Here is a 240,555-nt window from a genome sequence, read left to right as displayed (position 1 = left end):
TTGGCCTTTGACCAAGTTTGAACAAGAATAGCAGATAATGATAATACACATGTATCTGTGATTCTCTGTATACCCATACACATCTAAATTTATTTTTCTGAAGACTTTATCCATGTGTTGTTTGGGTTTGGTTTTTTTTTTCAGAATTAAAAAGCTATTTACTGGCCCTTTGACCATTTCCAGTGGCCGTGACATCTGTGCTCTGAGCAATTCCCCTTTCCCTCTTTCTTCCCGTGTGCTGCTCAGGCTGAGCACATATCAGCCCTGAGGTGACTTCCAGTTGCTTTAGTCATGCAAATACCACCCTTGGCCATGGCTCTGTGTAAAGTGCCTGTCCCCATGGTCACACAGGTGTGCTGCAGATAGACTGACAATGCACAAAGGAACCAAAAAATTGTTTTTAACATTGCTACAAACACAATTACCACTTGATTCCTCAAATACTTTAGAGACAAGTCTCCTGTTGCCAGCTCAGCTGCCAGTCTCAATCTCCATCAGAAAAAGACCAGAATTTGCTAACTTTTCAGGGCTGGGTTTTTAAAATTATTACTTACATCTTCTCTGTGCTGCTAATTTTTTTTCCCTCTCTAGTTTGTGCATGAAGTAGATCACTAAAGTGACCATTTTCTCACCCAGGTTGTCAGTCATAAATGGTACCATTTTCCTCAGGCACACGCACTGTAATAGAAGACAGTAATAAGGAGTTATTGGTGCAGTTTGCAAAAGCAACTCATGTTGATCATTTAGGTGATTAGGTTCACTCCTCTCTCAAGCTTTCCTCCCACAAGAGTCTTCTGAGCATTTTGCCCATCCACAACTTTCTGGATATTTCCATTGAGGTATTGACCTGTCAAGGTGAGTCACACCTGATGGAACTGGTTTTGACAGTAATGATTATTACCCTCATTGCCATTCAGGCTCAGCAATTATGGGATAATTTGTCTTCTGAAATCCCAAGTCTTGCAATAGAATGAAAGATCTTCCATCAAGCACTGCAAATGCTCTTTGGAAGTTTTGGTTCATCATATTTACTCCACCTCTAAAAACATTTTAAATCCAAGGAGCTTTATGCTGAAAAGATCCTTGTCAGTAGTTCCTTCTCTTGTGAAATGGGAAGTGCCCTGTTATTCTGGGCAGTGCTTCTAGATATTGCATCTTCACAAGCTCTGAATGCATGATTGCTTTTTATTGCTACTGAACAACCTCAACCTTTGAGTAAACATGAATCACTCTTTATGGCACCAAATTTGAAATGTTTCCTTACTAGCTACGTCGATTATCTGACCAGGTAGGAATTTGATAATGATCTGTACTACACACAAGATTTTAAAATAGAACAAACTTCTTTTCTGCACACTGCTACTGTCCCTACTGTCATGGAAAAAAATTAAAAAAGAAAAAAGTGTAAGAAATTATACATATCTTTGAACTACTTGTAAGACCTTCAGTCCATTTAATTCTTTCATGTATCTGTAAATGCAATTGTACTTTCCTTCTGCTACAAAGCAAATCCCAGTGATTATTTTGGGATTATTTCTGGATTATCTGCAGCTGCTTATATTTATCTGCATTAAAACTAGTGACCTAAACAGTCAAGGAATAACATCATCAATGTTGCTGTAAGTTTGTTTGGCCAAAAAAGCCCCGGCACAGTAGGTGGCAAAGATGGGTGGATGTGAGGCTACACCTTGAATGGCTGCTGTCTTCAGCTGGGAGGTGTTTCCCCAGGGTGCAGTGACTCCCTCGAGGCAGAGCTGGTGATCTCCAAAGAGGGTCATTACTAAAAAGCCATCAGAGATTTGCAAACCAATGTACTGGGCTGTTGAATGCCTTCTCCCTTGCTACTGATGTAACTTGCCAGACAGCAGTGGTGTCTGTCCCAGATAAACAGTGATACCATAGCAGCAAGAGCATGTCCATGTACGCACTTCCACTCCTTCGTGTCCCAGGAGGCTGATTTTCAATGCATATCTTCATTTGTACCTTGTAGGAGCAGAGTGGCTGCAGGGAGTCGCTGTGGTGAAGCAAAAGGGAGTCCCAGGGGAAAATTGAAGCTGTGTCTGTTATCCGTACCTTTCAGCATGAAAGATGGGAGACTACTGGGTAGAATCATGAAAATAAAGTATTGTAAGACTGAGAAAATCCTGCTGGAGACTGGGTGGAGGGAACCCAGCCTCTCTTCCTAGGAGAATGAAGTCAAGGTGAGTGGATCCCAGAAGATTAATCTGGCAAACCTGAATTAGCTTCTGAAAAATGTAGCTGACTCCCATCTGTTGTCCATATTTAAGAATAAGAGATATGGCTTCCTGGAAATGGTGTATCAGACAGGGTGCTGAAGAAGCCCAGTGACCCAGACCCTTTAGCCACACTCTGAGCCAGCTGCCATCTTCATTACTTGTGACCCGCTATCCTGCATGAGAGAATCAGAGTCACCAAGCTCTACCTCTGCTGCACATTCCCTCATGGAAGATCACTCAGCCAGATCCACAGCTCCTGCTGCTATGGTACCAAGTGCAGAAATGGCCAGATGAAAATTCCCACCCACTGGCACAGTTAAGCTAACACACATCTGGAAGCTGGGTGGACAGTCCAGGCTGGAACAGCAGCCAGCAAACCTATAGGACTGGTTCTGCATCTGCTTTGTCCTGAGGGGCGATTAATAAGTGGGCAATCAAGATGGAACCTCTTTGACGTCCCCCCCATCCTCTCCTGCTCTCCCCAAGTGAAATCTTCAATTTCCTCATTCCAGCCCTAACAATATAACCATTATCACAGCCACCTGACTCCCTGGCTCTCTGTCCACACCCCTCTACTGATCTATCCTGCCTGTTCCTGGAGATTAGAGGCAGAAGCAGCCACCTCAGACCAGTTTTTCATCCGGCAGCTGCTGCTCCCCAGCCAGCAGAGATGACAGGGCTGGGGCTGGTCCCCTGCGAGCCCAAGGCAGCACCCATCTCGGCACAGCTTGGTGGACACAGGTGCTCCCTGCTGCCTGCCTGCAGCTTTACCAGAGCTGGTGACAGGACAGCCTTGCTTATGTTTAGTTTGATTTTTGACACTGCCTCATTGTGATTCTCCAAATACTCCCTCAGGCATTCCCACCCCAGTGGTTTCATGTTGCTTCTGCTCCTTGGGTCTGCTCTGCTGATGGTGATCTCTCCTCTGCTGGAATACAAGCCAAAACCTATCCCCTTGAAAAGGCAATCAAAATGGAATTAAGCCCTTAAAGTAAAAAGTTAATCTGAAAATCCCAATTCTTTTGTGGACAAGGCCAGATTTCATAACCAAATGGCTCAAGGGAACACCTCCCACCACATCCTTCTCAAAAGGAGGAGCAGAAGGCATCACCACCACCTTCCAGTCTCCCTTTTATTTGTTCCAAAGTGTTCAATTCATTCTTCTGCTTGAGAGGTTTTATGTCTTTCCTCACAAGTTCTCAGGCTAGTGACACAATGGTCTGGAAATGGCCTGAAAGCACTTGAATGGTTCAGGAGGCAAAGAACCTAAATTTTGTTCAAGATGTAGCTTGACAAATTCAAGGGAAGCATTAGGCAAAAAGATACTCTTTGCTGTTGTCTTAGTTTTTAGAATGAAGTAATCAGAGGTTTGTCCTCTGTAGGATTCAGAATATCTGGATTAATATATTTTTTTTTTTGTTTCATCCTTTCTTTTAAGCAGAAAAGGTTGGCCAACAAAAGTCTTAGTCAAGCCATTTGACTACTTCTAGTGATGGTGAGAAGAGTGAGATTTCTTTATTATAGTCACTGTCCCATTCTGTCCATTCTTCTTTTAACTCTCTATTAAGATTTCAGCTGCTTTAGATATGTCTCACATACTAGAAGTTTGTATTCCTGGGTGAATTTTGGGATCAGGAAGGGGTTTTCATCAAGTGAGACATATAGGTTGTTTTTTAAGAGAAAGAATCTTCCTCTCTACCTTGAAAAAAGATCCACTTCAAGGGGTCTTAGGCCTTTTGTATCCCCTGCCAGTAAAGAATCTCAAAGTATTTGCTCCTGGTATGAGGATGTGCATATTTATCAGCTGAGGCAATTGATCTTTCATGCTAAGGACTTAATAAGATGCTGATGGTTGTTTTATGGGATGACAGGTCTGTGAGGATGATTTAGGTATGTACAGAAATATAAAAGAAGGGAAAATCATCAGTTTGTAAAGAAACCAATACTAAACAAACACAGGACTTCCGAACTTTTTTAAAAAGAGGGAAAAGAAAATTATAAAAAGTAGGGTTGAAAACAAGGGAAGGAAAGGGAGCTGAATGGAAAGACCAGTAGTGAATGAACTCAAAAATATCAGAAAATTGTGCCCTTCTTCTCTGCAAGCTGCACCTGGATATGGTTGGAAGTCAGTGTTACCACCCCGTACAACCTTCTGCCATTACCCTTCATTTGCCCTTAACCCTTTTTGCCTGCTCTTGTCACCACATCACTGCACCTGCTTGGGCAGTGTCGCTGCTCCCTCTTACTCCCCTCTCACCCTCTCTGGGTGACATTCCAGTGCCCACCACTGATGACCTTTAACAGCAACTGCCACAACTGTTTTCTGCTGTGTGTCCAAAAGTGTCATCCCTTTCACATTTTCGTCACCTGAATTCACTCCTGTCACACTTTACCATCCATAGTAACTGGGCGTGCTCATGGGCTGAAAAATGGGGTGAACACCTTTCTTGTGGGCTACAGAAACAATTGTCCAGTGGAGTAAGAGAAGTTCCAAAAAGCATCTGGAGTTGCCTACAACAATGTTGCATATAAAAAGGCAGCGAGTCAGGTCAAACAAGGAACAACTAGCAAAAGGAATCAAAACTAACTCTCTTGAAACGCATCAGGCACCTGCCAAATGCTCTGAAGGGTAAAGCAGTGATCAGGCTGTGCAGGGAGTGCACAGCAGAGATAAAGCCATCACAAACACCTCTGCAGCCTGCGTGAAGCATTGAGTGATGAGATCAGGGTGGCAGAACCCATTCTTCAGCAGGGTGGGGTTTGCCAGTGAACATGTCTGAAACTGAAGTGGCTGTGGTAAAGGCTGTTCAACACACTGACAAAGCAAACAGTAGCAACTTGCTGGGAGCAATGGCATTTATCCAAGAGTCTTAAAGGATCTTTGGAGTAAAATAGCTGAAACTGCTCTGATCAGTGTGTAACCCACTGGCTACCCCTGGCATGGTACCTCAGGAGGGATGAGGGCTGAATGTGATGCCCCAGTTTGGCCAGGGGCAGATAGTGGAAGAGTTTCTGGGACCTGTTTGGGCTTCAGATGAAGATAACGTTAATAAAAAGATGAGAGATTTGTACAGCTAGAGATTAAGAGGGTCTGGAGCAGCCTGGCACACCTCTCCATGGTGCCTATGCCCCCAGCAGGACATCCATACTGTCCTCTGCCAACCTGACAGTATGTGTGCTCTGGCCCACCTCCTGAAGGTTTGGATGCATGCTTGGATGAATGCTGCCTGTGGTACTGGAGCCAGTCAGGATTCGAGGAGCGGTTGGCTCTTGCTGCAGGACATAAGGGATGTGGTGGTCCAGGTGCTTTGACCCAGCTCCTGGTGAAGGGGACAGCAGCAGTGACGGAGGGATGTGTTTGTGTCCAGCAAACTGCTTCACTGCTGGTTCTGACCGTCTCCTTTCTCCTTTCCTGATTCAGGAGAAGGACCTCCCAGTGCTGCAACTTACCTGCGGACATGGGTGGGGATGGTGCTCATTCCTCTGCTGTCTCTCCTCATTAGGGGCTGCTGCAAACTGCTGGTGGTTCTGGAGCTTGAAATCAACCTTCTCCACTCCAGATGGGCTTTTTGAACCTCTCAGTTAATTTTTCATCTGGAGAGAATATCTGCCATTTTTTAGCATCCGCTCTCACTCATTGAAGGAAATGCATGGGAACCCACTTGGGTGTGCTGGGAGAAGTGGAATTTTCAACTGACCTGGGAGGAGGAGCATGTTTTTGCAGTGTTTGAGAGCTGGACTGACTTAATGTTACACATCATGCTGTGGAGGGAAGCATGAGTCCCATGCTTTGTCTGGCACACAATTTAGGGGTGGATGTAATAGAGCTGGAGGCCTGGAGAAATGAAAAGACCAATCCTTTACCCTTCTCTTCTTTCTCCATGTTTTTTTTTTTTTTTTTTTTTTTTTTTGGTGTGTGTGTGGTTTCAGTTTGTTTGTGGTTTTTTTTTTGAGAGGTGGAAAATATGTCACAGGCACTTTGTTGTCCATTGTAGCTCATCACTGCTCATGTTACTGAAGTCCAGGTGAAGGACACGTCAGAGAAAGTGTTCAAGGCAGAAGATTGGTGTCACTGGGAGAAGCAAGCACACAGCACTAGTGAGGATGTGTCTTTGGTCAGCATTTTGTACTCTTCAGGGAGCTGTATCCTGGTAATACTTCAGACCCAACAAAGGGTTTTTCACAGATGATGAGCTTGGCAATTGTATATGAGTGTGAGCACAGCTCTCAAGGGTTCTGACATTTTCAGAGATTCCATGGAATCAGAGAAAGGTTGTCAGACACCTTAAATATCATCTAGTTCCAACCCATTGGGCAGGGATACCTTTTACTGGAGCAGGTTGCTCAGAATTCCATCCAGCATTCTCACATGTTTCTAGAGTGACATCTCTACAGCTTAAAAGGCAATCCTTAGTAAGCTGTGTCCTTCCTGTGGTGCACTTACACTGAATTCCAGTGTCACAGAGGAGGCACCTGCATGTCTGATGGGGGCTGGCACACTGGCCTGGAGGGTCAGGAGTGGCCTCTCCTGTTCTCTGTCTGCCATGTTCCAGAAGAGGGCTTTGGCTGAACACAGTGCCTGCTCTGCCATACTGTGTTGGAGAAACAATGCCCTCAGTTGCATTGGAAGCACTGCAGAATGTGTGATTGTGATATAAAGTGAGATTGAAACAAACACAATTTATTTAAATGCTTTACTTCTTGTCAGTGTATGCTTTCTTGGAGGGAGCTGAGCTTCAGCTCTGTTCATAAAGTGCTTCTGAACCAATGTAGTTAAACTGCTGAATCTATTTTGCTAACTTAAACTGAATGAGCAGAGGCATAATCAAACAAGTGGAAGAACATGGGAAGAAGATAATCTTGAGCTTTGCTTTATTATTTGAAAAATATCTGATCTTTTAATACCACCTTAGACATTCTGGCTTGTCCATATCCACAAAACAATGCAGCCACAGCCTCCAAGTAATCTTTGTTGGCTCAAGTGCAAAGAACTTAATCTTTTGTTTTGCAGGTTGACAAAACGTGTAAAATTTTGTATCTTATATCCAACAATTCTCCTAAAGAGTTAGTTTTAAACATCTAAATTTAATATTTATTTGCAATGACACAGTGTGCCTAACAATGGCCTGGTGTGCCCAGCAACTAATCAGATGATGACCAGATTCCTGCTCCTTGATCCGCGTGGCCAGGCAGTTATGCCATGTGGCACTTAGCCACAGCACATTTGACCTTGGAAGGCAGTGTGGCTGTCTCCCAGAGAAGCCGAATGACTAATATTATTTATCTCTGTCTTCTTAATGCAATCAAGTTTATATTTGATGCACTCTTAGTCTCAGTGACATTTTCTGCAATAAGTGTTTTATATTTAAAATTGAATGAATATTGCTGTTAAGCACAAGGTCACCTTGTTTATCAGTGAGTATTTCTTTATTCTGCTTCAGAGTATCTGCTTCACTTGTTTTTGTGGTTTAAACCCAGCTTGAGACCTTCAGGGATACAGTAATTGCATACCCTAGTGGGGAATATCAGAGAGCAGGTAGTCAAAATCAAATGCCATGGTATATTTCTCCTTATGATAAATACAGCCGCTCCAAATGAATTTCTTCCATACCTCCATTATTTTTCCTTCCTTACAAGTCAGTTTATGGGCCAAAAAGGCAGACCAACTGCCAGCTCTCATTTCTGGGGTAACACAGCCCTTGGAATTTTACCCAGTGTTTCTTCTGATTGATGTAATTAATTTTCTTTCTTTTTTTCTTTTTCTTTTTTTCTTTTTCTTTCTTTTTTCTTTTTTTTTTTTTTCTTTTTTCTTTTTTTTTTTTTTTTTTTCTTTTTTCTTTTTTTTCTTTTTTTTTTTTTTTTTTTTTTCTTTTTTCTTTTTTCTTTTTTTTTTTTTTTTTTTTTTTTTTTTTTTCTTTTTTTTTTTCTTTTTTTATTTCTTTAATTATTTTGAAAGTACAACTTGAAAAAACTTACCTGACCTTTATTTGAATGCCTTGAAAGGCAGTCTACCCCTTTTATTGACTAATAACTAGAACAGTCGTCCTCACTGTTGAGGATGTCATGGCTTATTCTGCTCTGAACATGCCTAAATATAGCTTGCAGTGGTTGATTCTCACCGTGCCTTTCTCTGCAGGTGATGGTGTCACCAGTACTCTGTATTTTTCATGGTGTGACAGAGATACTGGTTTAGTGAGACCAGAGCAATGGCTCAGTGTCCCCTGTCAGGCGTTGTCTGATCTTCTTAATTGCTCCTGTCATTTTGCTCTGGACCCTCTCCAGGCTTTCAGGATAATTACGAGCCATGTGCGCGGCTGCTCTGTGGGTGGGTGCTTTGCTGGGCTTTCAGCTCTGTGCTGTCAAGTCACGGGTGATGGTGACTCCTCCGGTGGCTGCCAGTGAGGCTCCTGCTCTTGGCAGCTCATCCTTCCTCGCTGTCCGCACAAGAGCTAGCGGTCACACACCCGCCTGGGTTTGTACAGGGGTGTCCGAACCCAACAGGCTGTCCATGAAGCTTCTGTGAGCCCTGAGCCAGAACAACGGCATCAAAAGTGAAGAGGAAAGGATATAAGGAAAAACTGCTTCCACCAGCAGTTACAGTCTGCCCCTGGTCACTCTAGGTTTTCCCACAGGTCAGACAATTCAGAGGGATTCAAGGATCAACAGCATTGAGGGAGCATGGGTCCAGGACCTGAAGAGATTCCACTAACGTTACTGAGCATCTTATCTTGGCTGAAAATGTTCAATTGGCCAGGTGACTCAAGGTGAAGGACTCCCTCTCCTTTAGCTACCGATCTAGACATTGGCAAATTTTATCAACAATATTTTTTACAGTTGTATTTCCTGGTACAATTATTAAACAGCACAGTTCTTGTAGAGACACACACATTTTCAGCAGTGATTGGTGCTTCTTTCTGGACAATAAAGTTTAGCCTGTTAGCTACTAAATAATCCATGTAATGCAAATTGTGATGTATGCAGATGCTATTCTTTTTTCTTCAGAATTTACAAGTTTCTTGATTTGTTTTCACAAGTGTTTTCATCAAACAAATGTATTATTTTGTCAAAGAATAAAGTCAGGTTTGTTTCTCACAACTTTTTTTTTAATATTAAATTATCAAAATTATTGTAATTGTTGGAGCATCTCTTAGCTGATTTGTAATAACTTCACACTCTCTTACCTGTGATTACTACTACAGAACCATCTAACAGTCAGGTGTCATCTTGCTTTCTCTCTTTGGATACTGGCACATGTTTTTCCAAGACCTTGGGATTTCTCTAGCACCAGAATTTTTAAATACCAGGCTCCATTGGGCCAGGTGCCTTCTCAGTCAATTTTTTTCATGATTCTGAGATGTAAATTTGCTTGGCTACTGATCTGAAAAGACTTATGCTTAATAGATGCTGTTAAAACTTCCCTTAGTTTGCAGGAAGATGAGGAAGTATTTTACTATCCTCTTGTAGTGTTAATACACAAATCTGTTTCCTTCTGTATGCAAACAGTTAACTAACTTTTCTGTATCTAGAAGCCTCCATCAAAAATCTTCACTATCAACAGTTTTACCTATATCCACCCTAAGAGCCTAAGCTCTCACTGCTATTTCTTAGTTCTCGAAGTATTTTGAAAAAACCTGCTTCCAAGTGCCATTAGCACTTGCAGCAATCCAGTTTTTCCAGATTATTTTGAACACTCCTTATCACCTTGTATGCTTCATAAATTCTCACTTTTATTGTGTACCATATACCTCCTTTCTATACCCCTTCCTTCTTTTTTCTTCCTCCTGTGGGTTTTATACAAGATTTCTAAGTGTTAACCTTTACATTCCCTGTTAGGACAGGAAAGTGTTGAATTGTGTCTGTCCTTTTTTCTCAGAGACACAGATCTTCTTCATCTTGTAAATTTCCAGCAGTGAAATGTTCACTAATAAAAATTTTATTGCAGCTTTCTCCTAGGAGTCCAATTTTTCTGATTGCTTGATTTGCGATCGGTTTAACCCATTGCTTCCCCTGCTTGAGGATTTACTGTTTTGAAGTACAGTAATTTCACGAGTATAAGGCACACCGGAGTATAAGGTGCACTTTTTTTTGCAGGTAGCATCTGCATGCAACAAAGTAACCAATTAGTAACAGTCACACCAGCCCTGCTGTCTTTGGTTACAATACAGGATGTGATCAAAGTATCTATTCTATCACCGTCTGTTGTGACCAGGTGGGGCAGTGATCCTTATCTCCATGGGAGATATTCTGCTAATGGACCATCCATTGAAACCAGTAGGGTATTGTTCTTTATCTTTGCACCCCGCCATCCTTCCTCCAGGGAGTTACCTTCTGCTAATGGCCCATTAAGTCCCACTGTGTGACTGATAAAATTACTTCATCCCATTAGGAGTTGCTCCAGCCAGGGGGAAGAGCCAAGCCTTTCCTACCTAGATAAAAACTGAAATTCTAGATCACATCCTGTATTGTAACCCAAGACACTTTGTCAGTGTTTGGGGTTTGTTTCTTTGTAGTACTGTATTTCTATCTTAATTTTCCTAGTAAAGAACTGTTATTCCTAATTCCCATATCTTTGCCTGAGAGCCCCTTAATTTCAAAATTATAATAATTTGGAGGGAGGGGGTTTACATTCACCATTTCCAAGAGAGGCTCCTGCCTTTCTTAGCAGACACCTGTCCTCCAAACCAGGACACGTGCTGAGCCCCACTGAGCCCTGCGGCCCTGTGTGAGCCGCGACCCCCCACCCCCGCCACATTGAGCCTGCGGCCCCGTGCGGTTCGGCTCACAGCTTGCACTTCTGGGTTGGCAAATTTCTGAAGTTTGTCCATATATAAGACGCTCCTGAGTATAAGGCGCACTTCCGGGTTTGGACCAAATTTTAGTCAAAAGGGTGTGCCTCATACGTGTGAAATTACTGTACTAATTTTTGCCTTCATATATGCTCAGCTTCACACATAAAATGCATAAATACATAAAGTTCTTGGTTAATGCCTTGTAGGCATTGACCAAGTGTACTTATATACATTTACAGGTACACATCTACATACATGTTGTATATTACTTGCAACATGTACACATACATGCATGTACCTGTATTTCCACATCACATATGCAGTCGTACAAATACACCTACATGCAATGTAATTTCCTCTGAAACCAGAGATGAGGCATTCATAAAAGTGTGTGCCTGTTGCCTGTAACACAGCAATGCAGCATGGAGCTGAAGCTGTGCAGGCTGCCCTCCCTGGATGAAGATGTTTTTTCCTGTGAGTCCATCTCTGAATGTTCACTCAGCTCCTTCACCAAGGGCAGCCCTCCCCCTCCCATACCAACCAAGCACTCTGTTAATATTTGGATAGGGCTGGCTTTTCTGAGCAGGATGTGTCAAGGGACAGGAGGCAAAGGACTGCAGGTGAGTGGCACAGGTGTTCTCTATTCTGAAGCCCTTTGAAGTTGTGGAGGCTTCAGTTTATCTGAAAAGGAGAGAGAAACAAAAAAAGAAGTACAGTAATTTCACAACCATAAGGCGCACCGGACTATGAGGCGCACCTCTGGGAGTCGGCAAATGTCGCAACTTTGTACACTATATAAGGTGCACTGGACTATAAGGCGCACTTCGAGGTTCGGGGGAAAATTTTAATCAAAAGGGTGTGCTTTATAGTCGTGAAATTACTGTAAAATTCAGTAAGACCCAAGCAATGCAAAACATTACCTCATGCTGCCTACCACCAGAAATGAGTCTCCAGCTCATCTACTCCCCTCCTCTCCCTGCAGGATCCTGGGATATCCGGACCTTCATCTCTCTTAAGCAGCAGTGCAGGGGAGAGACAGATGATCTTTGCATCTCGACCACGAGGGAAGAGGGTCAGCATTTTAAACTCCCACCTGCTCTTCTCCTGAGCACAGTGAAGATGTCAGTGATGAAGATGATAGCAGCAATAACATCCTGCACTTGCCCTTGGGATCTCCCTTGCTCTGCAGAGGAAGAGAAGGCTCAGTGATGTGCTGCCTGGAGCAGCCAAGTAGCCAGCAAGTTGTCAGAGCTAAATAACTGTGCTCCCCAGCAGCTGGCCGTGTGCGTGCTCTTGTCAGGCACACACATGTGACAGGAAAGAAAGCGAGCCAAACCCACACAGACTCAGAGCCAGTTGTACTGGTGGCACTGATGTGTCATAACTTGTTAAACTGCAGGTATGTCTTGCTTTTCCCTGCTGGGTCAGACAGAGACAGGAGCAATCTGACATCAGCCAGGAGAGTGTGAACCCCAACAGCTCCAACAGAGGGAAGCATTTTTTGCTATATTTCTCTAGTAGCATCAGCTCCAGCTGAACTCCTTGGGGAATGGCTTTCTTGTGCCTGTCCACTTGGGTCCAGCCCACTTGCTACAGACTTTTGTTCTGTTGCTTCACCTTCAGTCATAAAATCTCTTTTCCCCTGAAGGAAATGACAGGTTTCCTCCCTCAGCAACCTCAGGTAGTCAAATAAAAGCCGAAGAAGTGAAGAGGTTTTGATCTCCATTGTGAGTAGATGATGTGTGAGGAGATCTGGGCAGGGCAGGATGAAGAACTTGTCCCTCTGCTCCTGACACCTACCTGGTGCCGTGAGATGGTCACTCACGGAGATGGGCTCTGCCAGGGCACAGCTGTAGGTGGCTGGTGCCTGCGTTGGGACTGAGCTGATACTGAGGCGGGAGGTGATGCTGGCGATGCTGTCTCAGCTTTGCCAGTGGCTGGAGAAATGTGTGTTTGGAATGTTGTGGCAGATCGGATTAGTCCTCACATCTCTCTTGAATGATGCCACTGCTGGAAGAGCATGAACTCTTGGAAATTATGGAGAAGGTAAACAGGGAATTGATTTACTGATAGCACAGTACAAAAGTCTGTCCACGAGGGAAAGAAGATGGATGAGCAGTCTGTGACGATGGATGCTGGGAGAGGTGGTATGAGGGTACAGGGCTGTTTCAGTGCCTGAGCACAGGGGACTCCTGTTTCCCTCAGGCACTTCCTCGCTGGCCAAACACAGCTGGGTGATTTCTGAGCCTGGTGCTGTGGGACGGACACACAAACAAATGCTACATCACTTGTCTCCCAGGCTCAGTCCTTGCAGCCAAGTGGTGGGTCCCCACTTCCTAGCAGCTTTGATACATCCCCGTGGATCTTTGGCCACCTGGTCAGCTGTAGTCAGCAATGTTCATTCCTTTACTGCAGGTGGTTTTTTCTGAGCAGCAGGGCAATGCTGACCCTGCTGGAGAGCCACAAAGTGACCATGAGCCAGGATGTAAGGCAAGGCCCTCACCAGCCTGCTGAAAGCTGTGTGTGGGGATCTCAGAGCCCACCTCCTCTCCATCCTAGACCATATACAGCAGGGATTCTCTGTGGGGGATGGATACTGACTGTCAGTGGATCCCTCTCATCCTGTACCTCTGGAAGCGCATTCACCTTTAGGAGGTGACACTGGGTGACATTCACTACAGGGGTGGGAGTGCAGGAGAAGCCCCACAGTGGCTACCAGGATACTTCACTTTGACAAAGCTACAGGAAAAGAAACTCTGCATTTAAGCCTATTAACTCTTCCCACACCAAGCTTGGGAGCCTGGACACAGCAGGGAAATGAGTCGAGGAGCCCCTCCCAACCTGCAGTGTTTGAAAGCAGTCAAAGCAGTCACTTCTCTGCATATTTGCTTTTTAAACTGCTTTTTGTGAAAGGCTTGGAGGCTGAAGTGTGGTTTTGTTTTATCGGTTTTTTTTTTTTTTTAAAAAACCTTCTTCAGTCTGGAAAGGAGATGGCTGCTCTGCAGTGGCATGAGCCAGCTCCAGCTCCCCCTTAGTCCAGTGGGAGTGTAGTGCCACCAGCAGCTGCCAATTCAGCCCTGGCTTTGCAGGAAGAAACGTCAAACTGCGAGAAAGTAAATGGATGAGCTCTGATGGTGTTTAAGTACTGCCTTTTCTCTGTCTTTCAAACACATGGAGAGAAGTTGGCTGCTTTTCTGCTGGTCTGTTTCCTCACAGTAACAGAACTCACCCTTGCTGTGGCCAGCTAAAATCATGGATGCACACCTGCAGGAAAGCATGATAACTCCCAGCCACAGCTCGGGGCTCTGGATTCAGACTTACCCTTTGCATCTCAGTCCGATCCTCACTCACCAGTTCAGTCCTGCTTGGAAAAGCCTCACAAGGAATATTAACTCTTCCTGGAGAAGCTATGCTTAGGAGCCATGAGCTGTAAAAACGGGCCAGCTGCTCTGCCAGGTGCTCCCACTACCTCTCCAGGGTAAGATCACACACCTACCAGCACACCCTGTGAGTCCTCTGCCAGTCTGAGATGCACTCACCTCTGCTCCTCTGGCCCTACGGGTTATTATCCAACATTACCAACGCTCTCAGAGGGCGCTCATATATTCCAACAAAGCACAGCTTTACCATGAGGCATCGAGTTCAAGAGAGCCATTCAGTGGTGCTACAGTATCTGTTTTCCTACTCAGAGAGATGAAAACCTGTTAAAATCACTATGTGAATGGCAGATAAGTAGGTATCAGTGAGCAGAGGTCTAGACATCGAGGGGAAAGATACGCTCATTGAGATGAGAGAAGCAGCAACAGACAATAGCAGAAGCCAAGGGACCATCTAGTTCAGCTGAGGGAAGCAGGTGAGGCCAGAGTGGAAGATGCCAGTTTTCTGCTGGGAATCTCAGACAATGCTGTGGAATCCAAGAAGTGATGCTGGGAGGAGACCTCCAGAGGTCTCCAGTCCACATCTGACTCAGTCCAGGTCACCATAATTTTGTCAAACCAAAATCTGGAAACCCTCCAAGATACTCAGAAAGGTACTGCCACCTTTCTGGGGATCTGTTTCCAGTGCTGCTTTTTTACCCTTCCAGTAAAAAAGTCGTTCCTGAAGTTCAGCCTGAACCCACCAAGTTTCAGCTTGTTGCCTCTGCTTCTTGTTACATCACCTGCTGCTCTTGAGAAGACCTTGGCTCCATTATCTCTGTAACCACCTTCTAGATATTGGTAGGAAACTATATAGGGTGTAAACTAAATATCATAAAGTACAGGAACATGGTAGCATAATAACAGTACATCCCAAGTATTAAAAATTCTGCTGTTCAGGACTGGTAGAAAGGAAAATAAAACCAGTTCATTATATCATGTGTATGATGTTACAGGTTGTTTATATGGAGCTCAGAAAGCTAAAAGAGGCTTTCCTCTGGTGCAGTTCAGTGTCTGCCATGAACTGCTCGAGTTCATGCCTGGATATATAGGGATAGAGCAAATATTAAAAGAGATAAACCCCAGTAAGGATTCTGCTGCTATGGTGAAAATAACTTCAAAGTTATGGACCAGTGAATCATCTTTTATCATCATAGTGGGCCTCAGGCCTATAATTCTTAGCACGACATGACAAATTCCTTCACCAAACCATCACTGAAACCTACCAAAAAGATTTGTTAGTTGCAAATAGCAATTAAGTCATAGAGCAGGTTGGCCATCAAAAATAAATTTGGAGTGCGTGACCATAATTTCCTTACATATAAATTCGGTGGGAATATAAATAAGAACAAGTTTGCACCGCATATGGATGTTTTGTTTCAAAAGAAATTAAACCCAAGGAATTTGAGACTCTTTAGTGTGGACTGCAGTGGTAAGGAAACTGTATGTGAAAGATGCTCAGAATTTCTGAGAGAGACCTGGAACAGAATTTCTGTACAGTGTCTCTGGAACATGCAAAGCAAAGAAGCAAAAGCCCCTCTGTAGCTACTTGGATGAGCACCACAAACAGAAAGGTAAGGAGAAAACTTTTCTTCATACATTTGCAGATACAATGTAACATCAATCTGGAAAATGGATTTTTAAAAGAAGAGATAGTTTTTCATTGAAGTAAATAATTTAATCAGGAAGGAAAAAATGCTGTACAAGAAGATGGGGTCAAACCTAAAAATATTTGTTAAAATTAAATACATATAAAACACACATAAATAGAAGTCTTCGATCGGGAAAATGATAGTGAAGAGCAGAGCAGTGGACAGGACCATAATGAATGTGAGGGTACAGGAACTGCCACACCTGATTTGAAGGCAAAACATACATTAATGTGATGAAGCAATAAATACAAGATAAGAACCTGAATCTGAATGGATCTTTTTATACCACAATGATTTTTATTCTTAAGAATGCAACAAGGAGTTACAGAGTTTTGCAAAATAACAGGCACTGTCAGATAAACTTGACCTTATCTGTGGCTCACTCAGTTTTGGGAGTTGGAGGTCCATCAAAAAAAATCCTTCCTTCAACCCAGACTTATGATACATGTCAGTAGGTCACTTGCCCTTTCACCTCTTAAAAATTATCATCTGCCCCATGTTGCTGTATAGCACTAATTGGAATTTCCAGAATCTTTCTCAAGGAAATGCTTTTATACAGAAAACATCTGGTTTTGGCAGCACATCCCAAATCCTTTCATTCCTGTGCTCTTTTACCTGTCTCCTCTTGCCTCTCCTCACACCACCTACAAAGAGGCAGGATTCTCTATCCAAACCCATTACTTTTCTGTTTCCTGTATTCTCGTGTCATAGTATTTTCCCCTGCTCTGACTTTTCTGATTTCCATGATGCCTTCAATTTCACTTCCACTTTCCACTGAGAGGAAAAACTGCAAGACACATCAGCCTGGAGTGTGCGGAGTATTGCTCTTTGCACTTCACAGGACTTGTGGACAGCACAAACAAGATCAGTCATGAAGATCCAGACTATGAGGGCTGGACTGAGAGCAACCTCAATGCTCTTCTGGAATAGGATCCTCTTTTCCAGTTCAGACTCTGCCAAAACAATAGACTATTTTGAAAAATACCAAATGATCAGTCTCTTCTGATCAAATTCCTCAAGTTGAAATTTAGCCAAAGCTTTCTTGGCCAATTACAAACTTAAACCAGGAGCTTAGGACTTGCTGAACCCAAATCAAAGCCTCTCACCTTTTAGATAGGCCAGCATTGTGCTTATCAAGACACACAGTGCAAGAAAATTCAGTTCTTCCAGCTCCTAAATCTTCTGTTGACTCTGCTAATGGGCGAGGACCATCAACACTGAGCTAGCTTGGCATAACCCTTAGATTAGATAAAATCACATCTGACACCAGCCCACAGCTCTCCGCTCCTGGTAAGGGTGGGATGAAGTGAGAAGCAGCTCCCTGCTGACATTGACCAGGTGGGTATGCAGAAATGGAAGAGTGATTTGTCCTTCCTTGTACAGGTTTGCTTCTCCCAGACCAGGTTAGCTAGAGTAACCTGAAAATTTTGGCTGTGGATTTTCAGCTTTCACTGGATGTGCTGAAGGTTACTTAATCAAATTACAGTTTACTGAAATACACCTATACATTCACAGGAGCAAATCTGTTTCTCTATGAATGAACACTCTGTGTCTCTCCAGCATGCCCTGTAGAAGAGAAACGATCCAATGGATGTTCTATGCACACCCTGGCTGATCCCAAGAGGTAGAGGTTGCAGTATTCCTAACTCTGACCTGCACCATCAACATCGTATTTCCAAAGGCAGCATCCCCCTAAAGTCTGACTCAGGCATCAGACATCATCCATCTCCTGTGGAGGGAAGAAGTGGAATCTATTGTAATAAGGCTGGAACTGAAGTCATGTCATCTCCAGGAGCTGGGAGTGACAAGAACAAAATCCTCTGGAACTGACAGAAGGCAGTCAGGAGCAGAATAGCAGCGGTGCTGGTGACACTGGCACTAAAGGTAAAATGAGCCAAATTCACACCTAACATATGCCAAAATTTCAGGGCAGCCACAGCACTTTACAGCAGCTAAGTAGCTGATCATGTGAGAGATTATTCACAGGCTGAAATTTTTCATGGTCTCCTACCAGCCTTGAACACCGACTTACTCTGAGACCTTATTATTTAAGCAACATTTTTTTTCCACCCTCCCCAAGTTATCCATAAAAGTATGGACCCAACGTAGATTCTGGCACCCAATTTTTGGACATGCACTTGCAGATACTATGGTCTGCAGCTAGAGTTGGTGCTCAGCATCTTTCAATATCAGATACATGACAAGTGAAGTATGAGGCCCTGATAGAGAGACCTAGGAATTCTAGGTCTCTTAGGAATTCCTAGAGACCTAGGGAGGTCTAGGAATTCTAGCTGTATGTTTTCACATCTGTCAACTTTGCTGGGTAAAACAAGGAGATAATTTTTGGGCAGCTCATATGGAATATTTTGAGGACAGGTGAGTATTTGTAAGCAGCTTTAAAGGATGGACAGTTTGTTTTTGTGCAGTGGCTTAAGCCTCAGGATGAAGGGTCAGAGTATCTGATTCTAACTGCTCCTGGCCCAGCTTAGGTTCACCATGTTAATTTTCTTCAATTTCCTCTTCATAAACCTGGGATTCTACTTGTGTTTTGGGCAGGATACCTGTGCAGAAAAGTTTTTGAGACTTCCCAGAAAGGATCTCTAGGGGCAGAAAAAATGCTGATTTTCCTGCTCCCCAGGACCATCCCACTGCCCTCACAGCTCAAACTGTATGCTCCTGAGGGTGTGTGTCTGGAGACGAAATAAATCTTCATAGGGACTACTTAAGCTGCAAGTGTAGATAAGGCTGAGTTGCAGTCAGGGTGGTCACCATGCAATTCACACCTTTGATTACCAAGCACTTAGCTCAGCTCTGGGTAAGAGAGGGCTCCTTCTTGCACGGCCACCTCATGCCAGATCTGCACTGAGGTTGAGGATGGCAAGTGTGGCACATACCCTTATGCCTGAGCTGGTTTGCACCTGGCCAGCCCAGGTGAGAAGAGCAGTGGTCCAGGCCAGCAAATATCCCAGCTCTCATCAAGGTTGTCCTGCCCCAGACAGAGAGATGAAAGCAAGACCTCAGTCCTGAGCTCACATTTCTGGCTATGAGCTTAAAAAAGAAAGGGGGAGAGTCAGCAGCACCCTGTGGCTGTGCAGTGGTTAGAAACTGTCCTAGGCCGACAAATAAATTTATTACAGAGGACCCCACCACCACATTTCTGACTAGCACCACTGAAATGGGTTCAAATAGTGTAATAAGACAGACACTGCTGATAACATGCCTGTTTTCTCTAATCTGTTGCCTCAGCAAGCCTGTTATGGTTTAAGTTAGTGTATTTATTAAAAGATAAACCAAATCCTAATCCCTTTCGTGCTCTGTAAAAAAACATCCTATGCTCCAGCCCATTTAACTGAAGCAAACATTTTCCATTCTGTTACTGAATGGGTTACTGAATTACTTTTGTTTTATAGAAAAGAAAATGATTTCTTTGACATTCTGTTTTCAGTTGCTTACAATTAGAATTTGCAATTTACAACTGCAAAGCTGAGTTGGTAAGGCATTTTAAAAATTACTTAAAATATTCTTTCATGTTTTTCATGAATTTTCAGTTAAAACACAGAAAGTTTTACCTTAACATATAAAAAGTCAATTGAATCTCTAAAATTGTTTGCTACTCGGTTACTTCTAATGAAGAGTAAGTTTGTCTGCTTTTGTTTGGTTTGAATGCTCCCATGAACTCAGCTTTAGGCTTGCACTCAACTAAGTGCGCCTGCCTTAGTCAGGGTCCTAAATGATGGTCTGTGGCTGCGAATTCCCAGGTTCTCACTGGAGTTCTAATTAATTAGTGCAATTCAGCCTACCTTCAAGGATGTAAAAATGCTGTTTTCAAATATGATCCTCATTGCTTTCTTCAAGATGCTGTATTAAACCGGGAACAAAAACATAAACAAAAAGCATGTGATGTTAGTAAGCAGTGGTTGAAGTTTTAACAAATTAATGCAGGAAAAAAATGCAGAGGTTTCAAACACAGCTGGGGAGAAGCCAATTTTGTATGTCCAAAGGAGAGTTGGAAGCAACAATCTTTACATCTGAATCCTCATCTCAAGACCCCTGGAGGAAAGCATGGCAGAGGGGAAGCAAGTTGTTCAGACTCTGAGCTTGAAAGTAGAGACCAAAGTCTTTTGAGTCTGCTCCCGAGATTCGCTCATGCCCGTCAGCAGCACGGGGTCCATCCTGTGCTCCGCCTGGTAGAAGGGACAATTCCTCAGGTGCTCCGACATGCTCGGGACGTCGCTGTGCTGCCAGTTGTGAACTCTGGAGAACAGGCTGCTGAACTGCCAGATCTAATGCAAGAGAGGGGACAGAAATTGGAGAGAGGAAACGAGGATTTTAAATACCTGTCTATGCTTACAATGGATGTGCATTACTTAATCTGGACACTCTAATGAACTTCTGATGGTGCAGAGCTGGCATAGCAAGCAAAAATGGGGTCTGTATTGTTATGTACCTCATACTTGCTGGTTTTGCTGCTTTAGTTATCACCTGTCATTTTTAATGGGGATGGTGACACTTAAATATCAGGAATTCTTAGCCCTCAATGCCTAGAAATGGTGCTTATGCAAAAGAGTTACCAAAGATGAGCTCGGACAGGGACTTTCAGCTAGTCAGAAAATGTCTAGTTACACCTTAATTCTTTTGCTAGATGTACTGCACTCTACAGCCCTGGCCCCTGACAGCAAACCCCCGTGCAAATTCATAACCTCATGAACCTTCCCTGCATTTGGACATTTATATGCAGCTTTTCCTGTCATTCCCATGTTTTATCTGAAGAGAATTCATTACTCATTTTCCCAGTGTCACGGTCACTTGCCTTTTTGCGAGCTCTCCAAGAAGTACCACCATGGGAATATCTTTTTTTCTCCCAGATGAGCAGGACCATTCCCCTCTCTTGAAGAAGAGTGGCACAGATGTCCCTCATGAGCACTGACACTTGTGATAGCTGAGACAAACTGAAGCTGTCCAGGAATCCTGCAATGTACTTGAGCACTTCTACTGGGAGGCTGCTCAGCAAGTCCTTTTTTCTCCCTCGACTATCCACTGTGGAATTGCACTTGCCCGTTTCAGCAAGAAGGGTGTCCACCTCTGGCTTAATAGCAAATGTCTTGAGAGGCTTGCTGTAAATAACCTTGGCCTTAAGTCCCTCGGGGCAGAAGTGATTTTGGACAAAAGGACATCCCAAGTAGGCCAGTGGGCACCGATGCTGGAACCATCCATCCAGGCATGACTGGATATCAGCATGCACATTCTTGAAGTGGGATGGGAACTCATCCCTCCTAAAGAAATGGCTGCAAGTGAATGTGAAAGCTGAACTGTTTTTGTTGTGTCTTCTGGTTACACATTCAGTGTAGAGCTCCATGTGCAATTCTGGTGGGCTGTTTTCATCCAGAATATCTGCTAGAACTGCACTGGAAGAGAAAGGCTCCAAAGGAAAATTGTATGTCTGTGTTGCAAAATCCACAAAGAGTCCATCAATACCTCTTGCTTCAGAGATCTCATGGCCTTTCAGCTCTTTTTCCAGAGCACACAGCAGTGTGGCTTTAACTATGTTTGTCTTAGGTAGTTCTTCTACATTGATTCCTAGTTCTGAGGTATCCACTGACTTGTCTGAAGTTGGCATCTTGTGACCCAGTGCATCTCCTAGTCGTGCTCTTTTGCCACAGTAACTAACTGGCACTTTGAAAGTATAGACAGTCTTTACCTCCTGGGCTTCCAATTTCCCATAGACAAAGTCTTTTTCTCTAGGAGTGCAAGCAGCCATCTGGCCAAAGCGGATGAGCATTCCTCCATGATGTACCAAATACATGTTGTAATCAGCTACACTGACTTCCTTCTTCAGCCTCTCCAGGACCCCTTCTTGCCAGGGAGCCAGTCCATTCAGTGCTCTACTTGGTGTAACTTGTTCAGACTTTTGGCTCTTTCCCTCTTCTGCACCCTCAGGTCCTTCCTTTGCCTTCCCTGTAGAGCTGGCAGCATGAGAGGCTGCTGCTGTTTTCTTGGTAGCCTCCTCTGTCTTTTGTCCTGTGCTGGTTGCCGAGCCTGTTACCTGGCAAGCCAGAAGCTCTTTGCTGAAAATGTTCTCCCAAGTTTTGTAACTCCCCAGATCCATTCCCTCTTTGTCCTTTGCCAAATCTTCCCGCTCACGCTGGCTGAGCTCAGACTGGTCATTGCCCTCTTGGGAACCACAGGCAGCTCCTCCCACAGCACCTGCTTCCCCACCCATGGCTTGATCCATGAGTTCTTCCAGTTCATCCTTTTTCCTCCATTCTGGAAATAATTCAGCTATTTTCAAAGTCCTGAAAAGTATCTTCTGGTCTCTGAGTGCCAAAGCTGTGTCCAGACATTCTTCATTCAAGGTCTCTTTCATAATATTCTTGTGCAGAGTTGTGTCTGAATCCACATTTGGCCAGCGATTCCACTCCATTGAGCAGCAGACAACACTGGCTGGACAGACCTGGAGGTGCTTCCCCAGCTTAAAGCGGGCCATAGAGAAAGGGCAGCCATAGGCTGAGTTGAGACAGGACACCTGCTCCAAGGGACAGAGTAATTTGTGTTCCTCCACCTTGCACATGTGGAAGGTGGCCCCGCAGTGGAGGGGGCAGCTGATCACCATGCAGGACATGGACACCTCAATGGGTGTGCGGCAGTGCCGGCTGTAACATCGCTCACAGTGCCTGTGTTGCCCAGGGGGAGCTTTCTGGGCCTGGTGCTGTGTATGGCAAAGACAAGAAGATAAGAGTCATTGTCTGAAGGAATGAGGATGGCCACAGACCCTCCATGCCTACACTTGGTTTCCACACATGAGGTGCTCACATGCACTTCTAGTGGGAATGAGGCTGTGAGAAAGTGACTGCCAGCTCCATACAGTCACCTACAGAACTAGAGGCTGCTCCATCATGACTTGGAGCTACTTCCCTGGACGCCTTCAACTGGTATCAGTAACTTGGACCATAGAAGACCTGCTGCAAATAGAAACCTCCCAACTTTTGACTTCCTGCTCCTTCCTATTGAAGCTGCATTCCAGCCTGGTTCTGGAATCACTGTGAATCTTTGTGGAAAGAAAAAAGCTGATGATAAGGAGGAACTCGAGTTTTGTTTTCAAACAGGACCCAGGGTGCTTTTCTTTTTTATGTGAAAATAGGAAAACAATTTTGACAAATCTTCCCCTCACACATTTCATGCGGTAGGAACTATCATAGGCCCAATGGGCTCTCACTTGGCTCTGAGAAAATACAGATATTGCTAGTAAAATAATTTAGACTTTGTTTTATTTTTCCAGGGTTAAAGAAAACACAGTAGTGTTTACCTTAGATGTGTTTTCTTTTGCAAACCTAGAGTTAAGTGAGCTAGCCCTGAGGAATAGTGTGCTGCAGAGGAAGTGGGCTCATGCCATGGGGGAAGAGATTCTATGTGAAAAGCTTCCTTTCCCTTTCTTGAAGGTCTTCTCTTCACTTCGTGTCTTTCACACCTTTATACCCTGGCAGTGGAAGTCGTGAACAACACTGGAGAAGGAAAGACATCTGGGAAAGGCAGTGCTTGTGAGTCCCTGCACTAAATACCAACACTCACATTTGAAAATTTGATGTGCATTAATTGCACATTTGTTCCATCTTTTGCAATTTCCAATGCTGATCAATACCTGCTTACACCTCCTAATGAATCAACCCCATTCCCTCTCCGCCTTGCAGAGTAAAGGAACAAACTCTTGGTGGTCCCTTTACTCAGAGACAAACTTACACTCTCAAGTATAAGGCTCAGGTACCTTTGCAGGGAAAGAGCTCAAGACAGCAATGCAGAAAATAAAACTTTGTGACTTTCCATTATAACATCCCTGCCTTGCCTTGGGAAGCACTGGCTTCTGCACAGAGGTGACACTAGGGTGCTGGCCAGGGTGGCCTCAGCCACACCAAGCACTTAAATACATGTGGTTTGGGGCGGCACTGTCCTGCTTTAGGCTGTTTAGTTGCATCTACTTTTATGCAGCTCAGAGAAGCAGGAGATACAGATGGATTTATTTCACATTGGCAGCATCCTTGCTGCTCTCATTCTTGTAGCATTTTGCTGCAAACATAATTTCTAAAAATAGTCCCAGCCATGACTTGCATAAGGTCAGAGGAAGGCTGGGTACATTACACTGCAATAAAAACACGACCGTGTGAACAATACTTTCCACTGCAAAAGTAACTCATGGAGAGAAATAGTTGAAAAAATCCCCCCTACATTAGAGGGATAGGCCTTATTGTTCTCCAAAACACAGAAAAGGACTGATGGCAAAGTTTCTGGAGAGAAGCCTGCAGCCTGCTTTCATGCTGTTGTATACTGAAATAAATCCCATCCAAATCATGTGTAAAGAAAGAAAATAAATGCTTTGTTTATGAAAAGTGACCATATCATAGCATTCAAATGCAGAATCAGTCTTCCTAGTTATGCAGGCATTTTTTAGTTTAGTTAAATCTAATCTCTAACTTGTATATGCTGCTCTTTTCAGCAAAAGGTATCTACTCTTCTCATTGTCAAATCTGTGAACACAGAGGACAGGAAGAATGAACAGAGAGTTTCTTTCTGATATTTATCAGGGTTTGAATGCTTCTTCTATTCTGACATGCCAGTAATCAGGAGCTCTGTATTTTAATTGATAATTTAGTTGGCCCTGTGGTTTAGTTGATGGTATTATTGCAAGTACACAAACTACAAACTCAAAACACTCAGCAGAAAGTTCACAAATTTTGCCTCAGTAGGTTTGATACATAACATCCAGAGCAGGTGACACACAGATAAGTCAGGAGACAAAACATTTCTCTTAACTCATACACTTCTCGATTCTCTGCAACTTGCGAAATTTCTCAAGGTCTGGGTTAGGAAACAACAACAACTACAACAACAAAAAAACAAACCAGAAATTATTTCTTCAATCACATTCAAGCTACTGTGTAAAGAAGGAATGCACATTACAGTCCACAGTCTGTCCACTTTGGTAAATCTTTATTTTCAGACCTTTATGACAGCAAATCAAGTAAGGTTTAAAAATATACAGCTGCTATTTTAACAGCAGCTATGTCTGTGTCTGGAGCGGACCTGTTCAGTGATAATAACTTACAGTTTATAAACCAATTAAAATTTATTTTCAGGAGACATATATTTAATTAATTTGCAGTCAATAAGCCAAAATAGGACAAGCGTTTTCTCATTTGGCATGTGACTGACCATTTGACATACTAAGGTTGTACATTGTAACCGAGTTCTTTGCACAGAATCAAGGGACACCTCCCTGTTTGAAGAAACATCAAAAAGGGCCACCAAAAACCCAAACAATGACCCTAAAGAGTGCCTCTGAGATGAGATTGCAAATGAACATAACACAGTCTTTCTAAATTTTGCAACATGATAACAAGCTCCTAAAAAATCTTGTGAAAATTCACATCGAAGTGCTGGAGCCAAGAATGCTGAAGTTATATATAATATTACAACAGAAGGAATGTGAATACTTTTGGTGAAGTGTATAGGGCAGATAGGCAATGTTTTCTATTTCTTTTAACCCTTGTTACCTAGTATATAATGTTTATCTCATCTTTATCACACGGAAATCTTGAGGGGAACACAGCTATTAATTTTCTTACAATATATAAGAATTTTCATGTCAGTATATTTACTATCTTAGATCTGATCATGTTCACAATAATGAATTTATCTTTGCAGTACTAGAGGAGCACTTGAGATTGAAAAATACCACTGTTTCTATTTGGCAGATTTAGAATTAAAGTTTAGAAAGATGAAAATATATAAAATAAAATATGGTATTTTATACAAATGTGTAAATGCCAAGCAAAAATGCCAAGCATAGAGATGCTCAGGTTCTTATGTTTCACTTGTGATTGCATGCTTCCTGCACAAAAACCCTGGCAGAGCCACATGTAGAATCAGTAAGTTTGATAGAACCAAGTAAGTCATCTTTAACTAGTGATTTTCTTTTCCCTTCATGCACTGCATTTTCTCAATCACTACTTGCTTAACAGTCTTGTCAAGAAATCAAGTTTCGGCCTCCTTTTGCTAAAACAGATATTTTTATTTCTTAGAGGTGAAGACAAAATCACTATGCCATTGGAAACCATACTGTACTGCATTTGTACATGAATCCCAGGAGCTCTTAAGTGCTCTCCTTAGACACAAAATAAAAAGCAAATCCAAGAATGCCACCACCTGGAATCACTCTAAACAAGTCAAACTTCACACCTCGACATCCACAGCAGGGACAGCTACAGCTTGAGTGACCCCCTTGGCACTCAGCACGTTGGGTCACTGTCCTTCATAGCACTCCTTCTCTGCAGTTGCCACTTGGACTGACCTTGTAAATACAAGATGACAGCTAAACTTTAAATGAGGCAGGCAATGAGTTTGGTATGGCTCAGGGTAGGTGGAAAGAGACAATTAAAGGTGTAGATGAAATCTTAATCAATAACACTAATAGTGAGCATAAGCAAGATCTACTTTTGAGGTGACCTTGAACAAGTTCACATGGATTTTACAGGGGCACTGTGATTCCAGGGCAATCCTGGTGAACTTCAAACTCTTAATATAAGACATGAGGAGTAAGATTTTCTGTGAAACAACTGACTTAGATAAGCCAAACAATGGAAGGATGAACCTGTGACAATTAGGGACCTACTGCCTGTATTTCCTACCTGAGGATCATCTGGATGACCTGTGGTGTTTCATGGCAATAAACACTATTTCAGAGTTACTGAACAGGTTGGAACTGCTTTACACTTGAAAAAATAAATCCACAGTATAGTGCATCAGTTGCGCAAGGACTTCAATCCATGCTCCTTGCCTTTCTTCCAGAGCATGCCTGTTGCTCAGGTTCTCAGAACAGCACATCAGCTTCTCTACAGCTTCCTACACCTGACATGCAGGACCATGGAGATCAAGAGAAGTTGTTCCACCATCAGGCTCCCCCTTGCCTGGAAAATCTGTGCTGCACAGAGGCAGTAAAGCGATACTAAAATTTGTTCATGCAATTTCTGTCTCGTGAAATGCACTAAAAGTTGTTGTAGGAGGAACAGGGAAACTTCAGAGTAGTGAGGCACAAGTAACACAGGGCACTACTGGTGGGAACCCCACTCTGCACTCCCCAGTAAAAGATCTGGATCAGCAATGTTTTTTGCTCCTCCGTACCTGGTGCAATGTAGCCACAGCTCATCTGAGAAAAACCTACCCAAAAGTTCCAGAGGTCCCCTGAGCTGGTGGCATTGTGCAGCATAGCTTAACATCAGCATCTTGTGCTGGGCATGTTGGGGAGTATTATGAGAGACTGCTGGTCCTCAGACATGTCAGGGTTCCCTGTGCTGTCCTTGGTAGACACAGTCAAGCAAACTTTCACTTTGCATTGGTAACTAGGAAATGGGTTCGATCTTGGTTTGAGTTCAAAAAACAGCTTTGAAATAATAGGTCCAGTTTCATTGCAGTTTAATGGAAAAAAAAAAGGAGGGAGGGTAATGGTCCAAACTATGTTTTTTTCTCTGTGGGCTCAGGTTCTATTTTATGCTCTGGTAACAATCTCATTAACATACTTTTCTGAAAGGTGCCCAGTGTAAAGAATCTCAGAGCTATTAGTTAAGATCTAAGTCATACAATAAAAATAAAAGAGATTCATTAATAAAAATTGCTGAGCAGTCACAAGACTAAATGGTGCAGTAGTAGCTTTAACTCTTGTAATTCTTACTTCATCATTCATTCAGTCTAGATTGCCAACATAAAGTTTGTAGTCTCAATCTACAAAATGCATTTAAGTATAAGCACTTTTGCCATGAGATTGCTCTTGCCTCTCCTCTGACCCTTACTATATCTCCTTGTCTTCTCTGAGTTTCCTGAAAATAACAGAAATTGAATTTTTGATTTATCATCTGATCTGCTGCTGATGCTTCCATCTTACAATCAGCATGTTAGTTTTTAAAAATCTTGCATACAGTGTTGCAAACTACAGCTAATTCACTGAATATATTATGGATGGGTTTTTTTTGGAGTAGTATGTCCCCGAATTGCTCACAGTTACCAGCTGCGTCTGTTTTAGAGTGTCATTTAAGACATCTCATGATTATTCTACTTCATCTTAATTACTAAGGCTGTTTTGAAGATGTCTTGATTTTCACAGCTTGCTACAGTAACCATTACATTGCATCAACAGTTTGTCCAAAAAAGACTCCAACTGTATTTACAAAGACTTACCTTGATCATAGAGTCCCTGCGCACGTACCAAACACTTCTCTCTTGGTTGTGCTCAGCTGGGCTGAACTGAGGTGGGTGAGGGAGAGCTGCAAGCAAAGAAAGAGAAGAGAACAGAAGGACACGGAGCAAGCCCAGGCAGAAACATCAAGTAGTTTTGGGATGTTAAAAATAAAACCTGTGCATGTGACCATGTAGCTCAGTTTACAGAGCTGTCTCTTCCACTGTATTTGTTAACTCTGTCACTCCTAGAAGTGATACTTTGCAGACAGGTGGAGAGGCTGAACCAATAGTACTCCCTGCCCTCTCCATGAGAGGAAAAGATCAAACCCCTTCCTCAACCCTGTATCAGCTCCCTGCTGCTCTCTGATGGAGGCTTGCCCTTTAGAATTCAACTCGCCTTGGTGTTCACACCAGTTTGTGGTTTCTGCAGTTGGAATTGTCACCCAGCTCCCACTGACACTGGATGCAGCAGCTGGCACAGACAGCAATGGTGGTTTTCTGATCTCTCCAGGTGAGGTGGACATAAAGAAAGTAGAAATTGCCCAGACTTGAGCACCTGGGCAAAGGTGCCTGACCTACTCCTGGGGACCCCCAGGAGACTTCCAAGCTTCAATCCCTCCACTGCACAATGAAAACATCCCACCAGCCACCAAGAGTAAGCCTGAGGGTACAGCTCACAGTACCTCAGCCAAACCTGGGGAAGCAAAGGAAAGCAGTCATGTTTTACTGCAGGCATGGACCCATTAAAGCATTTCACAGTGACTTCCATGGTGAGCACTTCATACTGATGGTGAGTATGGACAGATCATCCACTCCAGTGAGGTTCAGAGGTGCAGATGGGGCAGGCATTGCTTCTCCCTGGTGGGTGCTCACCCCATCTGGCTGCAGACATCCCTCATGACCCTGCTGCTGCTTGCTGCCACCTCTCACCGCCTCAGAAACACAGAATAACCCTTTTGGCTGGGGTGGCTTTGAGACCCTGAATCATGATGAACCTGTTACTTTACCTTATCTTTCTCTTTCCCTATCTGTGAGTCCCCAGTGACTCTCATGGCTTGAAACAGTGCAGGCAACTGTTTTCATTTTTAGGGCTGAACAAAATGTCAGTGGGTGACAACTGAGGCTCGCTGGTGCCAATTGCAATTTAGTAGAGCTAAATATGGTCAGCAGTCTGGCTCCACGGCCTTTTTTAGAAAGGGCTATATTATTGTGATACTGTTTTCTGGCATCCCATTGCACTGGGGAAAACAAGAGCCAGGGGTATTATGCATAAGCTCAAATTTACCCAATTAAAGTGTGATGGCTGATCTGTTTACTCTGTCCACTTCCACTCTTCCTCCCCCAATTCAGGGTCATTCATCAGCCTTCAGTGTAGCTGTCATCTTTTCAGGCTGTGTTTAAAAACATGCTGAGGGTGTGCTTTACTTTTGCATGAAGAAAAATTCTTCTAAAAATTGTGTATTGGTTTAAGAGTAAATTCCCTCCAGCTGAATTAACTCATATTACAAAAACACTCAAGGCTTCAGAAATTGTCAGAAATGAAGCCACCTTCTGTCCTAATTTTAACAGCACCTGATGTCAGCCTGGTCTCAGATATCTCTGCTTTCATACAGTTGGAACTCAGGTGGTGCTTTTTTGCTGTTTCCATGCCTTGCTCAGTGACCACACAGACCCAGACAGCTTGGGCCTGCCTCTCTCTCTCTGGTATGCTGCCTCACAGCCTCATCCCACACACGACCCCAAGTTTTGCAAATCCTTGCCTGCAGGTGATGACTGTGATCAAAAAAAGGTGTCATCTGTGGTGGGCGTTAAGGGCAGGTTATCACAAGATATACAGAATGAAGTTGGTTCACCATGCCTGAAAATGTGTACTTCGTGAGGAGAAGGGAGCAGAAGAACAGAGAGACAGGAAATAGGAATTCATTCTTGTACATACATTGCATTAGCTCAACTGCATCTGAAACCAGATTTTTATGAAAATCAGGGGAACCTGAAGATCTCTGCTGCCACCCACAACTGTGCTAATTTGATTCAAAGTATATCAGGAATGCCAACCAATACTGTAACTAGACTTCCTGCTGCATTACAGATGTGCTTAGGTAGGGTACAAGAAACATTAAATCCCTGAAAGAAAAACAGAACTGTTGTTTATTTCTTTATTTTTTTTTTGTGCAAATGCTTTGGGAGAAAGTTGTTGCCTGTCTGCTTTAATCTATCTTGTCTCAATTCAATGGGCAGAAATGCTGTGCTTCAATATGAAGCCCGACAAAATATACCAATGCATACATGTACACAAATATATGTATCTATTGATGTGGCAAAATTGTCTGAGAACTGGTAGCCTGAGAGAGGTGAAGCTGCTGCAGCCCCATGCTCATTTCCAAGCGATAGCCAGAGTTTGTATTCCCAATAGGCACACGCACAAATTCACACATACACATAGACACGGATTACACATCCAGCCACACAGCGCACTCCCACACAGCACTGGCAGCCTCATCCCACACCCTGCTCCAGCTGAGCAGGATGGAGGTGCACTAGTGAGTGTCTGTGTATATCTGTGTATTTACAGAGGTGTTTACACACATGTACAGTGTGTCTCCTTGCAGCAGCTGTGCTCAGGCAGTGCCCAGTAGCTGCCCCTCAATCCCAACCTCTCCAGCCCCCCAGCAGCCAACTCCCTGTGGTGCTCTGGCCACAAGTTCCTCACCCAAGGCAAAGTGCAAAAGGAGTTTAATGAGAAGACAGGAAGAGCTGCACTGATCAGGTGCAGGACATGGACAAACCATCACAAACCATTTACATGTGATTGCTCTTTTTTATTCCTGTATGCTATATTTGTTTCTCTGTGTCCCCTAGATCACCCCTGGTTCCTGCCCTAATCCCTCCCTAAAGAGTCCTGTGCAATCCCCAAAATGCTCTACCCCTGCATCCCATCCTGTGTACCACACCCCTGAACACAGCTACACCCCAATCCTAAAGGTGCTCTGAGGCTGAGGCTCCCCTGGGATGGAGCTGGACAGGGTGTTACTTTCTTTGAGTCCCTGTTTTGGGCTCCCATCTGCCATTGTGCCCCTCAAAATGGGCTTTTAGTGGGTGATGGCTCCTGGGATGGGCCTGGAAGCAGCCTGGTGGGCACTGCTTGGGCTCTCCCTCCTGCCACCATCACCCTGTACTCCTCTGTGGGTGTGCAGGCCTGCTTGTGCCACACAATCTAATGTACGTGTCTGTCGTATCATACACCGTGGCTGACCATCAGCTGTGGTGGCCCTTCGTGCTGACACTCCGGCCCGCGGCCGCCGGTGTGCCCGTGGCACAGTGAAATGGCTTCGCTGCTTGCTGCACCCGCAGTGACGCGGTCTGCGGTGACACCAGTGCCACCGCTACGGCACCTGCATTAATTAAAGTGGAACTATCAACCCGCTGCGCTATCCTGGCCCGTAATAGCCTCGGGAGCATCCCTGACCCTTTGAGCGCTTCCCGACACGGAGCTCCCTGGCGGCGGCGCTAGCGGGCGGCGCGCAGGGGCCTAACACCGCCGTGACATTGGCGGCTACTGCGCCATCACCATCACCGCCTCCGTGACCCGGCACACGACTCCCCTCAGACCGGGAAAAGACGCGGCACTTCCTCCCCGCTCCCTAAAACCTCTCGGGGGCGGCGCCGCCGCCCGTCGTACTATAACTCCCGGCGTACCCCATGGCGGGAGAGGAGCACCCGCGCGGGGGCGTGCGCTGCTTGCCGGGAGCCGTAGTCTTTCCTTCGGGGCGGCGCCGTCCTGAGGAGGGCGCCGCCGCCGACAGCCGCTTTCGCCGGAAGAGCTCTCCCTCCCAGAGGGCACCGCGACGCGCCGTGCGCGTGCGCAGTGCCGCCTCCAGCCAGCGCCGGGCAGGCAGGGAGGGAAGGAGGGAGGCAGGGAGGGAGCGGCGCTCGCGCGCCTCGGGCCCGAGCAGAGACAGCGTGGTGCCACGCTGGGCCGGCAGCAGGTACGGGGGCCGGGGGGAAGCACCTTTATCTCAGCCCCGGCGGAGCGAGCGTGACGGCAGCCGGGCGGTTCGCACGGCCGCGTCCGCGCGGGAGGAGCGATCGGGCGGGGATCAGCTGCCGGCGGCTCGGGTTGTGGAGGCGGGGGCAGGGGAGGCTCGGGCCGGGGTTGCCGCGCGCGGCGGGAGCCCTCTTGTGAACCCCCGTCCCGCGCGCGCGCGCGCGCAACAGGCGCGCGGGGGCCGCGCGCGGGGTGGGGCGGGGCCGGCGCGGCGGGAGCGGCGCGCGCATGGGCCGGGATCGGGACTGGGACCCGGACCAGCACGGGCCGGGATCGGGATCGGGACCGGGACCCGGACCCGGACCCGCACCCGCACCCGCACCTCTCGGGGGAACTGGGGAGAGACGGACCGGTCTTGCCCTGTCCAGAAAGGCTCCTCGTGGCTGGAAGGACTCTCTTGGCTTGTGCCGGTAGCGGGGCCGCGCGCTGGCTCTGGAAGTCGCGCTGTTTGGCTGCGCGGAGCCGGACAGCTCCGTGTCGTGGGGACGGGCTGGCCCGGTGCTGCTGCTCCAACGGCGGGACGGGAGGTGAGCAGGGTCAGGGCATCAGCTGGGCGGTAGGACATCGTCATAAGCTGAGCTACGGGAGGTTTAGCTTGGGTATCAGGCGGAATTTCTTCACGAGAAGTGTGCTTAAGCGTTGGAATGGGCTACTCAAGGAGATGGTGGAGTCACCGTCCATGGAGGTGTTGGAGGAAAGACTGGATGTGGCACTCAGTGTCGTGGTCTATTTGACATAGTGGTGTTGGGTCATAGTTGCACTTGGTGATCTGAGAGGTCTTTCCAACCTGATTGATTCTGTGGAGGGGAAGGGAAACTTTTTCCCAGATCTTCCAAGCTTTTGCTTTTTCACATTTTTTTCCCTAGTGGTTAAAAAAATTCTGCCATCTCCTCCCTGCAAATATCACCCTGTAACCTCGCATTATTTCACAGCATTATTTCTTTGACTGCCTGTATACAATGAAAGGTTTGTACTTGGTAGCCGTTTCCAGTTGTCCTTTTCCAGAGACTTTATATGCGACAGAAACTCGTTCCATTCATAGTCTCTAAATCTGTGTTGCCCGTAGCGCGGTCCATGTAACAATGATTTTAAGCTTTGCCTCTTGAGGGCGTTTCATAAAAATGAAACTCTGGGCTGAGAAGATACGTCATGAGCTGTGAAATACCGGGCTGCTGTTTCTGCAGAATTCCCAAATGGTGCTGAATGGTGGTGTTTAATGGTCTCTTTATCTTTTATTCAAGCTACTGTTCCTCTGGATTTTTTTGTTTGCCGTCGTATTTTCTGCTCTGACTGCTTGATGTTAATGAAAGACTTAACAAAGTTGGGATATGTCTATGAGCTCTCATGAAATGGGATTGCAAATTTATCCTTAGAAGCTCTTTATGTTATGTTTTGTGTATAGCACTGGCAATTAGTAGTTAGAGTAGAACAGTTAATGAAGTGCTGTGTAAATTAATAGGTTGTATCAAACTGACTTTTTGAGCATTTGGCCTTGTTTTTCTTGTAATTTCATTGTGTTCTCCTTTCAGTGTTACCAGCTGCATTGACATGTGAACTAGCTCATTCAAAACAAGTTTTGAAGTTTCTGTTTTCTATTTCTTCTAAGAGATGTGACTTTTGGGGGCTTGGCATCCCCCGTCTGTCCCCCACAACTTTAAAACAGAGTGTTTGTTACATCCTGTCTCTCATTCTGGTACTGTACCAGAGTGTTCACCTTTTGCTGCCCATGTGCCATGTGTTGATTTTTTTCCGATGTTATGTTCTCTGTGTTGGTGGCTTCAGAGCTGGCATGCTCGTGGTCCTGTATATTCAGCTGAGTGCTGGCCCCTGGAGAAGTCTCAGTTTAGTGCATTTGGAAAGGGAAAGGCATACTGCCCATGGTAGCAGCACTGGCCCAAGTCACCATGAGAACTAAAAAGTCCTACAGTCAGTTGTAGCAGTTTCTGAAAGGTTCTTTATAGAGACTTCTAATCGTAAATGTCTATTTAAGCAGGTTATTTGATGGTCCTATTTCAGCTTTGGTGTTTCTATGCAGTACTCTTTTCCTTTTTAAATTTTTTAAAAATGTTCTCCCTTTCTGTTGAAATAGCTAACATTTGGTCCTGGTTTTGCAACTTGCTTCAAAATCCTTCTGTTTGTCCCTCTCAGGGTTGTGAATTTTTTCTTCTGAAGTGTTTTACAAATTCTTGAGGGAGCTTGACTTCTATCTTTAAGAACACAAGAGAAAAGTGCGCCTTTAAAGTCAAATAAGTTCTTAAATTGCAAAATGTAACTTTCGTGGGAAGAGGTTGATGGGTGTAAAACAGTGCATCCCTGAAAGGCTGAAATCAAATTTTTCCAAAATAGCATACAGCGGATTAAAAAAACAATGTGATTTAGGCCTAGGGGCTTTAATGTTAATTTGAAACATAAGAGAAATAGAAGAGCAGCAGCAAATAGCTAAATTAATTTTATTTGTTTAAATACTTCTGAAGGCCTAAGGGAGTAATGAGTGAGCTTAGTAGGCTGTGAGCAAGTCAAGAAAAATAAAAAACATTAAAAGAATGACATGCTTCATGAAATATTTTGAGTGGCTGAATATCTGCACAGGAGGTTCTGGAATGATGAAATGGACAAACAAGTTAGACCAGACCACTTATTTTTCAGAGAACAAGTGGAAGGTGAACTGATAGAAAAATTATTAAATTATTCAGCTTCATACTAAGGGGCTAAAGCATAATGGATGTACTTGTTTAAATAATATAATAATACAAATAAAGAAATGCTGATGTAAATTATAGAGAATAGAGCCTGCATTATGATAGCAAGATAGCTTTTTTTCTACTCTGAATAAAAAAAACCCTCATCTGTTACAGTTTTTAAACTCTGTTAAGCAAGTAAGTGGATTAAACTGTTCGATGTTATTTCCGAGAATGAATGTGGAGTTTTCAAGGTACAAAATGCCAGCAGTAGAATGCAAGGCTTGTAGATATATCAGTACTTTTATATTATTGTGGACAAGGTAAAGGGACTGAAAAAACAAGGGAGTTAATTTTAAGCTAAATACTCATAAAACCTCTACTGAATATAAAATCTGTAGACCAGTAGGACTGGAAATTATATTATGCTACCTCCTGAATGCCTTGAATTGCATCAAACATTGCACAGACTTAATAATTAATTTTGAGGATAAAAAGTAGAGGCAGTCTAAGACAGGTGACAGTAAACTACCTTTCACCAGAATTGATTTATAAGGCATGTTAGTAGCAGGAAGGTATGAAAAAGTGTTACAAAGTAATGGTAGACTGCATATCACAGGGTCACTTCTGCTAGTTGGTTCATATTAGACAGGAATAAATGGAATTCAGGGACAGAAGAAATTTATTTTGGAATAACATGAACACTTTCTTGAAACGTAATTATTGCTTAGTGTCATAAGGAGACAGATGCTGAAATGCCTTGAAACTGAAAGAAAGGTGACTGTTCCTGGATGTGTGTGGAGAGTTATGGAATCTGAGCTTTCAGAGCATGACATAAAACTCAAGATTTAGCCAGTCACCTGCTTCTGACAGCTTCCTTGTGATCCAGAGTATTTTATCTTCTCTGTTTTTCTGTTTTTATTTGGTAGTTCAAAGTGCTTGTCAGACTTAGCAGGAGGATTCATATGTTCTGTGAGATACCAACTGGTTTGACCCACACAGATCTTTATTTCATTTTATGTAAAGTTGAGATTACAGTAATTTCACGACTATAAGGCGCACCGGATTATAAGGTGAGTCCAGGAGTCAGCAAATTTTGCAACTTTGTATATTATATAAGGCGCACCGGACTATAAGGCGCACTTTTTTTTTTTTGCAGCGAAGATCGCTGCGCGCAACAAAGTAACAAATTAGTAACGGAATCCCGCGAGTGGAGTTTACTGGCACATGCTCAATTTGCAAACATTTTTCGCAGATTGGTGTAGCCTTTAAAAGCAGCCCCAAACATCCTCCCCGTGCGTGGGCCCCGGCACTCCTGCTCGCCCCCGGCTGGCGAGGTGGGGCTCAGGGAGGCCGTGGCTCACGGCTACCATGGTTCGGGGTGGCTCGGAACTGCCGCGGCTTGGGGTGACCATGGCTCACATCTTGGGGTTGCTGCGGCTGCCTGCTCCCTCCCTCCCTGCGCGGCTCCTGCTGGCTGGGGGCTGCCCGCTCCCGCCCCCCCTCGCATCTTGGCTCATGGCTCACACTTCGGGTTGGCAAATTTCGCAACTTTGTCCATATATAAGGCCCATTCGACTATAAGGCGCACTTCCGGGTTCGGACCAAAATTTTAGTCAAAAGGGTGCACCTTATAGTCTTGAAATTACTGTATTTGTAAGTGATGGTCTGATTCTATAACCATAAAGCAAATACTGTGTGGCTAAACATCCTGAACGCATCTCCAAAGAAGACTTTGTAAGCCTACCAAATTTAGTGCTGAAGTAACACTTGGAAGCAAATTCACCTGTTGAATTATGAAAATTTTGACGAACAAACCACCCATTAGTGGATCACAAACTGTATGTGTCTGTAAGTAAAGTTTGATCATAATGTTGTGATTAACATTACATTGTTGTGATTTTTGTCTGAAGTAGAATGAGATTGCCTCTTAAAATACAATCTTTTAGAACTTGCTTATGATCCTTCTACTACCTAAGTGTTCTTATTCTACTTTGTTTTTGGTATTGATAAGTTATCTGAAAAGAGTTGTCTCGGTGAGTGTGCTGTTTGTTGGATTCAGGAGCTTTTGGTAGGAGGGTTATTAGGTGTAAATTGGATGAGGGAGGCAGAAGCTTTGAATTTCCTGTGAGTTTTGGCTTGATGTGGCTGATACATCAGTGCTGTGTGACTCTTTCATTGCTGATGTCCAAAACTAGGATGAAATCAGTAGAATTTTGACTTACTGCTGTTTTGTGGGTTTGCACACATATCTTCCACAGTGCTGAGTCACAGCAAATAGTACAATTGTGGCAGGCAGATTTGTCATCATGGGAAGCATGAGGTAGGTAGCTTTGATTTCAGTGCCTTCTGATATTTCCAATCCTAAACAGAAGCTGCTTGAAACTACAAAGTCAATAATTTAGTTTATTTTTAACCTAATTTGGTTTAAGCTGTCAGAGATTTCTTCTTTTCATGGTATGAAATTCTGAAAGGTGCACTCTTGTTCACTCATAAAGAATGTTTAGGGCAAGTTAGGGTTTTGGAAATGTTATGGTGATCTTTTTTCCTGACAGATGACTGTCAAATGTGGTTTTTCAAGCAGTCCCTCTTTTAGCTATGACCTTACAGAAAGAACAGTTGGCCAACCCATTCTGTGAGTGCAGGGAGAATGTGCTGTAATCTTGATCAAAATATGAATGTATGTCCTCTTTAAAAGAAAAACAGGTAATGTTTTCATTTGGCACATGGGAATAATCACTTCTGTTGTTTCATGTGGATGGGTGCATTATGATAAGGTTATTTTTTTTGATGTCAGTATAATCCTGTGTGGCTGTATAGTTTAATTCCCCATCACTTGCTGCTTTGTGTCATGACTTGTGAGACCTTTGGTTTCAGGTTAAGTAGGGACTGTGGAGTTGTAGAAATGAAGGTGAGGGTTCTTTCATTTAAACAGATTTATTGCACTGTAGTATCTTTGAACACAATGAAGGAATTTTGTGTTTTCAGCTCAAGTCAGAAAGTCTCAGTTAACAAATTTGAAGATGTTTACATTTTAAATTGATCTGGCTTTGACAGTCAGATTTTTTGCCTTCTCACTCAAGTTAAAAACTTTCTGGAACTTTGAAAACTCTGTATGCTACTTTGTTAAGTCAAAATGGACCTTTAAAAAATGGAACTCGAAACGTCTTGTAAATATCTTCATGGTAGTAAATGTATAGTGAAGTGCTAGATACACTGTATATAATTTTTTATTGTGTGTGTCCCCTTGATAAAACTGTTTTCCCATAAGCCTTGTTAAATGCATTACTTCTTAATTTGTTCAGCAGTGTTTCTTCAAAAAAGAGCAAAAAAAAGCACATAATCCTCAGACTGTTAAAAATTAAACGTCCTAGTGTCTGTGGCTGTCAGTGGGTTTAAATAGTAGTACAGGCTGATGTACCAGATCAGTTTCTGAGATAGCACCAATTGTCAGGTAATTCTGTCTCGGTTAGTGGTTGTTTTTTATGCATCCAGACATATACTTCCTTGATTTTTTCTTTCTGTTTGGCTGTTACAGCTTTCATAAACCACAGAAAACGAAATTCACAGGATTGTTTTGTTTCCTTGTTAACTCTAGTGTTTGATACATCATCAGCAGTACTTACTTTACAGGTCTTTACAAATAATGTAAAGTGACTGTGAGACATGTTTCCCAATCCTCTTTTATAGCTAGAGAAAGGTAAGCAGAGGTCTTGGAAATTGGCTGTGCTTTACTTGAACAATAGCTTTTTGTATTTGAGATGATTAAATATCCTTTCCTGTAGATGTCCTGAACTTTATAAGAGTCAGAGGACTGAGAGAAAGTAATACCCCTGTGTTTCAGATGATGTGGATGCTTCTGATGGGCATTCCCACAGACCTCTATAAGCCAATATGGTTTGTCAGATAATTTTGCAAAAGAAGTAAGTACAACCTCATCGAAGTGTTTATCTGACTGAGCTGATTTTTGAAACAACAGAAGACAGCAGTGGAGAGAGAAGTCAATCTGTCAATTTCCTCTATTTTCCTTTTTCTGTCAGATAACACTGTCAACAGTATAGAGACTTGGTGGATGTGTTTTCATCTCTGTAGGATAGTGCCAGATGTAGGATTTTGCTCTAGAAGTTTTTCCAAGGAAATAGCATTATTCCCAGGTGATATTTTTATCGTTCTATGCCCTGTATTATTAATGATTTTATTATGAAGAGTTTTCGTTGTCTGTCCTCTCCAAGAAAGCAGACCATTTACTTCCATGAGAATTAAATTCTCCTGTTAACATCCTGATTTGTTGCCTGGAAATTACCAAAAAGTCAATCAGAAGGACTTTCCAAAATCTACGCTTCATAAGGAAAAAAAGCAGACACATTTGTGGCCTAAATGTTGGGGTTTTTTGAGAGTGTGTTGATGAGAGCTATGAATGACCAAGTACTACTTTCAGGTTGACTTTTTAATTTGGGTAGGTTTTCTAGTCTCACTGAAGAGTGTCAGAAGGTGATGTATCCTGTAATCAGAGCTCAGGGAATTGCTCAAACATCTGTCCAGACTGTGTTGTAGGTATTTGACTTGATGTCAAGAAATTGATTGTGGGGAAACTTCTTCTCTAGGACATCTAGAAACTCACAGCAGAGCCTCTAAAGAAACTAAAATCTTGGAAGTAAAGGTTTTGTGCATTTCTTCCTTTGAATACTTCCAGCTTTTCTCACTGCTTGGAGTTCTGTCTTGAGAGTGCCATTTCTAAAATGAGTTGTCCTTTCAGGGTGGATGGTGCCTCTTGTATCTTTTCTGTGTCTCTTTGGCAGCAATGTATAAGGAGAGGCAGCAGTGTGACAGCACAGCAGAGCTCCCAAGTCTGCCTCCAGTGTCCTTCTGATGGCTGCCTCAGTTAGGAAAGGTACTCTCGTAGTACGGCAAATCATGGATATTTTGATAATTTTTTATCACACTGTTTCTTTTCAAACTCCTATTCTGCTGTAATTTTCAAGTCTTCCCCTTCTGACCTATTCTCATTGTGAGGTAGAATGTCATGTGTAGATCTGCACTTCTGATACACATTTTTTTCCTTATTCTTGCCCCTATTTCCAAAGACAGAAAATCTGTCTCTAGTAGTCTTTAATATCAAGAGTGGATTTGGTAATCTTATTTTCATTGTGTATACATGGTACATATATGCTCTTACATGTATAAAAAAACCAGAGTGTGTGTGTGTGTGTGTGTGTGTGTATATATATAGTTATACAGCTCTTGATTTGTAAGGGCTTTATTTTTACATCTAGGTAGCTCTGACGCGTAGTATCTGAGAGTATTAGTCACATGGTATTTCTTCTGGCAAAGCCCTTAAGTCTAGTGACAGTGATAGCTGATTTAAGAAGGCAGGGAGTTCATTTTTGTTCCTATTTAGATGATTGCTTGAGACAAGGTAGGTCATGGCAGTAAATGACTCTGTATTTCCCAGTGCTTCAGAGTTTCTTTGACTTGATGAGCAAGGAGAAATGCAGTAATTCATATTTCCCCTAGAAGCGTGTGCTGAGAACACATCTGCATTTGGTAGGGTTCATGTCTTAATCAGCAAAAAAAATTGGGATCATGTTTTCCTTATGGAAATGCAGACGCTCAGAAATAGTTAGTGGGTTTAATTTTGCTAAAATTTGTTTTTATGGCGGACAAACTGAGGAGGAGAAAGTGTCATATGGGGATTGAGTAGTTTTGCACAAAAGCCCAGGAAATACACCATGAAAATTCCTTACCTGGTCTCCAGAGGTAGCCAGGAGTATCAAAAAAATGTGGACAAATACCGTGCTATCTTTAGGAAAGAAAATATGGTAGAACATTTCCATGACAACCACCACAGATTTTCTCCAGAAGTAGTGTTAATTTTGACAATGCAGAAGAGATCCAGGGTTTGCTGTTTGCTGCAAGGGTGAACTTAAAGATTTTTCAACTAAGTCACATCAAAGCTACTGAAGACCAGAGAGACAATTTGAAGTTTGTTTTGCTTCTGTGGTTTAGTCTGGGGAAAAGCCACATCCTTGAGAATGGAGGAGGAGATTTATACCAAACAATCCTTGGACAACTGTAACAACTAACATAGAGTTGTTATATTTTTAGTCCTAAAAAGCCATTGTGTGCTCACACTTTTGAGTAGGTCCAGAGATGCTGCCAGTATGTGTGGGCTGGATGGAATCCTTGATGCACTCGCTCAATTTTTCACCAGTAGTCAGGAAACCAGTGAAAGAATGGTAAAGAAAGAATTTATATTAAGATACATTCAGGACATAAGAACTAGTTTTAGAAAATAACTATGGGTTTAAGTTATAAATATTGGACAGACAGGTATATGAAACAGGTCCGTGACTATGTGCTTGGGATTTTGTTTATTTACTACCAGTGATGGCATACTATAAAGTAAGTTATTGAACCCATCTCTAGTTGGATTGGTAATTTCTCAGTGATGAAAGGAGTTTAATATTTTCACTTTTAATGAAAAAAACCCCAAAATAACTCTTTCCTGTCATTTGGTGGAAGGTGTTTGTACTCTCAGGTAAAAGACAATACACTGTTTTGAAAGAATTTTTAGTGTATGGTTTACTCATGAAATAGAGGAGGGGGTTACTCAGCCAAGTGAGCTGTCTTGAAAGTCAGAAATGAGCATAGCCAAAACCTGCAGCTACAGCTTGGAGAGGGTGTAAGAAAGATGATGCCTGTGAAGCTGATTGGTAGAGGGCTTGCGGTAAAGTCAGAGAAAGAATTCAACTAAGTCCTGTATCTGTATTTTCAATAAATGAAACAATGACTTAAGGTACAAGAGGAGGGGCTAAGAGAAGTCTGAGAGGAAAATGGAAGTCTTTACCTTAAAGAGAGAAGCAAAATTAATTGGAAGAAAATCAATTGGAAGAAAATGCAAATTGGGAGATGGCGGGGGGGGAGAAACAAGATTACAGTAATTTCGCGACTATAAGGCGCACCCTTTTGACTAAAATTTTTCCCTAAACCCGGAAGTGCGCCTTATAGTCCGGTGCGCCTTATCTGATGGACAAAGTTCGGAAATTTGCCTACCCGGAAGTGAGAGCTGCGAGCCGCGTGGGGAGCGGGCAGGGCCATGGCTGCCAAGTGGAGGCGGGGCAGAGGGGGTGGCAACCACAGCCCAGCCCCAGAGAGGGGGCACAGAGGGGTGGCAGCCACAGCCCGGCCCCAGAGACGGGGCAAGGAGGGGCAGCAGCCACAGCCCGGCCCCAAAGAGGGGGCACAGAGGGGCAGCAGGCATAGTCTGGCCCTGGCAAGGCGACACGGAGCGACGTCGAGCATGCCCCGACCCTGCCAGGTACAGGCGGGCCTGGGGGCCCGAGGCACCGCTCCTGCCAGGTACAGGCGGGCCCAGGGGCCCATGGCTGCCGGGGTGAGGTGGGGCCTTGGCCAGCAACCACACAGGGGGAGCTCGGGGTGGAGCCTCACTGCAAAAAAAAAGTGCACCCTATAGTCTGGTGCGCCTTATATGATCTACAAAGTTGTGAATTTTGCCGACTCCCAGGGGGTGCACCTTATAGTCCGGTGCGCCTTATGGTCGTGAAATTACTGTAATAAGTACAGTAAGGAAGAATACGCTTAAGCAAACTTACTGATGATGTTGGTTGTGTCATATTTAGAAACATTGGAACATTATATGGAGGCTGCATAATAGAAATTAGAGATGAAATTCAGTACTAAGGGATGAAGATGTTCCCTGTCAAGATTCAATTAAACTAAGAACTTGTAGATACTGAAAGTGAGGGTGTGAAATGACCACAAGAGTTTATCAAAGGAGTTACCAAAGTCCTGAAATCCCAAATAAAGGCAAATACAGTCTTATAAGTTGGAGAAGACAGATTTCAGACAAAAATGGAGAGTTATTAGTAACTGTGGAAGGCCTGAGACGTTGTCTGGGCTGTAGTGTATGCCTGTATTTATTCATGATCAGGAACAGAATGACCAGAGTGTCTGCAAAGCCATTTTCCTGTTAGGAGTGTCCGAGGTTGTCCCCTTGGTGTTTGAGTTCAACTTGCTTATTCTGAAGTATATAGAATACTTTGTTCAAAATATTTTAGGAATGGAAGAAATTTTGAGTGTTTGTTGACTGAACTTTTTACAGTTAAAATCCCAGGCTTGTTCACATAGTATCTGTGTTTAATATACAGGTTGTAGTCACTTAAACTAAAAATGTGAAGAGCTTATAATTGCCAAGCATACTGTAAAGGAACACAAACATTTGAAAGTCAAACATGTAAACACAGGAAGGAAGGGGTCTCAAAGCTGTTAAGAAAGATGTAGGGAACTGCTGGCACTCCTAGATTTATCTTTTTGTTGTACCTTTATTAAAAAAAAAGGCCATTTCAGGTGAGCCTTTTCAGCAAAATAAGGCTGCTGAATTGCTTACTTATAATGCTCAGGTTGTTACGTTGCATTCGGTGCAATCTGTGACTGATCGACAATCAGTGTAGTAGTTCTGTGTCCCTGAACAGTTTTTAAAATCTCAGTTGTCAGACTACAGTAATACTTGAAGTGTTGTCCAAAATGTTTTCTGTGAAAGTCAGTAGTTTTCTGATCATCAGAATTCTTATGAGTGGTTGTGAGGTAGCAGCAACTTAAAAAGTGGTAAAGTGGCTCTAACAAGAAGCATATTTGAGTTATCTTTTTTTTTTTTTTTAATTCTCTTACAACTTTTGTGCTAACTGAAAGTTAGAGTAGACTTGATACACATAATTTGATGTATTTTAAAGAGGAAACCTAAGCTGTTGAGAATCTATAAACTCATGTTGCTCCATTTTAAAGTAAAAAGTGCACAGGGAGATCATCTATCATCTGGTGATTTTGTGCTTGTGGAATTTGAAGTAGGTAGCTTATTTAATGCAGCACATTAGAGCATTTGAAAGAGACCTTTAAAAGTCCTGTAGAGTAACTTTTTATATAGTGCAGCTTCCTAAATTTTGTGTTACAAGATTTACAATGTGTTGGAGGCTCTGCGTCTCTGTGAAGATGCATGGAAATACTAACGTGTTGAGAACTTGATTCCCAACCTCTTTTGGATTTAAAGGAATGATGCAAGGAGGGAAGCAGCAGCAGAATGGAGCACTAAGAGTAGAGACCTGATCCACACCCATTGCTTTCCGGGGGATGAGTTCTTTCCACACAGTTCTCCACCTACTGCTTTATGCTAAGTGACTCCAAAGTGTGGTGGTGTACATGTGCAAATCATCACGGGCAGCTGTAAATGCTGGCCCACTCAGTTATGTAAGACAGATGGTACTTGATAATCACAGACTGAAAAAAGGCCCCTCTGCATAAACAGTGGCAGGATTAGGGACTGGGGATGGGGAGGAGGGGAACAATAGCACTGCTTTCTTTGCAGGACCGAGCATTTTCAATGGTTAAATCATCTTCACCTAAAATTTTTCTTTTCACTTTCCTTTTAGGCCTTGTCTGGATAGAAGGAACACAGGGTTTCTTCAAGTTTCTTCAACAGGGATATGTTGAATTAACTTAAAACCTTGGATATGAAGTGCAAATTAAAAAAAAAAAAAGCCCCTGTACTCACATGCAAAGTAAATTAAGCTAAAAAGCAACTAAGACACCTTCATTTCTGAGTAAAGACAGGAGTATATAATTTGACTAATGTTCTGTGTGGAGAAATGTTAACATTTTTTAGTGCAGTTTTCTTTTTAGCCTTAAAGACCTTAGTTCTTAATAAAATATCTTACTCTCTGAAGCCTCAAAAAATAAAATAAAAATCTGTTGGACTGATGTAAAGAACTGACACACCAAAGTGACAGTTCTGTGAAATTTCACTTTCCACCTTCTAAATTTTATTGGAAGTTAGGTGATGGAATGGAGAGGGACAGTGGCTGGAAGTTCATGACTGCAGAGTTTAAGGAGTAGACACAGTATAAAATGATATGTTGAAGAGTATTTTTGTCTTCTTTTTTATATTGCATTGTGAAGGAATCATGACGACCTCAGGAAAAGAGAATTTCCGGCTGAAGAGCTACAAGAACAAATCTCTAAACCCTGATGAGATGCGTCGCAGGCGGGAGGAAGAGGGTCTTCAACTACGGAAGCAAAAGAGAGAGGAGCAGGTAATGCACAACAGTTGAGATATCTGTGACTAGTCCTTAAACAGTCCTGTCTTGTAGTGTCTCTGCCCCTCTGCTTCTCCCAAGCCTCTTCTTAGTTGTTCCTGACCTCCAAATTCATACACAGTCAGTCTGAAATCAGAGTCACTTGCACACTTCACTGCCTCTTCTGCAGGCTCTACAACACATAGTGTTCCTCGTTCACTCAAGTGTAACATTGGCCAGAGCAGATTGAGACTTCGAACAAAATTGTATGACCAGTAGCTGTAGCCTCTCCAGCTCTTCTCATGACATCTTAAACTGGGTACCTTCTCTTAAGTCATAGCAACCAAATGCTCGTCCAAGTAAGATCATTCTTCAAAGCGCTCTTTGCTGCTGTCACTTGACTGTCAGAGCCCCTGCAGGTGTTCTGTGAAGATGTGTAATACACAGGAATTTGTCAAGTCTTTGAACCCCAGCATCCTCTGCAAGAAAGCAATGGTGTGGAAGCTAGACAGCTTGTAGATGGAGGCAGATGGTGAAGAAAAGAAGGAGATATCAGTGAACATTTTCCAGAAATGTTAGGAACCTATATTTTAGCACATTGCTGTTTTCATTTACTCCATGGCTAAACTTTCTCCATATGCTGTCAGTTGAAGTCCTGTAGCTGGTGTGCTGCCCGCTGCCTTCTCTGAGATGACAACCTGTGTAGTTTCTATAGCAGCCTAACACAACATGCTGTGTATATATTGGCTATGTAATATATATTAAATATATATATATGTATGTTAAATACTTTCTCTCTTCAGTTGTTTAAACGCCGAAATGTTGCAACGGCTGAGGAAGAAGCGGAGGAGGAAGTGATGTCAGATGGGGGCTTCCATGAGGCTCAGATGAACAACATGGAGATGACTTCTGTAAGTGATGAGAAATGAATACAGCGTTGGTTGAAACTGGGCAAATCTGTCATGCAGTGACGTCCCGGGAATGGAATTCCAGAATGATGTGAAAAATGCATTCAGAGATGGACAACTCTGAAACACCTGTCTCAATGAGTTGCCCTGAAACAGATTGTATGAGAAAAAAATGCTAGGGATGTATGGTGAATGGTTTTTCAGAGGATATATGCTCAAGAAAATTGAATAAAATGTCATTGTCCTGGCAGACTGATCACTTCCTCGATTTAGTGTTCATTACAGATGATTCTATCAACTGTTGCCCAGAGATTTTTTAAATCTGAAATTCATACTGCTTGAAGCATGAAAAGACAAATTAAGCAGTGTGTTATTGCAATTTACAAAGTTGAAAAGGCACTCAGTGGAAATCTTTTATAGCAGACTTTCAAGTGGCACCATTTTTAAAGCAAGTGTTGGAAACACTGCTAGACCTAACTTAGCTGTCTGCATAAAATGACAGAAGAACACTTCTTGTGGGAATTAGACTTTTTTACTTTCTCCCTGGAAAGAAAAATGGTAAAGGTTTCAGTTCTATAACAGAAAAGTTTAAGGAAAATGCAATTCTCACTTAAAAGTGTTGCTGATCTTCACAGTGTCTGTGTTAAGAGTATGCAAGTGATGTTTCCATAGAAATCAGGCTGAGCAATGGGTGGTTATACGAGCCTTGAAAATTACTGAGAAACAGAGAAATGTTTATAAACAGCATGGTAGGTCAATAATAGAATATATAGTTGTCAGGATAGTATGCAAATATCAGGCAAGTCCTAAATACCATTTGTGTGGAAGCTTATATTAAACAAATAGAGAGTAAAAAGTAAGGAAAGGATTTTGCCTAATTGATAGTGTCAATACACTGTGTATTTGCTATGTTAAATGCCATACATTTCAGGCTCTTAACAGTTGGAACTGTTGGCTGTTACAGACAATTCTTAAGTATTTTCAGCACTGTCATCTGTGTCTCTGTCTAAGTGTTGGGATCAGATGTATCCGAAGCTTTAGATTACAAGTGGAAGAAAAAAATCTGACTTTTCTTATGCTTCTTTACGTGGGTACACGCGTAGTGAACAGAATGTCAGATTTTACCTAGCATGAGAAAGGTTGCTAATTTAATGTAGTCATATTATTGGAATCTATCAGTATTATAGAAAATTTAATACCTCTACTTGGTGTTGATAACAAGCATTAGGTATGTCAACTCTTCTAAAAATAACCCTGTACATTATGGTGTAAGAGAGTAAATCAAAATGTACATGTTAGGGAAATCTAAGTGCTAACATAATTACTTTTTGTTAAAGCTGACAATTTTACATTTATTTTAGAGGAAGGGAGAGAATACCCATGAAAAATTCTGAAGAGTAATTTTCTTGTCATTTCTTGAGTAAAATTTGAGTTTTGGCTTTCAGTAAAGCAAAGCTGCACTTGAGAATGATGTCTTATGTAGATGTACATATATAATGATTTCTTTGTTGACCATAACAGTTTTACCTGTTTTTGTTCAATAAGAAATGAACTTCATACTGTTTTAGCAAATGTAACCTGTTTGTCGCTAATTCCAGATTTTTTCTCCTTTTACTGTCTATCACCCTCGTTCTTTTTTCCCACCTAAATATTAAGAGTGCAGTCATCACCGCTGATATGATTGAGATGATTTTCTCCAACAGTCCAGAACAGCAGCTCTCAGCCACCCAGAAGTTCCGAAAGCTGCTTTCTAAAGGTAAGTGCTGAACTTACTTAGAGAGAACTGTAGGAGCCTCCCTAGCGTGTAGTTTTACTTTGACAGCAGTAAAAATTGAGTTTCACACTGAAATTTCTGGGTCAAGCTCTGCTTGACACAATGTCAGCTTGATGTATGTAATAGTTGCTTCTTTTCTTGAAATCTGTACTGAGTGTTGCAGATGTGAGATCTCTTCTTGGATGTAAGTTTAAATGTTGCAGACATTGTTGTAGAGTCTCTGTGACCCAAACATACCGATATACCAAGGTTCCTCTACATGTGTGCATGCCAGAGTGACTGCACAGAGCTACTGCTCTGAAATCTTTTGGCCTAAACTGTTAAGTGCATCAGTGCATTGAATCATGTTATCTTATTACCTCATACTCTGAAGTTTTCTTATGTTGGCAGATAGGAATCTGTTGTCTTTTAGTGAAGTATTGCAGAAAAAGCACACTCCAAGAAAAGAGCAGTCAGTATGTCACTGGGTATTTTGATGCAGTAATTTGAGAATTTCCTTACAAAGAAGTGAATGTATCTAATTTAACTTCTTGTTTTAAACAGAACCAAATCCTCCAATAGATGAAGTCATAAGCACACAAGGAGTGGTGGCGAGGTTTGTGGAGTTCCTGAAGCGAAAAGAAAACTGTACATTGCAGGTATAAATTATGAATATATCTGTCTTCCTTGTTTAGAAAGGTGTTTGGTGATCCAAATAGATAGGAGAAAATCAGTCATTTGTTCAACTATACTTCCTCTCTTTCTTCACTATGTTACAAAAGCTATTTTATCATCTGAATTTCTGACAAGACCTCTGGGTGCAGGACAGGAGAGATGGATGTCTGACATGCATTGTGTGATTGATAGGATGGGGTTTTCAGACTTAAGGAGAAACAGACCTTGAAATTTGGAACTCAACAGATAAAAAGTTATTAAACTTTAATGTTTGTCTTCTTTGTACTAACTGAGGACAGTTTAAAATCTTCAGAATTAGGATTTACATTGATTAAAGTAAAAAGAATGTTTAGAATTAGAAATACAATCTGTAGTGATAACAAAGTGAAAGAAAACAAATCATCTGGTTAAGGAAAAAATGCTTTAACATGTAACCATTAAATACAACACTTAGATTAGGATCAGTGTTCTTTCAAAATGCATAGGGCAACAGGTTTGAGAATGCCATGTGAAATCTTAATTTTCTTGACTGGAAATAGGCAAAAAATTTCAGGTTTTTTACACATTAGAAAAATAATTTACAGATACTACTTTTCAAATTGTTGTGCACAGAATTCCAGAGGTCTGTTAGCTTCCTTTGAGGTGTCTGGGGACAGTAACTAAGAATATGTATCAGATTTAAGCTGGTTGGTTTGCAACTCCAGTGGAAAATTTGTAAGCTCTCTGATGTAAAAAAAAAAAAAAAAAATGGAATGCCTTGTATTACTTATAGGGTGTAGCATAGAAACCTAAGACAGGCAGATAAATTAGAAGCATTTCTTGTGGCCTTATTGGTGTAACATGTATTTATTTTTACATGGAAATAGGAGAAATCACAGTGGAAATGTGCAAGCTTGTCCTAAAGAGTTTGTAGGAAAGCAGTGAAAATACAAGCTTGCATATGTTGCTTTTGATATTCCATTCTACCTGGGTAATTTTCCTTCATCTTGCGAAATCTCTCTGCCTGCTTGGCAGTTTAGGGTCTGCAGGTAGAACTTTTGCTGTAATCAACTGGGAAGTTCTCTGGACCTCACTTTTTAATATTTATATTTGCTTTGTCATTGTTTCCAAAAATACTCCTTTGAGCTTGGCATTCTAGGCATTTCTAACTGTAGGCCTAGCTATAGAAGGAAAGGATTTTATACTTCACCGTCTCAGAATGAGTTTAATTTGTAGCTGCTTGTATGGTGGATTGAATATGGCAACTTCCATGTTAATGAATTTGGAACTTTATGGGAATTTATGGTCTTTTTTTCTTCTGTGTTGTCAGTGGAATATCCTGTAAAAACTAGACCTCTGACATCAGTGATAGGAGGTCCCAGTTTGTTAGGAATTCCTCTCTTTTATCTTGTTTTTACTCAAGGTGACTGGAAGACTTAAAAAAGCACCCCTGTTCTCCAGGGACACTTTGGCCATACGTGAACAAGTACATTTGTCTCATGTGGAGAGAGGAATCTTAGAAAAGAACAGCACCACTCAGATATCTTTGCCATTAATGTGTGACTGTTCCTTAATTTATACATTGTGGAGTATCGGGTGTCCACACAGAAGGAGGAGAGAAACTGTCACTCTCTAATCTTTGTGTGACTTACAGTGGAGACTGTATGAGTCTCCAAGCTGTGAATTGTTCAAACTGGTGGTACCAGTAGGAAGCTGGAGGACAAACTTTAAAATATGGATAAGAAACCTCTGTGGTTGAAAGATGAGTAATAGTATCTTAGAACACTGGATACTCACTTCAGAGAAAGTAGAACTACAGGAAAGCAGCATTTCATGTTGACCTCTGACCCTGGTCACACTGTTTTGTTTCTTGTTCGTTAATGATGAATCATGCAGTTTTGACTTTGTGTCTTTCTTCTTTATTTTGCAGCCGTACTCCTTGTGTTGCAGTGATGTATTTTGGAATTGTTTATTCTAATCATGTCTTACTAGAATGCTCAGTTGGTCAGAAGGACAGTATTAATTGTTTTAATTGTATTTTCAAAACCAAAGTACAGTAATTTCACGATTGCAAGCCGCACCTGATTATATGCCACAGCTCTGGGTGTCGGCAACCTTTAGGTCTTTGTCCGTATATAAGCCGCACCTGATTAAAAACCGCATTGTTGTTTGCAGCGAGGACCCGCGTGCAACAAAGTTACCGATTAGTAACAGAATTGTGGGATTGTGGGGTTTACTGGCCCAGCTCGGGGCTGGGTGGGCTTGGGCCGCTCGGGGCTGCCGACGGGGCAAGGTGGCCGAGCTCGGCGCTGCCGCTCGGGGCTGACTGCCGCTGCCACTGGGCTCGCTCGCCCTGGCCCGGCGCTGCCCCGCAGCGGGAGGCGAGCACGGAGCCCCCCTGCTCCCGCGGTGACGGTGGGAAGCGGGCACGGAGCCCCCTACCTCCTCCCCGGGCTGCAGGGCCAGCAGGAGGGAACCCCTCGCCTCCCCGCCCCCGCCCCCATCCGCTGTGCCGGCATGGAGCCCACCTCCACCCACCGCGCAACACAGTAACCAATTTGTAACAATTGCACAATCCCGGGTTTTACTGGCAGGTGCTCGGCTGGGCACCCTGGCTGTCACTTCTGGGGTTGGAAATTTCCAAACTTTTTTCATATATTAGCCACTCCTGAGTGTAAGCCACATTTCTGGGGTGGGAGCAAAGTTTCAGTCAAAATGGCGCGGCTTATAATCGTGAGATTACTGTATTTAATAACACAAATGAAAAGCCGTAGAAGTCTAGGCTTAATTCTTGAGTTCTTATTTCAGGCACATTTCAGGATTTGGTACAACTCCTTAGCAGGAATTGTTTTTATGATTAAACCCTAAATATAAGTCCTTGCTACTCTTCAGAGACAGATGGTTTTTGAAGGTATGTCAGTATTTCCACTGGAATACTGCTAGATTGACATCTTTTGGTAATGTCAAAATCAGTCATTTGTAGATTACAACTTCCATTTTTACTGTTTGTTGGTTTCTACTTTTCATTCAACTTTCAGAAGTCTTTTAATTCTACAGATTCTGAACGTACCTGATAAGATGTAAATTTGCTAGTGTATTGTAATAATCTTTGGGCTGAAAGCATGCAGAAACCTACTCAAATGTGGATTTCAAGGATCTGTGTTTTCTGAGGCCTGAGGTCTCAGGTAGGGTTAAATTTGCATTTCATTTTGAAAAGTTAACGTTTTTGCAAGTTGAGATTAAAATAGTAAATGACAAAAACTGTTAAAAGATGCAAAGTGTTGAGGATCTCATTTTTGCTTTAGGTCGTGAATAAAAACATTATACACTAATAACATTTGGTGTGAGTACTGATTACCATAGTTGGTGAGAAGTACCTTGAGTTACTTTTTAGAAATCTGTTTTTCTTTGGTTTTTTTTTTTTTAAATCTCTTTTAGATCTTTATTTGCTTCATATCCATGAAGTTTTGTGAAACAATGGCTTCTCCTGCATCTTCAGGAATATCACTGGTTGATTCAGTGAATGCAGGTGTCATGTCATCGGAAAGCATGTTAAAAACAACATGCTTGTGTGTATAGGTTCTTAGCCAGCAAGAAAAGCAAAGGTAACATAAATGCATAGCCGAAAAAAAAAGGTTTGAAAAGCCACAGCAAACCCAGTGTTCTCATAAGGAACTGCTGCAAATTTTTGTTTCTAGTGATAGTGATAACTCTTAAATACATTATTCTGGTTCTTTGCAAATTGTCTGTTAATTAGTAATATCTCATGTTTTTCCTATGCCAAATCTGCCAGATATCTCTGGTTTTAACAGATATTTAGTCTCCATGTTTGGTGTGGCATAGAAAGCTCCTAGTAAATTGACTTGTATTTTGTTTTCCAGTTTGAAGCTGCGTGGGTGCTGACAAATATTGCCTCGGGAAATTCCCTTCAGACTCGAATAGTGATCCAAGCTGGAGCTGTCCCCATCTTCATAGAGTTGCTTAGTTCAGAGTTTGAAGATGTTCAGGAACAGGTAAAGATTGAGAACAGTGTTGAATTTTGTGTGTGTATTGATTTGTGGAACTGGAGGCTTTTTTGCATGACTTTGTGTTGTTTTCTTTGTTTGGTGTTTTGTTGGGGTTTTTTCCCCTTCTCTGGAAAGGAACAAGACTATGCTGTAAGGAAGCCTTTAGAGAAAATGCAGTATATGGCAATTTTGCACAACACTTGCTTTGTGCTTAGTATGTGTTAAGTTACCTAAGCAAGTATTGTATTTCTCTCTTTCTGGAAATTATATGTTCAACCATAACTAATGGGGTAATTAATTTTGTTCTCGAACAGGTTAGTGTATTTCTGTTTATTTAGGGATTCAGGGAGCCTTGTTTGAATAGTTGCTTTAGATACGAAAACTTCATGCCTGTTTCTCCTGAAGATAAACCCTGAGTGGAAATTAGTGTTTATTCCCCAAGCTCCTTATAGCATAGATGAATATTCTTCAAGGCCCACAGAGATCACAGACTGAACATTTGATTCAGTAGTTTCCAGTTGAGGTCTGTAACTTGTATTAAAACAAAGTTGTACTTCAGACATACAATCTTGCTTTGAAGACTTAGGTTGATGAAACTTGAATGATGTTAACAAATGCAGTTTCAGCCAATCTTAATCCTAACTTGAAAGTATGTACCTTTACTATATACCTTGACTATCTTTGGGTCCAGGAAGGGCTTAGGTACAGAGTTAAGTAGTTTATCAGGTACAGAGTTAAGTAGTTTATCTGGCTCCTTTCCCACCTCACTCCCTCCTAATAAACTGCTGACATATTAAAATTCAGATTGCAGGTGGGTGGAGTGGCTTGGTTGGTCATTACTGAAAAATACTTTGTCATGCAGTTCAGGTGCTGCAAAATTCCCAATCTCTCTTGCTGCTAATCTCAAAGTACCAGTTATAAATTGCTCCATAGTAGGCTGTGCTGAAGAAGGAAAATGTACCATGGCAAAGGGTTACTTAAACTGTTTCATAGTGGGTTTCTGTGCTGCAGCTCTGGAGATTGCAGCCCTGCTTACAGCTGACATGGGGTTTAATGCTGGCCAACAAAGGAGTAATCCTGCTTATTTCCAAACAGCTTTAAAAAGCCCCAAGCACTTCACCATAGTATCATCTGAAACAAAAATTAGAAGTATATAAGGACTGAGAAGTTAACTCTTGTACTTCTGTATTACAGGATAGTAGTAGTACATAATTGTGTAGTATTTTTCTAGATGACTCTTGTCTCATTCAGTATATGCAGAGATTGTTGCCCTGGTAACAGATGAGAGGGTAGTAAAGGAGGCTTTTATTTGTCACACTGTGACCCTGTTTGTTAAAGTTGGAACAAATTGTAGTGCATGGAAGAGAACAGAGAAGAAATTCTTGCAATTAAGCTGATTGTAGAGAAAAAGTCATTTGCGAGAAAAATGTTTCTACTGCTTAGTGTCTGATGCGAGACGATTTCCTTCTCTCAGTTTTTCAGTAAGTGGATATTTGTTCTGGGGTTTTTTAACGCTCAAGGTGAAATACGTCTTTTTTTCATTTTGTAGTTGAGGACAACTCAGCAGTGATGTTCATAGTTAGTCCTGTTTTGAGCACATGTGATCCTGGAGTTTCCAAGTTGGATTTCTGAAACTGGGTGATATTTAGCTACAATTTTCTCCTAAAATGATCACCCTGATTATGTCTCACTGTAGTACAGTTAAGATTATTATTTGCAAGCAACTGCATTTGCAAAAAATTGCAAAAACCAGGAAAATACAGAAAATATAACGATGTGTTCAGGGCAGAGGGGGCAGAAGCTAACCCTGTAATCATAGAGTAAAGATGAAGAGAGAAAGAAGTATTGAAGGCTGTTTTTAGGAAGTCTTTCTTTGTCCTAATTGGGATAGCAATTCTATAGAAGGAAATGTTAGGTGGTAACATTATTTTGAATATGTAGCATAGCATAAACAAAAAATACATATAATATCTTACTTATTGGCTAGTCGTTATCCACTGTTTGTTTTAGTCAGTTTTAAAGATTTACATGTTTACTTTCTCTTTTATTTCTAACTTCCCTTAGCGGTGGCTCAGGAACAATTACCTGTGTACCTTATCTTCTGATCACAGTGCTCTGAACATGTATTTTTTATATTTATAAGCCAGTATTAATTTTGCACTTTTTTCCTTTGCATATGCTAGTTTCTGAGTCTAGTGAAGAGTCTAAATCAGCTGTTTCATTGAAGTCTGTGAAGGAATTTTTTTAATCTATGCTTAAAAAGCAGCATGTCTGTTAATTAAATGATACCTTACATCCTTTGACAAGATGTTTCCCATTAAGCTGTGCAGGCCTCACTTAATTAGCCTCCCATCCTTTAACTCTTTTATTAGTGTCAGTCTTTCTCTGTGGTCAGTGGTCAAACCATTTAGCATTTTCTTTCCCGTTAGAGAAATTGAATTTATCACGGAGTCTACATCTGCATTATTTATGAAAAACACTTTGGCTATGTCTCCCTACCTTTCCCCATTTCTTTTTTTGGTGTACTGATTTTTAGGTTTAGTCAGTGGCATTTATGTTAGCCCTGACCACATATTTTTTCTTCCAAAAGACACCTAGAAATTTTGATTTACCTACCTGAAGTTATTTATATTAAAAGACTCCATCAAAACCCTTTAGACGTGCTTAAGGTTGATGTGGCTTCAGCAGTGTCTTAGCTGCAGCTCTTTCCTGACTTCCTCTGCTGTGATACTTAAAACCCAGATGTCAATTTGGGTTTCTTTGATGAACATTGAATTTCCTTCAAATCCCGTGCAAGGCATTGTGCTGCCTGTTGAGGAGGATTGAGATAGTCTCACAGTTACAGATACATGTAATTGTGCTCTGCTGGACAGCCAGTGGCTTGAGCATCCCCAGCTACCCTGTTCCCCTTTGGGAAGTTTGCATTTTCAGCTGAGTCAACCAGTGTGTTTCTTCTTCAGTATTTTTCCATTTCTAGTTGTATTGCTATTCCTTTTGGTAACCATCACTTGCTTGGCAGAGCTGACCTGTGAGTCTGGTGTCCAGGCTCTGGCTTTTACATAAACAGTCTTACTAACAAGCTCTTGATAATCAAAACCAGGACAAACAGTCAAAGTGTGAGGATGAGCTACTTTCTCTGTTTGTCAGATGAGTTGTGAGAAGAAGGGCCACTGAAAGAAAGGTGTTTTCTGTGTTAGGACATCGTAGCAGTCTTCATGTGTCCTTCTGGTATCCTTCCTTGTGTTCCCTTGACCAATCATACTTGTATGCGAGCTAATCTTCTTCGTCTCAACATTGGATCCTTTTCCCAAGTCAGCATCCAAATGTTGACAAATTGTTGATGCTTCATAACATTTCTGCTCCACTGAGAAGCAAACTCTGCACATTGTTGGTGATTGGCTTGATAACTTAATTTAAATATCTGAAGAAATAATGGCTGAGAATCTTCAGAACCCAGGGGAGAGTGGGGAATTGTCAAAAAGCACATGGATTATTCACAGAAGGTACCATATGGTTCAACAGTACTCTATGAGACTTGTGCTTTACTTTTACTGACTACTGAAGTTGTCCAGCACTACAGGAAAAAACACTGGAGTTCAGTGATGAGTAAAATAAATCAAAGATTTGCAACAAACCATGCTCCACTGTTAACAATAGATGGAAACTTATACAAGAGTATAAAAATAGGTGCTGTCAATTAATAAGGCAACATTTACACTTTCAGTTTGTACACAGCTTTCTACCCAAGATGTGGGTTAAAAAATCAGGCTACAAATCTTAAAATTAATGTCATCTTTAAGTTGGGGTTTAGATTGTAGAAGGCAATGAAATGGATTTTTTTTGTCAAATATTTTTTGTTTTAATAATCTCTAAAATGTAATGGAATTAAATGCGCTTTTCTTCTAAAATTATCCAGAAATAAACATGAAAACATTTGAGTTGTGCAGAATGAAACCAAAGCCTAAATACTGTGGCAAGTATTTGCATCTTGAGGAGTACAAAAAGAAGAAAAGGAAATCACTGAACATTATTCAGACAAACAAACCCTGAAGAAACTTGTCGTTTTTGTGTTTGTGAAAACCATGACAGAGCTTTGTATTTATGGCAGTGTTTGAGTTTAAATGAGCTTAATTTCCGTGCTTTACTTATCTGAAGAGCTGAAATAATTCCCTAAGGAAAGACATCTTCCTTATTGAATGAAACATTTCATATTTTTCTAAACGTATTTCAATTAATTGGCATCTTGTGTCCTATCAGTCATTAGCATTACAAGGATTTCTTGCGACATCTTCTCTTACAAAGTCCTATGAAACCATACTACTCAGCCACTTTCCTTGCCTTAAAAAAACTGAATAATGGGAAAGCAGAGGTGCTATTTGACTTCTCTGGTCAGACTTTTTGATGTGAGATTTGCAGTTGCAAAACCAGTCAGTCATTCATGGTCAGAATGGATTCTTGGATTAAGTGATTATCACTCCTGTCATCCTTAAAAATAGGTATTGCTATAATGGCGGAAACAAAGACCACAGACAAATGAAATAGTCCTTCCTTGTTGTTAACCTGTGTAAGGGTGTCCAGGCAAGGAGACTGTCTTCATACAAAATTACTCACATTTCAGTGAAAGAATTTTTCCAAATTCTAACTTTTTTCCTCCTAAAGTGTTTTCAGAAGAGTCACAAATTTATTTTGAACTGTCTGAAATCTTTGGTTCATTCCTCAGGCTTCTCCTTGCTGTAGCAATGCAAATATTAGGGTAAGTAACAGGTGTGACTCCTTAAAGTTCTAACATGACTTACATTTTGCAGGAGGTGGGATGTGTTCTGTTTCTTAAGCTAATTTTTTTTCTGGTAACTGTCTTCTGTGCCTTGAGTCCAAGAGACTCAAAGTTATGCTTTTTAGATAAACTGTTGTCACAACAGTAGTAAAAAGAGTAAGAATTAGAATGAAAAATGAAGATCAGTTTTGGGAAAACATTGCATAGTAATAATGGCTGTGCTGTTTCATAGCACAGATGAGTATAGTCCCATGCCCTGCCTCTGACTGTGGCTGACAGCAGAAGCCTGGGAAACAGTAGAAAACAAAACAAACTAATCCTTCCCAGAACAGTCATCTACTCTCTTCACAATTTGCAGTTGAATGGCTCTGATCCTATGCTATTGTTGGTGGTACTGGTACAGAGGAGGAGCCTCTTTATTTTGTATCTAGCAGGCTGACATCTGTATATACTTCTGGTTTTAGCTGTCTTCATTTTGCAGGGTTTGCTAGTGGATTTAGACCTCTGGAGTGGTTGGAGTCTTGTTTTTTAAAATAGTATCTCTTTGCCGCCATTTGAAAATATATTACAGGAAAGCCTAATGCATTGAATTAATTGACACCATATTGAAAATGAACAAATGTGTTTATTTCAGGTTATCTGAAAATTTCCGTTAGGTAAAAAAATTGGCAATTCTGTCAGTTTTTTTAGAGGAGCGTTTTATTTCAAATAGGTATGGAGACAGGGAAGAACATGTTTATTTTGTGTGAGGAACTTGCTTTGTTCAATTGGAGAAATAGTTATGGGCTATAACTCTTTACTGCAGCTGATTACATTGCTTTCAACTGAAGAGAAATTTGGGGAGGACATTCAGCAGCTATCCATGACAAATAGGATTTCTTTTGTCCTCTGTACGCAGAATTGGAAGTACTTGGTTGTGTAGATATATGTGTCTGTAAAACCAAGAGCCAAATAAACTAACCAAATAAGCAGATACATATACTGTAATTTCATGAATACAAGCCGCACCATTTTGACTTAGATTTTGCTCTCAAACTGGAAATGCGGCTAATATTCAGGAGCGGCTAATATGTGAATAATTTTCTGACATTTGACAACCCCAGAAGTGCCAACCAGGGGGCCGAGCCGAGCGCCTGCCAGCAAAACCCAGGATTTTGCGATTGTTACAAATTGGATACTATGTTGCACAGCAGGTGGGGCCAGCTCAGCGCTGGCAGTGTTGGGGGAGGGAGGCAGGGGAGTTCCCTACTTCAGGCGGGGAAGAGGTAGGGGGCTCTGTGCTGACATCCCCACAGCTCGGGGAGGAGGCAGAGGGCTCCGCCCCCGCCCTCTGCCGCTGCGGCGGGAGCAGAGGGCGTGCTGTGCTCACCCGCCGCCACCGCGGCGGGACCGGGGCGTGTGCTCCGTGCCCGCCTGCCGCGGGACCGGGGTGTGTGCTCCGTGCCCACCTGCCGCGCGACTAGGGCGTGTGCTTCATGCCCGCTTGCCGTGGGAGCGGGACGTGCTCCGTGCCCGCCCGCCACCGCCGCGGCGGGAGCAGGGCTGGGGCGAGCGACCCCAGAGGCGGCAGCCAGCCCCGAGAGGCCCTGCCAAGCAGCCCCACCGAGCTGGGCCACCTGGCCCCGTCAGCAGCCCCGAGCGGGCCGAGCCTGCACAGCCCAAGCCGAGCCAGTAAACCCCACCCTGCTGCGGTTCCGTTACTATTTGGCAACTTCGTTGCATGCGGGTCCTCGCTGCGAACGACAGAGCGGCTTATACTCGGGTGCGGCTTATTTATGGACAAAAAACGAAATATTTGCCAACACCCACAGATGCGGCTTATACTCAGTGTGACTTGTATTCGTGAAATCACTGTACCTATTTGATATGACATTTAAAGTAAATAACTTGAAGTAAATAGTTGTAGTAAATAGAACTTCATAAACTTTCTTGTGTGACAAAATACTGTAATTTGCATGGAAAATAAAATTACTTTATACTTGACATAGACTATTTCTACTTTTTAAACTTATATTTATCATACTAGTTGACACTGATATAAAAAAAACTACTTGACTCAAATGTATAAATCAAAACCAATTAAATATTTTATTCTCATCATATTACAGAAGATGGATTTCATGCTGCTTTAATTCTGGTATTTTTGATCTCAGAATGAAGTTAGGGGTAGTACTGATGTCCAAACCCTTACATTTTGCACTGCATATGACATAATCAGCACCACTGGCTCTATCTCATACAGTTACATTTTAAAGAATATATGTCCAGGCCCACCTAAACTCTTTGATTCTGAATATTGATTTATCTTGAACACAGATTCTCATTTTAAATCTATGACTGTGTAAAAAGTGCGTGCTTTTATGGCTTCGTAGTAAATACTAATGTGAGCTGTTTCACGCAAACATTTATGGGTAGATACAGACTTGCTTGACCTGTGCTACAAACATCTGGTTTTAAATTAACTGTGAATGAAGAGTGTAGAATTAGAATGTTCCTAAGCCTGTGGAGGTGAGCTTATCTCTTATGCTGTGGACAGGCAAGGGTATGTCTGCCTACACAATCTTTGGAGACATACATGTTTGCTGTTATGATGTTCTTTTTAGATCTCCGTAAGTATTCCTGAATCATATAATGAGCTCGAGTATATACATGTAACATGCAACCAGAATGCATTCCCCTTCTGTACGTTGTCCAGGACCTAACAATAAGAGCAGATTATCTCCCAGCTCTAATACATATGTTAAACTGGTGGAATTTTGAGAATAAAAGCAATTATTTTTCTGTTTTTCATTGCAGGCAGTATGGGCTCTTGGCAACATTGCTGGAGACAGCACTATGTGCAGAGACTATGTTTTGGACTGTAATATCTTGCCCCCTTTATTGCAGTAAGTATTTTAATGTGTCTTCCAGACCTTTGCTTGAGTCCCTGATAAGACTGAAATTTGGGTTTTGCCTTGAAGAATAATAATACTGTTTTCTTTTATTGTGGACTAATCAGAGTTTTTACAGGCGAGTCCTGAACTACTTTTTAAATGAAGCTAAAATGGAAACATGTTTTAGAAGCAGCTAAGCTGGAACTATTTTATTCTACAGTGTGGGTGGATGTCTGGGCTTATTTTAGAGTCACAGAATAATTTAAGTTGAAAGGCGCCTTTGGAGGTCATCTAGTCAAAGCCTTTCTTCATAGCAGGTGAGATCAGATTAGATTGCTCAACTACTTAACCAGTCAAATTTGGAACATCAGAAGTAGATTCTGTAACTACCTGGGGTAACCTGTTGTGGTATTTGACCATGACCTGGTGAAACACAGTGTTCTGATACCTAATCAGAATTTTCTTTGTTTTGCCTTGTGATGGTGTTTCTTGTTCTGTCACTATGCACCTTTGAGAAGGATCTTGCTTCCCGTTTTCTGTATCCACCTGTTAAAGTGTTGTTGGTAGCAGTTGTATCTCCTCTCGCACCATCTCCTTCTAAGCCTGAACAAATCCAGGTCACTGACGTCCTACTGTGTGTCATTTCTCTAGCCTCCTAATTATCTTGATGTTTCTCTGCTTAAGGAATATATTTTTTCTGAAATAATGACACCATCTTGTGTTGTCATGTCCAAATTACGATTACTCAGTCTCTGTCCTTTGCAGACTCTGTAGCCGGGGAATTCTCTCGTGCTCTCATAAAGACATTGGTACAATGGGAGATGGCTATGAGAAAAAGAAAGTGAATTGTTACACTTGTGGGAAAATTAGCTCTTGCCTTTCTGCATTTTCCTAGGCCAAAGTGGGACTCATATCTGAGACTGACATAAAAATGCAGTGTGGCTGTGAAAGTACTCTTCAAAACTACCTGCATGTCCTTTTCCTTTGAGTAATTTTGTCACAATTCCTACCCCTTTTTGACTGTTAATCTGCCACGTTGTATCTAAGCATTTGTGTGAAATATAGTGTAATGTTTACTGTTCTTGTTGGGATACTAGGTTCCTGTATCTAGCATGTATGTTAGTAGACATCAAGGATGATTTTCTTTAGGATGTTTTTTTGCATAAAAAAGCCTATCATATTTTGCCCTGGTGTGTATTAAAAAGAGTTTGATGTAATGGTTCACACAGTTAATGGAGTTGCCCGGCTTTGATTTTTTTTTAAAAGCAAGGGTTGGAATTTTTTTTGTTGGTTTGTTTTAGATTGCTTTCAAAACAGAATCGTCTCACTATGACCCGAAACGCTGTATGGGCTCTGTCCAACCTCTGCAGAGGGAAAAATCCTCCTCCTGATTTTGCCAAGGTAAGAGATGCTTGAAAGAAAATGTGTTGTGAGGTGGTTATAGCCAAATTATTAGTTTAAGGTGGTGAAATTTAAACTAAACAGAAGGAATGTTTCAGAGAAATTCTGAAATGTTTGATGGGCTTCTTACAGAAGGAAGTTTTTTGTTAGTCCTTTTGGCATATAATGACAAGAACTGTTTTAACACAGCTGCCTTGTAACTTTTTGTTATTGTTCATGTACTGGAGATGACTGTCCCATGGTAAAACAAAACCTTGCGCATCTTGGCTGCTGTAGAGCAGCACATGGCACCTCTTAGTGGACAGGTCTGAGTTTCATTGGCAGGTGTTGTTCTGTAGAGGTTGAAGAGTTGCTGTGGTGCTTTTCTGGAGACATGCTTCTCCATGCTTGTATAGCTACAGTTCTGCCTGGCAGTGCTAACTAGGTCTGAAATTTTCTAAGTATTAAATCTTAAGATACCAGTGCCTAATCCATACAAAATTAGCTGATGTAATAATAGATCATCTAGCCCTTTTAATTGTATGTATCTCCTCTTAATATCTTACAGGTTTCACCTTGTCTTAGTGTGCTTTCCTGGCTGCTCTTTGTCAATGATACAGATGTATTAGCTGATGCCTGCTGGGCTTTGTCCTATTTGTCTGATGGCCCCAATGATAAAATCCAGGCTGTGATTGATGCAGGAGTCTGCAGAAGACTTGTGGAACTGCTGATGTAAGAAATCTGTTGCAAGCAAGCATCACTCTTTTCTCTGGCATCAAGATTATAACAATAAGGAGTTTAATTAAATAGGTCTTGAAGTGTTATAATTTCCAAAGAGCAAGATTTGAATTTTAATTTTACCTGTCTGTTCAGTGTTCTCTGTTTGTCATGAGTAACAAAAGCAGTGGAACTTTTTTTGTACTAATTTTGCTGTTTCTTAGGAAGCTTTTTCCTGCACCTAAGAGCTACATTTTTGTAAAATCCACACTATATTTTGTCATTGTGTCATTGAAGTCCATATTGTAGTTACCTAACAAGGAAATTACCTATAGGATATCAAAGATAAAAATATAAGAAATAGTTCAGTTTATTAAAATTGACAGTTACCAGGGACTTGAAATAGAAATAATTTCTTCAACCCTTACTGTAGAAGAGTACATGCACACTTTGGTCAGTAAAGTTAGCTGTGAGAGTTGGGGTCGCAGAAACTGGCCTTGTTCTGAGCCATTGCTTCAGATCTAAGGTCAGGATATGGACCATTCAATGGCCTAAGAACAAGGAATAATGGTTTTCAGTCATGTAAATAAAAAGACTATTAAGGCCTCTAACATTAGAGCAAATGTGATGCTGATTAATGAATAGAACATGCCTCTAAGTAGCTTTTTATAAAGAAGTGTTTTCATTTGAGAAAAAAATTCCTTCACCTTTACTATTCCAGTCCTGATTTAACAATGATGATGGAGGAATGCACATAATGATGGAAGATGATCAGGGTTTGATGGGTTAAACACACAACTTCTGTCCCTGTTCTTCTGTCTCATTCTCGGCCTTTGTGCATGCTACGTTGAGTGTATTTTGTAGTTAATTACTTTTTCCTCCCAGGGATACTTCTTTTAATATTTTATTTTTATACTACTGAATGGCACCTAAAAGTCTAACTATTTAGACCTAGAAAGGCTTACTATTAGTTTACAATCAGAGTTTTTATTTAGATAGTGAAAGTCAGATTTATCAGGGCAGTTTTCCCCTGGCTGATAGATGTTCCTTCCTTGAGAATGTGAAACTGGAGATCTCTGGGAAGGTTAATACTTATATTTCTCTTTGTTAATTTTAGGCACAATGATTACAAAGTTGTATCTCCTGCCTTACGAGCTGTGGGAAACATCGTTACAGGAGATGATATCCAGACCCAGGTATGGATTAACTTTCTTTTGTGTTGTACTGCAGTTCATCTTTCTGTTAGTTGTGGTAACCCGTTCACAAGCACCTCCTCTTGTTGCTTTTGAAGTTTGAAAGTGAAGGTTGATGATACTAATTGCTTCAAAATGTGGTGGCTTTCAGTTTTTCTGTTTGGTCCAGAACTGGTGATGGTTATTAGGTAGCTGGGTCTGGGACTTGTGGGCAGCTATGCAATACTCCTCAAGGGTGGGATGTTTTGGTTTATTTAAAGCAAGTCTGTCTCTTAGGCTGAATTTTATGCTGAATGATGTATGCTGGTAGAGCCATCAAATGCCTGTCACATTCAGTGCTATTACCAATCTGTGATTAATATATCATATGTACGTGATGAAAATATGTCATATTTATGATTGAAAACAAGTGTCCGATCATATTTGGGGTGTCTTGGCATAGCTTGGCAAGCTGTGTCTTGGCATTTGTTTGGAGAAGTGTCGGTAGGAGGCAGTGACTCCCACCACTGCTTTAATTAAACTGGAAGGCAAGAAACCTGGTACAGTAATTTCACGCTTATAAGCTGCACCATTTTGACTAAAATTTAGCTCCCAACCCGGAAGTGCGGCTTACACTCAGGAATGGCCAATATATGAACAAATTTAGGAAATTTCCAAACCCGGAAGTGAGAACCTGCAGCAACCCTGAGCCGAGCCGGAGCCTGCCTGGCCTCGGGTGGCAGGGCATTGGCGGTGCAGTGGCAGTGCTGCCCGCCCCTGGCAAGCGCGGCAGCGGCGGCTCTGCCCAGCCCCGGCAAGCATGGCGGTGCTGCCCAATCCCGACGAGCGCAGTGGTGCTGCCCGCCCCCAGCAAGCATGGTGGCGGTGCCCAGCCCCAGCAAGCACGGCAGCTCTGCCCAGCCCCAGCAAGCGCGGCAGCGCTGCCCAGCCCCTACAAGCGTGGCGGTGCTGCCCGCCCCCGACAAGTGCGGCGGCTCTGCCCAGCCCCAGCAAGTGCGGCAGCGCTGCCCAGCCCCGACAAGCGTGGCGGCACTGCCCGCCCCCGCCAAGCGCGGTGACAGTGGCGACCGGGCATGCCACTCTCCCACTTCCTGGCGGCTGTGGCAAGCGGGGCCGGGGCCGCTTCCTGGCGGCTGCCCCAAGCAGGGCTGAGCCAGTAAACTCTGCGATCCTGCAATTCTGTTACTAATTGGCAACTTTGTGAAAGTTGCACGCGGATCCTTGCTGCGAACGAAAGTGCGGCTTACAATTCGGTGCAGCTTGTATATGGAGGAAAAACGAAACGTTGCTGACACCCCAGAAGTGCGGCTTATAATCGGTGCGGCTTGTAATCGTGAAATTACTGTACTTCAGAGACACTAGGTTGTAACTAGGATGCTTCTGTAGTTTTGTGACTCTGAGACCAGAGTTAAAGATGAGTTAAGCACCGGGGTACTGTTTCAATATCTTATACCTAGGAGGAAGATAACATGATTTTTTGATTGTTACAATGTATTTTGTGTAGCTGAATTGCAGAGGCATTGTTGTCTTTTTCTCACTGGCATTTTTTTCTCAGATCAGTCATAGAGAATGATTTGAGGTGTGATTTCTTAATTTCCTTAAAGATAAAACCACAAGGGATTGTTAATTCACATGCAATGCAGGTTATTAAACATGGCATAAATCTTAGATTTTAATTGAAAAATAATGTAAACTTTTTTGTTGTGCGTGATTTTTTCTAAGGAGCATACTATGAGCTTTCCTAAAATTCTAGAGAATTGTATAGGTAGGATAGTTTGATAGTCCTACCTGAATATTGTGCTGTATGCTAAAAAGTGATGCAGGATACATGTATAAATCAGTAATCAGACGGAAGAGCCTAGCTTTGAGAGCTGATACGTTTCTGAATATGAATGAAACATCCAAGACAGTTCTTGGAGAAATTTCTGTAAAAATCTTGGGGCACAAACCTCCTTTTACTTTTTCTCTCATTTTCAGCTATTAACAATTGCCAATTCTTGAACATGGATAAAACCATGCATGAAGGAGAAAAAAATTGTCCCAGCAGACACCTGATAAAATTCTGAACCATAATCTTTGTTTTTTCAATTTTAGTGGGGAGTACAAAGATTTTAAGAATGTGGAACAGGGGGGATGCAGGCAAGGAAATTAAGTCCTCAGAAGTCAGGACCATGATTTAGCTTTTCTGGAGTATTTCTCCTAAAATTCTGTGCCACGCTGTTCTTTCCAAGGTGTCCGCTTTTGCCACACAAGGCAAAACTACTGTGCTTCTTGGTAAACTCTCGCAATCTTTGGCTTCATTGTTAGAATTGAATTTTAAAACAAAAAAGAAAGTTCATTTTTCATTTGTTGGATTTTGTTATACCCTTCTAGAGGGCCAAAAAGTCCTTCACTATCACACATGACATACTCAAGGGTATGTTTTGTGACATCCAAGTTCTGGGACATTTTCTATTGTACTTTGGTCATTTAGGAAATGGAAATTTTGCTGCAATTTTTCTGCACTATAGAATTGTAGGGTTTTTGCAATTTTTGTAATTTTAAAAATAAGAATTATTCATTTATAATGTTACTGGATATGACGCTGGTCACACTCTGCACCACAGTGCCAGCAGGTGTGGAAAACAGAAATATTTGGCACTTACAATTGTACAAAAATATGGGAAAATGCCATAATTTTATTTTTGTTTGCTCATAATATGCTTAGTATCTTGTTGTTTTCAGATCACACTGAAATCATTATGAAGGTGTGATCTCTTACCTGAAAGACTTGGTAGTTTTGCTCTTTAGTTTTCCTGCAAATAATTATTTCTTAATTCTTGCGGGGTTGTTTTTGTTTTGTGGGTTTTTTTTTCTGTGTATATTTAGTGGCTTAAAAAAAATCTCTGTGATCATCTAATGGAGTATGCTTTTTATATTTTCAGGACATTTTACTCCTTATTCTTGTGATTCTTTACCCTAAATTTCTTCTAAGGTATGTTTTGTTTTTCCTGTTCTATTCAGGTTATTCTGAATTGTTCAGCCCTGCAGAGTTTACTGCACTTGCTAAGCAGCCCAAAAGAATCTATTAAAAAGGAAGCATGCTGGACAATATCTAATATAACAGCTGGAAACAAAGCCCAGATCCAGGTAACCTTTTCAGCTATGATCAGTAATCTTTGTCTTGCAGACTAGAAGGAACACAGGTGGTTTTTTGCGCATAAAGTGCATATTTGTGTGTATGCACTGTCACAGATACATAATTACATACAATAAGCATATTACTGTGTGTAATTAAAATATTTCAATGGGCTAGTCACCTCCAAATTCAAATAATTTAATTTTCTATTCCTCTATACATTACAGGGAGGGGAGGACAGCCATGGTAGAAAATGCCAAAAAGTGGCTAAGCTCAAGAAAATTTTGTCTTAAATAATTTGCTTTGTGCTTTTGACAATCACTAAGTTACGGAAATTCTCAAGTATGAAAAGAATAGGCTACAAGCTTTTAGAATCAAATAATTTCACATATTTCTTGGTGTCACCATCAGACACAGACATACATTAGAAAGTACTTTATTTCTGTTTGTATTTTCTTTTAATTCCTTTTATAATTTCCATAATTGGGCCTTACAATGCCCTGTCCTAAGCATGTGTGCTTAGCCAGATCTAAATCTGCTGTTTATAAAACTGAACAGTAATGGAGGCTATCTAACATGTTGTCCTGGGATTTGCCCTTTCCGATTACACAAAATGTTGAAATCCCTTCATGTTAAGTGATAACACACAGAAGCAAATGAATCCCACTCCTTTATATGAGTCATTACAATTAGACTCCAAAAGATCAAATCGTTGTTCTGAGTCTGGACTGAGTGTCAGCCATCAGGAAGAATTCCCAGGACTTGTCTCCAGGAGGAATAAATGAGAGATGGAATATCTTTTGCCTATAGAAAAGTCTTTGGCTAGATGAAGAAGAAGCAGGTCAATATATTTTGTTTTCCCGGAATATGGAGTTTTGTTCAACAACAGCTGTACTAGAGAATTTTTTGCTTGTCTTTCAGGGATGTGGTTTAACCTGATGGGATGTCAGGTGTCTCCCAAAGCTGCTCTATGATTCTTCTCAAGTGGTCAGGGGAGAGAAAATACAATGGAAGTTTCATGAGTTGAGGTTAAGGACAAGTAGAGGTTACTCACCGATTACTGTCACAGGCAAAACCCGACTTGAGAAGTTAATAGAATTTATTGCCAATCAAAATGAGTATGTTAATGAGAAGTAAAACTAATCTTAAAAGCACCTTTCCCCCACCCCTCCCTCCTTTCTGGACTTAACTTTGTCCCTGATTCTTTTCTTCCTCTCTTTGGTAGTGCAAAATACAATCAGTTCATGACAAGTTGTTTCTGCCGATGCTTCCTTCTCAGGGAGGGAAGTCCTTCACCTACTCCAGCATGGGGTCCTTCCCATGAGAGACAGTCCTTCAAAAACAGGCTGTTCCAGCTTGGGTCTCCTCTGGGGTCACCAGTCCCACCAGCAAACCTGCTCCAGTGTGGGCTTCTCAGGGGGTCACAGCCCCCTTTGGGGATCCCCCTGCTCTGGGGTCCTCCATGAGCTGCAGGACAGTATCCTGTCTCACCATGGTCTGCACCATGTGCTGCAGAGGAATCTGTGCTCTGGCACCTGGAGCACCTCCTGCCCTTCCTTTCTGCACTGACCTATCTGCAGGGCTGATACTTTCACATATTCTCACTCTTCTCTTCTCTGGCTGCAATTACTTTTCCCCTTCTTAAACAAGTTGTCACAGAGTTGCTAACACCATTGCTGATGGGCTCAGCCTTGGCCAGTTGTAGGTCCATCTTGGAGCCAGGTGGCTTTGGCTCTGTCAGACCTGGGTGAAGCTTCTGGCAGCTTCTCTCAGAAGTCAGTCCTGTAACTCCCCCCACTGCTGCCAAAACCTTTCTTTCAAACCCAATACAAAGAACATTGCCTCATTCCTTCTCTTTTTTAAAAGTGTTGGAAAAAGAGTTTGTAGTGAATGATAGAATCATGAAGGCTTGGTTTGGGAGAGACCTTAAAGGTCATTTTGTTCCAGTCCCCCTGCCATGGGGACTAGATCTAGTTGCCCATGGCACCATCCAACCTGGCCCTGAAACCAGACTTTATGTGATAAACGAAAGTCTTTCTATCAAGACAATTGAATAACAGTCTCATGTAAATCAAACTTAGTTCTGAAGTTACATTTTTCAATTCTTTTCTCCCTGACTGGATGCATAAAGTATTTCCAGAGATTGCAGAAGATGCATGAAAGTCTGGCTGGAGACATTTATTCTTTCAGGGATGTCAATAAATGTCAGAAATATTAGACTCTCAAAATATTTTTCTTATTCATTAGTAACCTGGAAGAAACAATGTTTATACAGAAAGTGAACCAAGCCTCAGTATATTGGCAAAAGTGCCAAGGCATACTTGTTTCCTCTGTTTTCCTTGGAAGGCAGCCTGATTACTGCTCTTCAAGTGATGACTCTGGATTACTCATTCTGTGTGATCAGAATTAGCATGAAGTGGTTAAGCCTCTTCACGTATGGAGTGGAATTAGTTCTCTTTTTGCAGAAAACTTGCACAAGACTATAAAAAGGCTGCTTATTTTTTTTGAGGAGTAGGTGTGTTACACCCTTTGCAGGTGACACTTGGAATCTTCTCGGATTACGTTTTCCCTTACAAAGAACATTCAGCTGCTGAAGGGGCAGCATAAAGCATATACCTTCAATGAGGGCTTTATCTCAGAAAACATAGGAAGTAAAGTTAATACCTTTGTGAAAGATACTTCAGTCTTTGCTAAGATACCTGAAATGCTTGAAAATGAGGGTGAGTGCTTATCTAACATTCAGAGATCCTTATGTTAGGAAATGAGTAGGCAACACCCAAAAACTTTTGAAGGTGGAAAGCCCTGTAGGTCCTTCTTGTTTGATGTAAGGATGTGACTAAGATGAAAGTGGGACTGTGAGGAAAGGAACCCCCTACAGTGGTACTTGCTCTGGCTTTCTGAGTGAGGATTTTGTTTTTGCTGCTGGAGGTCATGTTTTTTGTCAGATACAGAGGATGATATGGTTATTTGATCTAACCTTGGTAGAGCTCCAAGAATTTTTATTCTGCCTTTATTTTGGTTTGTGTGTTAATCTTTGGATTAGCTGAATTTCTAACAAAAAGTGCTGTGTAAAATCAGCAACTGTACTACTGCTTTTTTTCCCACATCAATAAGTGCAATTGCTGTGCAAATGGCAGTGCAGAGAAGGTAGTTACTGCTGCTTGTATCAAAGTTGAAATGTTTTTACCTTTGTGTTTCTTGCAATAAAGAGTCTTTTTTTGCTCTTTATCCTTTCAACAACCACCTTGGAAACACAGTAGTTTCTCTCTAGAAGGGCATTTCTGCTTTTTCTGGAGTTTTAAGAGTGTTTTCTGAGGAGCAGTCCAGCCAAATACATAGTCTTAAGTTTTTGTTTTTTCTCAAGTATTTTGGAGGGTTCAGGATATGTAATTGTATAGCAATGTTCGAAATTTAAGAAGAGCTTTAGAAAGCTAAATAGAAAGTCATTCCATAGAGGCATATCAGCAGTCACAGTGGAAGGTAGTTTGTTGTTAGAGCATTTTTTCAAAACTTTGGGATCTCTATTTTCGTACTCTTGATCTACTGAACATATAGTTATGAATAGTCGTAGCGGTAACTTGAGCTGTAGTACACCAGAAGCTATTTCAGTAGTTGTATTCACTTCTGTAACTTCTTAATAAATATTGACTGTTCCACATTGTCCTGTTTTTAAATGAAGGAGTAGGTGCCTCTCTTTGTGTGCACAATACTCTCACACCTGGTATTCACTACTAAGGCACAAGTGAGACTTTAGCTGAAGAGTCTTACCTGTATCGCTGGTAATCCTTGGTCTTCTAAACTGTTATCGCGTCTTTATATGAAAACAAGTAAAGATAAAGTAACCTCTCCTTTGTTAAAACAGAATTTGCCTAATCTACCTGAACAAAATCATTAGTTATGCATGTGTGTGTTCAGCAGTTTTAAAATGTTTTGGAGTATATTTTATCACAGATCAGCTGCCTTTCTATTGAGAACAGATTAGAATTACATGGTGACTTGAAAAGGTGAGGTCAGAAGGGAGAGGAAAATTAATATTATGAGCCATTAGTATTGCATGTTTATTTTTAGCAGTGACTCTTTAAAAGTGCAAAAAAAGCCCTTTAAATCTGCATAGAAAAATACTTGTGATTATGTGCATAGAAGCCCTCTTTCTCAGTAGTCTTGTATCAGGAAGAAAACAGTGTCAAACAAATCACCGGAATACATGTGGATTTAAAAGAATCCAACTTAAAAGCAGCTGCCTTAGGGTATGTCACAGATGAAATTGGAAGTGTGTTGATGTGTTATGCAAGTCCAGGGAAAAAGAATGTACAGTAATTTCACGAATACAAGCCGCACCAATTTGACCAAAATTTTGGTGGAAACCCGGAAGTGCGGCCAATATTCCGGGGCGGCTAATACATTAACAAAATTCTAAAAGCTGCCAACACGGAAGTGAGAGCCCGCGGCAGCCCCAAGCCAAGCTGGAGCCCGGCCGGCCCCGGCTGAGGTGGGAAAGCCGGGCAGAGGCGGGGCCAGCAGTGTTGGGGGCGGGCGGCAGAGCCTGAGCCAGCAGGGCGGGGCAGGGAGGGCGGCAGAGCCCGGGCCAGCAGGGTGGGGAAGCCCGGGAGAACTGGGGCTAGCAGTGCAGGGGAGCCCGACTGCATAGGGGAAGATAGCAGAAGCAGGAAGCCCGGCGGCGGGGAAAAGCCCCCTAGAAGCAGGGCTGGCAGTGCACGGGAGCCACATTGCATAGGATAGGATAGTAGAAGCAGGAAGCCCGGCGGCGCGGGGCTGCCCGGCGGCAGGGAAAAGCCCCCTAGAAGCAGGGCTGGCAGTGCACGGGAGCCACATTGCATAGGATAGGATAGTAGAAGCAGGAAGCCCGGCGAGCAGGGCTGCCCGGCGGCGGGGAGAAGCCCCGTAGAAGCAGGGCTGGCAGTGCACGGGAGCCCAGGGGAACCAGGGCTAGCAGCGTGGGGGAGCCCGGCGGTGCGGCGGCCAGCAGTGCCGGCCAGGGCGAGCCAACATGGCAGCGGCGGTGCAGACGGGAGCGGGGAGCCAGGGAGTCTGGCAGCGGCGGCGGCAGCAGCACCGCCCGCAGGGCAAGCAAACGCAGCAGTGGCAGTGCAGACGGGAGCAGGGAGCCTGGCGGCGGCGGCGGCAGCAACACCGCCCGGCCGGCCCAGCCAAGCTGTAGCGCCGAGCCGGGCCATCCACCCCTGTCGGCAACCATGAGCGGGCCGAGCCTGCCTGGCCCCGCCCCGAGCCAGTAAAGCCCGCTATGCCGCGATCCTGTTGCTAATTGGCCAATTTGTGAAAGCTGCGCACGGATTCTCGCTACGAACGAAAGTGCGGCTAATATTCGGGGTGCGGCTTATCTATTGACAAAGACAGCAACATTGTCGAGGCACCGGGGGTGCGGCTTATAATCCGTGCGGCTTGTATTCGTGAAACTACTGTAAGCATCTTCTCAAAAGTGAAAGCTGTATTTCATTTAAGAGTCCCTCAGGCCCCATTCAGAGTAATTGATCGGCCTTCCAACTCCAAGCACACACTTGCTTTGTAGTGAAAAAATGACTGCCCTAAGTGCATACCCACTTTAATCTGTACTGACAGTTACAAAAATTAAATTAAAAACCAGTGTTTCTGATTGTGAGTGGGATATTACCATCCTGGTAATGGTGACATACTGCAAATTGTGTCCATTACGAGGGCTTGATTTTTAGAACTGCAGAAAATGGCTCATTAGAGAAAGTTGTGAAGTAAAGCACAGTGAAGAATGCTTACAACAAACTTGATTGGAGAGCTCAGTCAGTGTTTCTTGGAACTAAAATCAACAATTGCAGGTGTGATTACAATGATTACCTTGCGTTAAATGGAAAGTCTCATCACAGATGTGTAACAAGTTCCAGAAAGACCCTTGATTCTTTAGTTTCTAGTCTTAACCTAGAGAATGTTGTGTGAGATACAAGGTGTGATGAAACCTCCTTTCGTCATGAAACCTCTGGAGTTGATAAGTCTGCATTTCTTAGAAAATGCCTTTGCAGTATTATTTCAGACAACTCCTATTTAATGGCAAAATCATTGTAAACATTTGAGCTGAAAAGCACTAAAAAAAAGGATTTCTGAAGTTGAAAAATGCTCTTTGATAAAATGTTTCTTGAATACAGTCATATGCTCAAATGGGAAATAAAAGTGTAATCTGTTTTTGATCACTGCGATGATAAAGGATAATTCCCATCTGGGATGAATACTTGATTTAATTAAGTTCATGGGTGAACCTGTTTCATCTGTGAGTTGAGGTAGGTTTTTTCTTTTGTTTCTCTACATTAATTTCACATTTTGATGAATGAAAACGTTCTTGAGAACTGGTCTTCCTTACAGAAGGAATTCTAAGATACTAGATGCAGCTCTAAATTAATTATTTTCCTTTCTTCCCAGTCCCTCTAAATTGCTCAAGAGTTGCTACTAGAGATCATAAACTGGAGCAGATCTGTTCCACTCTCTGAGATGTTTATTGGATTTTGAACATGCACAATCTTTAGCCAGAAATCAGAAAAGAATGATTTCAGCACATGACAATTTTTTTTCATTTTTGCCTGGCATAGTAACCCACATTTTTGCAAGTTATGAGCTGATCTAACTAGTGGATTGTTGCTTCAGAACAGTTGGGATGTTGAAATTCTATGGAACTTTGGATAGTGCTCTGGCCATAATCTAGCGATCCCTTTTGCACACCAAGAAGACATTAAAATATTTTGATGAATCTAATAGGTATTTTACCTAACCAATATTAACAGACAGGACTATATTTAGTGTTGTCTAAGATTGCATTGGGTTACACTCCCTCCATCCACCCACTGTAGTATGAAATACAAAGTCAGAGGGAAGGATTTCTATATTCATCTCCACTTTCATACTGCCTATGATGCTGTTTTGTGGCACACTCCAAAGGCTTTCACTACCATTTCTCAAAGATAAGGCAGCAGCCTCTATCACTATTAGATTTGCACTCCAACACAATCAAGTAAACTCTTTCTAGTGTTAAGGCAATGTAAATTAACATGCATGAAATGTGTGAAAGTGCGTACTGAACTTTCTTTGGTAGCTCTTATTCTAAAGCAGAGGAGGTTTTGTTTTTTTCCCCACCAAAGGTGGAAGTGAAAGCCTTTCAAGAGTGTGTTATCAATAGTGCCTAGGCAACAGAAAAGTGTGATGAAATACAGCAGTCTTTCCCCTCTTTATTTCTGTGCTTTCAAGGTTTGGGGTGGATGTGTATATCCTGATGCAGTCGTGATTGTCACTAAGTATAGTTTTTGTTTGTTAATTTCCTAGTTTGTATACAGCTTTGCTGTACTTCAGTGGATAGCTTCCCCAGTCAGGGAGAAGGGGAACTACATCTTCCTGGGAGTCAGAAGGAGAACTGCACAACTGAAGCTTAATCCTGACTGTCGACCCTTCTGAAGGGTATGAAAGGCTATCACATACCTCAGAAAATGTTCTATGTCTTAACCTCGCAGCCTGTTGAAAAGCTATGGAGGGCAATACATCAGACACAATCTTCCATGTCTGACAGTGAAGACATCATAGGAATTCTCTGCTCTTGACAGGTTAAGAAACTTCTCACTTCTTTTCTAACATAAATTAAATTTTAACAAGAACATCTGTAAGTCTGAGTATGGGTAGGCATGGTAGCAACAGGATCTGTGCCATATTTTTCCTCCTCTAGAGTTTCTTAACCTTGCAGAAGAGTAATGTGGGCAAATGTAGCAAATGATATATTGAATGTCAGTTTTAAAAACTCTGTAATGAAAGGCATTTTTACAAAATGTGGTGAAAGTTACAAGCTCAGAGTTGTCAGAGGCCCTTCTCCATAAGGACCACTGGTTACTACTCCAAAAGTAGTGCTGGGGATGTGGAAAAGGTATTACATGATTCACACAGAGCTGTGGTTTACACAGGCATCAAGTTACCTTAAATATGAAGTGTGTTTAGTTAGTCATAGTTTGCATAAGTAACCTAAGAATTTTAACATACTGTTTGTAGAGAAGAACTTTAAAAAGTATATCCATGAAGAGCAAAATACAGCATTGCTGACAAGGTCATATTAGTTTGCAGACCAGTGAATGTCAAAGATTAATCTCTTTCAGGTTTAGCTTTGTGTTTAAGTACAAAATCTGCTTTCAGGCTTCTGCATACCTTATATCACATTGACGGCAGCAGAGCTAGAATACCTTTAATTTCTTTATTCTGGCTGAAAACCACAGCAGTCAGTGATTTGTTACTGCCTTTGGGAGGTTGGTTGGTCTGTCTGGTTTGGTTTTTTCTTTCTTTGTTTTGGTTTTTTTTAGAATTGACTGACCGTAAAAGCAGGAGAGAGCTCAACAATGTGATAGTCATTGTACTGGTCAATGTACTGCTGGTCAATGTACTGCACATTCTTCCTGATGGCAATAACAACCTTGTGTAAACTGGCTAGAAATTTGCTTTATACACAGTTTGGAAGGGTATAGGCCTAGATGTCTATATCAACAACATTAGAACTGAGGTCTGAAGTGCTTCTTCTGGCTCTAGGAAGGCAGTGTTCTTTTTACCCATGCCATAGTGTGAAGTAGTTTTACCTTACAAATATTTGCTATGTTATTTATGAAGCAGTTTTAAATTGAATAAATAAACAAGGTAACTGGAAAAGAAGTCACTGAGAAGTGTCTATGAACTAAAATTTCCAGCCAGGAGGAGGAGATCATAGCAGTAGGACTGTATTTGCAGCTGCCAATTGTGACTGTAATTTTGATTTGTTAAGGGTAATGAGAAAGCTTGCAGGAGCAGGGAGAAAGTTGCAGTCTAAGACTTGTTTGCTTTCACATTTATGTGATGAGTGATATATAGACATGTGATGCCAGCACGTTCACACTAAATGTGTGTTTGCATATCACGAGATTTAGCTATGGAAACCCAAAGAGGGAGAAGCAAATTCTTGCAGGGTGTTGACCAGCTCAAAATATGAATTTAACATACTATGGCTGAGAACCTCCCTAACAACATATTTAAACTCATCACACCTTCATGGATGTTTATACTTAGAAAATTAATTTTTGTAATCTAGCTTCACTCTTTAAAAATCCAATACTGTGAAGTGAAGAAGCTTGATTAAAATAAGACAGGTAGCATGTTTCCAAGAGACAGTCATTCCTCCTAGAGGACTATACCACAGGGATACTAACTTTTAAAAAAACCACCCCAAAGCAGACATAGAAAATTTGACAATTTAGAAGTGGGGACCAGGTTTGCTGAAGTACTGAGCATTACAAATTAAATTTGAAAGATCATACTTCAATTAAAAATAAATTTCGGTTAACATTCAGTTTTGTTTTTCTGAAAGACTTGTAATTGCAACTCAAGAGGAGGTTCAATTCCAACAAATGCCAATGGATGCAGTTGGACAAAAGCTTCAGTGTTAGTTTAATGTGTTAAAGGATGAGCTTTGGATTACCTACTGTGTAAAAAAGAGATTTCTAATGTATTTTGTAGATGGCACCTCAGTGCCTAGTACTAGCAACCTAAAGCCTTTTTATTTCTTTAATGTTTTTCAAGTTCTTGTTGAACTGAAATCCCTTAACTCTGTTCCCTTTGGTTTAAAAGCTATGCTTATCTTGAGCATTTTCTATGCGCTACACTTCTTTATGCTTCAACACACTTCTTTCACATCAGGCACACAAAGTACAGGAATGCTAAAAAAGTAAAATAACTTGAATTAAACTGATCTAAATCCTTAGAAGTTTTAAGTGTATTATCCTGCCATGGTTCTTTACGGTTTTGCTCTGCCTGAGGCTTTGTCTTACAATCTAAGACAGGCTTGCTTTTCCTCAAAAAAAATCCCAAAAAACACAAAATCAAATTTTGTTTTAGCATTTACTGTTTTATCACTTCAAAGAAGTTTATCTGAAAGGGAAATGTGACCCGTTTCCACAGTAACTGTTGTTCCCATGTAAAATCCTGGTAAGATGACAATCCTTAGGCATTCTAGTGTGCTTTCAAGAGTAACTGTTGTGGGCAGGCTACAAGTCACATGGCATAAATAATAGATGCTGCCTAGCATTTACTCTGTGTTGATACTTTATTGTTTCTGCCCTTGCTGAGCTTAACTAGATTTTTGAAATCTAGTGAAGATTTTAAGGTTAAAGCAGACCGTTTCCTGACCTGGTTAATGTATTTTTTTCCTTAAACCTGAGCTCTGGGGGTTTCAGCTGTTGAGAGAATGTTAGTGGGAAAGCTTGGCTGTCTTACAGAGGGACAGTTGAGAGCCTTTCACTAAGACTCATGCTAGGGTGAGGTAGGCAACACTTATGTTGCTTGTCAGGCAGTAGAAACATAAAAATACGCTGATTGGTAATTATCTCTCTTGAGTGTAGTCTCAGAGAAGTGCCTTATGGAAGCTGTGATTCATTGTGGTACTTTAACCTGTTGTGCTTGGGTAAAGGTAGCCAACTTCATTGTAGAGCAGAAACAAAGCAGAGTCCCCATAGCTTTTCATATAACAGAAGAAAAAGCACTCAGCCAAGAGAAGTGAGATCTGAGTTGAGTTCTTTTTGAGAAGGTTGAAATGTGTATTTCACCACTCTTAAGAAAAGTGCAGTAATTTCACGACTATAAGGCGTATCCTTTTGACTATAATTTTGATCGAAACCCGGAAGTGTGCCTTATAATCCTGTGTGCCTTATATATGGACAAAGTGCGGAAATATGCCAACCTGGAAGTGCGAGCCGTGAGGGGCGGCATCTGTGGGAACCGAGCCATGAGGGGCGGCAGCTGTGCCAGCTGAGCTGCGAGGGGCGGCAGCCATGGCAGCTGGTGCCGGGAGCAGGTGGGAGTGCCGGGGCCTGCGGCATGGGGAGGGCGCCTGGGGCTGCATTTAAAGGCTATGCCAATCTGTGAAAAATGTTTGCAAATTGAACACCTGCCAGTAAACCCCGCAATCGCGCAATTCCGTTACTAATTCATTACTTTGTTGCGCGCAGATCCTCGCTGCAAAAAAAAAGTGCGCCGTATAATCCAGTGCGCCTTATATATGGACCAAGTTCAGAAATTTGCCAACACCCAGAAGTGCACCTTATAATCCGATGCACCTTATAGTCATAAAATTACTGTAATTTTAGCCTTGGAAATGAAGCATCCAAGCACTGAAGCTAAGAGTTCAATATTGATTGAGCTAGAAAAAAAACCAGTTACAATCTTTTGTGTTTCTCCTACTTAATTGCCTTGGTGTTGTTAGTTCCCTTTATTCTGGAATTGGCTTACTCTTTTACAAGTTTTAAGTTGAAATATTTTAATGTAACCTTTTTTTTTAGCAGTTAGAAGACTCAAGTGTTAGTTACTGCTCGTCGAATAAGGTGTGCTGATTTAATTACACACTATCATGCAACATGTCTGATTTTAGTACTTTTTATAGAAGTTGGTTTTAAGAGGACACTTTCTAAGGAAATCAGTCTCCTATGAAAGGATTGTTTTGGGGAGAGGATTTAAGAAGAGATAATGAGATTTTTTTTACTTGTTTTTTGCCACGATAGTAAAATCCTAATGCCCTCAAATATCCCTATCCTAGATCTATATCAAGATCTTTCAGTAGGCAATGCTTGACATCCTGTAACACATTGTTCTTCTGAGGGTTTCTGCCTCAACAACACCCTTTGTATAGAATTCTCTGTACTCACATAAAGCAGAGTGTAAACTGACAAGTCCTCTTTCTCCTCTACCTCTAATGAGGACTGAAGTTTGCTGGTGAAAACATTTATGTTGTCACATTCTAGGTGCACAGTCACAGATACCTCAAGTACCAGTGGGGGCTTTCTGCTCAGCTGCTGTCCATGGCTGTATCAGGAGCTCTCCTAACTCTTTGCACTTGGGTTCTACTCATTGGCTGGTTCAGCTTGATTCTCACTGGCAAACAGAGGTACACAATTGTCTTGGGCAACTCCGCGCTTGCAGACCCATTGAATATCAGCACAAACCCTCTGTCAATGCCTGGATCCTGGGCCTTCCAGTTGCTGCCCAGCCAGTTTGCCAGCAATCTTAAGTACACTGATCTTCCATACCCACCACTGCTTTTGGGGATAACATAAATTCCCCTACCACATACAGCAGGTACCCAGGCAAATGGGTCCTGTGTCTCACAGTCCCATTGCAGCTGAGGTGCTAGGATCTTCATTAAACTTGGCTCCAGTCACCCTAGTAGCTGGCATCCAGGCATATGGGCCTATGGCCTGTGATGCTGCCCCAGTGGTCGATGATGAAACCTTCATCTGCTCCAGTGTGCAGGGGCCCTTTCATCCAAGGCCTGACACCAGTTGCTGACCCCAAATTCACATTTTATGGGACCTGATTTAATGGCTGTTTGAGCTGCTGAGACACCCACCCACCCAATCTAGCTGCTGGTCCCAAGGAGACAAGGTGTCTTATGTCTGGTCCAATTCCTGGCCCAAAGTGAGTCGTGCTCGGTGGCTAGCACCTAATCCGTGCAGTGCTCAGGTGGAATAGAGAGAGTGGTTACATGGTAAAATAGTTAAGAAAATATTTGTTATTAAGTTTTGCATATTTACTTGTCCCTGTCATCAGTTAGAAAGTCCAGGTTGGCTCTCTGCCTGTAGTTTCTTAATGACCTATTAATTAGTGACTAGAACCTTTTCTTCTTTGCGATTGTTTCCTTATCCCTTGTCTATCAGGTTTGTGTCACTCTGTATTTTATTTATTACTTTCCTGTTATTTGTATGTGCTTTTGAGCGGGAAGGGTCCTTGATCTGATAACCTTAATGGAGCAGATGCTCTCATGTTTCACATACACTTACAGTGATAATTGCACAAATTACTTGGGTTTTTTTGTGGTAAAGTATGTGAGGGGGTAAAATGCATCTCATTTTAAGATACTTTATGTGTTTCGATTTTTTTAAATAGCTGGCTCATGTTTATGACCCATCACTTTCAGTAGTCATGTTCTAAAATTTCAGTTAAGGATACTTTTTCAAATATTGTTGGCAATGTACAAATGTAATACAACATGGCACGATGGAAGTAGTATTTTTCCTTTAGGATCCCAAATTGCAGTATCAGAAGTGTAGATTCTTATCTGATAGACAAAGTTCAAAAAATTTGCCTACCCAGAAGTGGGAGCTGCGAGCCACGGGGTGAGCCAGCAGGGCCATGGCTGCCAGGTGGAGGTGGGGCAGAGTGGCGGTGGGCATGCCCCGGCCCCGTGGAGGCGGAGCTGCCCCTCCAGAGGCACGCCCCGGCCCCGTGGAGGTGGCACGGCCCCTACACAGGCAACCCCGGCCCCAGGCAGGCGGAGCCGCCCCTCCAGAGGCACGCCCTGGCCCCGTGCAGGCGGAGCTGCCCCTCCAGAGGCACGCCCCAGCCCCGTGGAGGCGGGACGGCCCCTACACAGGCACGCCCTGGCCCCGTGGAGGCGGGATGTCCCCTCCGGAGGCATCCCCCGGCCCCGTGGAGGCAGGACAGCCCCTCCAGAGGTGCCCCCCGGCCCCGTGCAGGCGGGACGGCCCCTCTACAGGCACCCCCCGGCCCCGTGGAGGCGGCGCAGAGGGGCGGCGGCCACAGCCTCGCCCTGGAGAGGCGGCATGGAGGGGCGGCGGGCATGCCCCGGCCCCGCTGGATACAAGCGGGCCTGAGGGCCTGCGGCACCCCTCCTGCCAGGTACAGGCGGGCCCGGGGGCCAATGGCTGCCGGGTTGAGGCGACGCCTCGGCCAGCAACCGCGTGGAGGGAGCTGGGGGCGGAGCCTCGCTGCAAAAAAAAAGTGTGCCGTATAGTCCGGTGCGCCTTATCTGATCTACAAAGTTGTGAATTTTGCCGACTCCCGGGGGATGCGCCTTATAGTCCAGTGCGGCTTATGGTTGTGAAATTACTGTAATCCTAAGATCTTGCTTGTTTGAATGATCCTTATCAAAGTGTTTCATATCCTTGTCATAGGTATGTAAGAAAACTGGCTTAATTTTTGTCCTATTGCAAAAGGCTGTTTTCAGGAGTTACCAGAAACTTAAAATTGCTGCCCAGATGGTCATTAGCTTCTATCACTTTGTTGAGCTAAGCAGAGAACCCTACTGCCAAGCCATCAGTGCTTTGTCGTTTCACCAGGTGGTTGCTTGTTTTGCGCAGTTATTACATTAACTTTGTTCTGTTGTCTCACTCACTGGAAACATATTATGGCACACAGGCCTATGAAGTTTAAGGGATCTTAATGACTTAATGGTTTACTAATTTAATAGCCGGGAGGTTTACTACCTGGAAAAATAAGGGAAGTATGGCATTCTTTTGCTGTCAGTATAATTAAGTAACTCAATAGGTACGGCAGTCACTTGAGTATGATTGTGTTTTGAATTAATTTAGAGTAAGAACAGACCACAGCAATAACTCAGGTTTTGAATGTAAAGCTGGAAACTGATTAATCTGTTTTGATGTTTGATAAAGTGACATTCCATTGTTTAATGTGTTATGCTGGGCATGGACATTAACTAAGTCAGGACAAAGAAGTTATTTCTGATTTTTATTATGACCCTGCCATGTCATTTGTTTTTGCAGACAGTCATAGATGCCCATATCTTCCCAGCTCTTATAAATATTTTGCAAACAGCTGAGTTTCGGACAAGGAAGGAAGCTGCTTGGGCAATCACAAATGCAACATCAGGAGGCTCTGCCGAACAGATCAAGTATGAAATTGTTTAAATCTTTCAGTGTAGTAGACTGACTTAGTGTTTGTGCAAGAAAACAAACTATTAGCCTAGAAACTGAAAAAGCTTTCAGTATGCTTTGAGTGCTGTATCCAGAGAGACCGTGTCCTTGTTATGAATGAGCCTTTCATTTCTTCAGGGAGAAATCGTAGAAGTATTTCAGCTGTAATACTTATTTACATAATTGAATAATTTGTCTTATGTGACAAAAAATAAATACAGCTTTTAAACTAACTTCTGAGTGGTGTAGAGTATAACAGAGTGCAGTAACAGTCTGGAGAGGAATAGCTCAGCCCCTCAGACAATGGCATCATGTGCATTGTTTCTCCTGTTTAGCTTGTACCAGTACGTTATGCTTATATACAGTTTTGTATAAAATAAAAAAACAACTTTACAAGCATGTTAAATTAATATAATTGCTCTTTATAGAAAATATTTATAAGTTACCATTATAGAAATACAGATTATGGTACAAAAAAATTTAATATTTCATAGCTATATGGAGAGAGTGAGACAGAGAAAGGATTTTAAGGTTATTTTCATTGTTTCAGCAGAATTGACTAGACAGAAATACATGTCTGTAATCTCTCTTAATTTTCCAATCAAGTTTATACTTTATTTGATTGTTTTGATTTGTTTGACATTCATACTAAGTGCTTAAATTGCTACACGAATTATAATTTTGCAGACAATTTACTGGGTTCCATGTGATGTTTTTCAGGTATTTAGTAGAACTGGGATGCATCAAACCACTCTGCGACCTCCTTACAGTCATGGACTCCAAGATTGTGCAAGTAGCACTGAATGGGCTGGAGAACATCCTGAGGCTTGGAGAGCAGGAATCCAAACGCAGCGACACTGGCATTAATCCTTACTGTGCTCTTATTGAAGAAGCGTATGGTATGAGCAAAACACCTGGGGAAGTCAGGGGATGCAGAAATGGTCACAAACCCATTGGAGTTTCAGCAAGCCCAGTTCTGTTAATTACCATATCACTGTTACTGAAAATAACCTGTTCTTTGATAAGTCTCCAGAGTATTCCATCTTCTACATTGTCTTTGTATAGGTTGGAGACAGAACGTACAGATCTTCTTTTCTTGATTCATACAGAGTAAAAGGTGTTAACAAGAAAACCACTACAATTCCCAGTGGTAGTGATTTATCAGAATGGCTAAGACTTGGATTTCATTATAGCATCATTCCTTGATGTATTTTTCTTTGTATCTTTGTATTTCAAAGATATTTGAGTTTGTCCATGTGCTTAATGCCTGCACGAAAACTGGTTGCCTGAGTTTACCTGCATTGTATACATATATATATTATACAGGTTAGGAAATGGAGTCTCCATCCTTGGAAGTTTGGAATACTTGTCCAGACACATCAGATCTAATCTGGTGTTGGTTAGTACTGCTGGGATGGATCTATTCCAGGTTGGACTAGATGATTATCAGAAGTCTATTTCAGCTTACACGTAGGTGATTCTTTAGTCACAATCTTCATAAAGAAAGCACGGTGAATATACTTTTAGGAAACACAGTCCTAAAAGTCTCTTCAGAAAAAGTGCTTGAGTTTGAGACCTTGTTCTTTACCCATTCAAGCTTGTTGATTTAATTTTTGAGTGATAGGGACAGAAGGCAAACAGGCAGATGGAAATTATGAAACACATAACACACTACAGAGATCTCTGTAGTTCAAACTCACTTTCCTTGATTCTGGAGAGCACAAGTTGGATACAGGTATCCATAGAGGGGCCTATTATTTCTGAAGGTGGGAGAGAATCCTGGAACAGACTGAAAATTATCATGGTCATATTTCTTTGACTGAACTGTAACTTTTATGTACTGCTTTTTGCTGCAGGCCTGGACAAGATTGAATTCCTGCAGAGCCACGAGAATCAAGAAATTTATCAGAAGGCCTTTGATCTGATTGAGCACTACTTTGGAACAGAGGATGAAGACAGCAGCATTGCCCCACAGGTGGATATCAGTCAGCAACAGTACATCTTCCAGCAGTGTGAGGCTCCCATGGAAGGCTTCCAGCTTTGAGGTGCCCTTGTGCTGTGTGCTCCTCTGCCTAGCCAGTCCTGTTGTTGAGCCACAAGCCACCCGTGGAGTGATTCTCTCAATGTTTTCCATAACCCTGTTTGCGCTCATTTGCTTGCCTTGTGCACATGCTCTTACATACGTCTGGAAAACTTTTGGCTCTTCATGGCAGGATGCCCCCTCATTGGCAAGAGGTCGCCAGAATCACCCTTCTCCTCTAGATTCTGAATTGCTCCACTGTCATCTTTGTGGAGTTGAGGCACCTCTCTATACTTTGAGATATTCCATGTTCCTATTACAGGAAAGTAATCTCTCCTCCACTTGGCAGTCCTGGCCTCCACCCCCACTCCTGGCATCCAAGAGAAGGCTGCCTTTCTCTTGTATTTGCTGCAGAGTGTGCCTGCAGTCCAGGGAGACATTCAACTTTTCTGAGAACGTAGCTGAATTCATCCCTCATGTTCTCCCCGGATGCCTCTTTGGATTGCTGCAAGAAATGTGTCAAACCTTCACACATGATCTGTCTACCTTGCTGTATGTACCAGCTGGGGTTATTGGCATGAGGAACATGTTACAAACAATGGAGTAAGTTCTCTATCCCCTGCAACAACAGGCTGCAATGGACATGTTTTGTGGTTCTTAGGTATACTGAACACATCTGGCCCCATCCCGTCTCAACACTGAGCTCCCAAGTTGGATTGCAGACCACTGTGGAGATTTGTATACCTTCCCAGTTTTTCCTCTCCATACACCAAAAACAGAACCTGTGAACAGGTCACTCTTAACACCCCCAGAAATGACTTTGCAAAACAGCTTCTAGAATGGAGAAACTGCCCCCACTTCTGCTTGCCAGTACAGTATGATCCAGCCAGGCCTTCCTTAAAAATCAAGCCCTTTCTGGCTCCACGCTGCAGAGTCTGGTTCTTGGTATTCTAGTTATGGCTGAAAAGTTCCTGTCTGCCTCTTTATATTTTTACACAGCGTGACTTGAAGATTTGTCTTCTGAAGAGTTAACTTCTGAATACAGAAATCTTGATTTGTAAAACTTGGCACAAGGAGTGTTAGATCTCCTTTTTCATTTTCATGACACAAGAGCTTCCTGTCCAGCTCACCTGATGGAATATAGTCCTCCTGGTCAAGGCCCTTATTTAACTAAAATGACACTACATTTGCAGGATAGTACTATTACATCTGGATCCACCTGGCCCTCTCATTTCACTTTTCCCTTTCACTGTTTATGAGACTTCAGGAAAATTAGCGTGGAACGCATGTTCCTCCAGGTGACATCTGTAAGGCATCGTTGACTGCATGGCAGCTGCCACATGCAGCTGGAGACTGCTCTTCCGCTAGCAGCATGTTCTTGTCTCTGCAACCTGCTTGGATCACAAACCTCTGATGCAAAGGCCAGCCACTCCTCACTGAGTTCAGCTGACTGACACCAAACTCTTCACACAGCTGGGGAGATGCTGCCTGATTGAAAGTGGCAGTTCCATTTCGGAGAATGCAATGGATTCCCCTTGGCCATCCGCTCTCTCCTGCATCGGGCTATGTTCTTTCAAGCCATTTTGGATGCTTGGAACACACGTTTGTCCAGTGTAAACATTTCAAAATCACCACTGGCAACTGCAGTGTCATGTACCTGTGGTAGTTTTTCGTAGCAGAACTGTCTTCAAGGTCCTCATGACACCTCTCAGTGATAAGCCACTGCAAAAGCAAAACCAGCCCATTGGACACAGAATTATAAAAATACATAAATCACTTGTCATACTGCTGAAAGAAGCTAGGCAAAGGCCTGAACATCAGTTCTGTGTGACCAGTATTTAAATAAAGTCTTCTGTCTCTGCTTCAGGATGGAGACTCTGGCCTGTGTGGCCACTGCAGAAGCTACCTGCTGCCTCCCTAGCTAAGGCAGCTGGCCTCCACTTCCCCTCTCCCAGTTATTTTCTCTAGTGCTGCTTTGTGCTGAAGGAACATTTAGTTTACTGCACTTGATCTGTAAATGGACTTCAATTCTTTGTAATTTTAGGGGGTTAAATTTGGTAGTTAATTTAAAAAAAGCAAAAAACCCTCAATGTTGCCTTTACATCACATATAAATAACTGTGTTTCTCTTTTCTTGAAGGGTGATAGAAGCACTGATTAGTAGCAAAATCTTGTTTTAGCTTTTGGATTTTTTTGTGCTGGATTTTTTTACGTGTAAATTTCCAATAACATGTCATTTCTATAAGATTTGTTTAAAACCATGTACCTCTTATTGGATGGTATAAAAATGCTACATATTTTGTAAACAAATCTGAGCAAAGTGTGTGTGCATATATTCTGTATATTCATATATGTATATTCTGTGTATATATACACTAGTGTGTATATATACATATATACACACACACATATATATACACACATGCATAAAGTGTGTGTATATATATACATACCTATATATCTATATATATAAGTGTTTTCTCTTCCAGGCTAGTGAAAACAATGTGGTGCATTGGCGTTTCCCTCCCCTGCCCCCCAAGAAAGTAATGACAATTGCCTCTAAATGAGTGAATTAAAAAAGAATCCATTTAAGCTGACTGGTGTGCCTTCCTGTGTAAGGAGCCTGGCCAGTATTTGTTACTTTTGCCGTGGATATGTGAATTCAGAGCAAATAAGTATAAATCTTTAAACTTGGTATGTTTGTTTGAAGTGATGGGCCTGATTGGTGCAGGTAATATTGTTGTCCTAAATACTTAGACTGTGTAAGGCATTTGACTGGTACTGCATAATATTTTGAGTGAAAATCACACCAATACAAGGATCAACATGGCACACATTAAATGGATTAAAACGTGGCTAACCCATAGGTCTCAATGTAATTTTAAATGCTGCTTGAATGTATTTCCATCAGGATCTTCCAGAACCAGTTCTTGGTGTTACTTTACTTAGCCTTATTAATAGGCTGAAAAAACCCCAAAATCTGCTTCTAACAAAGGCTGCAAATTAAGTGGGTACAGAAGGGAGATGAGACTTGTGAATTATAAAAGGAAAAGCTCACTGGTACAGACTGGTCAGAATTACTTGGTAAGCCAAGGGCAAGTAAACTACTTGAATTTTAACAGAGCTGAACATGTAGTGAAATGTTACCATCTAATAAATAACATTCAGGTCACAAATGAGGACTCTGTTTTGGAGGAAAAGTGCCTGTGAAAGTATGAGGGTCATTGTAGCATACTGCTTGAACAGTGCTTCCTAACACAGTTCTGTGTGGCTGTGTCCCTTGCTAGAAGGACTGAAACTGGTATTCTCTGGTCTCCTGAATGATGTGCTCAGACAGGGACCCTCTCAGAGAATGCTTCTAGCTGCCACTTTTGTGAGGGTCATGCTGTGTTTTGAATGATTTGTTGTTGGTTTGTGTCTAAATAAGAGGCAGCGTGGTCTCATGTAGAGGGAGGTGAGGGAGCTGTTGGAATTCTTGGGTTCTTCTCTTAGCTCTGTCAGGCAGCATATAATGTTAGAAAAGTGTCTCATATTTTCTTCAAAATTGAAATACATGCATCGGTTTCTGTCTGCTTGTAGAGATCTCATCTAAGCATCTTCCAAAAGCCCCACAGGCTCGTAATGAGAATTTATTGAATTCTTTTTGAAGCATCAGGAATGAGGCGGAAGCACTGCACTGAGATTTTAACAATGTCTGTTTTAATCTGGGTGTTCGAGAAAGGAAGATGCAGGTCTGCCTGGCATTGCTATCTAGCAGTCCAGCACACAGATCTGTAATGCCAATAAAGTTGTGGTTTTGTTTGGGCAGCAAACAGGAGCCATCTTTCTTTCTGTTGGTAAAGTTCCCAGTGGAACATGGCAGACAAGGTTAGTGTCTTGGATTCAGGAGGATACAAAGGATGATGGAGCAGGTTACTGAAAGCTCAGTAACTCAGCCAGGGCCAGCACTTGGGGCTCCTGGGAAAGGTATCACACAATCATTTGAAGGAACTGCTGCCTAGAGACTTCAGCCTATTCCTAAGTTCCTGTGTTTGTTCCTTGATGCCAACCAAATACAGGTGGTTGAAGACCCTTTCCCTAATGTTAAAAGAAGGGAGGTAGGCAATGACCCTGGACCTATGTGTTCTTGGAACTGGTTTTTGGTTTTTTTTATTGTCAGGACCCAAGACTATTGAAGAGCTAGATTGCAGCAACCACATAGTCCTACATGTAACAGTGCTCCTGGCAATATACTTCTCTGCTTCTCTAGGGACTTCCAGAACAACTGTCTTATCTCTGTGCACTTGATCTCAATACCAGCTTAAAGTAAATCTGCATCTCTTCCAGTATGATTTTTTTTTGCTTCTGAAAGTTGGCACAACACACCATTGATACTTTCCCATGCCAATTTTAGACTTGAAGGTCTTTCTTCAGTTGCCTGAGTCTTAGTAGAAAAGTAAGCAAGACCTCTTTGTATACTGCTATGGCTCCTGCTCATTCCACTGAGGGAGTGTTGGAATTGTCAGGTGATTGCTGCATTAGGAAGTTTCAGTTGCCTCTGGACCAGGTACAGCAATAAGGCATATGGTGTAGAATTGATAAACTGGATTGTTCTGGATAAATGGGAATGATGTTACAGACCAAGCCAAAGGGGAGAAAGAAAATGAGGTACCTTTTAAGGTTTAGTATGTTTCTTCCATTGTGCACTTTTGAAATGCTTTGGGCTGAAGCTGTGAGCTCTCAGTGATCTGAGGGGTGTTACGTTCTCCCGTCAGCTGGACTGGCTGCTCTGGCCAGAAACGTGTGCTGGTTTTGTAACCACTGTCTGAGTTCAGAAGTGCTTCTCAGAAGCCATTACACCAGGAAAGAGGTGGTTTCTTTCACTGCCTCACTGAAAAAGATTTGCATCATTTTGTAGTACCCAGCTACTTGCAAAGAAAACAGTACAGTAGTTGGGAGCAAGCTGGAGACCACCCAAAGCCTACTGTCTTGGGCTTTGGTTTGAGACTCGAGCCTATGCAGAAGCTGAAAGAAAACACAAGTTGGGCAGTGATGCAGAGTCTTTATGGCAGATTCTGAAATAGTGGAGATACCAAGGTGACAGAAGGATAGATACATGGAACTTTTGTCAAACCACTGGGCCAGACTTCAGTTTTTGAATAAATAGCATAAAGCTTATAGAAATCTAAAATTAAAAACTGGTGACTTGCTGCTCTGAAGTGTTGCTTTTGAAGTGGTGTTTTGCATATTTTTATTTGAAGTACTTTGCTAGCTGGATGAGTCCAAATAGTTTAATTTCCAAAACTAGGAGAGGTACCTGCCAGTTCTGTTCACAGAGTGCACTCAGAGGTGTGTATTGAAAGGGTGATATTTTCAAGATGCACAATTTTAAGCTTAGCTATCACCAAGCATAAATCACAAGTTTTTCTTCACAAGAAACCTGAAATGCTGTCTGAAATGGACGTTCTCTTTTTTGGTGTTGTTCAGTACATACATGACCACAGGCATGTAATCGGGCAAGACTGTGTTTTGGTTCCCACCTGTGTGCCTGCTGGTGTGGCAAAGAACCAGAATTGTCATGGAAAATCTGCTCACATACTTGCAGTGAAATTAAACATGGCTTCATTCGGTGGTAATTAAGTGAACACATCTGTGCAATCCTGCTGTGCTTGACTGACAGTGTACTTATGATAATCTTCATCCAGAGAATCTGATGACAGGTCCTTGTATCACCTGAAGGTTGTGACTTCTGTGGTGGAATTGACGACAGCTTGTCTCATGGTCCATCTCACTGTGGTACTCAGAAATGGAATTCAGAGATGAACTGCAGCACCTAGTGAAGATTTACCCTGCCTTTTTGTTTTTGATTGTTCAGCAATACTGCTGATTTTTAAGGGTACAATAAAAATAATCTCCCTCTCTCTGAGAAAGTTCACAAACTAATTTTGTTAAGCTGATATGTCTCTTGTGGTTTGGCAGTCCCCAGGGCCAGTCAGCAGGGCACTGCTTGGCCGTAACAGTTTTGAGCAAACCTGACACTTCCAATCTACATTTCCTTCCAAATGAACTGAAAGGAGGAAGGAAAATACTTCTTGTTGCTGTAGGCTCTTCAACATGAATAATAGTGTGTGACTGGGCTCAATGCCAGAAATAGCACTCTCGAGGAAGGTGATCTCTAGGTGGGCCTAGGATGATGAAAGCACAGACAACAATTTAAAATACGTATAAATCTAAATGAGATTCATAAAGAAATAAAATTCATAGTAGCAGAGAGTAGGAATACCTGATTGAATTTCTCATACTCATGTGCCTCTAAATAGTAAATGTTACAGTATAGGTTGAAGCTGTTGCTCAGTATTCCTCAAAACTGTCATCTCTGTTCCCTCACTTGGATGTTCTCTCCTTATCACTGCCAGCTCTGCTGGGACCACTCTTAGGTGTCAGCTGCAACACCAAGGGTCTCTGGAATGCTATTTAACCTCTTCATTTCCTTCCTCGTTTCTTGAAAGCAGGCAGTTCTTCACAGGGAGTTACCCCTCACATAAACAAATGCAGACAGAATAACAGGACCTGGACCAGGGAACTAGATTTTCTAATACCTTTCATTTTGCTGATGTTAATGCAAGTCAGACAGTAACTTTTGGCTCAAGGGCACCCTTAATAATTGTTGTGTCTTGCACAAAGAGGAACATGTGGATTATTTGAAGTAGCCAGTACCAATACAGAATAAATACAGTTCCATTCTTGCTGAGGAAACCTGAAATAGTGATAGTGGATGACTGGCTAGTGAAGGTATTTTGTTTGTAGAAGCATGGATGTGCAAGTGGAAACCAAATGGACCATTCTTTGGTGTTACAGTTACCTTCCTGTAAGTGGTAAGTAAGAACGATGCAGGGGATTGGTACCAAGAATTCAGTACAGGTTCTGCAGTACTTGAAAAGATGCTTAGTCTGGTGCACAGCACATGGGAAACAATTACATTACTTATCCACTGTGCTCGTGTGTCCTGTCCAAGAACCATGAAGAAAAGAGTTAGGAAAGAAAGGGCCTGTTATTAGGAAAAGAAAGTATATATTTCTGGTTTTATTGATTACAAGACAACTTATTTATTCTTTCTTGAACATGAGCATACAGAACTAATGTACAGGAAAGATGTGATAATATCCTGCTCTCAGTACTGAAAGGGACTTTGCTTTTCTACCCCAGTCCTTGATCACTTCATTTCCTCTTCTACGGTTTAGGAGATGCACCTTCCGCTCTCAACTGGGCTTTCTTCTCCAGGTTTATGCTCATAAGAGATTCATGTCTTTTCATAGCCTACAATGTAATAAGATCATCACTTACCACAGAGTTGAAACTTGAATCAATAACTTACAAAATACTTGACCTATCCTTACCAATGCACAGTTCTGTCAGCTTTAATGCCAGGAAGCCAAGAGGGTTAAAATAAAATATTGAGAGATTATTTTGGCTAAAAGTAATTACTTTTCTGAGAATCAATTAAACCCTTTCTTCAAGGCACTAGCAGATACATTCTGTGCTTCTGGTCAGTATTTAATACTGATCTGATTTTCACGAGACAGAGATACTAGAAACAAATCAAAAGTTAGTATCAGAAACTCTCAGAATATTTTGAGATGAATGGACCACATGGATCATCAATTCCAGCTCTTCAATGAATGACCCACTGAGGGATCAAACTTGCAACCTTGGCATTATTCTCTGGCCAACTGACGTCATCTCAGGAACATAAATAATTCCAGCTGCTTTGAAAACAAGGATTTCAGAGCAGCTGTCCTCTCTTCCTGGTATTTCCATTCATACTAGTCCAGTACAGAGAAGAATGCTCTGGGAATCATCAGTGTTTGATCTCTGCTATTAAAGCCAGGAAAAATCCTTCTACTTTTTCATTTTGGAGTGCTGCATTCTTTTCATTTTAATAGACAAATCCTGACAGAAATGTCAGGTGACAGCTCACAGTGCTGGGGTTAAGACTGTCACTACTTTTAAGGTTTCTGTGGAACACATTAATCTACAGAAACCAGACCTGAACATTGTCATCAGAAGAAAGGCAGCATAACAAATAAAGCTCTTCTGCCACACAGATGCTTGAAGCTCAGAGGTTTTTGTTTGGGTTTTTTTTTTTAAAGAAAGCATCTTAACAGTGACATCATCTTTTTCTGATGGGAATTAGTCAATAAGGGTCACTTCTGGGGAACCAGGAGGATTTACTAAAATTTTGTTCAGTGATAAAATGACAAAAACCCCCAAAACAAACAAACATACCAAACCCCCAAAGCAAGACAGTACTAAAAATCCATAGAGGAACTAAGAAGTTTAACTGAAGATTTATTTGCCCTCATCTGTGCTTACCTGCTTCCCTCTGACCACCATAGTGATACATCCCACTACTGTCAAGGCAATCATGAAATAGCTGAACTTCACACGCAGAGTGGTCTTAGCTGCTCTCACTGTTTCAAGCCTGAAGAAAGAATAGAAGAACAGACTCATTATCAGAGACCCGAACAATTCACTTGGCTAATTATTTAATTTCTCCTAGAGTAGTTTTGTGTAATGCTAACAGCACTTGGCTCTTTGCACAAAGCTTTACAAGAACAGGAAAGGCTGATTCCCTAAGTACCTTGGGAGATACCTGGTAACAGAGGCATTCCTCTCAAAGCTGGAAACAGGTCAAACTTTTTAAACTTTGGTTACTCAATTGTTAAAATGCTGCTTTTGCAGACCACTAGTCTGCAATGCAAAGAAGGAAGGCTGCAGGATTTAAGTGTGTATGTTCATTACTGGAAGAACAGGAAAAAGAGGAATGGTTTAACCAATACAATGTTTTCCTTACTGTCAGCTCCCTCTGTGCTCATTACCACCTTCCAGTATCTGCAAAGTCAGGGAGAATTCATCTGTATTATAATTGTGATTATTAATTCATCCACATTGTAATTTTGTTTTACTATTAACATAATAAAATATGCATTTTTCTCTCAATAGCAGAAGCCTGGTAAAACTCAAAATACAGTGTTTTAGCAGTTAAGAGTTTCTTGGGCAGAGGGAAGCATTAGCACAGCTTTGCAACATCTTCTGCCTGAACTTCAAAACAGTTTCATTTATGATCAGTCTTATTTTCCAGCAAGGTGCTTCCTCTGCTACAGGACTTGAAAGGGCAATAAGTGACAACACAGACTGCTGAATGCAATTCTCAGAAATTCTGAATAGGACTTGGTAAAAGACCAGTGTCTCCACTCCTGCTGGAGTAAATATTCTTAAAGTGAGCTGCTTTCCTGAGAAACTAAGGAAGTGTGGAGGATCGTAAGCTTTCCAACATCAGCTTTGGACAGAGTTTTAATTTTGAATTTTTTTTTTTTTTTAATTCCAGGGGGCTTAGCTAGCAACATCAGTAGCTATATCACCCTTTTGGGAAACCTGTTGCTTACTCTGCTGTTATCTTTCAAAAACCAGAAGTCTTCCACCAGAAGAATAGCAGTTACTAACACCTCCCAGCTGTACATGTGAAGAGTAAAAACAAAAGATTTTGAGTTAAACTCTGAAGATCATTCCACCCAAATGACATTTTGGTTACAGCAGCTTTTAAGTCTGTGTTAGAGAGAACAATGAAAGGAGGGCCAATGAAGCATTAATGCTTTTTAGAAGTGCTTTCCACAATAACCAAAGACCTACACCTTGTATATTTAATCCTTGCAGAATTTAGGGCAGATAACTCCCTTCTCAAGGAGGGCTGATATTCTCACTGATTATATTTGGCACATGACAAAATTCCAGAAGACTGGAAAAGCACCAACATTGTGTAATGAAAAGAATAAATGCATCAAACTAGGTTAATTATGCCCCAAAACTAACATGGAGAAGGTATTAAATCAAACTGGGAAATTATTACTGTGTATAAACATGAGTGAATATGGAATCTTGACCCTTACATTTGGAAGGAAAAAAAAAAAGATATTTAAGGATCCATGATAGTTCAGTGTGGTAAATCACACAAGGACCTGAGAGCTGAGAAATTTTGTTTTTGTTAGAGTATTGATTTGAGTACAAGATTTCTGATCATAGGGAACAAACACATCCATCTACAATGAAACTAATGTTTAATTTTAGCATCCAGGTTATTTGCTTCTGCTAGTAATCTGCAGTGAAAGTCTTGAGTGCAGGCTGCAATTAAGCTGAAATGCACAGCAGCAGGATTTTAAAAGGTTTGCTAGGTAATTTTGGAAATACCTTAGATGTGTTAAGAATTTACAAGAGCAAAAGTTAGATACCTAAACATAACTTGCATTTTAAATCAGTTCAATGGCTAAGTTTAACATTTGTTTAATAAATAGGTTGCTTCACCACATTTTACAAGATTACTGAGTTGTATCACAAGCTCTTACAATCCACAGTTAATCTCAGAACAGGAAAACAAGTTTTTGTGCTTTTGTAGTTCTCAATTGTCTTCTCAGATTTGGCTGAATTATTTGTCTAAATAAAAATAATTCCCTAATTTTTGCACTTGCAAAAATGGTCAGCTTTTATCAGAACTTGGTTTGTCCTTTCAATAAACTACTGAAATCAATCACTCTGCTAACTCTGTTTTCTTAAAAACACTCATAACATGTTTGGTATGCAAAAATATATGAAGTGATAGTAAGTTTTAATAATTTACTCCTGTAGTTTTAAGAAAAATGATTCAATACAAAATTGAAGGATTCCACTTTTAACAAAATTTATTCATTGTGATACATTTAAATACAAGGGTGGAGCTTCAATTCCCATACAGTGCATCTAAACATAGAGAAAATATTTAAGAGGGCAGCTACATCATTTTCTTACACAAGTAGTGCAAGATTCACTGTTTGTTTTTAATTTAAATAAATACAGTAGTTTCACGAATACAAGCCGCACGGATTATAAGCCGCACTTCCGGTGCCTCGACAATGTTGCTGTCTTTGTCAATAGATAAGCCGCACCCCGAATATTAGCCGCACTTTCGTTCGTCGCGAGAATCCATGCGCAGCTTTCACAAATTGGCCAATTAGTAACAGGATCGCGGCATAGCGGGGTTTACTGGCTCGGGGCGGGGCCAGGCAGGCTCGGCCCGCTCATGGTTGCCGACAGGGCCGGGTGGCCCAGCTCAGCGCCACGGCTCGGCGGGGCTGGCCGGGTGGTGCTGCCGCCGCCGCCGGGCTCGCTGGCCCCCCTCTCCCGTCAGCACCGCCCCGCGCCGCGTTCGCTCGCCCGGCTGGCAGGGCTGCCGCCGCCACCGCCGGGCTCGCTGGCCCCCCTCTCCCGTCAGCACCGCCCCGCTGCCGCGTTTGCTAGCCCTGCCAGCAGGGCTGCTGCCGCCGCCGGGCTCGCTGGCCCCCCTCTCCCGTCAGCACCGCCCCGCTGCCGCGTTCGCTCGCCCGGCTGGCAGGGCTGCCGCCACTGCCGCCGGGCTCACCGGCCGCCCCGCGCCGCGTTCGTTTGCCCAGCCGGCAGGGCTGCCGCCGCCGGGCTCGCCGGCTGCCCCGCGCTGCGTTTGCTAGCCCTGCCAGCAGGGCTGCCGCCGGGCTCGCCGGCCGCCCCGCGCCGTGTTTGCTCGCCCGGCCGGCAGGGCTGCCGCCGCCGCCGGGCTCGCTGGCCCCCCTCTCCCGTCAGCACCGCCCCGCTGCCGCGTTCGCTCGCCCAGCCGGCAGGGCTGCCGCCGCCGCCAGGCTCGCCGGCCGCCCCCTCCCGTCTGCACCGCCGCCGCGTTTCCTCGCCCTGGCCGGCACTGTAGGCCCCCGCACTGCCGGGCTCCCCCACGCTGCTGGCCCCGATTCTGCTGGGCTTACCCCCGCTGCCAGGCAGCCCCACCCGTCGGCCTTCCTGCTTCTGCCATGCTCCCCTGCACTGCTAGCCCCAGTTCTCCCAGGCTCCCCCGCCCTGCTGGCCCGGGCTCTGCCGCCCCCCTGCCCCGCCCTGCTGGCTCAGGCTCTGCCGCCCGCCCCCCCACACTGCTGGCCCCGCCTCTGCCAGGCTTTCCCACCTCTGCCGGGGCCGGCCGGGCTCCAGCTTGGCTTGGGGCTGCCGCGGGCTCTCACTTCCGTGTTGGCAGCTTTTAGAATTTTGTTAATGTATTAGCCGCCCCGGAATATTGGCCGCACTTCCGGGTTTCCACCAAAATTTTGGTCAAATTGGTGCGGCTTGTATTTGTGAAATTACTGTACATGTATTTAAAAGCATTACGAACATGTTTAAAAGATAATTATACTATCACTAAGAGTGTTTTTTAAACTAATAGTTGTCTATTGTTGGTAAGTTTGATCTTTATTTTTGTGTGCAAACCAGAACATCCAGTTTTATTTTCTACCTCACACTGGACAAAGCTTTGACATTTTGACTCAGCAGCAACAGGGAAATTTTGACTATATATAGTTAGAGAGCCTTGCCACTGTTAGTTTAAATTCCAACAGTAAAGGAAGTTGGCCTATGGCCTTTAGATAATCATTAATAAATACTTTATATGGATTTCAGTTATTTTATAGCTGCATGTGAAAGTTTCCCGTGTCAAAATACTGACATATAATGAAAAACACTGGAAAAAGCTCACACTAATGTTTGAAAAAAGCTTTGTAATTGTGAGAGAAGAATAAAAATGAACTGATGTGACATGGTTTTCTAATGAAACAACTGATAAATGCTGGTCAACCCTTTGCAAAAAGAAGAAAAAAATCAAGAGGGATACATTATCTTAGTAGAAGGGAATTGCTGAGGTCATTTCATCTACTAGGATAATACACCAAACATAGCAGGGTAAGATTTTTCAGCTGTGCAAGCTGCCCACTTCTTTTAAGAAAAGTTACTTTGGAGTTGCATTCAAGTACCTTATTTCTGCATAGACAAAATCTCTTTTACAGCTTCAAAAGCGACACTTACGAGACAGTCTCTGGTATATCCTCTGCCTTTTTGAAATGGCCTGCCCACACCAAAAACCTTTTCTCCCAGTCTGTAGGCTTGTACCCAGGCACTCCCGAAGCAGATCGACCTAAAAACACTCCAACAAAACGCACTAAGACAAAACAACAAAACACCACCAAAAACAGCAGTCAGAGAGGCTGGATAATCAGCTGTAACAAAACCAGTTAGGGTGAGCAATGCAAAACTCTAAATATTATTGCTAGAGGTAGTTACAGAATGAAAAGTGTATCACAGATGAACAAACGTGTAAATATGAATTAAACTGAAGCCATGTAAGGAAAGCCAAATCCTTCCCAAAACCTCTGTATCTGCAGGTCTAAATATGCAGAAGCTCCTCCACCAGCTAAGCTTCCTAAGGTACTGTTTTTCTATTTAATTTAAATAAGGTTAAAAAAAAAAAGAAAAGCCAACATGCAAGTAACAATAAAAGCCAATATAACTTCACAGAATGTTAACTTTTTCAGTGTAAGATTTTCTCTTAGCTGAAGGCATAAATAAACAGATATAGGCAAAGACTGGACACATAATTTTCAGGTCAGTCTTTCAAACTCCATATACAAAATATTCATATTGTATCAGCAAGCTTTTAATATATAACATACCATTAAAATCTAAGAAACAAAGTGCAAAGATAGACAGCTTTTTTCTTTCAAACAACATGCAGAATTCTGTATGGCCGTGTTCTCCCTCATGGATTCATGCATTATCTTGGAACTGGGGTGGATACAGTTTGCTGACATCATCAGGTTATTAAAAAATATAAAGAAGAGGGCTGAGCCCAAAATGCCACAGGGCTTCAGAACGCAGCATCAATGAACTGGCCTGAGGACTTCCCTTGTCCATAAACAGGAAGCAATTCCAGTTCACACATAAATGACAGACTCTACCCTCACTTATTAACCATTACCTAGACCCGAGCAAAGCCTTGGGGTTCCACAGTGGTTTTGGCAAGTAACAGAAAAGAAAACTGCCTAAGTGTCAGTGATCAGGAACTCACAGACAAACACAGAAGCATTACTGTGCCTCTGTGTAAAACTGTGACTCCAGCTTTTCAAAAAGCATGAGAAATACTTAGAGGGAGCTGAAATTGAACGAGCACAGAGAGAACACTTGCAAGGACAGCCACAGGTATGGAATCGTCACCATGTAAGAAACTGTGCCACAGACTGAGACCCTTTGGCCTGGAAAAGCAGTGACTGAAGCTCTCTTCAGCCCAGCAGAGCTTTGTAAAAGACATTGGGAATGTGGGTTATAATAAGGACTTGGTTTGGAAGGGGTACTGAATAAAGGAAAATCAGATGATAAAAAAATGCATATCGGGTTCAAAACACAAGACTAGCTTAGAGAAGAAATTCTTAGGGAATTTTAACATCTACATTCTTAGAGAAGATGGATGCTAAAATACATCCAGCTTCACGAAAACGGGTGAATTTCTGGGGGGAAAAACATTCAGTGAGGACTATTAAACACCAAGATGTTTCTTCCTTAGGTTCTTGCTGTAGGTCACCATTCCCACTTCACAAAATGTAAGGGATTTCCTTTATTGGCCCCTGCTGGAGGCATCACACTTTTAAGGAGACCTTTTGTCCTACCCAGTGCAGCTGATTCATGTTTTTAACATACAGTCATGCCAAACGCTTCACATCTGTGTGCTCCTTTTCTCCTGCATGGATGGACCATAAAGAATCTGTGATACAGGGAGCACAGAACTGTCCCACATACAGTAAGAAAAATGTTTTATAGCCTGAGCTTTCCCTGACCAACTCCACCCTTAAACATGAACAATTCAGACACTTCCCTGCAGTGCACATTCAGTTTTTGGAACAGCTGGTGCTGGCTGCACTCTGAAAAACTGCAAAAGTCTTTTAGCTCACACAACCTTCCTAAAAATGAATTGTTTACAGTGGGGCTGAACAGGCAGTTCCAGAGCAGGGTTGAGGAGTGTGCACTAGATAAGGTTCTGGTGATCTGCTACAAAGTGAATATTTCCTCACAAGGGGAAATATTGACCCCTGGCTTTTTGTTAGAAAACAAGACTTTACCAAACTTAATGCTCCATTTTTCAGTCTAGAGACCAGAACTCTCACAAAATCAGGGATATGAGCATCTCTGTCAGCCAAATTCCTGTTCAGATGACTGCAGCACAGATATGCAAGTATTCCGTGGCATGAAGCATTCCACAACTCTATCAAAGACTCTTACTCTTTGACTGAAGGTCTTGCTGGGGTTTAATGCACAGCCTTCTGCTTATCTTCAGGTCCACTCCCTCGGTCATCCTCAGAACTGAGGGAATATTTCTTCCCAGCAATTTAACAGCCATATCTGGAAGAGAAAGCCGAGAAAGCAAAGAGGCCAAATTTCCCTCAGAGCAGTAGAAAGTGGGAGCCAGCTTTTCAGTGGAAGCATTTGAGGTTTTTTTTTTAACACAAGAGGGGAAAAAAAAGAAAGAAATAGGTACAAATGAAGACAAGAAGTACCAGATTTAGTTGTAAGAGCCTACCAAATAAATTAAAACCTGTTTATAAGATATGCTTTGAACTTGCTCAGTAATCTTACACAGAAAAACGTGAATGCAATTAAATTAATTTAGGGGAAAAAAAGAAAAAAAAAAGAATGCAAGATAACGTCCTACAACAGCAATTCCTAGAACACATTACACATCACAATTTCCAGGAACTCATCTATATATATGCTTCAGATATACTTTGGATAGTGCCATTTCAAGGACTGCACAGTAGCATTCTACCACTCTTGTCCCAAAAGCATGGACAAAGTCAAGTCAAAAAAGCAGAATCTTTAGCACTGAGAGGAAACTACTTTGCAGTGCGTTAGAAAAGGCCGGGGCACCTTATATACCAACGCATACTTCAAAGAAGGCGCTTCTAATGCATTAATTAATATAATGAAAATTTTGGGAAAAAAACCCAACCAAACTAACTCAGAAAGGCAAAAATGGCACTTTCAAAAATATAAAATAAGTTCTTTTTTTCCTTCGTTATTCTATCTGAAGGTGTGTCTCCTAAGGCCCTTGACTTTCGAGGTATAACACACTCCCGGCTCTGAAAAAACAGTAATTTACATTTACAGGCAACACCCCCAACGAAATCTGACTCTTTTCAAGCTCTGTAGAGAAACCGGAGTACAGCACCACTTCTACCACTGTTTTGAACGCCAGTCCATCAGACACGGCCCCTCACGCTTGGCTTCGCACCCGCCGCAGCGTCGGCCGGGGCCACCTCGTCCGGGCGCCGGGCCCGGCCCCTCGGGGGCCCGGGGGAGGAGGCGAACCGGCGGCAGCCCCAGCCCGGTCCCGGGGCTCGGTCACTCCCTGCTGCCGCCATGACTCACCGGCACGGTCCCACATAGCACTGCGTCGGGCCTGCTGGGCGCTGTTCAATGTCACCGCTGGGCTCCGCCCCGGGCCCGCGATTGGAGGGAGCCGCTCCGTGAGACGTTCGGGTCGCCGGGGCTGGCACCGCCTCCGCAGGAGGAAGCCGGAGCTCTCCCAGCGGCTGAAGGAGGCGAAGGGGTTGTGAGGTCGCTGCCGGTGGAGATGCACGGCCGGGGGCCGCTGTGCCGGGGGCCGCGCTCCGACGGGTCCCGCCCCGACGGGTCCCGCCCCGACGGGTCCCGCCCCGCTCCGCCCCGCGCGTCATCCCGGCTCCCCGCCGGATTGGGCGCCGCCGCGCCCTCGGCCGATCCAGGATGGCGGCGCCCAGCGGAGCCGCGAGCTGCGAGGACTTCGCCGAGTTCCAGGTTACCTGCACAGGGCGGGTAGGGCCGGGCCGGGCGCTGCTGCCGCCGCAGCTGCCGCCTCCCCCTCCTCCTCCTCCTCCTCCCGTGCCCGCGCCCCGCGCGCTCCCTCCGCCTCTCGGCGAGGGACCGCGCGGGAGCGCGCGCCCCGTGCGCGAGGTCACCCGGCTCCTCGCGGCCGGCAGCGGGATGTAGCAGGACGGAGCAGGATCCGGCCTTCCCCTCCCCTTTCCTCATCCCTCTGGCGGGAGCGGGGCCGGGCGCCTCCACTTCCCCGCAGGTCCCTTTCTCGGAACGGAGCGCTTCCGGCGCGGGAGCCCCGCGGACGGCGGGAGTTTCGTGGGCGCCTCCGCGGCGTTTAAGAGTGTGAGGTGCCACCCGTGCCTTGGGCGGCGCGAGCAGGGCCCAGGCCGGCGGGGCCGTGGCGAACCGGCCTGCTTCTCGAACACGGAACCCCAGGGTATGCTGAGTAGCTGGGGACCCTCAGGAATCAGCGAGTCCAGCTCCTGGCCCTGCACAGGACACCACAAGGGTCACACTATGTGCCTGAGAGCATTGTCCAAACATATCCTGAACTCTGTCAGGCTGGGAGCTGTGACCACTTCCCTGAGGAGCCTGTTCCTGGGATCCAACCTAAAACCCTCCCCCCAGGTTTGCCGTCTTGGTGCAGATTGCCCCCAGTTTCCTGTGTGGAAGCAGGGACTGGGACTTGAGCACAGGCTCTTCAGCCTGTCCATGCTGCTTGCAGGGCCAGGGGATTTCAGGGGACATCAGTTACTCACCCTGCTCTGGCCTTTGCTGCCAAGGAAACTCCATGGTTTGCAGCACATACTTCTGCATGTGGGATTGTTCCTTTGGTGTGCTTCTAACTCTTTGTAAGGAATCCTATTTAATTTCTATTAAAATGCTTTACTATGCAATTTTTTTTGTAGTAGGCTTTTCTGAGAGATATAAACAAGTATCTCTCTCTCTCTCTTTTTTAACACAGGAGCTGCTCAGGGTGATGAGGACAATCGATGATAGAATTGTTCATGAACTAAACACTACAATTCCAACAGCTTCCTTTGTGGGGAAAGTTGATCCTGGCCAGACGTGTAAAGAGCTGTACGAGTCTGTGAGTGTGCACGCCTTAGACTTTCAACTCCCTTCCTGCGCCCTGTCATGTGCAGTGGTCAGTAAAGCATCCTCAGTGTCTAAGGAAAGCACTGCTTTAGTAGATCCTGCTTTATGTATTCCTAACTGTCTTGCTTAACATCTCCACACACTGCTCTGCTTTAAGACCACGCAGGGAAGTTTTCTGTTCTGCAGTACTGATCCTTTGACGATCTTTTTAAAAGGGTGCTTGCTTTTCCTGCCGCTCTGCAAGACTCCTCATGTTTACCTTTGACTTTTGATCAACTTGGTAAGAGCAAGAATGACAGGATAGTTTGAGTTGAGAGTAGCTGTTGCTTAAAGCAGTGTTGTTTCCCACATGTGGATTGAATTCAGTGGGATTTCTGTGGGCACAGCAATACCATTTACTTTAGAAAGTGTCTCTTTAAACTTATAATTAGGAGATTTTTATTCTCTAATGAGTCACTGTGACTTTCTCTCTCTCCGTACTTAGTTGATGGATGCTCACACCAAGAGAGAAAGAATCATCAAAAACTGCATCTCTCAGACTTCTGCTGTAGTGAAAACTCTCAAAGAAAAGAGGGAAAAGGCCCCTGAAGATGCAGCATTATTAAAGCAACTCAGGAAAGAGCAGACAAAGGTGAGTGGTGGAGCCTTCTAGAGGTCACTTGTAGAGGAGAAAGTGGGTATCTTTCTCAAACAGAAAGACCAGTGTGTGATAGAGGAAACGTGAGGTGGATCCTGAGTCAAGCAGTCTTTTCCAAGGTTCTTGATAACTCTTGTTGGGTCTTGTGAGAATTATTTTCCCAAGGCCTTAAGGCAGAGAGCTGCCTTTTTCCTGAGATTCTTTTATACAAATGCTGTAGAAAAACACATTCTTTACCGTGGTGGATTCTAACCTTCACTGACTGACACCACTGAGTCACAAGCTTGACTTATTCTCTACAAGATGCTTCCATGCAACCTTGAATTCCACTTACACAATCTTTTTGCTGTTTGGTATTTCTTGGATTAATATTTGGAGGACCTTGTGATGGTGGGAGAGAGACTTCTAGGTTTGCATATGGAATTCTAATGTGCAAATGCCCCTCAACCTTCTGGCCTGTGGGTGGAAAGTGTACTTCACCAGAGGTGATCATCGGGGATTGAATATCAGAAGTGAAGAAAGGAACCCCACTGAAGTTCTCACCCCACTTCCAGGGCCCCTTTTGGATATGGAAAAGGATACTGAGAGAACCATGTGGCAGACGAGCAGTTTAATCCTTAAAGCCTTACTTATTGAACTGCTAACAAGCATGGATATTAGTTTGGAAAACTGGAGTGGTAGCTTAGTATTTTCTATAAATTTTGTTAACAGAGCCAGTTCTTTAAATCATTTAGTTACTGAGCCTGAAATCTCTCACTGAAAACACTGGGAGGATCACAATGATAGTGTTTAATGATTGAAGGTGGCTTCAAATGTTAAAAGCAATCCTTGATTTAGAAACATCTCAGAAACTTTTTATGAGATCACCCTTGCGTTTTTTTTCTCTTCAAAACACAGTTGTGTTTTTTCTACAAGTCAGAAAAGCTATATTGACAAAACACATCCTAGTTTTAAGAGTGGGAATTTCAAATATTTTTTCACTTGCTTGCAATACAGATCTCTTTTCCCTTGATATGTGTGTTTCTCTCATCCTGCTAGATGTACAACTTAGAAGACTTCATGCAAAATTATTACTTCTGGGTCACTGAATGAGAAAAGTTGGAGCAGTAGTTTCTTTGAAGTGCTAAAGATCCTCTGAGTGTTTATTTTATAGAGACTTATCCTGATTGTCCAGTCACTCTGGATGCTGGATTATTATTTCAAACAGATTGAAGTCCTGTTGAATTGGAGAAAGTGCATCCAATGATTGTTAGCAACTCTGTGTCCTTGGATATCTTACTTGGAAAGTTTTTTGTGGGATTGCTGTCTTGGCTTCCACCTGTTCACCAGGCCTCTAATTGGAACCATGTATTGAAAATGGATAAACTCTGACTCAGTCTCTTGTGTTAAATACTCTAACAAGAATGCGTCCTAAATTTGGGCAAAAATGGCAGATGGTTCTTAAATCTCCTACTATTGCTTCGACCAAATCACCCGAACACAACTGTCACATCTGCCCCTTGGGATTTCTAATAGGTGTGAAACAAAGAGATTCTTGTCCTTCTCACAGGTCAAGTGAGTGCTCAAGAACTGTGTACTGGTGGTAGCTTTTGCCAGAGCTTCTACATCTCTGTAGTGCTGATTTGTCCTTCAGTGATGACATAAAATATTAACTGGTTCAGACAGCATGAACAATGCGTGCTCGTACTGCAGACCCTTTTTGGTCAGTGCACTTAGATGGCAAATGAAGCACAGAGCGTCTGTTCATAACCTTAGGTTTTAAATCCACGATCTTAGCTGGATCCTAGCTTTGCCAGCTTCATATATGACTCTAATAGTGCAAGAGTGGCAACTCAAGGCTGCACAGCTAACCCCAGCCCTGTGCGGGATGTATGAATTAGGTGCAGTTATTTGTGCCTGTGAAGCCATCAATGTTAATTAGTTAATTGCTAGCAAATCTTGATGGGCATTATTTAGGAATAGAGCATGAATAATCAGGCTCTACTGCCAGGCTTGCTTTGTGAGTCTGCCTTCACTGTGCCCTTGCAGACTTGTGTGTGCCCTGAGCATTGGCTGACTGGAAGGGCCAGGCTCTTGGACTTTGGTTTGCACCATCAGAGGAGGTGTGCACCTGGCTGGAAAGTTGCAATGGTAGTAAATGCTGAAGGCTTCAGGGAGATATGTTTGACAATAACCTTTTTTATCTGTTATTTTCTGCAGTTGAAATTGATGCAGTCGGAGCTCAATGTTGAAGAAGTGGTAAACGACAGAAGCTGGAAGGTATTCAGTCGTTTAGTAGTGATGATGTTCTGTCCCAACAGACAGTCCTGCACTGGAGGTGTGGGACTGGTACCTTATGAAGCAGGTTAGCTAGAAATAGGTGACGGCAGTGCTCGGGGAGGTGCTTCAAGTCAGTAATTTTCCCAGTTCTGGATGCAGAGATCAAAGTTTTTCGGTTACACTGCCAAGGGAAGAAAAGCTTCTGATTTAGTGGGGAGGAAAGACTGTGGATTATTCCCTTTCTCCCCCTTGCCAGTGGCTGAGTACTTTCTAGGCATTTCTGTGGTGACTTCTCTGAAGAGCTTTGTACAACCTCTAACAATGTCAGAGAGATGGGTCTTTCACATTTACCTGTATCTGGTGCTCATCACAGCTCTGAGCGGAGGCCGGGGAGAGTGAAGCTGTAGAAGTTGAGGCTTTTTGTGATGGGGTTTTCTCAGGCCTGAACAGACACTCCCTGGTGCAAAGGGCAGCCTTGTCATTGCTCTCTTGTGTCAGCAGGGGGTGCAGATCACCCTCTGGATCGATGGCCTCAAAGTCTATCTGGTGATTTTAACACATCTTAAATTCTGAGGTAGCTGTATTGTGTCACTGCAGCATTTCACATCTGGCATCCTTTTCTGGTTTGATGTAGCTTTTCAGAACTCTCAATACTGCAGAAAGAACCTCTTTCCCTCTCTAAATGCAAAAAGAATTTTTGCAAATAGCTAGTACTAGCTGCACCTCCTTTTTAATCCCTACTTCTTGATTTTAGTCCCCTAGATTGCAGCAATGTAAAACCAATACAGCTTTATGTCTTGAGTGTCCATCAGTAACCTCAGTGCAGGCTGATGAAGTGAATATTTACACAGTTTTCTGCATATACTTTGCCATCAGTACACCTCTGTACTGTCCCAAAAACCTAAGCATGCACTTCAGTTTAATTTTAAACCCACTCAGATCTGACTAAGCAATGGCACAGCCCTAATAATAACATGCTGCAGGTCACCAGGGGCAAATATTTTACAGCAGCTCTACTGTAGGGGCACAACCCTCACCCTAATCTTTGTTCTGAAGCACCAAATTTAATAATGATCCCAGAGGTTTCTGTTAGCCACATTAAGCTTTTACTGGTGGCAGAACTGTCTAATTTTTCCTGAAGATTGAGAGTTTTTAAACACTTAGGCATGCATGGTGCCGGGGTACTTTAGCCTGCTAATGTATTGCTCAGCCAATGTTCAGAGTGAGGCTTAAAGAGATAAATATTTCTTGGTTTTATCTTCAACTCTGCTGAACTATGCCCTGAGTATACAGATAAATGTCTCCTTTAGCTGCCCATAAAAATGTCACTGATGGAATTAGAGCCAGTCATGATTGCAGACCAAATGCAGTTTGTTACCTGGAAGTGATTATTGGTGTGCAGGCTGCTGTTTTTCTACTGTAGACTTCTGGTTGGAAAGTACACTTGTGTTTTTCCATTAATCTTAAACAATTGAAAACTAATTGGACAAAACTGATTAGGAAACATTTTTTTTAAATACTGGCTGACACTGGCAATAGTGGCATACAGAAGGATGTTACTTTAGAGAAATCTATGCAGTGGAATTTGGATGATACCAAACCAGGAACTGACTTTCATACAAGACTTGCATTAGTCTCTGTCCAACATCTCCACATTGGAGTTTATTATTGGAGTGGTTTATGCAAATACGTAAAAGCCAACAAAATCAAACTTTTTAGTAATATGAATTTTAAGGTTTCTCAGCCATTACTTTTTCTGAAAAATGTCTGAAAAATGAGAATAGTACTTCATAGATAGACCAATGGATTTAAGTGGCCTAAGTAACACACTGAGATCTGTGAACCAATGTCATAAAAGTAGGAGACAGTGTTAGTAAGACTGCAGTGTTGATCTTCCTGCCACAGGTTGCAGAGTAACTTGAAGATCCTTTGAAAGTTAGCATGATAGCAAGCAATCAGGTGTGTTGTTTCATACTAGAGATCCTTGCAGTGGTTTAAAGAGTATTTCCAGCATTCTTTTAGACATATATGCCATTAAAATGTCATTAACAGACAATGGACAAAAAAATGATGTGATTTATTTAGTAGTAAAATGTTTCTGAATTGGACCTGCTGTTGCTCTTAATTTCTACAGTTTCCTCCTATCACTGATCTCAAACCTTTACCTCATCTGAACTCTTCCAGACGTGTCTATTCCATGTGGTAACATAATGGCTGCTATGAAAGGACCTATAGCTTTTGTTTTCTGCAGTATGAAGCAGTTTGTAATACATGTTGATTTCTTAAAATAAATAAAATTTGAAAGGTAATTGAAAATTACTCCAAAATTGTTGAGAAGCAATGCTGTAACTAATGTCTACTCCAGGCTTCACTTTTGCTGAAGTTGCTGTAGATTGTGAACTATGAATAAGATCAGCTGTAGAAGATTCTAGGAAGATAGAGCATGAAACAATGTATTTATATAAAGTGTTGGATAACTTCCCCAAAATTACAAGATCGCTCGCTTTGCACATAAAGCCAGTAGGAGAGTTCATGAAACTTCATATCCTGATGATCACAGGCACTTGGATCTTCCAAATCCCTGGACAGCTTGGCAAAATATGCTCTTGTGGGAATGGTGGTGGGACAACCAACACCTGCCAGAGCCTCAGCTTGGTGGCAGGTGATGCTTGTGTTGCTTTCAGGACTTGTTCTGGACAAGTTTAGATAAAAACTGATAAATAACTAAATGGCTTGCGAAAAGCACCTGCAGTCTTGGTGGGAGCCTGTGTGTTTTGCTTTGTATTCAGACTGCCTTACTTTCAATAGTCACATTTATTTGCCCTCTTTGAGCAGACCAGCATCAGTTCAAGTTAAGTATACATGATCCTCAGTACCCATTTCTGGAGATTAAATTTTACCTAGAGAAGGTGCCAGAGGTGAGTGAGGCAGGAGTGCTGTGCCCTTTGCAGTGAGCGGCACCATTGGTACAGGCAGGCAGATCACTGGAAGTGTTCATGTGGCTTCCAGGAGCCCTTGCCCCTCTTCTTGGCTGTCATGCCAATGTAAAATGTGCCTGCTCGGGAAAGACAGGAATACAGCACCCAAATTTGAATGCCAAAGTGAACTTGACAGAACACAACCATTCAGGAGCCTTCCAACGATTACTTCCCTCCCTTTTAAAAACAAAAAGGAATCAGTATTTTTGATGATAACTGCTTGCCAGGATTAAGAGTCTGCATTATCTGAGGGAGAACACTTAGTGCTGTGCAGTCTCCCAACATCAGGCTGCAAACTTTGGATTTACTAAGGCCAGGAGAGAAGGTGAATGGAGATGGATGTCTTGGTAAGTGCCATTTATTGATACCTCAGAACTGGGCAGCTTGAGATGGGTGCTACATGAAGAGGTAGTTGCCTGAACTGTCTGTGAAGTTGTGCCCATTTCCTGGATGGGGCTGATTCACTTTTGCTCTTCTGTTTTGGTGTCTTAGGTATTTAATGAGCGGTGCCGAATTCACTACAAGCCTCCGAAGAGTCAATGATGATGTGGGGTATTTTCCATCAAGGTGGTCCATAACTGTGAGAGGCAAACTGGAAAGAGACCTTGGGTGAGCTGAACTGGGACCCTCCAGAACCAGTAGAACCCAGTTATGTTTTGGACCTACTTAGCTGAACTCTCAAGCTTGAAATGATTCTCCTGTAATTAAGAGAAAACAACTCATCTTTTGTACAAAATATGTGAACAAATGAGTTTTATAGTATTAAAACAATTTTCAAATGGAATGCAAAACTGGCATCTTTCTTGAACTTCCACAGCTTCAGTGATCCCAGAGGGGAAGAAACAGTAAAACCCATCCTGAGCAGGGAGGACAAGGCTCTCCCTGAGCTGATGCCTGCTAAAATATCAGTGAATGTGATCTTTTTGTGGAAAAAATCTGAAGTCTGAAAGAAAAGAAAAATTACAGACTGATCAGCAAATGTAGTAGGTTCAGCATCTCTGAAAGTCAGAAGTTACCAGCCTTGTTCTGAACTGCTCAACACAAGCAACAGTGGCTCAGAGTTGTGTGTGGGTACAGGTTTGCCACTGCTCCTGCAGGGCTGACAGGCAGCATCTGTTGCTTATTGCCCTTTGGTCTGTGTTGCCAAGTTCTGGACTTTACATTTATATAGGTGTCAATTAAAACCACTTATGGTTGGAGCTGAAGATGTGTCTCATTTGGGAATGAGACTGCCCAGAGACCCTTTTTTGTCCCTCCTTCTGAACCTATAAGATTAGTTCTAAAGGTGAATTGTGTTTGAGCTAAGGAAATAGCTGTGCATACCTAATCCTGTTGATCCTTTCCATGGTGTTGTGTTTAGAAAGCCTTAATGCAGCACCCTGCAGTAACACAGCATTTAAAGGCAGATGAATAGGAGGAAAGCTGAATTGCTGCAATTATGGCTGTATATTTTACTTTATACTTTTTATTTTGTATTTATTTCAGATAGGCTGACAGTCAAATGACAAGGTCTGTTGGTTGCCAGCTGATATGATCTTAAGAACTGCTGAACTTAAACAGAGCCCTAAAAATACAGGCCCTGTCTTGCAAACACTTTGGAATTCAGCAACAGCAGTGAAATTACTGGATATACTTTCTCATCCCTAAGACTTTGTGTATATAGGGAATGGGAAATAAATGAAGGAATGTACCTGTGTTACTCAGAGCTGGCAAAGATCTGTGCAGCAGCATCTGTTTTATAGTTGTTTGTGCAGTAGAGACTCAAACTGCTTGGAGGCCTTTTATTTTTAGGCACCAGGGTCATTTCATCTCACCTTTTTTTGAGAATGAGGTAGAAATATATTTTAAGTCTTTGAGGATACAAATCCTAATGTTCAAACTTTTTCCCCCTCTTTTTTCCTCAAGGTACTGCAACTGCTTTATGCAGAACTTTGAGGTGGAACATTCATTCTTGAAGATTTCTCATTGTTTTTCTGCAAATCTGAAAGCAGAAAATGTGTTTGTTCTTCAATTGTTAAATTCTTATCGTTGTTTTATCATCAAAGTGTAAATCAAATACAGCTCATAACTCTCGGCTGAATTGGCACTAATGAAGTTTCAACAGGAGATGATGGTCAATTAATGAGATGTTGAGAACAGTAAGTTTCGATTTCAGAGCTGGTACTTTAATATTGACCTCTAGTATAGGTGCCTAAAATATTAGTTCTCTCTGGGGCTTGGATCAACTGCAAAGACAAATTCTCCTTTTTCAGTTGTACAATATAAACTTCTACGAGTGTGTATAGACTTGGATCAATAGTCTTGAAATATAATTTTTTATTTCTGTGTAAACTAGAGACTAATGAGAATTAATCATTGTCTTCCTTTATCCATCCAGATATTTGCTCAACTGTTGTGGAAAGCTTCTTCACTTAAGCCAATGTTGTGATAAATGACCTGTGAACTGGATGTGATACAGAAATTTTTTTTTAATTTTGTTTTTATTTTTTATGAGGAAACTTTGTTAAAAAACCCCCAAAACCCATAAGCCCCCAAAATCAGCCCAATAGAGAATTATTTTCAGTTTGGATATAAGGCCAAGCAAGTAGTTCTATACAAACTGAGTATGAAAAAGTGATACCATGAGAAGACTCCTAAATCCCCAGCATCCCTTCATAGGGTGATTGCAGCTTGCATACAGAGGATTGCACTAAGAAGTTGAATTGCTTTATTTAGTTTGCTCTGAGCACGGAGGCTGTCTCTTACAGTAGTCCATGGCAAATCAGGTGGCTGAGAGGCTGTTTCGTGTCACTGTTGAGCTTGATGGAACCCAAAGGTGAGTACAGTAATTTCACGATTATAAGCTGCACCATTTTGACTAAAATTTTGGTCCCAACCCGGAAGTGCGGCTTACACTCAGGAGAGGCCAATATATGAACAAAGTTCGGAAATTTCCCAACCCAGAAGTGCGAGCCGCGGTGCTGAGCCAAGCTCGCGAATTGATGCACCTGCCAGTAAAACCTGAGATCGCGTGATTGTTACAAATTGGTTACTTCGCTGCGAATGAAAGTGCGGTTTACAATCCAGTGCAACTTATATATGGGCAAAGAACGAAATGTTGCCGATACCCGGACGTGTGGCTTACAATCAGGTGCGGCTTATGATCGTGAAATTACTATAAATGGAATTGCATGTCACACTTCAGGCACAGGGCAGGAGAATGCAGCTCAGAGCTGCGTGTGGAGTGGGATGTTTTGGCATGTGTGCAAGTGGCATCGGTGTGAGCTGAGTCCCACACTGAACACAGGCAGGTAAATTCTGTGTCCAGGGACCCCTGAAGATTCCAGGATCCTGTTTAGTCAGGGATTGAACCTTGCCTCAGTGTTACCATTGAGGTAGTTACAAAATTACTGGGCTGTTTGCTGTCAAACATAGCGGGTCAAACAGTGGACCGTACAAACAGCACGGTTTCATCCTTTCCCTGGTTTTGATTCTATTTCTACAAGTAAAGGCATTTGAGCACAGCTGATGGCTGTGTCCAGAGTCCTGTGGGTGCCTTGCCTCCTCTATTGGAGTTTTCCCATTGCTTGCAAGTGGTGAATAGAGGTGTGCAGATCCCACTTGCTTGGAAAGTCCTCTCAAGCTTGTGCATGTTTGCTTCTGTGAAATAGAAAGAGGTGTTGTTCTTTTTTTCTAGCATTCAGCCTGTAGGCATGAAAGACTGATGAAACAGGTAATTTCTTTAGAGAATATTTTTAACAGTAGATTTCAGTTGTCTTGAAGCAGACTGAGAGGAAGAGGCTCATCATAGGCTGGGCTATGCTAATTTTGTGCTGCTGAAGGTCGAGTTTCTGTGGATCCTTGTTCATGTATGGTGTCAGAGATCTTTCAAAATCAGGATGGGTAGCAGGAGAGGAAACCTTTTTTTGCAGACCAGCATGTTGAAAATCAAGGCTGTTGTTCCTGTGACGATGAAAACAGATCTTCAGCTGATACAGGGAGGGCTGCTTTCTTCTAGAAGCCCTTCATTCAGACCATGTGTCATGTCCAGTCACAATTACTTGTCTTTTCACAGAACCAGAAGACTGGCCTTACTGACTTGGCTTTCACAATAATTTATACAGAGCTGACTTCATTCCTGGTTTAAAAATGACTTGTAAAGACCCTGGGGATTGGATTTTAGTGGAGGCTTTTTTGTATTTTGTTTTGTTTGTTTTGTACTGGTGTTTCTATAAATAATAGCTGGTACCTCTTAAAATTTGCTTAAACAGGACCAGGGAGTAGTGGCCTGCAAGCAGTAAAGATCTGTTTCTTCTGTGTTGGAATAGTTCATGAAGCAAGATGTTACTCAGCTTCAAAGCTGTACAGAATGCCAGTGGTGGTGTCCCAGCAGAGATTCTCCAAGATAACAGCAGCACAGTGGTGTGAGGGGAAGCTGCCGCTGTGCTGATGAAGAGTGTAGGCTGGTCTGGTACCAGCCATGTCTCAAACACTACAGGGGGCACACTCACCTTTCTTGTGCAAGAGATGGCATGGGGGTGGCTGTGCTTTTCATGGCAGTGTTCCAAATCCTGGTTCATTACATCCAAAACTTAGTGCAGAGAGGAGTGGGTGGAAGTGGGGTTGCCCAAGATGAGGCTGATCAATTGCCCGTGATCATCTTTGATCACAGGTCTGTAAAACATCAGCACCTTCAAAGTGGTTTCATGGAATACTGGTGCAGGAATACTGCATCGCAGTCTGAGAAATATCACTGGATTTTGGGACAGCCATTAGCACTACTGTGGAATGCAAACCATCTGATTTACCTCTGTAAACTTCAGCATCAACTTCCTAACAATTATTCTTTGATTTTTTTTCCCTTCTGCACAACTGTGCATTGTTGGGGGGGCGGGGGGCAGGGAATGTTGTTACGCTTTAAAGTCAAAAACCAGCAAACCCAGAAATACGGAGTCCAGTGAATGATTTCCACACAACATTAATATCTTTAGTTTCACACCTAGAGTCTTTCCAAGATTATAAATTAATCCTCCTAGACTTTGTGGTTAGTATATTTGTTGCTAGACAGAATCAAGAGTTCTCCAGGAGTGTACTACTGCCCTGGGGATCTTAACATCCTTTCCAAGCAAGTCAGCAGGATCTGTATCCTGGTGAGTGGACATGTTTATAAAATACCCTGTTTCAGCGCTGGTGCTGTGCAGTTGTTGGACACATTCTCTGATTTCTGGCCTCAGTAAGGTGAGCTGGCTCTTCCAGTTCCTTATCTGTCCTGCTGTGTGAATAAGGCACAAGTGGTGGAACATGATCAGCATTTGAATGAACCAGCAGGATCTTATGCAAAAGGTTTGAGCCATCATCAGCTCCACGAATAGGGCTCTGAGGAGTTCCTCATCTGGAGAGAAGTTGGTGAAAGTGGCAGAATTCCAGCTGCCACTCCCTCTATTCCTGAGAACTGGAAGGATTTCTCTCTCTGTTCACAAAAATGGCTCAGGACAATGATTTTTCCTCAAATGCTTTTTGTTAACTGCTGCTCAAGTTTGGAAAATTCTGCAATATCTTTTTCAGTAACATGCTGTAATATTCATCAATACTGTTGAGTGTATTGTGTATTGTTGGGGCCCCTACAGCCCGTTTCTCAGTCTCAGGGGCTTTGTACCAAAACCAGGCCTTGAAGTCAGATCTGAAGTACTTTTTTTAGTGTCTTGCATCACTTGTTATCTGTGAGTAGGAGGGTCAGTAGTATAGGTAGGACACAGATAAGTTTGTTGCTGTGGCTATAAACTCACCTGTTCCTAGCAAATTCCCTAATGCTGATCGTAGCAGAAATGCCCACTGCCTGTGTGTAGCACATATTCTTATTTTACCTGCTCCCATGTACTTGCCCCTACAGACTAAAAAGTGTCTGGTCTGTTGCTGTTTCTCTGGTCCTTGCTCTAATCAACATTCCTCTTATTTGCTAGTGAGGGGGACGGCAGGAATATTGACGGGGAGTATTTTTGCTGTGATCTTGAAGTTCTCCCTTACCAGGGAAGGCTGCTAGCAATTCTTAGCCTTCCCCCCAGCAGGTTTTGAGCTTTATACATTCACATTTGTGAATGTGACTGTGCCATGTGACTGTAACTGCAGAATGAATAATACTGACTTCGTGTTCTCATGCTATGTATTTCAGCAGTGTACGTTGAAATTGGGACAGCTTTTGTGTCTTTTTGAGTGTAGTTTGTCTTCCAGGAAATTGAGACTAGAGTTAAAAAGTAGATTTTATTGCATATTCAGTTGCTATTGTGATTGCCTGAATGCAGCTCTTGGTTTGATGGGAAAGAAGCAGAAGTGCCTTATTTGCAGTACTTACCTGAATCTGGGATTGAATTATTTTCTACTTCTGGTACTGGTGTTTACCTTAGCACCTTTTTGGTCAGGGAGAGAGAAGTTAAGTCACTGAATGTAAGATGCCATCTGCTCCTGTTTCCTCACTTCGAAGGATATTGAGAGAATAAAATTTCAAGTTGAGCAGGACCTCCGCTAAGGAAAGTGCTGCATCCTTTCCTCTGATCAGGAAAGGTGTTGGGAAATACTGGGTGTGTCTTTGATGTGTTTCCCAAGAGCTCAGCCTAGTCATCTGCACATGAGTGGAGAGGCAAGAGTTTCCAGCTGCTGCCCAAACCAACTTTCTTTAAGGTGTGGGTGACTGCAGGCTGATGTTTGCTTTTTCTTTTTGATGTGAAGACTGTAAACGCTTCTTCAAGTGTTTCTTAATTTATTAATAATATTGGCAGTGCTTTACATTTGACAAGCCCCCTTTTCCCCGTTTGTCGTCTTCTCCAGTTCAGTAATGATAGGCTCCGTGTGTTGCAGGTCACATGATTCCATGACGTGTGTGCGTGTGTGTATGTGTGTGTGTATATATATATGAGATGCCTGGGGAATCTGCTCAGACTGTGCTGAACTTCCCTCTTCAGAGCCACTCATCATTTCAGAGAAGTCACCTGCCATCATGATGCCTGGGGGCTTATCTGACACCAAGCCAGCTACTCCAGAAGTTCAGCAGCTTGTTAACCAGGTGAGTTGCCCCTGTCTCTAGATTAAGTTACTTGTGTGCAAAGAGGCCATTTCTAAAGCTTGTGTAAGGCCTGGAAGACTAAGCCAGGTTTTAAACTGAAGAAGCTCATGCTGAAAGTGGGAATCTCCTTGACTGGCAGTGTTTTCTCAGCATTCTATATAGGAAGTGCCTTGACTCAGTACAACTGAGACAAACCACTCCTCTGTCTCCTCTTTGTCCATGGTCAGGAACTGGTACTGGCTACCTTCAGTTAATGTCTGTGTGAAGTTCCAAGGCCAGCTCTGCTATTCCAGCAACAAGTGAGGTCACTTGTTTGAAATGAAAGGTGGCGTGTTGGAAGGGAAGAGGTTGTGCCTGATAGAATTAATTCCTCAGTGAAGGACTGCATAGGACAAACCACATGCTAGTAGGCAGTAAAGAATTTTATATGGAGGACAAAGCTATTTTTAAATTGTGTGTTCCCTGCTGGCTTTAAGCATTTTCTGGAGTCATAGCTATGATACAGGGTCTGCTGGTGGGGCGAGGTGAGCTTGGCACAAGGCAGGCCAGTGACTGAGCCCAGTTGCCCAGATGCTTGGTTGCAGGCAGTGGTCCTGTTCTGGAGCAGCTGTGTGAGCAGCACCTCTGCAGATCCTCTAACGCCCTGCAGTGCAGCAGCTCTTTTTAAAGAAAGTATAAAAAGCATCCTGAGTGTGGGCTATTTGCTCCCATTGTTGTTACATACCATGGGGATTCTTTCTTACTCCAAATGAGGCAGAGAGATGGGACTTCTGATCGCTTAGAAAGTGCAGTTTATTTTTCGTATCTTCTACAGAAACTGTGAGTTCTTGTTACAGGAGTTGAGAGCATGACCAGAAGTCACAAGACTTACGGTTACAAGATCTTTTAAGGGCTTATTAACCAACAAAACACTGCCAACAAGGATATCTATGTTCCTAATCCAATACTAAGAAATTTTGTCTAATTACAGTGTGACCTCTTTCAGCCAATCCTGTTCTAACACATAGATTTATTCTGTCACCTTTATACCTACTTTATTATTTCTATCTTTAACTTTATAGCTAAGCTTTTTTCTACCTAACATGTCCCTGCTTTAAGCTTTAAATCTACATTCTTACTTTTAGCACCTAAGCTTGGAAGCTTTTCCCAAGGCCTCAGTTCAAATACTGTGTTCTTTTCCAGGCTTTGATTTACTGACCCAATGTTTTGAGAATTTCTTGAATTCTGAATTCTAACATCTCCCCCTTCTCCTTGCACCAAAACCACTCCTTTGATGGCTTTGTCAATCATTCTTCGCATGCATTGAAGCAGGCAAGGCACTGTTACAAGTATAATTATGATGACAATTAATATATATGAGTCTGTTTTAAAAATCTCTTTCCACCATTATGCAAGGCTCAATTTATCAAGTAGATAATCCAACCATGTTCCATTATTAACTTTGATCTTAGCTACACCTTCCTTTAGTTGTTGTGTACCTTTATGAATGGATTTTGAATGATTGGATAGGTTTATGCAACATATTCTATCAAAGTCTTTAGACCCATGTTCATGTTGTGTTTAAGCTTAAAAATGCTGAATTTGATGCAAAACCCCATTTTTACAGGACCAAGTATTTCCAATTCTTGGGGTTGAACAACACATAATGGGAAAACTCCCATCTTATTTTCTCACCCACCCAATCCTCTTCACCCTTCTGACTGTGAAAGATGAGCTCTTCTCCCTTTGGCAATTGCACTCAGGCACTCTTTGAGGAAACAAAAATAGGAAGTAGCAGGGCTGAATTAATTGGCCAGTACTGCTGCACACTCGCTATACCTGATGTGCAGGGCTCCCAGCTCTCTCCTTTGCTGTGCCACCGAGAACAGAGTTTGCACCAGTATCCTTCCACCTCTTCTATGATCTTACAAGCAGACCAGGCAGCCCAGTACTCTGACAGGGCTCTTTTCCGTAGTCCGCAGGTGGGGGATAACATTTAATGTCCCCTTACTGATTAGAAGATACTCCAGGTTACACCAGGTGTCTGATTTAGGAGAGTGATACAAATATACTTGTAACTTGATACAAGTCTAAGTTACTAAGCAAAATGTAGCGACTGCAATCCCAGTTCCCTGAGGAAACCAGCCTATCTGTACAACTTGCCCTGTGTCACGACATTGGGCATCCTCTGACTGGGAAGAGGGTTGTGGGTTGAAGTCAACTCTAGCCAACAGTTTTCTTCAAAATTCTTTTGTGTAACCATTTAGTTTTTATGCTCAAGATTTGGCAGAGCCAAATCTCCCCTCATGCTAGTCTTGCTAAGTCAAGGGTGCGTTCACTTTCTTCTACTGAACTCAGGGAGTTACACCGCCACATGATCCCCTCCACTGACAGAGCTATTTTTGATAAATAAAAAAGGTTGACCATGTGGTCAACGTTTGTGTTGAGATAAAGTCAGCTTATTTGCAAAAGCTGTGGTCAGTCACACCCTGCATTATTCCCTGAGTTTCATGGGTGGCACATCATCCTCTCCTGCTCCTCTGAGCCTTCTTCCATTGTAGGGCTTTATTGGTCCATCACAGCTGGGGTCACCAGAGCTGGGGAGATGTACATGAGGGAGGGCTGGAGTTTGGATAATGGGTTAGTCAGAGATGATGCAGAGCAGAAAGAGAAATAGATGATCTACAACTGTTTGACTGAATTACTTGGGAGCAGTATCACTGTTCCTTCTATGCTGGCAGGAATGTTTGAAGTAGCAGCACTTGCAGAGATGAGAAATTCCCTTTTACCTATGGAGGGGAGACCCTAGCAAGGGACTTGTAGCACCTCTGTGTATTTGCCATTCTTGTTTCCTCATGTTAAGATGGGGCCAGCTGAGGGCTGTGAAATTTAATTAATGAGTCTGTGAAATGCCTCAAGCACCATGCCAGATACTGAGCTTCGTTTTCAATGCTGGGACGTGTTATTTATGGGTCATCAGAAGTCTTGCAGTGTGTTTTGGAGGTGAAACCACAGCACTTGGGTGTCCATGAGCAAACATGCCCTTGAAAATGTGAATGATGATTTCAGGCAGTGCTAATGCTCCCAGAGTACAGGGCACATATGGAATGTGAAATGGGGATAGTAAAAAGTTTCTGTTTGTTTCCAGAAAATGACTGATCCTAATTGTAGTGCTCTTTTGTTCTCCGTAGCTTCAGAAAAAGGAAAACAGATTTTTCTTTGCTCTGTATTTTCTGCAAGGTGAAATTTCTGCCCTGTGCCAAGAGCAGGAGAGAGAGAATGCTTCTTGGTCCTTTCCACCCTTGCAGAGGCTTTGGTATTGTTCTCTAAGGAAAATATTCTTATGGAAACCTTACGTTGAGGAAATCCCGCTATCCTTCCAGCATAAGTGTCACCCTTTCATGAAGCAATTCTGTGGGCTTTTATGCTCTGCTGAGCAGAGAAGCAATTCCTATGATTTCAGCAAAGTTGTGAAGAGTGTCTGCAGAGCTTAGGACGCTCAAGGTCTGTTTGCTCATGGGATTACATAATTATTTTACTTACATTGTGCCTTGTCTCTAGCCATCATTAGTGAGCTGAGGAATATTATTTATTTGGTCTCCTTGTTTTACAGCTGTTTCCCAAAACTGAGGAATGTTTTGGGTTTAGGATGCTGTTAGATAAGAGCTTAGGAATGTTCTGTTTTTTCACCTGAGGATTAAGGAGCTGTTTGCCTACTTCATTTTACTGAAGGCTCAGTCTGTAAATAACAAATGAGGGATATAGTGGCCAGAAGAGAGAGAGCAAAACTGGAGAGAAGTGGCTTTGTTTTGTTTTGTTCTGAGAGAGGAATATGATGCACCAAAAACTGCCACTTAGGAGCATTCTAGGAGGCCCCCTGCCCCAGTCAGCTGGAAGGGTGTTGGGAATTAAAATTTCCCTGGTTTGCCAGAGTTAGCAGTTCCTCAGCTGAAAGTATAGTTGTTGGTTCCTGGGGATAGAAACCCTGTGGAAGCTGCTCAGCAGAAGAGCAGAGTAAGAGATCATGAGGAAGCTGAATAGGATGATAATTTCTGGCTCTCTGGAAACAATCTGGATGTTCCTTGGGTGCTTTCTGTGGCCTTCCTGCTAGGAATGTCATGGGAACGGCACCTGTAGGTGCTTGTGCTGGGAAAGTAAATTAATTCATTCCTGTGAAACAGGTGGGTGGTGAGAAGCACTGAGATGCTGCTGCCTCTGCCCAGGGCAGCCTGAGCAAGCTGACGCTGACACTGCTCCTTTGCCCAAACTCAGTAATGCATCCAGTCATCAGTGTGGGTGTCATGTGCAGGGGGCACCACATCACCCAGCCTAGGAAGAATTGTCTCTGCTTACTGTGTGGTGGTCATGAAGTGATCATGAAATTGGAGAGTTTTTAATTCTTGGAGAAGTAAGGAAAGGCAACAGCAAAACCACTTCCCTGGACTTCTGGAGAGAAGACTTTAGTTTGTTTGGCAGACTGGTTGAAAGAGTCCTTTGGAAGGCAGTCCTGAAGGGCAAAGAGATCCAGGACAGCTGGGCATTCTTCAAGAAGGAAATCTGAAATGTGCAAGAGCAGGGTCTCCCTATGTGCCAAAAGACAAGCTGGTGGGGAGGAAGACTGGACTGGCTAAACAGAGGGTTTTGGCTGGGAACCAGGGTTAAAAAATAGAGTTTATAAGCTTTGGAAGATGGGGCAGGCAATTCAGGAGGATTACAAAGGTGTTGTGAGGTTATGTAGAAAGTCAGAAAGGCAAAACCCCTATTAGAACTTAACTCTGGCCACTGCTAAAAGCAGTGACAAAAAGTGTTCTTACGAATTCATCAGCAATAAAAAGATACTTAGTCCTCTTTTTAGAGGACTAAGGAGAATCTCCATCATTTGCTGGATATTGGGGAAAGCATTGCCACAAAAATAAAGAAAAGGCTAATGTACTTAACGCCTTCTTGACCTCAGTCATTAACAGACCAGTTGTCCTAAGGGTACCAGCTCCCTGAGCTGGAAGACAGAGACAAGGACCATAATGAAGCTCCCACAATCCCGCAGGAAACAGTGTCCTGCTTTTCCACTTAATGTGTAAATCTGTGGGGCTGGATGGAATCCAGAGGGTAATGAGGGAGCTCATGGAAGAGCTCTCCAAGCCACTGTCCATGATTTACCAGTGGTCCTGGTGAACCAGGGAGGTCTCACACAACTGGAGTTTGGCTAATTCGATGCCCCACTGAAAGAAAATCTACAAAAATGGCAGGATCAGGGAACTACAGACTGTCAGGCTGACCTCAGTGCCAGGGAAGGTCAAGGAACAGCTCATCCTCAGTGCCATTGCACAGCAGGTGCAGGGCAACCAGAGATTCAAGCCCAGCCAGGATGGATGCGTGCAAGGCGAGTTCTTCTTGACCAACCTGATCTCTTTCCATGACCTGCTGAGTGGATGAGGGAAAGGCTGTCTCCCTGGATCTTAGTAAAGGCTCTGACACCAATTCCTGCAGCATTCTACTGAAGAAGCCTGGAGAGGTGCACTGCTCACTGGGCAAAAAAACCAGCTGGATGGGTGGGCCCAGGGAGAAGGGGTGAGTGAAGTTCCATCTGGCTGGTCAGAGATGGTGCACCCAGGGCTCAGTGTTGGGGCCAGTCTTGTTTAATATCTTTATTGATGATTTGATTTGGACAATGGGTTTGAGGGTGCCCTCAGTCACTTTGTGGAGTTTCATTAAGGGAGTATATTTGAAAGGATGAAAATTGGAGTGGTATATACGAAAGAAATGCCTAAATATCAACCTGCCAATCATTTTCCCCTTTCTTTTTACAGGTGAAGCCACAGTTTGAAAGCCGGGCAAACATGAATTGTGTTGTCTTTACAGCCGTAGTATATAAGACTCAAGTGGTTGCTGGGACAATGTACTTTATTAAGGTTTGTATATATTGTAGGAGGGAGCGTTTTGGAATTAAATGATGCAGGTGACTTGCAGACAACCAAATAACATAGGAAACTGTCTGATGTGAGTAACAGGAGTGAGGACTACCTCCAAATGCTTATAAAATTATTCTGTTTGGCACTGCTTTAAGCAGGAATATAAATATTATAAAACATGCCCTGTGCTTATTCAGATGTAACTGGTAAACTGCTTAGAATCATCCCCCTCAAGGACTATAGATTGCCTTCCCAACTCATTATTTCAACAAGTCATAACTGGTCTCCTATTTCCTTTCAAGGCAGAATAGTAGGAGTCCTTTGGTTGTGTTTGTTGGGATGAAATTGAAGTCAGCTTGAGGAACTGATGGAGAGTCAATTTTGTAATGCAGTACATGCATGTTTGCTGCCTAGTTTTGCACGCAAGCAGGTGTGGTTTATTTTGGTTCTGTGTCAGGTACTGCAGAGGTACAGCTCGCCTGCTACTTCTTTCTGTATTTTCAAAACCCCCTCTCTGCTGCAGAGGAAAAATGGGTAATGCTTAATTTGGAGCCCTCTGATAACACAATTCTTCCTCCTGACCGATGGATGTGAACAGCTTTTTGTGAAGTAGCACAGAAGAAATGGCTGGGTGTATTTTTCATCTGAAGGCTAGCAAGAACTGCTGAGCAGCAGGCTGGCCTTCTGGACCACAGCAGGCATGGCCTGTGACTGCTGAAACCCCATGTGTGCGTGGACATGTGTCCGGCAAGGTATGCTCCACTGACAAGGGAATTGGAAGAATTCTTTTATTAGAAAGATTGGCCTGTAATGTTTGGGGGAGAGTAATTCTGCAGAGACACTGCACATTAGCTCCACACTTCTCATACTTAGTTGATCCCAAGAAGGACAGATGATGCCAAACCTTCTTTTTTCCCAGGTTCTTCCTTAAAAGAACTCTTAATTCAGAAATGAAGGTTGATCTATTACTGAGCTTGGAAGAAATCAATTTTTAACACTGGAAACGGGTGATTTGTCTCTTCTTTCCCAGTTTTACCAGTGATGGAAAACAGTTTCTCATTTTAGCATTAACTGGAACAAACTCTGCTACAAGATACATTATTTTATATTTCTGAACCTTCCACCTCACTGACATTTTACCAGCAGACGTACATCTGAGATGCAACCCAGATCAAGCACAGTGCCAGACTGCAGCCACCAGAAAGCATGTAAAACCCCTTGGAGCCTAAGGCATCCAAGTTTCCATGTCCCTCACCAAGGGAGGGTTGAGCACCTGTTGTGCTTGGCTCTGTAAGAACGAAATTTTACAGCTTCCTACCAAGTCTTTATGTGAGGACTTTATGTGTCAGGGTTCCCTGGTTCAGGCACTGATGTGGTTGGAATAACTCTGCAGACCAGGGATACTGGCTTTCAGGTTGTCATTGCTTCTCAGGACCATGTGCTGGTCTTTCTGTACCCTTTGGGAGCTGACATGGTGTCTGCACTGTGTCCCACCTCCAAGTCATGGAGGTTTCCTCATTGTCTCTTGTCTCCTATGAGTGTGCCAGGAAGCTGAAATTGTGCTGGCATCTTGGTGACCAAAATAGGACACCATCAAAACCTTTCTTCTGTTGCATCTTCTGCTTCCACACACAAGAAGTTCTGCTCATTTTCCCTTCACCTGAGTCTGAAGGTTTTTAACACTATTTTCTACATGTGTAGACAGTTTCTGCCACCAGAAATTATCACCAGTTACTATCCAGATTTGGATAAGAGCTGTTAGAGTAAAAATGAAAGTACATCTAAAATTAAGATCCTGAGCAAAGATGTTATTTCAAAAATGTAAAGAACAGCCTTTTGTTTGAACTTGCTTTGAGCCCATGATCCTCACTTCCCCACTCTTTTGGTTTCTAGGTCCAAGTTTCTGATGCTGATTATGTCCACTTAAAGGTGTTTCTGAGTCTTCCCTATGAGAACCAAGGTCCCAGCCTTGAAAGTTTTCAGACTGGCAAAACCAGAGATGACCCTCTGACCTACTTCTAAGACATGATGACATACAGTGCCTCACCTCTGCAAATCCTATGGGGGTTCTGCCTGTTACAGTAAATAAAATAAGTTTGGAAAGCTATTGTCCATATTTTTCTTTTGCTGCAGATGTACTTACAGAGATCTTTCTTGTTATCTTTCATGTCTGTCACAAGATTAAAATAAAGTTATTTCGAATTAAGACACAGAATCAGTACAAGGCTATCTGGAATATAAAAAAAAAAAAAAAAACTCTTCAGGAAAAATTGAAAAATAATCAATAGTGAAAACCAGTGATGAGAATACTAAAGCACCAGTCACAGATACCATTTCAAGTTAAAAGAAATGTTTATTGTTATAAATGCAGAAATGCTTGTCCAGCTTAAGTTCCTTTCCAGGACTTTTCCATAGGACTGAGAACATAAGCAAGCTAGTTTGGTATTTTAAACTCACACACCCTCTACGGGACATTACATGCTATTGCTGCAAAAGGAAGAGCATGATTACCAAGGGAATGTTTGTTTCAAACTACTGTAAGTAGTTTCTCTTCCTTGCAAAATTGCTTCAGCTCAAGTCTCTCATCACGTCTTTGCCCACAAAATACAAAGTGCAATTTAAATCTACACATATATTCACAGTTGCAAAACAGCTCAGAAAAGACTGAGGCTTTCCTCTTGTTCCTTGCTGCAAATACATGAGTGTCGGTGCCATTCCCCTTCCAATTTCTACATCAAGGAAGTCCACAAGCAGGACTTAGCCACAATATTCTGGTTGAATTGCACTAAAGCCTAAGTTAAGTTGCAATAAAAGTAGGGTTTACATTAGTGCAGGTAATAGGAGAGCCCTGTGACTCTCAGTTTTGGAGATTGTACAGGAAGGGAATAGCATAGAAGAAATTGAGTTTTTCCCCCCATGATATTGAAAAAAAGACATTTTCTTCTGCCTTTGTTGGCACAGGAATCAACACTTTACAGCCCATAGAAAATGCAGATAAGAACCAGGTAGGGAAACACAGCAGAGAAGGTTGTTAGAAATAAGCCAGTTCATCATGCTTCGCCTTGCTGCCCTGGTAACTGTGGAGACTCAGCTCTTCATTCTCGTGGGGGAGACTCTTGAACACCCGCAGGTGCATGAACTCCTCATTCCCAACATGGACCTGCAAAGCATGAAACCCAGTGAGATCCCTGCAGGGGGAGCAGCCTGCAGCAGGAGGGGTGGCAGAGGCTGGACTGATTTGAGGATGGAGCAGTAGACAAGCAGTAAGAAAAACCACTGGCTTGCTTTAAACCAGACTAGGAGCTGTGACTTTGCAGAAATACTACCTAATCTTCCCATGAAAATGGAGAAAAGAGGATTTCTATTTAACATATAGGAAAAGGGGCTGGGAGGTGGGTATTTGTGGTTTTTTAGTGCACATTTTTTTTTCTTATTAAGGTCAAATTGTAAGCATTCTTCTCTAGTTAAGAAAGAAAAAAACCCCACCATTCCAAAGATTATACACATTAACATAAAAGAAACAATCCAGCGTCCTCTACCTTGATGAAGTAGTTTGTTCCAGCAACCAACTGAGTTTTAAACTCCACTGCAGTGAAGACATCAAAAGTTTTCCCTTCTTTTTCTTCCAGCTGAGCTTTTACCTTAAGGAAACAACAGGTTCTTTAAGACTGATGCAAGCAGAATTCAAATATTTAGGACTTAAGGCTTACAGTTCACTGCTGCTAAATTCCCAGACAGAATTCCCACTTTTCCAAGACATTAAAAGATCAAAATGAATCATGTTAAATTTTGTGTGAAAGCAGGACCAGCAATGTAGGGAGGTAGCAAAACTGAGACTGAGGTGGGAGTCAGTCACTACAGGCTGATACCGAGTCAAGACAATACTTAATAGGTCTTTCAGGATGTCTGCTGGAATCTGTGTTTTCAAACTGCAAAACAGTGCTCAAGAAGTCAAAAGAAACAGTACCCTAGAGGGAGCCATGAACTCCTGAGATGCAGCTCTTCTCTCCTGCACTGGGCCTCCAGCATATTGTGGCTATGGAAAATTCTAGGTCAGGAAAGCAGAAGATTTCAGCCTTTGTTTTGAACAGCAGGATGAGTTAGTCTTGGAGTCCTTGCTGCACCTCGTGCACTGCATCATTGCACAGCCCTCCCTTCACTCCTAGGGCAGTAGTAAGAGCAATGAGTAGATCCTCCAGCTATATGGTATACTTCTTCCTAAATTCAAGGGGAATAGATACATCTGCACTTCTGCCTAAATCCCACCTGCTTCCTTGAGAAAAAACAAGTGTCAACTTGCCATTGCTCTGTTGCTGTAGATGATGGAGGAACAGAAACAAATCCTGCAACAGGGTATGTTCTCCCACCTCTCCAACTCCCAGAACTGTGGTGCCTTTCCAGTAATCATCCTATCCCTGCAAGCTGTGTCCATGCTTTTTATCTTCTCTCATAGGCCATACCTCTATGCTTCCTCCAGTTTATGATCAGTAGGTTACAAGCAAGATAATGTTTAGACACTTTGTGTTTTTGCCATACGGAAATCCAAGCTGCATTCTAAGATGCACTGAAGGGCACAGCACCATGATTCAGTCCTGCCTCCTCCCCTTCTCCTGAGTCAGAGGTTGGAGCAAGGGGTTTCAATTTTCATCACACGTCTACAAATTTTAAGCAGCAGGGCAGACAAGTCTCCCACTGACGCTGTCCTATGCTCCTTTAGCAATCCTAGGCACTGTGGGGCTTTGGTTTCTGAGGTCTCTAGATCACCCCAGCTCAGCACATTTTTTATTTCCACCAGCAAGCTGAACACTAGGCCCTGGGTGCAGACAGCTCAGAGTCCTGCAGCTGCAAGCTTGCAGGGTGTTATCACTTGTGGCAGTGAGTCACCACAGCATGTGACAGATAAGCATCCTGAGTCAGTGTGGAGAGGGAGACAGCAGACAGAAATACTCTCCCAAAGACCTGGTTCTTAATCTCAGTCTGGATTTGGAGTTCTGGAGAACAGGAGCCAGCACTGTGTCCTGGTGGTACCAAAGTTAATGGCATACTAGGCTGCATCAGCAAGAGCCTAGCCAAACGATAGGCGAGTGATTATTGCCCGTTACTCGGCCCTTGTTAGAAAATGTGGAATCCTGAGTCCAGTTCTGGGCCCCCAGTACAAGCAAGACACCAATAAACTGTAGTGAGCTCAATGGAGGATCCCAGGAGCACTCCATGGGCACATCAGGATGGCTGGAGCACTTGTGCTGTGAGGAGAGGAAGAAAATGAGTTTGCTCAGCCCAGGGAAGAGAAGGCTTTGAAGAAAACTTTCCAGTATCTACAAGAAATCAGGCTCTGTCCAGGGATGAAACTTTCCAGATGGCAGGAGAATGTGACACAATGGTAATAAACTGAAACTGGAGGTTCAGACTGGATATAGAGAGAAACATTTCCACTGAGGACATTCCTACAATACAGCAGGAGTGTTCAGAGAAGCTGCGCAGTTTCCATCCTTGGAAGTTTTCAAGACCTGACAGGACAAATCTCTGAGCAGCCTGAGGATGCTGACCCTATGCTCAGGCAGGAGGTGCAGTCCCTTCCCACCCAAACAATCCATGATTCAGTCACAGGGCTGGAAATGATCATGAAGGCTCTCCACAGCCCTGCACAGCCTGTTTGCTATGCACTCCCAGAGCAGTTAACTAAAAAGCAGATGGTTCAGAATCCCTGAATAAGCTCTGCCACAATCACCAATGAGAAGCCAAAGCTGAGCTGGGTGGAAATCTGGAAATCCTTGCTGTAAGCAGACTGTTCCTATGGTATTCCTAAGCCAGACACTACTGAAGGAAGCTCTCCTGCCCTGTGTGACATTACACCCACTCTGGGTCACAAAACTGAACAACTTTCGGCCATCACAAGGATTCTTACGTAACAGTAAAATGAAGGCAAGAACTGGAAAAGCAGGTACAGGGAATATGTTTATGGCAAGCAAACTGCCAGGATCTAATAAATCTCCACCAAGACCTGACTTTAAGCAAACAAAACAATTTGAGAAGGCTACCTCTATTTAACTGATGTTTTCTCCAGCAGTGCCCAGATGAGAATATGAGTGCATGGGCAAGTTTCAAGTTTGGGTTTTCCCACTTGTATTTCATTAAAGGAAGTAATTTAAACTGTCAGTCAAAACAAGGTAGATAAAGTTCAAAGTATTTAGGTGATTTAAAAGAAAACATGAAATTTTTGCTTAATTCTGTTCACTTCTGAATCCAACAGGGTTTTGTCTTTGGACTACCAAACCACCACAGTCTGCTACAGAAAGAAAGTTAGGATTTCAAACCTTGTTAATTAAAGCCCATGTTAACTGCATATCTTCATTACCTTTAACATGACATGTAGGCCTTTTCAGATGAAAGCAATAATTATGATTCTCAGCAATTCTCAATCATGTGCTTATTACTGCAAACTCAGGCTGGTGCTTAGAGATGCACATCTCTCCCTTTTCCTAAAACATAGAATCCTAATCTGTACAACCTAAATGTTAATTTCAGTGGCTGCTGTACCTTTGGGTGCTCTGTATGTATTTGGGAACTGCTCCCAAATAAAAACAGAAAGAACTTGAGCTTCCATGACAAAAAAACATGTGCTTTGAAAGAACTTAGTTGCACACTGGCATTTTTAGAGTAAAAGCATGTGCTCCAGTAACATGAGTGGTAATCTAAGGTACTGTAATATCAGGATTTGGAGCTGGCAGTGGTTGGAGCTGAATTCTGTTTGGGAAAAACAGAAGCAGCGAAGAAGCTTTCTTGCTTATTCCACGTTTCACCCCCTCAAAAAAAAAAAAAAAACCAAAACCAATCCACCTTTCCCACACAAACAACTAAAAACCAAAACCCCAAACGTAAGCACAAGGTTCAGATTTTGTAGGAAGCCTTGCAGCTCGTTCCCCGAGCTCAAGGCCGTGGCTCTGTCGGGTTTCCCCACGCACCCAGCGCTGCCCACGGTCCCTCTGGAGTCAACAAGACCACGTCAGGTGGGCACAGGGAAGGAGAGCTCCGGGAGCCGTGCATTCCCCATTCCTTTCACCTTTTACACCGAGAGGCGGTGTCTTGGCGCTCGGCCGAGCATGGCCAAGCACCCACTCCCTGGGACCCGGAGAGACCCCGCACAGGCCTTTCCCCCGCCTGCGCGGCCCTCCCGGCGCGCCCCGGCCCCTCACCTGCTCCGCGATCCGCTGCGTCTCGTCGGTGGCGGGCCGGGCCGCCGAGGCAGCCCCGCACAACATGCTGGCACCTACGTGGTCCGCTCCGAGCCGATCCTGCCCCTCGGGTGGTGTCGGGGGCGGTGCCAGGCCCGGGGCTGAAACCCGCGGGCGGGGTTCGGCGACCGAGGCGATGGCGGGCGGGAGCGGCCGGGCCTAGCACCGCCCAGCCGGGGCGGCCTCAGCGCGGCCCAGCGGGGGTGGCGCTGCTCTCGCTTGGCGGGAGCATCGCGGCCCGACGGCCGATGGAGCACAAAAACAGCCCATAGCGACACTTGTAGTGAAAGCTGCCGGCAGAATTTATTCTGCGCCCTGGACAGAAGGGCTGCAGCCGCTCTTCAGCGAGCAGCACCTCCGTGACAGCCTCGCGTGAAGACAGGGCTGCTCTCAGCCGCTGCGTTTTCCCTTCCCGTGTGTCACCTTTCCCAGCCGCGGCATGTTCGCTTTAGCCGCATGGAAAGGTCCATCTCCAGACTCCCTCCTTCACCACGTTCATCATTCCCTCTCCCAGGCTGATTTTGCTGCTCCTCAGCCAGCAAGCTGAAGCCAGTGGTGAATTATCCAGCCTCTGGGGAATACCTGGGGAGGTTTCAGTCTGAATGTTCAGGTCTTTGCCTAAATTTCTCCACAATTTAAACATCCAGACTCTTGCAAAACCAATAACAAACACCTACCTTCTTCCTCCTGCTTTGCAGCACCCCTTAGTTGGTCAATACAGACCTAAATTTAACAATAGCAGGTATTGCAAACTGAACAGAGCTCAAGGACTGACAAGGAGGACATGGCAAGAAGAATGAAATACAATGGGGAAGGTTTTCTTTCCTCTGGTATCATTTATAAATAAATTTTCTGCTGGGACTTTGGGTAGGCAGAGTTCTGCCAGGTTTGTGAGGAGACTGGGCATGAAGGGTTGGGCTTTTCACTGGGTGATTCCCAAGTTTTCCAGTGGAAATCCCACCAGAGAGCTGATAACCTGTGTTGCTTCACTATTGGACAGTTCAGGAAACCCCACATTGGGGCAAGCTTTCCAGTGGAGTTTTGAGCCATGGTGGGTGGAATGAGGCAGCCATTCATGTGGGCATTTTCTGGTAGGAAATGTCAGTGGAGGTTCTCAGGCTTGTGCTTTCAACAGGAGAATGTTCCCCATCATCATGTGTCTTCATCAGTGGTGTCTTCTATGATACACTGACAGGCTTTTGGATAATTGCCTGACCCAACCTTCTCCTCTCCTGGACTCGACAGGATGAGAACATATGCCCCTTCCTGTGCATGGCAAAAAGGGTTTGGTTACAAAGCACCTTCCCAAAGGGGTCCTTTTTTACTGAACTGCCCTTGTGTGTCACTGCTATCAGCTGCAGTAGCAGCTCTCATGCAGCATCAGAGCTGGAGGCTTAGGGCTCCACGTATGAGAGCAGGGAGGGTGGAAGGGGCTTTCCCAGCAAATACAACACAGTTTGCCATGCTAAAAAATGATTGCAGCTCTTCAAAACTCTTTGTGTTCCAGGGTATAAATTCCTGTTAAGTAAATGTAAAGAATGAAAAACACCCAAGGAATGAAAAGCACCCAAATGTCGATATCATCTACTGCATACACAGCTAGTGAATATTGCTCTCCAAACAAGGCAGCTGATGGTGACTTTCTGTTTCTCACATTACCTGTGTTTGTACACAGTCTTTTTGGTTTGTAAATTGTGTCGTTTTCATTTCACTCACTGAACTCTTAAATGTTTCAGTGCTGTCAGCTTCACTTCAGGGGCTACTGAGCTGGATTTGCTCCAATAGGAATGATTCACTAGCACTAAAACTACTTGGCTCTTGGAATTTTTGGAGGTGCAGGCCATAACCAAAATGCTTTTTTAAGTCCTTTTTACCATCTAGTGCTCATCCCTGTTCGTGCAGTTAGATTCAGGAGACCCCGGGGCTCAATTCTGTACCCTAAACTGAGCCCACGGGCCACAGTCAGCAGCCTGGGGAAAAGACCTGGGTTTCAGAAGTAGTAAGCAGCTCTTCAGGGTCCAGGGGTAGAATTTCTAAAACTGGGGCTAAAAGGATTTGTGTTTTCAAATTCACTTTTTTTTTTCCCCCCAACCATCTGAAGCATAATTTTAATCAAATATTGTCATTTGCAAGCCTTACAATTATAGCTGGGTTGGTTCTTATGTGGTGTAGTTAACATTTGAGCCCATTCCAAGGGGGATGTAACAGATCAACAAAAGGGTTAAAATAACTTGTCTGAATAGCCTGCTTCTTGGAGTTCTGGACTTCCACTTTGCTCCTGTAAGTCAAAACTCCTCTTCCTTGTCAACAAGTGGAGGTGGCAAAACAAAGTTTTTATACAGTAATGTCACCTGTAAGTTTTATTTGCCTGCCCTGGCAGAAGAACAACCAAGCAAAAACAGTAACAAGAGAATTGCAGTGTTTTCCCCAATGCATTCAAACATAGTCTTTTTGTTTCTGCTCACACTGAGCTGCAGGCTCATCTACCTTTCTATAAGAGGTCTAGACTACCTTCATGCTTAATGAAGGAGGGTACTGACATCTTCCTGACAGATGCTTGTTCTTCCATAGGGAATCTGGGTACAGGGAATTAAGTTCTGCAGTGTAACCCTGGCCCCTCCTGCCACACTGCCCAGGGGTGATTTTTCTCTCATCAGACTGCAATAAATCTCTCTGCTAATGACTCTCTTAAAATTTTCCATCATGAATCAAAAAGAACCAGTCATGCCTTGAAAAACCAGGGGCATTTATGTCTGCTTTAGGAAGAGTGGGACAAGAGTAATCGAGTTCTGCTATGCTCTCTGCTGAAGTACTTACTGTTTTTCTTAGGTACAATCCACCATTCTTGTCCTTAGTGCCCTCTCTTCAAAATGGGAAATTACCTAGTAGGTGTCCTTTAGGAGCAAAACTGTATCCAGTTCGTCCATTTGTCTCTATGTATATCCAAGAACCCAGGTCTGAATGTCTTTCTTATCCAGTCATCTACCAGCATGCGCTTGAGCTATTCACCTGCTCCGGTGATCCTGTTACCATATCTGGGGGCTCCTCCTCCATCCCTAACTCCTCCAGGACTGGCGCAATGCTCCGTGTAGGTGAGAGGCAGATTAATATGGCAAAGCACAACACTGACTATGTGTGAAAGGGTTAGCCATGTATGCCTTGTGGGATAGTACAGCAGCAACACTTGGTTAAGCATACAACTACTAGTGAGATAATCAGTCAGGGATACATCTCATTATGCTTTTGCAGGATTCTCCGGGAGGGATTTACAAGCTGTTCTTCCCCTCCACCAAAGCAGGCAGGCTGGACGTAAAGCTATTCCAGCTGGAGGAAACCAGAAGAAACCTAAGTAGTTTGGTCTAGTGCAATGGAGTCTATGGAGAGTATTGTCCAATATTTCCTGTTGGGCAGAAAGGAGAGACTGGGACATTACTAAATATAAATAGCAGGGCGCTCTGTCACATTAAATACTTTACATGTTCACACCCTTGGCTGTACACAGCATGCAGGATGTTGGGGGCTTTTTTATTTTCCCCATGACTGTACTTTCCTGAAGTGAAACCGTGTACCTTGCTTTTGTAGAGCTGAGAGTCCTGATGCACATGGTTACAGATCACATATACTGGATAAAGAGGGAATATTATACATAGTGGGAAAGAGGAATATTATACATAAATGTAAAAGCGGGATATAGTGGAATGCCCAGTGCCTCCCATAGTCAGCTGAGTTGCAGTCTGGCAGGAAAAGCTTATGGAGGCAAGGCAGCATGCAGACTTCTGCTTAAGCCCCACCAGAGGTGATCTTCGCTTGTCCTTCTGAGATGTCCTGGTTTCAATAAAGCAAATGCAAATTCAATGCAAGGCTCCCCAGAACAGTTCTTCCTCTGGAGGCATATGTGTTACCCTGCTGGTGTTAATATTAAGATGTGGTGGGGCTGTGTCACAGTGGTGTGTCTTTGTTGCCTTTCCTGTTCAGAAGCAAGAGGTGAGCAAGTTCCTCTTGGGGGGGCTGGTATACTTTTCACAATCTTGTTTTGTTAGGAATGTACCGTGTTCTCTGTGACAGAGCCACCTCCAGTGCCTATAAAATTTCGGGAGTTAACTGATGGCAGGGAAGGCTCCGCCTCAGGGCTTGGTACCTCTTCTTTGTTGTCTCCCACCACTGACTCCTGTGAGCTGGTCTCCGGGCTGGAAGCTGCCTGGAAGCTGGGCTCAGCCCTGAGGGGCTCATTGATCTGCAAGGGAAGCAGGGCCCGGTGCCGCATCAGGCTGTCATCACTGTTCTGGGCCTCCAGCGAGTTTCGGCGCTTGGCGTTCCTGTTGGCCACGGCGTTCTTCTGCGGCTCCTCAAAGCTCAGAGACAGGGTCACTGTGCCACTCCCAAAGCTGACTTTTTGCTTGCAGCCGCGCTGCTGCTGGCGCTGCCGCTCGGCGCAGGCTGGTAGAGGAAAAGGGTCCTCATGGTTGCTCTTACTGCTAATGGAGGAGGAAGGAGTGGAGCCGGTGGAGCCCCCCAGGCTATTGGAACGCTTGCGGGACACATTGCTCCGTCTCAGTGTGGCCCTGGCAGCCACTTTGAAAGCGTGGGCAGCTGTGCTGCAGCGCACCTCCTCGATTGTGTTGCGGGAGGGCTTGAAGAGGATGATGTAGACTTTGTTGAAGAAGATGCAGGCCAGAAGCCCGAAGCTGGCAGCCAGTATTGCAATCACCTCCACGGCAGACACGAACTTGCCATACGTGCTGGCGTAAGCAGGGATGAAGGAGATCCACACAATGAAGAATATCAGCATGCTGAAGGTGATGAACTTGGCCTCGTTAAAATTCTCAGGCAGCTTTCGAGACTTGAAGGCGAAGAAGAAACAGATGGCTGCCAGTAGGCAGGTGTAGCCAATGAGGAAGCCAAGTGCCATCAGGGAGCCTTCGTGGCAGGTGATGAAAATGATCTCATCCTCCAGTTCATGGTTTCGGTAACTGGATGGTGGGGCTGTATAGAGCCAAATCACACAGATGACAATCTGCACAAACGTGCACAAGAAGACCAGGAGGAACTGAAGGTTGAGGCCCCACCACTTTCGGTGGAGACTTGTGGGGATCTTTGCCTCGAACACAAGAAGGACACGGTTGGTTTTCACCAGGATGCAGGAGATGCAGAGGACAAAGCTGATTCCAAAAGCTGGCTGCCGCAGACGGCAAGTCCAATTCTGGGGTTCACCAATGAAGAACAATGAGCTGGAGAAGCAGCATAGCAAGGAAAAGAGGAGGAGATAGGATAGCTCCCGGTTCGTGGCCTTGACAATGGGTGTGTTGCGAAATTTGGTGAAGACTCCCAGAACAAAAGAAGTCAGGAAAATTCCAAGCACAGCAAAGAGAGTCAGAGCAATCCCAAAGGGCTCAGTCCAGGCCAGAAACTCTATCTGCTTGGGGATGCAGGATGTGTGGTTCTCATTGGACCAGTAATCCTCAGGGCACTTGTCACAGGCACTTGCATCTGAAAAAGAAGGGATAAGGAAAGGAGAGGTTTGCAGAAGGAGAGGCTGAAGTGTGGGATGACATGTATGGCAGCTACACAGCGGCCTTGATCTTAAACACATGGAGTGTTCTGCTCCTGTGTGCAGATCCCCAGTCATATATTGATGTCTCAGAGTTTCTTACACTGAAACAACTAACCTCCCATGGGCTATATAGCAAAGCACTAAGCTTGGTTCCGGCTTAAAAGAAGTCCTGCCTCTGCACTCATGTTTTTTGTAATCCATTTCTTGGCAAAACTTAGTAAACTTCAATTGCTATCAGCTCCTACACAGGCTGTTTTTCCTCTTCCTTATTCCTTCACTTTTATCTTCTAATTCTGTCTGTTTTCATACCTCTCACACTTCTATCATCATTTGAACATCTTGCCTTTTTCTGTTACAAAGAAAATTAAAATCATGCCTGCCTCCTTAAATACTTTGAGACCCATTTCATATTCCATGGAGGCAAGTCTTAGTGTTTAAACTACTCTTCCCTGAAGGCAGGCAATGCCCTTGACTCCCAGCACATTCTCATTTCATGTTGGAATGCCAGGGAAAGATGTGTCTTAGTGATATCACTCTCCCTACACCCAGCAAATGTGCCACTAATACTTGCAAAGGGAAAATTGCTGCCTCCATCTCCTTCATGAAAGTAGCTGTGCCTGCTGTGATGGCATGCTCGTGTCAATAGCTAGCATGATCAAAAAGCAAGGACCTGCTGCTTCTGCTCTTCTTCCTTGGCTCAAATGGGTCTTGTGCTCTAGCAGGGAGGGTCATGACTCTTTTGATGGCAGTAGAAAGGGGTTGAGAGCAGAGAGTTGAAGGTCTCAACTTACCTCTGCTTTTGGGATCCCAGGAGGATAGCAAGGGGCTACAGTGAGTCCACAGACTCCTCTAACAGCAAGCACCCTCTGAATTTTGCACCTGAGCACAGACACAGACTCATAACTTCCAGAGCAGAGATTGATGCTAATGAGAAAGTCAGGAATGCCCGGCTAATGCCCAAAGGTTTTCAAACTCTCTTGTTCTTGAGATCTGGTTGGAGAGAACATCCATGACCTGATATGACACTGCTTTCCTAAGGACTTTTTGTCTCACCTAAAGTGTTTATTTGGAAATCTGGCACTAGATGAGAAAGCTCAGTCAGAAGTTGTCATCACAGCTCATTTCATTTACATCCATTCAGCCAATAATTCTTATTTTTCTTGTGCCTTTTACCTGGAAACTCGTTACAAACTGTAAGCTGCAGACATAGCAAAGTTAATTTTGTGTAGCAGTGAACCCAGAAGCCTCTGCCAGAGACAACGGCAGCTATTTAGCACCACACCCTCATGATACTCCTTCACTACTGTCTTGTGGTGGCTTAGAGACCGTGCTGCCACTGAAGAGAGTAAACCAGGTCTCCCTCCTCCCGCAAGGCTACTCATTCTTTCCCCCTCCTTTGTGCTGTTAACACTAGAGGGCACACACCTTCTCATTCTATTTGGAAACTCAGCCTCCCAAGAGTTTGTTTTCAGGAAGATCAAAGACCTGATCCAACTCACCCGTGGTCGCACAAGTACCAGCACTGCTCCCAGACAAAGTGTGGGAGCAAACAGCTGGGAAAGGAAAGATTGTTTCCTCCAGTAGCATTGCTGTCTCAGCTGGATGAAGCTGGTTATAAAACTGCTCTCTATGCCTATAAAATTGGCAAGCACAGGACATAAAGACTACCACTGTCAGTGGAAATTGCAGCAGGAAACTGCTGCAAAAAAGAAGACAGTTGCCACCACCTCAGCACCTCCACACCAGAGCTAGCTCCCAAAATTATGTGAAAAACACCAGAAGACCCCTATTAGACATGACCAGAATTGCTTCTATTCAATCTGTAAATGCTGTGTCCAAGCATCCTGTAGTACTATATGGTCATGCTAAAAAAAATATTCCTGGCTGATAGGACACAAATTAGATTCTCCTGAAGAACACTTGTTCAGTTCTGCAAGCAGTTTACTGAATTGTTCATCTCTGGCAAGATCCAGCAAGGTCTGCAGTGTTTGCTGGGACAGTGCACTGGAGAGAGTCTGAGGAGGTCCTGAGTGCCTTACAGTGTGGAGAGAACTGATATCCTGAAATAATTTACTTGTCTTTGTTACCCTGGGAATGCCCAACACTGAGGAAGCACTATTGGTGTTGGAAATTCATAATTTTTCAACCATTTCTAAACCTGAGTTTACCTTTTCTGTCTCCTCCAAAACCTGAGTAGCTTGATCCAAGCTCCCAATGAAACAAACAAAAACCATATTCATGGGTGCTCAGTAGGATCCAGATTCTGATCTTTTGCAGTGCCAGTGATCAACAGAACCTGTAGTTGGTGAGTCCATAAAGGGAAATATTCCTCTCTGCTTGTGAAATCTGGGATGTAATGGATTTTATTTCTTTGTAAAGCATGAAATAAAACCCTGACATTTTGAGGAAAAGGCAGATAACTACAGAATTTAGGATGGGGAATCCTCTCCCTCCTCCAGGTTTTTGGAGGAAGAAAAGCTACTGCTACAGTGCAATAGAGTTTGCTTGTGGCTGCCTGAGAGGATTTCTATATGGAAGTTGTTTTTCAAGTTCTCTGCCTTAATTTACCTAATGCAGAGCAGAAGGGACAAGCAGGCTTAGCAGTAGACAGGACTCCTAAGGACCACAGGACTCAACTCCTGTAAGCTTTTCAGAAGTCCCTCAGACTTTCTGTGAAGCCTTATGTCAAGGCAGGCACCAGCCCAGCATTGCAGGGAAGTGATTCCAGCACAACTGTGGGTGATGGCTGGAGGGCACTTCCCTTGACACGGCCCAGAGCAGCTCTGTGGGCATTACCTGTCTCGTCACTGTACTCCCCGTCGGGGCAGTCCACGCACTCGAAGCAGCAGGTGGGCTCCCCCTCAATGATGCCCTTCCTCGTGCCCGGCAGGCAGTCCCTGCTGCAGTTGGAGAAAGGCACCTGCAAAAAAAGAGCCCAAGCAAGTTAATGGTGCCAATGCTGCACTATGGCAAGACCTTGGCTTATTCCAAAGATATTAATGCTTGGTTGGCATGCTGGATGAAGAGCCTCAAATGTTCACCTCTTCCTTCCACAGAACAGATACATTTTGCACAATAGTCTTTTCTCAATGACTGCATTGAGATTTCTTTGAAGGAATTCCTCAAGGGGCAGTAAGGAAGATCAGCAGATCTCTGTAATCTCCACTGTGTTGTGGGCATTGCAAACTGGAATGTGACCATGATAGACATACCCCAAAACAGTAATTTGATGATTAGAAGACAATCAATCTCTACTGTCAGGAATTTGAGTCAGCCTTGGAGATGATGGGCCCTGATGTCTGATCCCCAGTCTGATATAGTGCATATTGTCTACGAATTATTTATGGGAATTAAAATGGTTTTCTGAAAACTCACTTCTTCTTTAAGAACACTGAAGATCTAAAGATGCAAATCGGTAGCGCTTTACAGACCCAAAGGTTTCTAGACCTCTGCAGCTGTAAATGATGTCCTGTGCTGGCTGTGCATTTATGCTATGCCTGAGCCTACCTGAGCATAGTTGTGTCCCAGCAGCAAGTGGTTGCACGGACACACTCACTGCATGCCTGAAGTACACGACACAAGGACTTCAGTGTGATAAATGGAAGCCTGAGCCTTTGTAACACAGAGTCATGACCCAAGGCTGAGCTCACCTTTTCCCAACTAAATTAAGGAAAAAGAGTTGGCACAGAACATAGCTTTCTCACCTCAGGAGAATTAAGCCTACAATTTCCACTGCTAGCAAAGTACCATGATCCATACATAGTTAATGGCTGTTCTGTTTGGAAAACTCCATTCACCTTTTTGGAAGTTTGATGCTAGTTTACCCAAGTACTGCCAAGCTACTGATCTCCAGGAACCTCCTGTGTTGATGCACTTACTCAATGAATCCTAGCTATGATTTGGAAGTTGCTTATATGCAGGCATCAACCTTAGCCACAGGGGAAGCAAGGCCCTCACTAATGACAATTGCTATGCACAGCTGACCACTCTGTTGCTCAGGTGAGTGCAGACTCTGTTGCCTATCACTCTGAAGTGCAGCTGCAGCACAGTTTGTGAATGCTGGTCCTAAGGTGTTTATCAGGATTACATCATTGATGGGACAGACACTCCCAGCTTGAAGCACTTTTTGCTGTTAGTGCCTATTGCTATAAACACAGTGCTCCTATTCCTTTGGACAGCCTTTGAGCAGGCAGTGCATCCATCAAGAGGACTTCATCAGTCTTTCCCTAGGCTGCCACCCCGTGATTTTGAACAGAGCTGAATCAAAGGCCTGGCTGAAGTCACACACTGCTTCCCCATTACCTACTAAGTTGACTGAGCTTTCAGGGAGGGAAATTAAATTGGTTTGGCATGATTTTGTCTTGACAAATACATGTTGGCTTGTTCTTATCAGTTTATTATCCTTTAAGTGTTTATAAACTGTTTACAGTAATTTCCCCTGAACTCAGAAGTGTGCCTTATAGTCTGGTGCGCCTTATATAATGGACAAAGTTGCGAAATTTGCCAACCTGGAAGTGTGAGCCCACAACAGTCCTGAGCCCAGCAGAGCCCACTTGGCAGCAGCATCGAGCCAGTGCCAGGCCGGGGCGAGCCCGGCGGCATCGGGGGGAAAGCTGGCGGCGGCGGTGCAGCCCAGGCGGTGGGGAAAGCTGGCAGCATCGGGGCAGCTGCGGCACGGCACAAGCCCGCTGGCATTGGGGCTGCGCCGGCGCGGGGCTCCCAATACAGCACGGGGTACCTGGAGCGCCGGGGCAGCACGGGGAGGGAGGGAGCGGGCTGCTGCAGAAGCTGTGAGCCGTGGGTGCTCTGAGCCACCGCGAGCCGCCACGAACCGAGGATGCTCTGAGCCGCCGCGAGCCGCCACGAACCGAGGATGCTCTGAGCCACCGCGAGCCGCCACGAGCTGCTGCGAGCCGCAGGCGCTCCAAGCCGCTGCAAGCCGCCGCGAGCCCCGTGCCACGAGGGGAAGGCGGCACCACGGCACCGTGGATCTGCGAGGGGGAACAGCATGGTGGCAGTGCCGAGCCGTGGGGGACAGGCAGCAGGGTGGGAACGCCGAGCCGAGCGAGGGACAGGTGGGATGGTGGGAGCGCCAAGCCGAGCGAGAGACAGGTGGGATGGCAGCGCCGAGCCGAGCGAGGGACAGGCGGGATGGTGGAGCCGCGAGGGGGAACAGCATGGCGGCACAACGGAGCCGTGAGCGGGAACAGCATGGCAGCTGGAGCAGTGCTAGCAGAGAGGCGGGAGGCGGCCTGTTCAATTCATGCCTCCTTCAGAGTCCTTTGGACTTGAACCACAAGTGAAATTGGAGTAAAGCAAAGGCTGGACTCATGTTGTAACTGTTTTGGGTAAGTAGTTAAGGCAGAAGTATTACCTGATCTGTCAGCCAATGTGAATAATCACCTAGAAGTGAATTGCCTTGTTCATTAATCAGGTGCTGGTTTAAGACATTGAAACATCGCAGCAGGGCCTGGCGGTGACATTTCTCAGCTAATACTCTACTCCTTGTGTCAATTTCCAGGCCAGAAACCATATGCCCGCTCAATATTCCCTCTGGGAGTCAGAGTTTCTGCCTAGCTGGCTGCTGCCAGCTATAACAGCAGTTCATCTGGCTCTGGTCTGGAGATGTCTGCATCATGTTTCCATCATGTAGGTCAGACACAGCCTGGCTGCTAGTGACAATAATTATGCTGAAAAGATTTCACATTTGCAAGAGAGTGAAGAAGGACTTAGGCTTGACTGAAGTCAATTGATACATCTTGAGACCAGTACTTCTGAGGCTGCAGAAGCATTCTCAAGGAGTATACAAAAAAAAAAGGTAGCAGGTGCTGGCATCTTCCACTATTTGAGCACCATGTCCAAGTTAACCCAGGCAGATTGACAGGGCTTGTTCTGTTTGCAAGGCAAGGGTGTGAGGAAGTGGGTGAAGCCAGAATTAAAAGTTGTAAATATAACTAAAAGCAAAAAGAGACACTTCTGTCAGAGATAGTGGGAGTGAAAGCAATGAAACTACTGAGCTCAGGAAATTTTATTTAGTCAACAACCAGACTTGGGTAATGAACTCCTCATCCCTTTTGAAGCACTGCTATAAAATTCTATTGTATCTGCTTGGGCCAGGAAAAAAAAAGACATAATTTAAAACATTAATACCCAGGGTCAAGAAATGTACAGAAGGGGAGGAGACATTATCTATTATTTCAGTGTATAAGAAGGGTATAAAAGACTATGATGGAGGCTGTGTAAACAGTAAGGTGAATGGATCCTTTAATGAGACATGGAGCCATAATATGAGGTGTGTGCAGGGCTAGTTCAAGTTTCAGCTTATGGATCTGGAAAACATTGCTGTGAGGATGTAAGCACTTACCTCCTTAGAAAATCCACCCCATAGGATCTTGTTTTCATTGATAAAAAGCCTCTCTCCCTTCTTGGCATAAACGTTGTAGTGCCCAACCTCTTCAAAGACGACTGAGTCATCCTCCGGAGAGAGATGCCAATTGATTATTGAGTAATTTCCTACCAGGTCCCCAAACTCATCAAAATCCACTTGCTCCCCCATGTTATTGGTGAAATTTAAGTGTCGCAGATGCTTGAGAACCTAGAGAGAGACAGAGAGACACTATGAATGCCTGTGTGTTACAACCCTACCACAGCACACATCTGCTATGGAGACAGAAGTGGGAAGAATCACTTTACTACAGTCCTTAATCTCTTCAAATGCTTTAATCACAGCAGTAGGAGGTTTCTATGACATGAACACACAGAGCTGTACAAACCTTGTAGAAAACACAAGGTATTGTGGCCCTCTGGGTGACTGGCAACCGTTCTGTAACACTGATGCTACTCCATCATTGATTTAGCATTCCTCTTTGGTCTTCTGAGTCACCTCTGCAAGCCCAGAGCTCTTTGTTAGGGCCAGAGAAGTGACAGCAGCTTCTCATGTGTTTCAGTCACCCATGTACCGCTATCATCCTGTTCTTGCAACCACTGCATTAATGCTCTCAGTTGGTATCTCTACTCTCTGAATGATTGATCACTCAGAAACAGGAGCGCTTGAGAAACAACTCGCTCTTGACTCTGGATTGAAAAAACCCAAGCTCAGTGCACTTTAGTAAGAAAACCCCAACAAATCAAGCTTATTTGCCATATTGCAGACCTGGAGAATTCTTACCACTTTTTTTTTTGCTTCTGTCTCATGCTTGCATAGTTGAAAGTAATCACATTCTGCCTGTTCCCAGGAGCTGTTTCCTGTAATTTTCACCTCATGCCTCAAAGTGTCATATAGAATCATAAAATCATTAAGGCTGAAAAATACCTTCAAGATCATCAAGTCCAACCATTAACCCAGCACTGGTCTATTCACCACCAAACCATGTATCCAGGTGCCATCATCATGTTTTTTGAACACTTCCAGGAACGGTGATTTCACCACTTTCCTTGACAGCCTATTCTAAACCCTGACTACTCTTTCAGTGAAGAAATTTTTCCTAATATTCAATCTAAGCCTTCTCTGGCACGACTTAGGGCCATTTCCTCTCATCATGTCACTTGTCACCTGTGAGAAAAGAGTAACCTCCTCCTTGCCACAAGGGAGGAGATATAGAGAGTGATAAGGTTCTCCCTAAGTCTCCTTTTCTCCAGCTAAACAGGCCCCTCCTTTCCCCAGCCAATCCTCATCAGACTTGTTTTCCAGACCCTTCACCTGCTCTCTTGCCCTTCTCCGGACTCACTCCAGCCCCTCCATGTCTTTCTTGCAGGAGGTGCCCAGAATTGGACACAGCACTTGAGGTGTAGCCTCAGCAGTGTCATATATGGGGGGACAGTCACTGCCCTATCTTGCTGGCCACACTATTACTGATACAAGCCAGGTGCCATTGGCCTTCTTGGCCACCTGAGCACAACTGGCTCATGTTCAGCTGGCTCTCAACCAGTATGCTGCATGTCCCTAATCCCAGGGACAACTGTAGTTGTGAAGTTCATGATCTAGATAGCCTGACAGGTAGATCTGAGAAACTGCAGCATAAAAGAAAGCCTGTACTGGCAACTGTGATACAATTAATCTGCATTGTATTTCTGTTCAAAAAATAATTGCTGGTTTATGCACTTACTGGATTTCTTCCTAAGTTCATCTATGGAAAGATGAGGTGACTCTGAGGGCACCTGGCTGTCAGCTGCCCTTAGACCCTAGCATCATAGTTGCTGCTGTGGTTCTACTGCTTGGGACAGCTTGTAAGTTCAGTCTCTCTCCCCCTCTCTGCATATCTCTCACCTGTGAGTGCCCAAACATACAAGTCTGGATGGCAAAATGTAAGAGAAACCAAAACTAGATCAATTTGTCTGGGTAGGCAGAGGCCTTTTCACCCCACAGACAGAACAGACATTGTTTTGATGAATTCTTTTCACCTGGAAACACAGGGACAGGGGAACAGAATCACTTCATTAATTCCTGTTAGTTTTGCTAAATTATCTATTTTTTCTCTGTTTCATTTTGGCATCCTCCTATCTCAAGCTAAAATCCCCAGAACCACAGATCTCCTCCTCCCACTGCCTGTTTCAGCCTAACAGAGTCTGGAAAAATCATTGTAGTACTATAAATGATGTGGCAAATAATACCTTTTCAGCTTGTGTGATGTTGATGGAAAGATATCAAAATATTGCCACAGCATTCAGTCTTTGAATAACGGGTGAGACAGAGAAGGCAGGATTTTTTCTTCTAGAGACCAGCTCACCCATAAGATGTGCAGCTGGAATGATCTCACCAAAGAACCAGGACCTGTCCCTGGAAGGTCTCACCCTCTGGTGGACACAGCAAAAGAAGGTGCTCTTTGCTGGCACTTTTCTGTGGAGAGCTGGGGCATTGCCTGCTATGGGTAAGGAAACAAAGACTGCTCCCCTCTCATTCCTCTCATTCCTGAGGGGTACCAAGGAAGATGCTACTTGTTCAGCTCCTTCAGGGGACAGTGAGAATAGGGCAGAAGCAGCTCTGAGGTCAGAACGGGTGACAAGGTCTGCAGATCCACAGTGTGATACTGCTTCACCTCACTTTGGCCTCATCTGCACAGGGGCTTTAATCTTGGTCTGGTTGTTACCAGAAACTTTCTCTGTCAGCAGTGCAGGTGCTCAGCAGGACAGCTCACATTCCTCTGCAGGCTCTGGCATCTACCATAGGGTGACAGCTGCAGCTTTTATGTCCAAATCAGGTTTGTCATTATGCTGAACCTAATGCCATGTTTCTCCTCACTCCGACTCAGTATAGCACTCTTATGCAGCACTACTGCATCCTGCTGAATGTCACCAGGATATCCTGAACTATCACTTCTGGGTTGATTGTTACCTGTATAGACGGGAGACCTTGCCCTTGTTTGGACTGCAGCTGCTACACACACTAGGAGACAATCTTGCAAAAGCTGTATTGAAGATTCTTCAATTCAAGTCCTGCCTCTCCTGGTCAGCTGCAGCAGCAGGAAGCTCACTGGTCTTAGGGTCAGCAAGATAAATGGTGGAGAAACTTCTGGATTCCCTGAATGCAATGTTTTGTTTGTTTAATTTTGTAATATTCATATCAATTCATCTGTTCCTTTGCCTTCCCTCCTGTCATCAGGTTTCTTAAAAAGTAATACATATCCGTGGATTTTAGTGGGGTTTTGTAGGATTAGTTTGACAGGATCTTTCCCTTGGTCACACACAGAGTACACCTGAGGATTCAGGTTATAAGTGATTTCATGTATGACCTGATATTCCTGTCTCACAGTTAATTCATATAAAAGCACTGATCTGCAATTAATGCTGTCCTTACCCAGGCAGAGTATAACAGCCTCAGCTCTGCAACTGTACCTAGTAGGTACAAAATGTGTATCAGTTCATAAACAAAAGGCACATGACCTGATTAAAATCCCAAATGAAGAGGCAACAGGAACAACAGAAATAACAAAGCCTGGGTTTTTTTTCTGTTCAAAGAACAGCAAAGTTTTTCTTCAAATCTAAATTTCTGAGGGGCAGCTTATAAAATGAACTACCAGAACATGTTCCTTTTTTAGAGAGCAAGAAACCCCCAGGATCATATCTCTGTATCTCACAAGTTCTGCTCCTTACAGGGTGAAAATACAATTTAAACAAACAAGGAATATATAAGCACTAAACTGTAAAAGAGGAAGTTGTAGACTCTGAATAACCACAACACTATTTATAGTCACCAGTTTATCAATGATTCGCTAGAGATTTTATAGTTAAAAATGTGTCACAATGTTTTGTAACTTAAGATAGAAACATGCTTAACATAATTCACAAAGACCTAAAAGACCCTGCTTCAGCCAGGCCAGCAGCATGTGTCAGGGGTAGGTTTATTGTAGGAGACTGTATGAGGCTGTAGGCAGCGGGCTGGATGGATGGGACAAACGGAGGGATTTCTAAAGCTAGGTTTTGAAACTTGTGGTTTATTGCAAAAGGATGTGGGTGAAAGGGTCCTGCCTGGAGCTGCTAACTGCAGCTCGGAGCAGCGCAGTAAGAGAGCAAAGAGTAATAGAGCAAGGGGTAAGAGGGTGGTAAGAGAGAGAGGTAAGAGTGTGGTAAAAGGAAAAACTAAGAACTAAGAGAGCGAGGTTTCCATTACAATACAATAAATTTTCTTCTGTGTTGACTATTTTAATTTCTACTAAATAATCTAATACAAGATACAAATCCTATCACATTTATAGGCAGCCCATATGAATCATTAAATTACTACACTTCGTTACACTTTAAACTCTAAAAACTACTTTTTGGACTTCTTTTGCCAAGCTAGCAGGGTCTTATTTGACCTTTGGACCTGCTCTCGAGCAGAAGGCATTGTTCTATTAAGGAGGAGATTACTTTTGGCCGACTATTTTATTGGTTTTTAGTTATTTAGTAACTAAGGTTTGGTATCTCAAAGATGGCTTTTATTTCAATTTTGCTTATGGTTTCTATATTCTCAGAATTTTTTGCTAGGCAATCATGCTTATAAGGTTTTCCAGATTCATCCTTCCCAACAGTTTATCATATCCTGGAACCAAGAGTTTATGAAGGAAGTGCTGACCTTGTGGCTTGGATACACTCTCAGCAGATGGTGGAAACCTGTGGGGAGAGCATTGTGCAAGGTACTGTCTTCAGATAATTCTTTCTGTAATTTTTCCTTCTTTTCTCTCTGTCACAGACTTCGTGTTGAATTGCAATGCCTTTTAATTAAAAAACCTATCATTGGAAAGGACGTGCAAGCTGCCCTCTAGTTCACCCTCCCATTATTCCTGGTAAGGCCATTCCCAGCCATGCAGCATCCCATACTTTATCCAGGTTAGATATTCTGGGTCACGTGCTTTTATGGGAGGATCATAAAACTGTGACATAAATACAGTTGTATTAGACCAGGTTGGCAGCTTACCTGACCAGGACCCTGTTGTACTGTGGCCAACAGCAAATACCTACAATAGGAGCACAAGGCCTGTGATACTTCTCCTGAACACTCTCACCCATTTTGTAGCTCAGTGACTTCCTGGGTCAGAGGTTTTGTGCCCACTAACTGTCTTGGGTTACAATACAGAGTGTGATAAAAGGTATCTATTCTATCACCATCTGTTGAGGGTGGGGGACAGTGATCCTTATCTCCGCAGGAGATGTTCTTCTAATGGGCCATCCATTGAAACCAGGCAGGACATTGTTCTTTATCTTTTCACAACTCATCCTTCCTCCAGCAAGTCATTTTCTGCTAATGGCCCATTGAACCCCACTGTGTGACTGATAAAATTACTTCATCCCACTGGAAGTTGCTCCAGCCAGGGGGAAGGGCCCAACATTTCTTACCAAGATAAAACAGAGGTGTGGGGGACACCAAGGTAGGTCCCCCCTTCTCCACTGGACTCTAGAGGGAAGCTGGATTTCTCCACATCATCACTGGACCTCCGGAAGGAAAACTGCACCTTCTACAGGACCACTGCTTCAACTGAATCACTTCTGTCACTACAAAAGGACTACAACCACCATTTAATCGAGCTGCTGCCAACACCCTGCCTGACGGGGTGTCAGGTTGTACTCTGACTTTGTTAGGGCTTGGGGTCTGTTTCTTTGTAGTATTGTATTTCTATTTTAATTTCCCTAGTAAAGAACTGTTATTCCTAATTCCCATATCTTTGCCTGAGAGCCGTTTGATTTCAAAATTATAATAATTTGGAGGGAGGGGGTTTACATTCTCCATTTTCAAAGAGAGGCTCCTGCCTTTCTTAGCAGACACCTGTCCTCCAAACTAGGACAATAACCTTCAGGTAGATTTTTGTTTTGTGACATTGCACATTTGTGTTCTGCACCTGTGTGAACTTTTCACATCCACAGCTTCCTGCAGTACAGAGACCCACATTTTATGAGACAAGCACTTCTTCATCCCTTTTGGAACAGATCAGTTACGAATCTCTTTTGATGACCTTCATGCTTATATTGGCAAAGAGCTGTAATTTGCCAGTCATCTTTTCCATGCCTCTCAGGACTTTATAATCACCTCTCTTCAGACACCTCTTTCTCAGGCTGCTGAGCCCTATCTGATGTTGCTACGTCTTCTACAGAAGTTGTTCCACTGACCCTTCTCCGAATAATCCCAGTCTTCTTCATCAGTTCTGAGCCTTGCACATGATACTGAAGTGAGATGCACCAAAGGGTTGAGAAAGTGGCCCCAGGACACACTGTTTACCTCTCTGTCCCTTTTCCATTGCGACTGTTCTTAAAAATGCATTTGCTCTTTTTGACTACTATTCAGACAGACCTGAGGAGTCCATGCATAGATTTGATCAACTTCATTTGTGATAAGTTAGGTCTCATAATTTATTTTTATCCTCTGCTGACTATTTTTCAACCAATACACATATAAGTTCTGAATATGCTGACAGACTACCGGAAAATGCCTTCAAGAAGCCTAAGCATACTCTGTGAATAGAAGTTTCCTTATCCATATACATCCCAAAGCCTTCAAAGCACTTCAGGAAGTTTGTGAGTTAGGGTTTCTTTTTAGAGAAGCCATGGTCTCTTTTCCTCAGTATATTCTATTTTTCCTTTGTGTTTTTTTAAAACCCAATTTCTAATAATGGACTCAACCAGGCTCTGTTAGTTCCTTGGATCTCCTCCAGAACCCTTTCAGAAAACTGGTGTCTCATCTGTCAGCTTTCCAGGCTTTGGGGCCTAAGATTTTTGAAGTGAGGAGATAGACACCTCAGCCAGCTCTTCAGCTACTTCGTCTGTGAGCTCTGGCAGATCCCTTGGGTAAATACTGAAGTATTGCCCGAAGTATTAAGGTTCATTTTTCTCTTGTGTTCCATAGTTTCTTCTATAGTAAGTTCAATTAGACAGATCCTCTAAAAGTCCTACATAAATAACTAAACCTTCTTAAGGTTGTCCATGAGGAGTACACTTTTCTTCGGTCACGGCCTTACCTTGTCTTCTGCAGTGATAATCCATGGCTCAATACACAATCCTACTCCTGAAGTGTTTAAAATAGGATTTATGATCTTTTAACCAATTTCAGGCTATTGCTTATTTGTTTTTCTGATCTACCTTATTTTATATTTACATTTAATCTGCCAGAGTTTATGAATCTTCCAATTTTACTCACTGGACATAACTCAGTTATCTGAAGGACGTTGTTTCACTTTTAACAAACACCACCTAATACCTTTGTTTTGCCTTGAAGCTTCCTTTCTTCCCTTTTCTTGATCTGCAGTATACACTCACTTTCTGTCACTAGTATTGGGGCTGGCAACAGGCAAAACCATACATTTTAAATTTTGGATGCTGTCAGCAGAGAATTTTGTGTGTGCATGCATGCCCAAAGATGAACGTTGAGCTGTCCTCTGAAGCACAAGCCTCAGACTAGTTGTGCCTTTTGACAGCAGGACTAAACAGTACTGGCATGACCTAAATACTCCAATTAGTAGCAAGATAGGACGCAGATCCACCAGTTAGGAGGCTGATTGCAACCAAAACCTAGGGGTCAGGGCTAGACAAGAAAGTGAAGATCACGTTTTGATGAAAAACACTGGAAGTAGGGCAAGATCCTGGAGATGAAGGAAATGTGTGGAGACAAATGTTGGGGGATGGTCAATAACCTTGGCTAGTAATGCTTGAGAAAGGGAACTGAGAGGAGCTGCACAGTATGACATGAGAATTTTCACCTTGACAGACCTCCACTATGTCCCTACCAGGAAGGGAGACCTGGTGATGTAACACTGTAGGCAAAGCAAGAGTGTGTGAAATACCAAGCAGTTAAAAGTTGTAAAAGTTGTAGTCCTGTTAATTCTTAAATAAATATAAATAAATGTCAGTATCCAGGTGGGCTATGAGCTGTCCTTTACTCTGTCTGAACTGTGACAGGTCCTTAATTAGTCTCCATACTGTCAAGGGTTTAATATCCTTGGCTTCTTTCTGCAGTTCCTTTCTGATTTGTTTCCTCCTAGGTCGAACAGTCCTGCAATGGAAGAGAACCTGGGCACATTACAGGTGTCTGTCACCATAAAAGACAAAAAATTACCCCTCCTAACACAGAGTTGCTAGCAATCCTGTCTGACAATTAACATACATTTTCCCATGCTAAAGTTTAATTTCTTCTACCTATCTCTCTTCAGGCCTGTAAAACATTTCTGGACTGATAGGCACCAAATATTTTGCTCCTTGGTTTTGTGGAGTGCCCATGCTGAGAGCAGCCAACAGTACCACATCATGGCTCAGTGTGAATGAAGACGAAAAGCTGGCAACTGTCCTCTAGATGTCAAGTCCTGACTTTCACTTTGAATTGCAGAGGGCCCAATCTCCTCTCTTGTTTCAGATCTCTCATCAAGCACATGGAGAAGATGCCTTCATAATCCTGTAACAGGCATAAGGACTTGAGAGAATCAACTATTGCTTAGGCCAGGAGTCATGGTGCCCAGGACCTGGGTTTTGCTAGTGGTCAAGTATCACAAGGAAATATACCCAGGCCAGTTCTGAAAGAGCCATTCATAACATACTTTAGGAGAAATGTTCTCTGAAGTTATAGGTTTTTGGTGTTTTTCCTTTTATCATTTCACTTTCAATTACCTATGTGACAATCTTCATTTACAGGCTACAAGAACACAAGTTTTTACTTTCTGTGCAGAAATGAAGGACTTCTGAACGACAAATCAATCTGATTAATGCAGTAACCACTTTATTGCATATCTTATACCTTACTTATACATTCTAAAATTACTGTTCACACGATCATGGATTTTTTGATTGGTGCCTTTATTTTGTCTATGAGCTCTGCACGCATTTTGCAGGAAATATGATTGGTTACAGTCCAGTGCTTCACTACTCACCTTTATCTTGGTTCTTCTAATCTTGGTATTCTGTTTTTCAGCTTCTTTTTTCTTAATTTAGCGTAATTTATGTTTCGGTAGCCTTGATGAATTCCAGAGCATTTGATAAAAGGACTGAAAAACAGCTGAAAATGGCTCAGCTGGTGCACCTGGTATAAACTATGGCCTAAATTATTAAAATACATCGCTACATTCCTGTATCAAATCCTTAATTTCTCCTGCATTCTCTAATTTGGAATATCTAATTCTGCCCATTTTTTATGTAGGGCCAGCTCTTGGGCTCTCTAAAAGGCAGTGCTGTCATCAGAGCATCAAGCAATTCTGACACACAGGAACTGAGCAGGCTGGAAGATGCTGGCCCTGGCCCCTTGTGTCACTAATACCTGTTTCCAGAAGCCTGAGGCAGGGCACGATGAATTTCCCCCTTCTGCCCGAAGCATTCTTCTTGCCAGCTGGAGCTGAACTCTGTCCCTCCTCTATAACCTCTCATCCCTCCCTGATGCTCTTTGTACACCAAGAGTGAGAGCATGTAGTGCTGATGCTGTTTTAAAAAACCAAGATGACAGAATATGTCAACACCATTAATCACACCTTTTCCCAAAGGCCATCCAGAAGATAATGGAATTCTTCAGCCAGTGAAGGATGCGATTCATTGCCTCACACCATTTGCTACATTCACAGAATTATAGAATATTCTGTGTTGGAAGGCACCCATGAGGAAGGTGCTCATCAAGTTCAGCTCCTGCCCTGCACAGGACACCCCAAGAATCACACCTTGTGCCTAAGAGCATTGTTCAAATGGTTGTTGAGCTCTGTCAGACTTGGTGCTATGACCACTGCCTTGTGGAGCCTGTTCCAACCACCCTCTGGGTGAAAAACCTTTTCTTAATATCTAATCTAAACCTCCCCTGTCACAGCTTCAGGCCGTTCCCTTAGGTCCTATTTCTGGTGACCAGATTCCACCTAAGCTGCCTGGTTTCTATTGGTTTACTGCTCTGAAGAAGTTAATACTTTTTGTCATTATAAGGGTAACTTAGGTGGAGAAGTTGAAAGGTACCCGGAACAATGCTGTGATTCTCATTGTAAATATCTCACAAAAGAATTGGATGTCTTCCTGTTACACACATTCAGCTTCATGCACAAGGAGTGCCTGGTGTGTAGTTGGGATACTGAGCACTTCATGCCAAAATAATGAAAACCAGTCAGCACCTACTGTGCAAGGCCTGGGCTGTAGTCCAGGGTTGAAACTGTCAGGTTGGTAACATGGAAGATGAACAAAAGGAGATAAACTCTGGAAAAAGAGCTGGTGTTGAAGAGAATTGATGGTCAGCCAGAGATAAACAGAAAATATTCCAAGGGAAATTTGGCAAGATGGGATGGACATCCCAGCTCTGGTGAAATGCTAGATCTGCACTGAATTGAAAAAAAGGATGAAAGCAAGAGTTCACTCAATACTCAAGAGTAGCTGTGCGAAGCCTGAGAATAACTCAAGAACATTCAATGTTGTTATGTTTTGATAAGAACCGAATGACTTCCTTGTAAAGCTAGGAAGGTCATTGGATAACACAATTAAATGCGTATGACAAAAACAATGTGTCATATATTAGAAGTAATAATTTAAGCTATTCATAATAGTTATTGAAGAAAATTAACTAACCGCTCAAGACAAAGACCTGTTCATTATTGTAGGCAGCTCAGTAAAAACACTCCGTGTGTTATGCAGCAGAAAGAGCAAACAAAATATTAGGATATCAAAGTAAGAAAGAAAATTATACTGAAAATATAGCATCAATAGTACAAGTCTCCTCTGGAAAAAGTTGTTCGTTCTAGTAATTTGATCAGAAAAGAAGAATGAAATTAAATGAAGATCAGAGAGGTCCAGAAGTGGTGATAATAGCTCTTGGACAGTTAGTCTTCCATTTCAAGGGAAATGAAAGCATGGACTTATTTCATAAGTGATTTGTGGGAAACAGGTGATATATTCTCCCAAAAGCAGAGACCCCTGTCCCTGCAAAGGCAACTGACCTTATTCAGGTCTCCAGAGAAATACAGGACATCCAGCTGACATGATGTGCTGATTGTCATAGTGTAACTAATAATTGGTTCTGTTCTGCGTCTGTCAAGGATATGATCCCTAGGCAGATGGGGGCTGGATCTCTCTCTGCCTCTTCCACTGTCCTCGAGGAGGGGCAGCACTGGTGCTGACATGGGGACCCATGCATATATTTTGTCCTTTCTTTGTGAGAGAGAAGCAGGATCTCCAACAGAAACTTGCAGAAAGTGGGAGAGGAAGGAACTTAAGGACTGTGTTGGAAATATCCTCACTTGCTGCTCAGAGGAAGGTGCTTGGTGCTTCCTTTGTTGCGTTCTATGCTGTGAGTGCTTAGTCTGCTTGGAAACTGCTGAAGCCTGGAGCTTCCTAAGACTAGGACCAGTTTTACTGCCTATAATTGGGATTGAAGGGTCAGCTTATGTGGTGTTCTCACCAGCAACCCAGTGACCCTGTTCTGCTGCTTAAAAACTGCAGCAGCTTTGATGCTTTCTTGACCATGAAAGGTGACAAAATGAACAAATTAATAGCTACTACTACACCAGTAGAAGTAAGTAACTTAAACCAAAAATGTCAAAGGCAATAATTTCTAAATAGGACTTGATATAAAATGGGACTACAGTAAATTCATGAATACAAGCCGCACTGAGTATAAGCCGCATGGCTGGGTGTTGGCAAGCATTTCGTTTTTTGTCCATAAATAAGCCGCACCCGAGTATAAGCCGCTCTGTGTTCGCAGCGAGGACCCGCGTGCAACAAAGTTGCCAATTAGTAACAGAACCGCGGCAGGGCGGGGTTTACTGGCTCGGCTCGGGCCATGAGGGCTCGGGGCTGCCGACAGGGCTGGGTGGCCCAGCTCGGCGCTGCCGCTCGGCGGGGATGCTCGGGGCCGGCCACCGCCACCGCTGGGCTCGGTCACTCCGGCCCGGCGCTGCCTCACGGCGGCAGAGGGGCACAGAGTCCGCCGGCACCTGCGGCGGCCATGGGAGCCGGGTTTGGAGCCTGCCTGCTCCTGCGGTGGCGGCACGCGGGGACGGGAGCCCCCCGAGCTGCAGGGCCAAGCGGAGAGAGCTGTCCCTGCCTCTTCCGAGCCGCGGGGCCAGCAGAAAAGAGCTGTCCCTGCCTCCTCCAAGCCGCGGGGCCAAGCGGAGAAAGCTGTCCCTGCCTCCCCCGAGCCGTGGGGCCAAGCCTAGAGAGCTGTCCCTGCCCCCCCCCCGAGCCGTGGGGCCAGCAGGAGAGAGCTGCCCCTGCCTCCCCCGAACCACGGGGCCAGCAGAAGAGAGCTGCCCCTGCCTCCTCTGAGCTGTGGGGCCAAGCAGGAGAGAGCTGCCCCGCCTTCCCCACCCCCTGTGCTGCCTGCACAGAGCAGCTCCACCCGCTGCGCAACAGAGTATCAATTTGTAACAACCGCGTAAATGCAGGGTTTTACTGGCAGGAGCTCGACTTTGCAGTTTGCACTGACTTGGTTTGCACTCCCAGGGTTGAAAATGTCAGAAAATTATTCACATATTGGCCGCACCTGAATATTAGCCGCTTTCACGGTATGAGAGCAAAATTTTGGTCAAAACAGTGCGGCTTGTATTCGTGAAATTACTGTAATCTGATTTAGGATCAGATTTACTACAGTACCATATTTACAAGGATGTCCAGAGACAAATCAAAAGCCCAGCCCTAGTGGATTTCACAGCAGAGGCTGCACAAGTCAGGTCCCAAAGCAATACTTCAGAAAAACTCATTTGGTATTTACTGGTGGTTGAAGATGCCTCAATTCCTTTGCAAACCTGAGTCTGAAATGCTTCTGAAAGACCTGTCTGATGAGTCACAGGGGTTCCCAAATGAATCAAGAAATGATCTTGCAATGTTTTGGCATTGCAGGCTGCTTTTCCAGACTAATTTAACCATCAGTTAGGAGGCTGTAGGACACAGTAAGGATGGGACCAGGATATTTTGTTTCCCTAAGGTCCTCCACAACTCTTGCTGGCCCTATGCATACCTACAGTTCTAAATATAATTGTCCACAGGACATCAGTCCTGAGCCTGTACTGTGTAATGCTTAGCGGATAGTAAACAGCGCCTCACATATGTGTGCTATGGAAAAGAATAATGATTTTGCCCAGTGTGACCAAAGATTTGCACAGGGAAACATGTGAAACCCTGTCAAATGAAATTCAGTACAAACATATTTTTTAAAGTCAAACTCAAAAGTGTGACACTTCTTTTTAAACTGCAATTACTCTCTTTTTAGTGGGATAAAGGGGAAACAATTCATTTTGACTCTGTGAAAATGCTGGTTTGGACAGTGATGTTTCCCTTAACTGCAGTTAGTGAATTTGACTAGGTCTAGAGTAGAAAAGAGATGACAAAATACTTTTTTACCTCTATAATTTTCCGCTTTTCTGTTTTAAATTAAGATCCAGCTGTATGATGGTACCTCAACATATTTGTATGGCCCAAAGCATGATAGTGTAGTATTAGTTCCCTAGAGTCCAAAAAAATCCTTCCTACAAACAACATCAGGACTTAGGGCATCTGTAGTAGCTAGATTCAGTGCCATCCCAAACAGACTTAATCTGATCTACTGATTCCAGTAGGTTTCTTCTGGGGAGAAATGGCTGAAGTGACAGCACTTCTCCCCTCCTTAAATTCTGTGAGGATGAATTCAGTTCCTAGGAAGCAGGACAAAAATTACTGTAGCAAAATGAAAAATAATGTCTAGATGCAGGATATAACGCTATATGAAATCAAGGAGGCATCTCTGCTCCAGTGATGTGCAAACATAGAACAATGATGATGGAGGTCTCTGAACTCCACAGAATGGAAAAAAATCCATGGACAGGCTACAGGAAAGGACTGACTGTACCATATGCATGATAAACCCATTATCAGTTCAGAATTTTGCCTGTGCTCATTAAAATAAAAGCACATTAATTAGACAGTAATGATATGTTCCCATCCTCATCATACAAATGGAGCTCAAATAGCAGTATTAGTTATGGTGAGCTCTAAAAGCACTAATCCAACACAGAACATTCAAATATGACTGAAAAACACAGGTGTTGTATTGACAGAAAGTAGAACATAAAAATCCTGGAGAACAAAGAAGAAGAAAATCACCAGGCAACATATAAGAAGTTTCTTGAACATATTAAAATTCAAAAGTGTCATGTATACCAGATCCTCATGACATTAAGTCTGTAAGAGACAGCTAAAGAGGGTAGAATGCTAAAGAGAGAGCTGAGGAGGAGCAGGAAAGCTGAATGAATGATGTGTTAGTACCCTTGCTATCAGAAAAAAATCACAGACATTTTTATCCCAAAGGCACTTGTTTTGGAGCCATAATGTGACATTAAGTGAGGTGGAAAGTCCTTAAAGAGAGATTAGAGGGCAGCCTGAGCAATTTAAATTGGATCTAAAAGCCTGACAGAACCAGACAGTTCATTACAGCGGTCCATGAGCAATAAAAAGAGCATTAATACAGTAGGTTTATGATATACACATAAAAATGCCACTGGCTTTGAATGACAAAGTCAATATGATATCTAATCTTTTTCCACTGCAACCCAAATCCACCTTTCTGCTACACCTGCAAGTGTAATGTATTCCCAACACTGTGTCCAAAGTTCTGCTCAGTGTCAGCTGCAACAGCTGCCAAGAAATGACAATACTGTAAAAGGCAGAGGGAGGTCCTCTGAAGCCAAAGGCTGGTTAGCCTGACATGAATCACAGGAAAAACAATGAAAAACAAGAGTTTAGGGCTGAGGAGCAATTGATACAAAACTATAGGACTAAAACATTATTGCTGCCGCCTAGTAACATTTGAAGAATACAAAGCTTCTTAAATTCAAGTTGAGTTGACCAGCATACCCCTTCTTCAGAAATGAAATAACTGAGCTTTATACTGCACATAAAGTGGACCAAGAATTGCTCAACAGATATCAACAGAGGCAGATCATTGGTTCATGGGGAATTCCTCCAGCTTCAGTAAACCAGTCACTGTTTTCCAGTATGTTCATCAGTACTCTGGCAGCAGCTACAAATGCACTGGTGGGAAAATTTGCAGAAAATTCATGGATTAAGATAATGGTAAATAATATTCAAGAAAAAGCATTTCCACTCAGATTGCTTTCAAACATCTGTGTTTAATACAGTGAAATTCAGGCTTGTGCAACAAGGCATAAGGAATTCACGCCGGGCACAGAAAGGGTACCACCTCCTACAAAGTATTACTGGCAACTAAATGTGACCTTTCCATTGCATGTGGTGGCACGGAAGGCTCAGGTTTCTTGTGCTCCTACAAATGAGGAAGTAACAGGAGTATGCAAATGTGGGATTTTTTTCACTGTCTGGCTGTGTTGAGTCTGTTGAAGGAATACTGAATACATGCGAAAAAGAGGGATAAGTAAATGGACAACGTACAGAACTAAAGCAGAAAACATACCTTATGACTAAAAGCCCACTCTATTTAAATTACCAAGGTAAGACGGAGGAATAATTTGATTAATGTGCATAAATATTATATGGAGAAAAATGATGCATACTTCATCTGGACTTTTAAGTCTAATAAAGCAAGCCTAAGTAAGGATCAATGAAACTAAAGGTCAGTAAATCCCAACTGGAAATCAGACATGATCTGTGACAAGAGATGTGGCCTGCCATGGATCATACTAATTAAAAAAAGGTCTACTAGCCATCATGTCTTTGGGGAAAATAAATCTTGCTAAACACAAGTTTGGCTGTCAAACACAGCCCTTCAGAAGTGAAATATCTAGGTTTTACATCTGATAAGAAGCAACCTTTACCTGGATCAAGATTACTTACTTTCCTGAATGTGGTATAAATTTACATAATTAATTATACAAAGGATTTCAAGCTGCATGATCATTTGGAAAGTGACTCCATTTAAACAAGTTTTAGGTTTCTGCTGAGGTTTTGTGGAGAGAGATGGTTCTCTGGACAGAAAAAGGCAATTGCACAGGTACAATGAAACCTAATTGTCAGTGCTGTTAGATAGTATTTTGTGCTCCTGTCTTTACCTACAGCCATAGCATGAAAAAAATCAGAGCCACTTAGTCTAGACTTGATGCCATAATTGATTTACTTTTCACTTGCAGCAAATGTAATGTGGAGAAATTCATTGGATACTAAGGGTGAAAGATCTATTAGCAGGAGTCCTAACTGAGCAAATTATGGTTTAATGCTCTTGGGACATCACCATATTAGACAATAGCTGTTTCAGTGAAGTATCTAGCAGCTTAAGATAAGGTTCTTTTTATTAATTAAAGTTTAATATTAAATAATACTTTAAAAATGGTCCTATTGTTAAAGGTACTAGTAGATACAAAGGTTCAAGTGCTCAGTGTTTCCAAGTAGTATAATTCACATATGTTGTCTTGTGTAAATGAAGTCTGATTGAAATGATTTCTTTTTTCCTGGGAGGTATTTAATGCCATCCCTACCCAGCTGTGCAGAGAACAATTGTGTAGATCTGTCCCTTTACAGCCCTTTGCTTTTGCTTTCTTCAAACAGCCCTTTATGGATCAGTCTCTTCAAAGCCCCAGCGAGGTCTGTAACTGCATCCTGCACAGAGCACTGCTGATATTGCTTTGAAGAACTGTGCTGCTCCCTAGGCCAGAAGAAAGTCATAGCTTTCGACTGTAAATGTGTTCCTATTTGGAGCAATAGGATGAATTACTTAATGCCTGAGTAAGCTCTTTGTTAGGATGAGAACCAACAGATTCTGCACTCTAGGTGTCATGTCTTTTAACAAAACCATGGTAATTCATGAAACCTGAGTTCAATGCTTATTTATTATCTATTCAAGAAATACTATGTATGGGGGAAAAAAAAAAAAAGAGTCACAAAATTTCTTACAGTCACAAGTGTGTTAACTGAACTCACACAAGTGTTTCAGACATTCAGAGTGGGCAAGCACAGTCATAGGTCCCATCAATGGTCAACTAATGTTTCAGGGGATTCCGTTACTGTCTGGGCACACGTTCCACTTGGCTACTGGCTTAAATCTGTTTTTTCCATTTCCTCTATCAATGTAAGTCTTGGACAACAAAGAAATCTCATGCCAAGACTTTGATTTCTTCAGTCTTTCATGTCATTCTTCTTAGAGACACTGGTAAAAGTCCTTTCAGAATGAAGTATTGCTTCTAGTCCACTTGGAAGATCACTTTTATAATTCTACAAGGCAAAAGGGACATGATAAAAAGTAATTTCTTCTCATTCCTCCTAATTTCTGTGTGGAGCAACACCCATCCCTCATAGTGCATGAAAGTTTACTTTGGGGATAAAACTCTGTGACTGGTTAGTAAAATGTTTGTGAAGATAGCTGACTACACAGAAAGAATGAAATAATAAACTGTGCAATGATTATCATGCCTTTGAAGTTAGCTTCAACCCTGCCTTGGGATAAATGGAAATCTTTTATATATCCACTTGTTTCCTCATCCCACCTTGTGAGTGCCTTTAGGAAGCTCTCAAGGTGCCCTTGTCACAAGCTCCATTTGTGAGTAGTATCAGGAAAGGTCAGTCCTGGAAGAAATTTTACATCCTTTTATGCAACAAAGACACACTGTGTCTTTGTTACAGATACTGGTGTCTGACATCTTGGTAATTCAAGGGATAATTGTTATCTGAAGTTGGTACAGACAGGCATTATACAAGCATTTCATGGAGCCTTTCTTAAAATTCCCACTTACAGGCTGAAAAACTGACTTTTCCCCAGCTGACAGAAGTACTTAATAAATGAGCTTCATAAATATAAAAAATTTCTTTTCAAATACAGCTTTTGTTGTAAAGCAGTGCATAAATGACTATATTAAAAGTGACTTTTATGAAAAATTCAACATGTTTGGGGGTAGACAAGAATACTGTGGATTTGGTCATCAGGCAATGTGTACTACCCCAATTCAGAAGAATCTCAGCCATTCTTTACTTAGTAATTAATAACCATAACTCTTTTGTTGTATTTGTTGCATGCAGTTCATTCACCCCTCTTCTAGTAGCCTTGTCAGGGCAATCATTTCCCAGCACATTTTCTACTGGTGAGTCCAGTTAAGTCTTTTTCCTTTTAGCTGTAGAGACATCTAAATAATACTCCATCTGTTGTCTGCTGATGACAAGTTGTTATCTTCAAGCTGATGAATAAGCATTGACCTGGTCGGTAAATAGCTGTGTTTGCTCTATTGACCCCCATATTTCTGTGTGTGGCTCGTATCCCTCTCAATTCTGTCTCCCACAACACAGGCACACCTCTTGCCTTCAGTTCATAACAAATACATCTCCAGTGCATTTGTGGTACAGAATAGGCAAGGTTTTGCAGTTGCCTGGCATTCAACTGTTTCCTCTGTTTTTCATGGGATTCTTCCCAGGTGACTTATTTTCCCACCTGCCATAGCTAATAGCTGTTCTGATACTCTTTAATTCTGTATACCACATAGCAGCTGGTTTTGAATGTTCAGACTGGTCTGTAGTTTAATAGACACAAAAATTGATTAGAGAAGTCACTAGGCTCAAAGGTCTATGTCATCTAAGGCATTATTTACTTCTTTAAAGCCTTGCCCAATCAATTTCCAGCAGGCACACATGGCTAAATGTAAAGCTGGAGAAGGCACCAATCCATTTTTCACAATGCCTATCACCAGCACTGAGGAAGGAACTGTTGGCTGGGAGGTGCACAAGTGCAATAAAAGACTTTAGGTGTTGCTAGGTGAAGCCAATTTGTATTTGTTTTTATTTTGGGGAACAGCATATGGCAGCTTTTCACTGAGTCTGAGGTCAGTCATATTTCCAGGCAGAGAATAATACACACAAGCGTATCTCTAACCTGCAACTCATTAGCACAATACATTTTTCAGCCCTTGCACTGTGCTTTGCCTTGGTGCCTGGAAGAACTTCTATTTTCCACTCATGCCAAAGTTCAAAGCCTCCAGTGTAATGGCAACCTGCAAATTGTCTGGGAGTCAAAGATGCTCTGCTCAATAACCCTGTGACTGCACACCTTTGCCTTCTCAGATCCTTGAGAGCCTGTCTTCCCCATTTAATCACAACGCTTTTACTTTAAGACACAAAGAGAGGTCCAGCAGCTGCTTATCAAGAATCCAAATGAATGGGCAGAAACTGAGTGACCTCAGTCTGACGAAAAGACAGGTCTTTCATCTTCTCACACAGTAATAATATGAAGCAGGAAATATTTACTCTGAAGTATTCCCTATTAGTTTTCTCCCTAGTTTTTTGCAGGACCACACAGTGTCTGTAGTGAGACACCAGAGAGGCTCCTGCAAATGCTCAGAGGGAAATTTAAAAAAAGAACAGATGGACTTTTTCCTAGAAATGACCACAGAAATAGCCTCATGATCTAAGAAAATGAAAGAACTTGAGGGACTTGAGAAATCTTATTAGAAAAGATATTAAGAAAAAAGGGCTTCAAAACCAGACTGTTAAAGCAGTTATGGAGAAACAGGCCAAAAATGCAGGGAATTTTGACAAAACGGCAGCATTGGTACAGCGGTTCTCAGCCTATATCCCACCTCTTGCCATAATTTCCCATTTCCATTCTGTAGCTTATGGGAGAGCCTGTGTTTGGGGTAGGCAAATCCACAAACCAGAGCAACACACAAAGAATTAGCTCTACTTGATAGGGTCTCCTAAAAAGTCACAACCCCCCCAGCAGAAGAGCATGGTTTTCTGACAGCCAGAGGTATTGGAAACCTTTAGGAGGATTTTTTTCTGTTGTACTGTTTGCACCCATGCATTTTAATTCTTAGTGCTTTTTGTAAAATTTTGCCTTACCCCAAAGTGACAGAATTTATACATTTTGTTTGGGATTGCCCTGCACCTTTTTGTTACCTGAACAAAACAGTGCAAAAAGAAGTAATTGATCTGATCTTGTTCAATATTGTGCAGGACACAACAATGGCATATGCTGATAATACTGTCTGTCCTTTGCAGGCATCTTGCAAAGGTGTGCACCTAGACTATCTTCTGCCTTGCAGCAGCATATATTCTTAAAACAAGACAGCTCAGATTGCTCAGAACAAGGGCAGCACAAACATCCTAATAAAATCTGCTATTTTCTGCAGAGTTCTGAAGCGCCAGCTGCCACATTTTCAGATAAAAGATTATGAATTCCCTGGCCAGCTCTATGTGTGGAATGAATGGCACAAATTCCTCTGGGCACATCCTGGAAGCTGTCCTGCCTGCTTACCAGAGCTGCCTGTGCCTGCATCTCTGCACATGATGGGCAGTTGGACAGCTTGGGCTGGCCAGTCCCATCTCCACTTGGGAATGCCCAGAGCCAGCTTCAGAGGCACTGGTAAAACAAAAGGAAGCAAGACTGTGTTTATGGACAGGATCTCTCACAGATCATTGACCCAGTGGAGAAAATGAGAAAACTGTTTCTTAAACAAGTAGCTATAAAAAAGTAAATAAGAAAGTTGGCAGTATTTGATATTTTACCTTAGGAGACAAAAATCCTGTGCTCTCCATGCTGAAACATGCCTAGAGCCTTCTTAAACTATAGATGGTAAATTCTTAATAGAAGAACTTCACTCAATTTAACCAACTCACAGTGATTTGTGCTAGGCTGTCCATTTCAAATGAACTGATCACTGAGGTAAAAATCCTGAGTTTATACAGGGACCTGCAGAAACACCCTCCACAAATGATACAGAATATCCCCCCAAAAAATTGTGTTATAAGTATGTAAAATTAGCAGTTAGTAATCAGCAATAAAAAATCATATGTGTTAATAAGATAATGCCATTGAAAGGCAACAAAATTAAATGGTACATAATTAAATTGTGGAATGTGTTGTTTTTGCTCCCCAGCCACCAACCTTGCTGACAAGGGCCACAAGTTCAGCAGGTTCACCTTATCTGTACCACACAGCACCTGGCCAGTAATTGCACACCGTGAGCATCTGCCCTCCAGTCATAGGTATGGGGGCCTCCTTACACCGTCCTTGCTTTCTCGGGTCGCTTCCCATCAAGAAAACCCTGACCTGACTATGAGAAAGGGAGCAGGCAGTGAACACTGGCAGAGGTACCACTGAAAATGAGATTGACTTTACTAGAAAGATTTTGTTCTGCATGGTTGTCAGAAAACCACTCTGGAAATGCTGGAGGCTGCCTGTTTATGAGGTGAACTCATTACTCCCAGGGTTGAGGAAAGCTTCCTGAAGGTAATGAGCTGCAATGCCTGGTATGAAGTAGGTGTGCACACAAATTTGGCATTTACCTGCTATTCATGTGTTTGATTTTGAAACAAAGTGAAAAAATGCGCGAGTAGGCTTGAAAGCCACCATATGATAGTAGTCATTATGAGTATAACCTGTTCCTTTGTAGCACTCTCTGACCATTGGGTTATTCTCTACATATTCCTTCTTGATGCTGATTCCCTTCTGTCAGGCAGGTATGTATATCCAAATGCCTAGATCAGCAGGATGCTTTACATTTTGATGTGTATATCCTTCAGCACCCAACAAGCAACACAGAAATGAGAGGTCATTCTTCCCATCCATGGAATCTTCAACAAACACATTATTTTACTTAGCAATGGCATGAATATCCAGCTTTACTTTCCAAGCTGACAAGGCATAAAGGAATGAATTAACCTACATTTATTCAGGATAATTTATACTGACAACAGTAAAAGCCAAATCTGTCTGCAACTTGCCCATTTCTGCCAATATTTTCCTGAAAAGTGGAATAGCTTTGAAAGACAGAAACCTTGGAGACAGCCAGCAATTGCAGGATTCTTCTGAATGAGGGTCAAACCTTGCACTCATCAACTCCAAGTAAAGTGGTTTTGATAAACCTATTCAGGCACCTAGAGCGTGCAAGTTTCTCATAAGTGCCAAGACAAAGCCTTTTACTTTGATCTGACTGATGTTTTTGAGTTAACTGAGACTAGACAGGAACCAAACTGCAGTACCCATGTGAACAACTGCAGTTAGTGGCAAGAACAGCCTTTTTTTTGGTTAGACTATCCTAAAGAGAGGAAAACAGCCATGCAAATGGAGAGGTGATCCTCCATTTATTCACCTGTGTTGTTCTGATTTCAGGCATGTTTGGGCTCAAGCATTTTGTGACAACCAGAATAAGGCAGACAGAATTTGCTACGTATTTGACATTACATCATTTGATAGTCCATGCTGGTTGTGTTAAGAATGCAGTAGATATTAAAACCACAAAGTGAATACCATACTGGATAGAATGATTAAACACATAGTAAGGTAGAGAATATTCATAAAGGATCAGAAGAAAAATGCCATGTGATCCATGTGCCAGTGGGCAGAATGCATTGAATGAAGGGGTAAATGGGACTAAGTCATAAGTATAATTTCATCAGTTCACAAATACCACTGCCAAATCAAAGCAGCTATCTATTTTCTGCCCAAGAGCCACACTATTTTTCTTCATTACTCAATCTTCTTTAGTTTGATCCTACATAAGCTTAAAACTGTGAGGGAAAAAAATACAGTCTGTATGGAAAATTGCTGTGGAATTGCAAAAGATATAAAACTTGCCAAAGAAAATGAACTCTAAAAACTGTTTTCTTTGTTTATGTGTTCTCCCCAGGCCCTCTTGTTTATGTAAGGCTCAATATATGATCAAGTTACCTTGCATCAGCCAGGCTGTGGTAATTGTCTGTGTGTGCACTTTTGGCCTGCAACAAATGCAAGAAAATATAACCTGGTTTAAAGCCCTTTCACTGCAGGCCTAGCCCAAACGTTTCCTGTGGGTGAGAGCATGCACGTATCTCAGACACACGCTGCATTCCAGGAGCGTTATGCTGTGTCTGAGACCCAAGATTATGAAAAGCATACTAAATGGCATTTGGGACAGCTTATTTTTCCTTCTGCAGGTATATTGGACAGGCACAGGAGTGAAGGGCTTACCTGCCATGCCTCCACCTTCTTTATGTCTGCACAGGACCCGTTGGTGAAGAGTCCCTTCCCAGGGGTACAGGTATAAATATCCTGCAAGGCATGGGCGATGGAATACACTGCCAAGTACACGTTATAGGATATCCGCAAGTGTGTATAGTCCAGGTATGGTGTCTCCACGCTAGTGATGTTCTCATGCCCTGTGCACGGAGGTCGAAAGGCAGACGTTCCATTTCCAGCTCCCAGTCCCTCTTCATGGCCCTTGTGGAAGGAAGTTGAAGCAGGAGAATTTTTTGACCCATCAGGGAGGTAGCAGTTAAATGTCTCCTCCCAAAACTCCTTGGCAAAGCCATTGTTGATGGACTTCTTGGGATGCACCTTCTGCAGGAACTCACGAAAGCCTGGGATCTGTCCTGCCTTCAGTGCAAACCCGATGGTGCTGCCAATGACACGGAAGAACTCTGGCATGGCTATTAGGGAAGAACTGGCCCAGGCCTCGCTTGCCAGCCAGATCTTGCCAGTGATGTTTCTCCTGACAATCTCTTTGATGAGAGGCTCCAGATCTGGGCCACTGGAAAAAACAACAATCACTCTTGCTGTGGAGTTTTGGATGACCTCTACCACCTGCTGGATCTCCTCTTCATCTGAGTACTGGGAGATGAGCTCACTAAAATCAATGCAGATATCTCTCTCCTCTGCCTCTTCCCTAAATTTTTCAATCCCTGGCCGGCCATAGTCATCATCAGCTGCGATTGTTCCCACCCAGTTCCAGCGAAAGTACTCGATGATATCTGCCATGGCTGTGGCCTGGTGCTCATCATTGGGGATTGTGCGCAGGAAGGACTTGAACTGGTTCTTATTGCTCAGGAGACGACTGGATGAGGCATAGCTGACCTGTCAGAGCACAGCAAACAAGGAAAACACACCATAAAGTGAAATGCCAGAAATAAATTGCCTCCGTTTAGCATCACTGTCAGCCTGGGACCTGCATTTTCTTAGCTTGTGTCTGCAGGAGATCCACTCTGAGGGCCTGCACATTCTTCTAGCTGTGCCTGTCCTACAGAGGCACTCATACAGGAGCAGCTGCTCAGACCTGAGAGACTGGAGCCAGCTTGTGCCCACCTGCAAGGTCAGGGGTCTGAGGGAGAGAGAAATGGACACTAGATTGGAAGAATGGCAAAGATTTCTGTCAAATCCAGAAATAAAAAGAATGTGCTGTCTAGATAAATGAAGGCAATGCACTGAATTAAGACAAAACACAGGATTTCTCTGTCCTGAACCAGACATGAGACAGCCGGATGGTATTGCCATTCCAAAGCTACTCTGTCTTTCTCTCCTTGCTTTTGACATCCGTCTTCATCCTTAAACTGGCTCCATCAGGTACACGTGCCTTTTATATACTATCCCTGTCAGTTGACAAAAGAAGAATGCATATCTCCTTCATCCTGCAGTGTTACGGTAATGCTACTTTAGCAGTGTTTCCTGATTGCTGGCCAGAATCAGCAAAGAAGCCAGTGGGCAGTCCATGCTTCATAATCCACCATGTTTTACGGTTAAAAAACTTTTCTAAAACTATTCTAAAACTTTTCTAAAACTTTTCTAAAACTATCAATAAATATTTTATTTTTCTAAACAGAACAAGTGACACATGCTCTTAAGATACAATCTGAATTATCTATAAGTAGGAAGAAAACCATAAATCCCAGATAATAACAGTTTAAAGATCTGGAGAATTTCTAAAACACATTCTGAGATTGGTATCTGAATTCTTTATGACTGGCTTTATGACTTGAAAAAGTCTTCTATAAACAGTTCATTATGCACAAAGTGGAAATTTACAGAAAACCTTATCTTCTCCTTAAACTCTGTTAGTTAATGTTTCTGCAAGAAGGAAATAAAGGAGGTCTCATAATGCAGTTTCAAAGACCACAGGTGTAAATCCTCCTTCCACAGTGCTGTACTGTCTCTTGGACAGGCTCATGCCCAGTGCTACTCACACTGCCATCAAACTTTTGCCAGAAGGAACAAGCAATATATCCCACTGCCACACGTGCTGTAAGGGGACACAGAGGTGAGGTGCTGAGAAACAGAACAGAAGTTGTAACATTTTCAGTTTACATCAACAGAATGAGTAATGAGCTATACATGAATTGTAAAATACACCTTCAACTCCTACTGAAATGCAGAGCCTCATAAACCTGGATTTGCTAACGGCCTTGCTTGGTTGTGACAATTCTACCCAACATCTGCCAGTCTAAAAGCCTGCTAGGCTACTGCCTCATAGGACAAATGCCATTCTCTATTTAAAGAGAAACTCTGAGAACTGCAAACATCCCTTATGTTCAGTTGAACTTACCAACCCTTCTCAGCTGCCCTTGTTCACCTGTTAATGTGATGTGTAAATCAACAGTGCCCCATAAGATGTCATCAGGGTGTTTATTACATGCCAGCTTCCAATGTCACTCTGGTCAATACCCAGATAGCACAGTTTAAACCATTCTTGTCCTGCTCGGAGACCAAATGTCCAGTTTTTCAGACTCCTGGAAAGGTGTCAGACTGATAAAACTCAACAGACAAGATGTATTACTGTTCACAGGGCAATCAAGAATCCTTCCTTCTTCATCCGTGGGGCAGATGGGAATTGGAGCCCTGGCTGAAGTAAAGATACATTTTTCAGGACAAATTGAGAGCACACTCTGACACAATCTTGTCATAGGGGCTCTTGTGAGCTCTGGCACCTCTATTAATTTTGGAAGAGGAATCGGAAACATTAGACTATACAAGGTAACACTTAAATGGATAAGGCCAAACACTTTTTTCCAAAGCTGACTTCAGTGCAGAAATCTAAAATTAAAAGCAACAACATTAAGCCAGGCTTGTACTTTGCTTAAGGTCTTGGCGGATCAATAAGCCTCTTAAACAAAAGGATGGGACCATGGATGCTGGCACTGACTCCAAGAGAGTCAGAATGCAGCCTGAAGGATGCTGTGTCACAGGAATTGGCACAATCACATCACCACACAGGTGACCTCAAGGGACATATCCACATGATTTCACAGATGTCATTTTGGATGCCCTAGGCCAAAACAAAGGCAGGTTAGCTCAGAAGAAACCTCCACAGCATCTGATCAGCAAAAGCAACAACTTTACAGGTCACCTACTTGAATGATCAGAGATGCTGAGAGATCTAAAGAGCAGCTGGCAATGACAAGCTCTGCCTTCAGTGGGCTCTGTGGAAGCTGGACCAGTCCAGAGAGTCACTACTGTGAAGTAATGATGCAACTAAGGTGTCAGGGCTGGCAACTGTCATTGACTGTCCTAAAATACCTGTATTCACAGACTAAACCACTCTAGAGGTATCCTCCTAGACTATGCTGATGTTGGCCAAATGTTACAGCTGCTCAGTAACCTTTATATTTGGGGGCTGCAAAGTGCTAGCAAAACACATTTCTATCATAACAATGACACCCATCTCGCTCCCATCCACCCATTTTATTGTTTCTCTCCTTAAAGTTCTATTGGAAATGGTGAAGATTAAACAATCTCTGCTTAATCTCTGCAGAGTAGAGAAGCAGGCCACTTCTGTAACCTAAACAAGTCAGGAGGGAGCGTACCTGAGGTATGTAAAAGAGTCCCAGAAGATTGGCCACAGCAGTGGAGATGCCAGACCCAGTTGCTCCCACGACTGCAATGGTGGAAGGGATGTGTTCTGAGCAGTTACAGAATTCGTCCAGGTTCAGGGAGTCTATCTTGTTCTGGGCCACAAAACTCAGTGTGGCCTCCAGGGCTTTCGAGACTGTATTGCAAGTGTCAAATATCCTGTATCCCAGGGTCATGTTGGGAAGGAGAGTTGGGCTACTGTTTATTTCTTCTATGGCAAAGATCATAGCCTGGAGCCAGCGGAAGCCTCGGAAATTATACCTGGGGGAGCAAAAATAAAAACAAAATAGTGTGAGAAGGAGGAAATCAGAGGAGAGGAGACCAGGAATGAGGCAAAGACAGAGTGAAAAATTCCAGGTACAAAAGGCAAAAGCAACTATTACTATTTCTCGCATCCCACTAAATTTGGAAAGTTTTGCTTTTGTCTCTACTGCTTACAGAAGAGGTGTGTTTATGCTAGGAGGCTTAGTTCTGGCTTTCAACTTTTTGATTTGGGTCCTCACTCCAGAGGTGAACTTTTCTAAGTCCCCTAAAATCTGGGGAAGTTGAAAGACAGCATGTCTGGAGTGATGACTCTGGCCTGTCCCTTGTACTCAGGACCTAAGCCTGATCTCATGATTCCTGAAGAAATGAACGTTGTGATCCTCTCACTGAAAGCTACACCTATCAGGTTTGCTTCCGGGCTTCTCTGACGTGTTTCGGAATGCAGATGGCAGTGTCTGCTAAGACTTTGCTGATGCTGCCTGGGACTTAGGCTCGGGGATACTCCTGGAGTGTGTCAGCTCCTCCTGGCTGAGACAGCACTGGCATGCTGCTGGATGCAGAGGTGCCCAGGAGCTCTGCTCAGGGAAATTCAGCCTCACGTGACACCCTTCACTTCTTGAGAGAGAGCACAGTCAAACTGTTCATACCAGAGAACAGAGACATGCTATACATGTAAGTCCTACACAAATGGATAACTTGTTAATTAGATACTTCAATACCTTCACTGAAGGAGTACCTTTTCTCATTACTATGATTCTCTCTCACATTTGCTTTAGACACGAACTCAGAAGATGCCCTCAGAGCCGGCCTGTGAAACTGAAACTGCTTTTTGAAGCCTATTCTCTAAGATGGAGAAACTGAGTTATTATCTTCTGATTATCTTGCACCTGTGCGTGGAACTACGGCAGAGCTTCAGGTTGGTGGCAACTGTCCTGCAGGATCTGGTAGTCCCTGTTATGGCATCAGTAGCCTGGCAGTGGAAGTAGCTGAGGCATGATGATTGCTTATCCAAAAAAGAGAGAAACTTCTTTGTGGAAAATAGCAGCAAGAAAGTGCCTTTGATATTATATTATTCTGAAGTTTTACTGTGTTTTCTCCTATAAAGTTGCCCCGGCAGCTAGTTGTGTATCTGTGGGGCTGGTGTGTTTTAGGGCAATGCAGCTGTAATGGCAGAATCTTTCATCAGCTGAAACCTGTCCTTCCTTGGAATGCACTCTGTGTCAGGATACCAGTTAGTTTGCAGTTTTGTGCTGAGTTGCAGGTGAAAACAGGAAAGTGCCAATGCTGTTATGCTTGAGACCCACCAGGAAAAGTGATGGGCCCCAAAACTGGAAAATCCTGGGGAAATAGCCCACCCAAGAACACATCCTGTATGAAATGGCAAATTGTAGGTTTCACATGAGTTATATTCTGAAATGCTTAGAGAAATGTTTCCATTACTAAGCTGAAGATTTCTAAAGATAAGCTTCATGAAATCACATCCTTTCAGTCTCTGAGATATATGACCTAAACATTTTTAATTACTAGATTAAATTAATTGCTTCCAAAGTTGATGCTAGCTATGTCTGACTTTTTCAAGCTGAATGAGCAAAGTCACATTACAGTAATTTCATGACCATAAGGCGCACTGGACTATAAGGCGCATCCCCTGGGAGTCGGCAAATTTTGCAACTTTGTAGATCATATAAGGCGCACCGGACTATAAGGCGAACTTTTTTTTTGCAGCGAGGATCCGCCCCCAGCTCCCCCCGCGCGGTTGCTGGCTGACGCCTCAATCCAGCTGCCGTGGCCCCGCCTCCATCCGGCAGTCCCGGCCCTGCGGCCCTGCAGGCACCCAGTAGCCCTGGCCCCGTGGACACCTGGAAGCCCTGGCCCCATGGCCCCGCGGGCACCCAGCAGCCCCGGTCTCGCCTCCAGCCAGCAGCCCCGGCCCCGCCTCCAGCCAGCAGCCCTGGCCCCGTGGGCACCCAGCAGCCCTGGCCCCACGCCCCTGCAGCCAGCCGGCAGTCCCGGCCCCACAGCCCTGCCTCCACCCGGCAGCTGCGGCCCTGCTGGCTCCCCCCGCGGCTCGCAGCTCGCACTTCCAGGTTGGCAAATTTCTGAACATTGTCCATTTATATAAGGCACACCGGACTATAAGGCGCACTTCCAGGTTCGGGCCAAAATTTTTGTCAAAAGGGTACGCCTTATAGTCATGAAATTACTGTACTTCCATTCCAGGAGTTTTATCTGATTCATCTGAGGCCAGAATTTCTAAAGCTATCACATCTAAGGTTTATCTTTAAGTCTTAAAAACTTCATTTATTCAACTTGACTTCACCTCTCCAGACATCTTTGGCCAAATTCCAAATGAGGTTCAGCTCTGAGGTTATACCTCAAAACCCAGACAGCACAATTTCAGTGCAGATCTCTTCAGGTCAAAAAGTTTGAGTCCTTAGTTATAACTTATTACCAAAGGGACAGTTAGCTTTATTAAGGTTAGTCTTTAGAAGGACGGGAGGGTGAGTTACTGATAGAAGTAATTTGGTAATTTAGAATATTTTTTTGCTCTAGTTCCAAATCATTAAGGAATGACATGCAACAAGACAGCTTTGAAATAAAAGGGCAAAACTTAAATAGATTGAGTCAGTGAGTGCTGTGTACAAGAAGAAGACATGTTGGGCACACCATGTTGCCGCATTTGGTCAGTAATGTACACAGAGATAAATGGAAACAAGGAAGGGTTTTGTGACACTTATTTTAAAAAAGCTACACGTGTTTACAGATATTTTTAATATGATCAGGATTTGAAGCAAGGAGTCATATTCAGGCTCCTCATGTAAGAGAGAAAAAGCTGATCGTATTTTCTATATTTATTTAAAGGGAAGCCTACTGAGAACCTGGGAAGTTCAAAGATACCACTATACTACTGGGAAAAGCTTCATGCATTTGAGTATATGTGAAAGCAAATTTAAACCTTCTCACTTTAAATTGAAGTATGACACAAAATTATTTTGCCTGCTTGAAAAGAATTTGGTTTTAATTTTTTAAAATGCCACGAGGTGGTATCTTCAGATGGTATCTTCAAAAGCAGTGAACTGGATAGTCTTACCCTTAACTTCAAAGAAATTTTTGGCATTTAATTCAGTAAACACAGAGTAAAACCCATGATACACAGTTGCTTTTCTTATCCTTTCTGACATATGCTCCTGATTAGTGTATATTTACAGTATAAGGCTTCTAGTTCAGGTACTTGCATTTGGAATAATTTTATTTTGGAGGCAAAGGAGAGTAGGGGCTGTTTTCTGGGAGCTAGACCCCAAAATATCTTTAAAATGCTTTCAACAATTTATCTCAAACAAACCTAGGCAAGAGACCTGCATTTCTCTTCACTTGCACCTCTGCTGACAGCAGCATCAGCAGCTTAGGAGGAGAGGATCAGATGGGATGAAGACAGCACTCCTCCCTCTGTCTTCTCTAACACCTGATAGATCTTCAGACGAGCTGACATTCTGTCATCTGAGGGAGTGTTGTATTGGTTCCATAACACAGATATGGTCAGACAAAGGTAGTGTTGCCAAACTCTGCTAAATGAAGCAAGATCTTCCAACTTCTATGAATGGATATTTTGTGGACAATTTCTCTCGCACTGTACTGTAAAATTCCAGCAAGGGGCTGCAGATAGGTTCCTTTTGGCTTAGTGTGTACATGAGGGATTGCTAAGAGCAGCTTTTGAAGCTGGCAGTAAGTCCCACTGATACAGCTGACCTCCTGAGCTATGCTGCCTCTGTGATTAATATAATCAGTCACTGGAAAGCTCTGTCAACCATGCAGAAATTTGACTGGTAATTTCCATAAAGAAATTGTACAGTATTTGCTATCATAGGCAAGCTTTCATTAGATTTCCAGAATATTTAAATAGCCACTGGTGTTTTCTTGATGGAAATGAAGAGCAGCCTCCAAAGCTCATTTTCTGCCATACTACTTTACAGGTATATTTATATAGTCTTGCATTTTGTGAGATGTGGTGCTATGAAAAGTGGCCATTATGCTCTAAATGAGAGTTTAATGTAAATAATTCAGAGCCCACAGGTGTAGAGGGGAATTTTTATTTACACTCCTTCCTTAAACGTTTCCCTTCTGATACTTGTTCTCCCACCTCTCAGAGTATTCTACCCACTGATCCTTCTATTCCCAAGGAGGAGCACAAACTGGGAGAGAGCAACTGGAAACAATACCTGGCTGTAACTTTCACCTCTGCAGAGGACAGCTGTGCAGCAGACCAGTTTGCTGGAAACTAAACATGTCTGTCTAATGGTACTCAGGATGGCTTAAATACCCCAGTCAGTGTTTCAAAGCAAGGCAATGAAAATTAAGGGACACAAGCTGTCTGCATGTTTTAAGCTCCCCATAGCTCCATTCCCTGTTTGTTTGTATGGTTTGGTTTGAACAGCTCTTACTGTCTAGATCCAGCAGGGAAATTGGTCCTGATCCTTGCTACTCTCCATAAAGAAGTAATTCACGGCCTCATGTGCATTCATGACCTTCATTTATCACACTTGCAAGATACTAAGCTATGGAATATGAAACATAAAAAGGAGAAAATGATGTGAAAGCTCTGAACACAGCTTTCACTTACCCTCCCATATTTGACAGGTATTTATACCTGGTGGCAAAGCCTGCATATACCTTTTGATCACACCAACACTCCTCTTTCTCTAGTGGTTGCATGCACATACTAATTTTCTCTGACCTCTCTAGATTTTCAGTACATTAATTGCATGTTGTTGCTGCTACTACTACTGTTATTTCTAAGCAATACAAGGGTGAGACTTTCAGTCATTTGTTGGATTCCTGCATTCATAAGTATAATGGGTTGCTTACCACTCTTAGAAGCAAGGACTGTGGGTGAGGGGAATTACGTAGAACAAAGAAAATAAAAAATTAAAAAATTGCAATTCAGAAGGTGAATAGAAGAAAGAGAAAATGATATAATTACATGTTACGGAAAGGATACCAAATATCTTGTTGTGCATTCAGGTGTGCAATGGGATTAGCAAATACATCTGCAAGGGCTAGAATTAAAATTCTGTTCTCTCAGATGCACAGAGAAACTCAGTGGGCTAAAGAGTCCTGGAGCCATGCTCTATGAAGTCTTGCACTATGACATGGAGAGAACGTCTCACTACAGTTTCACAGCTTGAAAGCTTTGCATTGCAGTGTGGGACCTTATCTAGACATGACCAGAATACAGGAAAACTGCTAATCTCCCTGAAATCAGGAAGGGACAGAGAAATCAGGTTATGAATAGACCTCTGGGGGTGCTGACAGGGAATGAAATGAAGGTCAGAGCTTGCTTGTGCTGTGCTCAGTCTCTGCCTCCACTGCACACATCAGATATGCATCAGCAAGTGTTGTAAGGAAAGCTGCTGCAGTAGCACCTGAGGCATACAAAGACAGGAGGTGTATTTATATCAGATGCAGGATCCTTGATTGCTGAAACAACAGGAAACAAAACTTCTCTCGCTTTGTGTATTGCTATCTGATATTTAGTGTGGTGAAGCCATGGGTCTGTATTCACTTCGAACTCTACAATTCAGTGCTTAGAGCACAAGGATGCATTTTCAGTGTCAACAGCACAAGAAGAATGTTATTGTTCCATTTTCCTTTTGCTGCTGAGTTATGTATATAGTTTCTAAATAATGTGCCAGTAGATTCAGGCCAGTATGTTTGCTGGGCTGGAGAGAAAGATGCTGAGACACAAGAGCATGAAGAACATAAAAACTGAGAAAGTGAAGAGAAAACTGTCCTATCCATTTTGAGAAGCTCCAACTGTCCTGTCTGTTGGAAAGTCTGGTTTGGGAGTATAGATATGGCACTGAACATAGCTAAATGTCCAAACAGCTCTGATCAGGTTGAATAGTCTGCAAATGAGAGGAAAACCACATTATCTTAAGTTGTTTGATTCTGAACTCTAAAACAGACCACCCACAGAGTTTTCAGTGCGACCCTAAGGTCTTGTCATGGAGCTTTTCATATGGTCTAATGACTTGCTGCTGCAAAAGAGCCTGAGGAGCGATCTGGGTATAATTTTCTTATGTGATATGAGACACATTCTCCTACGTAGAAAAGAGATTAAAGACTGTATGCAGCCATCTGAAAAGGGGCCAGGTATAAAACTTATTAGCCTCAGCTTTGAAAAGATACAACAGTGCTGAAGAAGACTCAGAGAAGGACAACAAGGGCAGGTAAAGGGATGGGACAGATTTAGTACTTTTGGCTCGACCACATACAGTCACATTTGTGCTTCCCTATGGACTTCCACCTAATTTCCTAATCTATGGATTTCACACCCTGCGGAAGTTTTGACACAAGATTGGGGAGATTACTTTGTGAAGAAACTAGAACCTATTTTTTTTACTGCCCCCCAAAAATGTAAGTTGGATAATTCCAGACCAGCCAGTTGCCTGGAAATTAAGAAACTCACATCCAATAATATAAGAATTTAGCAAAAAACTTGAAGAATGTATTGGACTACTAGAGTCAGTATGCAGAACCCTGCCACAGGCTAATGCCTCATCACAGGGCCCAAAAAAAAAATAACCACCATGATTGTGTTGAGAGACTTCTGTACAACTCCAGCAGGACGTATTTTCTGACTTCAAAGCTGCTTAAAATAGAAAATCCTTTCAGGAAAAATATCTGCTCTCAATCTGATGGGTACCAATAACAACGAATACGCACAAACATTCCCATGTATTTACCACCTCTGTCATTAAAATCTGATGACCAATCTCAAAAAGTCTTCTCAATCCAAACTCTTTTGAATTAAACATTTCATGCAAGTGGACATTTTCCGGTAAAGATGTCTGCAATGAAGCAACTTCCAGTTATTTCTGGTCCAATCATCCCCTTGTTCCTTTTGTAGTTTCTACTGTATCTGCAGCTAGATCTCTGACCTTCATTCTTTCTCCACTTGGATTACACTATCAACTCACAATTTATCCAACTCCCTGAAGGATACGTGCCGCAAATGCCTGTCTCTGCAGACACCTTTTTTCTCTTTTGCACCTACATCTTCTTGGTGCAAGGGTAAGAAGAACAGGGATTTTATCCAGGCAAATTTCAGCTGGAGGCTACCTTTTAGGAGACTGAATGCCACCCAGAAGGATCTCCCATTTTGTCCTTAAAACAGCTAGACCGGCTTTTCAGGATTGGCAGTGTTACCTAATTAACATGCTTTTTGGCAACCACACACTTGTAGTACTTGTGGTGGAACATTTTTCAGCCACGTCTTCCATTAATGTGACCATGTCAAGACAGTCACTTAGTCTGACCCAGAGTCGACAGAAATGAAAGCTGTTTAGTTTGCAAATATCTTCATTGGCCTGCCTGCCAGCTGCAGCAGGAGAAGAAGACAATAGAGCTGAAAACATCCATTGCTTTGCAGCATTCCACTTTTAAAATGATGCATTTGGAGAGAAAAAAATAGTGCTGAAAAGCTGGCAGAGATTCTTGCTCCATGAAATAGACATTGCACATTCATTTAGTTCAGGACTTTCCTGTGCACACACAGAAGAAGCCAAAATAATCCCTGCTTATTGACACTTGTGTGTGCTCCCTATGTCAGGTTCTGGCGATGATCTCATAACCTAGATGGATGTGTCTTGCTCAGTATCTCAGTGAGAAACCACACTTGAAATCAGTGAGTGTAACAGGAATGCTCTCAGCCACCCTTCACTGCCATCTCCAACAAAACTGTGCTGGATCTCCAGCCTAGGATGAGAGGTCCAGATAATTCCAGATAAACAATTCTTCACATATGATAACAGAAGAAGTCCTGTAGCACTGAAGTGTTTTCCCATGCATTGTCATGACAGAAATCCACACAAATTTCTTATATCTTGTTTATTTAATGTTTCAGTTACAATCAGTTTCTGTCACACTTTCTACTTGTTCTGTGTATTATGTGCAGGTTTGTAATGTTAAAAATTCCTCATGTTTCATCATAAAAATGTCAATAATTTAATAATAAGAGAAATTGTTTTCATCTGCGTTTCCCACTCCAAGGTTAACTCCCAAACACTTAAGACAAAACACAGATGTGTTGTTTACACAGAAGAGAAGAATTCTGGGAGAGGAAAACCTGGGCTCAAGTTTGGGACTTTTACAAAGTCCTAAAGAGACATTTATGTGTCATTCACATAAATAGTTCAAAAGCCGTAACCTATCTTGGTCACCTATGACCTATTCACTTGCTTAGGCAACTTAAGAGTTTGTAAAGTCTTAGAAGATGACAGTCAGAACTGGACAAAAAATTGATTTCTAAACTATTTGACCATGTATTATTTTGATCAAATGAACTAAAGGACACTATTGGTAATTTTCTGTCCATGAAAAGCTAGGGAAGCTAGTTTTCAGATACTATGCAAATGCTCCCTGTGAATGGCCAGATAGCTCAGTATATTAATGTTTTGGCAGCTTCAGGTCATATGAAGATTGCTGTTCTAGTGTCCAAATAGTATTTATGTCACTGTTTAACATATAGACTTGTTTTTTCCGTTATTTACTTCATGCCTTCCAATTACAAGCATCAGATTACAGACTATATTTACACAATTTAAAGTCAAGAAATGTGTAGACTTCCCCACCAAAACTTTTTATTTTCCTTTTTACCAGCTTACCTTATACACTCCACTGATTCTGGCCTTGATTTTAGATCCTGGTCTTTAGCAGCCACTCCAAAATGAATGGGGAACAACCCTCCAAGAATAATGTCTCCCTTCTTCTGTGCCCGTTGGTTTGGCCCATAGGCAGCAGTGCTCCAGGTAAACAGCAAAAGAATCAAGCAGCAGCTATATGAAGTCATTGTTCCTCTTTTCAGCAGGGGGTTATAGGATGGAAAATTGGAGCAGATGATGTAAGAAAGCAGATGTAAGAAAGCTTTTCCTTTCCTTAATACAGCACAGAGAGGATTTAGGGCACATGTTGGCGAGATAAGGAACAAGGTGGGAGCCACAGTGCTGGTGTTTCTCCCTCCGTCTTCTCCATTGCAAAAGAACAATTCAGTTGCTCTTCTTCCTTCATAACTGAAGTATTATGGAGAGCCCATCTCTGAGAACTGTAAGAGAAAGATTTGAAAAGTGATTCCAGCTATACACCAGGACCCCACATTGCCATGATGGCTCTACTTCGTCAAGCCAAGCCCTCAATACACGCCTGAAAGTGCCCCACTCAACCCACCTGGGACATACCACAACCTTGCCAAAGTCCTCCAGGCACCCTGGTGACACAGCCACAGATGCCTGATTCTCTGCCACATGCCTAAGGTGGGTTGCTTAATCTTCCTATGGTTCTGTGTGACTCTGATGCTAGCAGATGCTGTAAAACCTGTGATCTGATTGGTGCCCGTAAACAGAGTACATTGTGAGACCTGGTTGGGCAAGTGAGGAATAAGGAAGCATCAAATGCAGCAAGAATCAAGCCTTTCTCTTAAGCAAATAACCATAATAATCTTTTGGTGTTGGTCCATCATCTCCTATCCATTGATCATTCTTAACCCTCTATCTTTGAATTTATCCTTGCTAAAAATAAAACAAGGTCACTAGAAAGAGTTCTTTTCATTAAAAGACAGAATGAATTCCAGGGAAGCATTTGAAACCAAGATACTTTTCCATAATGAATCATGAAGGCTTGAAAGGTTCAGCAATCATACACTGAAAGCTTAGCTACAATAGCCTTTGAAGCCTGTTTCCTGGGGATGAAAAATACTGCAGCTTCGCCATGCTCAATATATTTTCCCTGCAGCATATCTACAGGCCTCCCAAATGAAGAACTAACTTAATTTTGAAAATGGCTATGGCCAGGAGATAGCACAGAAAATTCCCAATGAAGATCTCTTCAACCTATTTGAAACAGGGACCCGTAGCAAGAATCTGAAGTTAGTCAAATTTAGAGTAGAAGCAAGGCATACATTGCTAATCCTGAGGACAATTAATTTCTTAAGCAAGTCTTCAAGAGTTTTTAACTGCTGAGAACCTTTTATATGAGGCTGACTTATTATCACTAAATGCAGCTATATGGATTTGATCTTCACCTAGGTCAAAAAAAGAGCTGCTGCAGGGAAAAACTGTGATCATGAGGATTCTTCTGTTAGCCAGTCTGGATAATCATGCATGCTGTATGAGCACCAAGCATGGGGAACTATTTAATACATTTTCATTACAATGAAGGTTCAGATGCAGCAGCCAATGACAGAGGACAGACAAACCTCCTGCTGCTCTCATGCCCCTGTGTTCACTGGATTTATCTGGGCAGACACTGCAATTCCCTCTGGTGGGTCCACTCTAAACTATTCTTTTGCCTTGGCTTCAACAAGTGCATTTTTATTTGGCAAGGGCAATCAAATCTTTGGCTAGATATCAAGATATGTCTAGGTATTGGGATGTGGTCCTTTGACAGCTGGAAACCAGGATTAGGAGGGGACAGAGCAATGCAACAAGTGAGTGTCATAAAATATTCGGATTTTGATATTTTCTGGCAGATGGATGGAGGTTTTGGCTTCTTCAGTGCTCAACAGAATAAAGAACAAAACACTTCTCCATATTTCATTTAGAGAAATGTCATCTTTCTCCCATCACATGTGGTTTCAGCAAAGACACAAACACTAGTGAAGTGCTGATGCAGTGTCCTGAGGTGAGAACCAGCACAGGCAGGGCCAGCACTTAGAGGTGAGATGTTTGAAACAGGGCGAGTAATTTCTGAGGAGACACTGCAAAGACATGGGATGCTCTGACTAATGCTCTTTAGCTCAGCTCACCCCTTCCCCCAGCTCCCTCCAGGATGGCAGGGATCTGGGGGATTGCATGCTCTGATAGGTGCAGGGACATCATCCCCAGAGTCTGGGCAAGGAACCACGTGTGGGACTCAACCAAGGTGGGATGAGGTCAGTGACTTCTCCATCTGCTGTGGGAACACCATAGTCTGCTGATTTACTATTCAATTTTTCTGCTTTTACTTTAATAAGGCTTTCTTTTGCCTTTGGGGTTATTAGCTTATGAAAAAGGAAACTGTTTCCATCAGCAGCAGACAGACAATATAATTTAGTTTGCTAGGTTGCTGTGAAGGGGTTTGGGCTGATGCTACTGAGTATTTAGGAACTCTTCACAAGACAGTACGTGGCTGAAGTATGAAATATAGAAAAAGTAAATTCTTATTCTTATTTTTCTTTTCTCACAGTAGACAAAGTCAAAACTGGTAAAATACAGTAAATTTTAAAACAGCATTTACAGCACTTAGTCCAAGTTGTCATTCAAGAGCATGACAATGAAAACAAAATTATTCATTCATAGTATAGGGCATTAGCTGATATCTCCCTGAATAATTTGGAACAGGGACAGGACACAGAACTGAAGTAACATCAGAGGTGATGTCTGGGAACAGGATGGACTGTGTACATATAAAGCGCACCCCTGAGGGAGCAAACTGAAGGATAAATGTCCAAAGATGCGCTGGCACAGAAAAGCAAAACTAAGTGTATGCTCAATCCCTCATAAATCTCAGTGTCCAAATTTACAACTCTCCATACCTAAATTTCAGCTGTAGCTGGAAAAACAAACTAATTTAATAGAAGACAGAGGACTCACAGCTGCTTTCAAGTGCCCTGCACATCTGAAGATGAAAATATTTGAAGATACCGGTTTCCCAGTGAACAGTTGTGAGCTTGCAGCCAGTGCCCCAGATAATATCCTTGTATCAACTTCTGTTGTGGCAAATTTTCCTTCAGCTCTCTTTTCTTTAATTAGATTAACATTATGAATCTCTTCCTTATTAAATGAAAGCATTACACAGCCAATGATTTAATGACCTCAGGTATGCTGACATAAAACTTAGCAAACTACAGGTGGAAATTGTACTACTAATAGAACAAATTAATGTTGTCCTGCGGTTTTCAGCTAATAAATGAGAAAAGATTAAATTAACAAACAACTGAATTAAGATGGAAACCATTGCTATTCCTTTCCTTTGCAAATGTTTTTACATGTAAAGCATTATTTAGTATTAGCACATAAATTCTTTGATTACGAGCTCTTCAATGCAGAATACCTTTTCCCTGTACATGTACTCAGTCAATAAAATTCTGTAAGATTACTTTTGCAAAAAACCCCAAACAAACAAACAAAAACCCCCCAAAAAACCCAAACCCAACCAACCAAAAAAACCACCCCCCCCCCCCAAACTAGTTTTCTGGGGTTTTTTTAGGTCTGATCTGACTTTTAGTCCCCCTTCCATTTTAAAAATAATTCTCACTACTTTTCCACTCTGTGTCATTAACTATCAGATATTTTGTTTCTGAACTGTCTTGGAAGAGAGCTTCCATGGAGGAATTTGAACTGGTTCCAGGAATAGGATGAGCTATCAGGCAACCATTGCCATGGCAGGATCAGTAGCTGAGGTGGGGAGGGATAGTACCCAGGTACAGTTCTGGGTAGTTGAAAAGCTTGCAGCAATTGGTATCATTTAGTCAGTTGAATGAAAGTTTTGGTTGTCAGACTAAATCAAGCAGAAAAGCCAGAAATGTTCAATGAATTTTTGGTTTTTTTGGGTGAAAGGAAGCTGAATGGCACACTCATGGCATGCATTACTTATGAAGTAACTAACCACAATTCTCAACAGCAGTTGCTCAGGTACATCTAAGAGCTGGCATAAGAAGGATCTCAAGGGACCATGAAGCTGCCCCTTAGCCCAAGAAATGCTCAGCAATAGTAGTGCAGTTCCTGGCATATTTGCTGTAAAACCTTGTCAGGAAGAAAACCAATCAGACACTCAGGGCAGCCTCCTTTAATGCTATTCTGCTCTTACCAAAGAAAATGTTTTTTCACATCTAATTGTAGTGTTTTTTGTTACAGCTTTAGCCAGTCTTCTCCCATTACCACATGAAGGCCAGTGCCTCCCTGCTCATAATCATCTTATTTGGGGTTTGATTCACTTCCCCTTTTACTTTTTTTTCTTTTACATCAAGCAAATTAAATTAACTTTTTTTCCCCTTCTTCATAAAGATGCTTTCCTGAGCTCAGATTATTCTTGTTTCATTCCTCTGGCCTCTGTCCAGTCTGTCTCCACATTTAGACCAGACCAGTGCCCAGAAATGGACACAGTGTCCTTGTTTGGCCCTTACAATCACTGAGCAAAGTAGTAGAATTACTTTGTGTGTCTTGCTGGCTACAGCCCTGTTTGTACATCTCAGCATGGCATTTGTCTTTTTTGGAACAGCATGATATTGTTAACTTATGGTAACTTATCAGCTGAACACAAAGCAAAGTCCAGCATGTTCATATTCACAAGGCCATGAAACCTCACAAGAAACTATCATCTTCCAAAAGCTATTCCCTCATATTCAGTTCAAAGGTAGAACCTGCTAAATTTCACATGATCGTCCTGGACACCAATAAGGAACCAGCATGGACAAGCTCAACTGAGTCTCCTGAGCTTTCGGGACCTTTTCACAGCAGAGAGTTGGGGAAAATTCCTGGTTCCAGCTGTGGAAAAAGGGCTGTCCCAGACCCAAGAAGACCCTGGCCACCACACAGCAGGTTTGTTCTACTTCTGGGAGTCCTGGATACCCCAAGAAAGCTAAAGAATAACACTTAAGTGGACAATGGACGCAGAATATAAGTGTCCATACTTCTAAGACCAGACCAGCCTTCTAGTACTTAGGTACCATGACAATATGAGAAAAAGTAAATCGTTCACATTTGTCATCAGAGCAAGCTCAACCTTCCTGCACCTCTTTGGTCAAAATGAGGGACAAGTGCAGCAAAGATGCGATCAAAACCAGAGTGTTGGGGTACTCAAATGGAGGAGCTGTGCTTGCATTTTGTGGAATTAAAACTGTTCCATCTTTAAAAAAGGCAAGTGCTAACTGAAAATTTACTACAAAGAGCTTTTTGCCTACGCAGAAAAAGATAATTCTTACACAACACACTACCTAAAATAAGGAGATTTTTATCTGGACAAATAACATGACTGAGAGATGGAATCTCAGCCTTGGAAAAATCTGGAGTATTTGTTTGAGTGTAGAGATAAATCCAGATCTAGAATAATGATTCTGTTCTAAAAACATTACCCACACATTTGGTTTTGAATTAAATACAGAACATGCATTTAAGAGCTTTAACCAATTAAAAGATTTTGCAACCTCATCAAGACCATCAGGGTCACCAGGACAGTATTTCCATGCCCTGCTATTAGCTTAAGGGCGTGTTATCTGTTATAGATGGTATTTTTCTGGCAGAAATCAAGATGGTAATATACTATTATACTACAGCAAATGCATGATAAAAATAATGTATTACAGCATTGCAAATGCTAAGAGGAGGCAAAAACCACAGCACACAAATCAGCCACAGTTGCCGAAGCTTATACATAACCAAGACTTTGCCAGTTCAAATCAAGAAAGCCATATACTTAGCACTGGGAGGAAGAGACTGGGGGAGGAAATGTAGGCCTAAGAACCTAGTCTGGTCATGAAAAATCTGACCACTTGTTCTAGAGTAACATTCTCAATTCTCTAGGATAAACTAAACATTAAAAACAATACAGTAAACCAGAAAATTGTAACATTTAATTCTGCTGTGTCTGATATAGCCAACATCATGAAGTTTGTCTGAGAGTTACGATTTAGGTTTCCAGAGTTTTCATATCTATTGCATTGTTTTTATGTTGCAGCCAGATCTTTAGCTTTCCTTTACTCATAAAATGTCCAAATAATACAGAACCTACTATGAAAGTGTGGAGTCCCACCCTGATCTTTTTAGCACTGCAAAATAACAGAGTGACAAAAATATGCCTAGGATATCACTGCTGATACTCTGCTCAACACAGAAATTTGAGATCAAGAAAGCCTAAAATGTTAGAGGCTAATGTCCTAGCCTCTTGGGAACTGCAGATATGGAGAATGGAACCAGGAATAAGCAGAACACTTCGTTTCACAGAGTCTCAAACAAATCTGGTTTTAGCAACAGCAGTCAAAAGAGCATGAGCTCATGACTGTTGCATAACCAGGTAAAAATCCAAACCTGCCCATCGGCAGCATTTACCATGTGTGGATTTAATGTGGAATTACGAGTCCTCTGATCTCCCTCCCACTTCAGCACAGGCCCACAAAGTGCACACAATCCTGTGCCAAGCCATGTTGCTGTGATTGCACAGCTTTGTAGCAACCACCTTTCCATCAGGACTGTATCTGGCTTTGGGATTGCATAACATTTCTTAAGTAACTTGCATCAGTATCACGTTCAATATCCCTGATCAGTGCGATTTGGGAAGCAATATCCCTTTGCGGAAATAATTCTGTTTGCTGATGGCAGGAAGCAAAACACCAGAAGTAGCAATAGAAAATACCTTAGAGACATTGGCTGCACTCAGTGAACACCATTAGCAAACACAGAACTGTAAGTGGTTTTTGAGTGCTGAGTGCTTGGTGGAAATGGTGGAAATCCATGTGGAGGGTGACTTCTGTCCTTGGAGTAATTTCTTCACAGGTGTGGCTGTAAGTCAGGCTGAGAAGCAGCTCCAGGGACCTCACAGGCATGACTGGTTTTGCTCCCCTGAAGGTTTTAAGTGTTTTCTGCAGAGCTAAGGCTCATTTCAACAAACCATATTGCAAACCTCTGAAACAAATACTGGAAGGGAATAAGCCAATTCTACAACTCCTCATTATTCCACTCCTGTGCCTTCTTCAGTGCAAGTGTGAAAAGTGCATGTATTTGTACATCCAAGGGAACATTGGAATGCATGAGTTTATTAAGGCATCTTGGACAAGAAACAACCTGTGAAAAATTCATTAGAACTGCCAAGACACATTAAAGATCTGCAGCACCAAAGAGGATCCATACAGAACAGGTGGGCTTGGAGGGATTTCCAAGTCCTAGGGAGTTCCAGAGCCATAGCAGCTCATCTGCAGCTGTTTGGGAAATTGCCCTAAACACACCAGTTATTCATTACTCTAATTTATGCTGGGAGCTGCATTGCACCCTTGAGCAATCTCAGGTTTAGAGACTACTGGAACCAGGGAATCCATCTTGCCTACATCTTAAAGGTGTCCTGTTTTGCCTCTGTCCCAGATTCTGACCATCTGTTGCTGCACCACGGTTTGCTAACTTGGTTGTTTCCTACCTTGCCTGTTAAAAAGTATACCATTTTATCAACTGTTTATAGTGGATGAAAAGATGCCTTTGACATTATACCAATCTAAAGGCTTCCCAGTGGTTTAAATTATTTTTGTCTTTATATAGGGAGGAGATTAAGGGAGACCCATAAGAGCTGCAATAAAATAGGAAGTGAAATACTTTGCTAAGGTAACAATTTTTATTAAACTGATTTCTCTGACTTTTCTTGCTCCTAAAGAAAGTCTCAACTATGCTAACTATGCTAAAAAGTATGCATTTCAGTCAGAGATACTTTACCCCATCCTATATTTTTGCGATGTGACTAGATCCTGGACAGATGGAGAAAGAATGCCTGGGGGATAATCTGGAGAATGAAGACAATCTACATCCTTGTGGCATGGTCCATATTGAACTGGGATGTGGTTTGTGAAATTTGATTTGTTCAGACTTTTCCCTGCAGGTGAAACAGCCATTCACTCACCCTGTGTGCCTTTCAGGGCACCTTACATTCCTGCACATCACATGTACATTCCTGCATCTCAAGCAAGTCTTTCCTGGACATCCAGTGCAGGAGCTTTGCCAGCAAGTGTCATCCAACTGAATTGCTCTTAGCTCCTGATTTACCGAATTTATCTTTTCTGTGTGTCTGACCTTAGGAAACACAGAAGTGTTAACAGATGCTGCGTTCACAACCCACAGAAGTGAAGTCCACCACTGTAAAATCACTTTTCCCAGCTTCTAATCTGTCTTCTTTCTCTCTTACAAGAAACTTGTTTGGGGCTGGCAAAAGAACTGAATCACCCTAGCAAAGTCCTTTGTTCTTGCTTACCATGCCCATAAAACAACGTGATTGTGTTATGCTCTTTGCATAAGCCCATTTTTTTCTTAAGATTAACTTTTCTACAAGAAAATGAGAGTCTTCAGCTCAGTTCTTTAATATAAAAAAATGCCAGTCACAGAACACTGTTTATGAAACAGTGTTGCTGTGGTCTGTCTGGAAAGAATAAGGAGGAGCTACCATTGTTATCAATTCCTGGATGCTCTATACCTTACATTTCTCTCTAATTTTTGTCTCTCTTCTCTTTAGAAAATAATAGGTTAGAAGGACTGGTCACCAGGATAGTACATCTTAAATGCTTTTTCCTTTTTTTTTTTTTTTCTGTTCTAAGTTGTGAGGCAGAAAAGAACAGAGGAGGAGGGGTCAGGGAGGTGCCAGAGCAGTCAGTCATTTGTGAGTAGTTAGTTAAAATTACACAATTTAGTGGAGTGTTATTCAAAAGAGATGTCACACTTTTTGATTGGCCAGCATTAGGTCTGCTGGTTAGCAGACCTTTGTTAGCAAACCAAAGGTCAGGGAAGATGAAATAACAGAAAAAGAATATGCAAATAAGGCAATGCATAATTACCTTTCTATATTTCTCTCTGTTAATCAACCAATTTTTGATCATTCCTCTACAAAACAGCAAGAACTAATAAGCTCAGACCATGTAAATAAACATGAGAAGAATCTAATTTGTATCAGCAAAATTCTTATTTCAGAAACCTTTTATGATCAATCAGGATTAAGTGCAAGCCCCTAGAAAAGTCAATCTGAAACTGCCCCTGTTAAGTTCAGCTTTTAAATAAACTGGGATAACATGTTTGTGATTACAATTTGGTATGAGTTTGTTGGAAGCAGTGTTCTCTCGCAGCTGGTATGGGGAAGGAGCCTTGATATTATACCTGCTTCTTTATCCTGACTGGCTGGGTAGCCATATGTCAATTACTTTGTCTGAGACTTCGCTTTGTAACTTGTAATAGTAATTTTAGAAACATATTGCAACTATACTTCATCCATGTCAACAGATGTCAAACTGAATATCAGCTGAATCAAGGCTGATTCAGGCTCTTCTCTAGCAAAAAAATAAAATACAGATCTGAGAGTTGACACTTTTTCAAATCCAGCTTTGTCAAATTGCTTACAAGGGAAAAACATATTTTAATTAGTAATTTCTTTTAATTTTACATGATTTTGTTTTTAAAAAAATCTGCACTTGAAGTAAAATGCCTTATTTGATCAAATTTTATTCCCTCCAGAATACTCAGTGAACCAAACAGTAAGGACAATTGTAATTCTGAGCCAGTTATGACATAAATCCAATTCAGAAAAAACACTTAAGTATGTGCTCAACTTTAGTGAGACTTGTCTTTAATGGAATTTAGTAGAATCTAAAAACTTAGCTGGTTTGCTGAATCAGACACCAAAGTAGCCTCTGGCGGATTGCACCTTTCTCATTTATGCTATTATTAAAAACAAATAAACACTTTCTTTGTGTTGGATATTTTCTTTTTATACTGAGTCCAGATGATTTATTAATAAATTCTTATGGATTTTTGTAGCCTCTTTTTCCTAATCCTTTCTCTTATATTTCTAGTTCTCCACTGTCACAGGCTGCCTTTTCTTTTTCTTTTTTTTCTTTTATAAACATTTTCCCATTGCTTATTTTCTCTTCATTATGATTTTCTGAACAGAATAATTATTGTTCCTTCTCCATTTTTCTTCTCTCTCTTCCTTTCATTCTAATACAAAGACTTTTTTTCTATTTTTGTATTTCTTTTGCCTGTACAGGATATGTAACCTCTTCTTGTTAGAGAAGGTAGGAGTGAATAGGATCCTCAGGAGAAGAAAACAGATTCAAAGGGACTCTTGGAAAAGTCATCAGAAATATTGGACTCTAGTGAATACAGAAGTTCTGCTAAACCTATAAAATCATTAAAATAGATCAGTGAAAGGCGGAGAAGAAATTCAAGAGTAGAACTTCAAGAGTGAGGAGAGGTGAGTTATGGGCACAGACAGGCATATGTACCACTCTAGTCCTACAGTGAGAGAAGACAAGTTTTGCTGGGTTTTCTTTGCAGAACTGGCTTGTGCTAGCATGTCCCATGGAATGGGGCACAGGGAGGGATACAATACTGTACGCTATACACTGACTCCTGGAATAGGAACAGTGACCCTCATCTGCCTATGCAACACGCTGAAAGATCAATGTGATACACAAGTTTATCAGTTATGATTATTTACTTTATTCATCCAAGAAGTGCTGGCTGGTCCTGTGGGGCTGCACTTTGTGGATGCAGATGTCAGTAAGATGATACCACATACTCATGATATGCAGCCAGTACTGGCAAGTAGCAACACCAATGAAAGCAGCCAGCGTTGCCCTCCCCTATTGCACCACCTGCCTTCTTCAGGGATACATCACATTATTTACAAATTTGTAGGAAGCAAACTTTCCACAATGATTTGTAAAAGATGGAGTGGACAAGTGTAAACGCTTTTGTCAATTTTTTACAGAATTCATCTTGAACCCTATAGATGCATGTTATCTGCCCTACAATATAGGAGGATGCTGGAAATCACCATCCAGTTTCAAATCACAGTCCATTCAGTATAAGAACCAGCCTTCAGGAGTATCCATTATCCATGCCTGCTTCAAAAATGTTGTGCTAGACAATTGTAGGGCTAGTGTCTAATAAAGGGCATGTCTAGCTCCACTAGCTATTAATTGACTAATGTCCTAAGCAAACAGAACAAAATTTTATGAAAACCAGCCTTAATTTTATGAAAGGGGGAAAAAAACCAAACACTCCTATGGACAAGATATTCCCCTATTAGAATTTCCCTGTCACTCTCCTCAGCTGATACAATCACCAAAGACACCACAATGTCACTGTGATTTTTTTATTGCATCACTATTGGAGGTCATCAGGAGCTCCAAAGAGTCATTAAAATAGATCTTGAACCCTCACCTTAGCTTTCTCCTGCAATTTCTGTCAGTTTAGGTTAAACTGCTGTGATGACGCAATTAGCCAAATCAGCTGGATTTGGAACTGAGGAAGACCAGGAGCACAGCACTTGCTGGGGAGACCTGCCCAGGTGAGGAGCATGCTCTGTTTAAACTAGCACCTCAAATAATTAAATCCAAAGGAACATATCTAATAATGGTCAAATGTGGGCTTCTTTTGACTACATCTATCTCAACAGGTCCACTATCATGCTGTTAAACCAGAAAAAGGCTAGGAATTGTATCTTTCTCACTTCTAGATTTATTTAGTTGGGGAATTTAGTATTACTACTACCACATTCTTCAGGAATTTTCATATAGTTTTAGCTGGTAACTAAGGTATTGCTCAGTGAGAGTAAAGACAGTAGAACTCTAATGAAGGTAGGGACAAGCAAAGATCTTTAGCTTCCAAAAGAACCAGTATTCACAGCAAAGGACTTAATCCATTATCTTCACTGTACAAAAATAAAATTCATAAGAGTGCGTGTGTTATTTTTCTTTCAGCAGACAACACCTTATGTACTTGAAACAGCTTATGAATTTTCCATATGATGGAAAATTATTATCTTTCTGATAAAGCTTCTCTCTGAAATAAAGCAGGGGATCCCAGGCTTTAACGAATTGAACTGTTAGGCTTTGTGTGTCTGCCTTTCTAAATAGGGCCTTTTCCCACTGTGTTAGATATCACAACATATTTTTTTCCAGTTTGTAATTTAAGCATGATTGTGAGGAATACCAGAACTTCAGGGCAGGAGAGACAACCTCCTCCTTTGCATCATTTCCATATCCAACTCAGAGTTCCCAGCAGCTTGGGAATAGAAGCAAATACAGGGTTTGCACCACTGAAAGAACAGAAGAGCACCTTGCTTTATTGCACAAACTGGCATGATAAGAATGATTGAAGGCTGGATAGGGAGCCTGGATGCTGGAATATCAACCATGTGTCAGGAGAGTGGAATTGCCCACTAAGGATCTAAGGGCAGGGAGCAAGCAAAGGGCACTAGCAAGCAAAAAACTAATACCAGAACTACTGGAAGATATGTGAAAGCTTTCATGGTCTTCACAGCCTGTTCTGCCATGTGGTCCAGAAATCAGAAGACACCATGGCCATGCACTTTCTCTGTGTATCCCTGAGAAATACAACTGTGTTAATGGACCACAATGTGGCCACTTCTCATTAACACAGCACTTTCAAAAATAATATTCTTTTATTGACTTCCCCCTTGCTCCTTTTGGAAGGTGATCTTTCAGGAGCAGCAAAACACCTGGGGTCACACTCTGGTGAGCCCCAGATACCTTGCCTGCCTGCCAGCTCTACAGCTCTGTGCATTTCATCTCCTGGACAACAGTGTGACTTTTGGAGGCTCTATGCCTCATTTAGCCCTGGTAATGGCCTAATTGGGCTGGAAAAATGCAGGAGCAGGAGCATAATAAAGAAGTAGCTCTGCTGTGCTTATTTCAGCAGGTGGAAAAAGAGAAGGGAGAAGGGAGAAGGGAGAAGGGAGAAGGGAGAAGGGAGAAGGGAGAAGGGAGAAGGGGGAAGAGGAGAGGAGAGGAGAGGAGAGGAGAGGAGAAGAGAAGAGAAGAGAAGAGAAGAGAAGAGAAGAGAAGAGAAGAGAAGAGAAGAGAAGAGAAGAGAAGAGAAGAGAAGAGAAGAGAAGAGAAGAGAAGAGAAGAGAAGAGAAGAGAAGAGAAGAGAAGAGAAGAGAAGAGAAGAGAAGAGAAGAGAAGAGAAGAGAAGAGAAGAGAGAGGAGAGGAGAGGAGAGGAGAGGAGAGGAGAGGAGAGGAGAGGAGAGGAGAGGAGAGGAGAGGAGAGGAGAGGAGAGGAGAGGAGAGGAGAGGAGAGGAGAGGAGAGGAGAGGGGAGGGGAGGAGAGGGGAGGGGAGGGGAGGGGAGGGGAGGGGAGGGGAGGGGAGGGGAGGGAAGGGAAGGGAAGGGAAGGGAAGGGAAGGGAAGGGAAGGGAAGGGAAGGGAAGGGAAGGGAAGGGAAAAGAGAAGAGGCAAAGGAAAGGCAAACCTACCAAACCCTTATTTTCTACCTTGACTAGATATTCATGTGTGTAGTTTTATTGATAATGGGGCATCAGGCTGACTATTTCTGCTGGTGACAGGATTAATGTGTCAAATGGAGTACCAGAAGAGGGCCAGATCTGGATAAGCATTTCCACTTCCAGTAATTTTCTACAGTAGTCAGCCCTGCACTCACAGGGCTTCACTCCATCCCCACTTAGTAAGGGTCAAGATAATGGGTGCTCTCCTTATCTAAGTGGGAGGGGAAAGGTGAGTGGGAGAAAAGGTGAGAGGAAATGCAGGTGACAAAAGTGACTATTTCAGGAACAGCAAAGGAAGCAGCTCATACCACTAGCCCAATGGCCATTAACCATTTCTCAGCCATACTTTCTCCTCTCCTTGGAGGAAACTTGCTACCTACCCAAAGAAAACCATCCTATTTTTTTTTTAATTATTCCAATTTTATTTCTTGGCATCCCATAAACGACTCAAAGGATGAAATGCTACCCCTTGCCTCAGAAAATCTCAGAAAAAGAGAAAGAAATATAGACCCTTTTATAAGTTTCAAAAGGTGATGAACCTGTTCCTTCAGGGATCTGTTCTTCAGCAACAAGAAGAGTGCAAGACCAAGGAACGAACCATATTCCCCTTAACCTAAAGTGATAAACCAAAAAGTTTACTTCACAGTGGAGAGGACAGCTTTCCCTCTGGACGGTCTTTTTTTATGAGCTCTCATCACCCCCAACATTCCAGATATTTACCTGACTTTGTTTACTCCATTTCCTCTCTGAGTGGGAGTCTCATATTATCTCAGGTTAGAGTCTCCTTAAGCTGGAACCAAAACTGCTCATACAGCATGGAAGTCACAGAAGCGCTCTATGCTTGCCACTGTGTAAAGGACAACTTATATCTATTTCAGTTCTCTGCCTTGGGGACTGGTACAAAATACGCGTTTTATTCATGTCTCATATTAAAACTTCCAAGAATAGATATTTGACTGATAAAAGTTCCAGAGGATCCTGCTGTAAATCAGAACTCATCCTCACTGGTAACATTTTAAAAATCTGATTTGGTCTGGGTGATCTTATTTACAGCACAGCCCTATAAACATTTCCAGCAACACAACAGCAGGGACAGCAAACAGCATGGAACGAGTATGAGCAGTCAGTGGGAGGGAAAAAAAACAAGTATTTTCAACCTCTCATGCTTACCTTGGGAAACTCACTGGAATTGCTCCTAATAACCTTTTACTCATGTTTCCTGCCTGCTTCTTGTTACGATTTCCTTGCTAACTTGAAAAAAATGTGTTGAGGGGGAATTGCTGTACCCGACAAGTGGCCAGCAACAAGATGATTTTTAAGTTTCCTGGGGCTCTAGTGGTAACATAAAAATTTCCCTGTGGGAGCTCAATCAGCTCAGCCACAGAATTATTTTTGATGGACTAGAAATTTTTAGTGCTTGCCTTCATCTGGTAATTGCCTGGGTACCAATACTAGTGATGTGATTACAATTACAATATCCAAGCAGAATGTAGCCTCAGCCAGTAAGAGGGGGCTGGTTTCAGCCAGGCTTGGAGCTTTAAACAGGACAAACTTTAAAAATCATAATTCCCACTGACTGGTAGAATAAAATCAAATGGGAAATGTAAATTAAAGTGTTAAGCTTATCTAATCATAGACCAAAAATACACTTCCAGGCACAAAAATCAAACCAGAAGCTGTCTGAAAAAAAAAAAGTTGGCAATAAAAATGCTAAAAACCACTTATTTGTAGCAGTGAAGAAGTGAAGAAAGGGGAAAGTAAAAACCATTAATAAATGCTGAGATTCTACATATGCAGAGAATTTATGAGGGAGGATTATAAGATCAAGGAAGTACTAAATAGTCAACAGAGGTAAAGAAGAAAAATGACATTTTTATAAATATAAAATGTGCCTGAGGCTGGCCATGAGCCCATTGCTAGATGCGGGTGATAAAACCATAAATGACAATCCAAAAAAGGCGGAAATATCGATAAACATTTTGTCCTTCGCACATTGTTTTGTCCTTGGAATGAAGCTGTAGAAAGTATCATCCCATATTACGTCAGCCCAACAAAATTCACCGTAGGTAATAAAAGGAGATGTGAGATGAGATGAGTTCTGCTAAAATTAAATGTTTTCAAATCAACAGGCCTGGAGTCTAACATAAACTAAATAAGGAGTTCTCCGAACCACTAGTGTTGATACTGAGCAACTCATGGAAAAATGGGAAAATTTCAAAGGGTCAGAGAACTGCAAGTGTATGCAGTTATTAAATAACTACTAAAGAAGGAAGGCCCAGGAATTTATAGGCACCATACCCCAATATCTGTCTGGCTACAATAATGAAATGAGTTAAGCCAGCAGTCTTTCTAAAAAACAATGAGGATAAAATATTATTAATTCGAACCTTATTTTAAAAAATCCCCACAGTTCTTCTCATGAAATCATGAACTAGATAAAGACAACTATATAGAGTACAACATGGACATGTCCAAGGCATATGATTGATCAGATTAAAGTTGCAATTAGTAGATTTAAAACTAGTTTATGGATAGATCTTAAATGTTTTGTTTAAGGGATTATATCAATGAGAGAAGTATTTTCTAAAGACACCACTCAGAGATCAATCTCATTCTGAACCTATTCCATATTTTTTAATCAGTCCTCTGGATTGTAAAATGAAGCCACGTTTGTTAAAAGCTGATACTAACACAAAAGCTAGCAATGAAGAAGACAGTTTTAATGTATGATTGATCATTAATGTTGGCATGTACAAAACTAAACTCTCCCCTGGGCACCAGTGATTTTCTGTGCTGTGCTCCACATACTTCTCTTCCTCGTGGCTCTGCATTGAAATAACTCCATAACTCAATCTCATGTTTCAAGGCTTCTGTGGACAGCCTGTAGGAGGGAGAGGACTGCTCTTTTTTCTCATGCGCGATTTACCTGCACACTCTAGGATGCTTGAAGGAAGACAAAGCTTCACTGATTGGCAGCAGCTAGACTGAGACCCTGAAAAAGTTGCACCAGTGTTCTGCTAGGACATGCAGGATCTATTTTTTCTTAAGTGCGTATGTTGGTCTTACTTGCTCACATGCTGAGGGTCAAATTTAAAGTCAGATATGGAATTAGGAAGGAATTTTCCATCCCACAAAGACTGGCGAGAATCCCAAGTGCAACCAGCTCACTGTTTTCTTATCTCCCCAGACTTGTATGGAGAGATGCAAATAACAAACTTAAATCCAGAGATTTAATAGACTTACAAGGTCTTAAAATAAAAAAGGGACATATTTTTTCAGGGGTTGCAATAACTGCATGACTCAGAGGCTTGATTTTCCTAAGTCAATATGGGGCAGAAGGCACAGTGTTTTGGTAGGGGAAGGGTATATGAGATGTTGTATGAAAGTTGTATTGAGACCTCCTCAGGACACAGCACACGCCTCAGGGCATAAGGAGAGACAGTGTGTATAGATGGTGCTGTAGATGTGCCACCATCATAAAATGAGAATAATGTGATACTGAATTCTGCTGCAGATCGCCTAAACTTTGGTTGTTGAGGAATTCCTCCACTTAGATGTTTCAGCTGTTTGTGGCAATCCTCATAGAGGCCATCTAATCAAAATGACCAGAAAATCAGCTAAAAAGTAGCCACTAGCTAGAATTACTTCTGATGTTGACAGATCAGCTTGCTGACAAGCAAAGTGTTTCCTATAGTGTCAGCACAGTAAAAGTTGAAGTCTAGGTCACATGTATACTTGTCTCAAGGAGAAACAGAGGACCCTGATAAATTCCAGACCTAGAGCTTTTTTCCTGTGGGTGCTGCTGTAGTGAAGCAGAACAAGCCTGGCTTGATGTTCAGATAGCAGGCTAAACCTGCAGTGTTAGCAATGGTGTGATGCCTTGTTTTGACTTAGACACTGAAGAGAGCAAAGACAAGGCCTCAAAAGGAGAATAAATATAGATGAGCAAGAGGTTTTTTCATTGATATCTCACCTTTTAGAGAGGGGCCCACACTTGCAAAGTGAAAAACAAACACTGAACCTGGAAAGGCATTCTCAAACCCTCACTAAAGTGATGTCTGACTTTCTCTTGCTTTTGACTGTACAGATTCAATACTTGAAATGTGCCCTTGCTAAGACCAAATCTACCAGATCTGTAGCCATCTAAATATGTTTTACAAAGTGAAAGGGAATACTCTTCAAATTAACCTACCAATGATCTCCCTTCCCACTATTGAAAAGACAGACAGGAACGCACTTCTTAGATTTGCTAAATCTGGATTTCTGTAAACTAGAAAACTCTATCAAAACAGCAGACTGGCAGTAAAAAAGCACCACCACAACAGTCAAGGCAACAAACGTAACAAAGTGATTTGGAACAGCAAATTTTAATCAAATCATTTAACCCTTTTTTTGTTGCTTACCTTGATTATGTCAGACAATATTGTTAGAGGGTATTGATAGAGAATCCATGATAGCATGTTTCCAAATTAAAAGGGACAAGGCAGACTGCTCGTAAAATTTCAGAGGACAGCATATTCACCTCTTTTACTATTTACAAAGCTGAAGGCAACAATTTCAAACTAAACAAAGCACCCCCCTCTGGGTTCTTCTGCAAGGAATCAAGGAGAGCACAAAACTACCATTACCATTTGTAACCTCTTTCTGAGCTACGTTAGCTACAAAAACATTGCTAGGAAAACAGTAATAGGAGGATCTTCAATAAACAACTACATCAGCAAAATTTCAAGTGTTCGGTGTATATGACTAATTTATTACCATCTTCATTTCTTGCTCAGTCACTTACTTTTTGTGCAACGTTGAATGCAGCAAAAGAAATATCTTTTTTCCTAGCTAATAAATAGATAACAATTACCTGTGACCACTTTTATGGAGGATGGAGGATGTTGGGACTGAATAATTGTTCCTCAGCAAAATGAAAGAACACAATATAATTATACATAACATTATGATAATGATCTGTGTACACCTCTCATAGCTTCTCTCCATGGATCTAAGACTTTCCAACAAACATTAAATTAATCCTTGCCACTACTTTGATAATTTGCTCCAATTTGTTTGCAAGTGGAGAATGTAATGAACAGCTAATGCTTACACATCTAATTTAAAAAAATGCTTTCATGATTTTATTTCTGAATGCTTATTTAATTTCCCAAAAGTGAAACTGGGAAAAGTGTACTATTTCATGCCAGTCTCTCTCCACCCCTCCGTCTCTTTGAAGCCTTCCAAAATCAAGCCTGTAATTTCAATTTCTCTGTCTGGAGGCTCAGATCTAATAGCTCTGTCTGGAACAGCAGTATCAAGGGATCTTATCTTCAGAGTTTAGAGGAAAACAGCAAAGAGTTAACTGGAGAGACAGAAAGAAAAATTCTATTACTTGTTTTACAGAGAGATTATTAAGAAGTGACAACTACAAGAACATATTACTTTTATAAGTAGTTTCTCAGCATTGCAGTGTATACCAAAATTTATGTACAGACACAGAAGAAAAAAGAATGTACTCTCACCTATATATAACTTGCCCAGGGTCTCTCTCCAGCAGAAATCATCACTGCTCATTTCAGAACAAGACACAATGAGCTGGGATAGTTAACTTCCCACCTCAGGTCCCACCATCATCTCCAACAGTTTTAATTTCTGTAAACACTGAGGCAAAAGGACTCAATGTTTCTATCAGTAAGTGTCATCATCAGCAATGAATATTCTTACTGCTAAGATTTACATCATACATCATCACTTTTGAAAAAGCCATTTTTGCCTGCTGTATTCTTGGGCCAGTACATTTTTACTGGTGTTTTAATTTTCTGACATACTTACTGACATACATATCAAGGGTGTTTTTAAAAACCCTCACTGATTTTCTGTCTTCAGTCTGTCCTGACTGAAGGATGCAGCTGGGTAAGTTTCCCAAACATATTACTGTACACATGTTAGGACATCAGGAAGAGTCAATGCTCAAACTGTACTCAGGAGAAAAAAAAAAAATTGACTGCTTTGTTGAGATCCAGAAACCCAAATTCAACTCTTCCTTTTTCAAAGGTAAGCAATTTTTCAACCAATTGTCCTTACCATGGGTGTTTGTCATCTATCACATTCTATTGAGAGCTATGAATCAGATACCACCATTGCTCATATTTTTGTATTTGGGTGATTAATATTTCTGAATTTATAGCACATGTTTATATTCAGGTATTTAATGTATTTATATATTTAAAAGCACATAAAGCTGTCAGTGTGTCTTTGTGTGTTTGTCAGCCTATATGCTATCAGCCTAGCTGCTCCTATCAAATTTGCTGTATCTTCTGGGATCTAACCATGTTGAATAGTTTGCATCATGGCAGCCCAGCAAAACTTGCAGCTTTAAAACAACACAGTTTTTATGGAAAAAAACACAATGTCTCATTTGCAAGGGCAGAGATTCCAAACCAGTATGGTTACATAGATCTACCACCTTAAGAGGTTCAGGCCTTGAGACAGGTTTCTGTTTAAGCACAATTTACTGTTAATGCATTTGATACATCTTGCAATGAATCAATCATTGCAGTTGGATCAGTTTTTCCTAAGTCAAAGTGCCTTATAAAGACCTTTAAATATGTAGACCTTTAAATATAGATCTATTTCCAGTAGAGCTCCAGAAAAACACATTGTTGAATAAAGACAGCTACAATGATTGATAACAGGAAATTAAGAATTTACCTGAAAGTAAGAAATTTCCTATATAAATTTTATATGCTTCCATGATTTGATTTACATAATTTCAGTTTCTCTGTCAAATCCTGCCCTCACTTCTTCGGAGCAATATAATCCACAACATCCTCAGTCTCCTCTTCCCTATTCACAGAGAACCATAAGCATCTGCTGTTTTGTTTGTGAACATGCCGGCACTCTGCTCAGATGCCTGGCTCAGGTCTCAAAAACTGGTGTTTTTACTTGGGCTGAAGAAGACATATCTCACTTGCAGAGCAGGAACCTCCAAACATGCTTTGCCAATGGTCAGACCACACAGCAACAGGATAAAATAAAATTCGCAGTATGGGGAAGGTGAGACAACAGGAAATGTGGGGAAAATGCACAGCCCTGGAAGCCAGGAGATGAATTAAAGGAGGACATAGCTTTGAACAAAGGTTCAAACTCTGCTCTAATTTTTGAGTGCAAAAGAGATGTCCAGACAAGCAACATTTTACGAGCTTTCTTTCTCTTGATACTGTGTGATCTTATAAGGATCCAACAGTCATGCACATGCTTTCTGATTTCCAAACTAATAACAATTTTAGACCACGGAATAGCTAATATTACTTGAAGAACTGCAAACTAAATTGATTTCCAATACAAATTTCCAAACAAACATTAAAATCTGTGTAAAGGTAATTAAAATGTCAAAATCTGCTTTCAATTTTACCATATGTCTTTTGTAATTACCTGATTACTTATGCATGATTAAATCACACTGTAGCCAGGGAGCAGGAGTTTTTCCTCAAATCACAATTGAACCTGAATGATTACTTTGCTATTTAATATAAATGAGTTGAAATAACTTCTATCATGGAAACAGATGACCTAGGACAGAGCTGAAGAAATAGCTAGCTCAGCTGCACAACATGAGCTCAAGTCTGTACTTCTCTATTCATCCATTTTTTTCATTTTTTCATCTCAGTAGAGAATGAACAAGAATGACCTTTCGATTTTTCAATTGAGATTCACATTATCACACAATCTGTGTTTACACAGTTATAGAGTATTCCTAGAATAATATTATGTCAAGCAGCTGTTACTGTAGTTTTATATGTATTGATGTAGAGTCTTGGAATATGCAGAATATTTCTGAGAAAATGGTCCAAGAAGATAGTATAAGAAGGACAGCTCAGTTATCAATCTGCAGAGGAGCCACAAGATCCTCTTTCTTTACCTAGGAAAAACAGAGGTATAGTGAGTAAGAATTGGGATAAGGTTTGCAATCTGTTATAGTTATGAATTTTGTTCAGAATGAGGACATCTGTATATTTTTAAATGCAATTATTACTCCTAATCATTTAAGTTGTAATGTAAACATACACCACGTTAAACAGATGTCAGGACTGCAGAAGGCTTTACAAATGAAATAAACTGTGGGAGAGAGGTTTATTTTTTGCCTCTTTACAATTTACACAATCCATGCAGATAAGGATTTTATTGCTTTATTAATAAAAACTAAAGATAACAGAAAGTTTAAACAGTTGACTGAGAAGAGACTTTGTGCTGCAGCAACAATTACACAGAAGTAAACGTTGCTGTACAAGTCATGCCAAGGTTCTCCAAGCTGTTCCTGGCATAAGACCAGCAAAGGTGAAACAAAAATAGCTTTATGTCATCCATGCAGTTGCCCAAATCTAGTAACACACAGGGACGCCAGCTCCAGCCCTGCAAGCCACAGTGTAGCCACAGGACTGCTCTATCACCCACTTGTCTGTGGTTCCAGCAGGATATTTGGTAATTGAGGACCATGAGGAGAAGGTGAACTTTAATTCCCATAGATGTTCTCCCGAGGCACAGGAAACATTAAATGAGATGGGTGGTACCAAGGCAGTAGGTCTCTGGATTTTAGAAGCAGCTCAACTGAAAAACCTCTCCTCTATGAACTTTTTGGATGAAACAATGCCATAATTAACTTAGGGCACTTTAAATTAAATTGGGCTAAGTATACAGAGAAGACAGGCAGAGAGTACAGGCAAGGCAACTGAGAGCAGCTCAAGGAGACCTTGGGGTATTGGTGGATGGAAAAACTGACAAGACCCAGCATTGTGCACTTCCAGCCCAGAAACCAAACACATCCTGGCCACCAAGTCAAGGGAGGTGATTCTCTCTCTCCACTCCACTTTCACGACAGTGCATTTGGAGTGCTACATCCAGCTCTGACATAAGAAACCTCGAAAAGAGAAATCTGACGGACACCATATGGCAGCCCTCCAGCACAAAAAGGCTACAGGACAGAAGGAGAGGACTTTTTATAAGGGGATGTAGTGACCATACAGGAGGTGATGGTCTTAAATTGAAAGAGGTTTAGATTAGATATTAGGGAAAAATTCTTCCCTTTGAGAGTGGCGAGACACTGGAACAGGTATCCCAGAAAAGCTGTGGATGCCCCATCACTGGAAGTGTTTGAGGCCAACCTGGTTGGGACTCTGAGAAACCTGATCTGATGGAAGGTGTACCTGTCTGTGGCAGGGAGGTTGGAATCAAATGATTTTAAAGCCTTCTTCCAGCCCAAACCATTCTATGATCCCACAGGTCACTGTGTTCAATTTCTATCAGCCCACAGCATTGAAAGTATGAGAGTCATGAGTTATCTAACTCATATATATCCATGACTATTATATATATACAAAAAACCTCATATATTTATAACTGCCAGCTCTTTTGGTGAAATCATGTTCTCTTAATTAAGAGATATAGGTCTCATAATCTCTGTGAGGGATGTGAAGTCTTGCTCATGTAAAATATGTAACCTAGGAAGGACATATGCATTGTTAGGTACACAGTAGCACTGTTCCATTACATGCTTAACTTAGAATTATGAACTTTCTTCCCTTCCTAGTTATAAGGCTATTAGATATCTGAATAATTTTTATTGCTTTGCTTCTGAAGAAGGTGGTGCAATATTAGTGTGAACATCAGAGAGGTACATTAACTGCAATTACTGTCTAAGGCCGGAGAAAAATCATCAAAAGAAAAGAAGAAAAAAGGATGAAACCCAGCGAGAAGCAAAATATTTAGGCTTTTACATGTTTCATATGCTTAGGAAAAATTCTTCCTTTCAATCTCTGGGCCTGGAAATCAGATCATTTTTCAAAATTGAATGTAAGTTGCCATCTAAACCTATATTTAGATAAAGGATATGAATATGAATGTAAGTATCCAACAATAGAAATCTGAACCTGAAAATTATAGTTGTGCATTTTTTCTACTTTAATAGTCCTTGATACAAAATGGGAACTTGTTACACTGCAATTAGACATTTTTATAAGCTCTTTCAGGTCTTTGGATGAAGCAAAATATGTGGATGCCAAGCTGTTGTCAACATTTTTGTTGTCTGGAATTGTATGTTTAAAACTCTATCAATTCAACCTTTTGTATTTCTGAGACAGCTATTTCAATGTTTTGATTTACTACAAGAGAGCTTTCAAACAAGGCCATATAATGTAGAGTTGTTTCAAACACTGCCTATAATAACAAAATCTTAATAGTCCACACATGTTGCATGCAAGCATACTCCTTATAATTTACAAGATGTTATTGTTGTTAATGGACATCCTTCCAAACCTACCTGCCAGTTTGCAAATTGCTAACAGCAACAGGAAATTGTGAGGACAAACTGCACCCTTGGTGTCACCTACAGTCTTCTGCATCCCCCAGGTTGTTGGCACAACTGTCAACAATTCTCGGTTACACATCAGTAATTAATTGGATGAGGTAGACACAGAGAGAGGATACAAATTACTGTGTCAGTTCTGCCCATTTTGTAATGTTAATAGAAATTACAGCACTAAGATTTGTTTTAGACTTCAGTAACTGCAACTATTGCCCTGATAAAGATCACAAAACACATATTGAGTAAGAAAATGAGACCACTACAAATCTCCTCCCAGAACAAGATAGTAATTTTAAAAGCTGCAAATATTAACAATGTCATGCCATAGCTTGTAGGAAAGGCATTTTGGCAAAACTCTAAAACTTTTAGGAAGAATAAGCAATTTCAGAGTAAGTAATTTACACTATTTTGATATAGTGGCATTAAAATAATCTGTTCCTCTATAATAATCCTTGTCAATGGTCTCTTCTTACAGGATGTCACTGGTATTTTCAGTGTCATCTGCCAGGCACTGTTGCCAACCTAAAGGTTCTTAGAAATATGATTATCTGCAGCTATAACTAGCAGTAGTCCCTACCTAGAAGGGTACAAAAATGAAGTGTTATACCTCAGAATCAGTAGCAGGCAATAAGTCTATTTCTATAAATACATTTTGATGGTCAATGAAGAAATAAGTTATTAGAGGATAAAGAAAATTGACGCTATACAGGGAAAGCATCTCATCCTCATAGAAACAACAAAAGAGGAGGACACAGCCTCACAGTCCCTTGTTTCATCTTGTTGACCCTGTTCACTCCAACAGGGATGATTTCTTCCCACATTTCCCTTAGGCAGGTCTGTAAGACAGCAGACAGTGCCAGTGCTCTGTCTGCCTCAATTCCTACCCCACTGCTGCCTCTTATTAGGTCTGCCCATGTGCTCCATGTGCACTGCTGTTGGTTTCAGTGGTCATCCTGTAGCATCTTTCATTGCACTGTGCTGCCAGCTATGCTGATGATAAAACATCAGCTAGAGCAATTCCAGTTTGACAAGTAGGGGAAAATGGTTGGATCCAGGCCCCTACATTCATACCTTCAGCTCTATCACTGCACAGAAGTCCAACGGCACAGAGAACCACTGCACTTCTCTCCATATTGTTCACCTATGAAAACAACCAGAATGCATGGATATTTTTGATTGTACTGAGTTCCTTTCCATTAGGAGTGTCCAATTTTTATTGTCCTTCATAAAATGCCTCAGTTTACCAACTGAATACTGAAATAGACTCCATGGAAGCAATGAAAATAACTAAAGCAAAACAACTACCAAATACGTAATCTACTTCATTCTGGCTATTTCCAACATATGGCAACTGATCATGCCTGTGTAAGAAGATTCCAGCCACAGAGTTCCTTATGCACCCATGGGCAATGCACAATTGCAGCAAGAATGTATCTGTGACTTTGGTAATCAGACACCATGTGACTTCATCTGAACCTCAGTTTTCAATTTAAACTAAACACCTCTGCCTTTCATGGCTGTGAATCAAAACCTCAGTGCTTAAGTAGAGTAAGACAAATAGAGCAAGTGTTGCAGAAACTCTAGAAGAAGAAGAGGTTGCAGTTACTAACACTAGGAGCTAAAGCTCAAGTCCTTGAAAGTTCTTGAGATACTCATCAACCTCTTTAGGCACTAAGAATTTTCCACCCCTAGAAGTGTCATCCAGCTGCTACTTAAGCCTGGAGAACTGGGATCTCATCTCTGCAAACCAGTACACTGACACTGCGCATCCTGCACCACTTTATGGAGAGACACAGCTCAAATCTCTCAGCTGAAATCTCCCAGGCAGAGTATTCAAAATATGTGATCTAACTGTGGAGGAGGGACGGTAAAGATTAAGATTAATCCTGTTTAAGATTAAGCTCAGCTTTCTGATTGACTGATGCTTTTGAAGGCTGTGATAAGAAAATGGACATGACACGTCAGAGGCTTTTAACTATGTAAACATGGCTTCCCAAGAAATGAAAGCAGCAGTAATTGTACCCTAGCTAGCTGCTGAAATTATTCAACTCAGGACTATCCAGGGAAGTAAAAGAAGTATAATACGTTATCGATGTGTTTGTTAAAGACAGAAGTCTAAATGATGTGAATAATTCATGTTTATACATGCATATATATATTCACACATCACTGATGATATTTATGTTTGTAACCTGATTAAAATGCTTTAGACAAGGATATCATATGGAGTAATCTACTAGAAAGACATGATGGCACAAAAAGTGGAACCTATTTCTGTTGTTTAGAAACCAGAATTTTATATTCAGTTTGTCACTCACTAACTAGATCCAGCCCCTTCAATCTATAATATATAAGCCAGGACAATTACAGTTGCCTCTCTAAGGTGGCACAAGGACTATAAACAGGTTCCCTGAAATAATAAGCACAGGCAGCAGAAGATTTAGTATCACAGCTTGGTTTATAAATCTATGTGTTTTTCCCATATCGAAGGCCACTAAATGGAGGAAATTCATCAGTGGGGTATGACATTTTATAATTTGTGTAAGAATATGACAGTCTTACAAAATATATGGCTATGAAGGCATAAAATATCTATGTGATTTATATGTCACATAGATTAGTGTCCTTTGAGCATATTGTTGTCTTTCCTTCACAAAGTTCCTGTAAGGAGCTACCTCACAATTCAAAATATTTACAGAATGCTCATACAGAAAGAATGGCATCATGGTGTAGAGCGTACTGGTTGGTGTTGACTGGGCATAGCTTAGTTAAATTTCTTCTCAAAGACTGTGTAGAACATGTTCTCAGAGAGATCTGAAACCTGGATCTTTGTTGTAAGTCTTGGACAGTTGGCTTGCCCAGGGTTAGTCAAAAGGTCCTGGTGAAAGCAATTACGATACATTTCAAAATATTAAAAAACATATAGAGCTAAATTGGTCATCTTGGAAGTAACTACCATAGCAGACAGAATGTGATACATGTGGACCCATTCAGTCATGACTTCCCACAATAGGGTTTTAAGGAGTGTCAAAGAACTGAGCAGAAATGTCCATTACGTGCAGCAACGACAGCAGTGGGGTGAAAGGTGGAAGATGGGAATAAGGAAAAAAATCCTGCCACAAACACCTACTATTGAGGCACTAGTCCAGACATTTAAACTTGCCTGCACTGTGCCTTCTAGAATATCAGAGATAATGCAGCATCTGGTAGAGATGGCACAGGACATGCAAAAAATGCACTCTGCACCTGAAATGGTATTCACTAAAAATTTTAAAGGTACCTGAATCTTTCTGGGAAGATTAAAGACTGCAAACAAAACTGTGTGATACCCACGTCCCTAATCTGTAAATTACTGATGAACACCATCACTATCAGACCTCAACATCCATTTTCCCTTGTCACTGCGGAGTTTTGTGCAATGGCCCATGTGAGCACAGCCATGAGTGGATGATTCCATGGAGTTCCTGAGTTTGGTGGACACTGACATTAACAGCAAGTATGAGAGACATGTATCTGTTGCATTCACTGGAACAATCAGTCTGCTCCCAAACATTATGCTTCCATGTCCAGCTGGTACCAGAGAAGCCAGGAATAATGGGGTTAGAGGAAATCCTCCCACAGTATAACATTCATTCAACAGCTTGTCTTTAGTAATGCTCCTTTACACAGGCAGCTCTAAAACAAACTTCACAAGTAAAAGCTTAATTAATGGTGCTAGGCCATGGCTGAACCAGAGGATAGAAAAACAGGAATGAGTAATGAATGCTCTCCTTTTCAGGAAGATTAGGGCTAAAAGGTAGCAAGAAAGCACAGAGGACAGAAAGGAGAAAATACAGGCTAGACAGTACTTCTTGGAGGGAAGGACAACATCTGTCAAGCTCTGTCTTGAGGAGATGATGTGAAATTTAAAGATGAGTCTTTCATCTTCTTAACCTAATCTGCCTAAAACAACAAGAGCACTCTGATGCAGGTACCACATCTTCTTTCTGTTTTGCAGAGCATACTGTAGACCACTATTCTGGTTTATAACATGTTCTCCTAAGTGAAGACAAGTATCAAGTCAGGAGTTCCATTGGTTGCCAAACCCAGTAGACTCTGAACAGTGTAGCAGTGCTAGAAGGACCTGCTGACTTCAGGCAGAAAGTCAGCAGAGCTGCTTACAGCAGGAATGATTTATAACGACAATTCAATGTTGGATTTTACTTTGGCTTGATCCTAAATGTTCTGCTTCTCATAGTACATATGTAAAGACCCCCAAACCCCTAGTTTCACAATATTTTAATTCACGATGTCAAGTGTCCAAGAATCAGCAGCCCAATAGACCAAGAGAAGTATCAAAGGTCAAATTCTTACAGGTAAATGATCTTTCTGTAGATCAGCAGACCTATATATACATTGATTATTCATGTTAATCATCTGAAAAAAATCCTGAAATCAACTCTCTTAAATGTAATGATTTCCTGTGTATTTGGTTTGCTCTGACAGGTTGGTGCATCTGTTACCTATCTTCTAAAGCTCCCTACTGCTATTTTCAAGTAGAAAGCATAGTTAGGAAAAATTACTAAATGGATTCCATTATTTAAGAGAGTGTTGTTGTGAATTTATTGCTACTCATTAGAGGTCACTTAATGTGTTTCTAACTTATTAAGATGAAATCTCTGGTTTTAGATGCTGTATCCTGTCATAAGTTTCAAAAATAGTGTATTTGTGCAAACCATTACAGAAAAAAAAAGTCCATCAAGGAATTTCTGTAGATACTAGCATGGACACCCAGACAACTTTTTTTAAACAGATGCCAACAGTTTAGCTGCAATGATCAGAGTACTCACATAACTTACCTACTGTTTTGGTGGTGAAATGTCTTTGTGTTGACTGACTTTAATAATTTATTTCAGAACCATGTGTGTACCTTCTGGCTGACTCACAGCTATGTAATCATTTTTTGAGAGGACTGAATTCCATTTCATGACTGGCTACAGGCTGTATCATAAATTCAAGACTCCTCACTCTCCACTGATCTCCCACAGATGCCAAAAGGAAGCTTGCACAGAGATCAAAGGAAGAATTTGGGCTCTGTGTAGCAAAATAAAACTTTCAGTTGTTATTTTTTACATCACATTCAGAACCGCTTACTGGAAAATGTTTGCTAGGATCACTGCCACCCTTGCCTCTTGTCTCTTTTCCTGTCCTCATCCTTCTTTCTTTTCTCTGTCTTCCTTTTCTTCTCTTTGCACGTGCCATTGCAGATTTCCACTCCCTGTGCACTGTGTTGCAATGGTAACATGTACACTAACCACAAATACTTGTATTTTGACAACTCCAGAGGACCACTGTTTCAAATCTGGCTCCAAACTGAGGACACAGTATAATGGCCCTCACTCTCTGTTCAAGAGAATATTGCTTATTTATATGTGCAATGCCACAGCTGGGTTTAACACTTCCTTCCCCTTCCTTTCCCCCAGCATTTTTCAAGAAACAAAAATCACGACCCAGGCACCTACTAACTGCTTTACCCGTATCAGAGACTCAGCCAGGTGTTCTAAAGTACCAAAGTATTCAACACCAAGTAGTCTCTATTCCAGGCAATGGAGGCAGAAGCATGTTAATATGCCAGGCCCAAGTGCCCCAAATTAAAATAATTTTAATACATAAAAATTAAAAGTTCAGTAGCATAAAGTTTTCTCTCCAACTCCAAAATGGATTTAGATCACTAAATCTGGTTTCAGACACAGTTATAAGTATCACATGAAGGCTACAGATCAGAGAAGTGGTCAACCAACCCTATGCACCACAACAGTCAGTTGAATTGAAATTGGGGGGGAAAAGGATCCGATACTTTTGAACCCCTCTGCTTTGCCTGTTCTCATATGTCAACTGTACCATAAAACAATGCAAAGTTTTTTGCGTGGAAATTCCAGTGTGCTTTAAATACCCCTGTTTCTAACCAAGGTATTTCTAACAAGACCCTGTGAGGCACAGTTCTTATCCTCACTTTTTTGAAACTGGAAAACTGAAAGAAAATGGTTTGTCTGAGATCAGTGTCCAAGCCCAGAATAGGTTCTGGAATGGTCTTTTCAACTGAGTCACTAGATCATGTTACCTTCACCATCATTTCATGTAGGCATAAAGAGATTATAATCTCTCATGTTTCGTGATGCAAGCAGTTAATCTCACCTAACTTTCTCAGCTGAACAAAAAAAAAAAAAGTTCTTACATAGAATTAGCCTTGAAACATCAGCAGAGATTTTGGTATTAAAGCTACCATCTCTCTGTCAGTGTCCTCCTTCAGTCTACTTGGTGTCAATAATGTTCTCAAAATTGTTGGCACAAATTAGGGCAAGTAAAAAATTGTACACTCTTGCAGTTAATAAGTGACTGAGAAAGGCTGTCAATTTATGCAGAAGAGGTTGTTTGCAAGCAACAATAGATGCAACAGCTTGCAAACAACATGCAGATGGAATGAGAATGAACTGAAAAGGTTCCCGTCTCACTCGACATTTTTGCTCATAATTCAGAAGATAATCCTAATAATTTTATCAAATACAATGAAAATGTTGAGATTTGAGAATGGTAGAAAGGGTGTCAGGCTGACAGACCTGTGATCTGAATTCTTCCACTGAGCCATAAAGTTTAACACAGTAGGTATCTGTTCAACCTTTTCTGTCAATATTCGTCTACCAACACTTTGAAAACAATGTAGAAATTTTGCCTGCTTTTTTACTCACTCCATCACTGGCCTTTCTGAGAAGTTAAGGGTAGGACAGTCTGGTGTCAAGTGCTGGAACGAGATTTGACGCACACTTCAGCACAGAGTTAGGATCACCCTAATAATTTTATAGATGTCTCCAAACATCAGCCTTGTCATATCCTAGAACAAAATAAACTACTTTGGGGTGCTTTGTATGGTTTCTAGTCATAAATTGCCATAATCAATTCTCTTTAAAAATAATCACATTTCAACAACTTCAATTACATCAGTTAAATGCAAACTAGATTTTGGAATAGTATTTCATCTGAACAGCCATCACCACTGCTCAGTTAAACATATTCCTAATAAACAACCAACTAATTTTTCCATGCTCACAGCTAGAAAAGATGTAAGAATTTGGTCTTCACAGCACAGGGATCAATGGCAAGACCCCGGTGAATGCACAGAGCACAGAAACAGATTTGGTTCCTGAGGTTGAAACTTCTATTTCCCATTGCAAAGAGAGTTTAGTCCTGCAGCATGGTGAGGGGAGAAGCATAGAACAGTAAGTGAAAGAATTGCACAACTGACCAGCCTCAGACTAAATCAAGCACAGGAGTTAAGGGCTGTAATTTCCACAATTAGCATAAGCATGTTCAAGGGGCACTAAAGTGCCTGGGAAATAGCCTTAGCAACGCCTCAATGATACTCCCCTGACCTTGCCCCTCCCAGCACATCCTCTCTGCGTTTACACCGGGTGGTGAAACTCGAGTAGGAGGCAAAATAGTCCCAACTGTGATAGGGAAGCTACTCAAAAGTGGAAATCGGAAAAAGCCTGCAAAGTCACTCTCCTCCGTGATACATGGCCAAACAGGAGAACTGCACTGGCCAGGCTGGAAGATGCAGGGCTACTAGCCCCCTCCTCTGCTCCACTGAATCCAGCCCAGAGTGTCCAACAAGGTTAATCTAGTTTGCACCATACAGAGGTGGTTTTGTGGGGCAGAGCCTGAGAGAGAGCAGGAGGGTAGTGCAAAATGGACCACCTGTTTCAAGTAGGGAAAAAAAATCAGTAAAAACGGAAAACATGTCAAACAAATACGAAAATTATTTAAACTATCATATTCTATATCAACATATGTAAAAATTAAGATTTTAAGGGCAGTTTCAGGACTTCTCAAAAACTCTCTTCAGACAAAATGTGAAATTTGTTTTGAATAATGTAAGGCTTCAGAAACTGGTAATTGTGGTATAAATTGGTTTTCAAGACACTGCTATTAGCCTCTTTCTATCACGATCAGTGAGGTGATTTTTTTCCCCAGCGTGTGTGATTTCGGTAAAACAACTTGTTGCTCTTCAAAGTTTTGTTATGAATTACTGTTCCTTCCCCCCTCAATATTATTTCTAGATAACTTCAGCCAGAGATAACAGCTCAGAGCTCTACGAAAATTTCTCCTTTCGCCTGATCCTACAGGTATCAGAAACCACCCTGTCCAAGATTTGGGGAGGGGAGGCGGAGGGGTTCCTCCGTGGAATTACGTCTGCATCTGGCATGGCCGGCCGGGGTCAGCCTGAAATACCTCCGGCTACCTGTCGCCCTCGGCTTGCTCCGCACCCCGCCTGGCCGGGCGCTCTGCTTCTCCAGGTTTCTGCACCCCAAAGCCAGACCCGGCACTGCGCAGCGCTGCCCGCCGGTCAGATCCTGCGGGCTGTGCCCCGTCCGTCGCTCCCCCGTGCGCTCCCAGCGCGGGCGGGCTGGTCCCGGCGGGAGCGCTGCCCACCCCGGCTCCGCTCCCATCCCGGGCGCGCACCCACCTGCCCCGCGGGCCCGTGCCCCGCTCACCTCGTCCGGCCGCCGGGGCTGCTCCTGCCGCCACCACCTCCTGCCCTCACTCCGGCGCTGGGCAGGGCGGCGGCAGCAGCATCCCCCGTCGGCCCCCCAGCTGCCGCGGCGGCACTTGCAGCCTCACGGGAACCGGTGGCGAGGGGAGGAGGGGGTGGGGGAGAGAGAAACCCCTGGCCAGGGTCCCGTCCCAGCCCTCCCCGTCGCCTCCGGCACCCGGGCCCGCTCCCACGGGCCACGCAAGGCGGGGCGGGCGGCGGCGGCGACCGCGGGGACCCGCCTGGGTGCTGCTCGCTCCGCGCCGCCCCGCGCTGCCCCGCAGGTAGCGGCAGTCCCGGGCAGGCACCGCGCGTACCGCCTCGGAGGCGCAGGGGAGTCGGATACCTCTCCATGAGTCTCCCTGCAGCCAGGCTTCGAGGCTCTGACCCCGCGGTTCCCTGTGCAGCGGCACTCGACAGGTTGGCACACGGGTACTTAACCCTGCAGCAGGACACTACAGTGGGGGAAGAAAAAAAAGAAATTAATTCCTTGCTCCGTTTTATTTTCAAGACTGGGATCTCCTTCCAGCTCACAACGAAAAAGTCTGACCTCCTGGTTTATGCTGTTCTCTAGTACCTGAAGCTCATAGAGTAGACACCAGGGACCTGTATTTCTTGAAGACAAAAATCCTCATCTTGCTCTGTACAGTTAAATTTTGATGTGGTTATGCAGATTTTTACAGCTACAGATTTGCTATACCCACCAGTTGATTTGGATCTTCAGGACTGAAATGCAGAGAACAAAATGTTTTCATTATTATACGGTAGCACTTACATTATTACACTGCTTTCCAAGTCCAAAAATCTTTCAACACTGCTTGAGAGCAACAGTCTTTTGGGATCATTATACAGTTTGTATTTGAAAACTCTTGATCTCATAAAATGCTTTTTTAAGGAAAAGTGGCATGTAGCCCTATATACAGACTCTGGTGCCATTCTACAGCCCAACCTTAGAGGTTTGGATATGTACTGAGCATACAGTTTACCTTTGCCAAATAATAACAACAAAAATGTTGTTAGAATTGCAATATACTGGTGAGAGTGACAGAACATATCAAAAGTGTGTTGTATTTTTATCTTGAAGAGGTGATAGAGACCTTTATTTCTGAAGGAGATCCATGAGACCTAACTTTCGTAAATGTATAGTCTATATCTTATTATATGTATTATTACAGAATTACCCACAGACCTGAAGTCACTTAGTACCCAAATAGCATTTAATGTATTAGGATACAGCCAATTTTGCTAAATAATTGGTTTCCCTCTCCTACTGCGGTACGCTAACTTTTCAAGAAATAGATCTTTTTGATAGTAAACACAGTTTAATTGCACAATCAATAAAATGCCAGAAAATACTTTTCTGATAAAAGAAAAAATAAATTACTGATTCCAAAGGTGAAAGAATAGCTTTCTTAATTCTTAATTATGCTTAACTGGAGATGGTTCCAGATATAAGGTTTACTAATTCAGAGAATTCCCTCCTAATGCTGTATTAAACTTTCATTTCCAGCCCCAAGAAAACTTAACACTTCCCTGCAGCAGTCAAGTGTTAATGTTTCAAATCCTAAATCAAAATAAAATCTTGTGTGAAGAAGCAGTACAGATTTTTTTGTACACCAAATATTTGGACTCAGGCCCTTCAGGGCTATGCTGTAGCATGGCAATTAAATTAAACTTTTTTTTAAAAAGTTGTTCTCTTGTTGTGAAGAAACGTGAGGAGAACAGGAAGTTGGTTATTTTAAATAATCATGTAGTGGTGGGGCAGAGACAGAAAAGATGAAAGAAAATCTTTAAAATAGCAAACTCCAAACTCCACAAAATCTGTAAATCAGCTACTGCTATATTCATTGCTGCACTACCCCCACACAGCTAACCCTGCTATTTATGCCACAGGGGTTTTCGTGGCCCAGTGCTTCATGCATGGTTATATTAAATACAAAACAATGTAAAAGAAAGTTTTATTTTTAGATTTCTCTCAATATTAATCACAGCTCCCCATTATCTGTGACTTCATCACATTGTGATGGTCTCTTTCACCATAACAGTAGTAACAGAAGAAAAACTGTTTCCAACAATAAAAATAGGACAAGGAAGAGGCAGCAGGACAAGCCCACTGGGACAGTCTTTGATCTTGCTGGACAACTCTTTGGCTTCTAGAACTCAGCAACACAAGCCAAGGTATTAGGATGACATCCATCTATGGCCTTTGTATTTAAGCCTATGCAGCATGGCAGCCATTCTTCCTCTTTCTCACCTGCAGAGATCATACCAGAATTTGCTTTATGGGGGCACCCTCAGATCCCTGTGTTTTGGAGAACCCAGCCAGGTGTAGAATGCTCAGTTCTTTCTATTTCTAAGCAGATTTGAATGCACATCTCTCACTTAACAAGGAAATAACCTAAACAGCTGACCACAGAGCATTCCAGAGGAAGAACTGCCTATGCTGCCCTTTCCAAACTCATGCTAGCCTTCATTTTGATTCACATGGATTTATTTTATTGTAAATTAGGTGGGAGGAAAAAGAAAGAGTAAGCTACTTACACCAGGGAAATACTAACATTCTGAGTCCTGTGCTAATGACAGTAATTGTAGGTTTGAATCTATTGCCCTTTTCAGATGAAGCTGACATTTTTAGTAGAGACTCTGGACTCAAACCAGTTTCAATAGTGATCTGATTTGGAAGTCCTTACATCTCAACTTCTCTCTGCCTTTGCCATATACAGTAAACACATTAAATACAGCATAAAAATAACAAGTAAAAGCCAAATATCTTTTGAAAAAAATTACATTAATTTCACTATTATAAGCCGCATCCAATTATAAGGTGCACTTCCGGGTGTCGGCAACGTTTCATTCTTTGTCGATATATAAGCCGCACTGGATTATAAGCCGCACTTTCATTCGCAGCGAGGATCTGCATGCAACTTTCACAAAGTTGCCAATTAGTAACAGAATCGCGGGATCGCGGGGTTTACTGACTTGGCTCGGGGCCATGTGGGCTCGGCTCAGTGCCGCCCCGCCGGGGTCGGGGCTGGCCCACAGCTGCTCAGTGCCGCCCCACCGCCGCTGGGGCCAGGTGGGCTCTGGCTCAGCTAGGGGCTGCTGCAGGCTCGCATTTCTGGGTTGGCAAATTTCTGAACTTCATCCATATATTGGCTGCTCTGGATTATAAGCTGCACTTTTGGGTTTGGGCCAAAATTTTAGTCAAAATGGTGTGGCTTATAATCGTGAAATTTCCTTCTCTATTGCAATACTAAACTGCATCAGTAGCTCAATGATACAATGCCTGTGGAAGGAGGAAACCAACAAATACTGAGAATCGCTTCTACTTCAAAGGCACATGTGAGAGCAAAAGGAAAAGGAATACACTGAACTACTGAACCTTGGTTCCTTTGAAACTACAAGTCAAGCCTACCTTTGAATATTTCTTGGAAATACCACAAGTTGTTAAAGGAGGAAAAGCTGGGAAGGGCTGAGATGGAATATCAGACCTAAGGATAAGGGAGAGAAAAGCTGAGGTGGTAAGACACTTCTCTGGTTTCCATGATAGTGTGGTCACCTCTACTGCACTGTGGCCTTCACAGTTTGATCTCAAAGGACCAAGGGCTACATTGTCAGGCCAGTCTGCCAAGTTGCAGCAGGTCCCTTGTGATGGAAAGACACCTTCAGTGTCAGTGGGCGGATTCTTCAGGGAACTACCAGGGGAGTCTCACAAAACAGGGAGAGGGTCCAGAATGACAGAAGGATGCTCAGAAACAGCAACTTTCCTCTTGTAAGAGTTTTGTTTAATTGAAAGGCTGCTGTGGTTTTCTTCTGCATGTCATCAGATGCCCAGATGCAGTAGCAACTCAGTCCAAAGCAGTTTGGGAGAGGGGATGGCACCTGCTGGAAAGGACTGTTGGAAGAGTTCATTTGTTGGAGTGGTATCTGTGATCAGCAGGACATACCCAGGATTTATGTATATATTGAGCAGAACTAAGGCAGGGTCCCATGGACTGTCTTTTAGGGCACATTTGGGCAAGTTATGCTGGCTGATGATTCTTTTGATGATGTCTCTGATGATTCCTGGTTAGGAATAATGGCTCTGTTGGATGGCATTGCACAGCCATCTTACATTGGCTCTGTGAATGGTTTTCTCCATTCCAAGTTAATTTTCTAGTGAGTAGCCAGATTAGGAAATGTGCAGATGCCGTTAGGTAATGGAGTCTCACAAAGGTGAGGGGAGTGGTAAGGTCCTGTGTTGACATGAGCAGGGCAGGTGACAGCTTGTAAGTTAAAGTACTGAAGGTTCCTCATTGCATACAGGCATTCTGTTCATTGATTGTCTTTAGCTATGAAGGACAAACTAATCCCACAGAGGCATTTTCCTGCAGAAACTCTTCAGAGGGGTAACTCTTCCCATAGTCTGGACAAAAATGTAGGCCACTCCCCAAACAGAACTTCTGCAGCTCTCAGGTGAAGTCTCTCAAGGCAGGCAGCACTCCAAAATGGCTTGGAGAGATGCTTGATTCACCCAGTCCTTGTCAGGCATATGAACTGGTGCTAGGACAGGCTTCCTGTTCTTGTACATTAGCCTCTTCCATGCAAATGGTGTTTGTCAGAGGTATACTTCATATAATGGATGTGGATATAAGTGCCTTGAGCCAGTTGCTGGAAAGCAGAAGCCCAAATCTGAGCCAAATTACTCATGGTTGAATCTTTGTCCCAAGGTCTGTCATGCTGAAGAGAATTATACAGAGGCTGAAACCAGTCTATCCATTGTTTTGTTCTGGAGCATAAATTCAGGGAAGTGTGTGACCAGGAGAATGACAATGTCTGCCTCAACTTCTTAAACTACTTTTATTGCAAGTAGAAGAAGTTATACTGATGGTTTGAAGACTGACATTCCAAAAGGCTGAGGTCTTCTTTCTGTTGTACAAACTGAGCATCACAAGCAAGGCATATGCCTATCTCCCTCTGCTTTAGAATGTTCCTCAGCTTCAGCTTGTATTGGAGAAAAGGCTTTATTAAAGCCTTCCTCTCTGCTGAGACTGAATGGTGAGTACTCAGAAGAAACATGCAAAATGAGTTTTTATAGGGATTCAGAGAAAATTTGAGCTGCTAGGTTGTGAAGAAAATGCTGGAGAGAGACTGAGGGCTGTTAGTGGGGTATGCTTTGGCTGTGTAGGATGTGGCTATATCACTGTCTAGTGGCTGTCCCATGGAACACAAGTCCCCTTGCTGCAGCTAGACTTTGTGGATACACCACGTGCTCAAATAATGAGTTCTATGTTTTTAAGCAAAAAATTTTTCTCCCCCTGCTGAGGAACATGAAGTTTGTCTATCTGCAACACATTGATCCCTTACAGAGAAGGAGATTTGCTCTTGAATGGCAGTTTATGTTGTTTTGTTCAGCGCAGGAATGAAGAAAGGAATCAGCTTTTGGTTACAAAATGCTTAAGGATTAGACTGGTATTGCACTACCCAAAATGAAATCTACTGGTCCAGCTAGGAGTGAAACATAAAACAAGGCAAATCTGAATTAAGAGCTGCTAGAGAGAGAAAGCACCCAGTGTGCATCGGATAAAACCAGCAGCCCTGTGGACTGAGAACAATCCAACAACAACTCCAGCCCAGCTCCACAAATGTTATTGAACAAGTCTCATGAAGGTGTGTCCTATGTGAATTAGCCTTAAACAAAGAGGACTAAAAGTCTCAAGACTGCTCCTTCTTCCTCCCTGCTGTCTTGGTTTAAAAAGTTGAAAAGTCATGATTAAATTGGCTGCACTTGTTATTTAATATGTTTTATTTAGTTTGTATCTATGATTTTTTAAAATATTTATCATATTGCTAAAGAATGGTGACTGTTTTCATAGAAACTGGAGATGGAAGAGACCCAATAAGTTCACATCCAGTCCATCCCCCCTGCTGCCACTGCCGAATTGTTCTGCATGTACATTTTCCAGGACCACCTCCAAACTAATTTTGAAATATTCTACTTTCTTGGTGAGGGTCTGTGCTCCTTGTGTACAGATCTGGAAGTAGCTGGTGATGCCCATTCTCATATATCCTTCTCTCGTTTCTCCCTTCATTTTCTTGAGTCTCACATTTTCTTTGCTCCTTTCCGTCTTAATCTCATTTGTTCTTGTATTCCTTTTTCAGGCACAGATGTTTCTTATTTGGTCATTCTTAAATATTTCTTCTCCCTCCTTAGATTTTTTAAAAGGATCTGAGCAGTTGGGCAGGGCTACTCTGGCAGATGCAAGCATCCCAAGCAGTATCATTTGAGCAGTTATTTATTGAGCAACCCTACGCTGGAATATCCTGTCCTGGGGAGTATGAAAAACCAAAACAAAATCTCCAAGGTATTTGCTGAATATCAAAGCAGAAGCACACAGAGAACATTGACCCTCTATTAAATACAGCCAAGCACACTCTTCTTAAATCGTATTCTGTTATAATTCTTTGGCAAGGAATTCGCTGCTGAAGATATTATTTATAACTATTGCAGTTGCTTTGTTTATTACCAAGTCCTTGCGCTGGTTTGATCTACAGGTCACATTTGGCCTACATAGTGAGCTGTTTGTTTTCCTCATGACAGTCATCTTGTGCTTCAGGAGCTAGCCATGGATAAAATAACAGTTTCATGTCCACACTTTATGATTGCAAAGAAAACTTTCCAGATGTGAGCCAGGCAAAATGGATGTGGTCATATTTGCACCAGAAAGCTGCCAGCTTTAAAAAATAATCCAAGAGGTAGAACTTGCTTTCCTCATTTCAGCCCCAGAGCCTGTTAACAACTATTTAAGAGTCAGTGTGGTTAACCATGTCTCTGTTTGATCATAAATTAAGAGACTACTAATGTGAAAAAATAGGCTACTGAGAATGAAGCTTTCCAGCATGAGTGCAATAACTGAACTGAAGGCAAAATTTACTAGTGTCTGGCTGTCTGCTTTTCTCAATCAGGTTCCTCCTGTATTCTCTGATCTTTCTTTGGTAAATTTTGTTTTGCTTGGTGTTTTTTTTTTGTGGTTTATTTGTTTGTTTGTTTGTTTTTTGGTTTTGTTAATTTGTTTGTTTTAAAAATTTTGCTTGTTTTTTTTTTTTTTTAATTTAATTTTTTTTCTTCTGGTGTTAGTTCTCTCACTGCCTTCCTTTATTTCCACATCTATATTTCTTCTCTGTATTTCCATCATTTCAGCTACAGAAAAGACTTGCACACATTGCCCTGTCCCCTTTACTAATGCTGAAACACAAAAACCGCACATCAGCCTGAGGTAATAGTGATTCTTAAGTCTGCAAGTCTGTAAATGTTATTCCCTTTGTGTTGGTCTTTGCAGTTAGTGAAATGTTGGGACGGAAAACCATCAAATCTGACCTTAGAGGAGGCTTCCAAACATCTCGTCAGCACAGGCAGCCCAAGCAAAAGTTATACTATTAGATTTAAAACAAACAAACACATTGAAATTAGAAGACTTTTTGAAGTTTCAGGAGTGTTTTCCCTCATATATTTAAAAGGGTTTTTGGAGCACCTATATGTACATATTAGAAATTTTCAAGGTGAAAACTGAACTGTAAGTGCTCATTTACTCTTGGGAAGCCTCTTGATCTTCTCTCATGTTTCCCATGGCTCCTTAGCTCTCATCCTTCCTATTCTGCTGCTCTTCTATCAAGGGAATGAGTCACAGAAGTGCTGCTTTTCAGCCAGATTTCTAGCCATATGTACATATGCGTGCTTTTTGGGGTTCCTCTCCCAGCGGCTTTCTCTTGTAATTTCTATTCCATTTTTTGAGTTGCACATACTATCTGCCCCAAAATTGTAGCATTCCCAGAGAATTGCACTTTGAATAATAACCAGCCTTCTAAGAACAGAAGAATCTTAATTAGCTCACACACTAACTATAATCTTAAAATGTGATTTATTCAAACAGTCAGTTCTGTTTCACGTGATTGCAAATGTGAGAAAATTTTGACAGATTGCCTGGGTGTAGGTTTTTTGTTTGATTTTGGTCAGCTCAGGTATTATCTGCATAACAAACATTAGCTAAGATGAATCAGCTGCTGTTGTGGTTAATTACTTTTGATGATGAAAATTAATAGCTATTTTTCTCTACAATCTTTGTAAGTAAAGTTTTTATTCCAGTAAAGACTGAATGCTAATGCATTCTTCTACATAAATCACAGCGATCTACCTTTCTACAAATTAGTTAGTGTCTCCTATTGTTATCTAATAACAATAAACATGAAGAACTGGTGGAGTGAGCAGTGATGTAAAGCAGATCCTTTAGGATAACGTAACAGGAGGTGTCTGAAGTTATAAGGCCCCATCAAAAGAGCTGAACAGACCTCTGAAGGTTCTCTATGCAGTAAAGAGTCAGCATGTGGCAATATTTGCTCCTAAACAAGATACTTCAGCCAGGACCTTAAAATTTGAATGAAAAAAATCTTAAAATTCACACAAGATGCCATCAGTCTTCTCTCTGCACTTCTACTCATTCACAACAATCTAACCACTTCAGGTGATGTTAAGTGAGAAATGAGATAACAAATTCACACACATTGGCATTTGTGCATGTATTCACTAAGGCTTAGGCCTCAACTGCAGTGAAAGTACCTGGACATCTCAATGGACATGTTGATGAACATCAGGTTCATCCAAACAATGCTTCCCAGAAAAGTGTTAATTTGTAAACTGGGGATCTTCTGCCTCTGATTTGCACTACTGTGGCAACATATGGAATGTTGTATCAAGTGCAAATGTTCTTCCTTTAAGACAGATGGCCTTAAAACTGGAGATGAGCAAGAAAAAGGACATAAGAATGATGAAAGATTTGGGGGAAAAAAGCCTCAGTGAAAATTTGAAAGAGACAGATTTGTTTACTTTATGATAAGGAAGATGGAGGTGTGAGTTTATCACAGGCATTTAGTACCAACATGGTGGTGGGCAAATCATTAAATAGAGTTCAGTTTCAAAGTCAAAGTCAGTTTTCTGGTACTAAAAGGAAAAAAGTAAATAACTTTTCCTGCTTGGTGTTCCAAGCTAGGCAGAAAGAGATTAATAAACTCTCAACTTCTCAGATATGGAGAGACACCCATTTGCCTACATTTACACCCGGACACCTAGTTCAGCAAGAGACACTTATTGGAATCTCAATTTGTCCAAATTCAGACTTGAAATCAAGTAAATTTGGTAATATTGCTGACAAATACTCATGGAAAATATTTTCTATTAAAAACTGGAGCTTTTTTAGTAGTTGGACATTAGTACCAAATCCAACAGTCTCTGTTACAGAGGAAGTCAAACTATATGTTCACAATGTTTCTGTTTTTACAATATCCCAGCGTCTGAATTTATGCTTTCATTACGATATTGTTTGATCATCAGTCTTAATGAAGCTCTCATTAACCACCTCTGCTTTCCTGTGAAATGGTCACACATACTATTCAGCCATTACTGAATAAATCTGCTCATTATAGGAAGGAAATAATTAATCACCTCTTGTCTTCTGTGTCACAGTTGTTAATGGGATGATGTGATATCTAAAATGTAGATTAGAAAGTATATTGTGTTTATTTTTAAAAGCATAGAAAGTAATTTAAAATGTTGCTATTGTATCGCGCCTACTTTTGTCATACCCTTTCCCACACTTACCATGCTTTAGAATGTGCTTCTTGAGTAGAGTGAGTCTTCAAGGTTTTATGGACAATGAGAAATTTTGGGCTGGCTTTTAAATACTCATGTTTTGGTCAATATTGACATTGTGTTTGAAGAGCAAGGGAAAAAGAGGTAATCATGTTTAGCTATATGTCCTACTACCTTCTTTTTCTACATCAGTCTTAATAGTTTCCATGAGAAGATGCCTTGACTAAGGAAGTATTTTGCTTCTTGGAAAGCTCTTTGCTCCAAAATCACACTTGTTTATGTATTGCCTCTCCTTTGTACATAAAAATCAGCTCACTTGAATTAATACCCTCATTCAGTATTGTGGAGATAAGTTGTAGATAGTTACAAGAATGAGGAACTCTGCAAACATACAGTCTCTGTCCTGCTGGGCATTGATTTATTCCATAGGCTTTTAGTGTTGGGTATTTGTAAACCTTTCCACCTTACCAACTGTGATTTGGTCTAATTGTCTGCAACAAGTCTTGGTGCAATCTTGTTTACTTCATTATCTGTTGGTGACCGGTCAGTTTACCTGACTGATGCCACAAGCACACTCACTCCTCTGCCTGGTGGGTGATTCAATAACTAAGTCACTTTTGAAATAAAACAAAAGGGCCTGACCCCAATAGTTCTGGATTTTTATCAAAAGAAAGAGCCTAACAAGATACTTAGATGAATATACAGAAATTTCACGACTATAAGGTGCACCCTTTTGACTAAAATTTTGGCCCAAACCCGGAAGTGCGCCTCATAGTCTGGTGTGTTCAGAAATTTGCCAACCTGGAAGTGTGAGACGCGAACCGCGGGGGGAGCCAGCAGGGCCACGGCTGCTGGGTGGAGGCACGGCTGTGGGACTGCGGCTGCCGGGTACAAGTAGGCCTGGCGGCCCGTGGCTGCCAGGTGCAGGCGAGCCCGGAGGCCTGTGGCGCCACTCCTGCTGGGTACAGGCGAGCCCAGGGTCCCGTGGTTGCAGGGTACATGCAGGCCCGAGGACCCATGGCTGCCGGGTGCAGGTGAGCCTGGGGGCCCGCGGCACTGCTCCTGTCAGGTACAGGCGAGCCTGGGGCCCCGTGGCTGCCGGGTGCAGGCAAGCCCAGGGGCCCACGGCTGCCGGGTGGAGGCGGGGCCTCGGCCAGCAACCGCGTGGGTGGAGCTGGGGGTGGATCCTCGCTGCAAAAAAAAGTGCGCCTTATAGTCCGGTGTGCCTTATGGTCATGAAATTACTGCAATTTATCACCTGGCTGAATCTGAAGCTACGGCTCCAAGAAAATCCTCCTAGCAGAGCCACAAGGTCAAGGGATTCCTGTTTGCCTCCCTCAGATCCAAACACTCATTTACCCTTCTTTGTTGTGGAGGTGGAAATTAGGGAATAGATCTGATTAAAGAGTCAAAATTAAAAATACGTATGTGTTTAATCTGGTCCTATTTCCTACACACAAACATTACCATGACTAAGAGGCTGAATAGGAGGGAAAGGGAATCTGCCAGAACCAGGAGAATAGCTATAAAAAGTGGCCTGAAAGTATCCCTCTATTCCTTGAGGTTTCCGGAAACTATTTTAAGTGTTCGAGAGCCAAAATATCAGTATTCTACCATTTTCTTTATTGATTATTTGATTATTGCATAGTCCTCCATCAGTAGTTGTCACACTTACTTCTGTCACTGTTTTCCTTCTCTTCTAGTCTTTATGCTTACATTGAGTTGTTTGCTTTTCTAGTAGCACTTTCAGCTCCCAGAAAATATTGCAGTTTTAAATTTTTTAACGTTTCCCAAAATCCAATTTATTTTGCTTGGACTTTGAAATAAACCCATCATCCATCATCTTGTAAGACAGGTTAATTGGCACTGTAACTTGGCACTAATAACATTTTTCAAACTTATTTTTTGACTGCTGGTTTGTTTTGTGTGATGGCAAAAATTTTGCAATTTGCATTGGTTTTTCCCTTCTTTTTATTTTAATGGTGCTTGGTTTTATTTATTTTACTCTTTGTTGTTAGAAATACTTATGCAGTCCAAGAGGACTTACAGTGATTACAACTGCTTGCATCTCAGGTACCAACCAGCTGTTTACCTTGCAGCTTCTTGTTGAATGTGGTGGGCTAGGAGATGTCATGTGAAGATTAAAAACCTGTCATATCCTGAATGCTGTCCTCAGCTCTGGTCTTTCCCACTGAAAACAGGATATACTGGAACTAGCAGAAGTGCAAAAGAATAAGGATTGTCAGTGAACTGGAATACCTTTCGTACAGGCAGAGATTAAATATGCTGTTCATCTTGCAAATGAGGCAGCTGAGGTATGTTATGGTAGAAGTCTGAAAACTCATGAACGGGTTGGAAAAAGTAAAAGATAAATTTGCCATTTCAATGCCTCCCTCGGGACTGTTTTGGCTTTCAGGGAGGACTAGATTTTAGAACCTGGGAGACAGCTGAACTACATTTGGACTGTTAATTTACTCCCTCTCTCGACATTTGTCACTGGTCTATAGAGCCAGTATGCTGCCTTCTTAAGTGGATCTGTAGTACAACCGAGGATGGCTGCTCTCACCTGCATAGTCAGCCTGGAACCAGGGAAATGAGAGGTAGAGAGAAGGCCTGGATGCATTAGGCTGAGATCAAGTCATCAGTGAGACAGTGCTGAGTGATGTGATTGCTAGTTGCTTGCTGGACGGGAAAGGCAAATATTAGGAGAGGGGGAAAAAATCTGCCTTTTCCTCTGCTGCGCTTGCATTTTGAAGTGGTTTAGCTCACAGTTTTTACTGCAAGGCTGCTGTCTTGTTTCCCACCTTCCCCATGTCAACATTTTCTTTGTGACCCTTTGACTTGGGCAAGAAGTTTCTTTCTTAAAACACTCTTTCAGCATAGTTATCATGTAAGTAAGGTGTTCATGACCATGCCTGTTTGTATTCCTGCCCCTTTCACACAAACACAACATTGCCTAAATCAAGTATTAGTGGCAAGATATTGAGTAAAAAATATCTGCCCTGAAATAAACCTTACACATTCCATAACATTTCCTTTGTCACCAGAAGCCCTGCAAAAATTGAATTTCTTCTGCAGGCTGCTGCTCCTCCCTTCTAGCCATCACATTTTTCATTCCAGGCCAGCAACTGCAATGTTGCTGATGGCTTCCCCTTGTTGTGCACTCGATATATAAACAAAGATCTTTTTGCACAAAACAAAGTCAAGTTATCATCTTTGATCAGATTGTTTGGATCACTTTCAGCTAACAACTACGGAGTTTTTTTTTCCACCCCTATGCATTTTCAACATGCTGCAAATCCCTTATGCTTGTGGGATTTCTGTTTGTGTGCTTGGGTTTCTTCAGAGGTTAACTTCTCCAAAAAGCAGTGTGGAAAAGAGAGGAATGCAGCAAATTTCCCAGATCCTGAGGAGCAAAGAATGTGTGTTGCTAGCAGAATATGATTGCTAAGAAACATCTTGGATACCATCAAGCTAAAAGCATAAGGGCTGTGAAGTCAAAAAGTACATCCACAGAAAAAAGGTGAAGCTGAAGCTGTCAGGTCTTTGAGCATATGGTGCACACATGAAATAGATCTTCAAGACCAAAGGTTAAAAGTTATTTTTTAACTCATGTAAACAGTTCTTTGTGCTCCCACAAAGAACTCTCCTTTTGTCTAGGGATGCTAACGCTTTTTCGTAACCCTGGGGACCATTAGCTTATCTAACAATCAGGGACGCTAATGCACAGAGAGTTGAGGTGTAAAGTCAAGTCACGCAATCAGAAAGTAAGGGCTGGCAAAGCAGAGACTGCACCTTTCTCTTTGGACCTAGCTTTTACAACATCAATTATTTAATTTTTAAAAAGACCAAATAATTTTTTAGTAGTATGTTTATTACCAGGCTAACACTTCCTATAGCCAGAAGATTATCAAAAGATAACTTCGTACTGTGATTTACCAAAGGGAAGACTGATGCCTATGCAGGTAATGAATTATTATTATTATTATTATTATTATTATTATTATTATTATTATTATTATTACCATTTTTAATACGAGATACTCAACATTCAGTCTTGTGTTCTAATGGATGAAAAGATACTTCTACCTCTACTCTGCCCACCTTTGTAAGAGGACATACCAAAACACACACCTTTAGACGAAGCAGCAACACTGTTGCTGTAATCTTAGCCTTCCTGCAGGCTCTGATTTTGTCCGAGCCGTAAGTATCAACTCTCTACCTGGGACACCGCATATTGAGGTATTAATGCCATCAATATCAAAGAAATTATTTTCTGGATACAGAGCTTGACAACAGCATGTTTCGTCCATGTTTTGTCCATGTTTCTACTAAACATCAGTGCTCCAAGTTCAGATTTGATTTATGCTTTTAAATGCTTACATAGCTCTTCACTTGCCCTCATCAACCAGGAATGAAACTAGAAATAGCACGGTACTGAACAGATAGACCAGATTGTTCTTACAGTACTGTAGATCCTGGAATTGAAACATGAAGTGGTTGTTTCTTTGATCTAGAAAGTCCAAATAACACCTAGAGTACCATAGTGATCTACAGGAAAGGGCATGATGGAATGCATTCGTGTTGCCAAATGTCTGTGATTTTAAATGAACCACACAAAACACAAGCAGGTGTTCAGAAAATAGGCAAAGTTATTGGCAAAGTAAGGACCACTTTAGAAGAGTGCTTGATCTGCAGTATCTGGGTAGGCAGTTTACAGAGAAGGCTGAAGCAGTTTTGAATTCTGTGAAGGTCTGATTTTGAAGTATCTCTTCTTCCTAAAGTGTTACAAAGCCTCTAAGCTTACCAAAAATAGTGAATGGAAATTCAGTAGGGGAAGAGCAATAGGGGATATTTGAAATACTGTTACACTAATTTTGAAAACCACTTTTTCCATTCTGAATATTTTAAACCTTTTAAAACATAAATTTTGAAAACCAAAAGGTATTCCAGTTGAAAAAAAATGCCTAATATAAAAAATATTAAATTCAGATAGCATAACCACATAATTTCTTCCCCAGATTTTACTGAGTCAATTAATAAAAAGCTGCACTTTCTCACCAGCAGGGCTGATTTCGAAGAATTGGCTTTTCCTAATAAGCAGTGTTACTTCAGAAAAGACATAACTATTTTAAGAGGCACTGTGTTCAAAAGCAATGCAAAACTCCTCACATGGGGCCTGGGAGCCTATGCTGCTTGAAAGTAACAAACATACCGCCTGTTGGTAACCAGATTTTTATCAACAGCTGTCAAAAGGTATAGGTCAGCAAGCCCAACATAGAAAAAAAGGTGCTGATGCAGGTATTCTGAGTATGAGGCCTGAGCAAGTAAGATGAGGAGATGATAATGAGTGCTTTTTTTTCCCTTTTTCTTTTTTTGACAGAGGCTGGAATTACCGGAAGCACATGGATAAGCACGCAAATTTGTTCTCTGTGGCCTGCAAATGAGACATGAAACAATTTGCAGGGAAATGTGTCTATTGCTATATGGTCCCCTGCACAGTAAAGCTCAAAAATTCCTGATCAGGTTTGGAAGTTGGTCCCTACTGCCTGCTGCCAGCTTCCTGGCACTTCCCACTAGATGTCTCTGCACTGTATTACAGATGTGATATATTTCCTTGGGTGTCTAGGAAGTGAGCAACTATAAAAAGATTAATATGGAAAAATCTATTAACACTACTGTGTACTGATTGCACATGAACAATATTTTAGGATTTAGGAGCCATGGAAATGTCAACGCCTGGTTTAATAAACAAAGTTATTAATGAAAAATTAAGTGGATTCACTTGGATGAATGACAAGCACGGGTATTTGTTTTAGATAGTGCAAAAGCATATTCTGACAAGGATATGGGGGTTATTAAACCAATAAACCAATGCTTCCTTTAGTCCACATTTGTCAATCTGTTACTTGTGAGCCTCTGACTTGACTTGTTTTCTCCATTGTGCTCCTTTTCCCTTGAAGATCAACATCTGTCCAGGTTCTAAATATGCTTGTCATCCAACATTCACTCAGAAACAAGCACATCCTTTTTCAACTCAGTTTGAACAAAACCCAGAATGTTGATTTCCTGCTGGAAAAGTGGTCTACACTTACTGAGATCAGTTGTTGAGCAGCTGGCTCAACAAGGAAGAATGGCCTTGCGGATGAGAATGGAGTGATTTTCAGGAGATCACAGTCTGTACCGTGCTTTTTCACAACTTTCCTGAATGACTTTGGTCAAATTGCTTAACTCTGTGCTTTGGTTTTCTTGCAGTGTGATGGCACTTGTCTACTTCTCTTTGGAAATGCTTGTATATTATAGTGATACTGAGAAAAAAAGTACCTAAGTGTCTAGATAACTCCAATGTCAATTTCTGTATTTGCCCTGACACAAACTTCAGTGCTACAACGATACCAGGACCCTCACAGATGCATTCTCTCAGTTAACTTTTTCTCAGTTTCAGTGTTTTCAAAGTCAGTGTTTTCTCAGTTTTCTTTGGAACTATTGAGCTCCATTGTTTCAATTCCAGGCTTTCCTTATTGCTAAAATGTTTCATTTATGCCAGATTATAAAACAGATTGTAGCTAATAGAAACAGCCATTTTATTTTTTCCTATCTACTTTCAAAAGCAGGAAATAAGCTTCTTGGAATTTTCAACAAGTTAGCCATCCTTCTAATTTAATTTGATCCATTTCTCTGTAGATAATGTTAAAAAATTGCTGTGGTCCTTGTCAGATATTTCAGTAGAGAGTTGGTTCTACACAGAATAAATGTTACACAGAGAACTAGAGCCTTGACATGGCTCCCTCACTGAAGGCAACAATCTCTCAGGTACATTTCCTTGTGTCTGAGACTCCATTGCAGCTCATTCTTGGAATGTATTACTGTAGCAGAGATCCACAACCCCAGTGACTTGGTTTTCACTCCCATCAGGGACATTGTAGAGGCTGAGCCTGCAATTCCTTTTCCTATGACTTAGAGTGGCATATTCCTCCTTTTGTTTACTAATTAAGAAATTTTGCTCAGTTTTAAAAAAATTTCTCCTTGTTTAATTTTACATCAGGGTGGATGACTAACATGGCAACAACCTCTCTTTTGCTGAAATCAATTGTACTTAGCACTCTGCTGTAGAAATTGCTGAACAGAATGAAGCTTTGAGCATCTTTACTCTTTCATGTGTAAAGAAGCACAGAACACCCACATTTCCAAATAGACACAGGTAAGTTCACCTCATTTTACTAGTCTATGTGTACTTATCAGAAAGATGAGGCTGTGATGTTTCTTCTAATTCCCAGACAGCATGGTTCATGCAGGATTGTTTCCAGGGCCCATTATATTTTCTAGTTCTAAGTTCCACAATTTTACCTCTTCTCACAGATTTTCTTCAGGTCAGACAAGAGTAGGTCTATCACTCACCTGTTTAATCACATCAGCTGCTGCCGGCTCTCAGTAGGAGGAATAGAGTAAGCTTGTTCCTCTTCATAACAGGCGTTTTTAACCACTGGGCACAGAGGTCAGAACAATCTGTGTTCTCTATTATGTGTAAGATCTACCTCACTTCTTTCTGAAACTGCATTTCTGCCAGCTGTATTGGACTACTTGCTTAAAATAAAAGCAGTGCATCTTCCCACTGAATGCTGAGAAGCAGTATTGCCATCGCACACAAAAGAATTTTTTTCTGGGTTTTTTTTTTTGCACTGAACTACGTTAAAGGTGCTAATGCACCAAAATCTAGGTTTACCTAACTAATACTCAGAAGCCTGTGGTGATCTGCTGTCTTCTTAATCTTTTCACACAAACATTTTGGTTGTATTTTCATCATCCGGAAAGAGAAAGGCAAAGACCCAGTGCAGTTGTCTGCTGCCCAATCTACTGTATTTGTTGATAGACTCATTAGAGGTTTTTTAAGGAGTTTATTTGAATCAGGAGTAGTACAGTAAATTCACGAATACAAGCCGCACTGAGTATAAGCCGCATCTCTGGGTGTTGGCAAATATTTCGGTTTTTGTCCATAGATAAGCCGCACACGAATATAAACCGCTCTGTCATTCGCAGCAAGGACCCACGTGCAATTAGTAACAGAACCGCGGGAGGGCGGGGTTTACTGGCTGAGCTAAGGCTGTGCAGGCTCGGCCCGCTAGGGGTCGCTGACGGGGCCAGGTGGCCCAGCCCGGTGCTGCCTCTCGGGGTCGGCCGCCGCTGCCCCTGGGCTCGGTCACCCCGGGTCGGCGCTGCCCCGCGGTGGCAGGCAGGGACGGAGCTTCCCCCGCTCCTACGGCAGCGGCGGCGGGCGGGGACGGAGCTTTCCCGCGCCCGTGGCGCCGGCGGCGGGCGCGGACAAAGCACCCCGCCTCCTCCCCGAGCCGCGGCAATGGCGGCGCGCACTTCCCGCCCCCCCCCCCGGGCCGCGGCAATGGCGGCGCGGGGCTCCCGCCAGCTCCCCGAGACGCGGCAATGGCAGCGCCCACTTCCCCCCCACCTCCCCGGGCCGCGGCAATGGCTGCGCAGGGCTCCCGTCGGCTCCCGGAGCCGCGGCAATGGCGGCGCCCCCCCCCCCGTCGGCTCCCCGGGCCACGGCAATGGCGGCGCGGCCCCCCCCGCGTCCTCCCCGAGCCGCGGCAATGGCGGCGCTTCCCCCCCGTCGGCTCCCCGGGCCGCGGCAATGGCGGCGCGGCCCCCCCGCGTCCTCCCCGGGCCGCGGCAATGGCGGCGCGGCCCCCCCGCGTCCTCCCCGAGCCGCGGCAATGGCGGCGCGGCCCCCCCGTCAGCTCCTGGGGCTGCGGCAATGGCGGCGCCCCCCCCCGTCGGCTCCCGGGGCCGCGGCAATGGCGGCGCCCCCCCCCCTCCTCCCCTGGGCTGCAGCAGAGGAGGGAAGAAGAGAGCTCTCCCGCCTCTCTCCCCACCCCCCGTGCTGTCTGCAGGGAGCCAGGGCAACACAGTAACACTGTAACAATTGCGAAATGCCGGCTTTTACTGGCCGGTGCTTGGCTCGGCACTCTGGCTGGCACGTCTGGGGTTGTAAATGTCAGAAAATTATTAATATATTAGTCGCACCCGACTATTAGCCGCACTTCCGGGTTTCCACCAAAATTTTTGTCAAATTGCTGCGGCTTGTATTCGTGAAATTACTGTACTTCTCTGCATGATTTTCCTGCATATATTTTTGAGCTTCTTGTGCAATTTGCCTTCAGGTAATGTTTTCTCCATCCACAAAGGCCCCAGTGACTTGTTTCTGAGCTAAAGAGACCTAAGAGCTGGCAAGATCAACATGGAGATTATTTTACCTTAAATTATTCAGATATTTATAGTGAAAACTAGAAAAAAGATACTCCTAAATGCTACTAAAATCAAGGTATCAACTACAACAACCCAGGTGATAATTATGGATTTCTTCCAGAATATTGTGTATTCTTGGAATGTGCAGAGCTGCTGCCATGACTAGATGGGTGGGACATTCCTTTATTTTTCTTTCTTATGTTTTCTTCTTTCCTGCACATGTGAGAGGGAGAAAGAGATGAAAAAGGAGTAGGGGTTTTAAGTGTTTTTCAAACCTTATCAATGCAAAAACTTCTGTTAATATTGCTTGTATAGACAGAGCAGGAATGTACACAAAGTGTACCAGAGAAGACCAGGAACAGATAAGTACAGTACAGTAATTTCACGAATACAAGCCGCACCAATTTGACCAAAATTTTGGTGGAAACCCGGAAGTGCGGCTAATATTCCGGGGCGGCTAATCTATTAACAAAATTCTAAAAGCTGCCAACACGGAAGTGAGAGCCCGCGGCAGCCCCAAGCCAAGCTGGAGCCCGGCCGGCCCCGGCAGAGGTGGGAAAGCCTGGCAGAGGCGGGGTCAGCAGTGTCGGGGGCGGGCAGCAGAGCCTGAGCCAGCAGGGCGGGGGAGCCCGGGAGAACTGGGGCTAGCAGTGCAGGGGAGCATGGCAGAAGCAGGAAGGCCGGCGGGTGGGGCTGCCTGGCAGCGGGGGAAGCCCAGCATAATCGGGGCCAGCAGCGTGGGGGAGCCCGGCGGTGCGGGGGCCTGCAGTGCCGGCTAGGGCGAGGAAACGCGGCGGCGGTGCAGACGGGAGGGGGCGGCCGGCGAGCGTGGTGGCGGCGGCGGCAGCCCTGCCGGTGGGGTGAGCGAAAGCGGCGCTCGCGAAAGCGCCGCCCGGCGAGCGAAAGCACCGCCGCTCGCGAAAGCGCCGCCGCGAGCCGCGAAAGCGCCGCTCGCGAAAGCGCCGCCGCTCGCCGCGAAAGCGCCGCCGCTCGCCGCGAACCGCGAGCCGCGAGCCGCGAAAGCGCCGCCGCGAGCCGCGAACCGCGAGCCGCGAACGCGCCGCCGCGAGCCGCGAACCGCGAGCCGCGAACCGCGAGCCGCGAACCGCGAGCCGCGAAAGCGCCGCCGCGAGCCGCGAACCGCGAGCCGCGAAAGCGCCGCCGCGAGCCGCGAACCGCGAGCCGCGAAAGCGCCGCGGGGCGGGTGCGGCGCGGGGCGGGCGCGGCGCTCGCGAGGCGCGGCGCGGGGGGAGCGAAAGCGGCAGCGGGGCGGACGGCGAGCCCGGCGGCGGCAGCCCTGCCAGCCGGGCGAGCGAACGCGGCAGCGGGGCGGTGCTGACGGGAGAGGGGGGCCAGCGAGCCCGGCGGCGGCGGCAGCACCACCCGGCCAGCCCCGCCGAGCCGTGGCGCTGAGCTGGGCCACCCGGCCCCGTTGGCAACCATGAGCGGGCCGAGCCTGCCTGGCCCCGCCCCGAGCCAGTAAAGCCCGCTATGCCGCGATCCTGTTACTAATTGGCCAATTTGTGAAAGCTGCGCACGGATTCTCGCGACGAACGAAAGTGCGGCTAATATTCGGGGTGCGGCTTATCTATTGACAAAGACAGCAACATTGTCGAGGCACCGGGGGTGCGGCTTATAATCCGTGCGGCTTGTATTCGTGAAACTACTGTAATTTCACGACCATAAGGCGCACCGGACTATAAGGTGCACTATTTTTTTGCAACGAGGAGTCACGCGGCGCGCAACAAAGTACAGTAAATTCACGAATACAAGCCGCACTGAGTATAAGCCGCATCTCTGGGTGTTGGCAAATATTTCGTTTTTTGACCATAAACAAACCGCACGCGAGTAGAAGCCGCTCTGTCATTCGCAGCGAGGACCCGCGTGCAACAAAGTAACAGAACGGCGGCAGGGCGGGGTTTACTGGCTCAGCTCGGGCTGTGCAGGTTCGGCCCGCTAGGGGCTGCTGACGGGGCCAGGTAGCCCAGCCCGGCGCTGCCACTCGGCGGGACCACTGGGGGCCAGCCGCCGCTGCCACTGGGCTCGATCACCACGGCCCGGCGCTGCCCTGTGGTGGCAGGCAGGGACGGAGCCCCCCGCCGCCTCCCAGAGCCGCGGCAGGGGCGGCCCGGGTCCCCCCCCTCCTCCCAGAGCCACGGCAGTGGCGGCACGGGTCCCTCCCCTCCTCCCCGGGCCGCGGCAATGGTGGCCCGGGTCCCCCGCCGCCTCCCAGAGCCACGGCAGGGGAGGCCCGGGTCCCCCCTCTCCTCCCTGAGCCGCGGCAATGGCGGCGCGGGGCCCCCCCGTCTCTTCCCCGGGCTGTGGCAGAGGAGGGAAGGAAAGACCTCTCCCTCCTCTCTCCCCGCCCCCCGTGCTGCCTGCAGGCAGCCAGGCTCCACCCGCGGTGCAACAGAGTAGCGATTTGTAACAATCGCAAAATGCCGACTTTGCAGCTGCTCAGGTCGGCACTCTGGCAGGCACTTCTGAGGTTGTAAATGTCAGAAAATTATTCACATATTAGCCGCTCCTGTTTATTAGCCACATTTCCGGTTTAGGAGCAAAATCTTAGTCAAATTGGTGTGGCTTGTATTCGTGAAATTACTGTAATGAATTACTGGCAGGTGCTCAATTTGCAAACATTTTTCAAAGATCGGTTTAGCCTTTAAACACAGCCCCAGGCGCCCTCCCCGTGCAGCGGGCCCCGGCACTCCTGCCTGCCTCCGGCGCCGGCTGGCATGGCTCACGGCTCCTGGCTCCCACTGCGCGGCCGCGCTGCGTCCCGGCTTTCCCCCGGCTGGCGGCGGCATCGCTTCTCAACGCTTTCCCAGGGGGCTTTTCGGTGCTTTCCAGCGGCACTTTTTGCCACTTTTCCGTGGCACTTTTTCAACGCTTTTCGCCGCTTTCCCAGGGAGCTTTTTAGTCAATTTTAGTCAAAAGGGTGGGCCTTATAGTCGTGAAATTACTGTAACATTTTTATATAAAGCCAAGCCTTTAAGTTCCATGTGCTTACCTCCAAAAATGCCCAGTACAAGCAAAAAATTGACTGCTAAAAATCCACAATCACGGGACCTTTTCCTTCATCTCCTTTGCTTGTGCACTGTAACATTGTGTTATCGTGTGAGGACATACTAACACTATCTTACACCTTAAGGTGTTAAACTCACCAAGAAATGCAGCAAAGAATGCTTTGCAAAACGTCATTGTGATATCCCTACCCAGCTTAACACTTTTGTCAGCATCACTCCACATTGCATAGGGGAAGTCATTGTAGGTGTGTAATAATTGTGACACTGGAGCCTTCCTCTTAGGGTTTATATTCAACTCACTTCAATGCTGGGGAATTGTCAGGGGCATGGAAAAGAATGGATTTCCATGTCTCAGAAATACAGAGTGTTAATGTAAACGGAAAGGATTGGTACTTGACTTCTTGGTACTTCACCTCTTGGCTTCTCACAGTTCTGTCTGATGGAGATTTTTTGTCTGACATTGTCTTTTATTGCCTGACATTCCTGCTTTTAGTGCTATTATTTTCTCTTCATATTGTTACTTGTTTCTGAAATTGTACTTATTCACACCAATAAAACATTTAGGAAACAGCTGATGGAGAAGAGTACAGTAAATCCACGACCATACGGCGCACCAGATTATAAGGCGCACTTCTGGGTGTTGGCAAATTTCCGAACTTTTGCCGATATATAAGGCGCACCAGACTATAAGGCGCGCTTTTTTTTTTTCAGTGAGGATCTACCGCCAGCTCCCCCCACGCGGCAGCCACGGGTCCCCGGGCCCGCCTGGACCCGGCAGGAGCGACACTGCAGGTCCCTGGTCCCGCCTGTACCTGGCGGCCATGGGGCTCCGGGCTTGCCTCCACCCGACAGCCGCCCCGCAGCCCCGCCTCCACCCAGCAGCTGCAGCCCCATGGCCCCGCCTCCACCTGGCAGCTGTGGCCCTGCCAGCTTCCCCGTGGCTTGCGGCTAGCACTTCTGGGTTGGCAAATTTCCGAACTTTGTCCATATATAGGGCACACCGGACTATAAGGTGCACTTCCGGATTCGGGCCAAAATTTTAGTCAAAAGGGTGCACCTTATAGTCGTGAAATTACTGTAAACACAATACTATGGAGCTTAAAACCCACCTTATACTTATATTGATACGTGCCTAATGACCTGTGTTTGATAACCAAAATTATCAGGTCTCTTTATTCACTGGTAGATCCATCTCACAGTGCTTCTCTCTAGGTCAGCCCATAAAGAAAATTCAGTGCGGGGAAGCCTCTGGTATTAGAAAGAAACTTCCAACAGATTTTTAAATTTCTCTTGCAAATGCTGAAAACAATTGGCAAAGCTTGTCTTTGGGTGGTGGAGGAGCAAATAATTAAAAATGTAAAAGGATTGTTTTGCTATTTTCTATGTTCTCATTCTATTCCCAGTTTTGTTTGGATTGTAGTGTACGGTCACTATTGAAACTAAATGCTTTCGCTAGATTTTTTTCAAGGTTTTACAATTTTTTTTTCATAATTTCACCTTTAAAAGTATATTTTAAATTCTTGATGATTTTTCTGAAAGGAAAACTGCTTTCTATCAGCTGCAATTTTCACCTGCATGGTTTGGAAATTTCATTAAATAGGAACTTCTTCCCTTAGTGAGTCTCTCTCCCTGTCTCTGATGTGCTATCATGCATATTCTCATTTGTCTGGATGAATTCAACTCTTCCTGTTGCATTCAGTTGTCTGAATAGCTTTAGACTTTCAAATACACCTTATAATTAACTCCCCTTCTTTTCTAAACTTCAGTCTTCTTGTCCCACATTGTCTTTGCCTCGACTGCCTCAGAGTTCTGTTCACATGAATCGTCCTTTTCCCTATATTTTCTTCTAGCTTTACATGAAAAATTCCCAGAATGAGAATGGAGAAAATTGCAAAGAATTTGTTGAAAGTGGGCTAGACTTGTGGGATTGATCATGAGGCAGGCCTGAGTGGAGGGGGAGACATGACAAGAAAACTACAGTGCAACATTAAACACCAGCAGAGCAAATGTATAGGCTGTTGATACCTCATGTCTCAAAGCATTGTAGCTGCTCTGGGGAAAAGGTGGAAAGGGGAAGATGCTGGTGAGGTAACTTCTGTCCATCTAGCTCATGACGAAAGAGTGGCAGCAAACAAGGCTGATGGTAGCGAGGGCAGTATTGACAGCAGCATTGCCAGTAGATCGTGTGAGGGGAGTGATGCTACTACTTTTTGCTCAGCAGTTCTTAGACCACATCTAGAACAGCGTGTCCACTCCTGGGTACCCCAATACAAGAAAGACATAGATAAATCAGTGCAAGTTTGGTGTTGATGGGACTGGAGCACTTGCATTGTGAGGAGAGGCCAAGGGATCTCCCTCCGGTCTGGACAAGAGATACCAAATTGCATCTTTTCAACAACCACAAGGAGGTTATTGAGAAGATGGAGCCAGACTGCTCACAGTGGTACATGGTGAGAGGATCAGAGATGGAAGCCAGAAACTGAAAGAAGAGCAGCTCACATTTGGTGCGAGGTAAAAATTTTTCTCTAAGACACTCAAGCAGCTGAGCGAGCAAGTACCCCAAGTACCCCTGTGTTGTGGGTTGGCGAGGTTTAGAAATTTTTCCCATTATTATGTTAAACTAGCCGGGATGGCTCTCCTATTAGCCGTTAAGAGCTGGAGACAAAGGACTAGCTGAAGCAAGCTGATGGCCCCATTAGGGAAAGGTGGAGTCCTGCTTTTGTTTTCGGCAAGTAAGAGGACACTGGGGGTAGGAGAACTCTTACAGCTCGCTGGCCGAACTGGAGGAGAGAGGTTCCGTTTCTCCGGTTGGGATCAGGCTTCTTGGATTTGGACTGCTAAAGCTTCCTGCTTTCCTCTGAACAACTGGGAACTGGGACGCCCACGGTGAGCAGAATTCCTTCCTCACCTTTTTCTTCCACCTGGGGCGATGAGGCCACCTGGCCCCCTCCCCTGCCCCTGCAGCAGCCGCGACTGAGAAGCCGCCTGCCCTGTTCCTTCGGAGAGTCATCGGTGACTGAAAAAAAGGGACTGGGACTGAATTCCGTTCTGTTCTGTCACTGTTTTTTTTTCTTTCATATAGCTGATGCTGTTTTCGTTTGTCTTATAAATATATCAGTAAAGAACTGTTATTCCCAACCTATACCTTTTGTTGTGCCTGTGAGTTCCTGAATTTCCTTTTCCTGGTAATACTGTCCCTTTAAACCAGGACACCCTGGAAGAGTGCATCATTTCCATCCCTGAGTGCAGAGAAGGCCAAAAAACCTGTGGAAGGATCAGGAGAATAAGAAGTCCTATGAGCAGTAGCTAAGGGAGTTGAGAGAGCCTGCAAAAAAAGAGGTCTCAGGGAGACCTTACTGCTCTATACAACTACTTGAAACGAGTAGCCAGATGTGGTGTTGGCCTCTTCTCCCAGGCAACTAGTGACAGGAGGAGAGGATGTAGTCTCAAACTGTACCAGGAGCACCTTAGGTTGGACATCAGGAGGAATTTCTTCCCAGAAAGGGTGGTTTAAACATTGGAATGGGGTGCCCAGGGTGGCGGTGGAGTCACCACCTCTGGAAATGTTTAAGGAAAGAAGGGATGTGGCACACGATGCTCTGGTCTGTTTGATGTGGTGGTGTTCAGTCAAAGGCTGGACTCAGTGATCTCAGAGGTCTTTTCCAACCTTACTGATTCTGTGATTCTGTGATTCTGTTTACAGGACCTGGCAGGACATGGCCCTGGGCAGCCCAGTCCGGCCTCAGCAGTGAACCTGCAGGGAGTGTGGGGGTGGGATTGGAGCCCTCGTGGTGCTGCTTCCAGCCATGGCGCTGTGACCCCACAGTTCTACCTCACAACGACCTGACGACAGCCCCTCATAGCCCTCTCACAGCCCCTCACAGCTCTTACAGACCCCTCACAGCCCCTCACAGTCCCCTTACAGCCCCTCACAGTCCCTCACAGTCCCTCATAGTCCCTCACAGCTCCTTTACAGCCCACCACAGGCCCCTCAGGATTCCGGGCCGCCGGGCCGAGGGAGGGGCCTCCGGAGCCAGCAGGGGGACCTCGCGGCTCAGCCCGCGGTGCAGCCTCGGCTTTTAAGGAATAAAATTTATGTGGAATTCAAGTGAAATAGATGTGGAATCCAAAGGGTCCCAGGATGTCAGTTCCAGCCATGTTCCCTGCCTCAGGGAATCTGGGGAGCGAGGTGAGGGAGGCGGGGGGCAGGACATCAGTCCCGCTGGGGATCTATGGGGACTGCTGGAAGGAAAAAGAAGAAAGATGAAATAAAGACCCAAGCCAAATGGCCTGACCGGGAACCGTCATCATAAGACATAACTGTGTTTTCCCTCTGTGGTGTACAACCACTGCAGGTGTTTGTGCTGGGCTTTAGAGTGGGCAGACACAGTCAGCACCCTGAAATTCTTCTGTTGATGGGTGTCTGGGATGTGATATCTTTGAATCCAGACTTCCACTCACTTTTTACTAGTGAGAGGAAGCTCAGGAGAGGTAAAACTGATATGAGAAGATAAGTAAGTGGTATGGTTCCTAACTCCGTGCTGTGGGATCAAACGGCTGCTTTGAATCACTTTAGGGAAAGCTGGGGTTTGATGTTTCAATGTGTTATGCTGATCAAGCATTTTTGTATTTTCATTGATAAAACCTTCTATATTCCTGTGCTGAGTTGTTTCTATACACTTTCTGCCCTGACTAACATACATAATCTTGAAGGACTTAACCATTGACCCAATTAAGAAAACAAAAACCCACCTTCTTACAAGTCCAATTGAATTGCTATAAAGGCTTAGGTCTGCAAAATAGTTTTCACTCCTGAGCACTTTTAGCCTGCTTTCTCATTATTTCAAAGTTCTTAAAGAACACCTTTGCCTTTTAAGTATAAACTCTAACTGATTGAATTAATGCAGAAGAAAGAATAAGTTGTTACTGAGGAGTTCATTATTTTAAAATACCTTTTCCAATACAGTTGGAAAAGGATGACTGGTCATGTGACCTGTTCTTATCCCTCAGCATAATTCTACCAATTTCAGCCAATCCAGTCCAATCCAATCCAATCCAATCCAATCCAATCCAATCCAATCCAATCCAATCCAATCCAATCCAATCCAATCCAATCCAATCCAATCATACCTCAGCTGTGTCACTCTCCAAACAGTAATTGGACAGTGGATCTTGCACAGTATCTCAGGCACAGAAAAAAAATCTCTGAAGAAAGATCTCACAGTTTTAAGATCACCTGCTTCTGGATGTCTGATCTACTAGGAAAGGCTTCTACCATAGGCAACTTGAGAAATAGAAGTTGTGGCTACTCATAATTCTTTCAAGAAACTATCTAGTGATAAAGGACTAGGACACCAAGTATCTTTTTTTGTTTCCTTGGCTTTGTCTTGGCTTTTCTTTCCACACAGAATCTCATGTTAGGTGTCAAAATTAGTTTTCCCCCTCATATTTTGTTAAATGAATACTTTTCTACAGTACAAATGTATTATATGCTGGATCTTTCATATATGTTCAAGAAACCTGATTATTCTGACTCTTTCAACTCAACTTCTTCATCTCCCTTCCATGCAGCAGCACATGCTGGGAGATGAAAAGCTGGAAAGCAGCTTTGCAGAAATAGTCCTGGTGGACACCAAGCTGAACATAAGTGACAAAGAAAGCTAATGGTATCCTGACTGGAATAGGAGGGGTATTCTTCCCCCACTTAGCAATGGTGAGGCCATGCCTGTAGTACTGTATCCAGTTCTGGGCTCCCCAGTAAGAGTCACTTAGTAGGAAGCATCTTTCACACCTTTCTTATTTAATAAGCCATTTCAAGTGTGGGAATACTGGACAGATTCATCAGGTACTTTCTCCATTTTCTTCATCACCTGCCTAGGTTGAACTCCATAAACTCCACATTGTAAGCTTGCTTTCTAGAGACTTAATCACCTTTTTACACTTCTCCAATTCTAATATTTTAACTTTTAAAAAATATTACTTATGTTTCTGGGTACTGTAGTGCATTTAACAGTGCAAGGTAAAGAAGTAAGATCTCTCCATTGTTTCTGTGTCATAATCCCATTTTCACATCTGTGCAAGTCTAAACCAAAAGCATGTTTCAGAAGAGGACAGGCAATATACATGGTGCACCTGCTGTGCACATAGGTATGTAACTGCAATCTGAGCTACTCTCAACTCATCTTTCCATTTTTTCCTAGGTCTGTGCCCTTCTGAAATAATAAGCATTGCTTATTAGAAACACGTGGCTGGCTATAATTTTTAGTACTTCCATGAGGTTTTTTAAAATATTTTGTTTGTTTTAAGAGATTAACAAAAGCAATGGACAAAAGATATGTTGGTCTCAATATCAAGAACAAACTGAGTGCAGGATAATTTGAGCTTGCATATCTGCCATAAATTTCACAAGTATATGAAGAGGTATGACAAGTCAATGTCTGTAAGAATATTCTGAATTTCTGGACCTCTGTGCAGAATCTCTCCTTGCTAGTGGCAAGTATTGCCCAGCTTTCCTGGAGTCTGTGAAGCAGCCCTGCACTTGATGCATGTGCACTTCCTGTTGCAAGCCAGCCTGGGGTATCACTCATCTCCTCACACTTTCTTAATGCTCATCCATTTCCCATCTTTCTCAACTCTCACCAGCTTTCCTATCTAATTGTAGTTTTCCTCTTCAAACCCTTATGGCAGTCCATGCTGAAATCAGAAATCATGTCTTGCTTAAATCCTCCCCTGTCCCAGCATTGTGGTCCTCCTAGTGCAGAGATTGAAAACCAAGGAGAGATCAGTTACGAATTATGACAGCCTGGCATTCCAGTGTAGAGAAATATTTCGTATATATCTATATAAAATTTTACGTTTTGCCTTCTGAGTTTGGAAAGGAGAAAGAAAAATAATTTGAAACCAAAACAGAGATGGATTTCTTTAATAGAATTACTGTATTTTTGTAGTTGAGTGTAATGTCCAAACAATTCACCTGGAAGAGGAAAAGTGCCCTAAGACATACTTGCCATGGTGTACTTTGTTAATAGCAATCTCCTCAGAAGTAACTGTAGAACATTCTGGAAATGCAACACTCCGCTGTTGCATGACTTGTTAATCATAGGGAAATATTGCTTGTTGGAGTAGCACTGGGTGGCATTAAGGAATTTTCAGTAAAACTATCTGACTTTCCTCTTCGCCAATGACCTGTGTGCTAGGAGCAAGTGTACACTCAGCGAGTTTTAAGATGATAAAAGGCTTGGAGGAGTGGACCCAGTTGTGTGAGTGGCCATCCTGAGGGGTCTCAAGAGGCTGGAGAAATGAGCAGAGAGGAGCCTCCAAAAAAATCTAGAGAAATCCTAAGTCCTGCACCTTGAGAGGAATAGCCTCATGCACAGATACAGGCTGGGGCAATCCATGTGGAAAGTAGCTGAGCAGAAAAGGACGGGGATGGCCTAGTGGACAAGCTGAAGATGAGGCAGCAGTGCGCCCTCGTGGCAAAGGTGGCCAACAGTGTCTGGTCTGCATCAGGGAAAGCGTTGGCAGCAGGCTGAGGCACATGGTCCTGCCCCTCTAATCAGCACTGGTGAGGCACCATCTGGAGTCCTATGCCCAGTTCTGGGCTTCCCAGTATGTGAGAGACATGGACATACCAGAGAGAGAAGGACTACAAGGATGATTAAAGGACTCGAGCATCTCTCATCTAAGCACAGGCTGAGTACATCGGGGCTGCTCAGCGTGGAGAAGAGAAGCCTCAGAGAGACCTCCTGACTATGTACAAATGCCTGTAGGTAGGGTGCAAAAGAGGCTGAGCCAGACTCTTTTGAGTGGTGCCTAGTGACAGCCCAAAGGTAATAGGCACAAACTGAAGCACAGGAGATTCTCTCTGAACACCAGGAAATCCTTTTTACTGTGAAGAGTGACTGAGCCCTGCACCAGGTTGCCCAGATATGCTGTGGAGTTTCCCTCCTTGGAGATATTCACAAACTGTCTGGACATAGACCTAGGCAACTTGCTCCCTGCTTGAGCAAGAGGGTTGAATTGGACAATCTCCCTAGATCCATTCCAATCTCAGCTACTAGGTGATTCAGTGCTGGTTGATCAGCGAACCTGAAGCAAACTATCACAACTCTGATTCTGATAACAGAATTTTACATTAGGGCATTGGACGCGAGTTTGACACACCTTTGCCATTTCTTTGTTAACATTTTCTGAAATATTCAAAATATTTTGCCTAAAAATAAAGGAATGGTGGTTTTGAGTGAAGCTGTTCCATGCTGTGGTACACAGTGGGCATACACACTCTTTCATGTGCTTGCCACATTGATGGAGTCACTAACTGATTGAAAGCTGCCAAAGAAAGAAATGAAGTGTGAGGTGATAGTCTGGAAATCTGAATGCATTTGTATGGAAGACAGAAATGCCAGCACATCAGCCATGCTTTTCTTGTGCCTTGTTACTGTGCTCATTACACCTGCTAGTGCAGAGGAGTAATGTGTTTCAACACACAGAAACAAATTAAGATTTTCCCTGAAGCCCATCTGCTTTTCTCCCCCTTAAATCTTTACCTGCAGGAAGGAATTAGACTTGATTTAAGGGAAAGAATAGAGGAGGTAGAGAAACAGAGCAGTTAATAGAAGGAGGTTGGCAGCCTAAAGCAGAGGGGTGGCAAGGGAGAAAACAAACAACTTCACTAATTAGGAACAAATTAAGGATGGAAGGGTCAAAGGATAAACCTTACCCACCATGTTGCTTTTTCCACTAGTTATAGCTGCTGATGTACCTATCATATGTACATAGGTACATATGAAACGTCCAGTTGTGCCATTCTCAGTCATTGCAGCAATACCTTTTTTATTCGTTTGCTTCCAAGAAGTAATTCTGGAAATGTTTCCTCTCCGAGAACACCAAATGTTGGTATTTCCTAACATGATGCTTTAATGGAAGGAGAATAAAAACAGCAACAAAGACATATCTTTTAATCTGTCATTAAATAAGTTTGCTAGAAAGTATAACTTTTACAAAAAATTAAAACCTTTACCTTCTAATAACATTTGAATTATATTAATCTGAATGAAAATATTTGGAATGTTAGTGTAATAGCTTAATAAACTGACTCCCAAATATTTTAGCGAACTCAAAAGGACATGCATTTCTCTCTCACACTTGAAAATGGAGTAAAAATTGATGCGGAATCTAGCAACTCACATAATTTAACAGAAAAGAATACCCAAGAACACCCAACAACTGTAGAGTATTTATGTCCCCAGACTGCAACTCTGAGCTGAAATTTGTCTTGAGAATATGATGCTAATGTCCCTGCTCTTCTGAAAGTGTCAGACCTACAAACACAATCAAGATCTCAGAATTTTGTCTCAATTCTGCTGCATTCTTCTTCCTGAAAGACGTCAGTGCTGTCGAAGAATATAAATTGTGGAGATCATACAATATTGGAGAACTGACACATTTTGAGCAAAATAAAGGATCTTTTCTGAAAGATAAAACTCCTTCCTATGGCTGAACATACCGCAGCGTATGAATTGCTCTATCATCAAGGTCTGAAGTAAAATTAAGAAGGGAGAACAGTCAACCAAAAAGGAACATGACATATGTAATATTTTTTCATTATCTACTCAGCCTAATTTTATATGGTTAGATATACACATATTATACATCATGCTATTCTTTTCTATCCCTGCATCCACCTGAACAACTGTTACTGTTCTCAGTCAGAGTACAGAGGAACAAAATGTGGAGGTACTAACTGCCTGAACATATTAAGTTTGGATGATTTATATATAAAAAAGGATGTTAATCACAAATTGTGTTTAAAGCAAGTATTTCCTTTTGATTATTTCTAGTTTCAAATGCTTGATACTTTTCTCAGAAGGTGGGGAAGTGCCCTGAAGTTCCTCTTTCTGATGTGAAGCTTTACAAGGAAGTTACAAGTACAAAGCTACAGTGGCTCTGCCAAAAGCCTTTATGGCTCATGGTTAGGCAGGAGGTTTGAAACTACATGATGTTCAAGGTCCCTCCCAGCCCAAGTCATTCTATGATTCCATGGTTCTATGGGTAATAGCCTACCTCTGATTGTGTTTGCAGTGATAGTTATGATTCACAGATTGCACCTTAACTCTTTCTATTTCTGAGACATTCTGTGACCCATGTAGCTCTGCTTTCTCCATTGACTCTCAGGATTTTACATGGTCACAGTGCATAATAAAATATACAACAAAAAGGTCGTCATGCAGACAGGTAAAGCATCATATTTACTACCATTCTGGAGCAAAAATAAAAGCAGAGAACACCAGGAAGTAGGTTTCAGCCATTACACAGAAGTGCTGCATTTTGTTCTGTAGGGCTTCTGGGGAGGATTCTTGTACTGGCAGAACCTTTAAAAACATGAGAGCTCATGCTTTGCTGTGTGCAGAGGTGGTTCCCAGTCAGCAGTCTGGCTGATGGTCACAGTTTCAAGCTGGATAGCTTCTAGACTGCTAGACTGTCACCTAGAATAAATCAATATGTGATTTAAAGAAATGCAAAAAATAAAAAATAGCTGTAAAAGGGTTCATAGTAAATGTCCAGTTATCTTAGAATTTGAGAAAAGAACAAGGTGGGGCTCAGGACCCTTGGCTCTATAGGGAAACAGGACTGACTGAGAAATGTATTTCCCTCTTGCTACACGGAAAATAGATTGTGATGTCAGCATGATTCAGTGCCGAATAAATTCTGGACTGCTGAGAACTAGTCTCAGAACAAAATAGAGAAATGAAATGCCAAGATCAAATTCTGTTCCCAGTACAAGATGATTCTTTCAGCCCAGTGTGTGGGCAGCTTGTGGTGGAGCAATGCCTCGACTGTTCAACTCTGTGATGATAGACATCCTTCTGTGCACTTCATGTAAGTTCATCTCATCCCTGCGCCAACTCCACCTTTCTTATAAGTAGTGATAAGCAGGAAAAATTTATATAGTTCAGTGACTTTAGGAGCCAAATCTACCCCAAACCCTGAAAAAAGGAATGATGAAACTACAGGAAAAGGTGGTAAGCTGGTGCTATGGGAGTCTCACAAAGCACAAAAGAGGGAGAAATGCATTCCAGGATGAGACAGGATAAAGATGCTTTGACTTGCAGGATGGAGTAAGTTGTTACAGGAACTAAATTGTGCTAGGAAGGTCAGCTTAAGTATAACATGAAACCTAACTTTCTGTCAGCAGCTTGAAAGTAGATAAAGGGATGATAATCAAGGGTAAAGCCTGTGAGCTGAATGACAGGTAGTAACTTACTTTGGTTGGTAGACAAGATATTTCTGTTCTTCTTTAATATCACAAAACCCAGAAGTGCAGAAGTGATCAGTACAACCACAGCTATAAGTGGGCCAAAGAAATTTATCTCTGTTTGCTTCATTTGATTGTCTGGTATCTCTGAATAAGAAAACAGAAGATACACATAGCAAAGATTTAATTTGGTGACAATTACTTTAAATGCTCTATCCCAAAGTTACATGAAATAGAAGTTTAATTGAGGACCTTGGCATCCTTTTTGCTTTAATTGTATCAATAAATCACTATCCACATAGTTTTACTTCCATTTCCAATAACTAGTGAAACTATCTGGTGTTACTGGTCACTTCAACAGGAGTAAAGCAAAGCACTCTTTCTGAGGTTTGGGTAACATGCGAAAGATCAGCAACTTAATTCATACAAGAGCCTATGAGGCAGCTACTGTGCCAATGCTGCTCTGTGCTGCCATGCAAGTTGGAAGAACCTGGAACATGTTACTGCTTGGTGTCTGCTGGAAATGATGGTCAAAGCCTAATGAAATATTGTAAGGGATGTGAAAGTAGCAGGGAATTCAAAGGACTTTCCCTCTATTTCTGGTTTTTGTGTTTTTGAGGTTTTGGTTGGCAGGGTTAGCAGCTGATAGA

The 240,555-nt window shown here is 42.7% G+C and overlaps 8 protein-coding genes across 10 annotated transcripts in view; 3 read left to right on the top strand and 5 right to left on the bottom strand.

Moving 5' to 3' along the window:
- Positions 1-12,008: 12,008 nt before the first annotated feature.
- Positions 12,009-32,014, bottom strand: FBXO40 (F-box protein 40). The gene is made up of 6 exons (XM_033086995.1): positions 32,010-32,014; positions 31,567-31,705; positions 28,314-28,451; positions 20,905-22,800; positions 19,895-20,377; positions 12,009-17,047 (listed from the first exon to the last, which is right to left on the bottom strand). Exons 1-5 carry the CDS (start codon positions 32,012-32,014, stop codon positions 20,180-20,182), a joined length of 2,376 nt encoding a protein of 791 aa, XP_032942886.1. The 3' UTR covers positions 12,009-17,047; positions 19,895-20,179.
- A 168-nt stretch (positions 32,015-32,182) lies between these two features.
- On the top strand, positions 32,183-89,021 carry KPNA1 (karyopherin subunit alpha 1). Its single transcript, XM_033052392.2, has 14 exons — positions 32,183-32,299; positions 45,006-45,139; positions 45,925-46,032; positions 47,686-47,785; positions 48,347-48,441; positions 52,318-52,449; positions 60,014-60,102; positions 61,392-61,491; positions 62,039-62,202; positions 63,305-63,383; positions 66,384-66,509; positions 81,066-81,193; positions 81,936-82,114; positions 83,072-89,021. Exons 2-14 carry the CDS (start codon positions 45,011-45,013, stop codon positions 83,257-83,259), a joined length of 1,617 nt encoding a protein of 538 aa, XP_032908283.1. The 5' UTR covers positions 32,183-32,299; positions 45,006-45,010; the 3' UTR covers positions 83,260-89,021.
- Positions 89,022-90,281: 1,260 nt separating this feature from the next.
- On the bottom strand, positions 90,282-99,773 carry FAM162A (family with sequence similarity 162 member A). The gene is made up of 5 exons (XM_033052393.2): positions 99,510-99,773; positions 98,364-98,483; positions 96,120-96,252; positions 91,587-91,695; positions 90,282-90,530 (listed from the first exon to the last, which is right to left on the bottom strand). Exons 1-5 carry the CDS (start codon positions 99,523-99,525, stop codon positions 90,444-90,446), a joined length of 465 nt encoding a protein of 154 aa, XP_032908284.1. The 5' UTR covers positions 99,526-99,773; the 3' UTR covers positions 90,282-90,443.
- Positions 99,774-99,788: 15 nt separating this feature from the next.
- MIX23 (mitochondrial matrix import factor 23) lies at positions 99,789-107,694 on the top strand. Of its 3 annotated transcripts, none has more exons than XM_033052390.2 (5): positions 99,789-99,917; positions 100,903-101,028; positions 101,521-101,667; positions 103,873-103,932; positions 107,403-107,694. In XM_033052390.2, exons 1-5 carry the CDS (start codon positions 99,867-99,869, stop codon positions 107,451-107,453), a joined length of 435 nt encoding a protein of 144 aa, XP_032908281.1. In that variant the 5' UTR covers positions 99,789-99,866; the 3' UTR covers positions 107,454-107,694. The 3 variants fall into 3 exon arrangements, with proteins under 3 accessions (XP_032908281.1, XP_032908280.1, XP_032908282.1); XM_033052389.2 differs by having other exon boundaries at positions 99,832-99,935; XM_033052391.2 differs by lacking the exon at positions 99,789-99,917 and adding an exon at positions 100,126-100,789.
- Positions 107,695-109,997: 2,303 nt separating this feature from the next.
- On the top strand, positions 109,998-122,035 carry LOC116993049 (cystatin-A-like). The gene is made up of 3 exons (XM_033053297.1): positions 109,998-113,946; positions 119,733-119,834; positions 121,728-122,035. The coding sequence occupies exons 1-3, from the start codon at positions 113,881-113,883 to the stop codon at positions 121,854-121,856; spliced, it is 297 nt and encodes a 98-aa protein (XP_032909188.1). The 5' UTR covers positions 109,998-113,880; the 3' UTR covers positions 121,857-122,035.
- Positions 122,036-122,167: 132 nt separating this feature from the next.
- On the bottom strand, positions 122,168-127,230 carry LOC116993123 (cystatin-B-like). Its single transcript, XM_033053429.1, has 3 exons — positions 127,028-127,230; positions 123,374-123,475; positions 122,168-122,994 (listed from the first exon to the last, which is right to left on the bottom strand). Exons 1-3 carry the CDS (start codon positions 127,091-127,093, stop codon positions 122,866-122,868), a joined length of 297 nt encoding a protein of 98 aa, XP_032909320.1. The 5' UTR covers positions 127,094-127,230; the 3' UTR covers positions 122,168-122,865.
- A 3,342-nt stretch (positions 127,231-130,572) lies between these two features.
- On the bottom strand, positions 130,573-206,734 carry CASR (calcium sensing receptor). The gene is made up of 7 exons (XM_033083823.1): positions 206,680-206,734; positions 174,474-174,910; positions 165,501-165,807; positions 161,899-162,780; positions 138,982-139,212; positions 135,414-135,537; positions 130,573-132,553 (listed from the first exon to the last, which is right to left on the bottom strand). The coding sequence occupies exons 2-7, from the start codon at positions 174,656-174,658 to the stop codon at positions 131,103-131,105; spliced, it is 3,180 nt and encodes a 1,059-aa protein (XP_032939714.1). The 5' UTR covers positions 174,659-174,910; positions 206,680-206,734; the 3' UTR covers positions 130,573-131,102.
- Positions 206,735-237,887: 31,153 nt separating this feature from the next.
- Positions 237,888-240,555, bottom strand: part of CD86 (CD86 molecule) — a 10,140-nt gene continuing 7,472 nt past the window's right edge. Inside the window, exons 5-6 of the mRNA XM_033052532.1 lie at positions 239,915-240,052; positions 237,888-239,135 (exon numbers count right to left, since the gene is read on the bottom strand). Of these exons, the coding sequence (XP_032908423.1) occupies positions 239,116-239,135; positions 239,915-240,052 (158 nt within the window). The 3' untranslated portion in view covers positions 237,888-239,115. The remainder of the gene's footprint in view (positions 239,136-239,914; positions 240,053-240,555) is intronic.

The sequence above is a fragment of the Catharus ustulatus genome, chromosome 2, assembly GCF_009819885.2.
Source record: "Catharus ustulatus isolate bCatUst1 chromosome 2, bCatUst1.pri.v2, whole genome shotgun sequence".
Classification (NCBI taxonomy): Eukaryota; Metazoa; Chordata; class Aves; order Passeriformes; family Turdidae; genus Catharus; species Catharus ustulatus.
Note: the sequence above shows the minus strand (reverse complement) of the source record. Positions and strands in the feature narration are given on the sequence as shown.

What these genes read in the sequence shown, in the direction of transcription:
- FBXO40 (XM_033086995.1), bottom strand. An exon ending in AAGGGCCACCACAGCTGATG is followed by an intron (nt 28,452 to 31,566) that starts GTCAGCCACGGT and finishes ACTTGATGTTTC; the next exon opens with TGCCTGGGCTTGCTCCGTGT. An exon ending in CTTGGAGAGCTCGCAAAAAG is followed by an intron (nt 20,378 to 20,904) that starts GCAAGTGACCGT and finishes CTCTTGCATTAG; the next exon opens with ATCTGGCAGTTCAGCAGCCT.
- KPNA1 (XM_033052392.2), top strand. Translation starts at nt 45,011, where the DNA reads ATGACGACCTCAGGAAAAGAGAATTTCCGGCTGAAGAGCTACAAGAAC. An exon ending in AGCAAAAGAGAGAGGAGCAG is followed by an intron (nt 45,140 to 45,924) that starts GTAATGCACAAC and finishes TTCTCTCTTCAG; the next exon opens with TTGTTTAAACGCCGAAATGT. An exon ending in AAGAAAACTGTACATTGCAG is followed by an intron (nt 48,442 to 52,317) that starts GTATAAATTATG and finishes TTTGTTTTCCAG; the next exon opens with TTTGAAGCTGCGTGGGTGCT.
- FAM162A (XM_033052393.2), bottom strand. An exon ending in GCAAGACCTTCAGTCAAAGA is followed by an intron (nt 96,253 to 98,363) that starts GTAAGAGTCTTT and finishes GTTTTGTCTTAG; the next exon opens with TGCGTTTTGTTGGAGTGTTT. An exon ending in GATATACCAGAGACTGTCTC is followed by an intron (nt 91,696 to 96,119) that starts GTAAGTGTCGCT and finishes TTCTTTCTTCAG; the next exon opens with GCTTGAAACAGTGAGAGCAG.
- MIX23 (XM_033052389.2), top strand. Translation starts at nt 99,867, where the DNA reads ATGGCGGCGCCCAGCGGAGCCGCGAGCTGCGAGGACTTCGCCGAGTTC. An exon ending in GTAAAGAGCTGTACGAGTCT is followed by an intron (nt 101,029 to 101,520) that starts GTGAGTGTGCAC and finishes CTCCGTACTTAG; the next exon opens with TTGATGGATGCTCACACCAA. An exon ending in TCAGGAAAGAGCAGACAAAG is followed by an intron (nt 101,668 to 103,872) that starts GTGAGTGGTGGA and finishes TATTTTCTGCAG; the next exon opens with TTGAAATTGATGCAGTCGGA.
- LOC116993049 (XM_033053297.1), top strand. Translation starts at nt 113,881, where the DNA reads ATGATGCCTGGGGGCTTATCTGACACCAAGCCAGCTACTCCAGAAGTT. An exon ending in TTCAGCAGCTTGTTAACCAG is followed by an intron (nt 113,947 to 119,732) that starts GTGAGTTGCCCC and finishes TTCTTTTTACAG; the next exon opens with GTGAAGCCACAGTTTGAAAG. An exon ending in GGACAATGTACTTTATTAAG is followed by an intron (nt 119,835 to 121,727) that starts GTTTGTATATAT and finishes TTTGGTTTCTAG; the next exon opens with GTCCAAGTTTCTGATGCTGA.
- LOC116993123 (XM_033053429.1), bottom strand. Translation starts at nt 127,093, where the DNA reads ATGTTGTGCGGGGCTGCCTCGGCGGCCCGGCCCGCCACCGACGAGACG. An exon ending in CGCAGCGGATCGCGGAGCAG is followed by an intron (nt 123,476 to 127,027) that starts GTGAGGGGCCGG and finishes TGTTTCCTTAAG; the next exon opens with GTAAAAGCTCAGCTGGAAGA. An exon ending in GAACAAACTACTTCATCAAG is followed by an intron (nt 122,995 to 123,373) that starts GTAGAGGACGCT and finishes CATGCTTTGCAG; the next exon opens with GTCCATGTTGGGAATGAGGA.
- CASR (XM_033083823.1), bottom strand. Translation starts at nt 174,658, where the DNA reads ATGACTTCATATAGCTGCTGCTTGATTCTTTTGCTGTTTACCTGGAGC. An exon ending in GACTCTTTTACATACCTCAG is followed by an intron (nt 162,781 to 165,500) that starts GTACGCTCCCTC and finishes GTGCTCTGACAG; the next exon opens with GTCAGCTATGCCTCATCCAG. An exon ending in GGGGTGGATTTTCTAAGGAG is followed by an intron (nt 135,538 to 138,981) that starts GTAAGTGCTTAC and finishes CTTTTTTTGCAG; the next exon opens with GTGCCTTTCTCCAACTGCAG.